The sequence below is a fragment of the Felis catus genome, chromosome D1 (assembly GCF_018350175.1).
Source record: "Felis catus isolate Fca126 chromosome D1, F.catus_Fca126_mat1.0, whole genome shotgun sequence".
Lineage (NCBI taxonomy): Eukaryota > Metazoa > Chordata > Mammalia > Carnivora > Felidae > Felis > Felis catus.
In genome coordinates this window covers 95,945,196-96,191,795 of record NC_058377.1, presented here as the reverse complement: position 1 = coordinate 96,191,795, position 246,600 = coordinate 95,945,196, and the positions used below count along the sequence as shown (strand labels likewise).

The 246,600-nt window shown below is 39.3% G+C and overlaps 1 protein-coding gene and 1 non-coding gene across 2 annotated transcripts; both read right to left on the bottom strand.

Moving 5' to 3' along the window:
* Positions 1–4,696: 4,696 nt before the first annotated feature.
* HSD17B12 (hydroxysteroid 17-beta dehydrogenase 12) lies at positions 4,697–172,293 on the bottom strand. The gene is made up of 11 exons (XM_003993185.5): positions 171,996–172,293; positions 112,555–112,601; positions 109,157–109,232; positions 65,620–65,727; positions 49,345–49,409; positions 47,984–48,028; positions 30,538–30,572; positions 22,820–22,901; positions 20,684–20,749; positions 6,123–6,272; positions 4,697–5,736 (listed from the first exon to the last, which is right to left on the bottom strand). Exons 1-11 carry the CDS (start codon positions 172,153–172,155, stop codon positions 5,632–5,634), a joined length of 939 nt encoding a protein of 312 aa, XP_003993234.2. The 5' UTR covers positions 172,156–172,293; the 3' UTR covers positions 4,697–5,631.
* LOC111556809 lies at positions 35,629–35,734 on the bottom strand. The gene has a single exon (XR_002736532.1). It is a non-coding gene; the product is annotated as a U6 spliceosomal RNA (small nuclear RNA).
* Positions 172,294–246,600: the final 74,307 nt, after the last annotated feature.

Here is a 246,600-nt window from a genome sequence, read left to right as displayed (position 1 = left end):
ATATATATGTAAAATATGCCTGGCTAGATTCTGAGTACTTTAAAAATATGAATTCATGCTCACCAACAATCCACAAGATAGGTGCTGTTACTATTCCGTTTTCAGAAGGCAAAACTGAAGTCGAGAATGGTTCCAACTTGCCCAAGCTGTGTCATACTCACATGTTCTTTGACCACAATGCAATTATTTAGAAATCAGTAACAAAAATTTAACTTTTGTATTCTGAAACAATTTCAGATTTATAGGAAACCTGCAAAGCAGTACAAAGAATTCCCAATACTACCTTTCACCTAGATTCTTTCAACGTTAACGTTTTAACACATTTGCTTTATCGTTTTCTGTTTACATGATTTTTTATGAACCTTTTAAGATTGCAAATATAATGTCCCATTATCCCTAAATACTCTAGTGTGTATTTTCTTTTTTTTTTTAATGGTTTATTTATTTTTGAGAGACAGAGAGAGAGAGAGAGAGAGAGAGAGAGTGCGTGAGTGAGTGGGGGAGGGGCAGAGAGAGAGGGAGACACAGCATCCGAAGCAGGCTCCATGCTGAGCTGTCAGCACAGAGTCTGAAGTGGGGCTTGAACCCACGAACCGTGAGATCATGACCTGAGCTGAAGTCAGATGCTTAACCGACTGAGCCACCCAGGCTCCCCTCTAGTGTGCATTTTCTTAAAAACCAAGGACTTTTCCTTGAATAACCACAGTACAATGATCAAACTCAGGAAATTCACATTGATACAATGCTATTATATATTCTACAGACCTTACTTAAACCTCACCCATTGTCTCAAAAATTTCTTAATCAAGATTCAATCCAAAATCATGTAACATTTACTTGTGACATTTCTTCAATCTTCTTTAATCTGAAGGTTTTGACAAATATAAGCTGGTTATATTGTGAAATATCCCTCAATTTTTCTGATATTTCTACTTGATTAGGTTCAGATTATAAATTTTTGGCAGGAATACCACATAAGTGACATAGTATCTTCAGTCCATGATATCAAAATGCACAAAATGTAAAGTTGTCTTATTAATGATGATACCAACACAAGCTCTTCAAAAAGGAAATAGCATTTATAAAAACTTGAATTTGTGCTTTTAAAAACATTTCTAGGGGCGCCTGGGCAGCGTTTAAGCGTTCAACTTCGGCTCATGTCTTGATCTCGCTGTTCGTGAGTTCAAGCCCCACGTCAGGCTCTGTGCTGACAGATTCGGGTTCTGTGTCTCCTTCTCATTCTCTGCCCCTCTCCCACTCGCACTCAGTCTCTCTCTCTCTCTCTCTCTCTCTCTCTCTCTCTCTCTCTCTCTCAAGAATAAACATTAAAAAGTAAAAATAAAAACATTTCTAAACAATTCATAGGTCAAAGAAGTCTTAATGTAAATTTCAATATTAGCACTCAAAAAAATGTGTATATACATGTTTATGTATACACACACACACACACACAAATTGTGGAATTTGTGGAAAAGATAATTAAACCTGGAACAGTAGACGTTTATGTCAGAATAGAAAAAAATATTAAACCTGAATGAAATGTTCAATTTATGAAATAAGAAAAATAACAGAATAAACTGCCAAAAATCAGGAGACCATAAAGTGAAAAGGGCAGAGAGGATCAACAAAGCCAAAAGATAGTTCTTTAAAAACTAATAAAGGGGGTGCCTGGGTAGCTTAGTCAGTTAAGCATCTGACTTTGGCTAGGGTCATGATCTCACAGTTCATGGGTTGAGTTCAAGCCCCACATTGGGCTCTCTGCACTGACAGTGCGGAGCCTGCTTGGGATTCTCTGTCTCTCCTTCTCTCTCTGTTCCTCCCCTGCTCACATGCTCACTCTCTCTCAAAAATTAATAAATAAACATTAAAAAAACTAATAAAGGAGACAAATTTCTAGCAAAATGGTCAAGGAAAAGAAAATGAGAGGACACAAAGATTATTGGTAAAGGAAAGAGAAAGCTTAAAAAATACAAAGATACCTTGAATTACATTAAGTTAATAAATCTGGGGGGGAAATATGAGTAAATGTTTAGAAATAATTTTTTTTTCAAAATTAACTCAAGAAAAAGTATAAAGCTTGGGTTGTCTTATTTACCATTAAAGCAACATAATCGGTAGTTAAGAATCTTCCCACAAATAAATACTAGGGCCAGATGGTTTTATAAGCTTCGACGGAAAAAGATCGCTCCAATCTTTTACAGAGTCTTCCAGGGCATAGTAAAATAAGCAACACGTCCCAGCTCATTTAATGAACTTATAACACTGATATGAAAGCCAGACAAGTAGGAGAAAGATTGCAAACCAATGTTCTCAATAGAGATGCAAAAATTCCAAATAAAATACCAGCAAATTGAATTCAGCAATACAAAGATCGTGAATTATAACCAAGAACGAAAAGGTGATTTTATGGTAGAAAGTCGTAACTAACCTAGATCTCTGAAATCTCCAAGGAAGAGTTCACCTAGCATACACTTTAAGTATATGTATGCACTCCTAGCTATTCTTGGAACATACCAGGCACACGCTCTCCTTGGGTTCTTTGCACAGGATGGTCTGCCTGATATGCCCTTCTTCCACATAGCTGAAAGGCTTCCCCAGGACTGTTCAAATGCCACCTTTCTCCACGGCCTACCATGAGTACCTTATTTAAATTCACAAGCCTCCCACCCTTACCCTACATACGTGGATTCCCCCTCCTCCTTACCTTGCTTCATGTTCCCCCCATAGCATAAAGGACTTATACTATGTTATTATTTTTCTTTATTTGCTTGTTTTTTAACCTGTCTCCCTAATTTGCTCGCCTCCCCTTCCCCCCCGTTCACATGGGAGCTCTACAGGGGCAAGAGTTTTTGTCTGCTTTGTTCACTATAGTTTCTCTCGCATCCAGAAGAGCACATGGTTAGTGCTCAATAAACGCACACAACAGTATGTCTAGAAACTTTTGTAATTAGGAAGACAAGCCTGCCTTACATCCTTTTGTCCTACCCATTTTGCTTGCTTTTCAGTGACACATGTAAAAAGGAGAGTGAACAAGCTGTAATATGCCATCATCACATCAACATTGTTTGATGTAATATGTTTATGTACATGCTACACAGTGTTCCATTACTAGATGTCTCCATATAATCCTCAACAGAATTACATTACACAAGGGAACTTAAATTCTGTCCACATTTATAAGTTTTCATCATGAGAGGAGTATCAAAGTACAAAGTAGTGAGTCCTTAAAAAATTTTTTTAAATTGAATTAGTTTCCAACATATTCAATAAAAAGCTCTGATGATTTCTTTTGATGCTGGTAAACTCCAGAGAAGGTAGCAGAACCCAGGACCATCTCAACCTCAGGTAATTTTTGGTGTCAACAGACTTAAACACTTAGAGTGCTACTTAAAGTTCATTTCATTGTCATCACAATAAAGCTCTCTCACACCACATAGACACCGTCTGGGTGGTGTCGCACTAATGTTCGTTCCCTAGAAAATTCAGTGCTATCGGATTTTCTTGCACCAAGTATCAAATGAGACGGCCTCCTTCATTTAGGACAGGACCACATCTGAGGAAGTTGAGAATGATCAGAACATCTGTATTCATTCCCAGTGCACGTGGGATGAGCACAAAGACAAATGAGAATGGCAACGTCATCATGTGTGTAGGGCAGTTCCTCCCGTGCCCCCCACCCCGCCCCCGTGCTACCATGTGGGAACAATGGAAGAACAGGAAATGAAAATCTGGCTCACTGTGTTGTGAGGTGAGCTGATTCTATCTGAATCTACAGGTCTCTTTTATTCTCCTTTTTTCGGGTTCAGACCTTACCTGGCACATATCAGACTATAATATCAAGTTGATATAAAGTTAGGTCTAAAAATTGTGCTCTGCTATTTTGAAAGTTTGGAATACGGTGGTTTCTCTTTTCATGAGCTTTTTCTTTCCATGTGCCTGGAAACAGACTTTCATGCACTTATCTGCAAACGTGAGTGTCAAATATAAGAGATACTAGTTGCCAAGTTGAAGTAGCAAAAGCTATAGCTTCAGAAGTTTGGAGATTGCTAAGGGATTTCCTAATCAGAATGCAACTGTTTTCTAACTCGGACAGAAGAGGAAGTATTTTGTACGCTTTGTAAATCAGTCCCTTCCTGGTTCTACCAACTCTCCACTGAAAGCTATCACCTGCAACCGTTAACCAACCAATGTGTAAAATAAAATATTGCCCAGGTCACTGTGGCTTCACCTTGCTACAACAAAATGAGAGCAAAAAAGGCAGTGTGTTTTTCATAAAACTAAGTTAATTCAATTTAAATGATTCTGAGATTATGTTCTTACTTTTTTTGGTACCAAAATGCCTTTTCAACTATATAATGATGCTAACAGCAGATAGTACTTTGGATCTTCCTGTTTTTATTTTGCATCCTCAGCTGGCAAAATTAAAAGCTAGAAACGCCTAAACACTGCAATTTACTTTTTTTTTTTTTTTTTTTTGGACAAATCTCCTAGTGCTTAAAACTCAGAGCCTAAGAACCACAGCCTTGGTAAAGACCTATCTTCTGTATTGCATGTTTCACAATATTGAATTATTTCTTGATGATTTCCTTCAAACAAGTTATGGAGCAGGATAAAAGTAAGTCTCAGTTTATATTAAGCCAGTGTCAAAACAGCCTTAATTTCGAGTACGAAAGAAATACATTTTTTCAATCAACACCATGGTTATATCACCTTTTATTAAAACTAGTCATATTGCTATCAATAGGGTATCAGTTTAAAACTACAAGGCCACTTCTCTGTTATCATTACTGTTGTGGGAATAGCGTGTGGTCACATATGTGAGCAGTATTGGTGCAGTGCAGAAACAGAAGAGGCTGGGGACTAAGCAAGCCACTTTCCTGGATAACGGTCTTAGTGACACCATAAGCAGCTGCCCATCTCAGTGTACTTTCTGGTCCATTTACCTTTATAAATCATACCATATAGCCTTCAGTATTTACATGCATTTAAACTGAAAAGAAATATGTATCAGAGGAAAGCATATTTTAGCAGGCTTCATGTGTCAAAAAGAACTCCATATTTCATGTCTTATTTTTATGTGATCAGCTACCCTTGAGCATAAAAAGTTCCATATAAATGTACAAGCCGGGACATACTTTTAGAAAACCTTCTAGTGATGTATATTGCAATATGTCCTCCCATAAGTGAATCAATTCAGCTCCACTCCCCCAAAAGTGTTTAAAAAAAAATGGGGGGTGGGGGGAGCTGGCCATTACTTTTTAAAGTATATTTCAGAGAAAATACAAAGATCATCATCGTTGGCATTTTGGCCAGACGAAACCACTGAAGCATTACGTCTGTCTCTGTTGTTCTGTGATTTGCTACAATCATGTTCCTTCCCATTACACTGTTCTTGCTAGTATTAGTTCTATGTCCATTTGATATGAGCATTTATATTAAACTTCAAAATAACTCCTGGTAGTATCCAGAATATATGTCTGGAATTCCTGAAAGCAACTTCTTTCAGGACAACATTTAGCCTTATTAGTAATTGATAAATGACAACCGCAGATTTTGGAGAGGGGGGTGTCTTGCCGTAATCCTGTGTAGGTTGGTGCACCCAGCCAAGCTACTCAGTGCAGTTATCAATGCTTAATTCTTCTTGGCTTTCTTCAGATAGCGAGCCCGTGTGGATTTGCCCATATTCATGGTTATTTTAAAATACAGCCAGGTAGGCATGACTGAAATTATCGAGCCCTAGGGAAAGAAATGGGGAGATAGATAATTAAAGCCTATAATTTGAGCTAACTTAAAGCATCTGATCTTATGTTTTACTTTATTGTTGTTTTCTTTGTAGGTAACTTCTAAAATAAAACCACGCTGACAGCGTGGAACCTGCTTGGGATTCTCTCTCTCCCCGCTCTCTCTCTGCACCTCCCCGGCTTATGCACACACCCACACCCACACACACTCTCTCTCTATCTCTCAAAATAAATAAACTTAAAAACAAAACACAACACAGATGCCTTGTTAGTAAGGCTAGACAATGCATATATGCTAATACATCACATGCTGTTTTGTGACTCAGTGGGAATGAAAGCCCCACAGCAAACTACTGATTTGAGACTTGAAAATCTACATACCATAAGAGAATGGATCAGGTATCCAGTGGTTCGGGACTGCAAGCCCACCGTTTTAATCGCAGACTTCACGAAGGTCTCTGCAGAGGGCGTATCCAGAGTGGGCTTTCGGATTTTAGACAGCTTTGTAGCTATGAAGAATGGCAGGACACTCTAGAAAGGCAACAGCCCCCGCCCCCCCCAAAAAACACACTGGTAATTAGGAAAGCAACTAATCCAGAATCTAATGACGCCTGATTGCTCTCAGTGGCACAAACGCAGACACCTTTTGGTGAAATCTAAAGTGTGTATCTTGAGAGAGAGAAGCACATGGAAAGCCAGCTTGAGAGGATACATGACAGATAAAGTAAATTGTAACAAGGCAATCTATCAATGAAACAACATGAGACTGAAAAAGTATTAAATATAAGCAGAAGTAAACGTCTGTGAACCTTTCAAAAGAAGGAACTGAACAAATCTAGAGGGCAGAGATTCCAGATAGGATACTCTTTCCACTCTGAATTGAGCACCATTACAAAACCACCACGTAGATTTTTGACATCTGATCCTCCTCAAGAGATGATGCTAATTGTCTTCACAATTTGTGGTTCATTAAGATGGTTCTACCAGCTTTGGTCCCTCTAAACTAAGCGTTTCCCTTTCTCAGCCTTTGACAACCACTCTTCTTCCCTAGTTTATCATCATTCTGCATCTGAGCTTTATAAACTTTGCTACTAATAAGATAGGGCCACCTCGCCTTTTCTTTCTTTTGTTCTTTGTGGGGGAGACACTATGAGCATATGGCAACAGCTTGGGTAAGCAAGGGACACTTGATGGGGGTGGTGTGGGATGACAGGTCTGAACACTACCTGTTAGAAGAACTTAACTAGTGTCAGGTTCTCTACTGCTTATGTTTGATACATTTGGACAGGATCCAACATAGAATATAAAGGAACCCTATTACAATGGTACTGAGTCATGATGCAAAAGGACCCTTCTAGCTTGAAGTAACTTGGGCTTGTCTCTTCACCAAAGAGGGAATGTATTCTGTTTATCACACATGCATGAGAGGAAAGAGTACAAATTACAATGATACTTCTATTAAACAAAAGGATCCAACACCTGGTGGTCAAAATCAAAAACTTTACTAGAGGTACAGAAGTAAAATTGAGATGTGCACTAAGTAAACTAACGTCCCCAAAGTACCTCCATACCTGGGCAGACTTTGATTAGGTGACTCTTGGTTTTTGAGAATTTGTTTGTCACTATCCACCTATCTCCCACTTACGGAGCAAAAATATTTTGTCAAAAAGGCCTTTACTTTTAAAGCCATATTGCAGCAAGGATACAGTATATGAGAGCACAAACCGAAGAGAGATCTCAGACTAACACAGTATGAAATGTTTGCTAAGGCTCATACAACGGATAAGGAAAGAAAACGTTGTTCACCAAGCTGAGTAGCAAAAGCAAAGCCAAAGAAAGCATATGCACTGTGCTCTGTCTCAAATAATGAAGGCGCATAAGCAAGCCGTGTCACATCTCTGTCTCGGGTTTCCTGGTTACAGAAAAGTAAAGATCAAAAACACGTTCCCATTTACAGATCACAAGCCTGCCAAGAGTACCATAAAGTTTTAAGTGCCTCAGGATGAATATGGTCTGATAATCATACCTCCCGATTACACAATGAGATTATCACCCTCCCTCTCTCTGTAGATACATGGCAGAAATCGGACTAGTTTGATCTTGCAGAAGAATTAAGTCGCACTGCCTGGCTGAACCACTTGATGGCAGCACAAGTTAGCTCACCATTCAGCTAACCCATCCAGATAGGGAGCCTCCCAGCTCCAGAGGTGGAGACAGGAGACACATGCCTAGGAATCCCAACTTAATCAATGTCCTTCCAGTAAAGAAATGCCAATCCAATTCTGGAAAGGGTATTTATTAATTTCTGACAGTGGTTTAAAGTCAAGGCAATTAACGTGGGCTGGCAGAAGATGCAAAGGATTCAGAGATGAAATAACTTTAGAGCTCCGTCTTAAAGTGGAGGAGTTTGCCAGGTAAACAAACAAGTGGAGAATGTTTCGGGTACTGAGAATAGCAGGGGCAGAGAAAAGGAGAGAGAGAGAGGGAATGAGCGTGATGTTCTCAGGGAGCTGGGAGCTGTGCAGTGCGGTTCAAGTGCTGGAATTGTGTGAGGCAGGGGCAGGAGGAAAGCTACACTCAACAGAAAACTAAACCCAAGCACTGGACAGTAGTGATTTCTAGAGCACAAACCCTAAGAAAACATGGCATTAATCACCACTCTATTGCCGGTACTTAGAGCAGACCTAGCACACAGGAGGGGCGCACAGATTTCCTGAGTGACTTAGCAACAGAATACCTCAGTGTGCACAGCACTGAAGAACTGTAGTGGGGTCCCCTTCCACTGCTGCAGTCCAGAAAATTAATTATACCAGTAAGTTGACAGTGTTAATATGAGAGGTTAGACCAAAATTTTAGATATTCTGAAGCTTAAGCAAGATCATCTATCTAAACCAAGATAAATGTATAGGTCTAGTTACTTGCCAAGAATTTAAAAAGGATATTTCAAAATGCTCAGCATCACTCATCATCAGGGAAATACAAATCAAAACCACAATGGGATACCACCTCACACCTGGCAGAATGGCTAACACTAACAACTCAGGCAACAACAGATGTTGGCGAGGATGCGGAGAAAGAGGATCTCTTTTGCACTGATGGTGGCAATGCAAGCTGGCGCAGCCACTCTGGAAACCAGTATGGAGGTTCCTCAAAAAGTTGAAAATAGAACTACCCTATGACCCAGCAATTGCACAACTAGGTATTTATCCAAGGGATACAGGTATGCTGTTTCGAAAGGGTACATGCACCCCAATGTTTATAGCAGCACTATCGACAATAGCCAAAGTATGGAAAGAGCCCGAATGTCCATTGATGGATGAATGGATAAAACAGATGTGGTGTATATATACAATGGCGTATTACTCAGCAATCAAAAAGAATGAAATCTTGCCATTTGCAACCACATGGATGGAACTAGAGGGTATTATGCTAAGCAAAATTAGTCAGAGAAAGACAAATATATGACTTCACTCATATGAGGAATTTAAGATACAAAACAGATGAACACAAGGGAAGGGAAGCAAAAATAATATAAAAACAGGGAGGGAGACAAAACATAAGAGACTCTTAAATACGGAGAATAAACAGAGGATTACAGGAGGGGTTGTGGGAAGGGGGATGGGCTAAATGGGTAAGGGGCACTAAGGAATCTACTCCTGAAATCATTGTTGCACTATATGCTAACTAACTTGGATGTAAATTAAAAAAATAAATTAAATTAAAAAAATAAAAAGGATATTTCAAGTTATTGTAAAAGAAATGTAACTCAAAACGTCATCTAGGTCCCTCCTTAAAAACTTCAACAAAAACACAATAAACAAGGGGGCGCGTGGGTGGCTCAGTTGGTTAAGCATTCAACTTCAGCTCAGGTCATGATCTCACAGTTCATGAGTTTGAGCCCCACGTCGGGGTCTGTGCTGACAATTGGGAGCCTGGAGCCTGCTTCGGATTCTGTGTCTCCCTCTCTCTCTGCCCCTCCCCCGTTCACATTCTCTCTCTCTCTCTCTCTCTCTCTCTCTCTCTCTCTCTCTCTCTCTCTCTCTCTCAAAACAACAACAACAAAAACAAAAACAAAAGAAACCCCAAACAATAATTAATCCATTTTCCTGTCTACTCATGCAAACATTACAGTGAACTGGTCGAGTGTACTCACCCTTCTATAGTTAGTATTTTGGGCAGAACAAATCTTACAACTTGCTTAAGCTCAAAACTTTGCCACTATAAACACTACTCCTTGGAAACAACCTGGGTCTTCACAGCCATAGGTGCAGGCAAGTGCCCTGGTCTTCCAACTTAGAATCCCAAAGTGAAAATAACTAACTAGGCCATAAAGCGAAGCTGTTGATGTTTTGTCCTTATTCAGCCTGTTTATAAGAAAAAAAAAATCTCTGAAGACAACTTGGTATCCCTTTTCTCATGCACTGGAGTAGCTTGCTTAGGTAATGTGGTCTTCACAAGACAATTTAGGGGGCCTTGCTCAGAATAGGAAGGAAGGCCACTGGAACTTCATATCATGGAGTAATGGAAAGATGGAGCCCAACACTGTGCGGCAGATATTCAAGAATCAAATACTGAACCTTGTAATTTCAGGTGATAAAGTATCTCTCATACCGTCACCCGTGTACTAAACACGTCTTCTTGAATTTAAAAATGACCAGAACAGGGGCACCTGGGTGGCTCAGTCGGTTAAGCATCTGACTTTGGTTCAGGTCATGATCTCATGGTTTCTGGGTTCAAGCCCCGTGTCGGGCTCTGTGCTGAGAGCTGAGAGCCTGGAGCCTGCTTCAGCCTCTGTGTCTCCCTCTCTCTTTGCAGCCTCCCTGCTCGTGCTCTGCCTCTCTCTCTCTCTCAAAAATAAATAAACATTTAAAAAATTAATAATAAATGAGTAAAAACGACCGGAACAACTCACAACCATGCTTTGGCAAACATGGATCCAGAGGGCACTGGGCTCCAGTCTATTTGCACAATATGGAATTCTAGACACGATGTCTCATCTGCCTTTTAGGAGTATTACGTTCGACAGTGTGACTGGCTCACATTCTTAAGGCAGAGGCTGTGGCTCCTATGAGGCATTTTAGAGAATCTTTTCTCCTTACATCTGTGTATTCATCTTCCATTTCAGGATCTGATATCCTCCAGATCTAACTCTATACTTAGATCCTAGCTTTGGAGTTTGTGTTATTTTACTTGCAGACCATGAGATGAGCATTTCCACAAAAAGGCTGTTGCTTTTTACCTGGACTTCCTAGAAAATGTTTGGGAAAAGGAATCACTCTGATGATGCAGAGATCCCTGACTACATGGCATTGAGCGAAGGCCTCACGGTAACATTACCTATAAACTTTAACACCTAAGCCCCATATGAAGGGGTTAAAATGTTGTATGTTCTGTACAAAGAAAATCCTCCCCCCTTTTTTTAAAGTTTATTTATTTTGAAAGAGAGAGAGAGCAAGCAGGAGAGGGACAGAAAGAGAGGTGGTGGGAGGAGGGAGGGAGAGGGGGAGAGGGAGGGAGGGAGGGAGGGGGGGGGAGAGAGAGAGAGAGAGAGAGAGAAAATCAAGCAGGCTCTGCACTGTTATCATGGAGCCCAATGCAGGGCTCGAACTTGTAAACTGTGTGATCATGACCTGAGCCGAAACCAAGAGTTGGACCTTAACTGACTGAGCCACCCAGGTGCCCCTGTACAAAGAAAATACTTGATAAACACTGGCTGGCTGATAATCTTACAAATGGCCTATTTCTGAATATGTGGAATTTATATGTTAACATTCATAGAACAAAAGGAGAAACAGAGTAATATCACAAAAAGCATTTATTTAACAACAAATATTTCCTGAGCACCTGGTAGGACACTGTTTTAGGCAGTGGAATATGGTTGTGAACAAAAGGAAAGTCCCTAATCTTACAGAGCTTACATCTGGGGTGGGGGTGGGGGCCCACAGACTACAAACAGTAAAAAATGTATGCTATATTGGGAGGCAATAATAAAAAGGAAAAAGAAAAGTAAACCTGAGTAGCGACAGAGGTGACAGCAGCTGTTCCTGCAGGTGACCAAGAAAGACCTCTCTGATGTGGTGACAAAGATGTCAATCTTTGCTTATATGAGCTAGCAAAAAGGCTATCTGGGTAAAGATCCTTTTAGACTGCAAGAACAGCAAGTGCAAAGGCCCTGAGGTGGACATGTGCTTGGAGTGTTTGAGGAACTTCAAGGGGACCAGAGATATAGCGGCAGGGGGAGGGGTTGGGAGGGGGCAAGATAATGTGGAACGTCTGAAATCAGAACATGGTAGGTCCTAAGAATTCATGCTTTTACTCTGAAAGAAATGAAAAGCCACGGGAGAATTTTTTTTAGCAGAGAGGTAAAATGTCCTTGATTTAGCTTTAAAGAGATGACTGTGACTGCTGGGAGCAGACTGGGGCTACAGGCAAGGATGGGAATGGGGAGGCTGAGGAGGAAGGGACTGCAGAATGTCTAGGGCAAGAGATCGTGACAGCTTAAATTACTGGTAGCAGTGGTGGTCACAAGAAGTGGTCAGATAGTGGATAAACCGAAGTTGGTAGGATTTCCCAATGGAATGAATTTGAAATATGAGAGAAAGAGGCAGCGGGGTATGAGGTGGGAGAATGTCAGTGTTGAAACCAGACAGCCTTGACCACATACCAGGTGTCTGATCTGACCAAAATACTGAGATTCAGTTTCTTCCTCTGCAACTGGGGGAGACAGCATCTTCCTTGCTGTGCTACTGTGAGGATTAAATAAAATACTGTCAGGTAAAGAATGTGGAATTTGAACCCTAGTATATATTTGCAATTACTTTCTAAGTTTTAGAATATGTATATTTTTCAGGATGAATTTAGAAAGAAAAACTTGGCTGAATTTTTATAGCTTGTAAGGATGCCGTATTTATAAAGAATGACTATTGAGATAACCACCTGGATGTGTCAGTTGTTTCTGGACTTACTACCTCTTACATTTTAAAATTATTGCCCCTTAAGTTTTTACTTCTTGTGGGGCAACACTGTTTTAAGGGACCAAGCAAAAAAGATGTTACCGATGACAAACATGGAGAGTCACCTGGCTGGAAGGGACTGGAGACCACGGATCCCAACAGGACTAATGTTACTGTTCTTAAGCCATTTCTCAAAGTTGGTGCAATTGACCAGATATGATTATCTCCTGGGAGAATTATATTGCTTTATAGTTCTATTTAGATTCCATCTGCACTAACAAAGACACACTCCATTACCTTCTTTTATTGGCATTGGCAATTAAAAAGAAGAATGGATGAAGAATTCTGTTTTCAATCTCGATAGCCACTTCCTAGTATTTGGCTTGCTAGCTCTTTGAAGCCCAGTAGATCCATATGATTACTCTAAGCTATAAAATATTTAACAAAATATAAAAGAGGAAATATCTTCTTTCATTTAAAAAAAAAACTTGAATTTTGTCTTCTCCCTCATCTCTATGTGTCTTATTTATTTTCTAAATTTATTCTGATTACTACATTTAGCTGAATTAACAAAGCCACCAACTCTCATCACCCAAGAGGACCAAAGCACTGGAAGGTGGTAACTTAAGAGAAGGGGGGGCCAGGTGAATGTCCCCATTATGGTTAAGTTCACCTCGAAACGGAGCATTCTTCTGCAATTTGCTGCTAAAAAAAAAAGAAAGAAAGAAAACCCATTTCATTTTCAGGCCAGCTGAAACCTGCAACTGTCTTCTCTGGGTTTAGTGGTCTCAACCTGTGTACTCGCCTGTCCTCTGATAACGAGCCAGGTAAACTGAACCCTAAGGGATGGCTGTAGAGACTTGGCTTCCCAGGAGGACTGTATGGTGCAGAGAAAGAGAAAGAACACAGACTCCAGAGTGATTCGAACCCAGGCTACAAATCCAGAGCTCAGTAAATTCCCCGCACTCGACAACGTTCTTGAACACGTCACCCTTCTCTAGTTTCTTCGTAGTGCTTATCACTCTGCAAGGTCATCCCATTCATGTATTTGTTTACTTGCTTATTGTCTGTCTCCCCACTAAACCTAAGTTCTACCACACCCATCTCTCTCTTTTTGCCACTGTATCCCCAATTACCAGACTAGTAGGCACACTCTAAATATTTCTTGATTGAAGAAACGTGGCACACAATATATACCTCTAGTTTTGGACCTGCTATCCCTCGTCTTTGTAATGTGCTTTCACGATCTGTCTTCTCGTTGTGTGTGTGCCTTGAGCCTTGAGGACAGGGTGTGTCTGATTCACCTTTGCTGCCTCCCTGCCTAGCTAAGGATCTGTCAAAGAGCAGGCATTCGCTGTCTGACAAACTGGACTGACCTTAGGCGAGTGACATGACTCCTCTTGATTCTTAGTTTCCTACTTGTCAAATGGACCTAGGTTAATGTCCACTTCAAATAAGATAACAAAATGGTTGAAAACTTGGAGCATATTGTAGATATTCAAAACATGCAAATGTCTTTCTTCTTCACACTTGTGTGTCATTTTAGTTTCCAGTGTTCTTACATATGCCCCATCCTTTGTCCCCATTTGCCAGAAGGGGAGGCTAAGGCTCAAAGTAATGAAGCAGCTTTCTGTAGGTCAGATGACCACTGACTGGCGATATCAGAACTAAAACCTTGGTTTGCTGATGCCAAGCCCAGCGTCCCTTCCTCACTGCCTTTAAGCATACCAGTCAGTAATTAACACGGTCTGCATAAAACCATGGCCTGGGGCACCTGGATGGCTCAGTCGGTGAAGCGTCCGACTTCGGCTCAGGTCATGATCTCAGGGTTCCTGAGTTTGAGCCCTGCATCTGTCCTCCTCTTGCACTCTCTCTCTCAAAGTAAATAAAAAACATTTAAAAAACAAAACAAAACCAACAAACAAAAAAACCATGGCTTGGATTGAGGAAGCTGTGACTTCTTGCTTCGAAATGACCAAATACCCAGACAGGGCTTCATGAATTCCTTAGCATCAAAAACCCCTTTGATACGGCAGGTTTGCGAGGCATCACCACAGGATGCTAACTCTAGGGGCAACTGTGATAGGGTGCAGGGTATCTGCGTGGTCTTACAGTGTCTCCCCACAGGTTGCTTATTAGTGCAAGGGGAAAAGACGGTAACTATACAGCAGAGAAAGTGGGTAACACCTTGACTGAAGCAACAAAATTAACATCAGCGGTGAAGGACAGATGGATATTGTGTGTCCCTAGATGTGAATCCCTGAGAAAGATACAAACTCACATGTATAATTTTGGCTAGGAAAGCATAACGTGAATCCAACCATGAGGAAACATCAGATACATGCCAAATAAGGAATGTTCGATCAAAAAGAGCAGGAGGAATACGGTGCTCTTCAAAAATGTCAACATCACAAAGGCAAAGAAAGGCCGTGGACATATTCCAGATTCAAGGAAACTAAGGAGACAGAACAACTATGTACTATGTCATACCCGATAATGTAGACGGAATTCTTTACTGGAGGATGAAAAATGCTATCAGGATTATTAAAGAGTCAAAAACTGGAATACAGATGGAAGATTAGATAAAAATGTTACATCCGTGTTAACTCTGAAATGGATAACTGCGTTGTGGTTACACAAAAGGATATCCTTATTCTCTGGAAATGCACACTAAAGTATTCAGAGGTAAAGAACCATGATGCATGCAACTTACCTTTCAATAATAAAGCAAACAGTAAAATGCATAACGTTAAGTGACTCTGGGTAAAGGGGATTGGAGTGTCCTTTGTATTATTCTCTGACAACTTTTCTGTAGATTTGAAATTATTTCTGAATAGAAAGTTTTCAAAAAAACAAGAAGGTTTGTGAAGGCTTTCCAGAAGAAGAGTTCAAGAAGGTGGCTGTCCTGGTCTTAGCTATTTCTTACGCTTTTTCAGCATCCATGGCTAGTTGATACATGGCATACAGAAGGAGCTGGTCCTGGGGCCCATCAACTAGCCAGTCAGATCACTTTGGATTTTGCCCTTTGAAAGGGTTAAGCATAATTCTGACTGGGCTTTAATTACAGGACAATAATGAGAACAGATAGTCCTCACCAACAGAGCACGCTTTTGATATGGTTGACTCAAGAATGAACTTCTTACCTTCAATTCAAAACTCAAAAGCACAGATGGAATTTATCAGGTCCCAAATTCACCTTTTTTTCATTTATTGTCTCTACTGTTCATTTGCCTTTCCAGAAAATGCTTATTTAATGGCAAATCTGAATTCATGGAAGGAAATGTTAAATGCTCTCACAAAATTATAGGAAAGAAAAAAGCAAAAAATATGAATAAGGAATTAATATAAAAAAGCTAAATTCAAAAAACAGACTCTCTTCCTCTCCCTAAAGAACAATCTAATATATATTCACACAGAGGTAGACCTGAAAAGACAGCTTTCCTCCCAAGGATTAGAAGAAACTGAAATTTGGCAACATGGCATTAGCCCGGAAACCCTCTAGATACAGAGGTTGACAATTCAAGACCAGAGGCATATGGCAGCAAGAGAAGAAGCTCAAAAAGGCCCTTAAAACGAATGTCTGTGTATCGCAAAGCATGGCCATGTACAACCAGAGTCTCCCGTGATACCAAGCAAAAGGCACGTCCCTAGTATGCCCCCAATTACATGTGCCATTAGCAACACAGAGGCAAACAAACAAACAAACAAACAAAAATCCAGATCTCAAGAATACATTGAAGCGGGAGGGCGGGGGGGGGGGGGGGGGGGGTGGGGAAGAGCAGGAGGGGGCCAGAGAGTATCAGGCTGAAGTATATAATAAAAAATAGGAGGGCAGAAGGAAAGGCACGTCGCATGCTGACATTCGCTTTCCCAGGGCTGGTGAAGTGTGGCCTGAGCCCTGAACGACGGATACGGGTCACAGGCTCTGGGAGATAGGGAGATGGGGCATGAAGAGGGAAAGGCATGCCTGCAGAGAAGGCAGTCCTGGACCCTGCTGAGCTCAGAGCAGGTACCAGGCAGCACAACGTCCACTCTGGCGATGGCCCCGTGGAGCCTGGGTTCAATCCTGAACCTTGCGGGCAGCCACGGGAGGACTATGAAGGAAGCAACATTGCCTGCCTAGGATTTTAGCAAGATCACCCAGCAAACAGTACGTGGGATGGAGTGGAAGAGGAAATTGTTGATAAATACTCCTGGGCCAAAAAAATGTGCAGACATAAAACACCACCGCTGAGAAACCAACAATTTTTAACTCAGCTTCATTTAGACCAGATGTCTTTGTCCCTTTGGTCAGAACGAGTACAAGATTCTGTTCTATCTACTTCGGCATTCTGATGTGCTCGCACAGAAATGACAACTCTACTTTCTCTCACAAACATGTGAGTTTTTATTTTTTCACCAGATTCACACTGCATTTAAACCTTGATTGAATCTATTTGAAGGAAGACAATGATCAATGAAATTACATAATTGATATTCATTCCGGGGGAAAAACAAGTTTATCAAAGTTAAATATTTCAAAAAACAAATGCTAATGTGTTTTTCCAGTAGCTTCTAGACACAGCAGATTAATAGGCAGAGAATATGGAGAAAAGATCTTTGAGGCAAGCAAGCTGTGGGAATGAGAGAGGAGGCAGTCTTGTCTGTTCAGAGAATTTTAGAAACCGCTCATCTGTGCTCACAGAGTGGAATATTCCCTTTTGTCATTCAAACACTTCCAGCTTCCGGCCTTGCTGCCTGATGGTCACCCGCCAATGGATCTGTAAGATTTCTGCTTAGTCTCAGTAGGTGTTTAAAAATTACTAAATTAGGGGCGCCTGGGTGGCGCAGTCGGTTAAGCGTCCGACTTCAGCCAGGTCACGATCTCGCGGTCCGTGAGTTCGAGCCCCGCGTCAGGCTCTGGGCTGATGGCTCGGAGCCTGGAGCCTGCTTCCGATTCTGTGTCTCCCTCTCTCTCTGCCCCTCCCCCGTTCATGCTCTGTCTCTCTCTGTCCCCAAAATAAATAAACGTTGAAAAAAAAAATTAAAAATTACTAAATTAATAACTTGATGACAACCGATTCCTCAGAATGAGAAAATGGCACAACACTGTGTGGCATGTGGCACCTTACCTCCCATGGATGCTCTACTGGTTTCCTTGTTACCAAAATATACCACATTCTACACAGCGGATTTCAGCTATGAGCACTGACATGACAGGGTCAAGGGGGGAAGAGGGAGTAGGGCAGTTGGGTATAAAATTCAGGATTCTCGAAAACCCTGTCTTCCTCCTCAGTGTACCCTACATTTATGGGAAGCTGCAAATCAAAATAACACCACAGGGCTAGGACATCTAAGGACTACTTGGGCGAGACCCCAGGTCAGGGTATAGAAGTAGCAGACTGTAAGATGGTCCTGGAAGATGAGGAAACATTCATCTAACCTTCCCTTAACTACCACTCCCTCTCACTGTGGGTGACTGAGCTACTATATCCACTCATAGAAGAAAAGGGTTTAGAAGCTAGATTCAGACAACACTTTAGGGATCTTTTTTTTTCTTTAATATGAAATTTCTTGTCAAATTGGTTTCCATACAACACCCAGTGCTCATCCCAACAGGTGCCCTCCTCAATGCCTATCACCCACCCTTCCCTCCCTCCCACCCATCACTTAGGGATCCTGACTGTCTAAAGATCCAAGGGAGCAAATGGAACTAGGCAGCCAATCACATTCTGATTCCATAACTCCCTGAGCATAGAAGGATCCAATGTGTTCAATGCTGTCCTAAAGGCCTCGAGTAAGGAGGCCAGTGATGAAGAACAAAGAATTTGGTGCCAAACAGACTTGGATTTGAGTCCTGGTTCAACATGGATGAGTGGCTTAACCTCTCTAACTCCAATTTCCATAAATTTAAAGAAGATGATAATCACACCACCTTATGAAGTCGTTATGAGATGAAATGAAATAAATGGATGCATATAAAGGGCTTAGCCCTGTGCCTGAAAGTAACGCCTCAACTAGTAGCTATTAGATGTTTGATCATCTGGGGCTTTGGAATGCAAAAATCTAAATACTAGGCTTGCAGTAAGGAGGCCATGAAGAACAATGGGGTGTGTGAACCAGTAGGGGCAGGTCGTGGGCAGGAGCAGGAAAGGGGGAAGAATTGCAAGCCTCTCCCAGGACATTGTTGAAAACGTGCCTAAGCATGGAAATACTGTGAGCCATTATTTCTTTGTGTTGAACAATAGTTGATTGGAGACAGATACTCATGAAAACTCCTACATTTGCTTCCTTTCATATTTTGTATTGTATCTTCACAGCTCTGTATCTGTTAGCTATATGATCAAATCAAAGGTCTCTACAAAAATTAAGTCAAATTGGATCAAAGGCCTAAATGCAAAAGCTAAAACTATAAAACTCTGAAAACAAAACACAGGGGGAAGCTTCATGACATAGGATTTGGCAATGATTTCTTGGATAGGACACCAAAAGCACAGGCAATGAAGGAAAAAATGGATAAACTGACTACATCACAATTAAAAACTTTTGTGCATCAAAGGACACTATCCATAGAGTGAAAAGGCAACCCACAGAGTGGAAGAAAATATCTACAATCCATATATCTAATAAAGGATTAATATCCAGAATATATCAAGTACTCCTACAATTCAAAAATCAAAAGCAAGCAACCCAATTAAAAAAGGGTGAAAGACTTGAATAGCCGTTTCTCCAAAGAATATATAAAATGGCCAATAAGCGGCTGAAAAGGTGCTCAACGTCACTAGTCATTGGGGAAATGCAAATCAAAACCACAGTGAAAGACCACTTCCTACCCATTAGGACCTCTATTATTTAAAAACAAAAACAAAACAGAAAATAAGTATTGGCAAGGATATGAAAAAATTGGGAGCCCTGGGGGGCATTGCTGTGGGAGTATAAAATATGTAAGCTACCATGGAAAAAGGGCAGTTCAGAGAATAGAAATATAGATATAAATAAAATTACCACCTGATCCAGTGACTCCACCTCTGGGGACATATGTACAAGAACTGAAAGCAGGGTCTCAAAAAGATAGGCGTACCCCTCACGTTCACAGCCACATTATTCGCAGCAGCCAAAAGGGGAGCGCAAGCTGAATGTCCAACAACATATGAATGAACAAACACAATGTGGTGTATACATACCGTGTAATTTTATTCAGCCTTAAAAAGGAAGGAAAGTCTGACACGTGCTCTACGACATGGATGAACCCTGAAGATGTTATACGAAGCGCACTAAGCCAGACATAGAAAGACAAATACTGTACGATTCCACCCATAAGAGGTACCTACGCTAGTCTGATTCAGAGAGACAGACAGTAGGACGGAGGTTGTCCAGGGCTGGGAGAGGGGGAAGTGAGGCGTGACTGTTTAATAAACACGTTATTTCAGTTTTGGAAGATGAAAAGTTCTGGAGAGGATGGTGCTAACGGCCGCACAACAATGTGAATGTACTTAATGCCACTGAAACAAATACTTGAACGTGACTGAAATGGTATTTTCTGTTATGGACTTTTACCACAATTTAAAAAAAAAAGTTAAAACTCACTACCACCCCTAAGGCATCCTGGTACACGCGGTCGTCCTTGCTCTGCACAGAGTGAGTTTTACTCAGCCCTCCACCTTCCCCCGTGGTTATTACCCAGTGGCTCTGGGAACACAGTCACCACACGCCTTGAACACCTGGCAGCTAAGAGATACGGATGGTCTAATTTTCTCAAAATAAAACTGTAAAAAAATAAAACCGTGCGTTTAGTTCTACTTTAAGTACCCCTACTTAAGAATTCTAGGGGATAACTTTTTTAAAATCTAGACTTAAAGTGCATAAAAGAAAAAGAAATCATGTCTTTAATGGTGTGCTAACGTCACACTTTCCTTAGGAATGTGATTTTCTTTCGTTGCCAAGACAGCAACAGTTGCTGTGGAAACCACACAAAAACAGGGATATGCAACTGAAACATACCCCACTCACCTGCACAAAGATGCCCTTGCTCCTGTACTCCTCATGGAGGCACTGAGAGAAGAAATCCACAAAAGCCTGGGATGGGGTGGGAGTGGGAAGGAAACACACACATTACATCAATCGGCCTGATTTGTAGCCATGGCAACAAAAATAACAAACTAACCATTTAACACTCGAGTTCCTAATCATTCTTTTTATTTCACATACAGAAGAGGCCTTAAAAAAAAACACCTCAAAACCTCAAGTCGTTTTTATCTGCCACTAAATTAAGTATTCTCTCACCAACTAGAATCTCCAGATCAAATTGTGACTTAACCAGAAAAGGGTCTTCTCTTCCCTTTTTTCAGAAAATGACTTTCCAAGAAGAAATATTTTATTATATAACAAAGGACACATTCCTCCTCCCCACTTGCCATTCAAACAGAAACACAATATGAATTCCGTTCAACTCTCCTCTATAGGGATTTTGTTGTCAGTAAAGAAAAGAGCAAGCTTCCTCTTGGTCCTTGGGGATGGCAAGATCCAAGAAGCGTACGGATGAATGTGACAGCCCATCTTCTTCTGCTAGTACAACTTTAAATCTATCTGTAAAATATAATGTACCATTTTTCAAGTATGGACTCAACCTCAGGCTTAAAATGCCAAGTATCAATGATGACTCTTCGAGGCTCCCAACTAGTAACAGTCTTGTGGCCACATGGAGCAGAACAGGTGAGAAGCTAGAGTTCAACAATCACTTCACGAAACAGGGTGTTCATTTGAAACCTCCCTCCTGTATGTTTCAGATACAGAAAGCAAGTAGATTGCAGGAGTGGGGCGTGGAGCCAAGCTTTTTCAAAACAGTAGTCACTGTTCATGATTTTCCCGTGGACAAAGGGCCAAATGAAAAAGAAAGCAGGAGTTTTGCTCTGTTCCTTCTCTGACATATCGCAAGTTCTTAGAGTATTAGATCGTGCTCATTTTTCCCTAAAAGCTAGTTTAACTTGAGCATCTCAATGGTCATTTTCATTTCAGGGATGTATCCTGTGCCTCAACAATGTATATAAAGATGCTATGGACCTGGAGGCAGCAGGAAATGTATTCTAAATGATTTTTCCTACTAGTAATGTGAACAGGTGAATGGTGATAGTGTATAAAATTATGACATCTTACAGAGAGTTCTAGAAAATTCTTGTCTCACTCCAGAAGTGACAATTCATATCTATGAATTCTGAATAATGTGGCAAAATGCTCACACTCTCATCCAGGCTTATCTTGCGCCTACTGTGTGTATTTCTATCCTGACCGGCTGCAAATTCTTCCACTAAGCTCTGCAGAGTGGCAACTTTTGCTGGATGGAGTGGACTCTCATTCATGGACCAAATCCCCAATCATTAACATCGTGTTCTGATCAACTGATCTAACTGGCCCAGATCAGCTCTCTCTCTCTCTGGGACGTACAAACACAGGCATACCGCACTTCCTTGCATTTCACTTTACTGTACTTCACAAGTGCCGTATTCTTTACAAAATCGAAGGTTTATGGCAACCCTGCCTCAAGCAAATCACCGGCACCACCTTTCCAACAGCATCTGCTCACTTCCTGTCTTTGTGTCATATTTTGGTAGTTCTCCTAATATTTCAGTCTTTTCTTTATTATTGTATGTGTTGTGGTGATCTGTGTTCAGTGATTACCACATGTTGAAAGCTCAGATGATGTCATTTTCTAGCAATAAAGTATTTTTAATTAAAATATGTGCACTGCTTCTCTAGACATAACGCTATCGCACACTTAATAGACTACAGTATAAACGTAGCTTTTTTTTTTTTTTTAACCTCGACCCTAGTGTAAACATAATTTTTATATACACTGGAAAACTAAAACACTCATTTGACTTGCTTTATTGTGATGATTCACTCTATTATGGGGGTCGGGAACCAAGCTGGTAATAACTCTGAGGTATGCCGGTACCAGTTTCAAAACCAGTCGACTACTAGGAGAAAAAAGCATCTGTGGATCTGAGATCACGGTGCCCCATTCCTTTTCTTCCCAGTCCATTTGAAAACAGCCAAGAACAGAACTTCAAGAAGCTTCCATGCTTATTTCTCAGACCGAAAAGTATTCCTCATTCTCATTCTGACATGATTCACTAAAAAATTGTTCACCTTGGTCGCAGAGTACATGGCCAACAGTGGAACAGGGACTAGGCCGCTGGCAGAGGAGATGTTCAGAATGGCCCCTTTCGATCTAAAAAGGAAAATGCACCAGGTCAACAGAATGAAATCATACACGCAACCATTTGTAAATTACAGATTGAGATACAGAACTACCTGAAACAGAAGAACATAGCTGTTTTTCTAGCACACATCACTCCTTGCCTTTCATCAGCACATGATACGCTCGGTCAGTGAATGAGGCATAACTCAATCAACTAAAAATAGCTCCTGTTTGCAATTAGCTCATTTCTGTTTTAGCAATCCAGGGCATGACCAGATCAGAGCTACAGTCTCCTCGAGTTAATCTCTCCTGTCTGAGGTCTTCTCTGGCCACATCACCAAGAATCCTCCTTCTTGGAAATGCTCTCATAATCTTCTGATGCCTTTATTCTGGCTTATCATCCATCACATACTACCTTACTGTAGTATTTAATCACTGTATGTGCATACATGCTTTTCTCCCTCAACAAAACCATACGCTTCTGGACACCATAGCCCTTGTCTTACACTTTTCCTCAAAACCTCCTGCACAGTCATGAGCATGTAACAGGTACTTAACGAAACCTCCTGGCAATGAGTGAACAGTTACGTGCTGCCCTCCTACTTCCTCTGGGTTGGAGATATTCAGGCACTAAACAAAGAGCTGACTGAAAAGTCATGTGACTCTACAGGAGATCAAACCATATTCTCTGCCAAAGGGCAAAGGGCAATTCCACAGTAACTCCTAGAGATTACTGAAAACTGAAAGTCAGAAAGTTACCAGGAATTACTAATTTCATTAATGAATGAATATTAATCGGAGAAAAGCAATGCGGTAAATACACTAGTTGTTAGCAAGTACATAAGGGTTGGGTAACATGTGGAATTAGGGTTTTAGGAATTTTAAACAGAATTAACAACCAACTCCTCCCCTCCAAACCCATTCTTCCCAGAGGAGGGAACCGGGGGGGGGGGGGGGGGGAGCGCGCTGCCAGTCCCCTCCAGCCACTGCGAACAACCCTACCTACTTCCTATCCTCCCAGTGAGGTTCCTTTCCTTCCACGCAGATTCTCACTGTTCTCTGTCTGAATTTACCTCCCCCGAGATCTATTTTTTCAGTATTTTTTTTTAAAAAAAGGACTATACAGACCCTTTTTATGCAAAATAATAAAAGAAACATGATTAAATGGCATCTAAGTTATTTTAGACGCAAATCTGAAAAGAAATAATCCCCAAAGGTCACCCAGTCCATCTGCCAGCCTCTAGGCGAGATGCCACTTCAACCATCAAACAGAAGTCTGGACCCTCCGTTTACTGTGTCGCTGGAAACAAGGTGTCTTTGGTTTTAGATTTTGAACTGAAGTGCTTATTAGTAATATTCCTAAGCAATGAAATCCGCTCACATTTTGGTCACAGAAATCAAATCTCAAATCTAAAAACGTTATATTAGGGTTTTAAAGAAAGTTGGAAATATTTAGTCATTGTATTGGTTGTATCATTCTTGTGTGTTTTGCTTGTGTCTCAGAGACAGAAAAAGCCTTTTCGTTTTAAATATTGATAAGAGAGTAAGAGTGTCTATCAGGAGATAGAACCCTATCACCTGAAGATAAAAAACCAGTAATTAGCAACGACTATCTAAGATTTTGATTTTATCTATATTTGTGAGAAACTCCTTTGATCAAATTTGACTAAAAGCCACTTTGGTTACTGGAGACTTTTAATGGAGTATTAATTTATGATGTTTAGAACATCTTTATCTTTTCAGGGTGTTAAAAATGTTCTCAAATTAGATTCTGGTGACGGTTGCACAGCTCTGTGAACATACTAGAAACCACCAAATTGTATACGTTAAGTGGGTGGGTTTTAGGGTATGTGAAACGTATCTCAATAAATCTGTAAAAGAAAAAGAGAGAGAGAAGTCTCTTTATGATATATTGTAATGTGTCACCTTTAAACTCAGAGAGTGTCCCAATCAAGTGCATGCTAAGAGAGCTACGGTATCTTACACATCCCAGAATGCTTCCTGAGAAGTAACCCCAGATCCCAACAAGTTGCACCCCCTTCCTGAGCCCTATGCATCCTTCTAGCTTTTAGGTAGCATTTTCCTTTAACTTCTCATACAACCAGGAACTGCTACAGCCTCACTCATTCAGAGCAAAGGAAGAAAGAAGCTAGTTGCAGATGATGTTGTTTTTCACCAAAGCTGTAGTATATCACTGTTGTTTTCACCTGGATTATGTGCTCCCTTATACTTAGATTGGCTGGAGCGATTACATGTGCCCTTGAACAAAAATCTTATATTTTTTTTATTTCGTTCCTCACAAATGAGATACAACCTAAAAGTCTTCCAAAATTAAAGTTTAATGTTATCAAATATATTTTAAAAATTAAATCTGGATCTCATCAAAACACACTCTTAAGACTTCACTCACCAAAGCCATGATTTCAATCCAGGAAAATGTGTTTAAAGACAGTAAAAACTTCTTTCCCGTTTTCAAAAATAATAGACTAATAGTCAAATACGTCACAATTGTGCAGGGATGCTCCTTTAATTGTTTACTCCTTGAGGCAACTAACATCTTTGTTTCGCCAATAATATACACTGATTAAAATTTCTGGGAGGTAGAGTTAGTTTGAATTCATGAAAAGTCAGAATTTGAGGGAACGTTATTCAAAACAAAGTATTTGCACTCTAGCATGTATTAAACAACCCCAAGACCAACAAAGTCTCGAGCAAGAATGCACTAGACCTCAGGAAATACAATGATGGCATTTATAATTGTATCATAATGACAGCAGTGAGACACCTCTCTACGAAAACTCTGTGCTAACGAGAAGCACACGTGTTTGTCTAGCAAAAACCTTCCTCCCACACCCACACCCACACCAGCACAGAATTCTCTCTTTCTCTCCAAGGGTAATAATATTCAACTGAGTTTTGTCTGAATCATAAACAACACGCGGGTGGAGCCGTCTTAATCCTTGTACTGTATACAGTATCTATCCTTCATGCAGAGATGGGGATGAACATTTGGGGCTGCGAGGCACAAAGGACTCGTCTTTAAAATCAACGACTTTGTCTGGCTCTAATCCTCCATCTAAGCAGAATTAGTGACGTCAAACCAGTTTCCATGGCACAGGCCGACTCACGACAGCTCTGTTATATCAAGCAGAAGGACAAAATGGGCTGTGCTTCATTGCACACGAAAACAAACATAAAACTGAACCTTAGTTAATCTCTCATTTTCCGGGGACTTGGGGAACAATTCTAAGATTGGAAGGTACATTAACAATATTTGCTGAAGTTCCATAATGAAGACTCATGTTGCTCATACTTCATACTTTCCAGTTTGTTATGACAAACATCCAAATAAACAAGTCAAGTAATCTTTTCTGTGATATAACATTCTTCATTCATCACACTGCTTACTTGCTAACAGCCACACGATGGTGTCTCAGTGGTACAAATTACTGAGGGCCCACCAGAACTAAAATACGGCAAAAACAAAGCAGAAACACCACTGCTAATAAGGAAGCACCTTTTCATAGAAATATATTCTCTTCAATGACTAGCCCTTTCACAAGCCAAACATTAAACGCACCCAACCCTATAAAATTCAGCATCTTGTAATTACAGCTTCCTGCAGCTATGCTGTCTGGTAGAATTCCCTCAGACCTGTGAAAGCCCCATCCTAATACTCTCCTTCATTGTCACTTGGATAAAAAAAAATTGCCAAGCAGTGGCACCTGGGTGGCTCAGTCAGTTACAAGTCCAACTTCGGCTCAGGTCATGATCTCACGGTTCGTGGGTTCAACCCCTGCATCGGGCTCTGTGCTGACCTTGTGGAATCTGCTTGGGACTCTCCCGCTCCCTCTCTCTGCCCTCCCCTGCTCTCTCTCTCTCTCTCAAAATAAATAAACTTAAAAAAACAATTGCCAAGCCTTTATTTTCCTATAAATGCTCCACTACTCCATCAGACTGTTGCAGTATCCTTGTCTACAGCTCTATGAAACTACTACTGCCATAGAGGAAGTGATAGGTCTCCTTTGAATAAGTCACTGATTTCCACCTTCCTCAGGTACCTTCTGCTCCGCAATGCAGGGGAGAGAGACAGGGAGGTGTTACGTGCTACCATGAAGAACTGGGACACGGGGTTGACTCCAATGGAGGGAACTAACTGTACTCAGAGAGTCTGACGACAGGCAAGGGAGATTGTGCAAAAAAGACTCCATGACGCTTCTTCCTATTTCGATTTCTTATCAAGGAGTGCATAAATGTACTCCGGAGAGCCATAATTTTTTTTTTTTTTAAAGCTTAAACACAACACTGAAATTGGTAAAGACAATTCACTAAGAGCCTCTCAAGAAGACTAAGAAACATATCAAAACAGAGTCCTTGGTCAGAAAAGAATCCTGGAACAGGGGGGTCAGACATATAATTAGAACCAGCAATCCAAATACATTATACAAATCCTGCTTTGCTGGAGAAAGTTTGCAAACATTTACCACATGAAAGAGAACTGCCTGCCCTAAAACACCATAACATGTCATAATTCCACCTTAAGCAATACAGTATGAAAGGGGCTATTTTTAGCTTTTCCATGGTTGTTATGGCAACCACCTCCTGGCTCCAGCTATACACAATGTTTATAATTCCAGAGAAGTGGAAAGAGCAAGTTTCCTCTATAATGTAATTATGCACTTTCTACTTCTATGGTAATAATACCTTAGTTTAATTATAGATACTCGTTTAGTGATAGTCAGCTGGCCCTAGGCTATAGTTCTAGAGGGTTTGGAAAATCTCATACATCAGAGGTAGAATCAGTGAAAGGGGAAAACAACAACAACAACAAAGGATCTTTATAAAGGACTCTGCTGTTACTGAATGGAAATAAGAATCCCATGGAAACCAACCATAGGAAATACGCCATTTGAGGCTGGTGTAAAGGGCAGGGTATAATAAAATCATTTATATTGTGTAAGTAAGAAGGCTTTCAGATGATTGTTTACCTTGGAGTTATTCCTCTCCTCTCAGGCACACGGCTAACAACATTTCTGGCCTCCTCTGCAGTTAGCTGTAGCCGGTGACTGAGTTGTGGGCAACGGAATGTTGGTGGAAGGGATGGACACTACTTCCAGGCCTGGCCCATGGAACCTCCCGTAAAATCACCCTTATTCTCTCTTCCTTCGCCTGCTGGCTGGATGCAGAAAATGCAGCGGAGAACTGCAAGACCCAAGGGAAGAGCAGCCCTGCGTGGAAGGAGCCTGAGATAATGCCTGGGTAGAGCACAGCCCCAACCCGATACACACCGGCTGTGTATGAGAGCGACGGTCTCTTACAGCCTGCCCTAATTAATACAACTAGTAACTCCTTGAGTTCAAGGGGACACAGCTATTCCCTCTCCTAACCAAAACTAGTGATTCATAAAGTCCACTTACGTTTCTTACTAGTTCTTAGCAAGTGCCACATTCACCCTATGGTGTCGGTTTCAGCCCATAGACTACGATGGCTTTCCACCAGACCATTTCTCAACCTTGGCGTAAAATCCACTTGATTTCCTAAAGGCAAAGATCCAGTTCATCTTCTGTACACACCATGATACACTTAACTCAGGTCCTCTTCTTTGCATTGTTTTTATCTAATGCTTCAGCTCTAAATGCGGTCATGGCTGCCTAGGTCTATAAAGATAGGGGTGAAGTTCCTAGCACCCTATGTCTGTATCTGGTACTAATTATGAAGGTTCACAGCACTCAATCTCTTTGGGACTCACTTTCTATCTATCAAATAAGGGTGGCTGGTTTCAATTCATTTCGAGTACTAAAATTCCATCACTATATAAATCCATTGTGATCTGCAAAATTATTTCACAACCATTATCTTTTTTTTTTTAATGTTTATTTATTTTTGAGAGAGAGATGGGGGCATGGAGTGGCAAAGAGAGGGGGACAGAGGATCTGAAGCAAGCTCTATGTCGACAGCAGAGCCTGATGGAGGGCTTGAATTCACAAACTGTGAGATCATGACCTGAGCCGAAGTTGGACGCTTAACTGACTGAGCCACCAAGGTGCCTCCATGATCTCTTTTCATACAGATGTCACCAAAATCCTTAATTCCTTAAAAATTCATTTTATAACACTACTGTGGTTTCTAAGTATTTTGTTCTTAAAGCATGGACTTATTACCTAAACTAATGTCCACTCACTTGCAGATGTCAAAAGTGCATTAAGATGATGGCCGAAATTCATCCCTCCTCCGTCCTACTCTGTCGACCCCAATTCTCTGCCATCTCCTAAGGTTTTGTCTGGTTTGACTACTGTCTGTCACTTCCATATCTGACCATTAGGGGCACACTCCCACTGTCAATCAACACAAAGCAGTCTGAAGGTTTTAAAGAGAATTTTTACTAAAGGAATTAAAACACAACAAACCTCAAGGGCGCCTGGGTGACTTGGGTGGTTAAGCTTCCAACTCTTGGTTTCAGTTCAGGTCATGATCTCACGGTTTGTGAGAGGGAGCCCCATGTCGGGCCATGAGCTGACAGTGCAGAGCCTGCTTGGGATCCTCTCTCCCCCTCTCTCCAAATAAATAAACATTAAAAAATATATGTACCAAATCTCATATAAAATGGAGTTACAAAAAAACCCTGCTAAGACACAGTTTCTCAACCAGTCTCTGTAGATGCCAAACAAAATGGATTCCTAACCTTGTTTCCTCCTTCATACAACAGGAGGTTATCAAAGTTAAATGAGTTAACACTTCCTCAGCACAACACTTGGCATACAATAGGTGCTCAATAAACAGTAGCTGTAAACCCTGCCGGCAGCTGGTCATAGAGCTTTCTTCACAGAAATAGGGTCTTTGGGCTCTGCCCTTTTCCAAGCCGTGATTCCTTTGGATCTCTTCCAAACTCAAAGCTCTTTTGCAGAGGAAGGATGACTGTGAAGTCCTAAATTTAGCAAATGATCAAGCTTGCTCAAGATGCAAGCCCAGATCTTTTCAACGGGTTTTCTTTGAAAGCCTAGACATCATTCAGGCTTTTCCAAGGGAGAGACAGAGCTTAATTACAATTTTACACTTCCTGCTATTTCAAGAAGAACTCTACAACACATTTCTCAATGAAAATGAAGACACCTAGCATATCCTAGTGGAACTCGACTCAAACTAGGACACAGATGGGGCTCCAAGGTGTGGGTTTCTGCTCCAAGGTGGGTCTGATATCTTATAACCATTTTATAACATGCCTAAGTTCCCTATATATCCTTTCACCCATTAAGAACTAAAAAACCAGGAGATGGGGTCTTGCTTTGTGAAACTCCCCTGATTTTAGTTCTGAGAGCATATAGCTTTAAGAAGGCATTCCCGGGAATACCCCAGGAATTCTATCCACCCCCTCAGAATAGCAGGCAATTGAGTTAGTGATGGTGACTCAGGCAGACTTTTTAATCCTGATCTAAAGGAACCACCACAACCCTGGAGAGGGAAATAAAAAGGGAATCGAGTGGAAAAGGCCTCCACCACCAGATGACTCATGCTCCACCGTGTGACTCGCCCAGCACGTTACTCTGTTGCTAAGACATAGGGGACAGGTTCATTAGTCACTTTAATGAATTTTGCAAAGAAAGGATTCTCCCTATAAATAATCATGAGCTCTGTCTCTCTGGTGCTTGTGTGTGAGCTTGTGACTCACCTTTCCACCATGCCAGGCAGCACCAATCGTGTCATCTGCAAAAGAGAAAACAAAACCTTCATGATGGCTGAGGATGCAAGCAACAGATAAAGAGTGAAGGAAGCTTCGCCCTCAAAACAGAAGGGGATCACTAAACCACGCCCCACTCGACAGACAGCAATTTATTTTATACGCTCTATATAATTTGGCTGTGGTAACAGTACATAAAAAGGAATCAGATGAAATTACTGGAGATAACACTGGGAATACTTTCAGGAAACTTGGCGAAAATGGGCCTTGCCTGAAAAGGAACACTGGCACACAGATCTTCAAATAATTAAGGGCCTATGGTGAAATCAGGACTCCCAAAACGCACTCCTAGAAAAAAACATCCGTTATGGAAAGAAATATCTGCCAACCAAGATTACTGACGATTTCTAACTTAAAAGCTCAAATGACCTTTTCCTATCAAAAAAGCATTTAGAAGAATGCTGTCAACTGACGGCAAATGTTAAGTGTATCCTCACATTCATTCCCCTTGTTGGTCTAGCTAGTTGTGAGGAAAACTCATCCTTAACAACAACAAAAAAAAGACACCTGCATTTTTAAAGGGTGTCATAATTGTTGATTAAATACATATAATATGAGAGAGAAGCTACTTCTAAACTGTGTTTTAAGATATTATGAACTGGGATGCCTGGGTGGCTCAGTCGGTTAAGCGTCCGACTTCAGCTCAGGTCATGATCTCATGGTTAACAGGTTCGAGCCCCACATCGGGCTCTCTGCTGACAGCTCAGAGCCTGGAGCCTGCTTCAGATTCTGTGTCTCCCTCTCTCTCTGCCTCTCACCCACTCATGCTCTGTCTCTCATTCTCTCTCTCTCTCTCTCTCAAAAATAAATACATTAAAAAAAATTCTTTTTAAAGATATTATTAACTAGGGGCGCCTGGATGGCTCAGTCGGTTAAGCATCTGACTTCGGCTCAGGTCATGATCTCACGGTTTGTGAGTTTGAGCGACACGCTGGCAGCTCAGAGCCTGGAGCCTGCTTCGGATTCTGTGTCTCCCTCGCTCTCTGCCCCTCCCCCACTCATGTTCTGTCTCTGTCAAAAATAAATAAACATTAAAAAAAATTTTTTTTAAGATATTATTAACTAAGAAAAGTTAAGACATCCACTGGCTTGGTCAAGGCCACGTCACAGTTTAAGACTGAGGTTAGAACGTGAATTCTGGATTCCCAGATATCATCAAATTTCTTTTTTTTAATTTTAAATCTTTATTTGAGAGAGAGAGAGAGAGAGAGAGAGAGAGAATGAATGGGAGATGGGTAGAGACAGAGGGAGACACAGAATCTGAAGCAGGCTCCATAGCTGCTGTCAGCACAGAGCCTGACGCGGGGCTTGAACCCATGAACTGCGAAATCATGACCTGAGCCGAAGTCAGATGCTTCACCGACTGAGCCACCCAGGTGCCCGGGACGTCACCAATTTTCTAAGAAACAAACGCTGCTTTGTCACATGCTTTACATGCATGCCAAACACAGGAATTTTAAGCTTTTTATCTTGAATACTCCTATATCTTAACGAAAACAGTACTTCGATGAGAAAGTAAATTTTTTCCTAGCAATATTTTGAAGAAAGGAAATGTATTCAGCTTTACAAAGGTAAAATCTGCAGCACTCCCAACCCAGATGTCAGGCCGGGAGCCTGCTGCATATACTTTCCCAGGAAAACCGAGTTCAAACTGACACTGTATCATGAAAGACAGACTGACACAGTGCCAACTTTGAAACAAAGAAGTGTCTTCAAAGCCTAGGGGAATCATTTTGACAGAAGGTTTTGGATTTGGCCGAATCTTCTGGCCCAGATAAAAAAAGAAATGCTAAAAAAGAGTTTGGACTAAAGCATTCTACATCTCCCTTCTTCTTACATACAAGTCTACGTTTTTCGTATTAAACTTGTCTTGATAAAATAGGGGGGGGGGGGATGTGCCCAGTGACTACATCCTATAGAACAAGATGTGACTAGAAGTAACATATGCAACTTCTTGGTCATGCCCTTAAAGTAAAGAAAACTACACGTCCTCCTCCTTGTCCTCCTCCTTACCGGTTCCTCCTCTTGAGGGTTAGAATGTTGACGTGGTGGGAGGAGCCAAAAGAACCCATTTGAACCTCAAAATGAGAGCTGTGTGATAACGGTGGCAGAGCAAAGAGATAAAGAGGCAGAACCCCTGATGCCTGGAGAACTACGATGCCCTACCTTGATTACCTATCCAGCTTTTTATCTGAGAGAAAAATAAATTTCTATCTTGTTTAGGCCACTACAAGGACTCTGTTACAGCGGCCAAGCCCTATTCTAACTCATAGAGTTGACCACTTATGTTGATAGAGACCAAGCAGCGTTAACATTTTAAGACTTAAAGATGAAACAATTCCCTTGGGCACCTGGGTGGCTCAGTCAGTTAAGCATCTGACTTCAGCTCAGGTCATGATCTCACAGTTCAAGAGTTCAAGCCCCACACTGGGCTCCATGCTGACAGCCCAGAGCCTGGAGCCTACTGTGGATACTGCGTCTCCCTCCCTCCCTCTCTCTCTCCCTCTCTCTCTCTCTCTGCCCCTCGCCTATTCACACACTCTCTCTCTCTTTCAAAAATAAATAAACCTTAAAGAAATTTTTATAAAAAGATGAAACAATTCCCAAAGCAAACTCACCCAGAGATTATGCTGAGCCCAAATGGCGTCCGCTACTTTGTAATTTTTACAACACAGTCCTGTTTCTTCGCTTTTCTAGGTTTGCTGACCCAACTGAGGATATGCGCACGGGGCCTCAAACCAAACTGGATGGGGCCAAGTCAAAAAAACGCTGATTTCAGAGTTGATCTTTTCCACAGTATACTCACCTCCTCTTTTTTCAGATTAAACGACTCTTCCAACTTGCTTACACGTTTCCTAAGATTTCTCTTTTTATGGTACCCCATAGTAATTGCTCAAAATACAGCTACTGAACGTTTAGGCCAAATGTGCTACAAGTCAGGCCCAAGTTCATATCCCAGCCCTTTCACTTAACTAGCAGTGTGACGTCAAATTAGTTTCCTTCTCGTCTGCGGAGTCCATATGTATTATTAAATAAAGAAGGCATCTCCATTACAGGTTATTATATTCTGAATCTCAAATGAGGTAATGTATATAATGGACCCGGCACAGAGCTCAGCACAGAGCAAGCCTCTGAAGAGAAATCAGCAACCCTTATTGCCAGCATGCACTATTCTTTCATGATGCAGCACCACTAAGTATCGGGGCCTCCTTTAAGCATGTGGTGCCCTACACAGTTCAAAGCCACAAACAGTGACCCATTTTGAGGTCATCACATTCAAACCACGACACAAGTTTCCAGATAGTTCTGTCAGTATTTAAAAATACTTCTGTCAGGATCCTCTTGGAATTGTTCTAAAATTGGATTTAGTGACAACTGCACAACTCTGTGAATTCATTTACCATTCAATTGTACACTTAAAGTCGGTGAATTATACGGCTTATAAAATTATCCCTCAATAAGGCTTTGAAAAGAATCTTCATCTTATGGATAAGAGTTAAAGATATGGAATCACAAAATACACTGGATGTTACTTTATCAAACCCAGGAGAAAAAAAGAGCTCCTAAAATGTTCTATGCATATCAACTTATGGTCTGAGCAACATGAAGTAATAAAGAGACATTCTCCTACTTAGTCGAGGCCATGTTCTTTACTCAAACCTGGGGCTGGCCAATAGGGGTGCACTACCTGGGAGGAGCACAGATACACATGTAAACAAATCATTACCAGACGCACTCTGAGTGTAAGGACAGAGGGCATTAATGCTTAGGAGCAAGACTCATCATGTCTGGGGTATCAGGTCGAGCTTCCCAGATTACATTTCAGTTAAGTTCTGAGAGAATAAACAGGAATTCATCAGGAGGAAAAAATATTCTAGCCGAAGGAATAGAATACAAAAAGGCAAACGACTGTAAGAAACTACAATCTTTGCTATAGACCTGAGGCCTTCAAAAAAGCCTTTTGTTGAATGGAGCTTTTTATAAAGGAAAACATGCACATCCAACATGTTATATATGTCATTCAATCAGCATATTATACCACATCATGGACAGCTTCCCATGCTAGTATAAATGGATGTTCTTCAGGCATATTAACCGTTGTGGAGTATTTTGTGATAAGGATTGATTATATGCATTTCTAGCAACATCTGAAAACATTTATTTAGCACATTTCATCAGGGACCATAACGCTTAGCTAATGTAAGAGGTCCCCCAAGCAGTCTGTGGAGAGAAGCTATCATTCAGTCCTCTAAGTCCTGAGACCACCAGAATCAGAATGGGTAAGAAGACTGATAATAAACACGCTCCCACCCAAGGGCATGAATATATGTGCGTGTGCATGTGCACACATCTATGTAACAGGAAATGAGACCTGTTAACTGAAGAGTAGCTAAGTGGAGTTCAGTGCATAGGGGTAGCCACTGACTGTTTAGCCTTCCGACACGAAAGGAGAGAAGAAGGGATAGGATTTGTGGGCAGTGATCTACCCGGAAAACTCCCAGGAAAAGTCTACAAAATCTGTGGATGGATTCTTTTATTCTGACCAGGGATCTCAGAACCATCTGACTATTACCTAGTGGTTGTGCAGAGTTTTATAGTTCAATTAAGATTTTTTTTCTATGGCATAAATTTATACTCTTAAATATAATCCAATAAGAAATACCACTTTGGCTGGGATATTAAAGAAATATAAATGCGTGCATTGGGAGCTATTTTTTTCCTTACACTATGTACATGTCATACATTAAATGTTTTCTTTCTGAATGGCAATAGTTATCCATAATCGGAGACCAAATAAAACCCCATTTGATAGAATCTTACTTACAAAACCACATTAATAGCTAAACACTAAATGTTTTCTGGATGGTCTTCAATGTATGGACACATTCAAAATATACCCTCCCGCTCCCAGCTTTATTAAGATAGAACCGACATAGAACATTGTATTAGTTTAAGCTGTACAACATTAACAATTCGATAGATGTAGATATTGCAAAAGGATTACCGCAATAAGTTACCATCAAAATTATGGAAGGCTGCAAGCATTTCTGGGTCACCTTGCATATGGGCCATGCTAATCTTCTCCACATCATTCCAACTTTAGCATTTGTGCTGCCGAAGAGAGCTCCAAAATGTATTCTTTATAGATGTGAGCTAACACTCAACAAGTTTAAATAATTTAGCACAAAGACAAAGGAAAAAAGTGTGTTCGATGTCTAGCTATTAAAGGGCCAGAAAATTTGTTGGATGCTCACTGACCAAATAATCCCTCAGGTCCTCTCGGGAAAAAGTTCAATTCTTTTTAGAAAAATTCTTTTGCATTGTTCGTTGGCTTCTCCTCTCAAATTCTGGCTCTAAACTATTTCTCCTTGCCACACAATGGACCAGCTTTTTGACCTGCCAAATAGTAACAACCCTGAAAAGCTTGAGAAAAGTTAACTTGAAATCTGCGTGCTTTTATAGCACTGATTAACACCTCGTTCTATACTTAAATTCTCTTCTAATCGGATTATAAGTCATGATAAATTCCACGTCAAGCCTTCTTTGGCTGCATATGTGTACACAAATAACAATACAAACAAGCAGAGAAGCTTCCCTATGTTCACATCAAATTGCATTCTCTTTGACATCAAGTTTTACATAGGATATTTTAACTAAGCTATTAGTACGCTCATTTGACTTTGTATGCATCAATTGGTATCTTGATATCTGGTTATTTATACCATGTACCAGCGTTTCTGTGAAATCTCACTATCTATCTGAACTCCATTTCACAGCTCACAAGCTGTTTCTGGAGTTAACTCAATATGCTAATTTTAGGCCATCTGCAGGTGATAATTGCTGTACCAGGAAATTTTTTTGTTCCTCTTAAGATACTGCTTAAATAAGGTTACCATCACTTGTGCGTTCAGTGGCTAAGAATATTAGAAAGGTAGCAGTAAACATGATTTTTGGACTTGTTTGCGTCTGGGTTGAAGTTATTTCCAAAAGTATACAGCAAACAATTTAAATTTAAGTTTTGTCTAAAAAGTGGCAAAAGTTGCTGCAGTAGTACCTCTACAGCAATGAAAGCTTCAAATCTTTGTGGAAAAAACAAGCATTTCCTATTTATATATATATATTTTTTTAGTGACAGTTTCATTAATCCTCACCACAAAAAAAAAAAAAAGTCCCAGAAGCCTAAAGTCAAAGGAAGAAAGGTCAATATATATTATATGGCACCTAGATATTGCATCACTCTGTGTGCCAGCTGCCCATAGAGTATACAAATACACAAAGATACACAAAGGTACACAAAGAAAAGTTAAGATAAATGAAAAGTCTTTAGCCATGCCAGCTCAATTTAGAATTCCTTCTGGGCATACCACATATTCATTCTCAAGATGAGCACTGGGTGTTGTATGTAAGCCAACTGGACAATAAATTGTATCTTCAAAAAAAGAGTGAAATATTTATTGGTACTTATTACCACAGCTATGTATATTCTGGCCGGGAAATAAATAAGAGGCTGATTTAGCTTATAAACCATCAAAATCTGTTTCATTAGATCATTTAGTTGAGATACCTGACTTTAAAATGCATTGGCGGGCCTAAAAAAAAAAAAAAATTTCTGAAAATGTTACATTAAAATATAACCATCTTAGTGTTATAAATACTGTTCACATTTTTGGCAATTACGTGCACTGCTTTTGTAATTAGAAAAGCCCCTACAATTAATACTATTTCTAAAAGAAATTAAAATGAATAATTTTTTCTTCTCTTTCACTTCTCTGGCATCAGTAATCAAGAGCTTATATAAGGAACTTTATTTTATACGCAATAGTCAATTTAGGTTTTCCTGTGTTTTAGTTTATCATGAAAACTTGTAACACAGCAAATTACACAAATTATGCAAATTCTCTTACAAGCAAGTGATTTATTTTTACAATCAAATAATTTTTGTCTCATGTAACCTCTGGCATTCAGTTTCTACAGAGAACAGTACAAAGAAAATACTACCGCATTATGCTCAAAAAAGACAACCAAAAACCCAAATGGAAAGATTAAAATTCAAGATAACTTCGTAAAATAAGACAACAAATACTGTCACTTGTACCCACCATTATATATAAATAGAACTTAAAGTGTAACAACTTAACCCTAGAATCTGGGCAAAGTCCCAAGAATCCAGGCTATTCGTATAAATAATTAGGACACCACAGATAGCCACTCTGTCCACATCTGCCCATCTTCTTACCCCAGAGACACCTGCTTGGAGTAAACAGGATCTAAGTTCAAGCAAGTGAAACATGAACCCATAAAATTAGAAGGAAGCAGATACAAATGCCTTATACAAGTTTTCAACTGGAATCATTAACAGCAGTTTACAAAATCCATAGCCCGATCGTGAAAAGAACCACATAAAGTAACAATAATGTTACGCCAGCCCTCTTTGGGAGAAATGAGGGTGACTCACTGGAAGTCATGCTGGAGTGGCACGGCACAGTTTTCCTTTAGAAGCTGTCATGTGAGCTCTGTCATACTGAGAATACAACTTCATTAGAAATTCTTTGAATCTCACCTATATGGCTAATGGAATATTTACTGCACAGGGGGTGAAAAGCTTAATTAGGTAAAAATTATCAAGTGCTTTGAGATCTCCAAGTATTGTTTGATTTTCCTCTTTGGTAATGTTTTAAGTCTTTGTGGAAGGGTAGGTAAGAGCCTTCCTTGCCATTCTCCCGCCCCCACCACATACTACTTAGCCTGAAATTCAACCCCCATTTTTCCTTTTGTAGTCAATTGTTTTGATACATGTTAAAATAATGGAACTAAAGAAAAATAAAAGAACTTTCCAGAACAGAGGGGTGCATGCCAATGGATAATAACATAATCAAAAGCCATAATCTACAAATGCTGAAAAAAGTAAAAAGCACATATACACAGCACACACTGCTTTTCCAAGTTTGGCATGTTACAATTTGCTAAGAGTTTCCATTCCTTAAAATTTCGCCCAAATAAGCTGACTTCTCAAAAAGTGACAATTTTAGGAGAAAATAATTTCTAAAGTTCTCAAAGAGATTTTTTTTTAAAGATTTTATTTTTAAAGTATCTCTACAGCTAACGTGGGGCTCAAACTCACAACCCTGAGATCAAGAGTTGCACACTCCACTGACCGAGCCAGCCAGGTACCCCTTCAAGGAGATTTTTACATTTTCACCCCAAAATAAGGCATTTCTCCCATAAACCAGCTTTGCTTTGAACTGGAAAGAACCTGAGAAACAACCTACAACTACTCGCTTTTCACACAAAGAGTGGTCCTCATGCAGTTAGGCAAAACCATCATTTTGCAGTTATGCTCAAAGCAGCCTGTTACCAGGAGACCCTAAGAGCCAAATGTACCCAATTATTTGAAAATTGTTAGCAGCATAATGACAGCAGCTCTCAAAATGGATGAAAAGACTCTAGGCACTAACTTGGAATGTCTTCATCTAGAAAAGCCCCAAGTGGGGGGTCAGAGCTGAGAGTCCTACTCTTCCTTCCTACAAGTTATTAATTTCCCAATGTTGTTAACTTAAATTCTTGGGGCTGGGTGGAGGAATACATTCTTAACATAATGCCTAAATTAAATACAATTAGATGGCTGCACAGAGATGCCTCTTCTCCAGGATTTCCAGATTAACAGAGGGCTCCCTCTACTGGTACCATGTCACACGCCAAAGGCAAATCCAGGTAAGGAAAAGAAAACCAACGCTTCCGTGCTTCTCATCCATCCAAACATTTATTATCGACACCGTGGGCCGGGCACAGCACTATACCCTCCTGGCTGAGCCACATACAGTGAATATATACTGGCATTAACAGGAAAAAAACAGCTTTTCAAAAGCAGGCAAAGCACACCAAGTGCTCTGATTTCAGATAATCATAGGGATGGAAGAGACCGATTTAGTTAAAACCGTTCTAATCCTTCAAGTCCATGAAGCAGGTTTTCAGCTGGAGTAGACTGAATATCTGGGGTTGCCTGTACAGGGGGGTACAAACTCAAATGCCTGGAAGGATTGGGCAACATATACGAGCACAGTGAGTCGGGGAGCAGGGCCGGGTGGGGACGGTGGTGACCTGGAGAGAGCAGGCCTCATTACCCAGCACACTCACCTGCTGGCCACTCTGCCCTCCCCACTTATACTGTCATGCCACACTTCAGGTCTGCGTTACCTCATCTTCAGAGTTTCCCCCAAGAGAAGCTAGAAATGTGGGTGTGAAATGTCCCAATTAAAAAAAAAATTTTTTTTTAACGTCTATTTAATTTTGAGAGGGAGAGACAGAGCAGGAGTGGGGAGGGGCAGAGAAAGAGGTGGGGACACAGAATCCAAAGCAGGCTTCAGGCTCTGAGCTGTCAGCACAGAGTCTGATGCGGGGCTCGAACCTACAAACTGCGAGACCATGTCCTGAGCCTAAGTCAGCCGCTTTACCAACTGAGCCACCCAGGCGCCCCTGAATTATCCCAATTTTGAAACGTGCGCTAAGTGAAATACGTTGGTAGGGCATGTGCAGCCCAGACTACTCGTTTGAGCCTTCGGCCTAGAATCAGAAGGGAGCTCCCCTTTTGCCCATTCCACTGCTGGCGGGTCCAAAGGGTATAAAGTTCTCATGATTTCCTTCAGTATAAACATCCATAATTGATCTACGTCCAGCCTTTTAGGGCCACATACAGTAAGTGGGTTGCTTATTCCCAAAGAAAGACGATTTTCACTTTTTAACTCACTCACTTATTCAAAAGCGTTGGCTGCACACCTGCCACAGGTGAGGCCCAGGGCTAGGGAACAGCAGGGAACAAAAAGAACACGGTACCAACACTCATGGGGCTCACAAATTGCAGAGAGGCACTACACCGAAAATGAGCTGCTGAGGGAAGGGAAGACGTGCAGTGCGCAGTGAAACTGTGTGGCCGAGAGACCAGGCCTAGTCTCGAAGGCTCCCTACCAGCTCCCGAGGACAGAACACTGTGGGGGCGAACTGAAGGATGAGTAGCATAAGTGGGAGACGAGGGAGCTTCCACGGACAGGGAACTGCCTGAAGGGACATGAGGTGCAAGAGACCCAAGGTGCTTTGACCTGAACGCAGGGAAGTAGAGGGAGACAGACCAGAGGTGGAACTGGAGAGGTGGGCAGCATCCACATCAAGTAGGTCCTTCCCTATAGGTCACACCAAGGAGTTAGGACTTGAGGGAAAGAAATCACTGAAGGACCTCACAGTGGTGTGATATGTCCTCATGCAAAGTAACACTCTGGTTGGGGTACGGAGACTGGACTAGAGGGAGACAAGCTGTTTCGAAAAGGCTGGTGGGGCTATTCTAGTAGTTCCCAATGAAAGGGGTAGGGACTTGGAATTTGGAAGGCATCACTGGGCATGAAAAGAAGTGAGCTGATTTGCGAAATACTAAGGAGGTAGAATTAACTGGCATTGGGGTGTGTGTGTGTGTGTGTGTGTGTGTGTTTGCGCGCACGTGTGTGTGTGTGTGTGTGTGTGTGTGTGTGTGTGTGATGTCATGCTTCCTTTCTCCATGCTAAACATCTCTAATTCTTTCAGCCACTCCTAATAAGACATGATTTCAAGCCCCCTCTTTGGTTGAGTGAAGGAAAAACTAAATTCTGATTAAGACTTCTCCCCTCATCTTGGAGTGCCTGGGTGGCTCAGTCAACATCCGACTCCGGCTCAGGTCATGATCTCGTGATTTGTGAGTTCGAGCCCCACGTCGGGCTCTGTGCTGACAGCTCAGAGCTGGAGGCTACTCTGGATTCTGTGTCTCCCTCTCTCTCTGCCCCTCCTCCACTCATGCTCTGTCTCTGCCTCTCAAAAATAAATAAAAACATTAAAAATTTTATTAAAAAAAAAAAGGACTTCTCCCCAACCCCAAATAAAACAAACAAAACTTACTGTATAATTTCTCACTGTAAGTAGAGGTTGTTAATAAATTCTATTCTGGGTCACACCCCACCCACTTTCTTCTTTGCTCTAAAAGAGGTAGTAATAAAGAAGGTTGAAATGTCCTCTCCACTTGTCAGAATGGTAGACTGGAAATTTCCAAAGGGAATGAGGTATAGGCAGGGCCCCTACCTACTGTCCACCTTCTTCACAAATGCCAGTGGCAGCTTCAGGACCCACTACCATCAGAAGAAATGGTTTTCCCACCCTTAGGTAAGAACTGCAAGTAGTTTAGGGAATACTGTTTGGGTAGTGTTCATCTGAAAAGGAGTAAAGTGCCTTGAGGTCCTAAAACTGTCATTAAAGGCATCAAAAAACTGTCAGGCCTACAGAAGGAAGGGAAGTCCAAATCAAACAAGTGATCTCAAATCAGAAACAAACAATGCGAGCAAGATCTGCTTTAGAACTGGTCTTTGAATTGTGGGGAGCTCGGTGTCCTGCCTGTTTGAAATCGGGCTCGTACTGATCTGTCTCTGGAGTTGCGGGACTTCTCCCGTTTCCTATTATTTCCCCCAGAGTAATCAACAGTACTACAACAATTTCATGTGCAAACTCTCAGTATTCAGAGATGGAAAGCCCTCCAGGCACAAAACTGCAACGGTTTTAGAAGAGTCTGGGTCAACGTCTGGAGGCTTAATTACCTCTAAACTTGGCGATTTCTGGTCCGAAGGTCATCGTTCTGGAGGAGAAATAAGACTTATCCTAGATTTTAGTCACAGCGCATCTCAAATCACAAAAGGAAAAGCCCCGGCTAGTAGGACCTCTCTTCCGAGCTCTTGAGGCTGATCTACCTGCCATGTTGGTCAATTAGATAGAACTTCCACACCACTGCCCTCCTCGCCTTGGCACTTACCCGCTCTGCGGAGAACAAGGACAGGACTAAATTTACCCCTGAAGGATGTGAAAGCAAAACTGTAAGGCAAGCAACAAGCCTTCTAAACACCTCTTGGGTGACCTCAACTAACAGTTTTATGTCTGGTGAAGGGAAAGTCGAGTTAAGCAGGACTTAGACAATGGCCTGGGAGAGGTGACTGGACTCTATGATTACACATCAAGGGTCTATAGTCAAAAGTATTCTGGTTAATATTTCTTCCCCAGTATTCTTCTGGGCCACTCACCACCACTGCATCTGGTGATGACCCGTAATTTCTCTGGTCAGGATATTTCACTTCTCTTATTCCTCTGTCGGGATGTGGAACTTATGTGACTTTTTACAATCATCTGACCTACTAACACAGGAGCACATGGACCACATGATAATCCCGGACCTGACGCATCCAGGTCATTCAATGCCTGTGAGGTGGCACAGGACCTACAACAAGATGCTGGGGCGTCACCCAACAAACATCTCCAGATTAGGGGAACAAACCCAGGGTCACAGGGGTATACTGATTTCACTCCTCTTTCCTGGCATGCTTCTCAAGTCAGGCGTCCCTATCGAGCGGTTTGGCGAGGAGGCAAAACTTGGACCAGCACTGATGATGAGAAGAAGCTGTTTTCTTTCTGGTATAAACTATTTTCAATACATTTATTATGACATTAGGCAGCAGACACCCATGCCCTAGTTCCCTGATGTCCAGCTACCATAAAATCTTCGAAGATTCTACAGCCAGACCAATTTTCATCTTCTTTTAAGTTACCCCGGGGCTCCGAACACAGTTACATTTCTACAGGAAATGCAGCCCTGGCCCTGGCAACATAACACAGTCAACTAAAGCGCAAGAGGCCCAATTCATCAAAATACACCATAGGGCAAATCACAGCAGCATGGAAGAACACTGAGCCTGGGAGCCTCACACAGAAAACCTTATCCAGGTGAATGCCCTTTCTTCAGTAGACAGAAAATCAACTCATATACCATAAACACATATGGCCACTCTGCCACTAGAACCACCTTTCTAAAACGTGCATCAGATGCCACCTTACTTTTCTGCTCAAAGGCTCTCCATCCCTCTTAGCCCACTGCCCAAGCTCGTGCACAATCATGTCCTAACTCATCTTTCTGGCCGCTGACTGGTTACCCAGTGCACACCACTCGCCTCTGCCTCCTCGAGTCAAACCATTCTCACACCTGAACACTCACTAGTCATCTATGCAACAGAGATGCCAACCACACGGATCCTGTCTGCAGCACAACAAAGACCACTTGGCTACCCTCCGGATGCTATTCATTCCGTGGTGAATAAAGCAAGAGTTTTGAACTGTTTTTCCACTAAAAGTGCACATCACAAAGTTACAGGAAGGTTCGTATTTACTCTAAAGATAAAATAAAGGATGACTATTCAGCTTAATGTACAAGTGTTTTAAAATTTTTTTAATGTTTATTTATTTCAGAGAGAGAGACAGACAGACAGATAGAAAGAACACAAAAGGAAGAGGGGCAGAGACAGAGAGGGAGACACAAAATCCAAAACAGACTCCAGCTCTGAGCTGTCAGTGCAGAGCCCAACGCAGGACTTGAACCCACAAGCCGCAAGATCATGACCTGAATCGAGGTTGGACGCTCAACCGACTGAGCCACCCAGGCGCTCCAGTGTTTTGAATAGCAAACGCCCTTAGTGCTTTGTAAATGGGACGTGATTTGCAAAAATCAGGCTTACAGACATGGTAAGCCTAAACCCAGTTCCTGTGGTGGTGACACTTCCCACCAATATGGTTCACCATATGATATGCTATGACATGTTTAATAAGTTAGCATTTGTCTCCCTGACTCATTTCATGGTTGAACAAGTATGTATGCCAATGTGGAAAGACAAAGTAAAAGAGGAAGAAGGAAGAAGAGGGAGAAGCATTTCATAATCTGTCGAGATGTTAGGACTGGTGCCGCACATTCTTATTTCACAGTTATTTAAAAAAACCTGAGAGGTACTCTACAGTGCTATTGGATTTGTGCTGCTCTTTCGGCACTGACCCCCTGCCTACTTGTCTTCAAGCAGGGCATGAGGTGACCACCACCACACGTGTTGCTCTGGCTCAGAAGCTGCTTGAAGGATGCAGTGTGTGGCCGTGAAACACAGCAAGCTGACTGGTTCTCACAGGTCAAGGTCAAGACCCTGGGCTTTTACCGTTAGTATTCAGTAGACTGCCAGTCAAAAATGCATGTCTTGGGAGACAGAGGAGGCCGTGTTTTTTTAATATCAAGGCATATAAACATGGAAGCACTGACAAGCAGAAGGCTACAGGAGAAAATACTACTGTATCTAGAGTAAAAATTATATATGGCTTATCTGACAAAGGGGTTAAAATTTTCAGGAGACTGGGGCGCCTGGGTGTCTCAGTCGCTTAAGCAAGACTTTGGCTCAGGTCATGATCTCGCCATTCCCAAGTTCGAGCCCCACATCGGTCTCTGTGCTGACAGCTCAGAGCCAGGAGACTGTTTCAGATTCTGTGTCTCCCTCTCTCTTTCTTTCTTTAAAAAAAAAAAAAATTTTTTTAATGTTTATTTATTATTGAGAGACAGAGAGAGATAGAGCATGAGCATGGGAGGCGCAGAGAGAGGAGGAGGCACTGAATCCGAAGCAGGCTCCAGGCTCCAGGCACAGAGCCCAACTCAGGGCTCAAACTCACAAACTGTGAGATCATGACCTGAGCTGACGTCAGATGCTTAACCGGCTGAGCCACCCAGGCGCCCCTCCCTCTCTCTTTCTGCCCCTTCCCCACTCACACTTCGTCTCTCTCAAAAATAAACATTAAAAAATTTTTTCATAAAAAAAAAATATCAGGACATTAATTTGTAGCTAATATTAACACTTCTATAAAATAAAATAAAATTTAAACACTTCAATATACCTTTCATCATTAACTCATTAAAATATATTAGGAAATACATGTACACAGTTGTAACAACTCATTATTTTTAGGCATTTGGCCAAATGTGCTAGAAAACATTATCAAAACAATAGCACACAACAGTCATTTCAAGGGGCAAAACCACAAAGTATATTAATTATAGACCAGAATGTTAGTTTTGATCAAAAAACTGCCTACAGGGGTGCCTGGATGGCTCAGTTGGTTAAGCATCCGACTTCAGCTCAGGTCATGATCTCACAGTCGGTGAGTTCGAGCCTGCATCGGGCTCTGTGCTGACCACTCAGAGTCTGGAGCCTGTTTCAGATTCTGTGTCTCCCTCTCTCTCTGACCCTCCCCCATTCATGCTCTGTCTCTCTCTGTCTCAAAAATAAATAAACGTTAAAAAAAAATTTAAAAAAAAAGCTTTGCCTACTAACAAATAAACTCAGAGTTGCACACAGATACTCAACATCTTTATCAGCTCTGAGAATAATAGTAACATTCTTGAAGGCCCTCACTAGGAGCTGGGTACATTACCTTATTTAATTCCCAAAACAACTCTGTGCGGTAAAGAGATTAACACCCTCAATTTTACACACGAAAAATGGAAGCACAGCGGGCAAGTAATCTGTTCTGGGTCAAACAACTAGTAAACTGTAGAGTTATTTAATTGACTTGAAACCTCATACAGACAACATTTATACAGGTATGCCAAGAGAAATAGCCTTAAAACTATACAGATATATTCATATCAACCATGGTTTAAAAGCATCCGTTTTGTGTTTGGGGGGTTCTTGCTCCAAATCTACTTAAAGATTGTTAGTAGTTTACCTCACTTAAACTGAATCTTAAGTAAGAAAACAACTCTGGCTAAAAACAATAATGGAAAAGATACACTGATTATTTTCTTTTATAAAATTATTTGTCATAGTATAATATAATTCAGATGAGGTGCCTTTAAGTAGCAAGCTACCAAATGTTACATGGTACGTATGCAGGGATGATGAAGGTTTTGTTTTGGTAACTGGTTTACATGAACCAACATGTTGTTCAAATCATATAAAACCACACAATAACTGAATTAACTAAGTACTTGAAATGCAACATGTGTAGTATCCAGGGAGAAGCACAGCCATACGTGAAGAGGTGGACAAGGCATAAGATTTTAGGGCCCTTGGACTTGAAATCAAGCATGCAACAGACATCACTTCTCAGGGCATGAAGACATAAAGAGAGTTTTTCTTTAAACATTCACAACAGAGAAAATGATCAAGACTGTGCCATCAGCTGAAAACTAGTAATTAAGTTCTTATTTATATTTATCTGGTTAACTCTAATAGATTTGAGTTAAATATGTTTTTATTTCCTTAAACTCGAAGAGTTACTAAACACGGGTTTGGCTTTTCTGTCAGTACAACGGTCCGCCTCACCTGTGGTTTCACCTTCCAAGGTTTCAGTTGCCCACAGTCAACCGAGGTCAACTGTGGTCTGCAAGCAGATGATCCTCCTTCAGACACAATGTCAGAAGGTCAAGAGCAGCCTAACACCCGGTCACAGTGCCTACGTCCTTCCCCTCAGTTCATCGCAGCATGTGGGCATTTTATCATTCCACGTCCTCACCAGAAGGGTGAGTACAGCACAGTAAGATATTCTGGGAGAGACCACACTCACCTAGCTTTTATTACAGCATTATCATTATAATTGTTCTATTTTATTGTTAGTTACTGTTAACCTCTTACTGAGCCTAATTTAGAAATGAAACTTTATCAGGGGTATGTACGGATAGGAAAAAACAGTGTATATAGGGTTCGATGGCATCTGGGGCTTCAGGCATCTGCCGGAAGTCTTGGAACATATCCCCGGTGGATAAGAGGGACACTGCTGTGTGTTCAAATCTGAAGCTTCTGACGTTGCCTATGCAAATTCTGTCTCGGGCAATGTTTTTTGCTAGGCTAGTGTGCGGAATCAAGGTATGGTATCAGTGACTGCTAACATATAAGGAAAAGTAGTGCTCAGATGCTCATATTTGCTACTTATTCCCCGCCTCCCACTTTTTTTTTTCTTTGCTGCCTGTTCTTCCTTTTAGCACATGTTAGCTATGGTGTCTTTTCTAGGCACATACAAGTAACACGACTTTAATGCATGCCTAGCAACTAGAAGCCAGAGTAATTCTTCTGTGTGGCTAATAAAAATCGTTCCCATTACTTTTAGCCCCATACTGCCACACAATGCTTTCCCACAACATTTCATTCACCTGCTTACAATGTGTTACGGGGGATACGAAAATGGAAATAATTTATCAGTGAAGAACCGTGTGTAGATGCAAACTTTGTAAAAATCCATCTTCAGCCTAAGTTCGTTTGTGTAGTCCCAGGGCCTACTGCACTGTTTGCACAGAGGAGGCATTTCATAGATGTTCAATTGTTCAAAAGCAAAATTACACAGAAACTTGTTTGGTCTTCAGCTGTTTCTACACCCCCAAAACATAAGGAAATAAGACCGCCTTCATCAGGGATACGTATTTACATGGAAAGAAGAGATGACTAATGTGAACAAACTGGTCGTGAGTTTTTAAATAGAATGAACCAAAAAAGGATGACATATTTATAAAAAAGCTGCTTACCTTACAAACAGAAAGAACATTAACATTTATCAGTTTCTTGATGGTCTGTAAAACAAATATGGACAATTTTATATACCTCTGATCATGGAAGTAACCATATTAGATACGTGATCTAGCAAACCACAGAGTTTCCCCAGATACAGTAGAGACACAGGAAAATGGCAGGAGTTGGGGTACAAAGGCAGATTTTGTTTTATTCTCAGTGCTACAACACTTTTCTACCAAAAGTAACAATTCATGCTGAAATGCAAAATCCAAGGTAGACGTGTAAGAAAAATCTGGAAGCAAAAGACACTAAATCTAAAAGAAATATGCTATTTTCTTTCTGCTAATATTGAAAGGAGAAATTATTGAATCTAAGATTTTCAACAATTCTTTTTAATTCACATATTCCTTCAAGGATATGCTTTTCTTTTTTTTTAATTTTTTTTCCAACGTTTTTTTATTTATTTTTTTGGGGACAGAGAGAGACAGAGCATGAACGGGGGAGGGGCAGAGAGAGAGGGAGACACAGAATCGGAAACAGGCTCCAGGCTCTGAGCCATCAGCCCAGAGCCTGACGCGGGGCTGGAACTCACGGACCGCGAGATCGTGACCTGGCTGAAGTCGGACGCTCAACCGACTGCGCCACCCAGGCGCCCCAAGGATATGCTTTTCTAATTTTTATTAAAGAATTATGCACGGCGGTACCTGGGTGGCTCAGTTGGTTAAGCGTCCAACTCTTGATTTCAGCTCAGGTCATGATCTCACGGTTTGTGAGTTTGAGTCCCACATCAGGCTCTGCGCTGACAGTGCGGAGCCTGTTTGGGATTTTCTCTCTCCCTCTGTCTCTGCCTCTCCACCTCCCCCAGACACGTGCTCTCTCGCTCTCAAAAATAAACAAACATGCCTGCCTCAAGAATACAGCTTTCATTTTGGTAAGTTTACCTGAATCAACCATATTGCTATATATTAACGTATTTATGATTTCTAAATTGAAGTTTATAATCCTGATACTTAAAACAGAGCTATTTTGATATAATAAATATAGAAATAAGGGTAACAACATGAGTTACTATGAACTTTGTACTATACTAATGAGGTTAGAAATATCTTCTCGTTCAATCCTTCTAAGATCCCTATGAAGGCACCTATTTTGTGGATGTGGGAATGGACATCCATCTTGTGGATGTGGGATGGTGGGATCACCCCCAAGGTAACTCAGGGAACAAGAAGACAAGCCACAGTGCAAACCCCGGGCAGCTGGACTCAAGTGCTCACAGTGCGAACCATTATACCATACTGCCTTGCCAATATTCACATGCTCTCCTTTTGTTACCATACTATTAAAAAAAAAAAAAAAAAAAAAAAAAAAGACTTACATTGTCCAAGTCAGGAACGTCCAGAAAGTATTCAGGATACTCATATGACACTCCCACATTGTTCACTGAAATAAGACAAGATCATTAGCTGGCTAACGTAAACTACATTTTATACATTTATTGAAATAAGGAGATTAATAATATCAAGACTAAAGTTATACTTACAATGAAATCAAATACTGTTTATGACTGGAGTAATGTTTCCCACACTTTTCCACCCAAAATCTATCGGTATTTGTATAGTTCAAATGTCTTCCTCATTAAGCCCTTCCTGAACCTACCATCCAACACCCCCCCCCCCCCATAAAGGGACTTTCTCTTTGCTTTAATTTCCATAGCCCCTTGGAGTGTGTATTCTGCCTCTGTGATAGTTATTTGTAGATATCGCTCGATCCCTCTCTAGACTTACATTTTCATAATGGAGTAGAAAGAGTGAAGGGTATTGCAGCATAGGGGACCAGAAACCTGCATTCTACTAGAAACGGAAAACGTGTGACTAGGGATAAGTCACGTATGAGACGCATCTCAGTTTCTTCATCTCTAACACGAGAGCTTGTTTAATCATTCAACAAATATTTGCCATATGCCTACATACAAGACATGCACTAGAAACTAGAAACACCAGAAAGAAAAAGGCAATCTTTGGCATCATGGTGCATACTGTGTTGTAGGAAGAGAAAGACACTGAACAAAAAGAATAAAACATTTATTTCATTACAAAGTACACTGTGCCATGGGAGCCTACGCCTGGGGTCTGACATCATCCAGGGAGTGAGGGAAGACTTCTTCGTGGAGGCCGAGAGTAGGTTCAGACTAAATGTCTCCAATGAACCATCCGTCCCTACCAGACCATAAGCCCTGAAAATCAAGATCATGTCCTTGTCTTTCTATATCCTCCCTCCTCAGTCACCTCACCTAAGGCTGGGACATCAGGACAACTGAGAAGCCAAGAAGAAATTTATATACAATTAGGTACATGACTAATACTCAGATATCCTATAGTTCTCCCTAGCTCTGGAAAGACAAACCCAGAATAAGGAACGTTTGTAGGAATATATAAAATATCTCGGAATTTATTTTAATTAATAATGAAATGGATAATCTCTATCTACATTTAATCACTACAACAACCCTACTAGGTAGTTCCTATTACTATCTCCCTTTTACATAGTAGGAAACCAAAGTTCACAGCAGTTAAATAATTTGCCAAAGGACATAGAGCAAGTAAGACTGGGACTCCAACTCTGGAAATTTGACTTCAGAGGCTGGACTCTTAACCAGCATATTAAAGCTGCATATGCCTTCACCCAGTATTCAGTTCAGAAAAAAATATCAGCAGTAAATGGGTAAAAAAAGAAATCTGGTAGCCATGTTTAATAAAACTGGAGTATTAGAAAAGAAAGGTTTTGGTAGTAAAAAGATGGTGAAATTACGATCCGTCTGCTAAAACTCAGAAGGCATTGTGCCAAATAAACCTGGTAACAGTAGCAGTAACTCTTTCAGTAGACTAACAAAATTAGTGGTGTGAAATAACTCAATAAGGGTTCTATAGTTAGCAGTAAGCCAGTCACTTGAGGCTGTGAGTCTCAAGATTCTACCTGCACAACTTGGTCGGGATGGACTAAACAAAATCACTGAAAATTATCTGAAAATCAGAAAGCAAAGAACAGTGGCAAAGCAAATTGTACGTAATTACAATGTATGCTCTTGTGAACATGGATTATATCTAAACATAATTAATAACCACAGGTCCAGATCTATTTGTAATTTATTCAACAGGTTCTCTACCCACCAGAGGTTCAAGGAATCGATTTTATACAGACCTTTAACAATTAAGGCTAAACTAGTTACAGGTGAGGCATTATGTGCCCTTGACTTTGCTTTACCCATGGATAGAATCATAAAGGATGAATAACTCACAGCCTAAGAGAAACAACAACTAAAGTATCTGTTAAAATGCTACAAATAAACAAAATATTTGTTACAAAGTCAGCTTAAAATAGACTCTTCAAGGAAACGTTTTGCCAAATTGTAATGTTCTTCAGGATTGAAGAAAAATTCTGACACTCACAACCAACTCCATTTCCCCTCACTCTCCTGGATCTAGAATACCTTTTTTAGTTTTCTTTGTAGCCAATGGAAATACTAATACTCCAGTTCAAAGTGCTGAAGAAAACTGGATAGTGTAATTATAAATGTTTTATTCACATTTTTTTTAAAGACTTGATGCTTTTTTAGGAGTTAATTTATTTTGAGACAGTGTGCGTGCACAAGAAAGGGAGAGGCAGAGAGAGGGAAACAGAGAATCTCAAGCAGGTTCCACACTGTCAGCGCGGAGCCTGATGTGGGCTCAATCTCTCGAACCATGAGATCACGACCTGAGCTGAAACCAAGAGTCGGATGCTTAACCAACTGAGCCACCCTGACACTCCCAAATCTTTTAAAATCCAGATTGTGTGTGTGTGTGGGTGTGTGTGCTGTGTGTGTGTGTGTGTTTAATCTGGGAACTCCATAAACAGTACACTTGATTTAGTAATTTCAACATGTACTCCACGTACAAAGTTGAGCTAAGGAAGCCCACAAAAAACTAAGCAAGCAGGGCAATGTCACTCTGATTAAGGCACTAACAATGGACAATCTTCCGATCTGTTTCTAATTGAGCAAAGGGAGCCATCAAAACTACATACTCACACAACGAAAATGTGAATATAGTTCTAAAAAAAAAAAAATGTTCAACACTTTAGCCCAAAGAAATAGAATCATGCATAAGGGCCATGTTATTATAACCAAAAACATACACAGCAAAAAAAATGTTAAAGCTGGAATAGATCTTTCAGAGCATCAAGCCCAATTCTATGAGGGGAAGTACATTACAAGGTCAGACTGGCAATTTGTCCTATTCCAGGGCTTAGGACTCTAAAATCCCTTCCTGTTTTGTTAGTTGCGCCTTTTGCTTGTGAAATATCCACTACCCGTAATCTCTCCACGGTTGGTAATCACTTTAGAGTGCTATTATTTAAGAGTACAGAGAAAAACAACTGTTGCTCTCAAATAGCTATTTCCATAAACTGCACAATAGTGCACATCTTTTGAAAAAGGCAACCCCGCTGCAATTTTATTTTGAGACATTAGGTGGCAGCAATAACCAAACGGCGGGAGGAAAGCTTTAAGGGAATTGGAAAAGGAAGAAAACAGGCTTTGGGTAGGAGTGAAGGATGGAAATATTTCCATTATAATGTAATCTCGTTAAGAATCGGTGCGTGCAATGCCAATATTACAGAATTCATTATAGAATTCACCAAACTAAACAGTGCCACAAGTGGTTCCAAAAGTATTCAGATAGTTGAAAATCGCTTCTAAATGGTAGCATTTTAAATTGGAATTAAATATTTGTTTATTAGTCAGGGTCGCTTTTTTTTTTTTTTAATTTCCTCAAGTAAGACACGAGAGACAAATTTTAAATTTTTTATTCAGTGACCCACAAAAACCTTTCACTCGCATCAAAGACACTGTGTCTTTCCAAAAACAAAGGATGCCCATGTCATCTCAGAATTCCAACTAGGACTTCAACAATCACCACAGGATCATGAACAGATAGGCAATCTTTCCTGTCAGCTTCTCATTGGACTGCTAAGATAAGAAAAGTTCAAGAGAAGAGATGAGGCAAACAGAGAGCAGAGGTCACAAAAGACCAAGAACAAGGGCAGGGTAATTGGAAAAAGAAGGACGCGGTGGTAAAAGGAGCAATTTTAAAAGAGCTGGCCCTCGCTGGAAAGAACAGTCAATGCCTGGTGCTCAGCAGTGCCCTCCCACACCCCCATGCAGGACTTCTGAAAACACCAATACTGATAAAGTACTGTATTATAAAGACTCAAAATCCAGAGTAATTCTGAAATGTTATGTAGATATTCTGTATCATATGATTGCTAAAAATCACTTCCACAACTCTCATACTTAAAAAGAGCATACACAAGATTTGTTTCTTCTAAATTCATTTGCCGCTGTTTCTGACCTTACCAAACTTCGAATCATTTATTAAAACCATCTGCTTTCGAGATAGTGATGTCATTAGAAAATCAGATATTTGGTATCTGGGTTGGGCATGAGGGAGGAAAATACCTTAAGTTACTAGAAAATGAAAATCTACTTGAAGAAACAGTAATAACCGATACCGGTGACCACACACAAAACACCTTCAATCTGCTTTTTTTAGATTAATCAGAGGCTTAAAAAGTTAAGGTAATATAAAAATACATCATCTAATGGTTGGGCTTCCCAGTAGATGTCAAATAATGTAAAGTATTCCCAATTTCCCACTCATCATATCAAAGTACAGATGTTAAGGTAATTTCAGTCACATTTATAGTGATACAGACTAATCCAGTCCAAGCACTCAAATTAAAGACTAGAGAAATGGAAAACCTATTATAGTTCATTAATAAAATGGATTTGAAAAAAAATGCTGCCACTTCACCCCTTTTCAAAACAAACTGAGTTTTTTTGAATGCAGACTTCATCAACAGCGTATAAGCCAAAAGCAGGTAGAAACTTCTCCCGTCTTAAGCTTTTGAACTCACAGGGTCCAACAGACCCACGTTTCAGTCCTAGCTCTACTACTACGAGCTCCTGACAAGAAGCAAGTGATTTCACCCCAGTGAGCCTCGGTTTTCTCAATGTCCTTATATATAAAACAGGGCTAATAATTTAAGAAATGATAGGCATCAAAACTTTAACCCAATTCCTGGAACATATCAGTATGTTAATCAGTGGAAGAGGAAGAGTGTTTATTTTTGGGTGATCATTTCTTCTTCTTCTTCTTCTTCTTCTTCTTCTTCTTCTTCTTCTTCTTCGTTTTTAGTTTATTTTGAGAGAGAGAGCAAGCAGGGAAGGGGCAGAGAGAGAGAGAGAGAGAGAGAGAGAGAGAGAATCCCAAGCAAGCTCTGCACTGTCAGTGCAGAGCCCAACGCAGAGCTCACACTCACAAACTATGAGATCACGGCCTGAGCCAAAATCAAGAGTTGGACACATAACCGACTGAGCCACCCAGGTGCCCCTGTGTGGTCATTAATTCAACAGGTAGTTCCTGAACCACTCTGTACCCAACACTATTCTAGGTGCTGGGATGCAGCAGGAGAGGCAAAGTCCCTGCTTTTATCATATGTGAACAGCAGCAAAGTGGAGAGATCCTGTGGAAACAGCCAGAATAACTGCTCGTACTGATTAAGGGTATCCCAGTTGTTCCTCTACCCTCTATTTCTTTCAAGTAGATCTAGTCTGACAGTCTATAGAGAGTTTGCAAAGTGAGGCAACGAAAATTCCTTCTTTGCCTTATTTAACATATTGCTGTAGCTAGCACATGTTCATACTCTGACAGATGATATTTGGAACACCATGTAAAACATTTTGCAAACTTTACAGTTTTCATACACTTGTGAGTAGCAATTTCTAAATAAAAGAGAGTTTACAAGGCTTTAAATTTGCAGTGCCTTTAATCAGAAATTGAAAAGTTAAGACTGAGTCAGAAGCAACACAACAGAACACTTTATTTCTACTGTTTAATTATAAATTGCTATGTGATCCTCATTACAAAACTAGGTAAGATCTGCCATCCATAAACTCAGAAGAGAGGAGGAAAGAAGGATGACAGGAGGTTGGTGGTTAAATCTGAGCAAATGGGAGGAACATGCGTCAACTTCATGCATTACGGTTCTGTTTACATTTCTGAGATCACAGCTAATTACCCAGTTTTAAGTTAAAGGTTCTGCTTTAATTAATACCATTAGTGGTTTTCAAGTGAAAGGAGATACATTTGAATTCTAAGTCTTATTCTCACTTTAGAAATCCAATCTCATCCAACACATCTAATGGAATTATACGGCACTATACTTAGTCTGATAATGTTCCTGATGGGTCTCCTAGTCTTAAAAAAAAAAAAAAAAAAATCCATGTATCTATTCCACTCGCTGTGATTGGCGACGCCAGGCTTTGGCCTCATTCAACACAAAGGAGGGCACTGGTGCCAGGGATCCACAGGTCCACTTGAATCCCCACTTGGACTTCTCATACCTCTCTCAAGCTTAACATATCCCAAAGTGAAATCATCATTTTCTTTACAGAATTTTCTCCTGATCTAGGATTTCTTGTCTTAGGGAAACAGCACAGAGTTGCTCAAGTCAGAACCTGCAAATTGCAAACCACTACTTGTATAATCCTGGACAATATTTAACCTCCTTAAGTCTGTTTCTTGTCCTAAAATGGGCACAAAAGCAGTAATGTCTACTTTATAGTACTGCTGAGGATTGCATGAGATTTGTTAGCATGGTGTCTGGCATCTAAAAGCACTTGGGGATGTTGGCAATAATGATTGGACACACCAAACAACTGCTATTGTTATTAATCAGTGCTTCTATCAGACAAAACCTCTGATGAGGACCCTCTCTCAATAGACCCTGGTCCTGCTTCTACTTCCTAAACATCTCTGTAGTCAGGCTACTTCTAACCATTCCCAGTGCCTGCATCCTAATGTAACCACTGTCATCTTATGTGTCATTGCTGAAAGAAGCTTACTGGTTTCCTTTTATCAATTCCTGCCCTCTTCCACTTGAAGTCAGAATAATCTCTCTAAAATGATGTCAATTTACTGCTTAAAACTCTACAATATCTATACTGTCTTTCCAGTAGAGCCCAAACCTATTAACCTGATTTTCTAAGCCTTTCGTGAGCTGGCCCTGGTTATCTCCTGACTGGCCACTGTCCCCTTTGCAGTCCGTGCTCTAGATTTACAGTTCTTCCATCAGTTCCTCCAACCTGTCAAGCACATTCACCTCCAGCCTTTTCTTCTACCTGGAAAACCTTCCCACATCTCTTCTCCCAGGGTTAATCAGCCTTTAGGGCTCACTTTAAATATTACTTTCTCAGAGACCATCTCTGACACCCTCAGCTTTCTCAGTAACATATTCTTTCATTACATTCACAGCTTGTTCAATAGCTGTCTTCCATAAAAGCAGAATGAGTATCAGTTTTATTTACTGCCGTATCTCTGGAATTTTATGTGTTGAATGAATTAGCACATGAATCAATCAACAAACAGAAAGGAAAGGTGCCCTATAATAAAGTATTTGTCTGGTCTTTGTCCCAGATTTCTGGGGTAGAGGTTCTAAACCCTTGCTATTTCCAAGATGATAGGAGTTTCTTTGTAATTCATGGTGGGCCTTTTTTTTTTTTTTTTTAAAGCTTTATTTATTTAAGTAATCTCTACACTCAATGTAGGGCTTGAACTCATGACCCTGAGACCAAGAGTCACATGCTCTGCCTGCTCTACTGACTGAGCCAGCCAGGTTGGTTGGCCTTCGGATCACAACTGAGATTATGCTAATGAGATGAATCAGGATGGGGCTTGGTCACCAAAGAGACCAAACTGTGTGGCTAAGGCCTTGAGCCAGCCCAACCTGCGAAAAGGGAGAGGGACTAGAAACTAAGTTCAGTCACATAGCCAAAGATTCAATTAATCATGTCTACATAATGAAACCCCAATAAAAATTCTGGACACTGAGCTTTCTGGTTGGTGAACATTAAGCACAGGGAGGGGGTTCACCTTAACCCCACAGAGAGGCACAGAGTTCAGAACCCTCTCAGATCTTGCCCTATGGGTCTCTTTATTTGGCTAGTATTAATTCCTATCCTTCATAATAAAACTCTACTTGTGAGTGTAGTGCTCTCCTAGTTCTGTAAGATGTTCTAGCAAATTATCAAACCTGAAGGGGTGATGGGAACCCCCAAATTTGTGGCCTGTTGGTCAGAAGTGCAGGTGGCCTGGAGACTGCTATATATTTGAACTAAGGGCAGTCTTGTTGGGGACTATGCCCTGAACTTGTGGAGTGCACATTAACTCTGGGTGGTTAGGGACAAAATTGGATTGCATTACAAAAGGGAAGTTTTGGAAGTGTCTTAAACCCATAAATCATATCCTGATGTAATAGGCAAACGACCATCTGTGCTATCATCCCATCATGTTCCTGTAAGCCTTTCCTATATACTTAAGCTAATAGCCTCTGCCCTTTCTTGGGCGTGAGCCATTTTATACCTGAGCTATGGGGGCAGGTGGTGGTATTTCCAAACATGAAAATTTATCTTTGGTACTCTCTCAACTAACTTTCTCTTGCCCTTCTATTCTTCCTCCCTTTCACAACACCCCACTGACCAACCTACCACTACAGTTTCCTCTTTTTTGTTGTTTTTTTTAAGATTTTAAGTAATCTCTACAGTGGAACATGGGGCTTGAGGACTCAGGGGACCCTGAGATCAAGAGTCACACACTCTACTGACTAAGCCAGCTGTACCCTTCTACAGTTTCCTCTTTAAGTCTCTTCCTTTCCATTTCAAAATGATTTTTTCACGTCTTTCACTAACTACAACAGCCATTTCCTACAGGTGACTAATCCATCAAGGTCATAAACTAAATGTACTAATCCCAATAAGATGTAAATGAAGATGTCACTGGCCCTTTCAGAGACATTTTATTTTATTTTTTTTTTTAATTTTTTTTTTCAACATTTATTTATTTTTTGGGACAGAGAGAGACAGAGCATGAACGGGGCAGGGGCAAAGAGAGAGGGAGACACAGAATCGGAAACAGGCTCCAGGCTCTGACCCATCAGCCCAGAGCCCGACGCGGGGCTCGAACTCACGGACCGCGAGATCGTGACCTGGCTGAAGTCGGACGCTTAACTGACTGCGCCACCCAGGCGCCCCTCAGAGACATTTTAAAAGTCAACTTAAAGCTAATTTCTAATTGGTAAAGTTCCTGAAGAGAGCAAGAAGTTAAGAAGTAGCTTTATAAATTTCTAAATCCTCTGAAGAAGCAAGACTCTTCTACTTGTAACTTCCTTAGTCAGCTGGGACTGGGAAGCTACACAACTCTTAACAAGTTCCTTCCTTCCCAGCGGTCCTGAAGAATTTTCCACAACCCAGTTCCTACAGGCCTTGGCTCTCTCTCCTCAGCCTATACCTATTTCTCTTCCTTTGATATATTGGGGACTTATATTGGGGACTTATATTGAACTATAAGGAAGTCACCTCTGGATTCCAACCCAAATAACCTAGGAGTTTGCCATTTGGAAGCTAACTGGCCCTTTCCCTGACTAGTGAATAATATTCTTGGGCCTTCTGTTGAGAAGCTTTAAAGACTTAAGTATAAACAGAGATAGAGTAGACGGATCTTAACTATTCATCTCTGCTCAAACCATATTTGAGGATAAATATTCTCAACATTTGACCATTCTCTATCGTATAACATTCTGGAAAATACTAGGTTTTAGAGGAGAAAAATGGAACACATGCCTCCAAAGCATTACCCATAAACTATAAGGTTGCATGGGCAAAGATAACAAAAAGATATCTTTGCATTTGGCTGAGGAGAAAGGAAGGACACAAATTAAAAGAAAATATCCCATCAAATATATAAGCGGAGCAAGTATTCACTTAAAATGGCATGGGAAGAAAAAGAAGAGTAAGTTCTATTCTAGCTTTTGCAGTCAATAATTTTTGCAATTAATTGACTTTTATTATCTATACTATTGTTGGCTACATACTATTATCCATACTGTTATTTATACTATTGCTATTGTCTATACTATGTCCATACTATTTTTAATATTACACTATTGAAATGATGCCTCTTCAGAAAATTATGGCACTGCATGCACATAGGAAAAGGTCAATAGGTAATAAACACTCCTGAATACACTAAGCCAGCACAGCGTCACATCAGCCTGTACCAACTAATTCTCTTGATTCTGCAACTTACACAAAGCATGACAGTATGCATGGAGAAGACCTTGATAGCGTTTGGCATGGTGAGATTCTTGGTCTAGGACACATTAAGAGCTTGAATAAAGCTGTGATTGATTTTTTTTAATGATTCACAAATGAAGTAGCTGTTTTTTCCATGAAGACCTTTTTATTTTTTCTTCTAGGACAAAGAATGTCACTTTTTAAAGGTTAAAAAAAAGTCATAGTAGTGGAATTTGAAAACAGTGTTGTCTGTGGCATACTTCAAATCCAAGGCTACTCTTTTGGCCTTGGTAAATTACGCCTCCTGCGATGTGTTATGCCAAGTCCTCCAAACCAACAGTGGAGCACACATGAGAATCTCTCCTGAGGAAGCAAGCAAGTAAGCACTGTAGCATTTGCATTTTGTTAACCCGATTGTTTGCTTATTCAAAGCAGTATTGATGTCATTTTCTCTAAATAGTTGAAGTTTTTTAAGCTTTCTCAAATCTGTGTTTCTTGGCATTTGCCTGAAAGAAGACAGCAGATGCTTACTTATTTTACATAACAGAGTTAAGAATCCAACTTCTCAACCTTAAGCATTTATAGTCTATCAAGTTACCGTGACCTTTCAGTATAAATTCAAACAATTCATGGCCATTTTCTTCCCACTTATCTTACCAAAAACTTGATGTTTCTTTCATGACAAAGGGCTTTAGCATTTTCCTTTGAAATTCTGACAATGCTAATTTTCTTTATTAAGCACTGACTATATACTTTGGTGGTTAATGCTATTCAAACAAATGGAGTATACCTTGGTGATTTATTTTTCCTTTTATCATTCCCAGTTTCATTAATACTCAGTAGAAAAAATTCCTTTCTACGTCTTCATATAGATTGCTAGGTCTTACCAGAAATCCATCTACATGTTTATTATTTTAGCAAATGTAAGAAAGGTGAGGCCATGACATTACACGAAGGAGGAAGGAGAATAAATGAGATTATTTCCTCCTTATGAGACAGAGGTTAGGGTATGTGGGATCTGGGTGGGGAGGAAAGAGGGAGGAAGGTGAAGAAGATACATACCCAGGGAATTATAAAAAGAAAAAAGGAAACGGGGGCACCTGGGTGGCTCAGTTGGTTAAGCGTCTGACTTCGGCCCAGGTCACGATCTCACGGTTCATGGGTTCAAGACCTGTGTTGGGCTCTGTGCTGACAGCTCCGGAGCCTGGAGCCTGCTTCAGATTCTGTGTCTCCCTCTCTCTCTACCCCTCCCCCGCTCACACTGTGTGTGTGTGTGTGTGTGTGTCTCTCTCTCTTTCCAAAATAAACATTTAAAAATATTTTTTAAAAGAAAAAAATACATAAAAAGAAAACATAAACATTAGATTCCTCCCCCAACAACAGGTTCTACAATACAACCTGTTCTACACTAGAGAACGAACTGTAAGATTAGAGTTGAAATATGACCTAGTGATAAAATGTAGCTCATAAAGTGTTTTATATTTATATATTTATATTTATATTTATATTTATATTTATATTTATATTTATATTTATATTTATATTTATATTTATATTTATATTTATATTTATATTTATATTTATATTTATAAGGTGTTTTAGTAGTTCCCTCCAAACCCTTGACAAAATTACGATGCAATGTAAGTCTATCTGCTAATAATTGTCAATAATTATGTACACCTTATGATTAAGGAGACAGTTGTAATAGAGTAGGAAGAAAACGAAACACTCAGCCAGTTAATAAGATAATGTACGTGAAGATGGTGCTATAGACTTGAAAGGATTATGCAGACATAAGCTACAATTATTTTTATCATCGATTTGTCACCAAATAGAAATTTATGCATGTAAGTTGTGTGTGTGTGTGTGTGTGTGTGTGTGTGTGTGTGTATGCCAATAAGTAATCAATCAGTTTAATTGCAGTGTAACTTTAAAGCGGGGTTTCTCAGCCTCAGCACTACTAAGATTTTAGGTGATATCCTTGCTGTGGGAGAGTCTGTCCGTGTGTTGTAGGATGTTTAGCAGCTTCCCTGACCCGCTAGACCTGACCCACTAGGGGCTACTAGAAATTCTTCCACCTCCTCCCTCAATTAGTCACCATTAGAAATGTCTCTGGACAATGCCAGACAATGCAAAATTGCTCCTGGCTGAAAACCCTGTTAAAGCCTAAGAAAAATGTAAAAATTATGGCTCACCCACACAAACTGAGGATGAGAGACAGCCAGTATGAACTGGAAGCAAAGATGTCCCTCACTGGGCACAATATGGCTACTGAACACTTAAAACGTGGCTAATCAGAAATGAGAAACGTTGCAAGCGTAACATATGTAGGAAAGGAAGACGTAGTATGAGAAAAAGAACGCAAACGATTTCAATAACTTTTTATATGGATTACACGCTAAGGTGATATTTTGGATATGGAGGGCTAAAATAAAATACATTACCAAAATGAACTTTATCTGTTACTGTTTACTTTTTTTAAATGTGGCTACTAGAGAAGCTAAAAAGACACACTGGCTCATGTTTGTTATATTTCTATCAGACAAGGGCTGAACTTGAGCGAAAACTATCCCTCCTTCACACTAATATTCTAAGCAGCCTTTCTTTGATGACAGGGAAGGGAACTCAAAAGAGCTCTGTCCTCAGTTTTTTCCTTACATTCTCTATATTCGCCTTGGATGAGCTCTAGTCTCAATGTTTCAATGAGATTACTATTTACAGATAACTAATCTCCAAACTCTATCTCCTGTTCATAGCTCAACTAAAACCTAGATCCAGGGCACCTGGCTGGCTAAGTTGGTAGAGCAGGGGACTCCTGATGTCAGCATCATGAATTTGGGCCCCACATTAGCTGTAGACATTATTTAAAAAATAAATAAACTTTAGAAAAAAAAGAGAGAGACAGAGAGAACCCTACTTTAAATAAAGAAGTAAATAAATCAATCAATCCTAGATCCATATATCCAACTATCAACTTAACAACTCCACTTGGGCATCCTGGATGAACCCCAAACTTAAATGCTCCTCATCCCAAACAAGATTCCTTCAGGATTCCTCATTTTAGTAAATGGCCCCATTGACCAGGTTCTCAGGCCAGAAACCTGAAAGTCATCCATGAGTGCTCTCTTCTTCATCCCCCTTGCAATCTCTCACAAAATTCTGCTTCATTTACTTCCTAATATTTCTGGAATCCTCCTTTCTCCCACCCCACGGCCTAGGTCAAATCACCATTACTGTGCCCTATATCAACTCCCTCTTCCCCTTTATACTCTTACTACACCATACCCTGCCCTTCTCAAAAGTGCTGTCTTTCCTACTAGAACATTATACTACATGAAGTCAGGCGCTTTCTTGTTTGTTGCTATGTCTCTGGTTCTTTGACGAAAAAATGAATGAAAGCATAAAGAGGGTACAAACTGCTACCTTACAGGTTGCAATTTACTAAGGAGCTGGACTGTAAGAACAAGGGTTCCATTAGCATATGAGGCCTGGAAAATATCAGTCTTTATGTCTAAATACAGACTTAGGTGTAGACACAAGTCCTAGGGTTCCAGAAGTGGGGAAATGTGCTTGGGCACCACATGCCTTGTACTCTCATCCTTCACAGATCTCTCTACTGTGCCTAAACTCACACTGTAAACTCTCTATATGTTGGGTCAGGAAAGAACAGCTGAGAGTGCCTTTTAAAATCCTCCAGCCCTCCGGGAAAATGATGCCTGACATTTCCCATCTTCAGCACCATTGTCTCAGAGTATCTATAGTTTCAAAGTTACCCAGTGAAAAGCAGCTAAAAGTTATACAAAGCTTTAAACAATCATGAACTATTTCTGAAAGAAAATTATTCTCCAAGAATAGAAGTTCAAGACAAATCTCTTCTCATTAGGGATCCTCAATCTACCTCTGCGCCTAAGCCAGCCTTCATTCCCCTATCCATGTACAACTAGTTTGAAAGGGTGGAGAATGGACCATGGCCATGTCTATCCTAACTAGTAAGTTACAGCTGCTGCTGATTAGGAAGTTTGAAATGACAAGAATTTTATAGATGTTAGTGGTGTTCTGGGTATTCCAGAACTGGGCTAAGAAGGAGGAACTTGTAAAAGATTCCAGGCAATGTATGTATTTAGAGAAGAACATGTAGACACATGGGCAAAAACCACACCCATGTCTCCATTCACCTTTTGCCATGGGCTCTCCTATAAGTGGGAGAGTAGTGGTGTGGGTAGGCAGGGTGTGGTGTTATGTGATAGGGACCAGGCAGGAGCTGAAGCCCAGCATGTCAAGGCCAGGGTGAATTGCAGGTCCAAGGGCACTGCATAGACTACATATATGTAACTCTTTTCTTTTATTGTCTTATCCAGAAATTATATAAAAGACCACTCTTACAGTATGAGGAGGGGAAGTGGGGTCTCAACTAAAGAAAGGTTAGGAAACTTTTTTTAAGTTTGTTTGTTTGTTTGTTTATTTATTTATTTATTTATTTATTTTGAGAGAGAGACAGAGAGAGAGTGAGAGAGAGCACAAGCACACATACAGGGCTGAGGGGCAGAGAGAGAGGGAGATAGAGAATCTCAAGCAGGCTCTGTGCTGTCAGCTCAGAGCCGATGTGGGGCTCAATCAGAGCGTCTGACTCTTAATTTAGACTCAGGTCATGATCTCATGGTTTGTGGAATTGATCCATGAGTAGGGCTCTGAGCTGACAGCGTGGAGGCTGCTTGGGATTCTCTCTTTACCTCTCTCTCTGCCCCTCACCCCCGTGTGTGTGCTTGTGCTCTCTCTCTCTCAAAAATAAATAGACTTAAAAAAAATTTTTTTTAATGTTTGTTTATTTATTTATTTATTTATTTATTTATTTTTTAATTTTTTTTTTCAACGTTTATTTATTTTTGGGACAGAGAGAGACAGAGCATGAACGGGGGAGGGGCAGAGAGAGAGGGAGACACAGAATCGGAAACAGGCTCCAGGCTCTGAGCCATCAGCCCAGAGCCTGACGCAGGGCTCGAACTCACGGACCGCGAGATCGTGACCTGGCTGAAGTCGGACGCTTAACCGACTGCGCCACCCAGGCGCCCCATATTTATTTATTTTTTAAATAGGAACACACCTTTTTATTTATTTTTGAGACAGAGAGAGACAGAGCACGAACGGGGGAGGGGCAGAGAGAGAGGGAGACACAGAATCAGAAGCAGGCTCCAGGCTCTGAGCCATCAGCCCAGAGCCCAACGTGGGGCTCGAACCCACGGACCGCGAGATCGTGACCTGAGCTGAAGTCAGACGCTTAACCGACTGAGCCATCCAGGCGCCCCAATGTTTATTTATTTTTGAGAGAGAGAGAGAGAAACAGAGTGTGAGCAGGAGAGGGGCAGAGAGAGAGAGAGGGAGACACAGAATCTGAAGCAGGCTCCAGGCTCCAACCTGTCACAACAGAGCCCAACATGGGGCTCAAACTCATGAGCTGCGAGATCATGACCTGAGCTGAAGTCAGCTACCCAACCGACTGAGCCACCCAGGCACCAAGACTTTTTTTTTTTAATTATTTTCTCTTCATTTTTTTTCTCCTCTGATAACCCCCAGAAGAAAATGATGACAATTACCAACCAGGCTCACACCAATTTAGGCAGTGGGATAAAGAAATTTGGCAAAGAAGCAAAGCTTTTCTGCACTAGATGTTCTGTGTCTTTCTGGAAATGACTCAAAAAGTGATGAGTATCTTCACAGAGCCCATTTTTTTCCCTTAAAATGTGGTGACTCTTTTCCATAATAATGTTCAACACTTGCCCTATCTTAGCAAAAGCATCTCTTTTTAGTAATTAATAAGAGTAAGGTAGCCAAGATATAACAAAATGAAGTAGCAGACTTGGAAAAAACAAATAGAGGGCAGAATCCTGACTTTACTACTTGGTCTTCACATGACCTTAGGCAAGACTCTCAGCCACATATTCTCAGCTGGGGTGATCCATCCCAATGGTACAAAAACTGGCTCAGGGAGTGGGTAGTTTAAGATCTTATTCTTTGTCTGTTAAGGCACAGATATACACACAGTACATAAATAAGACATACTTCATGAGAGGGAAGATTAGGAGAAAGTAATGTCTAAAAGGGCTCTTTGGGTGAGAGAAGGGTGGTAACAAACAAAAGGTTGAGAAACACTTTCCTTGGCCTCCATTTCCTCACCTGTCAAAATGGGTATTACCCACCTTAAAGAATTATTATGATAGAATCATATCTAAATACATACAAAGAGAATGAGAGACAGAAAATAGAGAAAACAAGCAAAATTGTAAAATAGTCATTAAAATAGAAAACACAAAGACCTAAATGTATATAGATTAATGCCATCTAATAATCAATTGTATAACAAGACCGTTTTCTTCTCACTACTCATTTTACCAACTGAATACCTAATCCAAAAAGAAAATGTACAATCATAGTAAAAGTCAATTAGTAAATGTAAGAAGAATCTATAAATGCGACAAAGATACAAACCTAAAACACCAATTTTCAGGCCTGCCAAGCTTGTTTTAATTTTATCATAAATATCTTCTGATGCAAAGTCAACAGCAATGGTCATTGTTTCCACCTTGAATTTTTCTCCTAGGGGAAAAAAAACACAAATGGAGAGAGAGAGGGAGAATTACAACATGACAATTAAGATGAAAACAACTGATATTATCTTTTCAAACCCTTTTCCCTGTCCAATTCGATATGAAATTTAGACCAGGATAATTTTAAGCAATCATGAGACCATCTAAGAGATGATACAGAGTCAACACAATAATTCTGCAATAAAAATTCCAATGTTGTTACAGAGCTGGCTGACTGCTCCTTAATCAGTTCTTCCTCTATAAATCAGTAATGACTCCTTTTTAGACCTGTAGGTACAAATAATAAAACATGTAGGGCACCTGGGTGGCTCAGTCGGTTGGGCGGCCGACTATAGCTCAGGTCATGATCTTGTGGTCTGTGAGTTCAAGCCCCGCATCGGGGTTTGTGCTGAGAGCTCAGAGCCTGGAGCCTGCTTCCGATTCTGTGTCTCCCCCTCGCTCTGCCCCTTCCCTGCTTGCTGTCTCTGTCTCTCAAAATTAATAAACAATAAAAAAATAAAAAACAAATAATAAAACATGATTCGTATCATAATGTTATATACTGTTTAAATTCCACTGGTTTGGGGCACCTGGGTGGCTCAGTCGGTTAAGCGTCCGACTTCAGCTCAGGTCACGATCTCACGGTCCGTGAGTTCGAGCCCCACGTCGGGCTCTGGGCTGATGATGGCCCAGAGCCTGGAGCCTGCTTCCGATTCTGTGTCTCCCTCTCTCTCTGACCCTCCCCCGTTCATGCTCTGCCTCTCTCTGTCTCAAAAATAAATAAACGTTAAAAAAAAAAATTTTAAATACCACTGGTTTTGTGATTTTAATTGCAAACAATGCTTCATAATTTCAGGAAGAAGGATTTATATTCCAAAATGTTTTAAAGTGTGATATATAAAAGTCCATCTTATTAGGGCACCTGGTGGCTCAGTCGGTTAAGCATCTGACTTTGGCCCAGGTCCTGTCTCATGGCTCATGAGTTTGAGCCCCTCATTGGACTTTCTGATGACAGCTCAGAGCCTGGAGTGTGCTTTGGATTGTGTATCTCCTCTCTCTGCCCCTCCTCTGCTTGCTCTCTCTTTCGAAAATAAATAAACATTAAAAAAAAAGTACATCTTCTTAAAATGGAAATAAAATTAATATGATCATAATGGAATTTAGAGGCTTGGTTAATAGTTAATAGCCACTACATTAAAGAATCCACACAAAACGCACAATAATACAGCTGCAAAGTGACAGAAGAAAAGACCCCACTCAGTTTTCTACTTTGTACAGGACTACTGAGGTACAAACAGAGCTAATGAAAATAACAGATTGAGAAATGAGACTCTGGAGAAACTGACCTTACTGAGGTATTGCAGAATTTTACTTCTGCCCTCACTCATGAGCCCATTTGAGAAGATGGCATGGACTGTGAGGTCCCCCAGGCACGGGTACCAATTTTACTTTCACACATATTTGCTAAATGGCTTTGAGCCATTTGCTAAATGGCTTTGCAAGTCAGATTTCCTCCATGAGCCTCACTCAGCAACCTCTCCCAAAAATGAAGGTGAGGCTACCCAGCTTAAGATTCAAGGCTCATGTGGTATCTAGTGATATTCAAGAGGCACTCCATAAATGTTGGTCCCCTCTCTCCTCCACTAACCCTGTTCTCACTTCACTTAGTGAAGTTCAGGTAACCAAGAATGTTTACTCTTTGGAACTTGATGAGAATCCAAAAGAATTTAAAAATCCTGCTTCCCAAAAAATAGATTTTTCTTCATTTGAAGTTGATGCTGGCTCATCACAGAGTATGCAACATTGATCCACACAGGTCACCGTTCTTGATCCACCACTAAAGAGCTGGTTCACGAGAGATCAGTTTCTTAGTCTCAAGGAAGTATTGACCTTAGGTAGGAACCCATGAACGAACTAGAGATGAGAATATCTGACCTACAAAATATCGTATCTGATGTTAAAGGCACACTTACTATTCCAATATAAATGAGTTATTATATGTGTTCATGTAATGGAGAGCCACATACACAGTTGTCATTTTATAATAGCTGGTTCAACAGGTCTTATTATAAATGGTTCCCAGGATTTATCACCAGAAAGTAAAGAACACTGCCCTTATTAGAGCCACAGATTCACAAGAAAAAAAGAGCCAAATCAAAAGGCTGAAGGATACCTTTTATTAAATGTAAAACTTTATTCAGGAATAAAATAAGATAAACTTATCTATTTATTTTGAGAAAAGCAAAGTATGTTTCCACACCAGTGCTATATACTGACATTTAGGAAAATTCTCTCCAGTAATAAAAGCCACCTCACAACCCCTGAATCAAATTTACTCTTTTAAATCTCACAGGATTTGGGGAATGTACTTATAACATAGAGTCTTATTATAGATGGGCTGCTAAAAATATTCAGAGACCCTTTTGGAAAGAATGTCATTTTATTTAATAAGAACCCTCAAGTAAGCTTTTCTTTGTACTCACGTTAGGATAAGCAAAATGGCTTCTGATGCAAGTTTTTCAAGGTAAATACAATTTTGAACTTGACCCTGAATTACCCTGAATCATGTCCTACTCCAGTTAACACTGCTGTTCTTCTCCTGGGCTCCACTGCCTCCATCGTGAGCTTCTTCTGCAAAGTAGGTCTGCTCACATCTCCCCCCCCACACCCCACCCCCACCAAACCCCCAGAGCTCCAGCTGGCTTACAGTGAGGGTCACAGTCAGCCGCAATAGCCTAACACTGCTTTGAACTCACCTCCACCTCCCTATTCTCCTGGGTGTCCCCAGTTCTAGCTGCACAGGCCCCGAGCAAGTCTTTAAACTCCCCAAACACACTCAGGGCTTTTGCACTTATGGTTCCCTCTGCCTAGAATGCTCTTCTGCATCCCTGTATCTGTTGGATCTTTAGGCAAATGTCACCTCTTCATGGAAACCCTCCTTGACTACCTTTAAAAAAATGCAACCACTCCTCCACTAGCACCCCCGGTCCCCCTTCCCAGCTTTATTTCATTCCATGGCACTTAACCACCCATCCTCTAATATACTATGTATCTTAATAATACCTGTATCTGCTATCATCTCTCCCCCTCCGCCCCCCCGCCCCACATTAAGCTTTGTAAAGACAAGAACTTGGGTCTATTCTGTTCTGTTGCTCAACAGTATCACAAAGGATCCAGGGTCTTTCCTCCCTCCTCTCTTATTCCCTTAGGCTGGCTCCCCTCCTGGTTTCACGAAAGTCACTGCCCTTCCAAACATCCCATACAGACAGCAACGTGCAGTGGCAGAAATGCGACATCCTGTTACATGTCCCTTCTAGAGAGTGAGGGAAATTTCCCCAGAGTCCAACAAACTCCCCCCACATTTCCTTTCCAGTATTATGAGATATGCATGCTCTTGACCGGGCCCATGGACAGGCTTTAAGGATTCCATGCACTGTCCCCACTACCACCGCCAAGTTGTGTTGGAGAGAAAGAGCAGCGTGCACATAAGAATAGGACGGGACAGGGGCCCAGGCAATCAGAAGAGAATCATGAGGAGCATTCTAAAAGCTGAGGTGGGAGGTGGCTGGCTTCCTGAAGGAACTGGGGAACTAAATCTAGGCATCTTCCCCCTTCCCATCACCTACCAGCCCTCATCTGACCCCGCCAACAGAAATCACACAGATGAACAAACATCCTCTAATTTGAGGAGGTAATAAAGCACCTGGAACAGACGTGGGTACCATATACACCTAATACAACCTTCATTTCCTCCTTCACCACCTCCCTAAACCCAGGCTCTTCATAAGACCACCAGTCCACACCACTCAGCAACAGCCCACTGCTAGGGAAGAATAAGAACTGTATCAAAGCCTCTGGAGAGGTACTTGTGAGTACTCTGATCCTCGGCCGCCACAAAGGCACAAGGGATGACAGCTGGGTAATGAGTTAAAATGAATACCCTGTAAGTGTAGGATAAAGGTACACAAACAAATGAATTTGGATGTTGCAGTGGAAAGACACAGGCACTCAACTGCCCCTTCCAGGAAATTCTGGTTGCCCTTGGCTATTGGAGTATCAGCAGCAGAGAGCTTTCAGGTGTCAGCCCCTTCAGGGATTGCCTCGGCTTCACAGAGCTGCCTGGACTGAGATCATGCCTTTCCCGTGATGTCCACATATGACTGATCGAGGTGGGAGTATAAAGCCATTGGACCACTTGTACATATCAGCTTCTGACTCCAAAATCATAGTCTGTTTATTGTCCTATTTTCTATTCTTTCATAATGCCCTAGTTATAATTATACTAGCTTTAAAACAAGTTTTAATATTTCTAGTGGTACAATGCTCCTTCATTACTATTCTTTTTCAAAAGTTGATTGGTTATCCTTACTTGTTTAGTCCGTTTTCACTGGGGTTACATTAAACGTTTCAATTAAATTTATGAAGGATGACAATGTGGCATTCCCTCCAGGCTCTCCATTTACTCAGTGTCTCACAGTAAAATCTTGTGGTTGTAAATTGTTAAAGAAATTAAAGAACTAAAGAATGCCATTATTAGAATATTACACACCGTTATGCAAAGATACTCAATACTGTTGATAATTCCTACTGTCAAACCACTTGGTATTTCAAACTGGGTAGGCTGGCATCCTGCCACTTACAATTGTGGCCACATACAATCATGCCCTCCTCCCTTTTTTCAGATTGGAATGATTCTGGGATGGTCTTGGCCCACTATTTCTCAGCCTAGTGGCAGAGACCAAAAACTAAGAAGCAAAAAGCTGACAAGTGGTATGAGCTGCTCAAGGCAGTCAACTCACCAGAAATGGAGGCTGAAAATCAGCTCTGGCTTGTGGGAAATGAAGCTAAGAAATAGCTGGGTTGATAACATTATTCCCTCTTTATTTACCAGTCCACCGAAAGTCATCCAACCACAATTGTGGAATCAGAGAAAAAAAATATTGCTTGTAACTACAAACCTATATAATAATGAGCATCCTCACTGTCTGAAACCATTCCGTTACTTCCAAGCATGGGTGCCGTGCTCCTCCAGTCACATGGTTACTCAGAGGATTGTAAATTAGTGTAGGGTCAAGTCCGGAATTGACAGAGAAGGAACTGCACATATAAGTAGTCTCAAGATGCTGCTAAACCCTCTCAATATTAAAACTATCACATTATTAGGTTCACATCTTAAAAGGTCACGAAACATATTCAGAATAGTCTTATGTTTAACATGCTTCTAAGTCTGGCCATGATTATTTTCATTTTGCTCAACAGATTCACATCTCCTAAATAATCTTTCCCTAAGGATAACTGTATAGGTCTCAGAAAGACTGGTCTTGGGGCGCCTGGGTGGCTCAGCTGGTTAAGCATCCAACTCTTGGTTTCAGATCAGGTCATGATCCCTTGATTCATGACATGGAGCCCTGCGTGGGCTCTGCAGTGATCGTGTGGAGCCTGCTTAGGAGTCTCTCTCTCCCCCTCTTTCTGCTCCTCCCCTGCTCACGCTCTATTTCTCTCTCTTTCTCAAAATAAATAAATAAACATTAAAAAAAAAAAAAAAAGGAAAGACTTGTCTCATTTTCCCCCTGGGTATCGGGATAGTGGGTCTGCGAATGCTAGCAAAGAGGTCTAATCTACATAAACTCATGTATTATTTATAATTTTTTCTATTAATGAAACCAAAAATAATATATTGGTTCTCTTTTGTCCCTACATCTGCTCCAAATAAACAATCTGCTATTCTCCTAAGTTTCAGGTACTTTCCATTATGAAACTCTTGTTGCATTCACCCTTCCCCATCTTTTCCATATTATAAATTTCATCATTTAAGATTCCAGTTGTGGGGCATCTGGGTGGCTCAGTCAGTTGAGCGTGGGACACTTGACCTCAGCTCAGGTCATGAGCTCGCAGCTGTGGGATCCAGCCCTGCAGCATCAGGCTCCACACTAAGCAAGCAGTCTGTTTCAGATTCTCTCTCTCCCTTGCTCTCTGCCCCCCTCCCCTCGCACGTGCATGCACACTCATTCGCATGCTCTCTCTCTCTCTCTCTCTCTCTCTCACAAAATAAATAAACATAAAAAAAAAAAAGACTCAAGTTGCGCCACCAGCCCTGTGTACTGTCTTTTCATGATTCCCATTTCTTCCAAGGTAAAGCTATTTACTCTCTCAGCTGTGTTCCTAAAGACCTTCTAAACTTAGTAAACTTAGCATAATGTATTGTGCAAACAGTCTATTTCCTAACAAACATGGATCATTCTCTGTCACCTTTGTATATACAGCACCTAGCACAATGCCTGGAGCATAACAGAGGTGACTCAAATGTTTGCTGAGTGAGTAAATACATCCAGGCTGATACAGCTGGTTTATTAAAATCACGGGGTGCCTGGGTGGCTCAGTTGGTTAAGTGGCCAACTTCGGCTCAGGTCATGATCTCGCAGTTTGTGAGTTCGAGTCCCACGTTGGGCCCTGTGCTGACAGCTCAAAGCCTGGGGCCTGCTTCGGATTCTGTGTCTCCCTCTCTCTTTGCCCTTCCCCAGCTCACACTGTCTCTGTCTCTCTTGAAAATAAATGTTAAAAAAATTTTTTTTTTAAATAAAATCATCTTTTCAGTACTTCTTAAACTCTTCCCTATAGAAATAAAACTGTAGGGTGGTAAGAGATGTCCATTATGAGACATAATAACATACAGTATTCACTATTAGGCATTATAAAGCATTAAGATAAATTGAGAAACAAGTCCATTCCTCTGTCCTGCATGGGTCGGATTATAATTCTCATAGAAACAGAAACATTTTAGAGTTGTACGAAACCATCCAGTCCCATCTAAAAAAAAAAAAGTACTTCCGGGAGCTTAACTCAGGGCACAGAGATGAAGGTTGAAGATATTTTCGTCATGGACCACTCTCTCTATCCCGTCCTGAAAAAGATAATTAGGGGAGAGGAGCGACTCTTGGGGAAATAGTACTATATTCAATGCCTACCAATTTTAGCTCCTTAAATCTAAATTCATTAAATGCAGTTTATAACCATAAAAATACACTCCATGTTTTGAAGAACCTCTCCATTTTCACATAAAATGTTTTAGAGTAGTTAGAAGTGTAAAAAGTACCAGAAGTCTTTTGTACTTTCTGAATTTGAAGGGGAAAACAAAGAACAAAATGTCCCCTAAATTCTACTTCCCTCCTTTTGCTATTTTCCTTTCTTCCCCCAGGCCTTATCATCTCCCTCTTCCCTTACCCCTCAGGGTGAGATATCTCCCCACAGAGAAGCCTCCCTTAGGTAGCTATGGAGAAAAGGTGATAGTGCCTTAGAAGGGAATAATTCATCTGACTCCATTTTTAAAGACCCACTTAATTATAATTTATCAAAGATGTTACACAAGTAATGGTACATTTCTTTTTTTCATTGTCCTTGAAAACATTCTCATGATCATTTTAATCTCATAAGAAGAGACCCACTTTGAGTCAAATAAAAAAAATTCATCATAGCATCATCAGGATTCCATCCCAAACCAAGTATTTCTTTATTTTAAGCCAAGGTTATTATATTTTATTCATTATAGGCTATTTAACTAGAACAACCATCTGTAATAAATAAAAAACGTATATCACGCAAATTTATTTTATTGATAGCACATGAATAGATCCCATTCTTTTGAAAGCTCTGAGTTCTACACTTGGTTCAAATATTGTAGACCCTTGGACAAGGCACCTTTGAAGAAATTTTCAAATAAGGATGTTTATTTTCCACATTCAAGGAAAAGAAAAAGGCCTGCCAATGGAAACATCTGAATTTTATGTTCTGAGGTGAGAAAAATGCAAAAGATATTCCTAACATTACTAAAGATTCCCAGATGATGTAGCCAATACTATGTAAGCAGAGTGTTATGGGCTGCAGGTTTGTGCCCCCAAATTCATATGTTGAAGGCCTACCTCCCAGTGCGATGGCATCTGGAGGTAGGACCTTTGGCAGGTAACTAACTAGGTTTAGGTGAGGTCTTGGGGGTGAGGTTCTCATGATGGGAGTAGAGTCCTCATAAGAAGAGGAAGACAGAGGGGTGCCTGGGTGGCTCAGTCAGTTAAGCGTCTGACTTCAGCTCAGGTCATGATCTTGCAGTCCATTTGTTCAAGCCCCATATTGGGTCTGTGCTGAAGCTTGGAGCCTGGAGCCTGCTTCGGATTCTGTGTCTCCCTCTCTCTAAAGCTTGTGCTTTGTCTCTCTCAAAAATAACACAATTTTAAAAAAAGAAGAGGAAGACAGAGAGCTCTCTCCCCACATGCATGCACCAAGGAAAGGCCATGTGGGGACACAGTGAGAGGGCAGCCATCTAACAAGCCAAGAAGCAGGTCCTCACCAGGAACCGAAACTGCCAGGACCTTGATCTTGGACTTCCCAGCCTTTAGAATTATGAGAAATAAATGCACGTTGTTTGAGATACCCAGACTATTAGGGGTGCTTGGGTGGCTGAGTCAGTTAAACGTCCAATTTCGGCTCGGGTCATGATCTCACGGTTCATGGGTTTGAGCCCGGTGTCAGGCTCTGTGCTGACAGCTCAGAGCCTGAAGCCTGCTTCGGATTTTGTGTCTCCTTCTCTTTCTGCCCCTCCCCCGCTCATGCTCTTGTCTTTCTCTCTCAAGAATAAACATTAAAAAAAAAAAAATACACACATACACACACACACACAGTGATATTTTGTTATGGCGGCCTGAGTTGACCAAAACAGAATTTGTTCAACAAAGCGTGGGATGCGGTTAGAAGCTCTGGACCTGAGAACCACCTCAGCCACTTGTTGGCTGAGGGCCCTTCACTCAAGCCTTTTAACCTGCAGGAATTCCCTTTCCTACAAGAAATAACACTCACCCTGCAGAGTTCTTGCGAGTACATGAGAATGTGTTTTACAAACCTGTAAAGTCTACAAATGTTATCTTTTTTTATATCTGCCAACATTGACAAAGACAACCACATCACATACAGTTGTTTTCCCTAAATGGCATAGGCTACCATAGGCATTTTCTGTATCATTCATTTTTTCCCCTTTGCATCAGCTGCATAGCTGTTTTCAAACTGCACACGCACATCCCACCCTACTTTAAAAAGTGACTGAGTTATTAGCATATTATTCATGGAATCATTGGTCATGATACGCTATTTTTAGCAATGCCTTTGGTGCCCAAGTATTTCCTTGACCCAATCTGCCTGTAATTAACCTTTGAATTACGTTTTATCTGTTCCAAAATGCAGATTTTTACTCGTGTTTTGTCTTTGAAATCAAGATGCCATACGAGTTATGGCATGCCAGTTTAATCGGTGGTTTTTCTATCTTAATGCTTAGAAGCTGCACCATGGTTTCATGACCACTACCACAGCAGATGTGATGAAAGAACCCTAGGACCCTGCTGACAATCCAGCCTTTCTGTAATGTCACAAAATGAACCAAGGATGGCTTCCAAAAGCAAGATCCTCTGGTATGCCTGTGCTTGTAACAATCCTCCACCACCACCACCAGTCAAGAAGGCAGGAGACTTCCCACTCTAAACTAAGACCCAAAAACCTTAGCACTCTGCTCATTCATGTGGTCAGGGGCCATAAGCATTTGCCATCAGACAACTCCTCTCCTCTCACTCCCTACGTTGTCAGATAGGTGAGCAGCGTCCGTGTCTGAGATTTTCTTTGCCACCATATCCTCAGAACCCAACAACACCCTGATTCACAATAGGTGCTGAACAGATATGTTTTGACTAAGTAAATTCATGAAGTACACCCTGAATAGTTTCCCCATGTCAGACTTTACTCCGAGTATAACAGATCCTCTCAAACAGGCTGTATTTGGCGCAAGAGATATGCGTGAACCCAACTGATGTTCTAATAAATAGGAACAAAGAGCAACAGAAGAAAGCAACTCATTCTTGCAGAGTGCGGCTTTAAACAGGACATTTGTGTTGAGTCCTTGTGTAGGAACTGGCCATGCAAAGAAGTGGGAGAAAGAAGCAGGCAGAGGTAGAAAGTGGAGGAAAGGAAAAGCATGTTTTCAGAACCCCTGTGGCTGGAGTATGTCGTGCACAGGGAGAAGAGGAAAGAAAATACCCTGTAGAAGGAAGCTGGTAGAGGATTTATGTGCCAAGATAACAAACAGGACTAATGACATAATTTGTGGGGCCCCCTGTTCAAAAATTATTAAGAATTTCAAGATGGCAAGAGCAGAGCATTAAACCAAGTGTGGGCCCCTCTAAGGGGCAGGTAGGGGAGGTGCTATGAAAATGTAGAGGCCACACACCTATGAAGGCAGCCGTATAATAAGGCTATTAAACTGGAAAGTGACAAGATCACACTTGTAGCTCAGGAAGGAAATGCTAGTGGCAGAGGACAGGACACACAGCCTGCTATAAGAAAGTGGCAGGCGGCAAGGAGAGAACACAGCAGCTGGTGCTTTAGTCCCATGAGAAAGGAGGCCCCCAAGGAGAGAGGCCGGCCGGCTAGGAGAGACTTCTGAGTTAGAGTCTGATTAGACACGCAGCTCTAGGGAGAGAGGACACAATGGTTTTATTCATTTGCTTTAGAAATCTGGTTAATAAACTATCCCACCTCAGAGCTAAAAGAGTCTTCATAGATTTCCGTCAGAGGCACTGTCCTTGTAATTATGTCTCACCATTTTTTAAAATCATAAAAAAAAATGTTTATTTTTTAATCAAGTTTTTTCTTGAGGTAGCTTACTTCTCTTTGTTGGCTTGAAAAATGAAATTATTACCAATGAGATTTGGGCCAGAGTTGACCAATTTTCCATGCAGGATAGCTGTGAACTAAAAACCAAGTCGGCAAAGCAAGAGAGATATATGTGTAACCCACCACACATTCCTCCTTTCATCTTTCAAAAAGAAAGATCACGAAAATGAATTAGAAGTCAAATATCACACAGGACCTTTCTTCTAAAAATTCTGATTGAGCTACTGGGTTTTTTTTTGGGTTTTTTTTGTTTTTTTTTTTTTAAGTAACTACTTTTTATTTTAACCTGTCACTCTGTTCTCATGAGATTCCATTCCGGTTTTGTGAAATCGTGCCACAGGAAAAAAGTATTCTTTTCAAGATCTGGGTCTCTCATTTTGGTATTTAGAAAAAGGAAGCTTAACAGTTGCTTTTGTTTCTTAACAACAACAAAAAAAGAACTTTTGAAAAAATTACCATAAAATTTAAAATATCAGCTATTGAAATGAATATTTACTTTATGGCAATTAACACTTTGAAGATAAATATAGTTCAACAACATTTTGCCAAGAGTAGAACCATCTTTTCTGTTCAACACACACACAAAAAAACCCCTCTTCATTTAAATTGTTAAAAGAACATAGTTTTCACATATTAAACCAAAATGAAAGCAAAAAATGCCTGATTTAGAGTCTCCTTTTAATACTAAGGATAAACACTTGGCACAGATCAGCCTGAGTCTAAGATGCCCTAAAGAACCCAAAGGTACCATGTAAAAAAATGCATAGGGTTGCAGTTCATATTCTACCAACTAAACAGGAGGAATAACTATTAGAGTTATCAATGACTGAACATCAGCTACCTGCCAAGAACTCCAAGTGGCATTACATCATTTAATCTGCATAAGAACGTACCGTTATACTGCCGAAACTTGCAAATGATTATTCCCATAAATTTCAGTTTTCAACATCCAAAAGGCAATTTTTAATTTTGAAGTAATTTCAAGCAGAGGAAAGTAGCAAACAGTGTACAGGTAAGTTTCTTCCCTGAACCATGTCAGATTCAGCTGCTAACAAGATGGCATCCATCACCCATAAATACTTCCATATAGTGGTTCTCAAAGCGTGGTCCATGATTTTATGGGTCCCTGAGAGTCAAAAATACTCAGACGTTAATTATGTGCAAGCTTCAGTGATGGCACAAAAGCAATGGTGGGTGAAAGTGCTAAAACCTTAACGTGAATTAAAGCAGTGACACCTCATGATATCCTTCACATACCTGTAGTAAGAAAGAAAAAGTCAGTTTTGTTTAAGAAGGTCCCTTGAGGGGCGCCTGGGTGGCACAGTCCCTTAAGCGACCAACATCGGCTCAGGTCATGATCTGCTTTGGATTCTATGTCTCCCTCTCTCTGTCCCTCCCCAACACACATGCGTGCATGAACTCTCTCTTTCTCTCTCTTTCTCAAAATAAACATTAAAAAAAAAAAAAAAAGAATATACCTTAGCAGTAAAACCACTAATTTTATTAAATCTCTACCCTTGAGTACACATCTTTTTAACGTGTTGTGTGACAAAAAGTATGCATAACACATTTTCTCTGTGTACAGGTGTCTTGGGGAGAAGCATTTGTGCAATTGAGTCGTGCAAACTGAATCAGGCCGTTTTCATACTGTACCATTTTACATGAAAGAATGGACCTAAAAACTATGCTTATTCAGATTTGGCAGACATTTTAAAAAATGAAGTGAGTTTGTCACTTTAAGAAAAACAACCAACAGGGGCATTATGGGTGGTTCGGTCAGTTAAGCGTCTCTTGAGTTCGGCTCAGGTCATGATTTCAAGTTTCTTGAGATCCAGCGCAAAGCCTGCTTGGGATTCTCTCTCTCTGCCCCTCCCCTGGCTTGTGCGTGATCTCTCTCTCAACATAAGTAAAAAAGAGGGGCGCCTGGGTGGCGCAGTCGGTTAAGCGTCGGACTTCAACCAGGTCACGATCTCGCGGTCCGTGAGTTCGAACCCCGCGTCGGGCTCTGGGCTGATGGCTCAGAGCCTGGAGCCTGTTTCCGATTCTGCGTCTCCCTCTCTCTCTGCCCCTCCCCCGTTCATGCTCTGTCTCTCTCTGTCCCCAAAAAATAAATAAACGTTGAAAAAAAAATTAAAAAAAAAGAAAAGAAAATCAACAGTATTTGTCGCCCATGATAAAATTTGAGCTTTTAAATGAAAATCAGAATTTTGGAAAACTTGTAGCTACCTTCATGTGCTTGAGAGAGACGATTTTAAGGGTAAGATTGGGATGGGAGTGAGATTAATAGGTGTGATTTTTATTTGTGCTGGGTCAACATTTATGACATGTGTAAAACTCAGGAACCAGTTTTGTCTGATTTTGGTCACTACACACAGTTACTAAATCATAATAGATAAAAGATCTACTCAAAGTGCGAGGTAGACAAATGGATTTCAAAGTAACTGAGTCTGAAGATACATTGATATGTTTTCAGACTCCACATTGCAGCTAACTTTTAAGAAACCTCCACTTAAGGAGTTCTAATGTAGTATCAAAGAAGAATATCCAATATCTTTTTTGGATATCCAAAAAAGGATATCCAATTACCTCAAGAGGCTATTGAAATCACTTCCTATTTTCCAACTACATTACCATGTAAAGCCAGATTTTCTTCTACTTTAACCAAACTAACATCACAGCAGACTAAATGCAGGAGATATGCAAATGTAACTAACTCCTTCCTACTGTGCCACATATTAAAGAGATTTGCAAACATGTAAAACAACTCCACTCTGGTCACTGAATTTTGTTTTGTTTCAGAACATATGGTTATTTTTCCTGCTTAAAAATGTTATATGAATATGTAATGGGTTTACTGTTATTCTTACATGAATTAAATAATTTTTTAATTAGTCAGTTTGAATTTGTAGTACAACCAACATTGATAACTCTGTCCCACATAAACAAAAGCTCTTTGGGGCCCTCAATATATTAAGAGTGTAAAGGCGTCCTGAAACTAAGAAGTTTACGAACATTGCTTTAATATGTATTTCCTACAAAGATAGTCTCCTAAATAAGATAGCCATCAAAATCAGGAAATTAACATTGATGCATTACTGCCTTCTAGTCCTCAGAACCTGATCAAATTTTACCAACTGCTCCAACAAAGTCCTTTACAGAAAAAGGATCCAAATCAGAATCAGTCGTCACATTTAGCTGCCATGTCTGTTTAGCCTCTTCTAATCTGGAACAGTTTTTCAGTCTTCTCTTGACCTTTATTCATTCTCTTGACTGTGACACTTTGAAGATTACAGGCCAATTACTTTGTAGAGTATCCCTCAACTTAAGTGTGTGTTTCCGCACGATTAGATTTAGACTATGCATCCTTGGCAGGACTATCACAGAAGTGAAGTTGTGTTTCCCACTGCATCCTATCAGGTGGTACACAGTTCTAATTGTCCCACTACTGATGAAGATAACTTTGATCTCTTATTAAGGTGGTGCCTGCCAGGCTCCTCCCCTGTAGAGTTACTATTTTTCCCTTTGTAATGAACAAGTATTTTGCTATTCTATAGGGAGATACCTTGAGAATATATAAAATCCCATTTATTCCTTTTTGTAAATTTAAATATAAGTTAACATACAGTGTTACATTAGTTTTAGGTTACAATATAATGATCCAACAATTCTGTACATTTCTCATTGCTCATCGAGATAGATATACTTTTTTTAAGTTTGTTTACTTATTTTGAGACAGAGACAGAACAAGCACAAGTAGGGGAGGGGCAGAGAGAGAGAGGGAGAGAGAGAATCCCAAGCCCCCTGGGGGGCTCAATCTCATGAACCATGAGATCATGACCTGAGTGGAAATCAAGAGTCAAATGCTTAACCGATTGAGCCACTCAGGTGCCCCAAGATAAGTCTACTCTTAAGAGATACTCCAGACTCAGCTTCTATTCTCTCTGCCCCAGCCCTGAACTACTCATTTCTCCAAGGAGCCCTGGATCCTTTATTAAAAACCTATCTGGAAACCAAGATCTGGGTGCTGTGTTTGGTACAGTTGGGGTGGTGCTGCTCCCAGGAAAGACCATATATAAAGCCTAGGCAACCAACTTTGGCAGTGTAACAGGCACTGACTCTGAGTTGTCAGCACAGAGCCTAATGCAGGGCTCGAACCCATGAACCTTGAGACCATGACCTGAGCCCAAGTCAGATGCTCAACTGATTAAGCCACCCAGACACCCCTGAGAGATACTTTTATACCGTAGCCAAAGATGAGGTAGGGAGGCCTTGGAGTTCCTCTCCAGAGTTCAGAACATTATAAATCATCTTAGATACTAAACACACAAATGTCTTTGACACATACCGTGTAATAAAGGCTGATAAAATACTATAAGTTAAGGTTCAGTTTCAGAAGGGATAGCTTTGTGGCCTTCACTTGGTAGCTAGAAATGTAAATAGTAAATAAATATCTGAGTTTTGTAGGGGCAAAACACGCTCTTAGTTACTTACTGAGCTTCATGCTAAACATACATAGACAACTCCGTACTTTGACCAAAGCACTTCCGGAAAGTGTGCCAAACAGATATTGAAAGGTAAAGCCGGTTTGTCTACAGAAACCATTCATAATTGGAATTTCTGTCACTAAAATCAATCATAGCTAAGACCAATAATATACTATATACACAAACATATAATACCACTGGCCTCTATAATAATTTAAAATGGTAAAATTATGTTCCCAAATACTGATTGTTTTGAGGACCCAATTTACTGTAAACTATGTGTATGTGTATATATGTGTATGTGTGTGGATGGCATATAAAAATGTAATTCTCATATATATTTGGCCTTAAAACACATTAGTCAGTCCCACTTATCTTAATACACAGTAAAACTGCCTTCTTAGGATTTAGGAGAATGATTTGGATAGCACAGGTCTTTAAAAAAGAAGTTCAATGGGGCGCCTGGGTGGCGCAGTCAGTTAAGCGTCCGACTTCAGCCAGGTCACGATCTCGCGGTCCGTGAGTTCAAGCCCCGCGTCGGGCTCTGGGCTGATGGCTCGGAGCCTGGAGCCTGTTTCCAATTCTGTGTCTCCCTCTCTCTCTGCCCCTCCCCCATTCATGCTCTGTCTCTCTCTGTCCCAAAAATAAATAAATGTTGAAAAAAAAAATTTAAAAAAATAAATAAATAAATAAAAAAGAAGTTCAAGGAGGTATAACCAAAACCTCTCTTATACTAACAAATTTCCCTCTAGCTGACGGAAACAGTGTCCCTTCCACTGCCCTTACAGTGGCCTCAAAGTACTGCCGTAGGAGCTCAACAGATATCATTACAATGAAGGCAAAACTGAGGGGTTTCCTCGGTACTCACAAAAAAAATGAACAAGGATTGATATTAATTAGGCCGTAATGCCAATACACATTGGCTGGATGGGAGCAGTTATCAGAGGAGGCCCTGGATTCCCGAAAATCGTAGGCAGAATATTCTGGACGTACAGAGGCCCCTTGAACATGGGTTGAACAGCACAGGTCCACTTACACATGGATTTTTTATCACACTATAAATGCATTTTCTCTCCTTTATGACTTTCTGAATACCATTTTCCTTTCTCTAGCTTATTTTATTATAAAAACAGAGTATATAATGTATTTAACTTCCGACCAAGAGGGGATCAGTTAAGCTTTTAAGGAGCCAAAAGCTACACATGAGTTTTTGATTGTGTGTGGGGTCAGCATCCCACACCACATTGTTCACTGGCCAACACATATTTTGATAGGGTAAGTTTTTTATCATTTGGATTCACAAAAAGTTCCATGACCTCAAAAGAGTAAAAATTTGTGGTTTAACAACTCCTCAGAAATAACCACTCTAACTGGTCTGGGCTGTAATCCTGCAGACCTTTTTTGATGCATTATCTATATATGTTATATACACACAAAGCTGGTTCATAAGTTTAATATTTGTCGTATGTGGGGTTTTTGTTATCTATTTTTTTTTTAATAAAAGAGCACTTTCTCTAAATATGCTACTCTGCAACTTGCTTTTTTTCACTAAAGATAGCCTTCCATGCCAATACGTAGAGGTAACTTTTTTTTTTTTTTTTTTTTAAGAGCACAAGCAGGGGAGGGGCAGAGAGAGAGAGAGACACAGAATCTGAAGCAGGCTCCAGGCTCCCAGCTGTCAGCAAAGAGCCCGACGCGGGGCTTGAACTCATGAGCTGTGAGATCATGACCTGAGCTGAAGTTGGACACCCAACCGACTGAGCCACCCAGGCACCCTGATAGACATTATTAATTACAGAGAATAGCTGGGCCATAATTTATTTAACCGGTCATTCAAAACACAGTACGAGCAGGCACAGATCAAAGGAAGAATTCACTGCACCAAAGAAGGGGAGTGTATCATGGTAAGTTATAAAAGAAATCCAGAATGCCAATGAATTCAGGAGAAATTTTATAGGTCACCAAGACCTTATTGAAAACAAAAAACAAACAAACAAAACATAATGAAAAAGACAAATAAGGATGGAGAAATTACAAGATGCTTATATGTTGCCACCAACACCAAAAGCAGTTTGACCAAAACCAGTTATGGGTGCAACTAAGACCATGCTCCTCACATATACCCCCTCTTCCAGGACCCCTCCCCATGCCAAAGGTATGATAAGAGAAGAGGAACAAAACACATAATCAAAAAAAGTAAGCAAAATTAGTCATAATCCAAGGCAGGGCTCCATGTAGTCTAGTTAAGCCCCCCCTTGGGGAAAGGTCTGGGGAAGAATCTGACAAAGGCTGTATTACAGGCAACAAAGACATAAAGTCACAAAAGGAGAGATTTGAGTAATGTATTAAAGAGCCATACTGAGCCAAAGCATTCAAGAGTATTTGTGGACACTGGTCACTATTTTACCCCCCCAATTATGGTCAAACAGGTGACAGATCACACGGCTGCAGTTTTAATCATCCATACCAAGGCCTGGAAGGAATCACTGACCAGGAAGAGAAGCTCACGTTCTCGACGCCCTGTGAATAAGCTGATCTGATAACACAGAGCAATCATGCTCTTTCTGTCTCCTGTGAGGCTCGGGCCCTATCTTTGCTCAAAGAGGACCCTGGAATAGGAGTCACTGACAGACATTCAAATAACTTCTCATTTTTCACTTCCATAAGCAACACTGTGAATGTCCTGCATATAAATCTTTGTGCAGTTACCAGAGTTCTTCTGTAGAATAAACTTCTAGAAGTAGAAAAGTCCGATCAAAGGATGTGTGTGTGTTTATAGATCGAGTACAGGAGAAAAAGGGAATCAACTTTCACTTTTTATACTTCTATACACTTAAAATTTTTTTTTAATGTTTATTTATTTTTGAGAGAGACAGAGACAGAGCTTGAGCCAGGGAGGGGCAGAGGGAGAGGGAGACACAGAATCCGAAGCAGGCTCCAGGCTCCAAGCTGTCAGCACAGAGCCCAACGTGGGGCTCGAACCCACGGACAGTGAGTTCATGACCTGAGCCGAAGTCGGACGCCCCAACCTACTGAGCCACCCAGGCACCCCTACTTCTACACAGTTTAAATTAACTAGTTGATTAATTTCAGAAACTAAGTAGTACTTTTGTCCTTTGAGAAGAAAAAATGCTTCCTTGGGTCAGGATCCCCTCCCAGGCCTACAAGACCTATAAAGAGAGCCAGGCTGCACATAGCCAAATACATAAAGAAACAAAGTGCTGATCAGAAGCCAGAGGAGTTGCTGGAGAGACCTGGATGGAAGAAAAATGAGTCACTGAGGTAGGTCTTGCAAATGTTCATCCAAGAACTGGCTGGGGAACTGGCCAGAGGCATCAAATGCTTAGGTCTCCCCACAGGTTGCTCCTCTCCTGGAAATAAACATGCCAGACCCCCTCACGTGATACTCCTCACCACACATGCTCTCTGGCAATAGACGGCCTGCTCCTGAGGGGAGCCTCTGGTTTTACTATGGCTTCCTTCATACATCTGCCACAGGGAGCAGTTATACTGGTAAGTATTGAGCCTGTACCGCCATTACACTTCTTTTAAAAAAAAAAACCAAAACTGGGCATTCAGTTTTATCATCCTACTAAACTTGATTTCGGGCAAGTTTTCCCTTAAAAGGCATATTCACCCTTGAGCGTGCCAACAAAAGCAGGTTTCAGGGCCTGCAAATTCATATGTCAGTTCCTAAATCTTGGTCGGTTCTCCAGGAGTTCCCTTTTGAACGTAATAGTGTGGAGTTTAAGCTTTTAGTCTTGGACACCGAGGTTCTTGGGCTCTCTCTCTGGCCCCCTCCCAAGACAGTAGCCTCTGGCAGCAATCGCTAACACATCACTACCGGCCACACAGGGTATGTGGTCCCCTCACGAGGCTGGCGGCCCTACATTTAGATCCAAATTTTTGTGAGGAACAGAAAAATAAAATTTTCAGTTTTAAAATCACTCTTGCCTTGCTGAAGACTGCCACTACATTTATCTCATAAATTTACTTCTGAAACTCTCACTGTATGAGTATCCAGCAACATGGTCGTGAACACTTTGATTCTGGCCAATCTCCTTTTGTTTACAAATAGTTCAAATCTAGAGAGTCTCATAGACTCATAATGGTAAAAAGCATATCTTTCAAAGTTTGTTTTTAGAAGGCAGTTGATGCTACGGACATTCATTCCCTCACTAGACAAATTTTTAGTGAGTATTTGCTACTATGGGTCAGGCATTGTTAAAGGTACTGGGGACATCAGCCATTACCCAAACCAAGTTGCTAGCCGTGGAGCACAGAGTCTATCTGGGGGAGAAAGTAATGAAACAAGTAAAAATATAATGTGTCAGAGGGCGCTTGGTGGCTCACTGAGTTAAGCGTCCGACTTCGGCTCAGGTCATGATCTCGCAGTTACTGCGTTCAAGCCCCGTGTTGGGCTCGGTGCCAACAGCTCGGAGCCTAGAGCCTGCTTCCGATTCTGTGTCTCCCTTTCTCTCTGCACATCCCCTGCTCGCACTCTGTCTCTCTCTCTCTCAAACACAAATAAACATGAAAAAATTTTTTAAATATAATGTGTCAGATTTGGTAATAAATGCCATCGAGAAAATATGAAGCAAGGCAAGGGGGATAAGGAATGAAAGAACAATTCTTTAAAAAGGAATTTAAGCCTTTTTTGAGGCTAAAAAATGCCCATTTCAAATTGGTTAAACTGGTACATCATTCTGTTTAAATTCCTGGGTCAAATCCTAGTGTCCAACAAATCTGTCCTATCACAGGTAATTAAGGGATCAAATTACACAACTGATTAAATGCTGAGTCCTTAAGAGGTGAATTTTATTTATTTGCTTGTGCTATACTTTTCAATTATTTTTAAGCAAAAAAAAGTGTTGAAAATTTTCAATTGAAAATGTCATAATTTAATGTAAAATATAAAATATAATGTGCCTATCTTAATAAACCCCATGTCTCTATATATGTATTTTCAGTCAAATTTTTAGGAAGTCTAACCAGTAGCCTTGAGGAAATCAATGGACAGATCCTTTAGGATTTGTCAGCCAACTTCTGGGGGTCACTGAACTGGTTTCTCAGAGAATATCCTTCTTCAGTAACACAACATCTTACCTTTAAAATTTGGTATGTATGTATTTATTTACTTATTCATTTAGTTAAGTAAGCTCTACGCCCAACATGGGGCTTGAACTCACAACCCTGAGATCAAGCGTCGCATGCTCTACCAACTGAGCTAGCCAGGTGCCCCATATCCATTTAACTTTATAAGCTTCAACAAAGACCACAGCATCACTGCCGTGAAAAATTACCTGGAAAAGCAAGGGCCAATGTGTTTTCTCTCCCTTTTTTACACTCTTATTCCTTGTTATCAAATGCCATAAGCACACAAGAATTAAGAGCTTTGAAAGTACATCAGATTTCATTGGGAAGTCATGAAAAGTACTTCACTGTAGAGAGTTTTGTTTTAAAAAAAAAAAAAGCACTGGGTGTTCTACGTAAGTGATGAATGGCTAAATCCTACACCTGAAACTAGTATTACTCTGTATGTTAACTAACTGGAATTTAAATAAAAACTTGGAAGAAAAAAAAAAGCAGCAGAGAAGCATCTACCTCTTCCTTAGGAAGATTAAGACAATACATGAGATGATATCCTTATGTGTGATTATGTCATCTGTATGATGTGTACAAATGCAACATATAAGAATAGCACACACAGGAGATGATACCTTGCACAGCAGACGGTATATGAAGCAATGGAACACGGAGAAAAGGGAGTGAGGGGGGGACAGGGGAAAGGGAGCGAGTAGGTCACCTGTATCCTGCTACCGATATCTCCCATGAAACTAGAGATGCTAACCTTTATTATGTTCTCAAACGTCTGAGTCAGCAAAATTATTCTGCAAATGTCAATGGATTCCAACAATCTTTAAAGTGGCAGCCAATTAGGATCAGAAAATTTTCTTTATCAGTAGGTACTAGAGGCCAGGATGATGAAAAACAGAAAGATGAACAAAATTCAGTAATTTGCCTCAAGCATCCTGCCCACAGGGAAAGCAGCAGTGGATCGTGGGGAAGACATTTTGCGGATTGCCCTGGGTAAAGAGCAGTTCAAGTTCTCATTTTGCCCCAAGAAAACAATTAACATATTCTATCTGGAAAGGCAAAGACTGAAAGTTAAGCTTTCCCCTACGTTCAAAAATGTCTCAAGTATAGTACCTTGTTTGATCTTCAGAACTAACAGCTAAGTGATACAGAGCAGATATTATCACCATCACAGAGAGAAATATACCTGTCCTACACAGAGTACAACAGGCAACCAGGTGTCTCCAGTAACAAAGATTTTCAGTGGAAGACCCAAGATGGATCCAGGTCGCCTAATGACTGATCAACCCTCACAGCATCATGTTCTGGTAACAATTCTTGGTATTTAATAGGGCAGTCAAGATAAAAGCAATTCTGTCAGTTTATTTCACATTCTAAAATGGAACATTCTTTAAAAAGTCTGGATTCCAGCTCACGTAAGAAGCTTAATAATCCTTAATCATTCAGATCCATTAATTATTAATGTGTACAGGGGCACCTGGGTGGCTCAGTCAGTTGAACGTCTGGCTCTTGATTTTGGCCCAGGTCATGATCTCACAGTTCGTGAGTGTGAGCCCCACATCAGGCTCTATGCTGACAGTGTGGAACCTGCTTGAGATTCTCTCTGTCCCTCTCTCTGCCCCTCTCCTCTCTCTCTCAAAATAAATAAATAAACATTAAAAAATTATTAATGCTTACAACAAAACTTAATAAATACCTATTAGTTTTTCCTTAGAGTTTTTAGTGCCCACAAAGATTATATATACTCCTGCTATGTCCTCCTCACTGCTTTAAGCAGCTCTCATTTGCCATCCACACATTTAAAAGTAGATAAAGGTAAAATGAAAAATAATAAATTCCATCTCATGATTGTGAATGTAAGGTAAACTGTAAATTCTGAAGGTTAAAAAGTTCAAGACGAATGTCATTAATTAAATTACCAAGTTTTAAAATATTCCATATCTTTTTAAAACTGAATCAAGAAAAATAAGCTTTCCACAATACTTCATGGAGCTTTCAGCAAATGCTTTATTTACAGACTCTAAAGACAATTTTACACCAAAGAGATCAGAAAAGGAACATTAATATTAGTTCGCAATACAGGGGAAAAAATCTGCCTTTTTAATAAAACAAGTTTTAATATATATTATGTGAGTAATTGTTATATGTATATATAACTGTGTGGGGGTATGTATATACCTATCAGCTTTTTAATCTAGGGGAAAAGATAAAAAGAGAACTTGAAGAAATTAATTTCTGAGTTGCCCATAAAAGTGGATTTATGAAGCAGAACATCATAGTAGAATGTACACCTTGTGGTCACGTGGGACAGAAAAGAAGCTTTAAAAAAGCATCCATTCAATTACTTGTTCAAAGAGCCCTCTGGATAGGAGTGATCACACAAGGCAGTGTACTCTGTACCTGGGCTCCCTGGGGCCAAACCCCAGTTCTGTCACTCCTTAGCAATGTGACCCTATTAGTTTTCTATCGCTGCATCAAAAATTACCACGGACTTAGCTGTTTAAAACAACATACGTTCATCATCTCGGTTTCTGTAGGTCAAGAATGCAGTCTTGGTATTACCTGGGTCCTTTGCTCAGGGTCTCAGAAGGCTGCGATCTCATCTGAGGCTCAGGCTCCACTTTTAAACCCAATCGTTGTTTGCTGACAGGATTCTATTCCTTGCAGTTATAAAACCGGGGACCTCTCTCCTCAAGGCCACCTGCCGCTCCCTGCGACACGCCCTCCCCACAACACAGCAGTGTGCTTCTTCAGGGCCAAAAGAAGACCATTTCTGATGCTTTGAATCTCTAACCTCAGGAAAGACTTGAGTAGGTTTCTAAAGAGCTCACCTGATTAGGTCAGCCGGCCAAAGATAATCTCCCTTTTGATGAACTCCAACTCAACTGATGACAGACCATACATGGTATCTGTAAACTCACTTCATCTTTGCCATATAATGTCACCTAACCACAAGAATGTCATCCATTATATCAACAAGTCCTGCCTACACTCAAGAGGAAGGGGATGCATGGGGTGTGTACACCATGGGGCAGGAATCTTCAGGAGCATCTTAGAATTTAATTCTGCTTACCGCAGACAATTTCCCCTCTGTATCTTAGGTGTACCTTCTCTCAAATGAGGATAACAGAAGTTCCAGTCTCAGAGAGTTGTTCAATGATTCAATGAGTTGATTTCTACAAAGCTCTTAAAGCAGTCCCCAGCACATGTAATCATTTTAGAAATAATGGCTCAATAAAAATAAATAAATGAAAACAGTGGCCCATGAGTTGTTGGATCTTCAACTTTGGCCCCAATTAAGGCTAAGTTGAGGGGCACCTGGGTGGCTCAGACGGTTGAGTGTCTGACTTTGGCTCAGGTCATGATGTCACAGTTTGTGGGTTCAAGCCCCGTATCGGGCTCTGTGCTGACTACTTGCTCAGAACCTGGAGCCTGCTTCAGATTCTGTGTCTCCTTCGCTCTCTGCCCCTCCCCCACTCAGGCTTTGTCTCACTCTGTTTCTCAAAAATAAAGAAATGTAAAAAAAATTAAAAAAATAAAAAAAGACTAAGTTGATATAAAATTGCAAAGTCCTCTATAAGTCATCTTAGTTTCCTTTTCAAATTCTTTTTTTTAATTAAAAAAATTTGTTATTGTTAATATTTATTTTTGAGAGGGAGTGAGTATATATGTGAGCATGAGCAGGGAAGGGGCAGAGAGCAAGGGAGACACAGAACCCGAAGCAGGGTCCAGGCTCTGAGCTGTCAGCACAGAGTCCAGTGTGGGGCTCGAACCCACGAACCTGAGATCATGACCTAAGCTGAAGTCAGACACCTAACCGACTGAGCCACCCAGGCGCCCCTCAAATTCTTTATCATTATTTTTTTGTTAAAAATTTTTTAAGTTTCTTTATTTACTTTGAGAGAGAGAGAGAGAGAGAGAGCACAAGCGGGGTGAGGGAAGAAAGACAGAGACATCAAGAGGCTCTGTACTGTCAGCACAGAGCCCAATGTGGAGCTGAAGCTCACAAACTGAGACCATGACCTGAGCCAAGATCAAGAGTTGGAGGCTTAACCAACGGAGCCACCCAGGTGCCCCTCAAATCCTTTTCTATTTTTTTTTTAATGTTTATTTATTTTTGAGAGAGAGAGAGAGAGAAAGACAGAGCTTGAGCGGGGGAGGGGCCGAGAGAGAGAGACAAGAATCTGAAGCAGGCTCCAGGCTCCGAGCTGTCAGCACAGAGCCCGACACGGGGATCAAACTCACGAACTGCAAGATCATGACCTGAGCTGAAGTTGGACACTTAACCGACTGAGCCACTCAGGCACCCCTCAAATTCTTTTAATGTAACTGGAAAATACGGCACCCCAGGCTTGCACTGCCACACAAGCAGTAGCAGTTAAGTTAGAGCTGCCATCTATACGTGGGGAGGAGTTCTTCAGTTCTCCAGACCTCACCACTCCTTCTTGCCTCACCCCAGCCTCCCTGAGTCATTTCCATAGCTGCCTGGTCTCTATAAGCATATGCATTTCTGACTGGAAATCTAAACTGATCCCTTTCGGCCTATGCCAAGTGTACAAGATAAAGGCAGAAAAGATAGGTATATCGTAAAATAGGTTTTTTGAAAAATATTAAATGTTAAGCTTAAAAAAACAAAAGGACGAAGAGCAAAAAATACACTTCCCATGCCATTTTTTAAAAGCCAAAGGGGAATAAGCTAAGGAATCCAAATGCAGACATCAAAGAGAAACATTTTGTAGGCAACATGTAACAACAAAAGTTTGAGATTTAAACTTACTCCTTCCAGGAGTATGAACAACTTACACTGCATACGGATCTGGGGTCACAGTGGTATGTCACGACAGGTGCGTCAGACAGAATAAAGGTACCACTCTGGATTCTGAGAGCTAGGGAAGCTGTGTGTATATGGGAAGTCTCTGTACCTTCTGTTCAATTTTGCTACGAACCTACAACTGCTCCAAAAAATAAAGTTTACTTTAAAAAATAGATAAATCAACTACAAAATACTTTTAAAATGTAGTGAGACAAAAAATTCCTCCTCAAAATAATGTCTTGAAAATATCTTCTTTCTCCCCAAATCATTCATAAGAATCTGACGATTTAAAATTCACTCACTAGAAGAGCAGAAACAGTTCACAGTCCCACAATGCTTTGTTCTATTCAAGAAAAAAAGTAACCATTCCTATGGATTTATTCTCCATTCACAGAGGATCACAAGCTAGTATGCAGGATATTTTACTTGCTTTCAAAAATATGTTAATATCCCTAAAAGTCTGTACTACAATACTTGATTTCCTTCATTTACCACAAGCAGCTGCATTGTATAAAAGTCCCAGAGGCAATGCTGCTGTGTAAGATGATGCTGTAAGGAATATTAAGCCCTTCTTGTAGAAATCACCATGTAATTGTGCAGGAGAAAATTCAATTAATAACGCTTTAGCACTGTGTGCAAAAGGGTGACAGAAACAAGACCAAGCGAAAGAAATAACAAAAATATTTAAACTCACCGTTTGATTATGATGGTACAAGTTAACTTACATAAACACGCATATCTATTCTTATTCTTACATTTTCAAGAATGAACTTTTAAGAGAAAACGGGTGAACGGGGATCTTACAACTGCTTATTTTCCATTTAAGGCAGTATTTTTACAGCATAGTCTCCAATACCCTTAACATGATTTTTTAAATGTACTTTACACACTTGGAACCATGCCAACTGAGGGCAAACTGCCAGGTAAACGAACTTCTAAAATTTTTGCACGTTAAAAAATTGTATAGCAGTTATGTAAAAAGGTTGGACATTCAGCTTTCAAAGTATAGATACGTTTAGGTTTAAAATTCATACATCGTACCAAAAGCTATGACATAAAAATAGTCCGCAGTCTCTTTAGACAGTTTTTGTTTTGTTTGTGACATGCCAATAACAGAAGGACATAAGGTCTAGGTACTAATTCCAAGTATTTGCAACATTATCTTAAGAAATGTATTTGTTAGAAACAGCAATGTTTTATGTATGACAAAGAGCCTCTCAGTATGTCTCAAGTCCACTTACAGGTAGAGATCCAAAAGAAATACTCAAAAACTGGAAACAACCCAAATGTCCATCATCAGTGGAACAGATAACGAAATTGTGGTATATTCACAAAGGAATGAAAATAAACGAACTACAGTTTTTTGCTATTTCCGTAATGTTACTTATGAAAATCCCGTCCAGGTCTTCAGAGCACATGTACGTGCATTTCTGTTGGATCTATATATTATATGCTGAACTGAAGAAGCCAAAACTCAAAAGAATACACAGTATGTTATGCAATGTATATAAAATCCAAAGGAGCCACTAAATTATAATATTAGACATTAGTTAATATTAGATAATATCAAAAATCTAGGTAAAATTAAAATTAAGAAATCCAGGGGGGAAAGAAGGAATAGTAATTCGGAGGGAACACTGTGATTTCCTCCATTTTGTATTTGCTCACTCACTGTATGTACATAGTTCTCCTACATCCGTAAGTTTATATTGTATTAACATTGATAGGTATGTTTCTGAGACAAAACCAAAATTAATGGGGAATATTTATGAAATAGAAATATACCATACTAGAAGAAATTCATTTGACTGACAATGAGGCCTATCCATGTGACAAAAGGGTCTACATGTCCTGCAAGTGTTCTACAATGCCTTGCAAATGAAACAGAATTTCTCTCTAGAAGTGCTTAGAAAGACTGTGAAGGATAATAGAGGTAGCAAACTGAAATGTCTTTGGGGCTAAGCATGTTACTCAAGTTTGCAGAGAGCCTAATAAAAGTATATGTGCGTGCACTACGTGAGCGGGGACCGGCTGGGCCAAACTTGACAGCGCAGGCCCCACCTAAAAGGGCAAATGGTTCTCAGCACCAACTGAGTGCTGCCCTACATGAATGCTGGGCCCAGAGTTAACAGATCATTTGGAATTTCAAAAGAAGACATAAGTTAAGATTTACGTGATCAAGTGAAATATGCTTATTTTGTAAAACAAAAAGCAGCCCCCTTCCCCCCCCAAAAACCGTGTCTAAAGGGTCCCTGTGAAAGACATCAGAGAAGAATGTTACGGGAACAAGGCCTTAAGAACCAGCAAGAGACTGGTAACTGAGACATCAGCAAGACGTTGCTCTTGGAGAAGAGGACATTTCTTTCTGTGAGGAGGATGAAAGGCTAGGCATCTGGAGACACATGCTAGGTAAAATAGCTCCTTTGTTAGAAGGAAACAGTAAGGACTGACCAAGAAGGTACAGGGAGAAATCTATAGCAATGGTTCTCAAACTTCACTGCAATAAACCCATTTATCAAAAGGATGCAAAACTCAACATACAAAACTGATCAAAGGAGAGTGGCCAACCCTGTAGCAGTAGGAAAGCCGGGTCCCACCTACCTGGCGGCTGGTCCAACATCCAGCCACACTAACCAGTACTAGAAGACACCCAAAGGATGAATAAATGCCTTCCAGAATTGGGGAGTGACAGCAACGTCCCCCATGCAAGTCAGAAATGGGAACCAAAAACACCATTTTGAGGAATTCAAGACTGGAAAACAACGTGTACATTCAAGGCACCTTGGGATTCTGGATTAATACCATAAGGATAACTTGTGGGAGAGAGGCATGAACAATTACAAAGAACACAAAGAAATACCACATAGCAGTAGAAGCAAAACTAGACCTGAGTTGATGACCTAAAACTGAAGATCAGTTTTATTGCCTACGGTGGAGTCTTAGGGAACCTAGCCAGCCTGTCCTCAGAATTGTTCTAAGGATCAACACTGGATACTTATTTCATCACTTATTTTTTTTTAATTTATTTATTTTGAAAGAGAGAGAACATGCGCACAAGCAGAGGAGGGGCAGAGAGAAGAAGAGACAAAATCCCAAGCAGGCTCTGTGCCATCAGTGCAGAGCCCCATGCGGGTCTTGAACTCACGTACAGTGAGATGATGACCTGAGTCAAGATCAAGAGTCGGACACTTAACTGACTGAGCCACCCAGGCGCCCCTATTTCATCACTTATTACAGGAAATATCTCAACTATTATTGGAAGATTATTTGGGTTTTTTTTTAACTTTTTTTTTAATGTTTATTCATTTCTGAGAGATAGAGCATAAGCAGGGGTGGGGCAGAGAGAAAGAGAGAGAGGGAGACACAGAATCTGAAGCAGGCTCCAGGCTCTGAGCTGTCAGCCCAGAGCCCAACGGGGGCTCAAACTCACGAACCGTGAAATCACGACCTGAGCTGAAGTTGGACGCTTAACTCACTGAGCCACCCAGGCACCTCTGGAAAATTACTTGTTTTTAATCAAAGCTTGTGTTAGCATAAATAGACCATTTTATGTAGTTATGTTAGGATTTTACTAACTCCAAATCATCCTTAAGTATCCAGTTGAACATGGCTATGTCTTAAAAAGTGAAAAGGAATGAATATGCCCATTTTAATAAAAATGCTCACAAATCCTAAAATTGGTCCAATGATAATAACTGTAGTAAGTAACTGCATTTAAACACAGTCACGATGCAAGTTGAGTTTAGTTTGTTTTTTATTCCCTTGATGCTATATATGTAACTGTGATATCATGTTCTGGGGATGTTTACCTCCCCCCAAATTATCATTTAGTTCCCCAGCTACAATATTTAAAGCACAAATTAAGGGCATGGGGTAATAGAGAACATAGTACAAGAAGCCAAAGACTCCGTTCACGTCAGTCATTTGCTAGGTATGACTTGGTTTTCAGACTTGGTTTCCATATTTAAAAAGTGAGGGGTTTAGTCTATCAGTTCCTGAATAGGAATGACCTTTAACATCATGTATGGTTTCTGGGTATGGGTATGGTTTCTGAACTACACATGTCTAAACATGATGCTAAGTGTTCCACAAAAATGAGTACACTTATTTGTGGCTTAATATTTATATCAGTTATTAGAGTGATTACATTTTAGATTTTACACAGCTCTGTAGCATTAAACAGAATGGAAGTACAATAAAAGCTGATTCTACATCAGCATTTTTATTACTAGTAGCCTGCTGTCATTAGATATTAATTCCATTGGTTTTTCTTAACAGTAAAGGAATAGAGTAATTCAAAATTTATGAAATTTCTTGTTGGTTTTAATGGACTCCTCTTTGTTTCTACTATTAGATATAGCACGGGGTCATTTAAATTAGTGCTTTGTAGTTAAAGATTTGTAAACGGTAGCATGTAACAAACTGTGCATTTAATCAGTAATGGTACAACAAGATTATCAAAACAGTGGAAACTGACAAGAAAATCTGTAACTTTATTTGATGGAAGAATCAAGTTAAGTGAACCTTTTCCATAAAACTCTCAGAAGTACTTTCTCTCCATGATGAAAAGGGAAGCAATCCCTAAATAAAAGTACTGAAGAACTTAATAAATACATCCAAAGAATATGCCTTTCTATGAATTCTTTTCTACTTTAAGTCTGTACCCCAAATTACAATTATCCACTCAGAATAACAACTAATAATCTGAAAGTGGGAGGAGAAACACTAATCATCTACTTAAATGGGACTCTTTTCCGAACACCTTGGTCCCACATTTCCTCAACCAAAAAAAAGGTTTGCTTTTTTTTTTTTTTTTTATATAGAAGTTACTGAACCATCAATAATCCAATTGGAAAGACCACTTACTGTTTTAAAGAAATCATGCAAACACAAGCCAATGTTTTAATTAAGAGGTAGAGCTAGTGTCTGGCCATGGTGCAGTACACTCCCACATGCCTAATGCCAGCTGTAGAACAGCAACACTCAAGCAGCTGCGGTAATTGGAGATGCAGACCAACACATGCTAATTTGGCTGGGCCAACTAATTGGTAGGTATGCTACATTTCTAACAAAATATCCACCCATATTACAGATGTTGTTCTCTATCAGCAAAAACGACTGGTAACAAACAGTAATGAAGTTGAAATAAGGTACACTTGGTGAAATCGTTTAGTTGGAAAGCTTTACGGCGGGATCCCACATTAGCTTAGAAAACCACTTGTGCCAAAATTGGAACACAAACTAAATTTCAAAAGTATCTTTCAGTGCAAGATTATGAATATTAAGAGGTTTCACAATAGCTCTTCAGTCACCAAAATAACACTGGTTAGTGGACACATCTCCCTTAACCATGCCATGCCCAGTGCAGAAATGCAAAAATTTTAGTCCTGTTCTTTCTTTAAAGCCTAATGCAGACCAAACAACATTTATAGACATGTGCAAAGATAATAATTACATTTACCAGGAAATCTATAATGGTAAAAAGGAGGGGGTACAGGGTTCTTCTGTTTCCAGCCATGATGGTGTAACAAAGACTAGATCTACTCCATCACCTTAAGTTAAAAAAAAAAGAAAAACAAAAAAAGGACAAAATATATGAAACAATGGTTTTCTGTCCCTGGAAGACAGATAGTTCAGGACAGCAATACTCAAGAGAAGGGAAACAAATGAGGTGAGCCCTAAGGCTGCCCTAACTTACTGCCTAGAGATTTTCTACACCAGAATAGAGATGAGCAGTTCCCCCCAGTTGAGGAAACAGATTTGAGCATGTGAGGAAGACAGAGCCCCTAGAATTTACCAGAGGACTGAGAGAGCATGAGCCAGACCAACAGCAAGAAAAACATGAGTAAAACAAGATCAAAAGTGGGGCTCCTGGCTGGATCAGTCAATGGAGTGTGCAACTCTTGGTCTTGGAGTTGTGGGTTTGAGCCTCAAGTTGGGTGTAGAGATTACCTGAAAATAAAATCTTTAAAAAAATAAAAAACAAAGACAAACAACACAAGAGCACACTATATTCTGTAATCCTCCCTTATTCACAGTATTGCTTTCCATGATTTGAGTTAGCCACAATCAACTATGGTCTGGAAGCAGATGATTCTCCTTCTGATGAAGCGTCAAAAGGTCCATAGTAGCCTAATGCTAGGTCACAATGCCTATGCCATTATCTCATCTCATGCCATCTCATCATGTAGGCATTTTATCATCTTGGATTGTCACAAGAAGAGTGAGTCCAGTACAATAAAATATTTTGAGAGAAAGACTGCATTCATATAACCTCTGTTGTTGTAATTATTCTACTTTATTATCTTTGTTGTAAATCTCTTATTGCACCTAATTTATACATTAAATTTTATCATAAGTAAGTATATATAGAAAAAAACAGAGTATGTACTGGGTCCAGTATGATCTGTGGTTTCAGACATCCACTAGGGGTCTTGGAACATATCCACCACAAACAAGGGGGGCTGCAGTATGTTCAAAAAGGAACAGCATGAAAATTTTTAAAAGATATAAGGGAAATACAAAAATGCCCTAAAATTTTATATTGAGACAAAAATAATGTCTAGATTAAAAAAAATAATAATCCTAACAGCAAGTTAGACACTAAACAAAGAAAGATTAGTGAATGTGAACACACAGCAATAGACACTCTCTAAAATGAACTACAAAGAGAAAAGAGACCAAACACAAAAACAAAAAAAGAAAGAAGACAACAATCAGTTCAGTTGATAGACAAGTTTAATCCATTTAGTATATGTATAAGTGGATTCCTACAAAGAGAGTGAAGGATAGAAAAAGTATTTAATGGCCCCAATTTCTCCAAATATAGTGAAAACTATAAACCCATAAATTTCAACTCAATAAACTCCAAAAAGGATAAACATGAAGAAAAGTACACCAAGGGAAAAATTACTTAAAGCCAGTGATAAAGAGAACAATCTTAAAAGTGAAAGACGAAAAAAAAAGAAGAAAGAAAGTGTCTTACATACAAAACAGATGAACATAAGGGAAGGGAAGCAAAAATAATAGAAAAACAGGGAGGGGGACAAAACATAAGAAACTCTTAAATATAGAGAAGAAACAAGGTTGCTGGAAGGGTTGTGGGAGGAGGATGGGCTAAATGGTTAAGGACCATTAAGGAATCTACTCCTGAAATCATTGTTGCACCATATTCTAACTAACTTGGATATAAATTTAAAAATAAATTATTAATAATAAAAGTGTCTTACACAAGGTGGTAAAAAAGATAGGAATGACAGCAGACTTCTCAAAAACATGACAGGCCAGAATGCAGCAAAGCAAAGTACTAAACGGGAAAAAAAGAATCGGTCATCTTAAGATTTTATACCCAGAGAAAATACATTTCAAAAATAAAGGTTTTTGTTCAGACTTACAAAAAGAATTCATCACTAGGAGACCAGTACTACAAGAAATATAAAAGGAGGTCTTTCAGACAGGGAAAAAACAAAACAAAAAAAAAAACCCACAAGATTCTTGACTGAATTATGTATGTATACAAAGGAATGAGGAGCAAAAATATTGTGTGTAAATACAGAAGACTTTAAAAATAAATTTAATTCTCATTAAAATTAGCTATTTATAGCAAAAATAATGTTACGCAATTCATAACATACACAGAAATAAAACACAAAAGGGAATGAAAGTACACTGTCATTAGGTTCTCATGCTCTATATAAAGTAGTAGCTGACTGTGACAAGCTAAAGATACATACTACAAAGCCTAAAGCAATCACTCAAAACAAAGAGAAAAGATGCACAGCCAATAGCCAAAGAAGGAAATAATATGAAATGATAAAAAACATACTATTAATTTATTTTTTTTTAAATTTTTTTTTTCAACGTTTATTTATTTTTGGGACAGAGAGAGACAGAGCATGAACGGGGGAGGGGCAGAGAGAGAGGGAGACACAGAATCAGAAACAGGCTCCAGGCTCTGAGCCATCAGCCCAGAGCCCGACGCGGGGCTCAAACTCACGGACCGCGAGATCGTGACCCGGCTGAAGTCGGACGCTTAACCGACTGCGCCACCCAGGCGCCCCAAAACATACTATTAATTTAAACGTAGGCAGAAAAAAACAAAACAAGGGAAAAAGAACAGACAAGATGACCAGAAAACAAAGAGTAAATGGGTAGATCTTAACCCAATCCTATCAACAATAACATTAGATACAAATGGTCTGAGAATCCTGATTAATAAGTCATCAAATTGGATTTTTTTTAAAAGACCAAACCTACGCTGTCTACAAGAAACTTACTTTATTTATTTATTTTTTTTATTTTTATTTTTTCAACGTTTATTTATTTTTGGGACAGAGAGAGACAGAGCATGAACGGGGGAGGGGCAGAGAGAGAGGGAGACACAGAATCAGAAACAGGCTCCAGGCTCTGAGCCATCAGCCCAGAGCCCGACGCGGGGCTCGAACTCACGGACCGCGAGATCGTGACCTGGCTGAAGTCGGACGCTTAACCGACTGCGCCACCCAGGCGCCCCGAAACTTACTTTAAATAGAAAGCACATATTTGTTAAAAGTAAAGGCAGAAATATATACCATGCTAAAACTAACCAAAAGAAAAATAAAGTTGATTTCAGTGCAAATAATATTACAAAGAATAAAGAAGGTGATTTCATAATGATAAAAGGAATGAATTCATCAAGAGAACATAACATCCTTAAATGTTAATACATCTAAAAACAAAGAAATAGACACACAGAGACAGATAAATCCATAATTGTACTTGGAGATTTCAACTCCCCTTTCACAGTAACTGATAAGGGCAAGTAGACAGAAAAATCAATGGAGATACAGATTTGAACAATACTGTCAACCAAGAGTTCTATGTTTTAAAAAGCCTGTTCTGAGTAGCTTATGGATACTAATCAGTGCTCCCTTAAATCTGAGAAGAGAAAATTCAAGAACTGCCAGACAAGGACAAAAACTTCTAATGCTTTAAGTGTGCCGGAAATTTCAGAAAAATCATTCTCACAGAAAAGGCTGGCTTGAGCAGTACAGTTAAAAAATTCAAACAGACACTTGGCTAGCAAGTAATAGTTATTTTTAAATGCTCTAATAAACTTTTGAAGTATTTTTAATAATTGGTAAATAAGAATTATATAAGAATCCAAGATGTATATAAAAGTCCTAATTAAGGTAAATCTTTGGCCAAATTAGAACTGGTTCTATCATTGTAATTTTTAAAGTGGCTATGTCTTCTCTCTGATCATATCACAGACTGAAACATAATGCCACTCTAACATTTCATTCATTGAACTTTTATATTTTCCACATAGGTTTTATCAGTTAGCTATATTATCACTGCTTCCACCAACTAAAATTATGAGAATTGGTGTCTTTTATGACTCTTCTAAACTTCAGACAATGCTGAAGTAACATCATTTGATGTTACTCTTCATGTCCCCTGTATAAAAGTTTCAAATGCCATCTCTCTGACGAACTTGGTATCAATAATGATCGTATTGTTCTGCATTGTCAACTTAAATATAACTTCTATGATTCTTAATTAATCCTAAGATACTATACTAATATAGTGAGTTAAAGAAAGAGGCATCTTTGTTACCTGGACCATTTCTAAAGACCAAAAAAAATTTTTTTTGGTTTTATTTTTTTTTAATATGAAATTTATTGTCACATTGGTTTCCACACAACACCCAGTGCTCCTCCTAAGAGGTGCCCTCCTCAATACCCATCACACACCCACCCCCTCGCTCCCACTCCCCACCAACCCTCAGTTTATTCTCAGTTTTTAAGAGTTTAAAGACTAAAATTCTTAAAGAAGACTCCAATTGGGATGGCAAAGTCAAAGTGGTAGGTGAATTTTCTTATAATGTACTAACAGACATAAAGTTAATACATTTTAAGCTTCAGGTGAAAGTGTTAACTTTGTATGTGTAAGTGTATAAAATGTATTAAAATCAACAAAGAAAGCTTATGAATTAAATAGTTTGAAACCAGTTGTTGAGAAGAAACTTGATCTTTGATAATATAGTCTTCTCTTAATGAGAAAGCTGTAAGAAAAAAAAAATTATTCTGTACCTCCAGTAGGCAGCCTGGCCAACATATGTTCCTTATCTCCCTCAAACACTCTCACTTTCTAACAGCCTGTTAACTTTTTAAGCTTTTGTGTTGACTTTTGTCATGCCCTTGAATCGTTTTTTTTTTAAACAAAAGTTTCTCATTTCTAAAAAAGCTGAATTTCCTAATAATTATTGTTTCTTGTGGCTATGTTTTATTTTAATTCCTGTCACTCTAAACCAAGACTCTAATCATTTCTTATCTTGGACACCCATGACCTATACTTATATTCTGCTATAATCTCTAGTCTGCTGGCAACTCTTTATGCTACTACCTTCATAAATTTGGGCCACAGAATGAAACATAGTAAAACTGATTAAGACATAAGGTATATTTTATATACCAAAACTATCATTGGTATTTCCCAGATAGTCACTAGGTAGCACTACTGAGCAGAGAGGGTATTGGGAAAAAAAGTAAATTCTTCCTATCTTTAATTAGCTCAGCTGTCTTATGAGAGCTGCCCTGTTTATCAAGCCCAAAACATGGGCAGAGCCCAGATGTGACTAAAAATGAGTATTATTCAACATGTGTACTTGCCAGGATAGACAGAATCATATTCATGATCCTGTGTATACAGACTGGCCACACAACTACGAACAAAGTGATACCTAAGATTATGTTTCTTTTATTTTTTTTATTTTTTAATGCTTTTATTTATTTTTGAGAGACAGAGAGATGGAGTGAGTAGGGGAAGGGCATAGAGAGAGGGAGAGAGAGAGAGAGAGACGGGGGAGACAAAGAATCTGAAGTAGGCTCCATCCTCTGAGTTCTCAGCACAGAGCCCAACACAGGGCTCAAACTAGCCGTGAGATCATGATCTGAGCTGAAATCAGATTCAACTGAGCCACTCAAGAGTCCCAAGATTATGTTTCTAAGTATAAAATATTCTTGCTAATTGGTGGCAATTTTAAAACATACTTTATAGATGTCCCTGGAGATTTATCGATGCCTTTAGTGTCCATCATTAGGGTCCTGCCTTAAGGAAAATCGTGGACTAAATCATCAATTAGCTCTATATTATACCAGAATAGTATTCTATTCCGTTACTGTTAATTACTGTAATAAATGAACCAGAGACCATCAGTCCTATTAACAGGTGGTTCCTACGTTTCCTTCAAGTTTGCCAAAAGCTAGAGGCCCAGAAGCTGGAGGTCAGAAAATACAGTCTTTAGGAAGGAACATCCAAAGAATAATAGCCTCAGCAGAGGCCTTTTGAGTGCACCTGACTGTCACTGATGCCGTAAAAAAAAAATCAACTCCTGTGTCGGACTTCCTTCCCAGTGTAACCTGACACGGCCACCAAGCTCAGACTATGGAACAGATTATACCAGGAAACCGAGTCAGTACCTACAGAACTCTTTTATTTGAAAATCAGATACAAGCATGCTTTTGGCCCAAGGTCCAATAGAACAAGAATTAATTTTGCAGCTGAATGAAATAGTGGTTTTGAGAAAATAGCTTTCTTTCTTCATTTTTAATTACCCCTCTTTGGTCCCTCTTTGGTGACTGGCTGTCCTTGGGCAAACGGGAATGAAATGAATGGTTTGAATGATATGTCGATGGTATTCAACTCTTGGAATGGTATGCTGCTCCTACTGATCCCTCAGAAATCAGGAAAAATATTCTCTGAAAAACCTTACTATAGTTCATAAACTGTAGCAGATTGTATTTTCCAGATCCAGATTTTATTTTCCAAAAATATCTCCCTTCCCACACGTTCTTTTCCAACATTACCTTGTCTCTCTTCCCTCAAGAGGTGGGGTCTATTCCTCTCACCTTGAATCTGGGCAGGCTCATGTCTGCTTTGACCAATAGAATATGGCAAAAAAAGTAATGCTGTATGAATTCTGAGAGTAGGTCACAAAAAGATATCAGCTTCTGCCTCACTGTCTTGGCACATTCACTGAGGGATGATAGTTCCCCTGTGGGGAGTCCAACTCCCCTGATCTGGCCATGTTAGAGAGGCTGCGCAAAGGCACTTCAGTCAACAGTCCCAGCTGAATCTGGCTTTTCAGTCATTCCCTATCACGGCCCCAGCCTTGTGAGAGAAGCCATCTTAAATCTTTTGGACCAGCCTCTCCACTAGCTGAGTATCACTTAGGGAACTCAGTAATGCCATGAGAAGCAAAAGAATATGTCCCCCAAGTCCTGGTAAAACTGATCAGCAGAATTTTTGAGCACCTTAAAATGGTTATTATTTCACATTGATAAGTGTGAGGTAGTTGTTATGCAGCCATAGCAACTGCAACATAAACTATGTAATTGTTAGGTAAATTTAAAGATGGAAATTGTTTAGAAGATAGAACACATATTAATTGGCCCTGCCTGCAAAACTAATCAGAACAATGGTCAGAGAGTATTCGTGTCTTTACGGAGTTGTTTCACCTTATACGGCAATGTAATTATTTGCACAGGCTCAGCAAGAATCTATCCTTCTGGGACGCCTGGGTAGCTCAGTCAGTTACGTGTGTGACTCTTGGTTTCAGCTCAGGTCATGATCTCGAGGTTCTTGAATTCAAGCCCCGCATCTGGCTCTGCAGTGGCAGCACGGAGCCTGCTTGGGATTCTCTCTCCTTCTCTGTCTGCCCCTCCCTCCCTCAACGCTAGCATGTGCACGAACTCTTTCTGATCTCAAAATAAATAAACTTAAAAAAAAAAAAAGAATCTATCCTTCTTCCTGCAAGGATATAATTAGATGAGACAAATTTGTAACCATGACCATGCCAGAAATGTTTCATTTAACGGTAAATCTCATTTAATTAGGCATGACAAGCTCACTAGTAAGAACAATAATTACACTCCAATATGCAGAAACAATGCTTCAAAGCAACTATCCTGGTACCTGCTCGATGGCTTGTGGAATCTCAGTGTTATGGGTAGTAAAGAATGTCACTTTCTGCAAACGCTGACGAATTTGGGGATCTTGGAGTAGTAGGGTACCTCCACAATCATAAGTACCACAGGCAAAAACCAATGCAGGCAAACAGGCTGCTTTTGGGTTCCTAACGGTTCCTTAGCTTAGATTTTGTGAACTGTAAGGGCAATAAAAATATTTCTGGTACTATAGAAGTGACAGAAAAATATATATGACTAGGGGCTACGTGCTAAGATTAACTCTCTGATCTTAACATCATGTGATTTTGGTTTAATTAAACATGAAAGTTAAAAAGGTTAACTAGTACCTTGTCCCTACAAAAATGAAATAAGCTAAATATAACAAAGCATCATATTAATAGTACTGCTAGTACATCAAGAAATTGTGAAACAAACGTTTGGTGAAATCTACACTTAACTATACAGATTTGATCATAGGTAAGATATGAAAAAGTGAAACTGATATATTTTTTTTTTACCTTACCCTATTCCTCTGTGACTACAGACCAGTAAGATTTACATTTCTAAAAGGTTTACATTTCAAGAGATCATGGAATTACATGGCAATCCCAAAGCTTTGCACCCTGACATAAGTTAACAAAAAAAAAGAGAAACACCTTGTTTTTTTTTTAATCAAAAACAGAGATGTGTGGTTTTTAAAACCTGAAGCTGATTAAACTGTACACAATCAGAATTACCAACTGCCACATAAGAATAGGAACTGTAAATATCACCATCTCTTTATTCTGTGAGCCACTAGGTTGTTCTGAAAGCTAGTCTTCTTTGCATTGTGCTTTACTGCAAATAAAAATTACCTCAGAGCTCAAAAATTAGGAGTTTTTTTTCTTGGACAAATCAAACTTGACAAAAATACTGAATATGTTAATAATCCTGGCCAACAAAGATAACAAAATAAGCTTATTATATATGTGTTGACTCTCAGCCTGTATTAATTCAACGGGTGACAGGTATCCTTACAAAGAAGTGTAATTTCATCTAAGCAGTAGATCCTGAGAAAGCATTTACCCATTGTTGGCAAAACATTTAGTTCCCTACTACATTATATATAACCCTTTGAAAATTTTTTCTGAACAACTCTGATACGTAGGCTGTCCTCCACACTCACAAGGAATTGCTTCTAAAGAAACAGGATCCCAGGGGCGCCTGGGTGGCTCAGTCGGTTGAGCATCCAACTTCGGCTCAGGTCACAACCTTGTGGTTTGTGAGTTCAGGCCCCACATCGTGCTCTGTGCTGACAGCTTGGATCCTGGAGCCTGCTTCAGATTCTGTGTCTCCTTCTCTCTCTGCCCCTCCCCCACTTGTGCTCTGTCTCTCTCTATCAAAAATAAATAAATGTAAAAAAAAAATAATTTTTTTTTTAAAAAAGAAACAGAATCCCCAAGTTTACATAACAACAGTGGAGAGTCAGAAGGTGATAGGAGCCCAGAAGAGGTCCCTAATTTTCCTCAATTGGTACGTGGTTTCTTTTTCAATCTCCTCCTTTCCTCTTTTCTTCTTTCAATCACATAGGGAAGGAGGATGAGTTTAACCTCCTGGAGTGAATGTAAGAGTTGGACTAGACAAGACAAGTTAGCCTAGTTAAACTAACTTGCTTGACTTAGGTTTCCTGATTGAAGTCAGACAAATGCAGAAATGGTATCAGGAGTGGGATCCCCAAAAACAGACTTCAAAGGACTTTGGTATTGGTTTGATTTGATCCAGAATGCCACATCACCATTAATCAAATTAATGCTGGCTATGGATTATAACAAAGTATCCGCTGAAGAAATGCCTTAAGGGACCAAGGGGCTGTCACATTTGAGTTGGGCAGAAATGAGTACAAAGATTGTGGTATGGCATGGTTTCTGAATGCACTGAAGCACTCACTGAAAGAAAATAACAAGCTTGGGTCTTTAAACGTTCAGCTCCCATTTATGAACAGAGAACCAGAGAACTTCAATGGCAGCCCGAATAAAAACCTTGATGTCTTACAGCCACAGAGCTCACCTTGCTCACATCAGATTTAACTGTGCCAGTTGCACAATTACAACGCAAGCTGACCTCCACAGACTCACCATGTCTCATGCATGAAAGTGAAAGCACTGAGCAAGACTTGGGATGGGGATTATCTGGGTGAACTCAGCTGAAGCCAAGGATCTTGAACCCCCAAGCTATTCTGAGCCTCCCTTGCCAGTGGAAATAGAAAAAGCCTGCTCTCCTGTGTCTGAAGAGATTACCTTTCCCCTAGGTTGAAGAACCTGCGCTTACGTCACGATAACTCTAAGGGCAGTTTCCTTGCAGAAGAATTCCTCTTCTCCTCACGATCAAGATCTCTACTGTTACTCATAACAGGGTAAACTCACAGCATTCTTTGGGGAGTAAGTATAAAGTCTGGTCCATAAAGTAATAACTTATACACAAAAATAATTGCAAAAGTTGGCTAATTTGTGTTGGTAGATACCTAGGAAATCTGTGTAAGAATGATTCTTAAGAGTGTTAGATCAAGGAAAACATAATATAATGCCAGATTGGGATATTTTTTAAAAAACAAATCACTTACCAGAGATTTAATGGCTATCATGTACAACTAGAAGGGGCTCTAAGAGTTAATTTTGCTGGCTGATTGAAACTTGGGCCCATGACAGCCCTCCATTTAGTAAGACTGGGAAGCTGCAACTGCCCCGTCATAATGCCGAGGCAGAAACCCAATGGCTTAAGAAAACAGGTATGCTGGAGTGGATTTATCATGTGCAACTTGCACATACAACCCATCCACCATGATACTCTGTAAGAGGGCCCAGCGGATTCTCTGTTCACTAAGGCTCCAGCTTCATAACTGAAGTGCCATTATATGGGCAAAAGGTTATTAGTCTGGCCCTTTAACACCCCATCAGTCACAGAATTCACCATGTTGCTACAAAGGTAAGAACCTCTCCATTTTCTCCCCTTGGTTTCTTCTATGGCACTATTACAAACTCCAAGTATTTAATTTATCTGTCTGGTTTGTTTTGGTTTATTCGCTTTTTTACCTATTTTTTTTCCCTCTGTCTCCCCCTCTAGCACATAAGTTCCATGAAAGCAGGGCTGTCTCTATCATGTTCACCACTCTATGCTGACTGCCTAGTACAGTACCTGGTGCACTGGCACTCAATAAGGATGTGTTGGAGGCATAAATAGTTGGTCTTTGTCCACATTAAATTCTGGTCCTCCTTTCTCATGGAATAGATACGTTCACAAAAACACTATCCTCCCAAAGAGAAGATTTACATGTGAGTTAAAAACTAGCACAGGCACCTATAATCTCCTCTTTGAATTTCTTCAGCTTAGAACGGACGACCTGGTCTGCTGATACCACCGCTTTCATTAACTTATATGATGCCTAGAAAAACATAATAAAGGTCAATTCAGTGTGTCACCATCTGTCCCTTCATGAGAATGTTTGAACAGGATCCTGTCTTTATCCAGAACCACATCTCTGACCTCAGTCACATGTCACCTCATATCACAAGTTGATAAATTCCCAAATATCATTAAAGTATACTTCCGACTCATTGAGCAATTCTTGTACAGGCTGGAGCACTTTCTAAAAGACTGTCATGAGGTAGCTTTTACTTGTTTCAAGTAGATGATGGATTCATTCAGATCACAGCATTTCAAAATTCAACATGCCCTTTAATCGAAGGTTCTATTTTCCACCTATGAACCTTTACTTCCAGCATCCAGTAGATGCTCTCATTAGCAGCCAATTTTACCCACACACATGCACAAACACATTTTTATCACTACAAGAGTTAAGTATATACATGATCACAAGCAACTAAGAGAGAAACAGTATTAAGATCTAGGCAATACGTTAAGTTCGACTACTATCTAAATTAACTGCCTCTGGCTCATTAGTATCATGGCTTACTTCGAATTCACACCTTAACAAAACCGCAAAATACTGTATGCCTTGGACCTTCAGGGTTGTGTTTACATAGTTCAAACCTTCAAAGTTAAAACCCTTAGATGCCAAAGATGTAAAGATCTGTGCTCCCAGCAGGGTTTAAAACAAACAGACAAACAAACAAACAAAAAGATTAAAAAAAAAAAAAAAAGATTTAACATACTTACACACAATGTTATACGTCAATTATCTCAATAAAGCTGAAAAAAAAAAAAAATACAGCAGAATGCCTCTCTCATCTGAAAGAACTGGACCAGTTTGTTAGTTGGCTACTCACAGAAGTTAGTTAAAGCAGGAATCCTAGAGAATGATAAATATACATGTAACCATTTTATTTCATTTAAACTGTGTATAAATATAATTCATTCACTCATTCTCTGTGTAGGACCCCTACCTTACATCTGAACTGAGATCTGCTGACTGGTATTCCAGTCTTTCCTGCAGAACCCATGCCGGTAATGCATCATTTATGACTGCAGTTTTCAGTTCCTTTAAAGTGCAGCAAAAATTTCAACACATATGAAACAATCGGAGAGCAAATTTCTTACTTTTTATCATTTTCCGCTATTATTTTGCATTTGTCTTGTTCACTGCTAATTTGACAGGTAATTTTGGAAAGAACTCTCTTTTCTCAGTATTTTTCACAGCATTCAAATTAGTTTTCGTAGAAACAACTCCCCTTTTTAATACAAATATTGCATCAGTTTGCAGAACATTAAATAATAAATGTGCTCTGTATAGTTTGTGGACAAACTCAGCTGACTCTTAAAGCAAGTAATTTGACTTGTGGGGGTAAAAGTGCACCCGCATCACACTGAGAAGCCTATGGGCTACAAACAGCATACTGGGAACATCAGTCAGTATGTTCTCCCAAGGAAACGGACAGTACGGCTTAATCCACCTGCTTGGTTAATTAAACATCAGTTCAGAATCTTTGCTATATGGTAATTCAGGTCTTAAGCATAGCTGGCTAAGAAGAAAGCTCCAAAGATTCCTTCCCATATGTAGATAGGCTGCCTTTTATATTTTTCTTCAATTATATATGATATACATTAGAGATAACAATGTCAAAGAGGAAAAAAAAAAAGCACAAGAATACTGAAATAAAGCAACAGAAAAGGAATTCAGGTATTTAAGTAGAACATGATAAAATACTGAGAGATTCTGATTCCTAACAGCAACTAATTGAGTCAGTAAAACACGTTAAGGAAATTTTAACAGTCCCATATGAATTTGAAAAAAACTGATGACCCCATTTTGAAACATCCCTTCAACAACATAAGAAAAAAGCTTTCTGAGCTATAAATAAATGTCAGTGCTAGATACCTACATGAAAACATTCAACTTAGATTACTGTATTCCTTTTGTAAACATGAAAGCAGGAGAGGGTGTAAGGAGAAACTTACTTATTTCACTGGAAACTTGGTTCAGTTTATCTTGTGATCTGCTGATAAGGACAATCTTCATTCCATGTTTTGCTAACTGAAACAATAAAAAAAAAAACACTGAAGAGTTGAATCACCTGTACATTTCATTAAAAGACAGAAATCAGATATATTCTCATTTTAAGAAAACCTGATAATATGATATACCTAACTAAAAAACCAATAAACCTAAGTTGTAATGAATGGACAAACCAAATGAAGACACTACAAAAGGATTCCCCACAGGGCTATCTTTCTAGATTAAGCAAGTACATAAATGTCAAAGGATCTCAGAAGGAGTAAGACTTTTACTTTTCATTTTGCACCTACCTACACTGCTTTAGTTTTTTAAAATCATAAATATCTATTACTTCTATAATTTAAAAGCTAGCTTTAAAAAAGATTTTGTTGGGGCGCCTGGGTGGCGCAGTCAGTTAAGCGTCCGACTTCAGCCAGGTCACGATCTCACGGTCCGTGAGTTCGAGCCCCGCGTCAGGATCTGGGCTGATGGCTCGGAGCCTGGAGCCTGTTTCCGATTCTGTGTCTCCCTCTCTCTCTGCCCCTCCCCCGTTCATGCTCTGTCTCTCTCTGTCCCAAAAAATAAATAAACGTTGAAAAAAAAAATTAAAAAAAAAAAAAAAGATTTTGTTTTGGACTGGATACATAAAGATTGGAAGACTGGCAAAGAAAACTACAGTTAAAATGTTATAAATTCCTAAAACTAGAAGAAATTCTTAAAATTTTATTTAGGCATGATGTTTTGTGGACAACAAAGGTAAACTGAGGTAGTCGATTGGATAAAATAAAGTATTTCCTGAAAACACCTTCTGTGTGTATACACAGAACTATGTAAGTGCTATATAGAATGAGTAGGATTTATAGGAATGTGGTTTCTAAATAGACAAGCAAAGGAAAAATACACTGATACATACGAAACGTTTTAGTGAACTATTCCAAACCGTATATAAATGAGCAATAAATCAGATATTTAAAAGTAATTTAGTAAACTAATATTCCAGTCTTGAATCCTAAAGTCAGTTTTTATTAAGTAGTGAGCAGTTTTGCAAATGAGAAAATATGGAAAAACATTTTTTATTAAAATAACAAGGGTTAATAATAATTTGCTAAATTAATCTGCTATAAAACCACTAAAGAACCTGAGTCCATGCTTACAATTAAAAAAAAATTAACAAAGGAGGAAAGACAAATAAGAGCTCTTAATTATAGAAAAGAAGCATCTAGTAAATGTAGAAGGAAAGATATTATTACAAAAATTACCAATTTTTTCACAACCATGGTAATAACTAATTTAGGAAAAAACTGTCAATGGATGTTAAATCCACTGGACAAAAGACTGTTGGGAAACGGATATTTTTTTCATACAGTCTCAAAGTATCATCCCACAGATTCTATATTAATTACAAAGGGGAAGAAGTACCTTCATAACAGAGAATGGTGGTAGACAGCATCTTAATAAATGATTTATCTTAACATAATAATGGGACAAGAGAGCTCTTGTACCTCCTGATAAAATGAACTCAGAAAGATAAAATATCATCTGGGTAGCATTCCTGCTAAAAAGTGTCTAACCTGAGCTAATCATGAGGAAACATCAGACAAACTGAGAAATCTGCAAAACAACTGGCCTGTATTTTTCAAAAATGCCATTGTTATAAAAAAAATTTTTTTTTAAGCTAGGAAACTCTTCGAGTCAAAAGACATGACACCTAAATGCAATGTATGATCCTTAGCTGAATCTTGAAACCAAAAAGAGCTATAAACCTGGCTGGTTCAATTGTAAGAGCATGTTAACTCTTGATCTCGGGGTCATGAGTTCAAGCCCCACACTGGGTGTAGAGAGTACTTAAATAAACAAATGAATAAATAAATAAAAAGGGCTATAAAGACCATTACTGAAACAATTTGGGAAACTTGCATATATAGGTTTTATATAATAGCATATCAAGTTAAACTTCCTGTGTGTGACCATTGCACCGTGGTTATAAGGTTGAACGTTCCTAGTTCTTAGAAGATGCATGCTGAAATCTTTAAGGGTGAGTTGTTAGGATGTCTGCAACTCACAAATGGTCCCGGCAAACAATATTAACTTAAAAATATCTATAATAGTAAATGAAAGTTAAATGTGACAAAATGTTAATAACTGGTGAATGCAGGTGAAAGGTACAGGGTATTTGTTGTATTCTTCTTGCAACCTTCCTGGAGTTTTGACACTCAAAATAAAAACCTGGGACAACAAAAGGAGATGGCAAAAAAAAAAAAAACACCTCTTTGGGAATGACAAATGAGAAATCCGGTGGATCTGCCAGGATCGTCATCACAACTGGGACAGATCATTAGCTTTGGGTGCCTTAGTGGAACTAGAAGGCAGGGAAGCTTGTCTTAAAAGAGTACTATCAACGCTCCTGCTTTGTATAGTCGTCCTCATACTATCATGGTCCCTATCCTTTCATGACATTCAAGAGAACTTGAGAACTCTTTGCCTGTATCTGTCAGTATCTTTCTGTCAATTACAGTCCTTATTAAAAAATGATGCCATGGGGGCACCTGGGTGGCTCAGTCGGTTGAGCATCAGACTTTGGCTCAGGTCATGATCTCTCAGTTCATGAGTTTGAGCCCCACGTTGGGCTCTGTGCTGACAGCTCGGAGCCTGGAGCCTGCTTTGGATTCTGTGTCTCCCTCTCCCTCTCTGTCTCTGACACTCCCCTGCTAATGCTCTGCCTCTCAAAATGAATAAACTTAAACAACAACAACAAAAAATAATGCCATGGACTAGCCTAGAAATAAAACTACTCTAATAATAGTAAATCCACCTATTGGAAAATAGTTCAAAACAACTGACTTTAAAACTAAGGACTGTCCAGGGCACCTGGGTGGCTCAGTCAGTTAAGCGACTGACTCTTGATTTCAGCTCAGGTCGTGATGCCACAGTTTGTGAGTTCAAGCCCCGCATCTGGCTCTGCACTCACAAGGCAGAGCCTGCTTGGGATTCTCTCTCTCCCCCTCTCCCTTTGCCCTCCCCAATGCTCTTTTTCTCTCAAAATAAATGAATAAACATTTTTTTAAAAAAATAAACAAATAAAACTAAGGACTGTCCATAATCACGCAATATAAAATAAAATTACACTACATTTTTTCCAACATACTGGGATAGAAAGTTTTATACTCACTTTTGCACAAAAATTTATTTTAAACTGTCTTTGCTTAAGCAAACATGGTGTTTCTGATTACAAAGTATATGTATTGTACTATGCAACATTATATTTGTTTTTAACTTCAAACATCAAAACTACTGTAAGAGACCATCCCATATTTGTTCTTATATTTTTAAGCCAAAAAGAAAGGTCTTGAAAATTACCTACCTCTTCTGCATATGACTTCCCAATTCCATCAGTACTACCTGTGACAACTGAGAAAAGAAAAAAACAGTTTAGGTGAAGAAGTACAACGAAGAACCAATCATCGTGAGGACCCATCAGTTACTTATACACAAGAAGACCTGTGTAATACTTTGATGCAAAAGAGATGCAGCCACACCAGTGGTTCAAATTTAAGACTGAATACCCACCACAATGGCTAAAATTTGAAAGACTGCAATACCAAGCATTGACATGGTTGTGCAGCAACTGGAACTTTCACATATTGTTGGTGGCACTGGAAACTGATACAATCATTCTGAGAAAAAAAATATTTGGCATTATGTCCAGAACTAAACATGTGCCTACCCTATGACCTAGCAATTCCCAAGAGGTATGAATGCATCGTGTCTGCCAAAAGAATGCCCTTGATCTCTTTATTTATGCATAACAGGTAAACATACCCAACTACTGATCTACAAGAGAGTAAGGAAGTAAACCGAGGTATGTTCATATAATGGGATACTAAATAGCAATAAAAAAGAACTAGTGATTTACACGAAACATGCACAAACCTCCCACATATTATGTTAAGTGAAAAAAGTCTGACATAAAAGTATACAAACTGCTGTGATTCCATTTATTAAGGGTTAAAAAAAAAAGGTAAAACTAATCTGTGATGACGAAAGTCAGAATATTGGTCACATCTGGGTAAGGGGGTAGATGACAAGAAAGGGGCATGAAGGGACCTCTAGGGTGGAGGATATATCCTGTATTTTGATTTGGGTACCTGAGTGTGTAAAAATTCACTTCAAAAATGTATACTTAAGCACATATTACTACCCCTGTTACACCTTAATAAACTCAATTTTTCAAAATTATGGGCAACCAAAAATTTGATTTCTTCTATGGGAAAGTATATTTCTCTTCATCATGGTATCTTCCCTCTGAAATACTGGAATGATGTTTGCTACAAATTCAGAGCATTGCCATCTACTCCAAAGTGTTAGGGATGTGCCTCAATTGGTTTTCTTTTTTTTTTTTTTTGTATGTTTGTCTATTTATTTTAATATTTATTTATTTTGAGAAAGAGGGAGAGAATGGGGTGGGGAGGGGCAGAGAGAGAGGGAGACAGAGGATTCAAAGCGGGCTCTGTGCTGTCAGCACAGAGCCCGATATGGAGCTCAAACTCACTAACTGTGAGATCATAACCTGAGCCAAAGTTAGACGCTTAACCAACTGGGTCACCCAGGCTCCCCTAAATGTTTATTTATTTTTTAGTGAGAGAGAGAACATGCTCTTGCACAAGCAGGGGAGGGATAGATTTTTAGCTGAAATATACATATTTCAAAAGAATACAGATGACAGTGGAGCGCATGTGTGTGTGCGTGCACAAGTGTATGTGTGCTTTTAAATTGCCAACCCCACACTTATCAAACCGGCATATCTATCATACTTTACTCTTTTTTAATGTTTATTTATTTGGGGGGGAGGGGCAGTGAGAGAGGGGGACAGAGGATCTGAAGCGGGCTCTGTGCTGACAGCAGAGAGCCTGATGCAGGGCTCGAACTCACAAACCATGAGATCATGACCTGAGCCGAAGTCGGACCCTTAACCAACTGAGCCACCCAGCTGGCCCTATCATACTTTAAAAGTCCTGGAAAGCCCAGAATATTGGAAGGACTAGAGATTATAAAATTTGCCTAATGGATACCAAGTCTTCCTTTTCCAGAGTCTCTGGTTTTGGAGTTTATAGTAGATACTGTTAGAGCACCAACCACATACCCCCCTTCCAGCACAAAGGTTCTCAGTCAACCCCCCACTAGGAGTGTTATCTGCTGAGTACCAACCAAGAACTGTCCTCAGACAAAGAGAGCTGCCTTGCCCAAGGTTATAGCCCCTCCCCTGGGCAGTATGTCTAATGACTGGTCCACACTTGGGGACAAAGGTCTGACTCCTTTACTTCACTTAGGCATCTCTGAAGGGCTACACAAGGTTCAGAAATTCCCATGGGATCAGCTGTGACCTCTGCTACACTTGCGTCACAGTTGCACATCTGCCTGTCCTATTCTGCTTCTGGTGCTTCCGTACAGAGGTTATTCCTAAGTGTACCCCCCAATGCACCCCCGTGCACACACATTTCAATCAATGTCCGAGTGTTTCCTGATGAACTACTGAGCCTGCAGTCAAGCCTCTTCTTTTTTACATGATTGTATGTAGATTGAAGCAATACATGAACTTGGTTTGAAAAAGAAAATAGTTACAAAAGGTATAAAGTGAAAAACAGCAGTACCTCACCCCACCCTTCTGCATCATAGCACCCCATTCTGCTCCAGCTCCAGAAATAACCATTTTCATTGTTTCAGTTGGTTTTCCTTATGTTATCATCCTTGTTCTAAATCCTGTGCTCACACTGTTATCTCCTGATCCATTAATTTTTATATTACTTATTACAGTTGATGAGAACTCCCATTCCCCTTTGTTTTCCCCCTCCTTCTAATGAAGTTATATCACAAGGTTCTGTCAATAGTCAGTGTGCACATTATTATAATAATGCACCTCAATTCTGACATAAACCAGAGGACATGGGCCCTAGCAAAGCTGCCCACACTTTAGGCATCAGCCACAAGTTTAGACATCCCAACAGGCATCCATACTCTAACTAACTGACTATAAAATTAAGGGTTCCCACAACCCCTCAGGTTCAGTAATTCACTAAACAAGTCACAGAACTCAGGACAACTTCACAACTTGTAATTACAGTTTTTAAATAAAGGATACAAATCAGAATGAACCAAATGCATAGCCACATGGGATGAGGTCTAGGAGGGTCCTGAATGTAGAGCTTCCATGCCTTGCCTGAATCAGGGCATTTTACCCTCACAGCACATCAATGTGTTCACCAGTTAGGAAGCTACATCAAACTTCAGTGTCCAGAGTTTTTATTGGGTTTCATTACAAAGGCATGGTTGACCGAATCACGGACCATGTCACTGAACTCAACTTCCACCCCCCCCTTCCCTCCCCAAAGGTTGCAAGGTTGAGCTGATATCATCAAATGACTCAAATCCCCAATCTTCTAATCAATGGTTGGTCTTTCTGCCATGACCAGCCCCCATCTTGAAGCTACCTAGGTCCTACCATGAGTCAACTCATTGGCATAAAGTATCAGGGCCAATTGTGAATAACAAAGACAATCCTATCATTCAGGAAATTCCAAGGATTTAGATTCTCCCCAGCAGAAACCAGGGATGAAGGCTTTTCATATTCTTTATTATACAACAATTACTGTGGTTAGATAAATATTCACTACTGAAGCAAATAGTATAGTATAATTACCTTTCCCTTCTTGGTCAACATTTTTCTTTTCCTGTAGTTAAAATTGCCTTTTTCTTCCATTTCCATAGTTTTCTTTTTAAAATTTCCCCCATTTTCTAACAGTCTCTCGATACAATTTTCCACACAATCAATCCCATGAATGTGTTCCACTCTTTTTTTTCCCCTTAGAGATTACTTCCCTTGAGCCCTCCAGCTTTTATCCTGATCCTCCTTGGAATGGCTACTCTGCTGCACAGCTATTATTCTAGAACCTAACCATGAGAATTCCCTTGGCCTCTCTCTCCTATGTTGAAGCTCTTGTTTTCTAGATCTTGTTCTAGTCTCTCATTAGGAAGCACACCCACCAGAAGCTTTCCAACAATGAATACATGAAGACACATTTTTGTAAACATTTTTGTAAATAAATTTTTTATTTTAGACTTACCAAAAAAAAATGTGAAGATAATACAGGGTGATCCCTATACTCCAAGTCAGTTTCTCCTATTCCTAACATCTTATATTTGTCACAATTCATCAATGAATACTGGTACATTACAGTAGTCCCCTCTTTTCCACCAGGGATACATTCCAAGACCCCCAGTGATGCCTGAAACCATGGATAATACCACATCCTATATATACTATGGTTTTTCCTATAAATACATACCTATGATAAAGTTCAACTTATGAATTGGGCATAGTAAGAGATTAAAAACTTAACAATAAAATAGAACAATTCTAACATACCATAATAACAGTTATACCAATGTGTTCTCTCTTTCACAATACCTTATTGTACTGTACCCACCCTTCTTCTTCTTGTGATATGTGAGATGATAAAAGGTCCACGTGATGAAGTGAGGTGAATGATGTAGGCATTAGGACATAGTGTCAAGCTACTACTGACCTTCTGACAATATGGCAGGAGGAGGATCACCTGCTTCCAGATCACAGTTGACGCAGATAATTGACAGTGAAGAGCAAAATCTCAAATAAGAGGGGGGACAGGGTGCCTGTGTGGCTCAGTTTGTTAAGCTTCTGACTCTTGACTTCAGCTCAGGTCATGATCTCATGGTTTGTGGATTCAAGCCCTGAGTTGGGTTCTATGCAGACAGTTGAGCCTGCATCAGATTCTCCCTTTCTCTCTGTCCCTCCCCTACTCACAATCTGTCTCTTTCAAAATACATACATACATATATACATAAAAGAAGGGGGGCTACTGTATTATTAACAAAAGCCTGTATCTTTTTCAGATATTCTTGTTACTGAATGTCCTTCTGTTCTACAATGCCATCCAGAATATCCTATTTAGTTGTCATGTTTCTTCATGTGACAATTTAAGAGACAGTTATTTGACAGTTTAGGAGAAACTTTCTGATTGTATCTTTTTTTTTTTTTAAGTCTATATATTCTAACTTCACACATAATAGTTCAACTGGGTATAAAATTCTCAGCAGGAAATAATTTTTAACAAAAATATTGAAGACAATTCTCCACTGTCTTCCAGCACCAATAATGTTTAATATGTGTTTCACTATTCTGAGTTCAGATCATTTGTAAGTACCAGCTTTTTTGTCATGGAGCTTTTAGAATTATCATTTAATCTTTAATACTCTGTCATGATAATGTATCTTTCAGTGTTTTTTTTTTTTCCATTCATTGGTGCTAGATACTAGTGGGCCTTAAAATCCATGATCTTCAATTCTGGCAATTCTCTTCCATTAATTCTTGGATAATTTCTTCACCACTTCTCTTTCTACAATTCTTATTAATCAGGGGCACATGGGTGGCTCAGTCAGTTAAGTGTCGACTTCAGCTCAGGTCATGATCTCATGGTTCATATGTTCAAGCCCCACATCGGGCTCTGTGCTGACAACTTGGAGCCTGGAGCCTGCTTCAAATTCCCTCTCTCTCTGCCCCTCCCCCATTTGCCTCTGTCTCTCAAAAATGAATAAACATTAAAAAAAAAGTATAATTCTTATTAATCAGAATTTAGATTTTTAAAAAATGTTTAGTTATTTATTTTTGACAGAGAGCACATGTCCACAGGTATGTGAGCAGGGGAGGGGCACAGAGAGGTTGAGAGAATCCCCAAGCAGGCTCCACATGGAGCCTGACATGGGACTTAAACCTACAAACCATGAGATCATGACATGAGCTGAAATCAAGAGCCAGATGCTTAACCAATTGAGCCACCCAGGCGCCCCTAATAAGAATTTAGATTTAACAGTTTCTCTATTAATCATACTTTTCTTTTTGTCCTACTTTCTTGGAAATTTCTTCAGTTTTATCTTCCAAACTTTCTATTATATGACTTTTAAATTTTAGGGGTCAAATTTTTAATTTTGAAGAGCTCTCCTCTATTCTGATTGCTTGTACCTTTTTTTTTAAGAGCATCTTGTTCTTATTATAAACCCATTATCTTCTCTTATCTCTGAGGATATTAATTATATTTTATTTATATACAGTTGGTCCTTAAACAATAGGGGTTTGAACTGCACAAGTTTACTTATATACATTTTTTTTTATACAAAGACAGTATAATATGGTAAATGTATTTTCCTTTCCTTATGATTTTTTAAAATTTTTCTAGAGAGAGAGCATGCAAGCACTTGCATGCATGCAAACAGGAGAGGGAGACAGAATCTCAAGCAGGCTCCACGCCCAGCAGAGAGCCTGATGCAGGGCTCGATCCCATGAACCAAGAGATCATGACTTGAACCAAAATCAAGAGTCAGGTAATTAACCAATTGAGCCACCAAGGCACCCCCGCCCATCCTTAAGATTTTCTTAAAAACATTTTCTCCTCTGTAGCTGAGTGTAAGAATATAGTCAGCTAATCCACATAATATCAAAAATATGTTAATCAACTGTTGTTATCAGTAGGGCTTCCAGTCAACAGCAGGCTATTAGTAATTAAGTTATTGGGGAGTCAGAAGTTACACGCAGGCTCTCGACTGCACAGGGCCCCTAATTCCCACGTTGTTCAAGGGTCAACTACATTTATATTTTCTTCTACTCCTTATATTCTGTTTCCTCTACTTTCCTTTTGACTGATTTGGCTGTCTCATCTTGGAAGCATTAATATAGCAATTAGTGTGCACATGTGGGGTGATTACACTTTTAGCCTCACTCTAGGGTAATCAAAGGACAAACGACCTTTTTTATTAGGGATTCCATAAAAGTATTTGTCTTTTCTGAGACCCTTCAATATCTCTTAAGAAGCATTTCCCAATTTAAATCTTTTGGCTGCTGGGTAGTTTGCAGATTTTTTACTCAACCCCTGTTCTCAGTCAGGTATCTCACCTCTGCCTTCTGTTGTGCCCAATTTTCCTGAGTCTGAAGCACATTTGGCTCAGTGCCCTTCCCCACCCCTGTCTTTTGAAGTACCTGACACTTCCAACTGCTGTGCTTTTCTGGGATCCAAAAGCAAATCTGTATGCTTCCTGCTTCCTAATGGTGGACTGTCTGTGAGCACTCTGTGGTCTGCGCTCTCTGAAGTCAGTTACCACTCTTCCACCTTCATTTGCAGTGACTGGGCAATGAGGGATTTCAGAAGTTCCCTAGTTTCATCAAAATGGAGCTCTCTTTTTCTCATTCTCCTAATTCTTAGAGAGGATTTCCAAGAAATAAAAGGCTAGAAATATAGCAATTTGGTCATTTTAAAACTGTAAGTTACCCAAGTTTCCTCTTAAACATATTATACTAAAAGTAGACTAACTTTAATTGAGAACAAGATACTAAACACTCTTCTCAAAAAAAATTTGGCTTTATGCTCCCAGCAAGAATTTTTTTCCTATCATCTTCTTCTACTGACTATCAAATTTAAATCAAATTAACAGTTTTTAGAAACTATTATGTGCACAGCTATAGAGACTACAACAATGTAGAAGATCCACTCTATTAGGTGTTCAATAAGTCATCCATTCTAGTTATGACTTCAAATATTAAGCAGAAACAATGACTTTAAATAGTGCAAATATTAAAAACATAGCCTGATTTTTTAGATAGACGATAATATCATTTTTCTATATTCTAATAATTAAAATCAAATCTAGAGTTGCATAGTTATACATGAGCCAAATATGACCTCACAAGTACATTTTTTTTCTGAGAAAATTGTAAAGTATAAAAATCATTTTTATGGGCACAAAGAAGTAAAAAATAAAGTTGGAAATTCACAGGCTCCCTTAGTCATCCCGGTAAGCACCGCTATAGTTCTACAATAATCAGTCACCTACAATGGCCAGGCAATGGCGGATCAGCGATCATTTCTATCAAAGGAAATGACAAATTCTTTAGTTCTCTATGTCATATGATAGGTAAGTGTTCGAACGACATACAAACATGACTCAATCATGTCAAATTTCAATCATAAACATTTTAAGCAATGCAAAAAGAGAACTTTAATGTATTTATTTAAGACATAGGCAATGGAGACAAGGATCATCCTGCTGCTTTTACTTTGAAAGATCCATTCTTAGCTTTAAAGCTACATATCTTCCAACAGTAGCAGCAGAGGCAGCCGCTGGTAGTTGGGACAGAAAAATCCCCTAATCGACTTCATTAATTTTTTACTTTTATAAAATAATAGTGTGATTCTCACTATTAAGATGATACCATATTGTCTGGGGAGTCAACTCATCATCATTAATTTTAGGAAGCTAATCAAAGCATACCATATCTTAAATCAAAAGTCTTTTAGCATTGCTTCTGGGGCATTGGGAAAAAACATGAAATAGATTACTATTTTTTTATCCTTCTTACTGTTGGTATTTTTTGCCCATGTGCATGTCCTCCCTTTTTAACAAAGAAGTGCTTTCCCACCATGAATAGAAAGATGGTGTAAATTGAGAGAGCAGACTCTTTATCTATTCCAGTTTACCAAAATCAGTGTAGCATTGCTTAACCCTACTTCCAAAGGTCACTTAACATGTGCTCACGCTCTATCTCCCAAAAATAAATAAATAAAATTTAAAAGATTAAAAAAAACCAAAAAAACAGATTTCTTAAAAATAAAATTTAATCGAAAACTTACTTGATTACTATTTACTGAATTACTTGGTTATTGTAAAAGACCACCAGTTTCAATTAATATAAACAGAATATTAGTGTAAAATATGTATATACATAACAATTAAAAAAAAATTTTTAATTCATCAATGTAGTACCTAAGATCATCTTTCGGTCTATCTTTTGGGAAACATTTGATATAAGCACTAACCACCCTGAAATACCTACCACCTTGCAATGGAAACCAAAGAAGCAAAGAGCAACTCCCAAATCATTCATATTTGCAGTCTTGCTTGGGTTTTGTTGGGTTTCTTAAAATGAAAGCCACAATGAAATAAGGCACAAAGTAGAGAAACAACCCCAGGGACCCATCTTTCTCATGTGATATGCACATCTGGGCCACAGTCCAGTTAGCAACGGTCTCCCCTTCCTTCTTTGCTACAACTATGGCCTGGAACGTAGACCCTACTTTCCAAACTCCCCAGCAGCCAGGTGTGGGTGGCCATGTGATTAGATTCTGAAAATAAGATGCAAACAGGAATACCAGGGTCTTTGAGAAAGGCTGCTCATAGGAAGCTTACTCAGCAGGGAGAGGCCCCTTTTGACCTTCATCTGGCCAGTTCCCAAGTGATGGCTGTAAGTCCAGCGGTCTTGAATCACAAGTAACTTTGAGGGTAGAAGACGGGCTAAGATGAAGGAACATACTCACAGGAACCAAGGTTCCTGAGGACTCCATGGAATTACCATGCCACTTTTTTTTTTTTAACTAATCATTTCCTTTTTTACTGCTTCCCACAGAGAATCAAACATACACAGAAATTCTAGTCTCCTTTAAACTGGGTGAAAAACTTCTGTCTTGTTAAAGTTACGATTATAGGCACAGAAAAGCAAGAGTAAGCTGTCAACAAAGTTAATTATTAAACCAAAATATTTATTATTCACATGATTACAAGAATATGTGCTCAAGGTACCTCATTCATATTCTCCAGTTAATTCTCACAATAGCTATCACCCCAACCTAAGCTATCATCCCAACATATACAGACTCATCCAACGACCCTTTCAGTCCTTTCTCACTCAATTCATACCCTACATAGTTAAGAATTCTCTTTCTCAAACACCATTTTTATGATCTCATTCTTCTGTCAAGAAGTGATAATGTTTCCCTATTGCCAATTATATAAAACCTGAAACACAAATCCATTCGCTTCTCCCCACTGCCACCACCCGGGGCTACCATCATTCATCTCTCACAATAACTACTCCAGCAGTCTACTAAATCATTCACCTGCTCCCATTCCTATTCCTCTTCAATTCACCGCAAAGTGATCCCTCCAAAGGGCAAATCTGACATCACTTCCCTGCCTAAAACTAGTCAATGGCTTCCACTGTCCCTATTCTTCATAAGGTCTTCCATGGGCTTATCTTATGTCCACTACTTTCCTCCTACCACTCACTGCCCTGGACATGCTGAAATGTTTCCAGTTCCTCCAAGGTACCAAGCTCTCTCTCACAACTGTTGCTCTAGTCCCAATTTCACTTCAACCAGCATCTCCCTCCCATCCTTGAGGTCTTCACTTGAACACCTCCTCTCCCATTAAGCCTTCCTTCTACACTAACAGAATCTCATAGCTTTCTGCCCTCACAGCACTCGGTACTTACCCCCTTCATGACATTCATCACAAAGGTTTACATAAGGGTCTGTCTGGGTCACCCAGTCTAACTGCTAGCACAGTGCCTGGCAACAAGTATATGATTAATGAGGTTTTGCTGGATGAATGAATGAGTGAATGAATGAAAAAAAATTATGAATGGAAAACCAGCCTCTTAGGATACTATCCACTGTTTTGTCAACTCTTTTTTTAGAAATAAGGTGGAATCGCCTACTATACACAACCCCATATACTCCATAGCACCTCTCAACATCAAGAATCAGCGATCTAAAATGAAATTTAAGAAATTTAACAGAGAGAAATTTAACTTTATTTATGATGAATCTGTAGATACACATTTTCTGTACATGAATCTGAGGCTGTCTTTGAAAAGAGATGATTTTCAATGGCAGAGAACTACTTCATTCATAATGTGCCAGAGGGGATACCATGTGAACAAATCCAAAGCAGGATTAAGGGGGAGGGGAGATGAACCATTTTGGTTTAGTAAAAGGCATGGCAAATTACCAAAGTGGTGACAATTCACTGTTCTTGTCATTAAGATTTGCTCCTTCGATTAACACTGAATGTCCTCAGATTCCATTTTGCATGGAGTGAGTGGCAAAGTTAGTTTGCAACAATACACAGAAAAAAGCTACAGGTATCGCCCATAACCCTTTTGTGAGAGTATGTATGATGGCCAGAACTGAGGTAGAGGAAGTAAAGAAGGGAGAGGGAAATGGGAGATTAAAAAAAAAAAGGTTTCTGTCTTCATATATAAATATAACACCAGAACCCAAATTTGCAAGCCTTTGTGAAGATGGAAACTGACAACTATAAAGAATATCCCAAGTTGGCATCCAGAAGTGTCTAGCTTGTTACAGATTATATAAAATACTGGCAACTGACCAGAACTCAGCTTCCAGATTTTATACAGTCAACAAAAATACTTTAGTTTGTGTAGGTTAAAAATATTCTACTCTTTTTGTCCTCAACTTGCTAAGAACAGATATTTTTAGTAAGAACCAAACCAACCTTATCAAAATCAAACATCAAAAATAGACTAGAGGAACACTGGAAGCAAATACGCTATTTTTAGCTCTTCTATTCTCTGCCACTACCCACCAAATTCTGACTGCACAGCCCATGCATAAGCACTTAGTTATTCTAGGCAGGTTCCTTCTCCTTACGCTTTTTTTTTTCTCCCTGAACACCTGAATGCAGAAAACACTCAATTGATTAAAGATTAATACTGCCGCAAACCATGACAGCTGCCTTTCCTCTGAGTGCTTTTGGGGGATGGGAAGAAGAGAAAATGGCAGAGAGCTTGCATCAGTATTCCTCTTGGGGATCTATTACATGGAAAGAAAATTGCTATTTCAATTCCCTTTTGTTGCTAAAAATAGCAGTCTCAATTGATTCAAGCAAACCGGGAAGGGCTTAGCAGTGCTGAATTTAGAAACCACTGAAGTCCCAAAGAGCAAATGCTAACGTAGTCTAACACATGCCAGCTCATATTTAACAAAGAACAAAGAGAAGCATGCAGGCTGCAGGTTAATAAAACGGCAGCAACTTCCTGCATTTTTATCCAAGAGAGGCAGTGAGAGGGATGCAAAATAAGACAACTATAACTTAGTCTCCTAACCATGTTTTAATAAAAAATAATTTTACAGGAAAAATAATCAGATTATGTATTAACCCAGATAGTGTGGGCATTTCCCACAACCCTGTGGGGCTCAATCTCCTGAACACAGAGTACATTACTATAGAAAGAAAATGCACAGCTCCCAAAGGTGCTATCCCAATAGAGCCGCCCCTTTTCCCACTCAGTTGGCCCACCAGGGAGAGAGGTCCTCCCTCACCCCTCCTTCCTCTTCCTATCTTGACCCAACCAGACACTGCAGACAGAGTTTATCACTTAAAAAACTAACAAACAGGAAAACCAAAATAAAACAACATTCAAAGCACCTTGGTTCAGGACAGAGAAAAAGGAGAAACTGAAGCAAAATCTGGTTAAGGCAGCTAATCCCGTGGGTGAACTTCCTGGCAAGGCCTTACTTATATCTCTTGTGGTGGCACCTCAACCCCAAAATACCTTCTGCCTGACTTTTGCACTTGCTTGGTTAACTGAAAACCTTTCCAGCTAATGATTTATTTCAATTAATGCTACATCCTCTGTAAAAATGCAAACCCTTGTGTAAGAATTAAAAGGCTATTAATCCTTATGCCTCAGCGAGTTAGTGCATTCAGACGCCTGTGTGGTTTCCTTTGGGAATACCCAAAATGGGAAGGGAATGTGGAAAGGGTATCATGAATGTGGGAATTCTGACTGGGAACAGAGAAGTTACCACTCCTGGATCATAAACCTAGGAAGACACCACAGTGGGGTCGAGGCCAAGGGCAGGCTGCCCCCAAACTGCCACTTTGGCATACTGATTATTTTTTAAAAAGTTACTGAAGAAAACAGCTGGTGCAGGGACACTCAGACCCTCCCCTGTCCCTCTGAGAACAGGAAATAAATTTCCCACATGAAAGTTACCCTCCCTGCAAGAAGAAATAAAAAGACATCCTTATCACCAGACAGGAACTTTAAAACCAAGAAAGCTGTAGAAACAGACCTGTTACTTTTTTACTATCTCAGCCCAAATTCTGTTTACAATTCCATACTGGTTAAAGCTCCCAAACATGTTTTCTTTATCCCAACAATTCCTCACAAATATAATTGTCTCTTTGCCCAAAAAGTATAAACGCTGCCTGCCTTGGTCATTTCTTTGGGTCTCAATTTCAATACTGGGCCTCCAAGTACATGTAATAAAACACTGAGTTTTTTCTCCTGTTAAACTATCTCATGTAAATTTAATTATTAGTTCAGATGGAAGACCTCCAGGGTAGAACAATTTTTCCTTACCTACAGTGGAAGGACTTGAGACTTTTGCTATTTTTGTACAAAATCAGCATGTGAAGTGGTTAAGAACATGAGTGGGAGGAAGGGGGGCAGGGCACCTGGGTGGCTCAGTCTTTAAGCGTGGGACTCTTGGTTTGGGCTCAGGTCATGATTTGTGAGATCAAGCCAGCCCCGCACTGGGCTCTGTGCTGCCAGCATGGGGTCTGCTTGGGATTCCCTCTCCCTCTCTCTTTCTCTCTCTCTCTCTCTGCCCTTTCCCCCACTCATGCATGCACTTGCTTTTTTTCTCTCTCTCTCTCTCAAAAAAAAAAGAAAAAAAAAAAAAGAACATGGGCAGAAAAATCAGACCACATTCAAAGTTCAAGTCCAGGTTCAAATCCCAACTCTGCTATCTATCAGAGGCTAGTCTCCATTTCTTTATTTGTAAAGTGAAGACAATGACTATGGGACAGATAGTATAGTATTGTAAAAAAGTAATAAAATAATCTTTATAATAGTACTCATCATTCAAGATTGTTTGAGAGTGAAACAGGATACATAATACAATGTACTTAACACACAACTTGAGACATACTAAATTCCCAATAAATGTTAGCAACAGACAAGAATCACTAGAAAGTGAAAGTATAGAAAGAAAACTAAATGAGCAACTAAGGTTAGCTATGACACTAAAAGTACAAACAACAAAAGAAAAATAGGCAAGGTGGACTTCATCAAAACTAAAACTTCTTAGGGGCTCAGTCCATGGAGTGTGTGACTTTTTTTTTTTAATTTTGTTTTAATGTTTATTTATTTCTTTTTTTTTTTATTAAATTTTTTTTTCAACATTTATTTATTTTTGGGACAGAGAGAGACAGAGCATGAACGGGGGAGGGGCAGAGAGAGAGGGAGACACAGAATCGGAAACAGACTCCAGGCTCTGAGCCATCAGCCCAGAGCCCGACGCGGGGCTCGAACTCACGGACCGCGAGATCGTGACCTGGCTGAAGTCGGACGCTTAACCGACTGCGCCACCCAGGCGCCCCAATGTTTATTTATTTCTGAGAGAGAGAGAGAGAGAGAGAGAGAGAGAGAGAGTAAATGGAAGAGGGACAGAGAGGGAGACACAGAATCTGAAGCAGGCTCCAGGCTCTGAGCTGTCAGCACAGAGCCTGATGTGGGACTCAAACTCACAGACTGCAAGATCATGACCTGAGCTGAAGTTGGATGCCCAACTGACCCATTAACCAGGTGCCCCTGGAGTGTGTGACTCTTGATCTCAAGGTCCGGAGTTCAAGTCCCACGCTGGGTTCAGAGATTACTTAAAAATAAAATCTTAAAAAAGAAAAAAAAAAACCTAAGACTTCTTGAACATCAAAGGACCATATCAAGAGAGTGAAAAGACAAACCAAAGAATGGGAGAATATGTAAATCATAGCTCTAATAAGGGTCCAGATTCAGAATATATAAAGAACTCCTAACTACTCAACAATAAGAAGACAACCCCATATTAAAATGGGCAAAGGATTTCCAGAGATATCTACCCAAAGAAGGTATACAAATGACCAACAAGCACAGGAAAAAAATGTTCAGCATCATTAGGGAAATGCAAATCAAAACTATAATGGCAAACTAGTTTGGCCATAATTATTTTAAAGTGAAAATGGAAAATAACAAGTGCTGGTGAGGATGTGGAAAAACTGGAGCCCTACTACCTGCTGTAGGAATGTAAAAAGGTGCAGTTGCTGAGGAAAACAGTTCAGTGGTTCTTCAAAAGGATAAACGTGGAATTCCCATGTGACACCGTACTTCCTCTTCTATATATATGGTCAAAAGAACTGAAATCAAGTATTCAAACAGAAACTTGTACATGAATGTTTATAGCAGTGCTATTCACAATAGCCAAAAGGTGGAAATGATTAAATGTCCATCAACTGGTAAATGGATAAACCCCATGCGGTATACCCATATCATGAAATATTATTCAGCCATGAAAAGGAATTTAGTGCTGAAACATGTTAAAATATGGATGAACCATATATATGAACATTATAGTAAGTGAAAGAAGCCAGGTACAAAGATCACAAGCTGTATGATTCCATTTATATGAAATATCCAGAATAGGTAAATCCACAGAGAAAGAAAGATTAGTGGTTGCCAGGAACAGGAGAAAGAGGGACAGGGAGTGACTGCTCAATGGGTATGGTGTTTCCTTTCGATGTGATAAGAATGTCTTGAAACTAGGTAGAAGTGATGGTTGTACATTGTGAAGGTACTAAATCTCACTGAATTGTACACTTTAAAATGGTTCACGGTTCATTTTATGATATGAGAATTTTACCTCAATTAAAAAAAAAAAAAAAAAAAAAACCTCTTCCAAAAGTTAGTAAAGATTAGCTTTTTACCACGGGCTAGACCAGAAAAACAAATTGCTATTTTTCTTGTTGTACCATCCCTTGAATTTAGGAAGCAAAACTCCAATCGGTACAGCATTCAATTTACACAACAGGATACAGAGGAACCTGAGTTTGGACTGCTCCTATGAGGAGAACAGCCCCTTTCCATGTATCTAATACTGAGTACCTAATATGTGCCAAACACAGTAGCAGGCAGTTTACAGACACTATCTGAATTGTCCCCAGCACTCTACCGAGCACCATTAGTAGCTGCCCCAGCAACTAAATGAGGGTTACAGTAAATAACAGCTTATTATAGCATCTAATTTTACAAATAAACCATCTCAAGAGAGCTTAAGTGACTTGCATATGGTTACACCACCCTAAGTCTAACTGCCAGAACATTAACCCACTATACAACAGAACGTGAATTATAAACCTGGAACTATCTACAACACTCACATTAGCAATGATGCACAGTGCATACACAAATACTCCAAAGAGTCGTTCCTCATTAATCTGATCATGCAGAATCCAACTTTATTTTTCATTATTCCTTAACCAGCCTCTTAGCCCAAGCCCGTCTGCCTGATGTTTCCCAAAAAGAACCTGCTATGGAATCAGCTCTATGTTGTGCCCAAGTCAACCCTCATATAGAGAATGGCAATTCTCTGCACTCCCCACTGCCATCAGCCACCTTTCAATCACCTGAGCTTCTAAGCCTTACAGACCACAACAGTCATTAAGTCTGGCTATGTGGCCTCTGGGATATCAAAACCCTGACCATTCTCCTATTAGTAGAAGCTAAATAATGTGTACAAGTTTAAAACAACTAGAAGCAGCAAAGAAACAGAACTAAAGTTCCCTGACTTTTTGGCCAGTTCTTAATCCTAATCATTAATCAGATCAAGGAAAAAGCTGATCCTATAGTTATGAGATTCTTATTTCTGATATGTTATGTAATCCGTGCTGTCAGCACAGAGCCGGACGTGGGGCTCATGCACTGCAAGATCATGACCTGAGCCAAAATCAAGACTCAGACACTTTCTGACTGAGCCACCCAGGTGCCCCATGGTTTTTTCTTTTTAATGTGGATGGACTAGCTAACATTCAAATGATAACTGCCCAGTCTATACAACTGTTTTATGTGTCAGCATAAACCATCACATTCCCTTTACTCCCATGTAAGAAATTTACATCTCATAAATGCCTGTAGGCTTGAAGTTACTTAAACTGTTCCAAATTGGAACAGTCCTGTAGCTCAAAATAAGAAATATTAGCTTTTGCCATATCTTAGGATTGTACACGTTCAACTGGTAGAGTAATAACTAAATCCAACATTTCCGTAGCTTATAAACAGTATGCAAACACACTAGTAGGACAATAGCACTTAGAGTGTCCTTGAAATCTAGAACTCAGGCCTGATAAAAGTGAGAGTTGTAAGGAGATCTACTTGGTAATTCCAACAATTAACTTCTGAATGGTACAAATCTATACACACCTAGGTAGGTAAGTATCCAGGGAGGGTGTAGATTATTTGGCTTGTTTCAACTTAACTCATACAGTTTAAGCTTTTAACAATATTCTTCAGATAAGAAGTCAGTAAAATCCTTCAGAACAAAGAGACTTGGATTTCACTCACTCTGATGAGTAAGTCCCTCCCCACTAAGAAGTTATGCTGCTTTTAAGCCACCAGGCTTATCACAGTAACACTACAATAAAGTCATAATTTGAGCCAGAGTCTCCTAGTGAATACTTTCTTCCTCAAGGCATTAAATACTTCCATAAAGGCCTAAACGGTAATGCTTCAAAGAAGCCTCACCACCTTCCTCGGTAGGTTATGTGTAAGAGAAATCAAGTTCATCTACTTGTCATGCCTAACTTAGGTCTGGTCAAGAACTTCAGAACAGCCACCCCAAAAGACAGTCTGATATATACCCTGAACTCACTCACAACTTCAAGATCAAGAGTAGCATGCTTTACCGACTGAACCAGCCAAGCACTCCTCAACAACAAATTTGAGGAAGAAAATGAAGAAATCTAATCTATTCTCTCCAAGGTCTTTTTTTCCCCCCTCATCCTGGAAGAGCCAAAACCATGGAAGCACAATTCCTGCCTGTCAGACAACATCTGGCTGGATCCTCATTCTACTTTTTAGGAAAACCCAATGCTGCCAATGTAATTATGCTAAGCAACTCACGCCTATCACATTTTTCAAAATGAACACTCAATGAGATACATTTCCAACAGGATCTCTTAAAGGAGCTTTGTGCAATCCACTACTATTTTTCTCAGTTATAGAGATTAGATTCTACATAAAATAGTGGTGAGTTGACCAGCAGTTGGGAAACCTATGATCTAGTCCTGGCTCTGCTAGCTAAGTGTCCCTGGACCAGTAAATAACACTTCTGAGCCTCACTTCCAGCATCTCTTAAAGTGTAGTAACATTAAATGAATGGCCAAGACTGATCCCATACCTATGATGAATATAAAGTTATAGCAGTAACTTCTCTCTCAACTTTAATTTCTGGAACAAACATCCAGAAACTTTAGAAACATTGTAAGTTGGGGCTCCTGGGTGACTCAGTCAGTTAAGCATCCAACTCTTGATTCTGGCTCAGATCATGATTCCAGGGTCATGAGATTGAGCCACATGTTGGGCTCTATGCTGGGAACAGAGCTTGCTTAAGATTCTCTCTCTCCCTCTGCCCCTCCCTCACTTGCGTGCTCTCGAAAGAAAGAAAGAAAGAAAGAGAAAAGAAAAGAAAAACAAAGTGTAAGTGAAGTCAGAGCTGTGATTTACTGAAAATAATTGAGGGGTGCCTGGGTGGCTCAGTTGGTTAAGCATCCGACTTCGCCTCAGGTCATGATCTCCCGGTCTTTGGGTTCGAGCCTCTTGTCTGGCTCTGTGCTAACAGTTCAAAGCCTGGAGCCTGCTTCAGATTCTGTGACTCCCTCTCTCTCTGCCCCTCCCCTGCTCACGCTCTGTCTCTCTCTCTCTCAAAAATAAACATTAAAAAAACTAAAAAAAAAAAAAAAAGAAAATGATCAAATACACCTATAGCTAGCTCATTGTCAGAAATTCAAGGGAGAAAGAACATGAATTACTAAGTTTAAAATTTTTTTTTTTTTTTTTTTTTTTTTTTTTAGAGAGAGTGTCCAAGCAAGTGCAAGAGAGGGTCAGAAGGGGGGGGGGGGGGTGAGGATCTTAAGCAGGCTCTAAACTCAGCACACAGCCCAATGTGGGGCTCGATCTCATGACTCTGAGATCATGACCTGGGCCAAAATCAAGTTTGTTGCTTAATGGGCTGAGCCACCCAGGCACACTCCCCCCAACAATCTTTTAATTATTTTGAAATTTTCTTCCACAGATCTTTAACATGAAAGGTAGAAAACTTGAGGTCTGTTTCTAGAATTTGTATTTTACCTGTGAACCCCTGGGTGGGAGCTAAAAACCAGTGAAATAATTTTCTCCTTGCCATTTGAAGCCTACTTCATTCAAGTTCACGGATAACCTACTATTCTAGACATAGCTGACTGGAGCATTAAGGAATCAAAAGAAGCATACTCTCCTTCCTTCAAGATGCTACTTCTTAAAGACAGATCTTCCAGGGGCACCTGGGTGGCTCATTTGGTTAAGCACCCAACTCTCAATCTCAGCTCAGGTCATTATCTCACATTTCGTGAGACTGAGCCCAGCTTTAGGCTCTGCGCTGACAGCATGGAGCATGCTTGGGATTCTTTCTCTCCCTCTCTGCCCCTTCCCTGCTTGTGCACTCTCTTTAAATAAATACATAAATATATGAACTTTAAAAAGAAAAAAACCCCACTCATTGATAACTACATGGTTCTGAAAAAAAAAAACAAAAAACAATTCTAACAAAAATCTGATTGATCTAAAATGCAATCATACGTTCTTTCAATGGTCTTTATTCATTACTCACATCTCTTTTTATTCTAAAAAAGGAACTATAGAAAGTCACTGGTCTAGTTAAAGTTCCCATAACTTTTTCAAATGTAAATTATTTAACAGAGTTTGATTACTTGACCTAGACTGAAAGAATAAGGTGTCTGATGCCTTAGGTTAAAGTCATCTTGTTTACTGACCTACTCACCTACCTTGCAGGTATGCTGAAGGATAACACTATTTTGCTATTTAATGTTTTGAAAACACCTTCAATTCTTCATAAGATTAGGACACTGCTGAATTTATAAGTTTCAGTATTCTATTGGGTTCTATTAGATGTTTTTCTTAATTGGTTGTTGCTCCTTAAGATACAAGGGCATCTGAAGCAATTCTTTAAATGTCATGCGCCTTTCCATGCCATCTGCTGGCCCTTACTAACTTAATGCTCCAGTGCCTTTGCTTTTTGGTTTTTCAGAATGAACGTGCCCTTTAAGATGCTGGTATACTGCAGCAATATTTGCAAGAGAAAAATTAAAACCATTCAACACCAAAGAACCACTAAATAAATTTAATACATAAAGAATATATAGAGAGTGTATATAGTGTATATATAGTGTGTGTATGTATGTATATATATATGTATATATATATATATATATAGCATAAATGGTATATAATTATGGCATATATGGGAATATATAGTATACCTATATTCATATTACATGTAGAATATCTATATTATATATTATAGTACATCAATACAATGGAAACACAATGCAGCTATCAAAAATTATAGCACAAAAGAACAGTTGACAGTAAAAGGTGTCTATAATATATTGTTTGGTGAGGACAAATTAGAGCAAAGTTGTATAGAGCAAAATTGACCATATTTGTTTTAACAATGTTTATTTCTCCTGAAGACCTTTAGTTGGAATTTCTAATGACCATTATCTAATGATAAGCCAAAAGAATTTTGCCAAAAATCTAGCTTATAAATAAGCCAATTCCCAGATGCAACAGGAGTAACAAGTCCAGTTACCATCTTTTGTATAAAAAAAAGATTTATATACACACATATGTGTATGTTTGTATGCACACCGGAGAAGGTCTAAAAAGTCTAAAAGCTCAAACATAGACCAAAACGTTGATGGGAGTTACCTCAGAGGTTAAGTAATTTTTCTTTACTTGGAGGCATTTCTATTTTTTAATAATAACTAACGGTATTTCTTAATTCTTTATAAAGTTTAAAATTAAAATTAAAATTAAATAATAAAATAAAAATAAAAATAAAATAAAATTAAATTAAAATTAAAATTAAATTACATTCTGTAAATGCTAACTTAACCAGAATAAGGAAGCTCCTATATGGTAACCGCCATGGTGAGGTGGTATGTTTCACTAGTTAGCATTTAAAGCCGAGAACAGAAAAGCACTTGATAAGCTCAGGCTTTCCAGAAATGAAACAAACAAAAAAAAAGCACTAGATCTACCCTACCACTTCTGCAAAAGTGGACAGCCACTGCCCACTGTACACGTACTGCCTGCTTCAATCCACCTCTCCTGACCGGAGAGTAAGAGGTACGAAACACAAAGCACAGAGAGACAGGACTGATCAAAGAAAGGATAAAAGGGCCGAAGGGGGAATTACTGTGGGTTTCTACTGCTTCACCCTAATAGCAAGTACTTGAAGAAAGAGTTGTAAAACAGCATTAAGAGATGGGGGTTTGTTCTATGAGGGTAATTTATACCAACAAAGTGCCTTGTAATCATGAGTTACTCCTCTAGCATCCGAAAGATTCACATAGTCTCAAAGTTCACATAAAGTTCCTTCTAAACTGGGTCTTCACTGGAGTCTTCCAGTCAGGTTTTATTTAAATACAAAGGGTCACTTTGGGAGACTTAGCAGATACCATCTAAGAATATTCAGGGCAACATCTACTGAGAAATAATCAGGACCGCTGTAATATTTTACACTGAATCTGTTGTCTGATAGAATCTACTTATTCCTTCCAACAAGGGCTTCTCAATCCAACAGGACGAGCAAGGCCACCCTCGGCTTCAGCAGGACTCTTGGTCTGTAACAAGCCTCATATACTATCTGTCTCCTTCACTGAGAATGAGCATGATATTATATCATGACCAAGTCCTCAATGTAAAATATATTTAAGTAGGTTTACCCTCAAAGTAATAGCTGTGGCTTCACATTTATATACTTACTATATAAATAAAATCTGTTCTTTGAATCATTATGTAAAGCAAATTCCCCTCACCCACCAATTAACTTAGAAGTCTAAAGAATCTTTGTAATGCAAACATCCCCCCACCCAACTTTAGTTATTTCTGTAAATTTATATTTTCCTTACACCAAGTTTTCTTAAGAGTGGACCATACCTGTATTCTGACAGGCTGGCAGCTTCTAATTTGGGACAGAATGTGTAGAAGAAACCAGATGGAAATTTTAATAGACAGGCCATGCATATCATAACATTTGTTCTTATAAGGGTTTTTCAGATACTACCTAAATGTGCTTAATCTTGGAAACTCAGTCCATCAGACTGCCAATAATGAAGCTGGGAAATTCCTCTTTCATTCAAAGGATAACCTAACGTAGAGAATCAAACAAAAAAAGGATATCCTCTCCATGAGCAAAGGACTCTAATGGTACCTGTTGAGTAAGGTATATTCTTGGGCCTTAGCACTGGGAAGCCTGTGTCAGAAGCAGGACAGAGCTCTGGACCAAATTACATCCAAAAGTAAGCCTCAGTCAGAGCGGCAGAAAATCAGGGGAAAGTGTGTTTATATGAGCCATCACAGGCCGACACAGACTCTCAATTTCTCCTTTCTTCCTCTGCTCAGGCTTTGGGGATTCTGTCTGCTTCCACTTCTGTCAGTATTACTCCCACCTACCCCATCCCCTCTTGTCCTCACAGACAAATAACCCTGGTCTGAGTTACTTCACTAGCTCAATTCACTCATCCATAAAATGGCAACAATAAAAGTACCTAACTCACAGAGTAAGATGAAGTATGGATATCAAATCCTTGCAACAGTTCCTGGCACACAATTAGCACGATGTTAAGTGTCAGCCATTGCGTGTTATTATTACTGTTGTTTAGAAGAGCATTGTATATTAGTATCCGTATTTCTTTTAACTATCCGGTTGCTAGTTGTAATATACAGCGAGAATAAAAACAACAACATGGGAAACTTTTTTAAATTTAGAAATCTTACACAAATCTTATCTTATATTCTTGGTTCCTGACTACTTTGCTGACTAACCGCACTCTCACCCCAAGTCCATTTTGAGGATGGCACCTCCATCCTTTCTCATATTTATACCTCTATTGTGCCTTTCTCCTACTGAGCTTTCATTTATTAAAACTCAATTGTTCTCTTGTGGCCTAATTAAATGGGTTCTCCTTTCCAAAGCTTTTTGAGGCCCACCATTTAATACACTAATAACTTACATTTTCGTTTTGTTTATTTTGCCTCTCCCCTCAATTAGAATATAAGCTTCGTGAGAATACGGACTGTTAAATTTTATTTATAGTTGAATCCCTGTGCCTAGAATGGTACCTGGCACATAGATTTTCAATATTGTTAAATGCTGACTGTTCAATCTGGCCTACCCCAAACTTATCAAATAAATCTCTGTTTAGATCACCATACTCAGGTGTTCTGTTACTTATGGCTGGATATATTCCTTTTTTTTCATTATTTTTTTGTTTATTTTAGAGAGAGAGAGAGAGAGAGAGACAGAACGCGAGGGGTGGAGAGGCAGAGTGCGACAGAGACACAGAATCCCAAGCAGGGTCCTGGCTCTGACCTGTCAAGCACCCAAGAACTACGAGATCGTGACCTGAGCTGAAGTCCCACGGTTAACCAACTGAGCCACCAGGCGCCCCTTAAATGCTTTTTTAATGTAAGCTTATTTATTTTTGAGAGAGAGAGAGTACAAGTGGGGAAGGGGCAGAGAGATAGGAGACAGAGAATCTCGAGCAGGCTCTGCACTGTCAGCACAGAGCCCGATGTGGAGCTCAAACTTGTGAACCACGAGATCATGACCTGAGCCAAAGCTGAGTCAGACCCTTAACCTATTGAGCCTCCCAGGCTCCCTGAATACATTCCTGACTCTTAAAGCACTATAGAATACCTGTAAAATATTTGTTACTATCCCTGCTAGTATTATTACTGTTACTATGAATTAACTAGTATGTATTATGTGCTTACTATGTTCTAGATATGATATTCCATATTTTTACATATTACTAAATAAGCATCATCTTTTTTAACCTTTACAGTAAGTTTTGAGGTACATGCCAATTTTACAGATGAAGAAACTGAGGCTCAGAGAAGCTAAAACAACTTGCTCAAGGTAACACAGATAAGAAATGATGAGCACAAGTTGTAAACCCAAGCTTCTGGCACTACTTCTGGTAAAAAGTGCCTACACTTTTTACCTAGCACCATACTGCTAGGTCTGTGAAATATCCATAAATACGTCTTCTCCCCTTAAAATAACTAAGCTCTACAAGGTAGGAATCCTATTTTCCAAGCCCTGCCATCCACCAAAGCAATTAATGTGTTAGCCCCTTAAATATCTACTCTGCAAACATTTGTTTGCATGGACAAGTGAACACCAAACCTGCTTTGGAAAACTGAACCTTTATAAAAATGAGATGTAAATATACACTATTAAAAATTAATTTACTATATTTATGAGTTGCCCCTTGCTTTCTTTTGATTGCAGGGATTCTCCTGTTGTGATTGTATTTGCCACTCAAGGATCTAGAATAAAAATAAGGGGAGTCTCCTAACTAATTAAGTGATTGGTGTTGTACATATTTAGAGATAATGACAGATTTATTTCCAATGCAAGCCAGTAGGCTGTCTGCCACATGGTAACCTCTAGGCCTTTACGCAGCCATGGCTCATACAAAATAATGCCAGTCTCTAGCTGGGTCACACACACACACACACACACACACACACACGCCCTGCATAAACATACATACATAAAACAGCATATTTGGAGAAGCCAAAGCCAAAAGCTGAATGGACCCATGAAAAGAGCCTACAATGCATGCGTTTCTCTTTTCCTCACCTTCAACTCAGTGATCTACAACAGTTTCCCATGACAGACAATAAGTAGAGATGTGTAAGCAGCTGCAGATAGCTGAATGAATTGTGTGATGCTGAAAATCTGTGAATTGAAGTATCTAATACATGAACTGAACTAAAAAACATTCTCCTCCTCCAAATAGTTGTATGAACAAGTCAAAGGGAAAAGAAAGAAATTGGAAAGAGAATGAGACAAAGAACAAAATCTGGTCTGTGTGACACATTTATAAAACTGATGGCCTGTCAGCGAGACACTGATGAATATTTTTGCAGGATAAAAATGGCAACCCAGTGTCTAAAAATAAACCACTGTTCTGCAGACCTGTCTGGTTCAGCTACACCACTGGAATACAAACACTCTCAGTCACTAGTACATTCTGACTCAAGGTTTCACAAAGAAAGAAAAACTGAACATTTTGTTAGCAAGAGAAGATATTTTACACGGTTTTAAATCAGTTACGTTCTCTGTACAATATACATCTGAATTTAAGTTCAAATGATTTTCGTTTGCTAAAAAGAGGTAAAATAAATGGTAATAGCAATAAACCATTAACTCATCTTATATAAAAGATTTTCCTCCCAAGCCAATTACAGTAAAACAGAGTGGTATTATAGCCATCTCGTGATAATATCCTAAAGTCACAATCTAAAAATAAAATTATAAATTATGTCTAAGCCAGGCTGGTTTGAATGGCAGATCTAGTCAAAATGCTATGTCCAAATGACTTTGGTGATGGGGTGAAAAGCTATTATCTCATTTTGCAGTTGAATTCTATAATGAAAAGCTGTGGGCTACAATGCAAAAGCAAATTTCTGTCCTTCCCAAGCAGCTCTTCAATTCATCAAGTCCATTCACCTTACTCCATCCTGCCTTATGTGCTATGATTCTGGTCTTAGCTAAATGGTAGTTTCAACTTTAAGAGTTACAAACCTCTGGGAAGCTCTCCCAGAACATTTGGATTACTATCATGCCACGATTTTTAATGGTAAAGATAAATTCATTCTCCATAACAATATGACATGAATAATATTTACACTCGATACTTGATAACCACACACACCCAGCTGGCATAAATAGGAAAACAAAAAACAAAAAAACAGATCAGTATTTCAGGGACCAGTGACATTTTCACAACACAGTACCAACACCACCTAATTCTTAATGGTATTCAGTTGTCCTACTCATTGCACACTAAATAGTTACACATTGAATAAATACATCCTCCGGTACACATCCATGTACTCCCTCCATGGCAGTTCACATCTCAACTAAATAAGAGCAAAGTTTCTTAATGAAAAAACATGCATATATAATGAACCATAAAATAAAAACAATTTCAACTTCAGGAGTTTTCCTTATCATTGGTCTTATTGTCAGAGTAGGCATCACAAACTTAGTAGTGGTCAAAATAAAACTCTTGATACTCATTTCAAGCTTGATTCTCTGTCGGAATTCCCCTTGGGCTCATCAATTCATTCCACTGATCAAGCCAAAAGCCTCATAGTCAGCTTTGAGTCCTTTCTTCCCCACATTCTGTAGCTAACCCATCCCCAAGACCTGTCTACTCTCTCTCAAGTACATACCATATACGAGCACTCCTCATTCCCTAAAGTACTGCTCCTTAGGTTCAATGCTCCATCATTCGTATCTAACCTAGATGACCGTAAGGCTCCTTAATGTCCACCCTAGGCCCCTATAGTTTATTCACCACACAGCAGCCAGAGTCATCTTTATAAAAAGTAAATGACATCACATCACTACCCCTCTTGAATTCCTCCAGTGACTTTCCATTACTCAGAATAAAATCCAAAGATCTTCCCACGTCCTACAGGATCTTTCATGATCTCATCCACACTCACTTCTTTTACTAACCATTTCCCCCTTGCACGCTGTCTACTTACTCATGTAGCTCAGCCAAAGGTCTTGCCTTTTATCAAGCATATCAAGCCCAGTCCCACAGTGGGTCTTTTACTTGCTTTTCCCTGTCTAGAACCCTCTTAGCCCAGCACTTCAGAAGACTGGCTCCTTCTTATCACTAAGTCCTCCACTCAACATGTCTTCAGAGAGGCCTCTGACTCACATACCAGTTACCTTCTATCCTCTTTATCCTTGCTTTATTCCACTAGAGCACATATCACCATTAGTGATTATATTATGTATGGGTCCAGTTGATTATTGTCAATCTTCCCCTACTGTAAGTTCTGTATCTGTCTTATACATCACTGTATCCCCTAAAAATCTTAGTGTATAAATCAATCATCTACAGAACAGAGAATACAAACTCAAATACCTATAGAAGCCAGACAGATAATATGAATAAAGCAGGCAATTTCCAGCTAATGTGGAAATGCAGGCCTAATATAATTGCTTGCTATTTTTCAAGAGAGGTCAGATACACAAACTTCTAGATGAAATCTTCCAAATGTTTAATGTTGACAACTTATTGGGCCTTCTTTTTTTTAATTAAAACTCTGTGCCAAATATTGCCAAATGAACCATGTCTGTAAACCAGATACATATACAGGCCATCATTCTTAAATTTAGACTTATTCAATGTGACAGATTATTCTGAAGAACAGTCCCTCCCATTCTGCATGTCCTTTTACAAGGTACAATTGTCATTCCTCCTATCAACAGAGGTAATCTATTTTCCCCTCTCTTTGGTTATATGGCTTGCTTTGATTTACTTGCTTTGTTTCTTCTGACCTAGGCCTTTGGAGGTCTTGCAGTCATGTAAGGAAGTCCAGCAATAACCATTAAAGGATGAGAGAGTATGTGGAGATCCAAGACCCCAAAGATGAGAGAGGCCATCTGAGATCCTTTAGTCTCCACCAATACTCCAAAAGCAGCACTAGACCCCACACATGTGAGAACATATTTTGAATCCTCCTGCACCATCAAAGCCATCTACGCTGACTCCATATGGTACCAAGGGGAGCCATCCCAGCTAGCCCTGCCCAAATTCCTGACTGACAAAATTGTGGGGAGAAATGAAATGATTGCTGGTTTTGGTGGGTTTTGTGTGTGTGTGTGTGTGTGTGTGTGTGTGTGCGCGCGCGCATGTGTTTATGGGGTGGGGGAGGGGAGAGGAGCAGAAGGAGAGAGAGAGAGAAAGTGAGGAAGAAGGATAGCAGGGGAGAGACAGAGAGTGAGAGCAAGCAAGACAGAGAGAATGAATCTTAAGCAGGCTCCATGCTCAGAGCAGGGCCCCACACAGGACTCGATTCCACAAGCCTGGGATTATGACCTAAGCTGAAATCAAGAGTCAGACACTCAACTGACTGAGCCACCCAGGCGTCCCAAAATGACTGCTGTCTTAAGCAATTATATTTTGCAGTAGTTTCTCAGTAACAGCTCACTGAGACAGAAATGGATACCCAAAAGTGAGGTGCCAAAAACAAAAACCTGAAATATGCAGCATTTGTTTGGGACCAAGTGGCAGGTGGAGGCTGGAAAAGTGGCAGGTAGAGTGTCAGCCAGGTTATACAGCAGTGGGATGCTAGGCAAGGATGTTGCCTGCAATAATGTGAAAGACCGACTATTTACCTAACCAACTGGTGGATCTGGCTAAAGATATCTCCAGGTAGAATGTTGTAAGTGCCAACTGGCTTCTTCTGAATGCATGTCATAAAATACAGGAAGAGAGAAATAAAGATCTGTGTAATTTTCAAGCAGAACCTAAAGATACAGAGGGCACGAGACAGTCTTGCCACCCAGCATAATATTCTCAAATTAAGAAATGGCCTCAGGGTAAATATCAAATCAAGAGTTTGTCCATAAAATCTTTTGTTGAGACACTGGAAAGATTTAAGCATTGCCCAACAAACCCTCTCACCTTGAGGACTTCTAAGAATCTTGAGGACTTTATCTTATAACAATCTAATTGCTCCAAAGCATAGAGAAGTCGGCCTTGGCACGGAATTATAGATGTTGCTTTGGGGGCATGGAATCAATCCCCAGTAAGATTCATAGAAAACTCTCAATGTTTTTAAGAAAATGACAGTGCTGGGGCGCCTGGGTGGCACAGTCAGTTAAGCGTCCGACATCAGCCAGGTCACGATCTCGCGGTCCGGGAGTTCGAGCCCCGCGTCGGGCTCTGGGCTGATGGCTCAAAGCCTGGAGCCTGTTTCCGATTCTGTGTCTCCCTCTCTCTCTGCCCCTCCCCCGTTCATGCTCTGTCTCTCTCTGTCCCAAAAATAAATTAACGTTGAAAAAAAAAATTAAAAAAAAAAAAAAAAAGAAAATGACAGTGCTAAAAGTACCACAAAGTTGGATTAAAAGAGACATAAATCATTCAAAATGAAAAAAAAGTGTCTGAGGGGTTGCGATTTCACACAGAGAGGAAGTAGGCTGGAAAGGTACTCAGCTGCAAAATGACTCATTTCTTATTTAAAAAAAGAAAAAAACAACAAAACAAAACAGCACAGAAGAGAGCCAAGAGCAGAGGGTACAACGAATGGCCTCAAGAAACAATACATTAGGAAATAAGTCAAGAGCAAAACTCTCTTACTACTCTCATGATTCTCAGTGTGTGTCATAAAAGAACTGGTAACATATGTCCAGCTGGGTTTCAAAATTGCTATGGACCAGTGACGCCTATGTTCCTCGAGTATCTACTGCGGTATTCCCATCCCTGTCTCACCACTGGATGCTGGGTGTGGGCAGATGAGGTGGAAGGGTAGGCAACTTTGTCGTTTGGTTCACGGATTTCTAGATCAGAAGCTGCCTGAGCATCTGTGCCTGAGAAACTTCATGTGCATCTGGACTTTACTTAAATGATACAATCCTGGACTTCAAGTTGCTGCCATAATGAGATAAAACTTCTGGGGGAGGGGAAGTGTTTTCTGCGTGTGGAAGAGGTGTGACTTGTTATATATACTCAGTGAGCTGGCTATAATAGAATATTTCCAAAAGCAGCTGCAAAAATACCTCCCATCTTATGCCACCTTGCAACAGGAATATGCCATTCTTCCATCATAAGGCAGAATCTTTTCTCCTCTGCCCGATTCTGGGCTGCTCCTATGACTTGCTTTGACCAAAAGAATGTGGCAGAAGTGACACTGTATGACTTCCAGGTCAAGGCCTTAAGATATCCTGCAATTTCTGTTTTCACCTTCTCAGAACAACGTCCATGCCATGGAAGGACAGCTCAGTGACGTCTAGTGAATGACGAGTGACCCTATGGAGAGGCTACATGGAGAACTAAGGCTCCCCAGTCAACAACTAGTACCAAGACCCCATACAAGGAGGTGAAGTCATCTTGAATCTTCAAGCCACAGTGGGGCTGCCTCAGCCAACACCATGTGGAATAGAGAAAAACTGTCTCTACTGAGCCCTGCCCAAATTCCTGATCCACAAATCATTAGCAATAATATGTTTGGTTGTTTTTCTAAGCCACTGAGCCTTAGAACAGCTTATTATATAGCAATAGGTGACAGAAACATTGGGACAAAGGCCAGTCTGAAGTATGGAAATGTCTAAATGTTCCAGTTTTGAAAAAACACATGTTTAATACTTTTAAACATTCACAGTGACTTTTAAAATAACCTAGGATTCACTTCTTCATCCACCACAAATATTTACTGAGCATCTAGTATGTGTCAGGCACTGTTCTGGGCCCTGCAAAAAAAGCCATGAATTAAAGCCCCATAAAGCTTAGTGAGAACAAGGAGAGGCCTTTAGGGATCTGCTTTAATAACGAAAGTGATTTTTAATTAGCCCATCAATATTCTAAGTAAGTGTTTGCCAAATAACTAAATCTAGTTTTAACTTTCTCCTTGAAATTGTTACTTGAATGTTTTATCACTGTACCAGGAGCTATTTTTAGCCCAGCCCTTCTTCAGACTGAACTAGAAGAAAAACAAGGTCAAGATGATATAAGAACACGAGTAAATTTTGTGCACCTGAGTTTTCAGATATCTTCCGTGTACTAAATTTATTCCCTGACTTAGAACATTAGCACTTTCACACCTTTGCCCCTGCTGTCTCCTCTTCCTGGAGTGCCCTTCCCTTGCCTTCTCCACCTGGAGGAGTCCTGCTGCCCTCATCAATCACCCCCACCCCAGGTGCTTCTGCTCTCTCAATGCATCCCATGCATACATATAGTAGTCCCCCAACACAGAGCCCCAGCAGATGCCTGAAACCACAGACTGTATCAAACCTTATACATACTGTATTTTTTCCTATATATCCATGCCTCTGATAAAGTTTCATTTGTAAATTAGGCACATTAAGAGATTAACAATGATAACTAATAGTAAGATGGAACATTACAACAATATACTGTAATAATTTATGTGAATCTGGTCTCTCTCTCAAAATATCTTACTGTACTCACTCTTCCTGTGATGAGATGATAAAATGCCTACGTGATAAAGATGAAGTGTTTGACAGTTATATCCAAAGGAGAATCCTCTGCTTCCAGAACCACAATTGACCACAAGTAACTGAAACCAGAGAAAGCTATACAATTGTTGAGCATAGTATCAGGCATACCATATTATAATTTCTTGTGGTTTTTGTTTAATTGCCCCTGCTATAAATTCCCTGCTTCTCCAGGGAAGTGACTGTTCTTCCAGTCCCAACCTTGAAACTTACATGTAATAGTAAGCAATAAATGTCTGTTGAATGAATGAATGTTAAAACTTTGATGAAATCATTGTTCTCTCATCTGTAACAAGGGGCTAATAATCCAGGCACAAGATGAAATTGCAACTGCCTGGGGAACTCTAAAGCATTATTCAAATTTTTTATCATTATTTACCAGACATGAGCACAAATGTCCTCTTTCCAATCCTCAAGTTTACTCTCAAAATAGGAAGACTTGCCACACTTAAGGACGTCCAGAAAAGCATACCAACTCCCAGATAAAGTTCCTGCGCAGGTACATATGAATTTTGGTTTGTTGTTTCTTTTTTTTGTGTAATCAGTCACTCCATTTTGTGGTCACCTATTCTATCCTAGGTAGCTGTATTTTAATTCAAAAACACCAGGAAAACAAAAACAAAAACAAAAACAAACCTTTAGGTTTTGAGACACACCCAAAGGGCAAATGCAATTTAATTTGTGGGTTTTAAGAGCCACAAGATCTTAGACCTATTTAAGTCTATTTAGACTTACCAACTTCGTTTTCAGGACATAATTCCTCTTCTTTTCGCATATAGTTATTTGAAAGTAAGGTTACAGTATCCCAGACAACATTATAAAAATGCAGAGGACCGAATGGCTATGCACACGTACTGTTAAGAGTCATAATTCAAACCCTTTAAATCGACCCTGTCCAACACCATAGCCACTGGCCATACATGGCTGTTAATTTAACTTAAATTAAAAGTAGATAAAATTAAAAATTCAGTTCCTCAGTTGCACTAGCCATATTTCAAATGCCCAAAAGCCACATGTAGTTGGTGGCTGCCAAGGACGGCACAGACACAGAACATTTCCAGCATCACAGAAAGTTCTATTGGACAACACTGCCTTAAATGAAAGGAACACAGTTTCAAACCAAACTGCTGAGAGAAATCTTCCAATATGGCTTTCAGCTCCCAGTAATGAAAACAGTGTGATATTTCAGAAGAAATGTTAAACAGAGGGGCACAGTCTGGGGAAAAGGAAATACATCATTTTGTTCACAGGTTGAGAGGATGCAAAGTTTCCATTAAAATTCATCCTTTAAAATGACTAATATTCCAATTAAGGACAATTCATTTTGTTTAGTATACTACTCTCCTTGTAACACAGACCTTTTTCTTAACCTACATCTTCAACATCGCCACCTCTAGAATTTGAATGAAGGGAGCCATACTCTAAAAGCCTTCCCATCCTGAAAGTCTGATCATTTTCTTCAAATTAATATACCACACTATAGTTTTAAAGTATTCTACCTGCTAAGAGATAGAAGGCATATGTTATTTGGGACCCTAACAGCTAAATGCTAATTCTCTGAAACCTAACATTAGCATACACTTTTGAATAGCTTCTTTCTAAAGATAAAATAAACATCTCTGCAAATTTACCCAAAATTAAAAGATAACAAATTTATCCAGTAATAAAACTTATATTTCACAGTGATGAAATAGGTCTTTTCATTTGAAATATTAAACAAGCATTCAAAAGTGGGATCCAGGGCACCTGGATGGCTCAGTTGAGCGTCCGACTTCAGCTCAAGTCACAATCTCACGGTTCACCTTCAGCTCAAGTCATGATCTCACAGTTCGTGAGTTCGAACCCGGAATTGGGCTTGCTGCTATCAGCACAGAGCCCACTTAGCATCCTCTATCTCGCTCTCTCTCTCTCTGCCCCACCCCCTGCTCATTCTCTCTCTCTCAAAAATAAATAAACACTAAAAATAAATGGGATCCAAAGATAGTTTTTTTTTTAATATATGAAATTTATTGTCAAATTGGTTTCCATACAACACCCAGTGCTCATCCCAAAAGGTGCCCTCCTCAATACCCATCACCCACCCTCCCCACCCTCCCACCCCCCATCAACCCTCAGTTTGTTCTCAGTTTTTAACAGTCTCTAAGATAGTTTTGATAAAGTGCACAAATTCAGTGGAACTTTCGAAGAATTTCAAAGCACATGGTAAATTATTTACCCAACTAAACAACAACAACTAAGTATCTTTGCTTTGAAGTCTCCTGGGAAGCAAGCTATATGCCTATGTTCAAGTAACTATATTAAAACCCAGAGAAAACTCAATTTTAATGAGGATCATCAGTACAAACTGTCAGAAAGTGTTCGGTGCTCATCAGCACCCTCAAGAGTTCAGTTATTACAGTTACTACAGATCTTAAAACATAGTAATTCATTATTTAAAATAAAAGTGATAAAATAGAGGTAAACAATTTTTAAGAAACATAAATCCACATTCATATTATTACCTTTTTAAACTTTTTTTAATGTTCATTTATTTATTTTGAGAGAGAGAGAGAGGGTGCAAAGGAGGGGCAGAGAGAGAGGGAGACACAGAATCCCAAGCAGGCTCTGCGCCTTCAGCACAGAGCCCAATGCAGGGCTCAAACTCATTAACTGTGAGATCAAGACTTGAGCCAAAATCAAGAGTCAGATGCTTAACCGGATGCTTAACCGACTGAGTCGCCCAGACGCCCCAATCACGTTCATATTATAATTTTCCTTCAAATATTTCAAAATTCCCCTCTAAAAGTCCACATATCATGTTTTTATTTTTAATTTTTTTTAATGTTTATTCATTTTTGAAAGACAGAGAGAGACAGAGTACAAGCAGGGGTGGGGCAGAGAGAGAGGGGGACACAGAATCTGAAGCAGGCTCCAGGCTCTGAGCTGTCAGCAGAGCCCGATGTGGGGCTCAGAACTCACGAACGGTGAGATCATGACCAGAGCCAAAACCAGACACTCAACCAACCGAGCCACCCAGGCGCCCCATATCATGCTTTTTTTTTTTTTTAACTTCAGTTTGGCAGTATCTCTTTAAGAAACTTATGTTGTTCTGCAAGATGGTTCAAATGAAAGACACTATGCCTTTGAAACCTTACTATGCAAAGATCCTTGCTTAAAAGCTTATAAATTTATTAAGGTTTTTAATCATGTATTCTTATTTCTAATTGTCCTCCTTATGCCTAAATCTTAGGACCACTCTAAATATAGAAAGGTTTATATAATACATAGTCACTTAAAATAAGATAAAGAAGAAAGCTTCTATTTCTTGGATATATAGAAAAATTCAAATGACAACAATTTGTGGTAAGGACAATTGGCCCAAATTTTGTAAGTGTCAAGAAAAAGAAAGCCTGTGTTTACTGTTTGTCAGAGGTTACTCACTAAATTATTTTAGTGAAACATACCTCCAATTTGCACCAAGCACAAAACTACTATCAAATGTTTTACATTCCTGCTTCAACTAAGTAATCTAGTTCTCCCTCCCTTCCGCTGACAGAGACAGAGGAAGCCTGCAGGCACAATGTGCACATCATCATGCAGCAAAATTCAGCACCCGCTAACTCTGGTTCCAATGCCCATCCCAGACCTGCACGTGTACCAGCCCGTGTTCTGAGCATGAGCCACTGCAACGCTCTCAGGGGCTCAGACGTGTGCAGTCACCATTCCCATAGACACCAAGAGACCACAGAAGAGGCCAGGAGTCACAGCAAAGACAGCAGCCCTTTCTACTTAGAAAACAGGAAAGTAGTGGTCAATTTGCAATTTTCTGAGTGCTATAATCATTCACAGGTGCTGCAGCAAAATGTTTCTTGTTTATACCCACTAAATTAATGTGGGATTTTCTTTTGTCTTCAAAAATTAAAAATGTAAAAAGTCATCATCTGAGTTCATTCTAGGGGAAGAACAAAAAGCCAATTACTCCCTACTCTCAACTCTTACCAGACTTGCCGAACGTTTCATACACTGAATACGTCATTATGGAGGGCACAAAACACAGCAACGCACTGAATCAGCTACTTTGTGAAAGGCAATTATGTCAAAGCACTGCTAATAAATCCCTCTATGGATCTTCAAAAAACTCACGGAGTACTCATGCATAATATTCTTGCTTATGGTGAGTGAAAACAACCTCTTTTATGTAGAAAATTGTTATGCAGCTTGGATCTTACCTGGATGCGTTACATCCTCTCCTCCCTGCTGCTTTTATTACTTGGGCTATTTCACTGCCCTGTGTTTTCTCCACTGGAGGGCACAGTTAGCTAAAAGAAAATTTGGTGAAACCTAATTTGGTCTGTTCTACAGTTCCAGAAAAAGTATAGGTGAGAAGAGGTTAAAGCTGCTCTCAAAAAGGATCTTTCAGTAATATATCTGAATTTCATTTATCTCTCTTCTCCTTGAAAACCATTATAAAAGATAATCACTAATTGGCTAACAGCAAAGACAGAAAAAAAACTTTGTTCCAAACACCACTACCTACAAAGTATACTTAAATGATAAGATGGGCAGTAAAAAATGAATTTAAAAAAGAGTGGAAATGAGCCACTCTAGGTACAGAATAACCCAAAGAAAAAGTGCAAACAGAAATTCTCCTCTTCAACAAGAGTATGCACAGCTACTGGAGTCCCAACAAGGCATCGCCAAGGAAATGGAGTGTTGCATCACTTGGTTCTTTTGCTATAACATAAATCATATGCTCAGCAAAAGTACTTGTTTTTATTTTCTATTTTTGCATTATCACCTTAGAGATAAGCCAATGGGAGATGCTATTCGGCAATTCATTCAAAGTCCCCCCCCCCTTTTTTTTTTTACAAACCTAAGCAATCATACGGGTGTGGTGCAAAATATTTTCAATACATTTAGAAAAAAGACTAGTAAAGAGACATATAAACACTGAACTTCTAGATAAAGTCAATAAATGTACAGTTTTCAGAGGAGCTCATAAAACTTTGGTCTTTTGTTGTTTTAACATTACTTGTGAATAAAACTGTTATTAAACTTCAACTTACCAGTAAGGTTTCTAAGCTTTTATTGTGTTGAAAGTATTGTGATAGAGGATACTCTACAGATATTGCCCAGGGCATCATGTTTTATTATTAGGTCAACTGACAAAATATTTTAACTTTGTTTTTTCTTACAGTCCAAGTTAATTTTTTTTAAAGCAGCAAATGGGGCAAAATAACTTGGGTGGGTTTAAGTCTTCAAAAAGATCATCTAAAGATCATGGGGTTTTTTTTCTTTTTAAAATTTTTTTTTTAGCGTTTCTTTATTATTGAGAAACAGAGAGAGACAGAGCATGAGCTTGGAAGGGGCAGAAAGAAGGGGAGCCAATGAATCCGAAGCAGGCTCCAGGCTCGGAGCTGTCAGCGCAGAGCCAGACGTGGGGCTGGAACTCACAAATCATGACCTGAGCCGAAGTCGGGTCGCTCAACCAACTGAGCCACCCAGGTGCGCCTAAAGATCACGTATTTTTTTTTTCATATGAAATTTATTGACAAACTGGTTTCCATACAACACCCAGTGCTCATCCCAAAAGGTGCCCTCCTCAATGCCCATCACCCACTTTCCCCTCCCTCCCACCCCCCATCAACCCTCAGTTTATTCTCAGTTTTTAAGAGTCTCTTATGGTTTGCCTCTCTCCCTAACTTTTTTTTTCCTCTTCCCCTCCCCCCATGGTCTTCTGTTGAGTTTCTCAGGATCCACATAAGAGTGAAAACATATGGTATCTGTCTTTCTCTGTATGACTTATTTCACTTAGCATCACACTCTCCAGTTCCATCCATGTTGCTACAAAGGGCCATATTTCGTTCTTTCTCATTGCCATGTAGTACTCCATTGTGTATATAAACCACAATTTCTTTATCCATTCATCAGTTGATGGACATTTAGGCTCTTTCCATAATTTGGCTATTGTTGAGAGTGCTGCTATAAACATTGGGGTACAAGTGCCCCTATGTATCAGTAGTCCTGTATCCCTTAGGTAAATTCCTAGCAGTGCTACTGCTGGGTCATAGGGTAAGTCTATTTTTCATTTTCTGAGGAACCTCCACACTGTTTTCCAGAGTGGCTGCACCAATTTGCATTCCCACCAACAGTGCAAGAGGGTTCCTGTTTCTCCACATCCTTTCCAGCATCTATAGTCTCCTGATTTGTTCATTTTGGCCACTCTGACTGGCGTGAGGTGATATCCGAGTGTGGTTTTGATTTGTATTTCCCTGATAAGGAGCGACGTTGAGCATCTTTTCATGTGCCTGTTGGCCATCCGGATGTCTTCTTTCGAGAAGTGTCTATTCATGTTTTCTGCCCATTTCTTCACTGGGTTATTTGTTTTTTGGGTGTGGAGTTTGGTGAGCTCTTTATAGATTTTGGATACTAGCCCTTTGTCCGATATGTCATTTGCAAATATCTTTTCCCATTCCACTGGTTGCCTTTTAGTTTTGTTGGTTGTTTCTTTTGCTGTGCAGAAGCTTTTTATCTTCATAAGGTCCCAGTAATTCATTTTTGCTTTTAATTCCCTTGCCTTTGGGGATGTGTTGAGTAAGAGATTGCTACGGCTGAGGTCAGAGAGGTCTTTTCCTGCTTTCTCCTCTAGGGTTTTGATGGTTTCCTGTCTCACATTCAGGTCCTTTATCCATTTTGAGTTTATTTTTGTGAATGGTGCGAGAAAGTGGTCCAGTTTCAACCTTCTGCATGTTGCTGTCCAGTTCTCCCAGCACCATTTGTTAAAGAGACTGTCTTTTTTCCATTGGATGTTCTTTCCTGCTTTGTCAAAGATTAGTTGGCCACACGTTTGTGGGTCTAGTTCTGGGGTTTCTATTCTATTCCATTGGTCTATGTGTCTGTTTTTGTGCCATATTTATGTTATTTTAAAAGTGACTCACCAAAAAAACAAAACAAAACAAAACAAAAGTCCCAGCCAGGGTCTTCAACAGAATTCACTGGCAGCTAGACCCACCTCTGCAGTTCTAAGAGAAGAAGGAATTCCATTTGCCTTATAACACAGCTCCCAATCCTCCTCCCTATTTATTCAAATCACCACTATCCGTTAAAAAGAGTATTCTAGACAGAGGAATAAGTTAGTGCAAAGCTTGTCCTGGAGACGCACAAAGAACAGCAAGGAGGACATTAAGGTTGGGTGAAAAGAGAAAATTCCATTCAGGTCTGAGTTCGAATGTCACCTTACTGGGAAAATCTTGCCTAACCCCCCTATGTAAGGGGACACAAACTTCCCTCCATCCTCCTCAGTAATGCTCTATTATCTACCTTGCTTTATTCTTCTTCTTAGTACATCTCTCACCACCAGACTTACCAAATATTTACTTGTGTATTGTTCATCTTTCCTATTCCAAGGCAAGCTCCATGAGAGCATATTGTTCATCTTTCCTATTCCAAGGCAAGCTCCATGAGAGCCAAGACTCTGCCCATTTTGTTCACTGCTATACCCCCTGCACACTGCAAAGTGTCTGGCACACCAAAGGTGAACAAATATTTGTACATGAAAGGATAATTATGGGAGTATTGAAAGAGCTCGAGAATAGAGGATACAGTCTCCCTGATGGTATCTTATCCTTGATGATCTAACCACAAAATAGGTCATGATATAGATACATAGATAAATAGATATAGATAGATAGATAGATAGATAGATAGATAGATAGATAGATAGATAGATATTGTGAGCTGAAGTTGGATGCTCAGCTGTTTGAGCCAACCAGGTGCCCTGAAAAATGGAATTTATTATCTCAAATTAACAGGAAGTATAAAGCGCCTCCACAGTAAGTACATTCAGAAGCTCAGTGACAGCATCAAATCCCAGGTGCTTGCCATCTTTCTGTTCTGCAGTCCTCATGTGTTGGTTCTTTCCCCAGTTTGTACCCTCTGGTCCCAAGGATGGCCGCGGGCCTTCGCATCCTTATATAACACCTTTCCTTCTGCCTCTTTTTACTGAGGAGGAAAGCCTTCTCAGAAGCCCTCCTTCCTGCAGATCACCTCTTACATCTCACTGGCCAGAACCTCGTTACATGCCTATTCGTAAACCAACCTCCAGCAAGGGGAAAACAATCAGCAAGATAAGCTTAAATTACCCAAGACTGGGCCCCCGGGGCCGAGGAGGGAGCCAACCTCCCCTGAAGTATATGGTTATCCAGTATTCATACAAAATTAGGATTCCGTCAACAAGCAACGAACCACATCTGCCCCCAAGTTCTCCAAATGCTGTACTCACTCTGTACTGACCATGTGGAAACCATCTCCTATTCGGTAGATCAGAATTAAATTATGAAGAGATTAATGCATACTTTAACACAAACATAAACTCATGAGGTCCATTCAATATTTAGTCAGTCACCTGTATCTTTTTAATGTTAAAATACTGAAAACAGGCCAACACCTCAACCCCGAGAGGTGGCAGAGCCTCCGCCCCCAATGGAAGATTACAACAGGCATCAACTTATGCCTCAGATTTGCCGTACTTCTTTTTATTTCTCCAGGAATTAGCTCCTTCTCTCTTTTCCTTGGGCTTATTTTGTTTTGTTTAAGGAGAAAGAAACCAAGAGTAACTAGTCTGATGGCAAATATGGCTAAGCTGGTGCCCCCTCTACTCTGGCAATACCAATGGAGCACACACTTCAAACGCATGTCTTTGCCCAAGGACTTAAGTGGCTGAAGCCAGCAACACCCAAGTGCACAGAAGATAGAAGTTCTATCAAATTAATGTTCCTCCCCACCAACGGCCCTCAACCAGTGACTAATGGCCATTGGTGTATAAATATCCGAGCTCCCTGGCCCTGCAGGTGAAGTAACTCTGAAACTTGAGTTCTGCACTAGCTCCAGAGTTCTGCAGTGGGATTAGGTTCTAGTTCACCACAGTGCTTGATAAAATGCCCCCTTTACTGGCTGTGTTCCCTTCCCTGTCTCACTCCCTACTGGGGTTCCTCGGGATCACCTTCCAAATAAACTGACTGCACCTGAGAATCCCTGTCCCTCAACATCTGCTTCTGAGACAACTCAAAGACAGGAGTGCAAAAGGAGAGAAAAGCGAATGTTTCCAGTTGTAGTAATATCAACAAATAAATTGTCAAAAAAAATTAACTCACAATTTTCAAAGAAGCAATGTATTTCTGAAGCAAATATTATTAAAAGATTTGGATATTTATATACAGTCCTAAATTTTGCTATATTTTAAAAAATTAGATTCCAAGTACATTCTGGAAAATATGCCCTCATTTCAAAGATAATACCTTTGCTATAGAGATCTAAAAGGTACTGCTTTGTCATCAACCTTATAATTCATAAGAATCTAGCTGAAATAAAGATGAGAACAATAGAAAATCTTTCACTGAAGAAAAAAGAACTCTCTAAATATCTTTAAGCCTAAGACAGGAACAGTGGGGTATTGAGTAAGAAATGACGGGAACTTATAATCACCTCTTATAATAATGCTTATAATACAATAATGGGACTTTAAACAGTTATGTCAAGCTTGAAAGTCTTCCAATTATGTCACAGTTGAAATAACACTTTGCTACCAATAATTTAACTATATCCTTAATCCACTATAGCTAATCATAGCTTTTGTATATATTAAAAATAAAGTTGAAGCTGAAGGTATTTCTTTAAAATTAACACAGTTCGTGGGGCACCTGGGTGACTCAGTCGGTTAAGGGTCCAACTTTGGCTCAGGTCATGATCTCACTGTCTGTGAGTTCCAGCCCTGCATGGGGCTCCATGCTGACGGCTCAGAACCTGGAGCCCGCCTCAGATTCTGGGTCTCCCTCTCTGTCTGCCCCTCCCCTGCCCATGCTCTGTCTCTGTCTCTCTCTCAAAAATAAATAAACATTAAAAAAAAATTTAATAAAAGAAACTAACACAATTCGTGGTTAAATTAGTTTTACTTAAAAAAAAATTTTTTTAAGTTTATTTATTTGAGAGAGAGAGAGAGAGAAACAGAGCACATGAGCGAGGGAGAGAATGAGAGAGAGAGAGGCCGGGGAGAGAGAGAATCCCAAGCAGGCTCTGAGCTGTCAGCACAGAAACTGATGTGGGGCTCAAACTCACGAACTGTGAGATCATGACCTGAGCCAAAGTCAAGAGCCAGATGCTTACCTGCCTGAGCCACCCAGGCTCCCACCCCAAATTAGTTTCACTTTAAATACAGAAACCAAGCTTATGTTCTAACAAAGTTGTAAAAAAATTTTTGTTTTAGGTACATTCTAAAATTGACATATGTTAGATAATATTAGATAATCACATCAGAAGAGACTCAGGTGTTGATCACGACAAAGTTGCAATAAATCTCAAAATAAATCTCGGAAGCAACTTGAACCTCACACAAACAATTTAATCAAGTTCTGGAGCAATTCTATTTCTAGATTTCTAATTGAAAACGGAAGAGGGAAAAAGGCCCAATGTCTAATATGTATAAAATGCTTTGTACTTTCTACAAAGAGGATTCAGAGAGAGATTCAACATCTCTGAACATAAAGTGGGTATTTTTAGACATATTTGAGAGATGAAATAGAGTAGCTGACCCAAGATTCCACAGCCAGTAAGTGTCAAAGGTGAGAAGGTGGACTATGAACTCAGGTGTTCTGTTAAGTTTAATACACTGTCCACTACACTTCCCGGCTTTTCTGCCGAAAAGGAAACAGCCAACATTCACTGAACTAAGGCACAAAGTGCTACATGGGCCACACTCCCTCAAACCGTTCAAAAATACTATGCTACCTTTCCTAATATATTATATGCTGAGTCTCCAAACTTTCCTATAGCACAAACTTTATGAAAACTATAGAATGACAGCTAAACCAAAAGACTTCAGTAGAGAACTCACAACATTAGGCTCAGCCTGGTCCTAATCTGTTGCAAGACTGCCTGACATCCACACAGAACCTGTAAGAAATCAACCTCATTATTCCCCCCTCAAAGTCTGCTCCTTGTCTTGTGTTTCCAACATCAGTGACTAGTGGCATCATCTGCCCAGAGTCCAGACGTGTCACAATCCTTCTGGACTTTGCCGTCTCCTTCTCCCCCACAACCTATTTATGGTGAAGGCCCATGACTTGCACCTCCTCTCTCTGATTCCCTGTCTCATTCCTGCTCCCATTATCTTAACCCAAACCACCACCACCACCACCAACAACAACAACAACCGGTCTCCTGCGGGTCTCCTACATCCTGAGTTGCTCCCTTCACATCCATTCTCCAAAATTTCAGCTGTCCAAACTATAAATTTGATCATGACACTCTACTGCTTGAAATCTTTCAATGACTTCCCAAGGCCCTTAGGATACTAAACCCTCACCAGAGCCTCAAGGTCCTTTATGACTGCTCCCCCCACCCCGCCCATTTCTCCAGCCTTACCTCTTGCCTCTCTCCTCCAGGTCGTTCGGCCCAAACTTCCTGAATGTTCAGTCCCTTGGCTGGAAAGGCTCCCTGATCCTCCAGCCGCCCTCACCTGCTCATCTCTAATTCATCAGTGTAGTTTGCATAGTGGTTAACAGTAAGTTCAGGGGACAGTTCAAATCCTGGATCTTTCTCCACTTACTAGCTATGTGTCTTTGAGCAAATCGCTTTCCCTCTATTAACTTAGCTTTCTTTCAGTAAAATGGGGATATGAATAGGACCTACCTTATTGGATTATATGAGGATTAAGTAAGTTCGATGAGGTATTTAGAAAAGTATCTGGGGTTCCCCATAATGAGTTATGCGATTGTTAAAGTTACATTTTTTCTGTCATCGGCAGCTTTGAATTTACAGCTCTTAAAAACCCCTAAAAGGACACAATAAAAAATTTAATGGGGAAAAAAAAGTATCTGGGACATAGATTTTTCATAAGTATTATGTCTTATTACCATTATTAACATCATCGTCTTCCTTCTCTTTTTCTTCCATACTTTGGATTAAACATTATTTCTTCCAGAAAACCTTCTCTAAGCCCTTTCTGGAGCTGCTTATGTAACGATCCGTGTCCTCTGCTAGACCAATGGAGACAGAGACTACGGCATTCCTGATCACCACTATATTCCCATACTCAGTACTGAGTCTGGCCCATAGCCAACTAAAATGGAAATTCCTTCTGATTAAACCTAAACCCATTTTCCTTCTTCATCATTTGGAGAACTTAACATTTTTTAAAAAGAGAAAAAAATAATTAGAACATCCTCTCTGGTCTCTTGGCCCTTTAAAACTCAATACTGGGGCAACCTGGGCAGCTCAGTCAGTTGAGCATCTGACTCTTAATTTCGGCTCAGGTCATGATCTCACAATTCATGGAATCATTCTTGGGATTCTCTCTGACCCTCCCTCCACTCACGCACGCGTGCCCTCTCTCTCTCTCAAAATAAATAAAGTTTTTAAAAAAGAACCATCAATATGTATCACTTACATTAATTTCATAGTAAAGATAATTTTTTAAAATCTACCTATAAAGAAAGAAAGCAGATTTAAAGGTTTCTTTTCTCTAAATGTTATAAAAATAAACTACAAAAAAAGTCACTAAAAAAAATAGTATCACAAACAGAAAAAAAGAAAATTATTATTCTCTCAATTCTTTATAGTTAAGCTTCCAAAGTCTTCAGCTATCCTTCTATGGTCCTACTTAAACCAAAAGCAAATTAAACTTCTATTATTTGCATCTACCAAAAAAGCATTCTTATTAACACTCCTATTCTCACCCCAAATCTCCAATTAGTAAAGACTGGGAAATTCTGAATGTGCTGCTTGTGGTTCTCATTGTATAGCAACATATTTAAGTTCCAAGTGTTTTATTTTTTTCCGAATCTATTTCAAATGCAGAAACACAGAAATAGCCTAAAATAGAATCTCTATTCACTGTCAAAACTATTAGTAAATATTTAGTACAGAAATCGCCGAAGTTTTAACACTATTATAAATCAAGCCCCGGTACGGAGAATAGACATCTGGCTAAAAAGCCTGCGTGTCTAAGTCCCCTGTCTTCTTTTAGGGCCAGCCTGACCATAGTCCAGTGTTTCCCGAAATGCATGATCTTAAGAATCCTCTTTATTTGTTAAAAATACATTTGCCCACATTCTTTTCTTAGAGATTTTGATTTAGTAGGTCTATAGTGAAGACCTACAGTCCTTATTTTTAACAAGCACATCCAGTTATTCTTGTGATCCATGGCATAAACAGACCTTTCACTTTTAGACAACGTCTGAGGAAGTCTCCAACGTATAAGCTCTTGTACAGGTATTCCAACTTGCCTTAAAAATCATTATCAGGAACTTTGGCAGGCAAGTGGAAAGAACATGGAGGCTGGAGCCAGAAAACCTAGATTCAATTTCTTCTGTCATTGACTGTAACCCCGATGTCGGTCGCTGTATCTCCCCCTGATTCTGGCATATTATGTGGAAATAACAAAACCAACCCTAACCTGCTTCGCAGGGATGTTGTGGAAACCATCTGAGAATACTTGCAAAATCACTTTGCAAATTAATATGTCATCATTACAGTAAAATTTCATTAATTCAGCCTCCTCTAATTCAGAATGTGTGAACACTATTGTCTAACCCACTGTGTTTTTTTTTTTCACATTATCTATAAAGAGATCATCACCTCCCTTCACATGACAGGCAAAGAGAGGTATTGGAAAACACAGATAAGCAGCAGTTCCCTGTTCCATAGCAAAATTATTAGACTGAATGCGCAAGATTAGGAAAGCTTGTTTACTGCATTAGCTCTGTTTATGTGACAAGTCTGGAGGTTCAGCTATCATTAAAGCAAGCTTGGCAATATTTCTACTGGAGTTAGCTTGGTCGTGAGCAGTTAATGCCAGTCATTACAATAAAACCAATCTGGAGAATGAGTTTTCTACATACTAGGAATGTTAAGGGAGCACTAAAACTGGCATTTAAACTTCTAAAAGATACTGTAGCCTTTCCTGGCCACCTTGAGGAACACATACTAAAACAATACAATATTTCCTTGGCAATTCAGTGTCATCAACATAATCTGTAGTTGGGGGTATAAGCACAGCTGAGACAGTAGGTAAGAGATTTGGATCAACTCACTCAGCTTACACCATTGTATTTAATGAGAAAGTTACCCCAGTCTTAATGACTGTGAAAGGGTGTACCAAGAGCATGACATAATGGCACCCTTGATGGGTAGAGGTGCATGTCATTTCTTCAAGGGGTCGGGCACTTGGACAGTGAGGGCTGTTTTTGCCCCATACCAGTTGCTGAATATATAAAGAAGTCCAATTCTGCCCACATCCTTGTTGTCAGCACCGACCACCCTGACAAATCCCTTCTACTCTACATCTCTCCTGCCACTGTTTTAGCTCAGTCTACCATGGATGAGTCCGCCATTCTCTGCCCTTTGCCACCGACCTGCCTTGCCTGGCCATTCTCTAACTGGATGTATGATCTTGAGCAATTCATTACCTCTTTCAGAACATTTCCCTCAGAGTTCAACTGAAGAGGTCACCCTCTTCAATAGCCCTTCTGGTTTCATCACTCCGTCATTGTTCTCTTCTGCTTCCTGATGACATTCCAATTTTCCTAAGTTTCTCACAAAATGACTGACTAAAGTTTTTTTTTTTATTTTTTTAAATTTTTTTTTCAACGTTTATTTATTTTTGGGACAGAGAGAGACAGAGCATGAACGGGGGAGGGGCAGAGAGAGAGGGAGACACAGAATCGGAAACAGGCTCCAGGCTCTGAGCCATCAGCCCAGAGCCCGATGCGGGGCTCGAACTCACCGACCGCGAGATCGTGACCTGGCTGAAGTCGGATGCTTAACCGACTGCGCCACCCAGGCGCCCCGACTGACTAAAGTTTTGTAAAAATTATCAACCAACAGTCATATTCATTTCTTTCCATGAGGCAAATAAAGTACATATCCAACACACTCTGTGGAACTTTCTAGAAGTTACTGGCTATACATATTTACCAATCAATGACTTTCCCACCCAAGAGGTTTTCCAGGGAATTTGGTTCAATGTCTCCAACAATTTAAAAAGTCTAAGTGTTTAGAAGGTTTGGGCACATTGTAGCAGGACTTCAAAATAACATATCCTAGAGTTCTTTTTTCACTAATTCACTCAACCTTACCAATTAGCAAGATTTTGCCAAAACTTTAATTGGAAAAGTCTTTCTTCCTAAAAGAAAATCTATTTCCAAGAATTCTGTAAAGATTTGGAGATGAACAATATATATATTATTAAAATTCCATTAATAGTTAAGTGTTTATTACATGTGGCAGAGTGGTTGGTTTCCTGTAACAATTTCCTAAAACCACAGATGAAAAAAGGTTAGCTTATTACCAATTCTACTTAAGGACATCTTTTTGATCTCACTGCATTTCACACTTTCAAATTGTTATCCAGGCCCTGCTGTAATATAATAATTCTATAACCATTCTTTATCTAACCAGCCTTGGTTTAATTTCAATCTAGATTTTTAGGTGTGTGTCACTTGAAATTTTAAAGCAAAAAAGAAAAATGGGGGTGCCTCGGTGGCTCAGTTGGTTAAGCGTCCAACTCTCGACTTTGTCTCAGGCCATGATCTCCTGAACTATGAGTTCGAGCCCTGTGTTGGACTCTATGCTGACAGTCTTTGGATTCTCTCTCTCTCTTGCTGCCCCTCCCCTACTCACTATCTCACTCTCTATCTCTCTCAAAATAAATAAATAAACTTAAAAAAAAAATGGGGCACCTATTTTGGCTCAGTTGGTTAAGCATCCGACTTTGGCTCAGATCATGATCTGCCCCTCATCAGGTTCTGTGCTGACAGCTCAGAGCCTGGAACCTGCTTCAGATTCTGTCTCCCTCTGTCCCTCTCCCACTTGCACTCTGTCTCAAAAATAAACATTAAAAAAAAATTTTTTTAAGCAAAAAACAAATATGGTGTGCACATTTTGCAAAAAAAAAAATACAAAACCCAAGCAAAACACCCCACCCCCAACTGAAATACACCAGAACCTCAAGGAAAAAATATTCACTCACCAAATATTACTTACTGTGCACTATGCAGGGGCTTATAGTTTAGAACAAATGAGGTATTGCATATGCATGTGTGTGTATACACAAATGACTAATAAGGCAAAATGGGGAAAAGCCCACAAGATAGAAAACAAGCAGTATCAGGGTTCCAAAAGTACACTTCCACCTGGGCAGCCAAAAAATTCATAATCTGGCCTCTGAAAAGTGGGTAGAATTTCACACAGAGGAAGAGTGAGGAAGGGTGTGTAATAGGAAGAGAAAGAGCACTCCTAGCAGAGTGAGATCAACATTCAACAACCAATGAAACTACTACATGTCCCTGCACAAAGACACAGAAGCAGAAAGAATATGCAAGGACAGGCATGTCTAGGACACAGTAAGTCATTTGGAGATGCATCCAAGAAAAGATGCAGAAAGGGCCACATTATGAAATGAGACCAGAAATAGACATAAGAACATGATGAAAAAGGGCTAAGCAGCTTGGTATCTGTGTAGACATTATTAGGTAACTTGAAGTTTTTGAGTAAGGTGTACCAGGTAACTTGTTTCGAGATTTTGGGGGAAGATGAAACTTGCAACACACCACCAAAGGGAGGTGATACATCAAGGAACCTGGAGAAAAGTACAGATGGGAGAGAGCCTGTGCTGGTAGATTCGGTGTGATGGCATTTTCCTAGCTAGAGGGGGAAAGGAGTGTGATTCTAAGACGTGAGGTGAAGGAGCAGGCTGGCCACTTGTTGCATTTGACCCCCTGGAGTAATTTACTTGGTCCACAGAGTACACTTGAGAAATGTGCCTCAGTCTTAAAAAATTAAGAAACTTTCCATTTGAAAATTGCTATTTGGGGCTTCTCAGGAAGAATCCAAGGGGACAGGGCCAATGTTACCGACAGGTAACAACTGGAGGAGGAGTCTATGCCATGACTAATCTCTGGGGCGGTACCCACGCACGCATTTACACCTGGTCCACTTCACTCATTTACTTAACCTGCTAGAGACATTTGAATTTGCCATCCTGATTTAGAGGCTGGGTGACTCTAAAATTAGCAAAAATAAGGATGTCCAGAACAAGCAAGACAGAGCAAAGAAGCTGAATTTTAGACATGCTAGGGTTGAGATCTTTGATAACCATCCCGAAGGGAATATGCAGTAAATTATTATGAAAACTCTGGGAAAAAGAAGATGGATATAGATGGGAAGAAGAATTACCCCCACAAGTAAAAGTGACAGCTGATATAACAACCATATCACCTAACATTTATATAGCATTTGGTAAATAAATGCCAAAGACTGTTCTAAGTATTTCACACCTATTAACTCATGTAATCATCATATCAAACCTATTATTATCCCGATTTGACAGAAGAGAAAACTGAGGCACACAGAAGTCAGCATGATGTAGTTTGTAACTGGCAGAGTTGGGGTTCAAAAGCAGGTTGTCTAATTCCAGAGTCTATATTGGGAGAACTTCTTCCTGAGATTATAATCTATATTTTGGTTTCATACTAAATAATCTCATTTTATGTCCATCAACTGATGAATGGATAAAGAAATTGTGGTTTATATACACAATGGAGTACTACATGGCAATGAGAAAGAATGAAATATGGCCCTTTGTAGCAACGTGGATGGAACTGGAGAGTGTGATGCTAAGTGAAATAAGCCATACAGAGAAACACAGATACCATATGTTTTCACTCTTATGTGGATCCTGAGAAACTTAACAGAAGACCATGGGGGAGGGGAAGGAGAAAAAAAAAAAAAAAAGAGGTTAGAGTGGGAGACAGCCAAAGCATAAGAGACGCTTAAAAACTGAGAACAAACTGAGGGTTGATGGGGGGTGGGAGGGAGAGAAGGGTAGGTGATGGGCATTGAAGAGGGCATCTTTTGGGATGAGCACTGGGTGTTGTGGGAAACCAATTTGACAATAAATTTCATATATTAAAAAAAAATAAAAAATAAATAATCTCATTTTAGAGATTGGGAAACTGTTAATATTTCTTACATTTATAACTAATCACTTAAGAGAATAGAGAAAGAAAATATAATTCCCCCACCAAGTTCATTAACCCTCAGTCTCAACAATACTGGAAAACCTTACTTAATAGATATTTTTATCCATTCAACCAATATATATCAGCATTTACTATGTGTGGGCACTGTTCTAGGTGCTTGAGATACATAAGTGAACAAAAAAGACAGACTTTGGTCCTTCATGGCGCTTCCATTCAAAAAAGGGGTAGGCAGGGGCACCTGGGTGGCTTGGTTGGTTGAGCGTCCGACTTCAGCTCGGGTCATGATCTCATGGTCCGTGAGTTCGAGCCCCGCGTCGGGCTCTGTGCTGAGAGCTCAGAGCCTGGAGCCTGTTTCCGATTCTGTGTCTCCCTCTCTCTCTGCCCCTCCCCTGTTCATTCTCTGTCTCTCTCTGTCTCAAAAATAAATAAATGTTAAAAAAATTAAAAAAAAAAGGGGGGCAGGCAAACAAGAAACATCATAAATGAGCAAAGTATACAACATGGGAGATAGTGACAAGTGCTATGAAAAAGGACAAGGACAGCAGGGTAATGGGGATCAGAAGTGGGGTCAGGGACAGAGGATTATGAGTTTAAAGGCAGGAGGGAGGAAGTAAGAGTTAGCCATGTGGATACGGGCAGGGGCAGAGGGGTGGACATTCCAGGAGGAATGACTAACCAAAGGCTCTAAGGCAGCAGTGCCAAACACGTCCAAGGAAGTGAGTTCAAGGAAGCGTGTTCAAGCAGGAAGTGAAAGTGACTGGGAGGGAGACAGAGAGAGAGAGAGGAAAAGTAGGCAGAAATGAGGTCAGAGATAAAAGAAGCCAGAAGGCAGGTGGTTGAAAGCCTCGTCAACCACAGAAGTTTTTAATAGGAACAGGATGAAAAGACAGGGGAGGGATCTGAGTACAGGATCACATGATTCAACATGAGCTTTTCAAGGATCACTCTAGCTGTTGTAGAAGAATCGACTGTAGGGGGATGCCAATGTTGGATTAGAGAGACAGGAGGCTGCTATTTTATCAAGATAAGAGATTTCAGTGGCTTACACCAGGGTGTAGAAGGGACTGGATTCTAGATATTCTTAAGTTAAAGTCAATGAGCTTTCCTAACAGACTATATGTGGGGTGAGAGAAGAAGAGTCAAAGATAATTTTAAGGTCTTTACAAATTCAGTGGAAAAGTTGCACATAACTGAATTTTCCTAAACCTTCGTATCTGAGGTTCACTAAGGGGAGCCAGATTTCAAGGAAGCACTTGGTAAATCTTTTCACAAAGCCAGAAATCTTCCTCTCATGGCACTAATCTCCTCTTAACTGATCAGTTCATAACTTCATATTTCTAATAGTTTATCAGCTGAGTGAACTACATTATTCTTGGCTTCAATAATCCTTCTTCATCAAATAAGAGTAATGTATACAAATAAAAGATGTCACTAGAACCTCATTCACAACTCACTTCATTGTCATAATACTCCTGAAAAGTATCAGCCCCATTTGATAGATGAAGAAAGTTATTCTCAGAGGTTAACTATCTTTGCCCAATGTCAAACATTTTATTTATTTTTTAATGTTCATTTATTTTGAGAGAGAGGCACGTGTGTGAGCGGGGGAGAGGCAGAGAGCGGGAAAGAGAATTCCAAGCAGGGCTCCATGCTGTCAGCACAGTGCGATCTCCTGAACCGAACCAGAAGGTCAGGACCTGAGCTGAAATCAAGAATTAGACGTTTAAAAATAAATAAATGTTAAAAAAATTTTTTTTTTTTAAAAGGGGGGGCGCCTGGGTGGCTCAGTTGGTTGAGCGTCCGACTTAGGCTCAGGTCATGATCTCGTGATTTGTGAGTTCGGGCCCGTGTTGGGCTCTGTCTGTGCTGACAGCTCAGAGCCTGGAGCCTGCTTCAGATTCTGTGTCTCCCTCTCTCTCTGCTCCTCCCCTGCTCATACTCTGCCTCTCTCTGTCTCTCAAAAATAAACGTTAAAAAATTAAAAAAAAAAAAGTTAGACGCTTAACCGACTGACCCACCCAGGCACCCCAACTTCAAACATTTTAGCCACTAGCAAAGCTTACCCTTGCTATTCTGATTCCAAAGCCAATGGTCCCCTTATCACTACTGTTAACACATGTAATACTCTTGAGAGATGGTCATTGTTCTGAATCTTAAGTCTGCTAGCCTTTCCTCCCTTGCCCCACTGACTAGATCATTTAAATAGAAGTAACTTCACTTAATGGTGGTAAAGATGAACTCTGCAGAAACTGGATAGTCTCCCTGGAACTGCCAGTCAGAGACAGGGCAAACCAATTGTTTCACTAGACAAAATGAGTAAATAAAACACAGCATTCCCTCTGGTGCTGGATTTATGGCAGGCTTCTCAGCTACCACACCATGGTTTTATGGACTGACCTCGAAAAAGCAGTAGCCCAGTTTCAGAGTTCATTCAACAACCCTATCACCCAGTCCCTGGTAAGGGCAGAACTTCCTACACCATGGTGATTAGATATTTTCCCCCAGGGAAGAAATGGTCTCTGAAAGATGATAACCAGGAATGAATGGCACAAGAGTAGTCACCCACACTCTAAAGTATGAATTTGCATTTTGGGTTTGTTTGGGTTTTTTAAGGCAATTTTGACTGAGGTGATCTGAATAACTTCCACTGGTCCATCTCTATGGCAATGCAACAGTGTCAGGAAGGTCATAGAAACAAGGAATTCTGTTTGAAGTTGCAATCCACAACATTATCCTTGTGCTTAAAATCCCTTCAATTGTTCTCCTAGACCTTCGCGTAGATTCAGTAGCCCCGCTTGCCGGCCCAATCTCCCTCCCTCCACTCTTCATCTTGCATCGTGCCCACCCGTTCTCGGCTCTAGTCACTCAGGCCTTGTTTCATGCAAGCCGCCCAACGTCCGGCCTCAGGAGCCAAACACCTGCTGTTCCTTCTGCTCCTGCTGCTACTCTTCCCTTCCCTTCAGATCTCAGCTCCCTCATCACGTCCCCAGGGCAGCTCTCTTGGGGCTTACTCACAAGCTCTCACAGAACCAAGCAGGTCTTCTTTATCACTTAACAGCACAATTTGTTCATCTGATTGCTGTTCACCAGCCCGTTGGTCTATTCCAAGGTCCATGGACAGCACTCAACAGTATTTGTGGTTGTGGATGGACAAATGAATATATCAAACTCTCCACCAAGCACAGCAAAGGCTCTGCTTACCCAGCCTCCCAACATTAACCTCCATCTATCCCAGAAGATGGATGAAAACTGCTATATTTTTATTTTCACTAAATATGAGAAGAGAAATGGAATAAAGGATCCACTGTGCTATAGATTGAATTTGTGTGGTAAGGACCAAATTTATGTGGAAATCCTAATTCCCAATGTGACGGCATTAGGAGGGGGGGCCTTTGGGAGGTGAGTGGGTCATGAGGGTAAAGCCTAAAGAATGGGATTAGTGCTCTTATAAGAGAGACTCTGGAGGATTCCCTGGCCCTTCTGCCATGTGATGACACAGTCTATGGTGTCTATAGATGCCATCTAGTCTACAGTATTTTTGTTACAGCAGCTCAAGTGAAAAAGATACGTTATTTTTATTTTTTTTATTTTTTGAGAGAGAGAGGGGGAGAGAGAGAGAGCAGGGGAGGGGCAGAGAGAGAGGGAGAGAGAACCCCAAGAAGGCTCTGTGCTATCAGCTCCAAGGAGCTGCAAGGCTCCAACTCACAAACTATGAGATCATGACCTGAGCCAAAATCAAGAGTCGAATGCTGAACCGACTAAGCCATCCAGGCACCCCAAGGTACACTATTTTTAAAAAGTGTTTTTTTAACTTATCCTTCTCTACAAATGGCATTTGATGGCATGGAAACTGATCTATTCAAATCCACTTACCCATGTATTCTAAACTTATAAATCTCATTATTTAAATCTTTCAGCATATTTTTTTCAGAAACTGAAAGAAATAAATTATCCTCAATTCAACCAAGCAAAACAATGAAAAAAAAAATAGTTTTGAAGCTCAATAATCTCAGTTGCAACAACAATGATAATCTTCTTTCTGAAGATTATCTTTCTGTGGTCACCCGGATATCAACTTTTTTTTTTTTTTAAGTTTATTTTGAAAGAGAGAGAGAGAGAGACAGAGAACATGAGCAGGGGAGGGGCAGAGAGGGGGAAAGAGACAGAATCCCAAGCAAGCTCTGCATTGTCAGCGCAAAGCCCAACACGGGGCTCAGTCTCAAGAATCGTGAGGTCATGACCTCAGCCTAAATCAAGAGTCAGACGCTTAACTGACTAGGCCATGCAGGCGCCCCAGATATTAACTTTTTCTTACCAAGACTTACCTTGTCAATTAGCTCAAGTAATTAGTACATAATGCTAGTGAGGCTAATAAGATTACTAATAATGTTATCAGCCTTTGTGTGTCAGGCACTGTACTATCTGTTTTACATAGAATAAGTATTCCCATTTACCCTTCAAAAGAATCCTATGAAACAGGCACACACTATTATCCTCATTTTGCAGATGAGGAAAGTGAGGCTCAGAGATGTTTACTACCCTCCTCAATGTTACACACTGCTCGTGAGTAGAGAAGCTAAAATTCAAGTCTAGGTGTGAGCCTCCAAGGGTTCAGGTTTGACCTCCAAATAGGAAACTTTAACACTGCATAAAAAAAGGGGGGGAGGGGGAGAAAGAAGGAAGAAAAAAAGAGGGGGGCAGGGGGATAGTGAGGGCTAATGGGAGGGTGTGGGGAAAAGATATTCTAGCTCAGAGTACAGAGGCTGAATTTCTAACTCCAGAAAACCTTCTTTGGTTTCTCCTCCAAGTAAGACCAAGGCATGCTCTCGGCCTGACTCTCCTCCGCCTCTGCTTCCTCTCACACAGCTCTAGCACAACATCTTTAAGGCTGCCCTGCTAACTCCAATCTGGAAACCTTGTTCCATTTAGGCCCATGGACTCCCTTTTTGGAGCTAACTTGCAGAACGAACAAACACCTTCCAGAACTGTTATGTTGTTTCTCTGCCCTCCTTCACCTGCCCTGCTTTAAAACAAAAAACAAACAAAATTGGGTTCTTAAAAAACATGGCACGACTGTGAACAACATCAGCTCACCAGCAAGAACAGGTATACTCAAGTCTCCTGAATGTCAACAGGAAGCATATTACATGTATCAAGCTGGACTTCCAGAGCATCACTGAATCCATCGGAGAACACCAGAGTAATAAACAGAAAATAAACAGCATCTGAGGTCAGATCCACCCACAGTGATGGTAGTCAAACGCTTTGCTTTATTAAGGCGCCTGACTGCCTTTCCAGTGTTTTTTCATGGAGCAACAAGATTCACGGTTATAAATCTGAAGAAAATCCTGAGCTACTCGATTCTAAAACGTTCTACCCTAGTCTACAATGCTTCCAGAGATACCAAGCATGTGCAAATTTGAAAGTGTGCCTTCAATTAAAAGCGATGTGTTCTGGGGTACCTGGCTGCCTCGGTCGGTAGAGCATGTGACTCTTGATCTCAGGGTCAAGATTACTTAAAAATAAAAGCTTCAAGAATTATTTAATAAAAAGCAATATATGCCTAGGATATAAAGGAAGCCACCCCCAAGTACTTACTCATGCAGTGTGTAAACCAATCACCAACACGCAAACACGTGCACTGCAGAATGGACGACTTGGCTTCAGATCCTGATCTTCTCTCACTAGCTATGAAACCATAGACAAGGGAAGTCATTTACCTAAGCCTCTGTTTCTTCCTCTGTACACTGGGGATAATAGAGCATAGCTCAGAGACAGATTAAATATAGACTATGTCAAGTGCCTGGAACACTTCAAGCATTCAATGGTATTTATTTTTTCCGGGATTGCCAATTGAAATAATTAACATTTCATACATAATTCCTCAAATGATGTGATACCGCAAAGCCTAAGAAAGGGACCTACTGTCAACAGACCCTAGTTACTCAAGCAGCCTTCAACCACTGGAGGTAACTAGACCAATCCTGTGTAGTTATCCACTGTAAAAACAGAAATTATGCATCACACCTGATTTTCAGAATCCTTTGATTCTTGGAGCTTGGCTAAACAAAGTCAGTTTTGATGAATGGCTTTTCTACAAAAGAACCCCACCAACCCATAACCTTTCTAAGTCTTCACTGTCCACTAAATTAGGAAAACCTTGGAATATTACAGGGCCAAATGGAGTTCCATCAGCATCCAAAGCTGCAAAATCTCAGGGATCTGCTAATATAGATGTGCAGACAGCAAAATGCAGAGGTAAAAACCCTTTGCAAAATCTAAACTCACTCCACAGAATGGAATAGTATTCAGCAATGACAAGAAATGAAGCACTGAAATATGCCACAACATGGGTGAACCTTGAAAACACTGTGCTAAATGAAAGGCAGTCACAAAATACTTCATATTGTAGGATCCCATTTATATGAAATATCCAGAATAAGTAAATGCATATAGACAGAAAGTAGATTAGTGGTTGACTAGGGCTTGAAGGGGTGAGGGTTGGGGGGTGACAGCTAACAGGTATAGGTTTTCTTTTAAGGAGGATGAAAACATTCCAAACTTAAATTATAATGGTTATATTCACAACCTGTGAATATAATAAAAATATTGAACTATACACTTTAAATGGGTAACTTGTATGGTATGAATTATATCTCTATGAAGTTATTTTTTAAATCTCACTGGTTAGTGGATCCTTTATTCTTTTTTTTTTCTTCTAATGTTTGTTTATTTTTGAGAGAGAAAGAGAGAGTGTAAGCAGGGGAGGAGGAGAGAGGGAGGGAGACACAGATTCCGAAGCAGGCTCCAGGCTCTGAGCTGTCAGCACAGAGCCTGATGCAGGGCTCAAGCTCTCGAACCAGGAGATCATGACCTGAGCTGATGTCGGCCACTTAACCCACTGAGCCACCCAGGCGCCCCAGTGGATCCTTTATTCTTTGCTGCTTGCAGCAATATCCTCTCCATTAAAAACTAAACACAAGAGCTCAGAGTGTGGTCGTGGGTTGAAAGTTATGAAGTATCTTGGCTTTAGAAGTATACTTACCTTGCCTTTCCATCTATCACCTCCACTTTATTTCAATATCAATCATTTTAGATGAATTGTATGATGGAAACTGCTTAAATAAATGCAAAATTTATCTATGCTTAAACCAAAGCCTACAGATTACATTCTTTATTTCTCCACAGCAACGACTGTTCTCTCCTTTATTTAGTACAAACTGACCACTTTTGTTAGCAATCTTCTTCTGATTATTTACAACAGTGACCTTCCAACAACTAAAGCTCCACGTTCACAGGAGTTCTTTGTTCTCCTAAGAGATACAAGTATCGCGTAACAATGACAGGCAATATTGGCAAAACCCTCTTTGTCGGTCCTAGTGAAATCAGCACAATTCCTAACTCGGGTGGAAATGGTACTGGAAAAGAAGCAGGGAAAAGACCTAACTCACAAAGGAGAGAGATTAGAGTGTGGGCCAAGTAATGGATGGTCTTAAGACCCTAACTAGGAATATGTGATCTGAAATATTTTTACTAATTGCAAAGAATACCTGCTTTCGAGTTTTTACAAACTTTCAGGGTTTGTTTATTTCTTGTTGAGATATAATGACATACAACATTATATTAGTTTCAAGTATACAAATCATGATTCGACAGTTGTATATATTGTGAAATGATCACCACAATAAGTCTAGGTAACATCCATCACCATAATAGTTACAGAATTTTTTTCTTGTGGTGACTTTTTTTTTTTTTAAGTAAGCTCTATGCCCAACATGGGGCTTGAACTCATGACCCCAAGATCAAGAGTCACATGCTCTATCGACTGAGCCAGTCAGGCACCCCTTGCTGTGAGAACTTTCAAGATTTAATCTGTTGGCAACTTTCAGATTTCCAGTAAAGTATTATTAACTATAGTTGCCATGCTATACATACGATGTATTCATTTTTCCAAGCTTTTGTTTTTGTTTTAATTTTTTTTTTCAACGTTTATTTATTTTTGGGACAGAGAGAGACAGAGCGTGAACGGGGGAGGGGCAGAGAGAGGGGGAGACACAGAATCGGAAACAGGCTCCAGGCTCTGAGCCATCAGCCTAGAGCCCGATGCGGGGCTCGAACTCACCGACCGCGAGATCGTGACCTGGCTGAAGTCGGACGCTTAACCGACTGCGCCACCCAGGCGCCCCTAAACTTTTGTTTTTAAATTTAGAAAAGCTATGTGATCAATGCACCAGTTACTATAGGAAAAGACCAAAAAAAAAAAAAAAATTGGGACCCACACTCCCTCCCCTTCAGATTCTAAAATCTGAGAAATTAAACATACTCACACGAAGGGACTTAAGAATAACAAGAATAAAAACATATTATCAACTCAGTGCACATTACTACATAATACTTAAAATATTTAATAGGTTATGGAGAGGAAGATGTTAAATGCTAGTACCAGAAAGTAGATAATGCCTCCATAATACGGCCTGCTAACACCACTTATTCAAAGAAGGCTGCACAGGATTAAGATACCCATTTTATAGAGGAAAAACTTATTAGTACTATTTACGCACAAAAATTAATTCCAAAATCATAACTTTGGTTGAAAAAATTATCTAATTTTAATCTGTTTAACCCTAATTATTCAAGTGTCATCTCTGCTGCTTTCTTTGTCAAATTATTGCAGTTCATCCCTCCAACTGATACAAATAACCTGTTTAAGATGAGCTACTCTTAATTTTGTTTCTCAAAGATTCCCTGAATTTGGAGAGGTAAAGGAAATATTTTAAGATCCAGGCCACCACATACATGTAATGCTACAAATAACAACTTGATCATTTCTTCTGCATAAGTACTTGAAAAAGAGATTTTTCTAACAATCCAAGGTAGACTGAACTCAACAAAGTGTCACTTAGACACTATGATCCTTTCAGTTATATCCCAGTGTTCTGGTTCAAATTTCACTTCTAAATCTTTTAAACATTTCCTTCAATTTATCAAATATCCTTCCTCTGGAACCAAATCTTTTCAATACTTTTACTATAAACTCATATATAGATGACTTTGATCATTAGAATTATTAGACACCAGGGTCAATTTTAGTTAAAAAAAAATTATTAGCATTACTCTTTGCTTACAAATCACAAAACTTCATCTTGATATAGAATTTCCTAATGCATTGGAATCTTGTGTAACTATTACAAAAGTTCACAAGCAAGTTCTCCAAACAACAATCAAGAAATTGGGCAAGTCAATTGCAAAATCATAAACTTTATTATAATCAACTTGAGCACTTCACTTGTTTTTCAAGGAATATCAAAAAACACTAAGTGATTTTTTAAAAATAAGTACTATGATGTGAATAGCTGCTTCACATCATGGACAGAACTCATACAAATCCATTCCTACTTGAGATGTGTTCTGTTTATGTGGCTGTCCCAAAAGGTTAATTTCTTACATCTTATGTTTAAATGTTTTTGAATGAATAAAGACTATGTTGTTACATTATTTGTCTACCTTACATGAGCCTAGTCTGAAGGCAAACCCCCTAACTATCCCAAAATTCAATAAAATGCTCGGTCAAGTGAACATTCAATCATAAACCAGCAGAATAAATCATTACAGAGAACAACCATAGCACACTACTCGGTTTTAAAAAAAAAAACAAAAACAAAAACAAAAAACCCAGAGGCGCCGCTGACTTGGCTGAGGGTCAGACTCTTCACGTCGGCTCAGGTCCTGATCCCAGAGTCGTGGCTCAGAGGTAGGATCAGAGTCAGAGTCAGGCTCAGCGCTGGGTGTGTGGCCTGCTTAAGATTCTCTCTCCCTCCCTCTGCCCCTCCCCGCTCGTGCTCTCTTTTTCTAAAATAAATTTTAAAAAAAATTTTTTTAAAGTTTAAGCCCAAAGAAATGAAAAATACAGAAACAAAAAATATAGATAAAAAGCCAGTGCACAACTTCCCCGCAGGTAATTTTCCCAACTTCTCCAATCCGACCTTTCTCTTTCATTTTTAAAATCCTCCAACTGAATGGAACTAGATCCATGTGCTTAGCTCTTAGTGGGAATACTTTTTGCTACAAATGTTCTTCTGCAAAAAGTATTTCTGATTGCTAGAGAGCAAGTTACCGTTTTGCAGAAGCAATACTTATGTTACACATTAAGACTCCAGAAAAGTTTAAGGAGAATTTTTTTTTTTAATTGCAAATGATACGAAATAGGCCGAATCCAAGTAACTAGAGAGAGGTAAGGTTCCAAAAAGCAGAAAGACTTCTGAAATTCTATGTCCTTCTCGTCCACCCTCCCCCCCCGCAAAAAGTCAACAAAATGCTTTCATCGTCAGCACGGGGCCATTATTCAGGTCAAGCGAAAAACTTTACTTTAAAAACACTCATTAGGGGCTAACGAAGGTGGCGTACACCGTGACTGGGGAGGCAGCAAGGTGACTGACTCCCGGCCATGAACCAGGAATGGCTTAAAGGACACAAGCCCCTGGCAGTTCCGGCCAGATTCCTCCCGCACCCAAGTGGCACTTCAGATTTCGCTGAGCTGGGCCAACAACGTATTAAGTATTTAAAACCTCTACAAGTCTAGGCAAGCCAGTAGCTGACTAATGGGGTCAGGGGCGTACGCGGGACGCAGGAGCTTCAGGAAGGACAGGGGACCTGGAAAGGGGAAGGCCCGGCGCTGGTCACCACCCGCCAGGCCCCGGCCCGGAGCAGCGCGAGCCGCCGCAGAGGCGAAGGGGCCGGCGGCGCTGGACTGCACTCACCTGCCCATTCTCCGAGCCCGGGTCCGACCCCTACCTCGTGACTCAAACCCCAGACCCGAAGGGCCGTGAAGAGCGAGCACGAGATGCGCAGGGCCAGGTAGGCCACGGTGCCTGCGCCCACCCAGTACAGGAAGCCAGCGGCAGGAAGAGCGCTCTCCATGGCTTTCAACTAGGCCTTACTACCTTCGTGAATGAAAAAAAACGAATGAATGAATCCAGGAAGAAGCGCCTGCCCGTGACGGTGAGGACGACACTAACAGGCGCTTCTCTTGCGCCTCTTTCGGCCTAAACCCCGCCCACGGCGCCATATCCGTGCCGCCATTGGTGGTCTAGCGTTCCTTCTGTGCTTAGTGCGTCAGCCATTGGCTGATTCCAGTTTCGCTACCCCGCCCATGTCCCCCCTGGCGTGCCCCCGGCCGCGTTTCCGTTCTAAGACTGCTGATCGTTCGCCTGCCAATCAAGCTTCAGCCCCGCCCAGCACGCCACCACGCCCCCAGGATTCCGCCAGAGGGCGGCGTGTCTCACCCCACCAATTCGCCCAGGTCTCTCATTGGCTGCAGCAGTCCTCACGACTACGGAAGACAGCGCTCCGATTGGCCAGTGAGACAGCCTCGTTTGAGCTCGGGATTTAGGAGGGAATGGGGTCTGAGAAGCCACGAGTGAATGGAAAGGTGGTAGTAAGAAGTGGGCGTGGAGTCATGGTTTTATTTTCACCTCTTTATTAAACACTTCTTTTTCTTTGTTAAATGTGCCGTTATTGTTCCCATAAACTTTTCCGAATAAAGGCTTGCATCTCCTGTTTCTATGCCTTCTATCCAGCGCATCTTCCCTCAGGTTACAGGCACTTACTGTGGACCTTCTAAATGCTCCCTTCCGCCCTGAGCATTAAACAGCACAGTTCCCAAGGGCTTGGAGTTCAAAGCAAATAACTACATGGACTCAAACAACTATAATGCACAGTGGCAGAAGAGCTGTAAGATGAATGAAAAATGGAGGAACACAGCTTGATGAATAAGTAGTTTGGGGAAGGGACTCCTTGTTTAACTGGACCGTAAAGGACAATAGAGATTTTTCTTTTATTCTCTTTTTAATTTACATTTTCTGTGAGGAGAGATGGGTGCGAGGGGACACAAAAGTGTGTGGTCCTAGTAGAGATAAGAAAACTACCTCAGCAAAGTTAAGTATAAGAAATTGTGTAATGCAATAAAGAAATTGTGTAATGCAACTCTCGTCGCCCCATCAAGAGTTGTTTCTTTTTCTGGCATGGATTTGAGTTCATGTAAGACACCTACAATTTTTCCTAACCAGTAGAGACTGCTGATTCAAGACTGGAGATTTTCTTTTAAAAAAAAAAAAAAAAAAAAAAAAAAGGCAGGAATTTAAGGGTAATAATTCTGAGGGTCAACGGTTAACTTGAAGTTAAGGTCATAATTTTCTAATATTTAGTTTAAAAGCCTTCTCTCTCCCTGCCCAACCACACCCTCCCACTCTTTTTCTACTCTCTTATAAAAGTATAACCTTAAGGCTGCTACTGTTTTTTATAAACTGTCAACTGAATTCAGCCAAGGGATTTGAGCAGGCACATTTTATATTAATTGAATTTGATATCTTTGGCTGAGGCTGCCTGTCCAATTCAGTGAAATCCCACCATTCCTCCCCCTCAGCCTCTCCCTTTTGCCAAAGTCTTCATGTGCCATATAGCCGCAAATGTATATATCCTGATTCATCATGGCTCATCTGCTAAGGGCCCTCCAAATATTCATGCTCCTTAGAATAGGGCAGAAGGGGGGCACCTGGGCAGATCAGTAGGTTTCAACTCGAGTCATGATCTCACAGTCTGTGAGGTGGAGCCCTGAGTCCAGCCCCACCTTGGGCTCCACGCTGGAGTCTCTCTCCTTCTATCAAAATAAATAAACTTAAAAATTTTGTATTAAAAAATAGAATAGGGCATTAGGAGGGAAAGAGAGGTATAAACTAATAATACAGGGGCACATGGCTGGCTCAGTAGGAAGAGCGTGTGACTGTTTTTTTTTTTTTTTAATGTTTATTTTTGAGAGACAGTGAGCGTGGGGGAGGGGCAGAAAGGGAGGGAGACACAGAATCCAAAGCAGGCTCCAGGTTCCTAGCTGTCAGTCAGCACAGAGCCCGACACGGGGCTAGAACTCACAAACCATGAGATCATAACCTGAGCTGAAGTCGGATGCTTCACCGGCTGAGCCCCCCGGGCGCGCCATGAGAGTGTGTGACTCTTGATCTCAGGGTTGTAAGTTTGAGCCCCACATTGGGTATAGAGATTATTTTAAAATCTTAAAAAAAATAAACTGACAATGTGTATTTTTGATGCATTTGTATGTCTGTCTATGACCCCCACTAGAACTTAAAATTATTGCGAACACGATGTTGTGAATCCATAGAATGTAGAACAGTGCCTGGATCCTAGAGACACTCTAGGATGTGTCAAATAAATGGAAGTGAAGATGCATTCATTCAACAAATATTATGTCCTTATGTACCGGAAACTGAGCTAGGTACTGGATATACAATAGTGAGCAAATGGTCAATTGTTAGTCCTCATCCTGCTCTACCATTCAACAATGGGTAACCACTGTTATCCTCAACAGCTGATCCTTCCCAGAATCCTTAAGTGGCCCCTCATCATGCTGGCCTCTATATGATGCAGTGCCCTTGGGCTCAGACCCCAGGTCTCTTTATTTCTCTCCGCAGTCTCCCTACATGATTTTATCCCATCCCTTGGTTTTAAATATCAACTGTAAGTTGATGAATTCCTAATGTCTCTAGGCAGGCTCAACTTCTACTCAGAGGTGTATATAAACATGTAATCTCTACCTGCCTACTCATCATCTTCATTCAGATGTAAAATAAAAATAGACACCTCATGGGGCGCCTGGGTAGCGCAGTCGGTTAAGTGTCCGACTTCAGCCAGGTCACGATCTCGCGGTCCGTGAGTTCGAGCCCCGCGTCAGGCTCTGGGCTGATTGCTCGGAGCCTGGAGCCTGTTTCTGATTCTGTGTCTCCTTCTCTCTCTGCCCCTCCCCCGTTCATGCTCTGTCTCTCTCTGTCCCCCAAAAAATAAATAAACGTTGAAAAAAAAATTAAAAAAAAAAATAGACACCTCAGGGGCGCCTGATTGGCTCAGTTGGTTAAGCATCCAACTTCAGCTCAGGTCATGATCTCACAGTTTCTGAGTTCAAGCCCTGTGTTGGGCTCTGTGCTGACAGCTGAGAGCCTGAAGCCTGCTTCGGATTCTGTGTCTCTCTCTCTCCGCCCCTCCCCTGCCCACTCTCTGTCTCTCTCTCTCTCTCTCTCTCTCAAAAATAAATAAACATTGAAAAAAAATTTTTGAAAATAAACATCTCAAGGGAAACGTGTTCATTTTTTTTTTCAACATTTATTTATTTTTGGGACAGAGAGAGACAGAGCGTGAACAGGGGAGGGGCAGAGAGAGAGGGAGACACAGAATCGGAAACAGGCTCCAGGCTCCGAGCCATCAGCCCAGAGCCTGACGCGGGGCTCGAACTCACGGACCGCGAGATCGTGACCTGGCTGAAGTCGGACGCTTAACCGACTACACCACCCAGGCGCCCCTCAAGGGAAACGTGTTCAAAGCGGAATCCATCCCCATCAAACACACACACACACACACACACACACACACACACACACACCTCGTCTTTTCTTCCAATCTGTTAAAGGCACCACTATTTACTGGCTTTCTAAGGTGTAAAACCTGGGGGTCAACCTAGATTTTTTTTCTTTGCATTTCATTCCCATCTTCAATTCTTCAACAAGTCTTGTTCACACTATCTCCAAAATATATCTTGACTGATCACTACTCCCCACTTCTGCTACTAACAACCTAATCCAAACGACAAGCATTTCTTGCCTGGAATATGGGAATAGCCTCCTCCTAACTGGTCTCCCTGAATCTGTTGTGGGGTTTGTTCTCTGTGCAACTTGAGTGGATTTTTTCCCCCAGTAGATTAGATATCATTTCTTCTGCTCAAATCCCTTCAATGACTTTATAAATCAGATTAAAAACAAAATCCTCCAAGACTCATTTCTCTGCCCTCACCTCTCCAGCAGCATCGATCACGTTCTCCTGTGTTCACTTGATTCCAGCCACACCTCTTGCATTTCCTCAAATAAGTCAAGTTCACTGCAGTCTCAGAGCAGTTCTATTTCCTGTTCTCTTCCCAGAACCTCTTACCCTCTATCTCCTAAAGCTCACTTCTTTATATTATTTGGGCTTCTGTTCACACGATCTCCCACTTAAAGTGGTTTTCTCTGATGGACCTACATGAATAGACCAAATAGCCTCCTCTCCTTTGCCCCCTCACTACTTATCTTTTTACCCTAATTTATTTTCCTTATAACACTTAATGCTTTCAAAGTGTTTGATTACTTGGGTTTTGTCCATCTTCCCAGTAACGTAAGATCGTGAAGACAATAACCTTTTCTTGTTCACCACTGTAAGTTCACCTAAGATGTGCATCTAAGAGTAACTGACACTTGGTAGGTATGCAATAAATACCCATGGAGTGAATGAATGACGAATAAATGAAAATAGCTGGAGAGGCAGACATTAAGTACATTTCCAATTGATTATATGATAAAAATTGTAATGAGTATAAAGAAGAAAAGAATAGGGCTTAAGGAAAGAGGATAAAGGGAGGACCTAATTTTCATGGGAAGAGAAGACTGCCCAGAAAGGTCTAAGGAAGTGACTTTTGAGCTGGGATCTAAGGTTAAGTAGAAATAAACTTGGCAGAGGAAGGCCGGGTAGAGGAAAGGAGAGAGCAACAAATACCCACTAAGGGTTTGGTTGTGATTTTGAAGAACACACACATGTGCCTCCAGGACCGACCACAGCAACTGACATAAAAATAAACAGACAATAAAAAATAATTGTTGATTTTGGATTTTTTTTAATAAACAAGGACAGGTACCATAGAAATTGACTTTTGGGGCACCTGGCTTGCTCAATAAGTTAGGTGTCCAACTTGAGCTCGGGTCATGATCTCACAGTTGGTGAGTTCGAGCCCCATGTCGGGCTCTGTGCTGACAGCTCAGGGTCTGGAGCCTGCTTTGGATTCTATGTCTCCCTTGCTCTCTGCCTCTCCACTGCTCACACTCTGTCTGTCTCTCTCTCAAAAATAAATTTAAAAAAGAAAAAAAAAGTAAAAAAAGAAATTGACTTTCTACTGTTGTTAGAATTCATATTGAGTATGGTATTTTTACTGAGGAAATGTTGAAGACTGAAACCACCTCATTTTGGTAGCCATTTTTTTTCCTATAATGTCTGAGCAGGAATAATCTTTATTAAAAATGCACACATTTATTCTGATTACCTCAGCCTTTTATGAATATTAACTATTTTATTGACTAGAAGAACAGTAGCACCACAGACTGAAATGATCTATGCCAGAGTAAGCCCTTTGGGTTCCAGATGGTTATAGACTTTTGGAATTGAACAGCAGTCCTTTGTCTATGGATAAATTTTATGAACCACTTAAAAACTCTAATGCATACAGGAACCCTTAGTGATGGTCTACTCCTATTCAGCAGTATTCTATGCTAAAATTTAATGTACAGACCAGGGTTTCCAGAGATTTGCAGAGCCATCCTAACCAAACATAGGAAACCATTAATAACTTTCCAAAGAGGAAGGAGTACTATAAAACTTCAGGCGTTGGTGTCAGATAAACCTGGGACCAGATCCCAACTCCACCTCTTATTGGCTGTATGATCTTGTACAGATTTAGCTATTAAGCATTAAAATTTTACAACAGTAAAATGGGACAAGACCATATAAGCACTTAGCAGTGATTGGCAGAGAGGCATTAAGTGTTCAGTGGGGTAGGTACTATTCTTACCCCATTTAACAAATGAGGAAAATGAGGCTTAAAACATTTCAGTAACTTTCGTATGGACATATAGAGAGTAAATGGCAGAATTGGGATTTCAGCTAAAAAGGTGTGGTTATGAAATTGTGTCTCAATAACTAGCTCAGAGAAGGCAACATAAAAAAAATGATTAACAGAGAGTAGAAGAGTTTCTAGAAATAATTGGCCATTTTACAAGTAACATACTCAGACACAACCACATTAAATTTCAGTCTCATTTATTTCAAAGACTTAGAGTTCAGAACAGTCTTTAATCTGGAGAAAATGTGAATCAACAACATTGAATCATATTAGTATACAGATGGTCCCATTTAATTTTAAATTCATTTTCAGTATTTCTGTAAATTGAGTTTCAGATCAAATTTTCATGATGAAATCAGGAGTAGTTCAATACAATGAAAGAAAATTCCATAATTAGGGAATTTCATAGAAGCTAGGAATTTTTAAGAATACCATGACAACAAAGCTGAATCCTTCATTTGGCCATGTAATAAAACTTACGTATTTTTAACAGTTCTGTCTTCTTCTATTTCATCTTCATTTAAGCATAGCTCAAAACATTGCACTTAATCTCTCCTTTAAATTCAGGTGAGAAGGTGTTCAATCCTAGAATTAAAAAAAAAAAGTGCATGATGAACTAACACATTTAAAAGAAACTGAATTTTGGGGGCACCTGGGTATCTCAGTTGATTGGATGACCGACTTCAGCCTAAGTCATGATCTCCCCATTCCCAAGTTCAAGCCCTGCGTCGGGCTCTGTGCTGACAGCTCAGAGCCTAGAGCCTGTTTCAGATTCTGTGTCTCCCTCTCTCTCTCTCTCTCTCTCTCTCTCTCTCTCTCTCTGCCCTTCCCCCCATTCGTATTGTCTTGCTGTCTCAAAAATAAATAAACATTAAAATTTTGATAAAAGAAACTAAATTTTTTGGCATGAGAAATTGGGAGATTTCCAACAGGTTAATATTTAATTTCTTTAAAAAATAATATTACCATAAGACATGCACATTCACATTTATTGTGCCGCAATACTGCATTAGCATTTTCAAACTTGACTTCACATACATTATTATCCCATTCGAATGTCATGGTAGCACTGCCATTTTTCCAACAAGGAAAAAAAACACATGAAGATGAACTCTTGCCTAAAAAAACTAAAGCCAGTCATTTTGAAACAAGTGATTACAACATATGTTTTAATGTTATTTTTTAGTTTCAAAAGCTCACAGAAGTATATAAAGTGAAAAAGTAGCCCACTCCATTTCTGATCCCCACAGATGGCACCTGGCAACTTGGAGTGCATTCTTCCATTTCTTTTTCTATGTAAATATAAAGCTATATGATATATACAACATGCACACACTTTTTAAAAATTTTTTAAGTTTATTTTGAGCGAGAGAGAGAGCATGAGCAGAGAAAGGGCAGAGAGAGAGAGAGAGAGAGAGAGAATCCCAAGTGAACTCTCTACTCTCAGCACAGAGCCTGACATGGGGTTCAAATTCACAAATGGTGAGATCATGACCTGAGCCCAAATCAAGAGTCAGATGCTTAACCAATTGAGCCACCTACATGCCCCTGCACACACGTTTTTTAAAGTAAAAACTGTGATCATACAAACATACTCCAACAACTTTCTTTCTCCACTCAATATACCATCAAAACTACCATGGTGAGTGGTGCCTAGCTGGCTCAGGCATAAAAGCATGTGACTTTTTTTTTTTTTAATGTTTATTTATTTATTTTTAGAGAGAGAAAGTGTGAGCAGGGGGAGGCAGAAAGAGAGAGAGAGAGACAGAGCGAATTCCAAGCAGGCTCCGCACTGTCAGCGCAGAGCCCAATAGAACCCAGAAGAGCCCTACGCAGGGCTCGATCTCATGAATTGTGAGATGATGACCTGAGCCAAACTCAAGCATCTGAGGCTTAACCCACTGAGCCACCCAGTTGTCCTATAAGCATGCAACTCTTGTTCTTGGAGTTGTGAGTTCCATCCCCACATTGGGTGTAGAGATTACTTAAATAAATACACTTAAAAAAAATACCATGGTAAAAACTTGACATATCAATATTGTGCATTAACTGGATTTCTTTATTGCACCAACAGATCTATTAATCACTCCAACAACCTTACCCCCTCTTTCACTTAAAATAAATTAGTGCCATGGTGAACAAATCAATTCAAAATTAAGTGAAAAGGAAAATAAACAATATACTTCATCAATATCATACTTTCAGCCAAAAATAACATAACATTAGACGGTAATACAAGCAAACTAAAGCAAAGAACATTAGGGAATTTCAGGGGAAGTTTTTCTTCCTCTGAATTCTTACTTTGCAATGGACTCAGGATTTGCTCTCTTTACTCATGTTTTTTCTAAAATTTCTAGCTACTTTAATATTTATTACTTTTGCCTAGTTTTCTTTCTTCCTCTTATGATATTTGTAAATATATTTGACACAGGGGCGCCTGGCTGGCCCTGTCAGTAGAGCATGCAACTTTTGATCTTGGGGTCATGAGTTCAAGTCCCACATTGGGTGCAGAGATTACATACTTGATACATGCAAAAGATTACATGAAATACATAAGTTAGTTATAAATCATAATATAATGAAAAACTATAAACTCACCATCCAACTCAAGAACCAAAAAACTAAGAACATATATAGACATATACATACATGTAAATAATTTATCACAAAATTATATGAATTAATAATATATTGTTCGCTTTTGCTGATTTTTGAGATCTATTGAAAACCATAATACAGTAGGGTACGCAATCTTGATATCCCCTCCAGGACCAAGACATTTATCTGCAGAGTTCTGGTTGTTGAATTCCAGTTGTGTTCCTCTATGGAATTGTTCTTGGCTGAAGGGAGCTTCTTTTCCCCTTTCACATGGGCAGACTGCATCCAATGCCTAGTTAAAGCAGAAATACAAATTCCTGGCCCACTTATCCCAACTATGGACATCTGTGAGGCCATCCTACCTTCAGAGCCCTGTGTGGCATCATCCCAGGCTTCTGTTACTCCTGCGTCACAGTTCAACTTCTCCCTCAGCTTAATCCCAATTCCCTTCCTCCCTTACTGATGCTGTTTCCCAGAGTACTCCATAAATAAATCCCCTGCAAGCAAATCTCAGTCTCAGAGTCTGTTTCCTGGGAAACCTGACTATATGGGTTTGTGTCCCCCAAAAGATATGCTGAAATCCTAACTCCCCTCACCCCCACCTATGAATGTGGTCTTATTTGGAAATAGGGTCTTGGCGGATGTAATCAAATTAAGATAAGGTGAGACTAAATTAGGGTGGGCCTTAAATCCAATGACTGTATCCTTATGTGGACAGGGAGATTAGGAGTTACACAGAGAGACAGAGGAAAGAAGGTCCTATGAGCTGGAGAATGTAGTGGTATAGCCACAAACTGAAAAATGTTAAGGATTGCCAACAACCACCAGAAAACAGAAGAGGCAAGGAAGAATTCTTCCCTAGAGCCTTCAGAAGGAGTATGACCCTACCCATACCTTGATTTTAGACTTCTAGCCAACAGACTGAGAGAGAATTAATTTTTATTCTTTAAAGCCACCTAGTTTATCAATCTGCATTGTAGCCCTAAAGAAACTCATCTATAGACCTATGAACTGTACTTGGGTAGTCGTCTGGGACTTGCTTTTTTTTTTTTTTTTTAATTTTTTTTTTCAACGTTTATTTATTTTTGGGACAGAGAGAGACAGAGCATGAACGGGGGAGGGGCAGAGAGAGAGGGAGACACAGAATCGGAAACAGGCTCCAGGCTCCGAGCCATCAGCCCAGAGCCTGACGCGGGGCTCGAACTCACGGACCGCGAGATCGTGACCTGGCTGAAGTCGGACGCTTAACCGACTGCGCCACCCAGGCGCCCCTGGGACTTGCTTTTTTACTCAACATCACGTTTCTAAGAATTATCCATGTTGTTTACTATAGCTGTAGTTCTCGATTTCTTTTTTCTTCCATGTCAGTGGCAGCATCTCATCAGAGACATATTGATAACATATACATGAAAAACTATTCTTTCTAAAATGATTATGCTCCTGTTTCAGGGTCCAGTCTTTTTGTTTGTGTTCATTTTATTTATTTCCATTTTTTGAAATAATTTCTATATAAGTTTTAATATTCATTACATAACTACCTTTGTATGTGTAAGTGTGTGTTAGGCAAAACATCGATACTCCCCACACTTAAGGAGATCCACATCCTAACTACTGGAACCTGTGAATGCTACTTTATAGGACAACGTATTGTGATGATATGACTAAGTTAAGGACCTCGAGATGGGGAGATTTTCCAGGTGAGCTTAACCTAAGAACATGGGTTCTTAAAATTGGAGAACGTGTCACAACTTTGGTCAGAAAAGGAGATACAGCCATGGGAGAATGGTCAGAGACCTGCAGTGATGCTGGCTGGAAGAAAGAGGAAGGGGTCAGTGACCCAGAGAATGTGGGCAGCCTCTAGAAGCTGAAAAGAAGCAAGGAGACAAACTCTTCCCTACAATCTCTGAAAGGAACGTTTTAACTTTAGTCCAGTGAGTTCTTTCTGGTAATCCTAACCTAAAGAATTGTCAGATATTAAGTGTGTGTTGCTTTAAGTCACTAATTTGTGGGAATTTGTAACAGCAACAATAGAAAACTAATACTGTGCATGGATATATCCTAAGGAAGCGTACCTGACTCTGGCCCCTGCCCTCTCTTGTTACTGAGCTCAAAGCCATAAGGGCCTACCCTATGGTCTTCAAAAGTACCAAAGTTCATCTTATGGCATCCATACTTAAAGCTCCATAAAGGTCTATTTTTTTCATTCACCAATGTAGTCCTGATAAATGTACAGTAGGCTCTCAATAAGCATTCATTAAGTGAACCAATGGATTATTGGGTTTTGGTTTTGTTTGGTTTTGTTTTGTTTTGTTGAGAGAGAGAGAGAGAGAGAGGTGTGCGAGGGGGGTAGAGGGGCAGAGGGAGGGAGAGAGAGAGAGAGAGAGAGAGAGAGAGAGAGAGAGAGAGAATCTTAAGCACACTCTACACTTAGCATGGAGCCTGAAACAGGGCTTGGTCCCACAACCTTGGGATCATGAATTGAGCTGAAATTGAGAGTTGGACACTCAATGGACTGAGCCGCCCAGGCACCCCTGAATGGATTACTGTCGAAGAAAAGAGTAAATATTAGTGGCAGGGAGCAATAACTTCCAGTTGAAAAAATCAGTCACCACTTAAAAAACTATATAGCTTGGGGTGCCTGGGTGGTTCAGTCGGTTAAGCATCTGACTTCAACTCAGGACATGATCTTGCAGATCACTAGTTCAAGCCCTGCATCGGGCTCTGTGCTGACAGCTCAGAGTCTGGAGCCTGCTTCGGATTCAGTGTCTCCCTCTCTCTCTTTCTGCCTGCCCCCTGCTCATGCTCTGTCTGTCTCTCTCAAAATAATAATAATAATAATTAAAAATTTTTAAACTATATAGCTTGTCTGTTGGCTCTATTTTTCTCTTCAGTTATAACTCATGGAGTTTTCCTATATAGAACCAAGAACCGAAATTGTGAAACAATGGAAAGAGCCACGTTTTATTGTCCCAGCTGCCCGAAACTAGTTTGTTTGCTGTCCGCAGTGGGAAAAGCAAGCTGTTAAAAGTAGTGAACTATCAGTTACTATTTGTCATCCCAGGTAGGCCAGGTAGTAAGTCTCCAACTTCATTGCCACCTCTTACTCAAGAATGATGGCATCTTTGGAAAACTACCTCATGTTACCCAGTTTATATATAGGACGTGGAAAAAAATCAGAAGGCCTGTTACACTTCTCTGAGATAGATATCATTAGTGGCCTATGCTCACTTTATCTATAGAGGGGATCTAAACAGATTTCCCTGTCTCTAGTGCCCTTCTAGTTTTCTTTATTTTGCATTATGAGAATTTTAATAAACTTCCTCAAATCTTCTTTGAAACAAGGTAAAAAGGTGGAGAAATAAGCGGCCTGCCTTTCCTAACACCCCAGTATTGAGGGAACTGAGGGAGAAGCATGCCTAGTGGCTGTAGGGCTAAAGCACTAGCTGGACTGCTGTGTAAGAGCAGTAGGGAGGGGAGGGAGGTGACGCCTCAGGCAGCTGCTGGCTGCATGCAACCACAAAACCTCCTTGGTGTACAATGAACTACTTTTATTTCTCACTCCCAAGTCCGTGGGTAGACTAGGGTTTGGCTGATACAGGCTGGCATCAGCTGGGGTTTGCTCCCAGCCATGGGCTGGGCTTACGTCTGCTCTGTTTCTCAATCATCTGGGATCACCCAGGTCAGAAAATAACTCTGGAGAACTCATTATCATATATATTGCAAAATATTTCATCAACAGAATCTTCTTTTCCAGTAGTAGAAGGAAAAAAACAAGCCCTTAGTTGTGTGACCTTGGATAATTCTGGTATTTAGTAAGCTCACATGTAAAACGGGAATGACAAATCATGCCCACCCTTCAGAGAAGGTAGAGATGACAACCAAGAAATCCCTAGGGACCTACTGGATTTATCTGTCTACTAGTGAGTGGTAAATGGACTATTGCTTTACCTCATCCTTGTCAATAGTAGTTATTGTTAAACTTTTTTCTCTGTCAATTCTACAAGTGAAAAAAAAAGTTATCTCATTTCCAAATGTGTTTTCCACCACCACCAAGAAATTAAGTGAACTCAATTTGGATGCTATGTGGTGATGGCATTAGGTCCCAGGAGACCACTCCCCATTCAGATACCAGTTCCAAGTCCAGGTTGTCCCCTGTGCTTCTGACCAACTGGCTGTAACTGGAGGTTCCCAAGACTCCCTCCTGGGGTTCTATTAATTTGTAGAACAGCTCACAGAACTCAGGAAAACAGTTTATTTACTAGGTTACCAGTTTATTAGGAAAGGATATAAGTCAGGAACAGCCAGGTGGAAAACACACATAGGGGAAGATAAGATATGTGGGAAGGGACGTGGTGCTTCAGTGCCCTCTCTAGACATGCCACCCTCCCAGCACATCCACATGGTCAGCAACCTGGAAGATCCCTGAACCCCATACTATTGGGTTTCTTATGAAATTTTCATTACTTAGGCACAATTGGTTAAACCATTGGCCATTGGCAATTGATTCAACCTCCAGCCCGTCTTCTCTCCAGAGGTAGGGTGAGGGATGGGACTGAAAGTTCCAACCCCCTAATGCCAGTTGGCTCCCCTGACAACTAGCCCCATTCCTAAGGGTTCTTCAAAACTCACCTCGTTAACATAAACTTAGACGTGGCTGAAAGGGCCACGTGAACAACAATACACTCCTTTCACCTTTATGACTATGGTGTTATTTCAGGAACTGATCACATAAGGCCAAATATTATGACAAAAGAGGCTCCCATTGCTCTTTTTCCTTAGGAAATTCCAAGGGCTTGGGCAGCTCTGAGCCAATAAGAGTGGATAGAGACCAAATATGTGTTTCTCACCATGAATCACAATATTACACATTGTCCTAATTTGCATGTTTTTGAGACTGAAGTTTTCTTCATATGCTTATTTGCCATTTATACATTTCTCTTGCACACTGCTTGCTCACTTAGTATATTCCTCTTTTTCCTAGTGATTTATAAAAGCCTATTACAAGGTTATTTGTATAAGATTATTAAACCTTTTAGAAATGCATTTACCTTTTTGTTGCAGATAATTTCAAACATATAAAAATGTAGCCGGGATAATATAATAAACTCCTATGTATAATGAACTTTCATAACTATCAACTCATGCCCAATCTTGTTTATACAACTATCCACTTCTCCTTTCCTATATTATGTTTTAAAGTAATCTTATGCCCAATGTGGGGTTCAAACTCATGGCCCTGAGATCAAGAGTCGCATGCTCTGGGGTGCCTAGGTGGCTCAGTCAGCTAAGTGTCCCACTCTTGATTCCGGCTCAGGTCGTGATCCGAAGGTTCATGAGTTCAAGCCCCACACTGTGAGTGTAGAGCCTGCTTGGATTCTCTCTTTCTCTGCCCCTCGCCCACTGGCACACTCTCTCCCTCTCTCAAAATTAAATAAACTTTCAAAAAAAAGAGTCACATGCTCCATCTACTGAGCCAGTGGGGTGCCCACTCTCCTGAATTATTTTGAACCAAATCACAGAAAACATAATCATTTTACCTATAAATATTTCTGCATGTATCTCTTAAATTATAAGGGGCTCCTTAAAATTTTTATTTTTAATTAATTTATTTTAAATTCAAGTTAGTTAACATATAGTGTATTATTGGTTTCAAGAGTAGAACCCAGTGATTCATCACTTACATATAACACCGGATACTCATCCCAACAAGCATAAGGGGATCTTTTTTAAAAACAAAACTGTAATACCATTATTCCACTTAAAAAATTAACAGTATTCTTACCATCAAATATTCCCAACTTTTTGTCTTATTAATGTCTTTTAAAATTATTTTGTTTATTTATTTAAGTTTATTTATTTTGAGAGAGACAAGAGAGCGTGAGCAGAGGAAGAACAGAGAGAGGAGAGAGAATCCCAAGCAGGCTTCTTGCTCAGTGCAGAGTAGGGTGTGGGGCTTGATCCTACAACCCTGAGATCATGCCCTGAGCCAAAATCAAGAGTTACACTTAAGGACTAAACCACCCAGGTGCCCCACAAATAGACCTTTTTTAAAAAAAGACATTAAGGGGTGCCTGAATGGCTCAGGTCAGTTAAGTGCCCGGCTCTTGATTTCGGCTCAGGTCACTACCTCTCGGTTTGTGGGTTCAAGCCCCACATTGAGCTCTGTGCTGACTGTGCGAAGCCTGCTTGGGATTCTCTCTCTCTTGCTCTCTCTCTGCCCCTTCCCCGCTTGCACTCTCACTCTCTCTCAAAATAAACTATTTAAAAAATGGTCTGTTGGCAATTGTTAATATGACTAATGTGCTTTTGTTTGAAGTACCTCTAAATCATATAGTCCTGAAATCACACACCACATACTTTTTTTTACTCTTTCAAAGTTTCCACCATATATCTGTGAAAATGAACAAAGGAGGGGCGCCAGGGTGGCTCAGTCGGTTGAGCGGCGGACTTCGGCTCAGGTCATGATCTCAGGGTCAGTGACGCGTCAAGCTCTGTGCTGACAGCTCAGAGCCTGGAGCCTGTTTCAGATTGTGTCTCCCTCTCTGTGCCCCTCCCCCGTTCATGCTCTGTCTCAAAAATAAATAAACGTTAAAAAAAAATAATAAAAAAAAAAAAAAGAAAATGAACAAAGGAAACCTCATTGACAATGGAGTTGGGACACCATGAAGGGGGAGCGCTCCCACGCACACCGCTGGTAGCTGCCTACACAAACATCAAGAAGGAAGGTCTCCTTCCACTCCAGGAACAACACACTCCCCACCCCTTGCAGCCAATGAGAAATCACCACAACCTCAAATTTGTGTTCTTCTCCAATGACCTTTCCTTCCTAACAACCCTCCTCAATTTCTTTGTAAAGCCTAATAAAGCTTACCTTCCCTTTGTCTCTTTGGACTTGCCCATGGTTTTTCCAGGTGCCTTGTCCCGAATTGCATGCAATTTCTCGACTATTCCCAAATAAACTCATTTTGTTAACAACTGGCCATTTTATTTTTAAAGGTGACATACATGGAAGATTCATCAAGTTGAGAACATTATGATGGACAAGAAAAGCTAGCGAGAAAGTAGGATTCATGAAAAAGAAATACATGTTTGCTTTAAGCCAGCTGCAAAAATCAATAGTTAGCTTAGCAATACAAAGAACCACTGAAAAGTGAGTTGTGAAAAACAGATGGAAAATCAGTAACTAGACTCACCACAAACAATCACCAGAAATACATACAAACAGTCTATTTAGGAAACAGCATTCTACTTTCTGAATACCAAAGAGTAAAAAAAGAGAGAGAGAGAAAGAGAGAGAAAGAATATGTGAATACAGTAAAGGTGAAATAGCTTCCTTCTTCGAGCACAAAGGTTGTGGTCTCGATTTATAGCTGGATGCAATGCAAACAAGTACTCGTGGTTCCGGCATACCTGTCTTAGATGAAATTTAGAGAGAAAGAAAATGCATGGGTATAAATGACAATAGCTCTCTGACACCAATCATCTGGAAATAAAACACTGACACCCTAGTTTAAATTAGGGAGAAATGACCTTTACGCAAGACATGAGCAGTTTTGGGGCTCTGTTTTCTGTTACCAATCCATACATTGTCTCAGATATTTCTCCGTACCAACTGCCTTAGTTATAACTATATTCCACATTTCACTATATATGGATATGTGTGTTTGGTGAAGATATGAATGGACATTTTGTAAGTTCCTTAACGTAGGTCTCTTTTTTGGCCTAGGTTTGTACAGACACCAAAGGGCCCACTTGTAATATTTTCGCAAGTCCCTCCTAAGAAGGTATTCATTCATCACTTGATGAATGAGATATTTTAATCATTTAAATGGGAATGTTAAAAAATATTTGCTTTCTGGGCGCCTGGGTGGCGCAGTCGGTTAAGCGTCCGACTTCAGCCAGGTCACGATCTCGCGGTCCGTGAGTTCGAGCCCCGCGTCAGGCTCTGGGCTGGTGGCTCAGAGCCTGGAGCCTGTTTCCGATTCTGTGTCTCCCTCTCTCTCTGCCCCTCCCCCATTCATGCTCTGTCTCTCTCTGTCCCAAAAATAAATAAAAACGTTGGAAAAAAAAATATTTGCTTTCTAAAACCAAGAATATTTCTTATTCCCACAAAATTTTAACAAACTGGGCTTAACATAAAAGAAGATCCTGTTTATAAAAAATCCAATTAATCGCAAACTTACAGACAAAACAAAAAAAATTTGTGGACAAGATTATAATTTTTGAGTACAGGGTCACAAGTGTATACAAAACATGCTTGAAATGTTTGAATGCTACCACTAACATTTTCTTACTTTACTCTAAAAAAGTGAACAGATACTGAAACATATATCCAATTTTGTTTCATTTTTTTTTAAGATTTTTATTTCTTGGGGCACCTGGGTGGCTCAGTCGGTTAAGTGTCCAATCCTTGGTTTGGTTCAGGTTATGATCTCACAGTTTGTGGGTTCAAACCCTGCATCAGGCTCTGTGCTAACAGGGTGGAGCCTGCTTGGGATTTTCTCTTCCCCTCTCTCTGCCCCTCCTGCTCTCTCTCTCTCTCCAAATAAATAAAATAAACTTAAAAAAATAAAGATTTTTATTTCTTAAGTAATCTCTACACCCAGTGTGGGGCTTGAATTTACAACCCCAAGAAGCACATGCTCTACCGAGACAGCCAGGCACCCCCAAATACATCTAATTTTAGATATTTCCTTGATGTTCTAGGGCCTGTCAAAGTTGGAGATACAAAACTGGAGATCTCTGAGTTGATCTATTCTTTCAATTATGAAACGAAAATTTCAGGACACCAAGAGAGAGACCAATCAAAGGATTTCAAAGGTCCTTTATTCCCTATTGAGTTTATCTGTTCAAACACTATTGAGTTTATCTGTTTTACCTTCCCTCCCTGCCTCAAGGTGGGGATATTCAGTACTCCAAGTCATCCTGAATTCCTGCTCTGGGGCTGCTCAACCAGCACATGGGACATTTTACCTGCAGGCTATAGGTAAGAAATATTCTGATCCTTGCCATACCCCAGGAAATATATTGTAGGTCTGTGTCTAATTAATCTCATTTCAACTCTCTTCTGATTTTAGATACAGATGGATAACTATCCTCATAAACTAATTTAAGGAGTTTGTTGGGTTTTTTTTATATAAAATCAAAGCTAAGGGTATCAGCTTGAGGATTTGTAAATATTAGTCAATATCCTTCAGGGTGCATATAATCCCTGTTTTATAATAAAAAGAAATAGTGAACTTGGCCTATCTTGTTGCTAAAGAATATTGGTCTAAATGTTTCATCTCTCCCATTTCCAAGTAGAAGAAGAAAACATATAGGGAGGTAGCAGATTTTCAAATCTCACTTGCATAATATCACAAAAATCCCACTTGCACCTCATTTATCAATGACATAGTGAAAAATGTTTCACTCTATTAACTTCCAGTTTTAAAATAAAAACAGAAGTAAAAAACTAGAGCACATACTGTATTGTAATATGCCTTTTTATGTAAAATAGCACACATTTCTCCAACTCCTATTTTCTATATAATTTTTAATGGCTTGATAGATTCCCTGTATGAATCACAGACAGATCTAAACAATATTCTACTCCTGGGCATTTAGGTTGTTTCAAGTGTTTAGCTATTATAAAAAATGTTGAAATGAACGCTCTAGTATGTTTTAAACACATCTCAGATTATTTCTTTATATTAAATTCTTAGAAATGCAATTACTAAGTTAAGAAGCATGAGCACTTTGCTTTTTCCTCAGTCCACCTTATTGAGGCATATTTAAATGCAATTCACAGATTTTAAGTGTTTGATGACTTTTGATAAATAGGTAGAGTTGCACTAACTACCATGATCAAGATACACATTTCCTCATGCTTTATAGTTAATCCCCTCCCTGATCCTTCCTCCATTGTAACCAATGGTTTTATTTACTATTGTTCTAGTTTTTCCTTTTCTAGAAATGAACATAAATGGAATAATACAGTATATTTTGTGTCTGGCTTCTCCATTAGCATAATGTCCTTGAGATTGAGCCATGGTGCAATATTGGTAGTCTATCCCTTTTCATTCCTGAGTAGTATTCCATTTGGTTTTCCATTCTTCAGTTGAACATTTGACTTTCCAGTTTTTGACTATTATGAATAAAGCAGCTATGAATGTTCACATACAAGTCTTTGTGTGGACATATGCCTTTATTTCCCTTGACTAAATACTACTGAGGAGTGGAATTATGGATTACATGGTAAATGTTTAATTTTATAAGAAATTGACAAGGTTTTCCAAAGTGGCTATATCATTTTGCACTGAGTGTTCACCACCACTTAATACTGTCAGTCTTTTTCATTTAGTGGGTATATAGTGGTAACTCAATGTGGCTTTAATTAGCATTTCTCTGAAGAGTAAAGATAATGAGCATCTTTTCATGTGCTTATTGGATCGTCATTTCTTTTTTGTGAAGTGTCTGTTAGAGTCTTGTAGGGGATTTGAGGGACTTGGGGACTGATCAAGGAAAAAGATAAGAACAGAAGCAGTAACATGTGAGCTTTATTGGGCAGCACTTGGACAGAGTTGCATGAGTCTTCAGGGTTGAATGAAGTCTCTCACAGCTTGAGACTGTCTGGAGGCTGACAGTGAGGGGGTCACCATCCAAAAAGGGAGGAAGGCAAGGGAACTCCTAGAGGAGAGGGAAATTGGACAGGGAGCTTACATATCTAGGTGATATGCTCCATCACTATAGTAGGGCAACTCTGTGTCAGAGCTTGGAAAGTCAGCAGCAATGGTTTGGGGCCTTTATGGCCCACAGCCTATCTTATTGATTGCCAGCAGAGTAGAATTAGGTTACCTGGAGTGTGCAAAGCAGGCAGGTTCTAAATGGCTAAAAATCAACTCGTTTGGACTATTTTGTAAATAATGAGATGTGTAAAATTTTGAGTTTGGCATTAGTGGGCTTTTAGCTAAAAGATCTCAGACTGTAGTAAAGAAATAAACTTGGAGCCAATACACAAAGACCATCTTTTAATTGTTCATTCTTTAATGTTTGTTTATTTTTGAGAAAGAGAGAGAGAGAGAGAGAGAGAGAGAGAGCGAGCATGGGCAGGAGAGGGGCACCAAGAGGAGTCACAGAATCTGAAGCAGGCTCCAGGCTCTGAGTTGAGCCCAACGTGGGCCTCAAATCCATGAGCCACAAGATCATGACCTAAGCCAAAGTCAGACAAGCAACTGACTGAGCCACCCAGGTGTCCCAGATTTCTCATTCTTTTAATAAGGTCGTCTGTCTTCTCATTACTGAGTTCTAAGAGTTCTTTATATATCCTGAAGAGGAATCCTTCATCAGAAGTGTTGCAAATATTTTTTCCCAGTCTATGGATTGTCATTTTATTTCTTAATAGTGTATTTTAAAAGGGAAGTTTTTTTCATTTTAATGAAACCCAATATATCTACTTTTTTCAACTTTAAAAAATTTTACTTTTAAGTAATCTCTACACCCAACATAGGGCAAGAATTCACAACCCTGAGATCAAGAGTCACATGCTTTACCTACTGAGGCTGCAAAGCACCTCTATTTATCAACTTTTTAAAATGCTTCCTATTTTCTGTCTTATCTAAGAAATCTTTGCATTACCTAAATCACCAAGATTTTCCTTTTGTTTTGCCTAGAAGTTTTCTCTCTTATGTTTACGTTTGTAACCCATTTCAAGTTAATTTTTGTATATAGTATGAGGCTAGGAATAAGGATCATCATTTTACATACTGGATATCCAACCGTTCCTACACCACTTATTGAAAAATTATTTTTCCCTACTGACTTACCTCATCAATTTCATTGAAAATCACTTGATGATATATGTGTACACCTCAACTTTGTTTTGTCCCATTGATTTATATCTCTATCATTGTTAAAATGACATTGTCTACATTACTATAAAGTAAGTCTTGAAATCAGAGTAGGTCTTCTTTGTCTTGTCTTAGCTACTTTAGAGTCTTTGCATTTCCTTATAAAGTTAGCCTGCTGAACTCTGTAAAAATAATTTAAAAGCCTACTGGTGTTTTGATCAGGATTTCTTTGGATCTATAGGTTAATTTGAAGAGAGGTGAAATCTTAACAATATTGAGTCTCCCAATCCATGAACATGGTATTTCTCCCATTATTTTGATATTCTTTAGTTTCTCCCAGCAATGTTTTAGTTTCCACTTATGGGTCTTACACATACTTTGTTAGATATATCCGTAAGTATTTTGTTTGCTATTTAAATGGTTTTGTTTTCTAAATTTCATCTTACAGTTGTTGCTAGGACATAAGCATCTTTAAGGCTCTTTGTACTGTCATTTAAAAGGTCATACCAATTTATATATCCAATGAACTAGGAGATTGCCTGTTTGACCACACTTTTGTATGTACTGTTCTCATTTAAAGTTTTTTCCCCCTAAGTGTGGCAGATTTAATATAGTTCTACTCTTTCAGTTTACTCTTTTGGACTCTTGGGAGAATTATAATCTTCTCCTCTTAGGCAGAGTAGGTATTGTTGGACCTCGGGCACAGAACATTTGCTCATACACATTGCTTTAGGGCACACTATCATCATTGGCCTTTAATTTCTTTTACATCATTCCCCATGCCTTCTCCCACTATGGGCAACTTTTTTCTTCTTCTTAGGAAACCATTCCAATGTGTTTGACACAGGTTTTTTAGTATTTTCTTGCAAGACACTTTTGTGCCCATGTGTCTTAAATTTATACAAATGGAATTATGTTATAGACTCGTTTGTTACTTTCATGAAACTGTATTTTTAAAACATGCATATGTGGTAGATATATGTAGTCCTTTGCTTCTATCTAATGCATAACTATATGTATACGCCTCCACTGTATTTTACCTATTCTTATCAATGGTTAAGAAACCCAGATTAGCTTGAAATTTCTGCCACCAAAAAACCAATGTGACTAATATCCTCATATTTGTTCCTTTAAAGACCTGTGTAAGACATCTTGAGGACATACACCCAGAAACAATTTATTAATATCTACATTAAATTTGGCCAGACTGCTCTCCAGAATGGCTCTAACACTTTACCCTAAGCAACAGTGTATGAGAGTTCCTGCCCATCCCCATCCCCATCCCCATCAGCAATGACATTATCCATCTTTCTAATTTTTGTTAGTCTACTGGGTATAAAGAGATATTTTATTGTGGCTTTAATCTGAACCTCTCTCATTACTGGTGAGTTTGAGCATATCTTTCTATGTCATTAGCCTGTTCATATCCTTGGTGCATTTTTCTATTGAGGCTGTTAGTTTTGTTTGATGATCTAGGCATTCCTTGTTGTACTAGTAAATACTAATTCCTTGACAGTCTTAGTGAATATATTCTCCTATACTGCTATTTTTAAAATTATGAAATCATTTTTTCCCACTATTTCCCCACATATCTATTGACACAAAACAAAGTACCCAAAACCACAGAGGCTTAAAACAAACCATTTTATTTGCTCATGATTTTATGGGTCAAAAATTGGGAAAGTGCTCTACTGGACGGTTCATCCGATTGACACAGCAACAGACATGGCAGGTGGGGCTGGAGGATCCATTTCCAAAATGGCTTCTTCACTTACAGGTCTGGTCCCCTGATGCTCCTTGGCCTCTCCAATAGATGTTGTATCCTCCAGGGCCTTATTAAATGACTTTGGCTTTCTCACAACATAGTGATTTCAGGGTAATTGCATCTGTCACATAGTGGCTGGCTTCCAAAAAGCAGGAAGAAATTGTCAGGCCATGTAAGACCAACACCTGGAACTGGCATATCATCCATTCTACCACATTCTCTTGGTCTAAGCAGTCAAAGGGCCTACCCAAAATTAAGGAAGTGGAGAAATACCACCTTCTGATGACACTGTGACAATATCACATTGCAGAAGAGCAGTCAGCTGGGAGATATTGTTGTGGTCATCTTTGGAAAACACATGATGTATTGACAGTTTTATTTTTTTCTTTTGTGAACTGTCAAGCCATGGCTTAAACTTTCTACCTTTCTTACTGACTTATAAAACTCTTTATATTACATATCTCGAACCTTTGCATTTCTAAAAATTTTGTTCTTTCCAAGTTTTCCTCCTCAGGTAGAAGACTATAAGTCAGTTTCATTTACTTTACTATTAGTTTTCTTTTAAAATCTTGTGTTAGAATGCAAAAAAAAATATGTATCTCAAAAAATATATATAGAATCTTATCAAGGAATAAGCCATTTCACAGGTATCTTAAAATTTACTCTATTATAAATTCAAATTCTACAATTATAACAAAGAGTACACAAAAGTTTAAAATCATTGAGGTCTTCATTTTAACTTCATTTTAACTAATACAATGGGCCTTTTCTTTCCATCTTATAAACTGCACATACTCTATACTTTTGGTTAATACTAAAGGCGTAAGTTGGCCACTCTTTTAATACAACTTCACTGGAAATATGGTTCCCACTCACTCAAAAAAAATTCTTTAAAAAACAATTTAAGGGGCGCCTGGGTGGCTCAGTCAGTTAAGCGGCCGACTTTGGCTCAGGTCATGATCTCACAGTCAGTGAGTTCAAGCCCCGCGTCAAGCTCTGTGCTGACAGCTCAGAGCCTGGAGCCTGTTTCAGATTCTCTGTCTCCCTCTCTGTGACCCTCCCCCGTTCATGCTCTGTCTCTCTCTGTCTCAAAAATAAACGTTAAAAAAATAAAAATAAAAAAAAATTAAAATCCAGAAACATGGATTTGAGTTTTTTTAAACCATGAAGGCAGTTTACAAATAATTTTTTAGACTAGTAAACATACACAACTGCTCTCTTCTATTCTTTTACATTAAAAAATGTCTTCTTAAATGGTCTTAATAAAAAGTTCACAAATACGTATTTCATGAGTGTCAGGCATGAAGTAATACTGTCTTCAAGTAAACTTGTCTGAAAATGACAAATCATGCATCTCTTCATTAATGGCAGAAAAGGTTTATGACAGAAAAGGAAACCAGAGCCACACGTCCTAGTTTTTTTGTAGGTCAAATTCTGGCACTTGGTGCTGAGGTTTGAGGAAGCGATTAACTCATTTTTTCACGGAATATAGAAACACGGCATGTATAGCATTTTAGTTATAAAAATGTAACATGACAATAATGCTTTATTAAAATATTTAGTTTGTGATATGTCCAGTACAGATTTCTTTGAATTTATGTTGAGATTCATTGGCCTTGAGATTGTTAAGTGTGTATCTTTCACCAAATTGGAGAAGTTTTCTGCTGCTGTTTCTTCAGATGTTTTTTGCTGTTTTACTCTTTCTCTTCTCCTTTTGGGATTCACATGAATGTTAGACCTTGTGATATTGTCCATTGCCTCTGTTCATTTATTTTTTTCTATCATTTTCCATTCTATTCATCAGATTGTATAATTTCTATTCTAGCTTCAAGTTCGCTCTTTTCTTCATTATCTCCATTCTGCAATAGACCGCCTCCAGGGAATTTGGGGTTTTATTTTAGTTATTGTATTTTTTAGTCCTAAAATCTTATTTTGTTTCATACACACACACACACACACACACACACACACACACACACACACACACTATAATCTTCTCTCTCTTCTGAGACTCCTTTTTTTTTTCAAGAATATTCTTCTTGACTTCTTAAAGCATGGATATTTTGAATATTATGACTATTTTAGAGAAAAAAAATGGTTTTAAAAGTTGAAACAAATAATTTGTTTTAAAAAATTCCAAAAAAACCCAAAATGTCTTTTAAGTTCTAGAACTACAAAAAGCATACTGAAGGGAGAAAGTTGAACAAAAAGAAAAATAAGGAAGGCAGAGGACAAAGCAAAATGATCTCATATGGTTTCTTGAAGCTTTAAATACAGGTAGAGTTCTTGTTTTGTTTTGTTTTGTCTAGCTAGCATTCTTGCAGTGGCAGGACATATGCATATGATCTTTTGAAGTAATATACTTTTAAGTTTATTTTTGAGAGACAGTACATGTGCACATGCAAGCAGGAGAGGGACAGAGAGAGAGAGGGGACAGAGAATCCAAAGCAGGCTCTGCATTGACAACAGAGAACCTGACACGGGGCTCACACTCACAAACCATGAGATCATGACCTGAGCTGTAGGAAGCTTAATCAGCCAAGCCACCCGGACACCCCAATGAAGTAGTATCTTTTAATCTAGATACAACCTTTTGAAGTAACTGTTGGTATGCTGTGACTTGCCTATAAAAATCATATGATTAGTAACCTGTCTTCAAGAAATAAGGCCCAGCAGAGCAGAAATATGTATCCTGTCCTGGAAATACATGTAGGAAGAAGCAGAAAATAAAATTCATCAAAAGGCATGAAAAATTTTTAAAAATTTTCTCCTTCTTTCGAAGCCATATTATCCTCCAAAAGGTGGAGTGGGTGGGGGGATGCACTCCATGTTTAAGAGTACTGCTATCTAAAACCAAATGTATTAAACTTGAGAAAACAAAATACATATACAAGTGCACAAAGTACAATAAATAATCCTTCCTCTTCGCATAATGTAAATGAAAAATAAGGGCCAAATTCTGAATGGGTGGTTTGTCCTTTTATATGGGCAGTTTTACCACTCACAAATGTTCACAGATGCAGGAATACATTAATGAGAAATGACTGTTTTCAGCAATGTGAATAGTTATGTACAGGGAAACAAAACTAGAAAGTATTTGCATAAAGGACTCAAACAGATATTCCTACTCAACCCCTCTCCCCAAGTGTTTCCAAATTTTGGTTACAATCTAAAATGAAAACTTTAATTTTGTTATTTTCCACATTGTATTATTTGGAAGTAAGTTTGTATTTCCTTTTGAAGGAACACCTGCAACCAAAGCCTTTCATTTATAACACCCGTGTCAAGAATGTTACCACTAGGGCAATTCCACTAGCTCAGTCAGTAGAGCGAGGGACATATTATCTTTTGGTCATGAGTTCAAGCCCCACAATGGATGTGAAGCCTACTTAAAAACTTTTTAAAAACCTTTTTTTTTTTAAATTAAAAAAAAAAAAGAAAAAGAAGAATGTTACCAGTTACCCTTTGGTTTCACAAAGGGTATCATTTCAAAATGATCATGTTTGACACATCTATCAAATACATATATACAACCTTAGGAAACATATTCACCAGAAGGTAATGGACCTCACCATGTTTTCTGAAACTATAGTTGATTTTTGTGTATTCCAAAATGCCTGTCACACCAGCAGAAGAATTAAAGTGATGGAGGTAGAAAGTAGAGTACAAAACAAAGGCCTCAGGAACTAAATGTTAAAATGTCACCATTTCATAGAGATGTGTCTACTCACAAATGCCAAAAAGGGCTCTTTGAAAATACAGAGATACATTTCTAAACTTAGCAAAGTAAGTACCCACTTACTCTCCAAGAACCTTCTAATGAACCATTTGTTGAGTACCCAAGTCACAGGTAACTTGGCAATTAAAAAAGGTATGCATCTTCTTTCAACCAAATTGTGTTTGTTGTTGGTTTTGAATGATTTTATGATTCAAATCTACAAATTCTAGCCATTCAGTTTTCCAGAGATACCAAACCAACCCACCAGCATTTTATGTCACCAAACAATAACAGATATGAATATGCATAATCTTAAAATAAGTTTCCCAATCTTTTTCAATTGGCAAGTTAGTTAATATTCTAAGATACACTGGGGTTAGGTGAGAGGGAAGGAAATACTTTCCTGAGACCTGAATAGAAAGCCAACAGTTATTAGTCTATCCATCTATACCTGAAATCACATTCAACAGAAATATGTATACAAACCCATCCAGTTTTGCTTCCTTCTCCACCATTACTATATTTTCAAATACCAAGTACTAAGCAAACTCAGACAAACTCAATTATGAAAACCCAGTTCATCACAAAACATCAAATGACTTTTTAATGATATATGAAAGTGGCCCAACAGAATGACATAGAAATAGGTTTTATAGGCCTCAAATACAAAGAGAAAGAATAATTTTTTTCCCTCTCACTATAAGTCATTTGTCACATGGTCTGCCCCCAAATCTAAAAAAATTGATAGCTGATTTCCAAAAACACCATTGTACCTTATTCCAAATCCCCCACTTCACCAAACTTGAATGAAAAAACTTTCTAGACACCAATTCTATTTGGGGGGGGGGGGGGGGGGGGGGGGAGCTTTTAAATGAATACTGCCTGAGAAATAGCTTTTCATAGCCAGATAGGCCTCAAGTTACATAGACAACAACCAGATTGTCTAAATAACGCAGAAGTTATGGAGCAGCTCATAGTGGCAGAAACAGTGAGTTTGCGCAGAGGTGTCAAGACAGGTACTGACCTGCTGGGCAATCTGGTGTTATCTAGAGATTCTGATAGGTGCGGTTACATGTCAGTACACAGTGTCCCTTTTTGCCTCAAGCTGAGAGATTATCCAAAACCAAGTAAGATCAAAGTGCCCCAACATGCAGAAGTACCCTGCCAGCCAAGAGTAAGGTAACACAGCTAAAAGCAAATCTGATTCCCATAAGTACCCCAAAACTTCACGGCAAACAAAGGTGAAGGGACTTGCTCCCTAGAACTAAAGGTAATTGTGATGGTGGTATTTGTTTTAAATTCATTTTTGAATTTAAAGACTGTTCTACAACCTGTTCTACAAACAACTGCAAAACAGTCTTCTGGAGGCTTCCAAAGGTTTAAGAACACATCCAAGTTAATAGAAAAGCATTTCACAAGGAGGAAACGCCAGACACTGCCTCCAAGTATGAGCAAACAAGGGCAAGGTTCACCACAGGCAAGAGAAAGTGAAGCAAACACACTCGGGGGCACGTTCACAACTCATACAATTTCTTACACTTAAAACAAGACAGACAACACTCAGGACCCTGCCGTCCACACTTTCCAACATTACAGCTATTGCACAAATCCCACCAGACCCCAGAAAACGAGCCCAACCTAACCCCAAATAGGGTCGTGAGCATCAACGACTACAAATACAGAGTCGAACACGGCAGGAGAAGAGGGAGCGATGCAGGATACAAACCACAACCAAACAATGCACACCCCAAACGCTTAGGCGCTAATTATCCAGATATTTTGAAGACTGAATGCCAGACGGCCAGGGTCTGGCAGGCTGGAAGCCCCTCAAGTAGCTCGTAGCCGCCAGAGGCCCGGGGGCCAACCTAGCGACACCAGGCCCCAACGTTAACCCACCAGACCTCTCGCCCACCTCCCAGGCACACAATTAACAGGTCCTGGGTGACCTGGGGGCTGTTGGTGGCCTTCTGACGGCACACAGAGCCCCCCAAGCCGTCCGGAACGACAGAAACCCTCAACTCCTGCCTCGGCGGCGGCCATCATACCAAAATAAGCGGACTTTTACGACAACTCCCACAATACCCGCGGCCTACAACTCCCAGAGTGCACCGGGCGGCGCCGCGGTTAACCCTGTCGTAGCGCCCGGGTTGGCGAGCCCGTCTCCTCTCCCCCTCCCAGCACCCAATTGTTGCACCAACTTTCGTCCTCACCATCCCGAACTAACTGTGCAAATTCTGTCAAGCAGTTCCAATTCTGCTATCTCGCAGCCTTCCTTTATCACGCAAACCCCCTAAGCTGCCCAGAAAATTGTCCCTGACAGAGTACTATTTGTTATCCCCAGAGCTCTCTTCACAGTGTCAAATGCTTATCATTTAAGGGATACATTTAGCTTCAATTAACCTTCCCCCTCACCTTTATAATTTTCTGGCATTTTTCTAAATTATTATAGCCCAGATATTTTGGTACTCAATATTATTAACTTAAAAGTTGTTGTCTAAAATCTAGGAAACAACAACAGAGGACTATCCTATAGCTGACTACAATGTTCTCTATCTCCACGTTTTATAAGATAAAATTCCTCAAATATATTCCCTCAGAAAACTCATGCAACTCCAAATAAGTCCTGATAAGAAATATTAGGTGTGGACAATTATATGTTTTCAATTTCAAGTTCAAAATTTTTTAAAGGGAAAACTCTATCGTGTCAACATACTTTGTTTTCCCTTTCTCTCTATTGATAGAAAGATATTCAGAAATAGTATAAACTACTACTTTATTCCTTTCTGACTTTAAAATATAGAAAACAACCAGTCAAGAAACATTTTCATATAATTTGAAAAGAAAACTAAGAGTTCATTCTTTCAGAAAACTGCACAATCACATATTTTGCTAATGAAAGGACTCCTTGAAAGTTTCTCATTTTAATTAAAAATAAGTTTTAGAAATGCATTTCTTTTAAATACATTGCCCATAATTTCAGTAAAGCTGACAGTCACATTTAGAGATCACTGTATCCTCTATAAATTAAATACGTAAGATATACATACACAAACTGTAACTTGCTCAGACGTGTAACTGACTGACAGACAAAATAATTGTTTGGTATTTGATGCGTGCACTAAAACAAAAACTAGAGTTCTCCTAAAGTATCTGCTATTTTCCTCGTACCAAAATATTTTTTTAAATGTACATAATGTCTGATTTTTCCACGGAAACATTTTGCCATTTGAAAGGGCATTCAAAATGTATCATGAATTTCAAATCACAAAACTCAGAAACCCTAATATACACAAAAAAAACACCCTCAAATCCTTTCTGGAAAGATAGCTCTTCAGCCAAACTCCATACAATTTTGTTTTAAACGTGAATCTTAATATTACATTTAGCTTATTAGTAAATTTTTTGATCTAGTAAACTACAGTGAGAAAATACTTCTCCATCATTTATTTTTTCATTCATGTTACAGTATATAGTTTCATTAACAATTAAGATAAATGCTATATGTCAAGATATAATATATATACATACATATATATATATATATATATATATATATACACTTTAAATTTCAGTTCATTATACTACTTTAGCTTCTGTATTTTTCTAATTTTACCTTAACATCCTAGTTAGAATTCAGGTAGGCAAAGTTACATTTTTTCCTCTTTATTTTTAATAGCTGCTAAATCATAAACTAGTAATGTATATTTTATATATTATTCTGCTGTTTAAATATATGATTCATAAGAAAGTCTCAAAAACATGTCAGAAATGAAAGTGATCTCCTCGTATATTTATAGCATGATTACAACTCTTTTCTCAGGGCTATAAAATTATATTTTCCATTAGGAGGTTAGTTTTTTCTGTAATTTTTTTATCTTTAAAAATATAAGATTTAAAAACTGGCATAGTAAAGACCTTATTTAAAGAGTATATTGGAAATAATGTTAGAATTTTTTTTCAGATTACCAAAATTCTTCTTTTAAAAATAACTTAGAAGTTTAGTATATCCTAATTAAGTAATTTAAGGAAGTCTTAACCTATATACTTAATATTAATATGAATGTTTCCATAAGGAAAAAAATTTATTCTAGAAATGAATTCTTCAAATCCATGTAAAAAAATTTAATATTTTTCTCCTGAAGTTTTTAGATTCTATTTAACCACATGAATTTTTACGTGTATTTCTTAAAAACTAAAACCTCTATGCTAGGATTTTTAAAAATACTTACATGTAACTATATTCATATATTTAAAATTAGGAGAAATCTTGTTTATATATGTTAATCTTGAGGATATATGTTAATAGAAGACAAACATTGCAATCTATTTCTTTTTCTTTTTCCAAATGTGGTATTGGTGAGAAAGCTAGAATGTACAAATTTGTATATTTTATAACAGATTCTGTATATAATTTCTCTAACTACTTCTTTCATTCTTTTAACGTCATACAATACTTCAAAGTATCTTTAAATGTTTGTTTAAACATTTTAATTGCATTTTTAGTTTATCTGCTTTAAAACATCTGATTTTCATATATGTGATTTATACTGTTCATGGCAGTAAATTGCACTAATAGAATTCCTGCCAAAAATAGAATGAGTTGCTAATATTTTAATATGCTCAAAAAGTCAGTCTGTCTTCCCTTTTCGTACGTTACCAGTATGACACAAATAAAAACTGAAAAGAGGTCACACACAAAGGACAGGTTCTTGCCTGATTAAACAGATTGTTTATATTTACATTTTATGATTCCACAAAAGCAATATTTTCCTAGCATGTGAGTATATCCCAGAGTTTAATCTTCTTTGTTACTGCCCAAACCTTAAGTAACTTTAATTCACTGGCCTTTTAAAGCAGTGACCAGTCTCTCAAATTTATCTGAATGGTTTATTTTTTTTATTATCACACACGTTTATATTTATGTTTAGGAATATTCTAGGTGTCTCTAGATTTTGCAATATATACTTTTAATTTTGTTATGTCTTAAATACTTAGAAAAGATGATGATGGGAATCCTGTGATAATATCCGTCTATTAGAAAGTGCATAAAAAGGGCCTCTTTTCTCCCCCAACAAATTGATCTTTTTAAATGAAAAATTTTCAACTAATTTGTTTTATTTAACTTAAAAAGCCAGCTTTCTATCATCTTCATAATGTTGTATATCAGTTAGCATAAGCAAAGCTTAAGTATATGTTACTTCTTTTTTCTAATTGAAATGTTCTCTTTTCAACAGATGGAAAAACAATAGAAAACGTTTCCTTACCTAAAGATGAAAAGTTTCGCCTTTAAAAAAGTCCCCAAGGTTCTTCAGAAGACAAAACTCGACTTTTATTTCCTATAGAAATACAAAAGATACAAGTTAGTGATCACTTTTACTCGGAAAAATCATAATAGAATGATGGGTATTTGGATTTTTTGAGTCCTAATTTTATTTATTTATTTATTTATTTTTTTAATGTATTTTATTTTTTTTTTATTTAAAAAATTTTTTTTTCAACGTTTATTTATTTTTGGGACAGAGAGAGACAGAGCATGAACGGGGGAGGGGCAGAGAGAGAGGGAGACACAGAATCGGAAACAGGCTCCAGGCTCTGAGCCATCAGCCCAGAGCCCCACGCGGGGCTCGAACTCACGGACCGCGAGATCGTGACCTGGCTGAAGTCGGACGCTTAACCGACTGCGCCACCCAGGCGCCCCAGAGTCCTAATTTTAGACAGCAAGGTTTAAATATAATTAAATTAAATCAGTGCTGCCAATTAAAAAATCACCCTCGTTTAAACTTTAAGTTTTACCACAGAACCGTCACAAGATAATAGTTTCTTATACTTAGTTGTTCCGTATTTTACTCTGCTATTGACATATCATATGGGTCTTATTTAGGACTCAATAGTTTTAACATTCTTTTGATATATTTGTCATTAACTATCTTAATCTGTTTTAAGATGTTTTCTAATACATATCAATGCCTTTTTACACATAGTTTCTATAGGCTAAATTTCTAAACACGTGAAAGAAAAAAGTCCGAGCGCTAAACTTTGTAATTTTCAAAGGCCTTTCTAGCTTCAAATCAATTTCCCCAAAAAGAGATATTTAAAACACTATATACTCTAAGATAGAAATGCTAACTAAGAGCAAGACTTAGACTGAATGTTTAAAAACAATTGTCATGTTCCTCCCTCTGCTTCTCTCTGCTCATAATTTTCTTTCCATTTTAAAACAGGTTTACATTTATTAACTCACATGCCTTCTCCCCAAAGCAAAATTATCTTCTGCTTAGAAAAATTTCAGATTCTTTCCATTTCCCCTTAATTTCATATAGGGATCTACTATTTCCAACTCCAGGAGGAGGAAATGAGTAGTAATTATACTATTTCTCCCCCAAATTTCTTCTCATAGAGCTATTTTCTAATTTTCCCCCCTGTATGACTCTGCCATACCCCATGTTGTTGTTGTTGTTAACAGACCAACAAGATGTATCTAACATCCCTCTCCCCAACATCTGAGGGCATATTCTGGTTTTGTTTTGGGTTTGGATGCATGTATCACAGGCCGGCTAGTGTTATCCTCTCCATACTTCAAACATAACCAGTTTTCACCTGCCACTAGGGGACTTGTGGGCTTTTGTTCACCAGACCTCGGCAATTTCCTGTTCTTCACCAGGACATTCCATTTGGAGTCCTCATGCAGGATGAATAAAGTTGGAGAGGATAGGGGAGTTAGAATGCCAAGCACAGATGTCACCAGTCACCTCACTGAAAGTATCTTGCCCATAACCTTGAGGCTTTAGAACAACACAGAACCCATAAAACTCATGTGCCCAAGCACTAAAATATTCCTTTTTGTTAAATCACTCTTGGCTACCTTTGATTTCCTAACCATTGTTTGTTTTGTTTTGTTTTGTTTTGTTTTTTAATGTGTCCTTTGTGGTACAATTTTGCAAGCGCAAAGGAGAGTTTTCTTTTAAGGGTAGGAGAACTGACCCCTCACCCGTCCAAGCAATTTCTAGGGCAGAGGCAGCATGGCCTCCACCTGGACTAAAAGCTAGCAGAAACGAGCCTATCAATTACACTGTGCCTCAATTTCTTCGTCTCCAACTTGATTCCATCACACAAAGCAACAAGTGGATGTTGAAGTAGGAACCCAATCAAAAGGCAAAAAGAAGAAAGATTTAAACTAACAGACATTTATTCCTCAGCTCCACCCATTTTCCTGAAGCCTTTTTCCCAGCAGTGGAGGTGGGCTGTGGTATTGGGCAAGGTTGAGGGGCACAACATGGAAAGTCTCCAATGTCCCCAAACCCTACAACAGTGCAAACAGTAATATGGCCCGACATTAACAGCAGTGTTTTCCCTTTTTAATAGAAAAAAAAAAAAAAGCCAAACTAAGAGCCTCTTTCTAAAATACTGACATCCTAGGTAAATGTTTCTGTAAAGAATAATACAAAAGTGGGTTCACAGCCATAAAAATCTTATCTTTGCTTCAGCCTGGGTGCTGTTGGCTTCTTCTCCTCCATGTAAACACACAAACTAGTCCTCATTTATAACCCAATGCTATTGTAACTGGGGAGCAAGCACAGTGGGGAGCCTTTAAACCCCTCAGGGAAACTCCCTCCAACTCGATCCTGGTTCCACAAAGTGTAAAGGGGACTCAGCAAAGCATTTTAAGAGGATTCCTGCCCCCTTCCCTGCTCAGAACTCCACGCCAAATTAATCTGATTCATTAGCTCCTATTGAGACACTCCATTCATTATTTAAAAGAAAGCACTAAGCATAAACTTGGTTAAAAGTGATTTTTCTTAGAAGCCAAGGTTTATCCATCCTAAACAGTAACAGATCAACATTAACTGCTTACCAGTTTCAACACCACAGCTGCAAATGGATTAATCCTTCATTTGCTGGAACCATCAGCACTGCCAAACTCTCTCCCAAATTTCCTTTACATTTTAGGAAACCAAGTTCTTAGAAATAGTAAAGTAAGAGTTTTTCTTCTCATGGACTTTTAAACATTAACAACAAATCCAATCCAAGACTCTTGAGCATAAAATTAAGAGTTTTTCTCCCTCCCTCCCTCCTTTCTCTCCCTCTTTTAATGAATTAGGAGAAATTCATGGCCTTTTGCTCTCTGCTCTCCTACCTGGGTATCACTCTAAAACGTTAAGTAACTTCCTCCCTCTTTCCCTTCATCCTTACTTGAAATCCCTCTTTAAACATACCACAAATTTTCCTGGTTTCACTGCACTGAGATTCTGGCTAAATTTCACCCAACTGTCCTCACAGAAAAATGTAAAATGCAACATGTAAAATGAGGGGGCTGTACAGGACAATCTCCAAGGTCCCATTTAGCACTAGCATTCTATATGTGTCGACGATGATCCAGAGAAACTGGAAGAACTCCATGTAAGCACCCAAATTTGGGCCTCATTTCTGTGCATGCTACTGCTGTTACTGTGTGTCTGCAAACTTTTTGCTGAATTACAACATACCACGTTTTTCTGCCCTTCTAGGCTAACAGTCTCCTCTTCACTTTGCTTCTTCAACCTAATACTTTTTTCCCTAAGAAACCGTTCTGCATCTGGGGCGCCTGGGTGGCGCAGTCGGTTAAGCGTCCGACTTCAGCCAGGTCACGATCTCGCGGTCCGTGGGTTCGAGCCCCGCGTCGGGCTCTGGGCTGATGGCTCAGAGCCTGGAGCCTGTTTCCGATTCTGTGTCTCCCTCTCTCTCTGCCCCTCCCCCATTCATGCTCTGTCTCTCTCTGTCCCCAAAATAAATAAAAAACGTTGAAAAAAAAAATTAGAAACCGTTCTGCATCACTGATAATGCTAACTCCATTCTTTCCATTAAGACCATCACTACCACCAGCAGCTTTTCTGATCTAACTGGGGATCCCTTAATAAGATGGTAACGCATCCTTCTAAGAAAACAACATTGTTTACTCACCCAGACCCTACCATCCTCATCCTCATCTAGAATATTTACGGAGAGCTTCCTGGGCAACAGACACTGTTCTCAGCCCTCCACGTTTACTCCTAACAGCCACATAATGCAGATTCTATCGTCATCCCCATTTTAGAGATGAGCCAACAAAGGAGGCAAAGGACAGATTGAGGCAAACATAGGTTAAGTCATTTGCTCAAGGTTTATTTCTAATGAGTGAAGGGTCCAAGTTTGAAAACCACACATTTTGGGTACAGGGCTTGTGCCTTTAACCCCATGATTAGATGCCCTTAACCTCTGATTAGATGACTTCCATGGACCCTCCTACCTCTAAAATTCTCTTCTTACCCAGCATTGGATTATCTCAGTCTCCTAATAGATGAATTAGGCATAATCAGAATATCTACTTTATAGTGTTGTTGGAGAAATGAAGAAATTTAATGTAACGCGCTCAAAACAGTGCCTGGCACAAAGTAACTTGAGGAAAAGTCAGCAATTATTTCATGGGGGGAATCTCTCAACTTGCAGATGGAAAAACTAGGATTGAGACCCAGAAGTAACGCACACCGCCTCTCGTAAACAATACCGTTTATGAACACAGTGTTAACTAAAGAGACACACTTAAATTGTAAGACTTTAAAAAATAATGTACGTTTTGTGTTTCTGATGCCAAGGCTTTACCCTCTGAACTACACTCTTCTTGCTAAAAGGCAAATCGCGAGGAATCAAGGATTCTGGATTTGCCTGCCTTCACCTCCTAACACATAGCTAGGCTTTGCTACCAGTAATTAACAGCATCTGATAGTTTTTGGAAGAGCAACTTACCAGAGGCTTTGTATCTATTAAAGATCACCTCCATATTGAGTACAAGCTGAAAGTCTTCTCAGATGGTGATATCGATTTGGTGAAGCAAATTTTTTACCAGAAAAATTCTCCCCATACTTGAGAATGAGTCCATTTTATATTTGTTAATTGAAAAATAGTGGTGCCTGGCTGGCTTAGTCAGTAGAGCATGCAACTCTTGATCTCAGGGTCATGAGTTTGAGTGCCATGTCATGGGGGTAGAGTTTACTCGAAAGAAAGAAAGAAAGAAAGAGAAAGAAAGAAAGAAGAGAAAAAAAAAAAGGTGTTCAGGAGGAAAAGTCTCTTTCCTGTATAAACAAAACTGGAGCTTGCAAGGGTTGTGCAGGTAATATTAATATTTTTATTTTTTTTAATTAATTTTTTTATTTTGAGAGAGAGAGAACACAAGTTGGAGAGGAACAGAGAGAGAGAGGGAGAGAGGCAGAAAATCCCAAGCAGGCTCCATACTGGCAGAGCTTGATGAGGGACTCAAACCCACAAACCGTGAGATCATGACCTGAGCTGAAATCAAGAGTTGGATGCTTAACTGACTGAGCCACCCAGGCGCCCCAGTAATATTAATATTTTCAAATCAGTGTAATGTATTAAATGTTATAACAGTAGATTTGGGCATGAGTTTGTGTACAGCAAAGAGTCAAAGGACCTAAAGTTAACACAGTTAAAGCTCGGCTCTGCGTTCCAGAATTCCAGAATTTTACATAGAAATAATCCCTTCACTGTTGGAAGTATATTTTATTTTTCTTAATAATATTTTATTTTTTATTTTTTTTTTTAAGTTTAATTTTGAGAGAGAGAGAGCGCGCGCGCATGCATGTGTAGGAGGGGCAGAGAGAATCCTAAGCAGGCTCAGCACTGTCAGCGCAGAGCCGGGTGTGGGGCTCGGACCCACAAACTGTGCGACCGTGACCTGAACCAAAATCAAGAGTTGGATACTTAACTGACTGAGCCACCCAGGCACCCCTGGAGGTATATTTTCTTTCTGTGTCCTCATGGCAATAAATACACACACACATTTTGTTATCAACAAATGCTATACTAACATACCAAAAAAGTACTACGTTACTTGGGTAGAACACAGCTACTGCCATAATAACCATTCAAAAAATAAAAGAAGAATTTTAAAGAAGAACATTAAATCTGGTAATTCCGAATGTGAGTCGAATAAAATAATCTTGGTACAGTTTATGTTTTCGTAATTTGTCTTACTTCAGTGAGCTTCTAGCATGACACTGGCTACTCTGCCTCTCAAATTCTTATTGGAGAAGCCACAGTTCTCAAACCCTTTTATTGCTGTGATCTTCCTCAAGGAACATTCCACCTTGTTCTGAGGTCAGAACCCCAAATTTCTTAGCATTTAGCTCAAGTAAAGACAAAGGAGTATGCCTTCATTTTCAACGTCCTACTGTGCTTTTCTTGTAGCTTCAATCTTAGACTTTTAAAGGCATTCAGAATATAAAATAAATAGTATTTTTGCACAGCATTTTCATTTTGTACTGGTTTGTGTGTTATTGACCATATTCTTAAGAACTAAAGTCCCACCTCGGAATGTTGAGTTTGCCTCTAAATCCAGAGAAATTTCAAATCTCTGGCCCCGTCTTGTGCATGCACAAATAACTATCTCAAGATTTTATTTTATTAATATGTGTGGTAGTTTTTTAACGCTAAAATATTGGATCTCAAGATTGTTGTTGTTGTTGTTTACAATTTATTACAGAAATTTTAAACAAAGAAAATTAGAAGGAGTATAACCAACATCCATAACCAACCAAAACACATTTATAATAACCAAGGAGTATAACCAACATCCGTGTATGTATCATCTCTATTTAATAGTTAACATTTAATCACATTTGCTTCATCTCCTTTTTTTCTTTGCTGAAGTGCTCTAAAGCAAATGACAGACATCATGGCATTTTATTCCTAAATACCTCATTGTGCACATCTAAGAAGAAAGGGCATTTTCCTACATAACCAGAATGCCATGATCAAGCCTACAAAATTAACAATAATTCCCCACTACCAAGGCCATATTCTAATTTCTCCAGGAGAGATCTAATTTTCTTAATAATATCCTTAAGTCTCTATTCTGTCATCAATATAGCACATACGTGTTTTTTAAGTAAAAGCCACCTCTAAAGTGATTAATTCCAACCAGTTCTGCTAAGATAGCAATGTGCTCCCTGAACTACTCCAAGCCCATTATCAGACAGACCACCAGGCACCCCTGAGTCTTGTCCTTATGCCTGTTGGAGACATTATTATGTTAAATCAAACACTGATCAGACCTGGATAAAAAAAAAAACAACAACTGGAATTTCAAGTACATATTTTCCCTCCATAATCACTGTGCATTGGGAGCAAAGGGAGTAGGACAAGGAACCACAAAATGCTAAATACAGTCACATAGTTGTTTTTTTTTTTTTTATGTTTATTTGTTTATTTTGGGAGAGAGAGGGAGGTAGAATCCCAAGCAGGGTCCACACTGTCAGCACAGAGCCTGACATGGGCTTGATCTCACAAACTGTGAGATCATGACCTGAGCCAAAATCAAGAGTCAGACGCTTAACCCACTGAGCCACCCAGGTGCCCCCGGTCACATAGTTTTAAGTGGGCTTGTTTGGTCTAATCATTTAATACAGGTCCATATAGCCCAACCCACACAAGATGCAAAGGTGGTAATTTTCCATAGACTCAAATTGATTGAAAATCAGAGGGAAAAATTACTTTTCCTTCACTCATTTAGTTAATACAGTAAAAGTAAAATTATAATCCATTGGTGGAAGGGATAACTGGATTACTTGGGTTTTTTAGGAGTAAGGAATAAAGAGGATTCTTTTTAGAGGGGGCAAGGGGAGGAAAGAATGGAAATGGACCTGACATAAATTTTAAGTCATGCTCAGTCATAAAGACCGGGGTGAAAGGTCTCTCTTATCCTTTTATAGGAGATAATCAGAAGAAGAAATAGGTGAGCTAAGATTATCATTTTGCTTCAATTCCATCTGCAAGCTACCTGTTTTTCTAGAAATGATCATCTCCTATATATGAGTCTCTCAAAAACTGATGTAAACAAAAGGAGATGGTAAAGGGTTTTGTAAGCTCCAATACTTGAAGCTGTCTTGAGGGCTATTCTTCTGCACCAGTAAGTGTGAGAACACTGCTTGGAACATCCTATCTCAACCTTTACCTTTCATGTCTTCCCCTTGTCCCTGAATATACAAAACTGCCTTAATAATGTGTGCAATGTTATTATTTTTAAGTTGTCATTTTAATTGGTTTCTCTAAGACTGAACTAGTTAAGGACATACAATTTTTTTTTCACTGAGGTGAAACTACATGGGGGAAAAGATAAAGGTACCCCCTCTTTTCATTGTAACTAAACCATACTATATTATGCTTTTCTCTGTTTTTTTCTTTTTTACTAAGGGAAATATAATAAATGTATAAGTAGACAATATTTAGATCTGATAGCATCAGAACTGAGTAAGGCATGGCCATCAACACTCAGCCATATGGCATCCTCTTAAAACTCATTCTAAAAACTTTTGTAAGTATTTTTGAGAGAGAGAGACAGAGAGACAGAGACAAAACATGAGTGGGGGAGGGGCAGAAAGGGGGAGAAAGAGGGAGACACAGAATCTGAAGCAGGCTCCAGGCTCTGAGCTGTTAGCGCAGAGCCTAATGCAGGGCTTGAACTCACAAACCATGAGATCATGACCTGAGCCGAAGTCAGACACCTAACTGACTGAGTCACCCAGATACCCCCAGAACCTCATTCTAAAAGACACGCCAACATACCCATGTGCACATTTACAAAAATACATGTACGGAAATGTTTACATTTGATATGGTATTTAGGTAGAGGAAGTCAAAATTTCCAACATGGCACCAAAGCATGGAAGTCAGAATCCAAAGACAGTCCTCAATCTTTTCCTTCAGTCATCAGAAACTCTCCAGAAAAATCAATAAATAACTTAGTTGCTGACCACCTCCCCTTACCACCTCCCCTTACCACTCTCCTGAATAATGCCTTTAAAGCAAGAAAAAAATGGCAAATATTCAAGAAGTAAAAATAGCTGTAAAAGATCTATAATGATCTAAAAACTCAGAAGTCTATCCCTGACCAATGACATTGGCTGCAGACCACTCAGCACAGACGCAGAAGGACAGACAGGCTGTGCACACACCCTGCCCCTGTGATGACTCCCTATTGATGCCTTCCTGCCCGCACTGAATGGGATGTTACAAGAAACAACCTCAAAATAAACACATACACATACACATACACACAGAGACACTACAGACAACTTCAAATGCCTTGTAGGAAAGGGATTGTTTTTTCTCTCTAAAGAGTTACTTTGTAAATGAAATTTACAGCATTAGTTTCATTTATGCCATCCTATACAGGCACCGCGCTGTCAGAGGAACAGAATGTCAGCATCATTTACTCATCTAATAAATACTTATAGATTACCTCTACCTGCCTGGGAATAAAAACTTTGGTCTTTAAGGTCTGAAGCGTCCTCAGAGATTACCTAATTCAACTTATTCACTCTAGGGAGGAAGACAAGAGAGGTAAAATGACTTACCAAGGTCACACTGCTTTCTGGCCAGAGTTATCTTCTTCAACAGCTAACAAAGAGCTCAGAAGAAGGAAGCACCAAATAAAAAGCCAGGGACACGGTAGAGGATACCCACCAAAACTAAAAGATTAAGAATTGTACCTCTGGACAACTTTTGAGGAGTTTGCCCCATTCTTCCTTCCTTCCTCACGTCCCGGCTCCCTCACGCACGCGCCCTGAAGAGTGGTATTTAACCACCTGCCCTCCATCCCCAACCCCTCCCCACATGCAGGTGGGTCATGGGGAGGTGATGGGATGAGAGAAAGAGCAGGATGCTGGCTGTGGGATGTGGAGCCTTACCAATACACAGAAAAATGACTAGATCTCTACAGAGACTAATCCAAATCAAATAATAAGGGGTTCCTTTCTCTCAAAATCCATAACTCACTGCAATGTGTAGGTGCAGGGTATCTTTAGGCTAGAGCTAAGAGTTCCAGAGAGAACAATTCCTACGATGAAATGAAGGCAAAGGAGGAGAGAGAAATAGAAAAATACATATATATATAACTTTTTGTTGTTAATTCAGTCTCCTGATAGGGGGCCTTCCTGTCTTTCGGTATTAACTTGGTCTCCTTTAACAGAACAGAATGGCTCAGAAGGAGCTCAGCTGATGCCTATTAGGACTGACCACACGGACAGTTAGAAGCTGCCTTTAGGAATTTTGAGGGAAAATGTTTGAAAGGTCCTTTTTTTTTTTTTTTAAAGTCATGGTATATTTGTTAGCATGTATTTTTTAAGTTAACTTTAAAAAGTTTTTTATAGTATTAAAAGGTCTATATTCTGGTCTCTTAAAGTAGTTGTTAAAAACAAAGAAAGCTTAACATGTAAATTGTGTATTTCTAAAATATATTTTAGAAAGTCTTCTTGGAGTTCTTGTTAAATACCCATAGACACCTGAGATTCTTCACATTCTACCCAATCTGTATTTGTTCAAAAAACCTTTCATATATTTTTTTTTACCCCTGCCAAACCATCCACCATCTGTTTTCTGTCTGCACCAAACTTAAATCTCCTTTGTAGTCTAAATCACGTGTCCAAGCATCCAATAGCTTTAACTTTTGAAAGACAGAGGTGTGTTGATTTTTTTTGTTTTTATTTTTATTTTTTTCAGAAAGGAAACATACTAGACTACTAGGATTTCATGTAGGGGGCGTTAGGGCCAATGCTGGGGAAGCTTCAACAGAGGTGACATTAATTAAGACAGTAAAAACTCAACCACCTTGAACCTTCATCTTTTTCACCCACCAAGTTAGGTTCTTAAAAGAAGATGAATTTTCTAGAAATACAGAAGCTGAGGTGGCTGAATATCCAACCTTGCCCCACAGTCTAATGCATGGCAAGATACCTCACTGCTGGACGTTAAGACAAAAAAACCTTCTGGCTGTCGGAGATACCTGGGCACACAGGGGCTTGTCATGTTTTGGAGTACCCTCTAAGGCAATATCCCCTAAAAAGAGTCACGAGAAGCAAGCAGAAATGTAGAGCATTAACCTATACACAGAGAAAGTCAAAGGGCACCCTATGAACCCCCACGTGGGATGTAGCTTGGAACATTTCTATCTCATCAATAGATATTCCCCTAATGTTCATCATCGTTCCAAAGGACAGGTTGTCAAATCTACAAGATGACTTAGAGATCACGTAGTCCATATTTCACATTTTGTAGATATGGAGCTGGATCCAGAGAAGGAAAGTGCCCAAAGCCACACAAGGAACAAGCTAAAAAATCCAGGACCTCTGCCTCGCATCCAATTCTCTTCTATGCACTGAATTTAACCTTTCCAAAACGTTTAACCACATATCACCTCATTTAATCCTGTAAAGAAAGCTCTGCAGTAGATAGTGTCACCACCATTTTCCAGACAAAGGAATTACTATGGAAGTTTACACTGAGTCACTGCCAGATTCAGAATCAAAATTAGGTCTCTCAACACTTAATCAGATGTTCTCTTAATTGGCATCTGAAAACAATAGCTTCTGTTTATTTAGCATCTGCATTTGTACTTTATATATTATGATTTCTCTTTGGTATCCCAATTTTTTTTTTAAAAAGCAAAGATAAACATATCCTGTTTGAATTGGAGATTGGACTAAATATAAACAGTTACCTTGAAAAAAAAAATTCCAACACTGCATCCTTCCTACTAAACAGTTCTGGAGAATATGTTGATCTGCAAATTCCCTTCTGGACCTAATGTCAAGTGTGGCTTTGGCTGGGAAGTCCAACCCAATGGGCTTTCCTATTTCATAGCAATCATTCAATACAGAAAAGAAACTATATTCTGTGTCACTAGGAATTCACCAAATGAAATTAGTGCTAAAGCCCATTAAGCCTATGGCCAAGGTACTGTGTCTTCTAGATCTAGAGAGAAGTGATACCTGAGGGGGGAGACATCACCAGTCATGCTTAATAAACTCCACGAATGGAGGGCTCCTGGGTGGCTCTCTTGATTTCGGCTTAGGTTATAATCTCACAGTTAGGTTCGTGACTTCCAGCCCTGCATCAGGCTCAAACTGGCAGTGTGGAGCCTGCTTGAGATTCTCTCTCTCCCTCTCTCTCTGCCCCTCCCCACTCGCATGCACCCACGTGTGCACTCTCTCTCGAAAATAAACAACAAAACTCCATGAATCAAACCAGCAAGGGGTTCGAACCACTGGCCATTGAGCTCTTCTAGACTAAATACAAGATAATCTATGTTGGTTAGTGTCACCCAATACGTTGAAAGCTTAGAAGCAGAGAAAATTGAACAAATACCAAGGACAAAACAAAAACATGATAAGAGTAGCTTTCTCAATGTACATTTAGAGATAATGAGCGAGACTGAACTCATGTTATGAACAAAAATACCACACACGACCACCACTCAAATGCCAAGACATTGTAGGAGCCCATTAGAATCACTTAACACTGCTCATTTGGAAAACTGTGACATTACAAAAATTACTATATTTTATGCAAAGGATTGCAAATAGACTTTGTCAGAATTGGCAATTACTTAGATCTTTTCAAGTTTGTGAACAGACAAGAATAAAGATGTTTCTTCATCCTTCCCTTTCCATGTTTCCCCATCCATGTTTCCCTAGAAAAATAGGCCTGGGTAAATCAACTCCCAAATCCGCTCAACATGGAAAAAAAAAAAAATGGTAGGAATGGGATCATGTTTGGCCACATAAACTGCTTTATGTCAATTACAAACATAGACAGTGGATGAAATGTGGTCGGGAGATACATGGTATGAATTATCAGTAAAGATGAGTGACATTCTTAAATGCTCGTATTGTATAGCCCTTAATACTTTTGATTAAGCCAGTCAAATGACATTGCAAAAGTCAAGAATATTTGTTTGAAAATTATTTCGATGAATTTCGGAGCTTTTTAGAAGTGTTTGGGATAGCTCTACCAATGGTATTCTGCAGTATCACAGTTTAGTTAGAGCCACGAATACAATAAATATATAAAACCAAAAGAATATGAGTGTGCTTCCATATATTCAGTCATTTCTCATTTCTTTGGCCATGGCTATCACATAGGCTAAAAAAAAAAAGTGGCGGGCGGGGGGTGGTTAGAACGTTAACACAACTCCGGAGACTAGCTCTAACTCAGCCAAATCTGCATTCGGACCTAATGTTTTTAAGTCAAAGTGGCCTGAAATATTGCAACAATGAAGTGGTCTCCTTGTCCATTTTTATTAACACTTACATTTGTGCATCTTTTTGGGGGGGGGGAAGGGGGGGAATCTAATTTCTTTTCTATCTGTTGTGAGTCAGTGCTCATCCGAATGCCTAACAAATCTTGAGAATTAAAAACGTTTTTAAAATTCTGATCAGTAGTGACAGTGAAAAGTGATCAAGCCTAGAGGCTTTGTTGTTGTTGTTGTTTTGGTAATATACAGCCAGTGAAACGGATATAGTCAGCAGTTGCCAAGTATATAATGACGTTGCTGAGGATGCTTATATCTTTTTTATTTGGGGCAAATTTCAAATACAAAGTTATTCAGTAAAATGGGATATCACTATAAAAACAAGACGTTGGAAGCTGACAAAAAAAAGTCAAAAATTTTGTTTACAAGAGGAAAGAAAGTTTCATTGAGATGGGGTCTAATTTCTCTAGTAACTAAAAAAAAATCATTACTTTGGAATATTTATTTTATGTGACATGTTGCAAACATCTTAAAAAGATAATTTTCTGTAACTTTTTTTTTGTAAAAAAAAATGTCATGAAGACAAAAACTTCTGGACCAATATTGACACTTTAAAAATATTATTATTATATACGTTAAAATTGGCAAAAACAAAATGTTGCCAGTGCTTTCAATTTTCTAATAATACTTTTTAAATACAGATAAAGAATTTAATACTAGGCACAATCAAAACTTTTTGAAACTTTATTTATCATGATCAAGATTTTAAAGGTTAGCATTACATCAGAATTCTGTGCTCAAAATCTAAAGAAAGAAATATCATTTAGAATATCCAAATACATTTTAGAAATAAACCCGATTTACTTGTCAAGCTTTCACTGACACTGGCAATTACTTTAAGGGACCGGAATATAGAATACTGTGCAATTTTAAAAAGTTCTTTAAAAACTACATGCTAACAAATATAACATCACTATTAAAAATGCTTTTTAGTATCTAGTAAATGAATAATAGTAAATAGTAATAAAATAGGAACATGCTATTTCAGTTTTCCTCTATGGCTCTTATTTAATAAGATATTGCTATGAATTTTTTGTTAAATCATATCATTTTATTTTAACTCAGAAATATACATGTCTATATTGTTTCTTAAATGCAGTTTATTGTGATCGAGTTTTGTTTTGTTTTGTTTTGTTTTGTTTTGTTTTGTTTTAAGCAAGATATAATACTTAAACATTTAGATAGCAAATTCAGGAGATAACAGGGCTTATCCCTAACATTTCTTTTAATGTTGGTATAATTCCATATAATTGCTATAAAATCAATTACTGTGTTTTTATAACGTCAATACATCTGTCTGAAAACCAAAAATTGCACAGTGCTATGTTGCCTGGGGGATGCCTGACAATTGGATGTTTGTAAACATCAGGTACCTAGAACTGACTCTTACAACCTTTTAACACTCTCTAAAACCAAGGTGTCCCCCCTTTAACTTTCAAAACTGTGAGATTAATTAAGAAAGTAAACCAAAGTAAATGCAACTGGTTAGCCATGGACCTGAAGGTACTAAAACTGTATTCGAATCTCCCTCTTCATTGATTCTTTCCATGATAGTTCTTATGTTCTGCGCAATACCCTTTATTATTATTATTATTATTTTTTACCCCATAGGACATGTAGCATTTATTTCTGTATCAATGTAAATACTTAGTTTAGTAAGATATGATTATGATCCATGTTTTGAGTTACATTTTGCATTAAAACTGAAATCTGCTGCAGCTGTTTTATGTAAGTCTATGAGTTGGCAAATGGAAAGTTTAAAAACAGTGTTATTATTTCCCTAACATTCTTGAAAATGTTACTGATGATACCACAGGTCTTAGATAAAATAAAAATAATCCTTTTTCTAAAATCATTGTTTTAGCAACTTTCAAAAAATAAAATAGAGAAGGAAAGTTCAAATTCCCATACAGTTTCTGTTTCTTGCTACTAGTTTATTTGCATGTAAAAACAAAAATTCATTATTTTATATGCATTTTAAAAACCAATAAATGAATATGTGACTAGTTCTCAATCGTATTTTCTGTCTTTAGAATTTCTAAATAAATTGAAGTAAATTGAAGGGTTATCTTCCTAGTAAAGGGTACAAAAATCTAAGCAGCAAAATACCAACTTTCTTAAATGTTCGGCATTCAAATTACAATCTGTTATTTTGCTTTCCAAATCTAAAAAGAGAAAAACTAAGATAATTTTTAAAACTTTATATATAGTTAAGATTGCTTTTAAGTTTTAGCAAATGTTTTTAAATAGAATTTCTATCTAGTATGTATATTTTTCTATTGTTTTACAAATAGATATAATGCTGAGTTTTTTCAGCTCAATTTTTCAGAAATTCAAATAAAAAATCCTAAGCAATTAATACTTGCTTAGTAACTCCTTGCTTTTCATGGAAATAAAATTTTAACTAATGAACTTAGTTCATCTTCCATTTACTATTTCAAATATTGATATTCCTAAAATCAAGAATTTAAGCTTTTTTGAAAAACATAAGAATAGTTTTAAATATTTATAATAATTTTATTCCTGAGTAAAAATATCCATGAATTAGAAATAATTCATATTAAAAATCAGAAATTGCCAGTGATTCCTTATGGGAGAAAAATAAAGAATTATATTGGTTTTTAACAGAATCATATGTTAACTATTAGTCCAAAATTGCTTATTCTGGTTCTTTTAACATTTTTTAAATTATTAAAGACAGATTTCAGGACCAAATTGACAATGAGCTTCTATAGTTATCAATTTGCTTTCATCAAAATGTTCCTACTTGGCAAAAATTTAAACAACGTAATTTGTAGGGGTAACATCTCTCTGTAATTTAGTTGTTTCTTTTAAAATAATGTTATCATAAACATATGATAAATTGCCTTGCATTCTTACAACATATTTATAAGTTATGATCTCTAAAAGATACGTTTTTAGTAATATCTTCTTTTTCTCTGAACTATAAATTAATTGCCAAAGAAATGGATTATTTGTTAATAATCAAAATTTAGTTTTTCAAATTATTTTGGAATTACTTATTTTTACTTTAATTTTGAAAATACATGAAGTTAAAATATATAATTACATCATTTTTAAGAGTAACCATTATTTTTAACATTTAGTGATTAAGGCCAGTGTTTTACCACAGGCTTTATAAAAGCTTATGTTAAGAGTTCAAAATATTTAATTAGCCATCTTGAAAAAAAATCTTCAAATATTATAAAATTATAATGAAAGATCTTAAAAGTTAAGTTTGGAGAAATTTTAATTTTTAATTTTGTTTTCTTTCTACATTTTGTCGATCTAATTTCACAAAGTTGAGCCTTTTTGTAAACAGATGATAGGCGCTTCATGTCTAATATTTGGAAATGTGGTTTTGCTCATATTTTTGCTTGTAGAACTGTCTTTTAAATTTTGCAGGTGCCTGAAACTTTTTTTAAGACAATATTAGAATTAATGTGATTCTGTTGAATGTATTCCACAGTCTATATTTGAAGAACAAGTGAGATAAATAATAAACTTTCTTTTTATAGTCATTTAGCTATTCCTGGTTTAAATATCATGCTTCTAATTTTCTAATAGTACATATGACAAGCCTTGGCAGTATTCATTTCTGGCATGAATGAGTTTCAAATTTTGTCTTAATTTAAATATCTGATATATTTCATGGACTATTAATCTACCTGATTTTTACCTTGAAATTTGCAGTCCAATTCAGTTTTATGTGAATATTCATTAAAAATTTTTTTTAAGATATTCAAAATGGGTTTAAAAATATTTTTAAAAGAATATCTTTTGCTGACTAGATCAATGTAATTACTTTTGCATTTCTGAGCCTTTATAATTTCATAGCTTTGCTATTACTTTAGCACTTATCAATAACTACCCCTATGTGCATTTGACACACAGGTAATAATTCCTTCCTTTATTTAAATTGTGTATTTCACAAGAATATACAAATACCACCTGAACAAAAACCATAGGGTACCACTTTCAGCTGACAAATAGCTTAATGAGTTTCTTTTATCTTCTTAAATCTTGTCATCTCATCTGAAAAAGAAAGGTACTTGGAGGATTAGTTTTGAGAAAACTTTTTCAGGGGCAGAAGGGAATATTCCTTGGTGGAACATTTGTCTATCCCTCGTAAAAATAACTTTAGATTTTCTTGAAAGAGGATTCTGTAAAGAGACATACTTTCTTTTCCTTTAAATTATACTCATTTCATTGAGGTTGGATGCACAGGAAAAAAAAAGAAAGAAAAAAAAAAAAAAAAAAAGAAATGTTCATGAAATTTCTTCCTGACTCAAATCCTATGGTCCTCTTGAAACTCTCTGGGTAAAGAGCAATTTTCTGGTGAATTGATCAGTGAGGACAAACAATCCACATAGTTCAGTCTCCTAGAATCTTCTGTTTTCAGTGAGGGGATTTTTTTTCCCCCTTTGAATTATCTGAATAATTGGTTCAACTCTTCACTTCAATTTGCATGTCTAGACAGGAAACTAGACTGAATAAGGCTTGGAAGGACTGTGATTTTTGAAACTGCTTTTTTTTTTTTTAACTGCATTTTGAATTGTAATTCTTACTACCTTCCACATGTCATCTCACCAGCTGCTTGCATCTGAAGGCTTCCAGAAAACTTGTGACAGTTTTAAGCAGTCGTTATCCAGAAATATATGTATATATACATGTTTTAAAACTTAGCAGGGTCTGTTGTATTTTTCCTTTTTTAAAAGCCTATCACAGATCTTCTTAATTTGGCACTTATTTTGCCGGAAAATATGGATTGTCTCCCAGCCCCACCCGGTTTTCATGAACAAATAAAAATGTTTACCTATTTATACAAAAAGGAAAGGTCTTTATTTGTGTTTTTTAAAACATATTGCTGAATGACTACTTCAAGGTAGCTCTTTTTAGAAAACGGAACTAAGTGCAAGAATGGTTTCATTTGTTAAACATAAGATTGTTCAATTACGTTTTGCCGAAAAATTTTTTTATAAGTTTTTGATTATTTCATAAGACAAAAATAGGCTGCTCAAAAAAAAAATCATGTTTTTGGAGATACATGCAAAAAAAAAAAGTCTAAGTCTTTCTCCATCATTCTCTCAAATGGCTAATGGCAGACTGGAAAGAGTTAAAAATGTGATTGAATAAAGATGGTCAGAAGGTCCAAACTTCCAGTTGTAAGATAAATAATCACAGGGGATGTAATGCACAGCATGATGACTATAGTTAACACTTCTGTATACAATATTTGAAAGTTGCTGTACCACTTAATCTTATACAGTGCTGTATGTCAATTATATCTCAATAAAACTAAAAACAATTTTAAATTAAAAAGAAAATGAAAGACAACATATGATTGAATCCGAAGCTTCGATCAATGTCGCCTTAGTGCTCCAACAATTGCTATTGCTATCTTCATAAAGCAAGACCATGCATGGAATCCTTCATCTTCAAATATTTTAAATAAATTACTCTCCCTCCAGATTAAAATCTGGAAAGAAGAGCTTTAGCCACAAATCCAAAAACCATACACCTCTTTGAATTTTATTAATTAATTGAGCTTAAAACACTACTCAAGCAACATTATTTCTCCTTATTGTTATTGGGGAGACCCACAAAATGGTTGCTGGGAAACATACTTTTTGGCATCACAGATGGGACCTGTTCACAATTAATCAAGTTGGGCTAATCAAAAGAGAAAAAAAGAATTCAGAACCAAAAGTTTTTCATCATAAATGTTGTAGAACTATTAGACCCCATCCCGGTGTTAAAATTCCTGGGATTGCCTTCTAAAAATGGTCCTATCTTCAGCCATTTTGGTTTGGGCGCACCTAAATTCTCATCAGCCTTTCCCCCACAAAAAAATTTCCACGCGAGAATTAACTTCTTCCTTTGTCATATGATGATTCATGCCCTCTTTATTTCTCAAAGTGTGAGAAACTAGTACAATTAAGGAGAAAAGAGGCTGGGCTAGTAAGTAGTAAGTTTACAATATCACATTTTTTTTTTTTTAATGTTTTTAAGTTTATTTATTTTTGTGAGAGAGACAGAGGGAATGAGTGGTGGAGGGGCAGAGAGGGTGAGAGAGAAAATCCCAAGCAGGCTCCGCGCTGTCAGCACAGAGACCGATGTGGGTCTCGAACCCGTAAACCGTGAGATCATGACCTGAGCTGAAATCAAGAGTTGGACGATTAACCGACTGAGCCACCCAGGCGCCCCTACAATATCACGTTTGCAAAGCAAGGCAAATTCTATCAATTAGTTGCAATTTATTTCTTTATAAAATCTGGTCATCTTCTTTACCACATATCCTCTTCTATTTATTCTAAAAGTAATTCTCAGTTTTCTGCCTCGTATAATGAAAGTGATTCTCCAACTTCAGATGATAAAAGCTATTACTGAGTAGTTGGGGGCCACAGGGCTCTGAGAAGTCAACAGGGTCCATTAGAGATCGAAACAGTAAAAGAGTAAAACTCCTACCCCCCAAAGGCTGGGCTGTGCATTCAGCTACCTCTTCCTGCATCTCCTTTCTTAAGATAATCCATCTCTGGTCCACCCTTTCCAAGGACAGAGCCCATGCAATTTCACAAAACCACTTCAAATTGTTTAGAGTACAAACCCTTTCCTATTTTTGGACAAAAGGGGAAAGACTGGAGCACGAGCTACATAACTGGTTCTATGACTCAACTAAACATTCAGCCGGAGGCAGCTTTGGTTTCCAGAAGGGAAGCCGTTACAACTCAGCCCATGGAGATCAGCTAAGATAACCCATCAGTATGGACACCATTCACTGTGGATTTTTCTAGTGCAGCCCCAATTTCAGAAAATGTTATTCATTTCAATGAAAAAGTATTAAACATGCACTAAATGGGATGCAAATTTATAACTCAAAAAGACTTTTTCTCTCAACTGACTCATAATTCAGGGACAAAAAAGACATTCGTCAGATAAAATATCCCCATTTCTAGTTGGGGAATTATTGTCACCATGAAGAATTTGGAAAGTATTTCTTTATACGGGACAGCAGCATGAGTTCTAAGTCTTCAGTCCTCAGGCTCCCCAAAGGGTATAATATCTGGTGACTAGGGTATGGGTTTACATTTTCATTTTGAGACACACTCTTGACCACGGTCTCTTGACCCTTGATCTACCTATTGTGATATATTCATATCTGTCTGCATAGCCCTAAAATAACCAGTTTAATCAATTCTATCAGCACTATGGGAACTAGAACAAGGTAAGTGTGTTCTTTGACCTTAGAAGCTGTATGCAAGAGACTCCACCCAGTTGGCCCCTATAGCCACGGCCTTCCTGCTGATGACCGAAGGGTTCTTGTTGACTCCCTGATGTAGCCAGGGAGAAGGAAGAACCTCAGCCTTCTCTTCTAAGTCACACACCAACCTGTCATTAGAGTTCTGACTACAGAAGACCAGTCCATACAGTGAAAGCGGAGCGCTCACAGTGGGTTTTGTTCTTGTTTTGGCTTGGTGGCCCAAACAGTTGGGTTTTTTACATTTCTGAGAGAGACCATGTGAAACTCGAAAAAATCTTTAGAAACCCCCCCCCCCTTTTTTTTTTGTTTTTGTTTTCATTGTCTGGGTCGTTTTTAGCTGTGAATCTACAAACCAGTTTGATCATTGTGTTTCTAAATTTACTGTTTGTAAGGGTCCATTTAAATTTCTGTTTGAAAGTAAAAATAATTCAGTATCGTGTATATTTTTTTGTGGTGGTGATTTAAGGAACATTATGTCTCCGTCTCATACACTCTGATCCTCTTATGTCCTACAAGCAAACAAATAACACCTTCTTGGTTATTGGTAACCTACGTTATTGTTCCTGGGGTGTTTGAGCTGAATTTCTGTGCAAATGTCTTCATAACTTAAATGAATAAGCAGACCAGTGCAGTCTGGCTCAGAGGTAACAAAGGGACCAGAGCTGTTTCTCTTTGTCTTGTAGGTTGCCCAGACTGATACAGAATCATCATGCATCATACCTAATTTATGTAACATACTTAATATTTTGATGGGGTATTGTTAAGTAAAATAACGTATTCAGGAAATTCAAGTAAGCCCTGGTTTATAAGCATTCGAAAGTACTTTTCCACGACCTTGTCAGGTCACTATTTCTTAGTTTTCTCTTGTCTTAAAAGATCTCATTCTAACAATTATACCAAGTGTATATGACTTTGGTGCTTTCACAAACATGATTTCTTGATACGGTGCTAACCATGGTGTTATCATCAGCCCCATTTCAGGGTGATTAAAATTTCAGATTCTGAAATGACACTGATGAGAACTTATATTTTGGTCCTTTTAATTTTCTAGCTCTCTAAACTTGAGCGAGCTTCATGGCCTTTCTGAGCCTCCGTTTACTTATCTGTAAAATGGGGGTGATAATTATATTTACTCCACAGGATCGTTGTGAGGTTTAAAGGAATAAAAGTGCTGAGTGTTGTGGTTGGCACATAGTAAGTGCTCAATAAATGTTGGTGTTTAAAGAGAAGGTGAACAAAGTTTATAGACATTTAGAGGTGTGTCCTTGATACGGCAAAGGCCAGGCCCCAGGTTGCTGACTTCAAAGCCACCGATGAAGTCTCTCACTTTGTTTGCAGTGCAGCTGTTTTAAAGTGTGACTCAGCAATGTTCCTAACTACCTTCTGCCTACATACTGATCAAACGCAAAAGCACTTTTCCTCTTTAACCAGTGGACTTCAAAATCTTCCATAGATGCCTTCATGAAAGTTAATGGACAACTGGGCCTTGTCCCAGTAGAGGAAAATACAGCAAAGTTAAGTCATAAAGGCAAATCACTGGAAAAAAATATTCTACACAGATGAGATCCGGTAGTAGCTCCGTGTCCTAGTACAAAGCTGTTCCAAGAAGCAAGCTGGTAAGTGAGGAAAGTCTCGAGGTCTTTACAGCAACGTATTGTAGTCTATCTTTTATAACAGACATTCTTGGTACACATGATCCAGCTATTCCGTTCATTTAGAAGGAAAGGTGCATTGGCTTGAGTGTATGGCAAGTGCAAGAACTCGCAAAGAGCAAGCCCCTTAATACCAGTCCCTTCAATCACCATACGTATATTCTTCCCTCGGTCTGTTGAGAAAGCTGATAAACGAAGCTCATTTTGGTACCGTGGTTCTCTGAGTTTCCTAACGAGGCTCTTTCCCTTGAGCTCTGAGTGGGGCCGTTCTCAAGAACAAAATCCCTTGTTCCTGCTGCACATCTCTGCTCCCAACGTGCTTTCTGAGTCACATCAGTTTAATTTATTTACCCATCGGCTGCCTTCACTGCACGTTTGCGCCTTACTGATGTTCGTGGGGAGTATGTCATAATCACTGGCAATAAAACTGTGGGCTTCTATTTTTAACCATGGAGCCAATATCATTCTATTTCAGAAGTTAATGTTCTAGGCTCTTGGGCCCTAAATCCTAAAGTTTCTGGATGAGTTTTGATCCTGGAATCCTCAGAAACTGAGGGTGATGTTTTGTGATTTCAAGCTCAGCATTTTTTTTATGTGGAATTTTGCAAGTGATTTGCTGGAGGAGGGGTGCTCTGTTTTGTTTCTGGAAGAACTAAAAGAGGCAGAGATATGGAGTATAAATGTAGAAACAGAGCCAAAATTTACCTGACCCTTCAGTAGGGTTTTTTTTAAGTTGGCTATTTAAAAAAATTTTTTTTAACATTTATTTTTGAGAGACAGAGACAGAGTGTGAGCAGGGGAAGGGCAACGAAAGAGGGAGACACAGAATCCGAAGCAGGTTCCAGGCTCTGAGCTGTCAGCACAGAGCCCAACACGGGGCTCGAACCCACAAACCACGAGATCATGACCTGAGCTGAAGTCAGATGCTTTAACTGACTGAGCCACTCAGGTGCCCCAAGTTGGCTATTTATTATTATTATTATTATTGGGGACTTTCAAAACAATAGCTCTCAAATATTTAACCAAAAATATATAATGCAAGGTGGCTCATTTTTTTTTTTATTTGGTGAAATGTCGGTTGGAAGATATCTTAATGAACACAGTGTAAAAAATATTCTTTGGTTTTGTAGGAGGCGTAAGTTGTCAAGCACCATCTTAACTTCTTCATGAAATAAACAAAAACAACATCAGGGTTTGAGATTTTTCTTCAACCAGCACAAGGAAAATAAAAAAAAATTCTAGCCCAGGATCTCTGAAGATGACACATATTTTAATGGGGAAAAATAATAAACATAAATAAAATAAAAGCTATCTTGACGTTATTTGTCTTAGAGGAAAATTCCCTGGAACTTAGGCATCTCTTTAGATTCTTTCTTCAGCGGGAGACTCCTTCCAAAAAGAAAAGAAAAATAACAATTATATAGAATAATTGCAGAACTATGGTTGACAAGAGAAAAAGGATATACTAGTTTTCTGGTTTTAAAATGGACCCAGGCAGATCTTTCCAAATTCAGATCTTCCTAGTAAATGCAATATTATATTTCCAAATACAAACTCCACCTACTTTGTTTTATAAACTGTCATGTCGAATGCAGTTCCCTTAGATATTACAAATAAAATAGGATCTCTGTAGTACATGGCTCAATCCGTATAAAAAGATACTTAGGGAGATGATTCACTAATCAGGAACCTTGCAGACAGCAGAGAGAACAGACAATGGTACCTCCTATCTATGAGGACATGAGATTTTATGACCTGGAAAGATGTCAGTGGAATGGGCACTTGAAGGTCCACACTAGCTGCTTGGCATGGATCCTGGCACTATTTCCAGCCCTATTCATTGCTGTCTTCCTGCTGGGCGCTGGGTGACTCAGGGGCTTGGTTTTGGCACACACAGACTTTCTCCTCTGAATTCAAAGGCAGTTTAGTCCAACAGCCACTGAACAGAGTGGTTCATGACTCAGGAAACAACTGTTTGGTGGCCAAAGAGAGATGATCTTGCCATAATAATAGCCTGCAATCTGCTATCTCCTTCCTTCCTAAAAATCTCAAAGAGCCCAGGAAGAACTCAGCCCAGGGAGATATCAACTCTCAGGTAGAGAAGGGGATACAAAATTCTAGAGAGACCTGGTGCCTCTAGCCTGGATAAGGGTCCCTACCCACCCTCCCAATATCACTATCCCCTCGCCAGAAGCAGAACTACTCTGAAAGGGTCCTGACTTAATTACTAATGATCTAGGGAAGTGATTTTTTTCCAACGACTTTCTATAGCTAAGGAAAGATGGGTCATCGCAGTTGTCATCTGGTTTCTCAGCAATCCAGATTAAGAAGATAGGCACTAAAGGGGCGCCTGGGTGGCGCAGTCAGTTAAGCGTCCGACTTCAGCCAGGTCACGATCTCGTGGTCCGTGAGTTCGAGCCCCGCGTCGGGCTCTGGGCTGATGGCTCGGAGCCTGGAGCCTGTTTCCGATTCTGTGTCTCCCTCTCTCTCTGCCCCTCCCCCGTTCATGCTCTGTCTCTCTCTGTCCCAAAAATAAATATTGAAAAAAAAAATTAAAAAAAAAAAAAAGAAGATAGGCACTAAAGGGGCGCCTGGGTGGCTCAGTCGGTTAAGTGTCCGACTTCGGCCCAAGTCATGATCTCGCCATTCCCAAGTTCGAGCTCCGCATCAGGCCCTGTGCTGACAGCTCGGAGCCTGAAGCCTGCTTCGGATTCTGTGTGTCCCTCTCTCTCTGCCTCTCCCCTGCTCATGCTCTGTCTCTCTCTCTCTGTCAAAAATAAATAAACATTAAAAAAAAAAAGAAGATAGGTACTAAAAATCTACATGAATCACTCAACTTTTTCCATCCTTGAAGGTCAAGTGAATATCAAAAGAGATACTGGTAACTGAAATTAATGAAATGGACGGTGCTAAGAACCTAGTGTGGAAAAATGCCTATCTCTTCAATGGTCAGGCATCTCTCACCAGCACCAAATCCCAGGGAGGTTTTTATAGCTCACGAAAGCTTAACATGGAATTGTTTTTTCATTCTGAGGACAAGGTAGTGAGGAAGGGAGTAGGAGAGAGACAAAATCCCTCTCTGATGTGAAAGCAACATACAGGTTACAAACATAGTTTTGGATGCAGACCACCTGGGAAAAAATCCAAAATTCTCCCTATTGACCTTATAACCTTAGGCAAGTTGTACCATCTTTCTATGTCTCAGTTTTCCAATCTGTGAAGCAGGGACAATATAGGCACCTAAGACAAAGGGTTGTTGTGAGTATTAAATAAATTAAAATACATGAAGCACTTGAAACAATGCCCAACACATGATAAGCATCAAAAATTTAGCTAATATTACAAGAAGAGTTAAAATTTTTTAAGTTTTAAATTACTTTAATGTTGAGTATAATTTAAAAAAAAATAAAAGTTTTGACTCTTCCAGCATGTCTTCCTTTTGATCTCTCTTCTCCCTCCTCAAATATTCATTTTCTCTCACCCTTACTCTCCCGCACACAAATACACAAAAGCACACAGTCACATTTACAGGAAAAGTATTAAACCGGAGTTTGTAAACAACACCTTGAATTCCACATGCCACATCGGTCATGCTATTTGTCTCTAAAATATTTATAGCTTCATATGCCTTTTCAGAGATTTCTCATTTCTCAAAGGTAAAGCTATAGCCATCAACGATGGAGGGGAATGAACAATTGGATATGAATCACTCAGTTGTGCTACAGACTTCCACTTTCACCATGATGGAGTAATTAGTACTAGTCTAGTCTTCCTGCTGTGAACAAATATAAAACTGAAACAGAAGTTTTCACACTTTGGACAACAATCAGAGAAGGAATGTGATTCCTGAAAAAAGGAAAACACTTGATGTCAGCTACCTAATCACCTGCAGCTTTCTATCTAGAAATACCTTCTGGACTGTGGTGTGAGAAGGGGTAGCTCGGGCCAGGCACAATGATCTCACTGAGCTGATGGGTAAATACTAGAGTTCAGGGTTGCTCAGGTGGCTGAAATGTGCATATCAGGTACCAGAGAGAAAGAGGCTGTAGAGAAAGAAAAACCTCCAGAAATATACATAAATATACATATGCATAGAAAAAAACCTCTGTGAGCTATGGCAGAGAATTACCGCGAAAGTTTAAGCTGAACAAAGATTCCAGAGATTGCATAGGGCTCGGAGACACGTGAGATCTGACAAGGCAGAACAGAGAGAACCTCACTGCATATCCTGGGCATTCAGTTGAGATCTCAGAGGGCAAAATCTTAGGAACAGGGCTATTCTACCTCTAGAAAAAGATTTAGTCTATACTCACCCTAAAAACCTTAAAAACAAATCTCAAAGGATAAAACAAATCTGTGAGTAAATTAGCCACTGAACAGAATGAAAGTCAACACTTTTCAAAGGAAGAAAAATAATCCACTCACAGCAATGTAAAATCCACAATGTCCAGTATATACACACACAAAAAAAAAATCACTAGCTATTCAAAGAAACAGAAAAATACAACCAAGGGCAAAAAAGCAGTCAAAATGAACAGACCCGCAGATAACACTGATATTAAATTGGCAGACAAGAGCTTCAAAATATATTAAGAACTTTAAGCAGAAACCAGACATCATAGGTAAACAGATGAAGAATCTCAGTACAGAAACAGAAACTATAAAAGTACCAAATGAAAATTCTAAAATTATGGTATCTGAAATAAAAAAAATTACTGAATTGGCTAAATCATGGATTGGACACTGCAGAAGAAGTGATCAGAAAACGAAGCACTGAAAGTAAAAAAAAAAAAAAAAAAAAAAAACCTGAAAAAATGACTAGATCCCGGGGACCTGAGGGATGGGTCTAATATAGGTGTAATTGCAGTCCTAGAAGGAGAGAAAAGAGATACAGATTGAGTCAGAAGAGTGACCAACTTTCTCCCTGGCATTTGATGAAAAATATCAACCCACAGATCCCAGAAACTCAACAAATCTCAAGATGCAAATACACTAGCAAAACCATACCTAGATACAGTGTAGTCGCATTTCTGAAGCCAAAGATAAATGGAAAAATCTTTTAAAGTTATTCATTTTAGTAATCTCTACACTCAATGCAGGGCTCAAACTCACAACCTTGAGATCAAGAGTTGTATGTTCTTCCAACTGAGCCAGCCAGGTACCCTGAAAAATCTTCAAAATAGCCAGGCAATCACGTACTGAGAAACTAAAATTTAAATATTGCTGACTTCTCATCAGAAACAATGAAAGCCAGAAGACAATGGAATGACCTCTTTAAAATGCTGAGAGGAGAGAAAAAAAAAACCTGTCAAATGAGAATTCTATCTCCTTCAAAAAGTGATGGCAAAATAAAGGCTTTGTTTAAAAGATAAACAAAAGCTAAGGTAATTCATCACTAGCCTACTTGCACTATAAGAAATGTGAAAGGAAGTCCTTTGGGCTGAAGGAAAATTGCATACACAAAGGAGCAAAGAACATCATATGTATATAACTTACATATACACAACTTTTTATTCCCTAATTTTATAATCTCCCTAAAAGGAGTGGCATAAAAATGTGGTTTATAATGTATGCAGAAGTAAAATATATGAAAATATCACATTATAAGATTCTTACAATATACATGAAATGGCATCATATTAATTCATAGAAAATAATGAATCATTCATAGAAAAACATTTTAAATTAAGAATGAAAATAACAATTCCTAGACCAAACACAAAAAAATAAAAATCAAGGAGTTATAGTTAAAAGCTAATAGAAGAGTTAAGACAGTGCTACAAAATATTAAATTATTATAGAAGAAGAAGGAGAAATGGAACAAAGACTGATAGAACAAATCAAAACCAAATAACATGAATGGTAGACTTAAACCCAACTGTATTAGAAATTACATTAAGTGGAAATTGATCAAACCAATTAAAGGCTGTTATTATCAGACTGTATAAGAAAGCAAGATCTAACTATGTATGTCTTAAACATTGACATACAGATGAGTTAAAAGAAAAAAGAGTGAATATATATATATATGTATTTACACACATACACTAATGATAAGAAGGCTGGAGTGTGATATAATATCAGATGATATTACATTAACAAAGATAAAAAAGAATATTTCATAATGATAAGAGTCACTTTATTAATAAGAAATAACAGGGGCGCCTGGGTGGCTCAGTCGGCTAAGTGTCCGACTTCAGCTCAGGTCACGATCTCGCAGTTGGTGGGTTTGAGCCCCACCTCGGGCTCTGTGCTGACAGCTCGGAGCCTAGAGCCTGTTTCGGATTCTGCGTCTCCCTCTCTCTCTGACCCACCCCGTTCATGCTCTCTCTCGGTCTCAAAAATAAATAAATGTTAAAATTAAAAAAAAAAAAAAAAAAGAAATAACAATCCCCGAGTATGTACCTATTAACAATGCTTCAAAATACATGAAGCCAAAACAAAGAATTAAAGGAAAAAATAGACAAATCTATAATTACTGTCAGATGTTATTTCTCCTGTCTCAGAAATTGCTAGAACAAGTAAACGAAATATTAGTGAGAATATAATATTTGAACAATACTATCAACCAACTTAAGCACATTAATACTCATTGAACGCTATACTTAACAACTGCAGAATATACTTTTTTTCAAGTGCACAGGGAATGCTCACCAAATTAGAGCATATATGGATCCATAAAATAAGTTTAAATAACTTTCAAAGGATTATAATCATATATGGTATGTTTTCTGACTATAAAAGAATTAAATTATAAATCATCAGCAAAAGCTCTAAAATAGCCCCCAATTGAACTTTAAATGAATAATAATTTTATTTTTTTTTAATTTTTTTTTCAACGTTTTTTATTTATTTTTGGGACAGAGAGAGACAGAGCATGAACGGGGGAGGGGCAGAGAGAGAGGGAGACACAGAATCGGAAACAGGCTCCAGGCTCCGAGCCATCAGCCCAGAGCCTGATGCGAGGCTCGAACTCACGAACCGCGAGATCGTGACCTGGCTGAAGTCGGACGCTTAACCGACTGCGCCACCCAGGCGCCCCAATAATTTTAAAATATCATATCTGAAAAGTTGTGGGATGCAGCTAAAGCATGAAGCTAAAGGAAAGATTTAAAATAAACAATGTAAGAAGCTAGAAAAAGAAGAGCAAATAAAGCCAATAGGTAAGGATAAATGATAATTACAATAAAGATAAGAACAGAAATCAATAAAATAGAAAAAAATAAAATCAAGAAAATCAAATACGGGTTCTTTGAGAAGATCAATAAACTTAATATATTCCTCTTTGATCAAGATAAAAATAAATGGAGAAAACACAAATTAACAATACAAATAATAAAAGAGGGACATCACTACATATCTTTCAAACGTTAAAATGACAATACAAGATTATTATGAATAACTTTATTCACAATAAAATTGACAATTTACTTGAAATAGAATTAGTGTCCTAGTCACTGATACAAGAAAAAATAGAAAATCCAAATAATCCTATATCCTTTACCTATGGGAGAAGAATTAAAAACTTTCCCCAAAGAAAACTCCAAAGATGGTTTCACTGGTGAATTCTATGCAACATTTAAAAAAGAAATAACCACGTGCATAAATTCTTTCAGAAAATAGAGGAAGAGGGAATATTTCCTTTTTTACTTTATGAGGCTAGCATAACCCTGATAATAGCCAAGAACACTAAAGGAAAAGAAAATTATAACTGATATCTCTCATGAATATAGACAAAGATATTTAACAAAAGATTAGCAAATCAAATCCAACAACATATAAAAATGGCACTATATTGTGACCAAGGAGACCTTGTTCCAGGAGTGCAAGTGGGTTTAATATTTAAAAATCAATGTAATTGGTGTGCCTGGGTGGCTCAGTCGGTTGAGCATCCAACTTTGGCTCAGGTCATGATCTTGCGGTTCATGAGTTCGAGCCCCACACTGGGCTCACTGCTGTCAGCCTGTCAGCGCAGAGCCCACTTTGGATCCTCAGTCCTCCTCTGTCTGCACCTCCCCTGCTTGTGCTCTCCCCAAAATAAATATTTAAAATAAATAAATATCAATATAATTCACCACATTTACAAAATAGAGGAGAACAGCGACATGATCATTTCAATATATGTCAAAAAGAACTTAAAATTCTACAACCGTTCATGGAAAAGAAAAAAACAACCAACAGTTGTAATGAAGTGGTAATTATGGAAACTTTCTTAACTGATAAAGGGGGTGTGCAAACAGCCTACAACTAAGCTTCCTCACCCCACTAAGTTCAGGAACAAGGCAAGAATGTCTTTTTCACCATTTCATAACATTGTCCTGAATATTTTAGTCAGGTCAACAAAGGGAAAAAAACAAAACAAGGAAACAAAAGCCATAAAGTTTGCAGGTCATGGGGGGGAAGAAGCAAAACTTTTTTTTTTTTCCCACGTTTATTTATTTTTGGGACAGAGAGAGACAGAGCATGAACGGGGGAGGGGCAGAGAGAGAGGGAGACACAGCATCGGAAACAGGCTCCAGGCTCCTAGCCATCAGCCCAGAACCCCACGCGGGGCTCGAACTCACGGACCGCAAGATCGTGACCTGGCTGAAGTCGGACGCCCAACCGACTGTGCCACCCAGGCACCCCAAAACTTTTTAAAGTCATGGATGACATCTGTACTAGAAACAAGGATCAGGCCCCATCGTGTTACCGACCATGCCGCCAATCACCAAACCACACGACCACGGAGACAACTATCAGGAAATCCCCCTAATATTCTGGGCCCGACCTTTCAGACTTCAGACCAAAACAAGAGAAAAAGAACATTGCTAGGGAGGAATTGTTTTCTGTAATGGAAAGAACCCTGGGCTACGAGCGCTCTATTCCTGGATTTGCCGGTAAGAAATTGTGTGACTTTGATCAGTTACTTTACCTCATCTTTGCCTCTATAGCTTCATCTGTAAAATGGGAAAGGTGATCGTTTCCAACCCTAAGATTCCAAGTTTGGTCCTGAATAGGCAAATATTTGTTCATTAAACGTCCAGCCCTAGACAAAACTAGGAAGCGAGAGCAATGCTCCGTCATTTCAGGTTCCTGAGAGCACGGACAATCTAAACTCCAGGAGCTGTGTCACAAAAACAGACCAAAGATATATCTGCTTCTCACCATCTTTCCCCATCATCTCTCACCTGCCATAGGTTTTTAATTGGTCTCCCTGTTGACATCTTGCCTGTCTTCAATCCACCCTCCACCAGTAGCCAAAGAGGTATGTTTAAGAAGAAGTTGGCAAATCATTCTTCTGCTTAAAAACCCTCCAATGGCTTTCTCATTGATCTTGGAATTAAACCCAAATTCCTGGTGGGCTAATAAGGCCTCAGTGATGTGGCTCCTGACTACTCCTCTGACCTCACCTCTCAGCCTTATCTCATCTCGCTCATTGCACTCCAGCTGCACCGATCTCCTGGCCCTCCTGCGGGCCAATCCTGTTTCGGCTCCATGGTCTTGATGTTTACAGGGAGGCTCTCCTTCCAAATCCGGACATGGCCGACTTCTCTTTTCTCCCAGACCGAAGAGGCCTCTCGCCCACCCTGTACGAAGTGGCTGCATCTCTGCCCTACTTCTTACATCTCTCTTACTTCAGCCCTATTTTCTTTACTCCTCGGTGCAGTCGGTAATTTTCCCACTTAGGCATTATCTGCTTCCTCCACTCTTGCTCCCAGCTGTTTCCCCTTATCTGGAGCAGCGTCTCGCATATATTAGATGCTCAATATACCTTTCTGACTGAGTGAATGAACTCCACCCTATAAGACTATGTGTCTTGCTTGAGCCGCCACTGAACCAGCCTGCCTCTGGGTCAGCCCAGACCAAATCCAGACCCTTCTCAGTCTATCTTTTAAAGCAAGTCAATGCAGGGGCACCTGGGCGGCTCAATCAGTTAAGTGCCCGACTTCAGCTCAGGTCATGATCTCATGGCTCGTGGGTTTGAGCCCCGCGTTGGGCACTGTGCTGACAGTTCAGAGCCTGGAGCCTGCTTCAGGTTCTTTGTCTCCCTCTCTCTCTGCCCCTCCCCCGCTCACACTCTGTCTTTCTCTCTCAAAAATAAATAAACATTAAAAAATTTTGTTAAAAAAATAAAGCAAGTCAATGCAATCTGTGTTATGCACAATAGGTTTATTAAGCATCATCTAAGTACTTACTCTGTGGATGCCAAGAATATGACAGGATTCCTATCCAACAAGGCTCACAAACTAATGATGAAGAGAGGCCAATAATAATAATAATCAGATTTGGATGTTATAATATTCTAATAATTATTTGAATAATAATTATGACTAAAATTTTATGACTATTTTCCAGTGTTCAAAGTACTTTCCTATGAATTATATTATTTGACACCAAGAGACTGGCCCCCTTTTTCTGTCATTGTTTTCCAGAAAGGAGTCAAACAAAAGAAAGATGATAGAAGTACCCTGACACAGCAGAAAGAGTATGGGGCTTGGAATCCACTAGAAGACCTATGTTCATCACTCTAAAATATAGTAATGACAATAATAAAAAACAGTATTTACTAAGAACCTACTATGAGCCCAAGCAGCACTAAGTTATGTCATACAATTAATTCAGAGTCAGTATACAACAGGTGACCTCAGGAAAGTAACCTATCCACTTTAAATTTCAGTTTCTTGTCCCTAAAATGGTGAAAAGTCACATGGTTATTGCCAGAGTTTGAAATAATATACAATGAGTAGTTGGTATATTGGAGAAACTGAAAATATTAGTGATATTTTTAACAATCACTCCAAATCGTATTTATTCTTGAGTTGCAAGGGTGGTTCAATACTTGTAAATCAATCGGTGTGATACATCACATCAATAAAAGAAAGGATAAGAACCAAATGATCATTTCAATAGATGCAGAAAAAGCATCTGACAAACTACAACATTCATTCATGACAAAAGGTCTCAACAAAGTAGGTTTAGAGGGAACATAGTTCAACATAATAAAGGCCATATGAAAAACCCCCAGCTAATATCATCCTCAATGGGGAAAAACTGAGAGCTTTTCCCCTAAGGTCAGGAATAAAACAAAGATGTCCACTCTCACCACTTTTATTCAACATGGTACTGGAAGTTCTAGCCACAGCAAACAGATGACAAAAAGAAATAAAGTCATCCAAATCAGCACGGAAGAAGGTAGACTGCTATTTGCTGATGACATGATACCATATAGAGAAAAGCTTAAAGACACCACCATAAAACTGCTAGATAGTTCTGAATAAACTGAATAGATACTGAATAAATTCAGTAAAGTTGCAGGATACAGAGTCAGTCTATAGAAATCTCTTGAATTTCTATACACCACTAATGAAGCAGCAGAAAGAGAAACGGGAAAACAATTCCATTTATAATTGCACCAAAAATAATAAGATAACCTAGGAATAAGCCTAACCAAAGAGGTGAAAGACCTGTACTCTGAAAACTATAAAACACTGATGAAATAAACTGAAGATGACACAAATAAATGGAATGACATTCCATGCTCGTGGATTAGATGAATAAATATTATTAAAATGTCTATACTACCCAAAGCAATCTACACATTTAATGCAATCCTTACCAAATACCAACAGAACATTTCACAGAACTAAACAAACAGTCCTAAAATTTGTATGAAACTACAAAAGACCTCAAAGTGACAAAGCAAGCTTGAAAAAGAAAAGCAAAGCTGCAGGCATCACAATTCTGGACTTCAAGTTATATTACAAAGCTGCAGAAACCAAAACAGAATGGTACTGGCCCAAAAATAGATAGATCAATGGAACTGGATAGAAAATCCAGAAATAAACCCACAATTATATAGGCAATTCATATTTCACAAAGGAAGAGAGAATATACAATGGGGGAAAAAGTCTATTCAACAAATGGTGTTGGGAAAACGGGACAGCAACATGCAGAACAATGAAACTGGACCACTTTCACACACCATACACAAAAATAAATTCAAAATGGATTAGTGACCTAAATATATGACCTGAAACCATAAAAATCCTAGGAGAGAGCACAGGCAGTAATTTCGCTGACACTGGCCATATCATGTTTTTCTAGATATGTCCCTCAGGTCAAGGGAAACAAAAGCAGACATAAACTATTGGGACTACATCAAAATAAAAAGCTTCTGCACAGTGAAGGAAACAATAAAACTAAAAGGCAGCCTTATGAATGGGAGAAGATATTTGCAAGTGACATATCCAATAAAGGGTTAGTATCCAAGATATATAAAGAACTAATACAATTCAACACCCAACAAACAAATAATCCAGTTAAAAAGTGGGCAGAAGACAGGAACACACATTTCTCCAAAGGAGACATCCAGCTGGCCAACAGACACATGAAAAGATGCTCAATGTCACTTATCATCAGGGAAATGCAAATCAAGACTACAATGAGATGTCACCTCACATCTGTCAGAATGGCTAAAATCAACAACACAAGGAGCAACAGCCGTTGTTGGGGGGGTGTTGAGGAAAAAGACCACTTGTACATTATTGGTGGGAATGCAAACCAGTGCAGCCCCTGTGGAAAACACTATGGAGGTTCCTCAAAAAGTTAAAAATAGAACTACCCTATGATCCAGCAATTGCACTACTGGGTATTTACCCAAAGAATACGAAAACATTAATGCAAAGGGATACATGAACCCCTATGTTTATAGCAGCATTATTTATAATAGCCAAGATATGTAAGCAGCCCAAGTGTCCATAAATAGGTGAATGGATAAAGAAGTGGTTTATTATATATATACTTATACATGTATACATGTATATATATGTATACACACACACAATGGAATATTATTCAGCCATACAAAAGAATGAAATCTTGCCACTTGAAATGACATGGATGGAGCTAGAGAGTATAATGCTAAGCAAAATAAGTCAGAGAAAGACAAATACCATATGATTTCACTCATATTTGGAATTTATGAAACAAAAAAAAAATGAGCAGAGGGGGAAAAAAGAGAGAGAGAGAGACAAACCAGGAAACACACTCTTAACTACAGAGAACACACTGATGGTAACCGGAGGGAAGGTGGGTGGGTGGGGGGATGGGTGAAACAGGTGATGGGATTAAGGAGTGCACTTGTCTTGATGATCACTGGGTGACGAAAATAAAAACTTAAAAAAAAGATAACTACCCCAAATCAGATATTTTAGAGAAGTCTGTTGGCAACCAATGCAGCTAGCCGCCACAGCCCAACCGTTACTTGCTCCTGACCAGAGCTGTTTGATCACTGGAAAATCTGTATCCTTGCTAGATCAGAATCAGTGAGGCTCCATACCCAATCTGGGAGTCTGCAGTTCTGAAGGATTAAAAAATAATAGCCATAAAGCCACTAACAACTCTTAAACATAAATTTTATACAGTACATTCTTAATTGTGATATTTTATCCACTTATTAAACAAATTAATGTCAGTGAGCTGCCACAAAACCGGCCCTAAGCAAGAATTCATCGACCAATCTGGAATTGGGGAAGGGAGGGCTTCATTTAAAAAGTGTCATTTGAGGGGCGCCTGGGTGGCTTGGTCGGTTGAGCGTCCGACTTTGGCTCAGGTCATGATCTCACGGTCCGTGAGTTCGAGCCCCGCGTCGGGCTCTGTGCTGACAGCTCAGAGCCTGGAGCCTGTTTCAGATTCATGTGTCTCCCTCTCTCTCTGACCCTCCCCCGTTCATGCTCTGTCTCTCCCTGTCTCAAAAATAAATAAACGTTAAAAAAAAAAAATTAAAAAAAAAAAAGTGTCATTTGAGCTGGACCTAAAAGGGTGGGTAAAATTTGCCTATGGGGTAATGAGATTACTCCTATGGGCTGACTAATTTGAAAGCAGAGGATAACACAAAATATTTGGGATCCCATTTTTAAAGTCGGTTTCTTTATGGCACTGTTTGCTGCTGTTCTTTTTTTTTTTTTTTTAATGATATTAAAGTAACTTGAGAACCTGAGCAATTCAATTAGAAGTATCAAAGGTTTTTTTGGAGTTATTTCAGGTGTCAGGAAGAAGATAGACTGAATTCATGGTCAGACATGCCACAGATCAAATAGCCAGTCGGCATGCAGATAACAGAAAATCAAATACACTGGGTTTTAGGAAGGACCAAATTTTAAACCCTTGGAACACTGGACTTTCCTAATGAATTTCCAAGAAAATGTGCTCATTGTCTGCCAAGTGGCAATCCCGGAAGTGTTAAAAGTGTGCCCACAGGAGGAAAAACACCATGTTCCTATAGAAGACCTTGTATATTCCCAGGTATCATTTTATCCATGGGCAATTGAGGTGTGGGGGCACATATCAGCATATTCATGCAGGTCCATGTACACGTTCCATTGCGTGGCAAAGAGGAAAAAATACAACCTTTTGGTGGCATTAGTTTAAAGATGTCCAAGAACAAAATTTTCCAGATCTCCCCTGCTGCTCACAGCCCCCTCAAAGCCTCTTGTAATGTCTTCTTTCTTACAGAGGAACTCCACTGTAATGAGCACCTACCCTATACTAGTACCATATGTAACCATGACAATGAGGTAGGTGTTATCATTTCCATTTTCCACATGAGGAAGCTGAGGTTCCAAGCCACTCAGCAAGTGAGCTTCAGAGCCAGAATTTCAACCAACACTTTCTGCCTCCACTAGGCTTCCTCCTAAGTTCCGTATACCTTCTAAGTACTTCTTAAGACTCCGACTTGAGCCAATGGTCTGAAACCAAGAATTGACTAGAAGTCAGATACCTTATACTCTGCACCCCCGTTTGCTCACCACTCTGCCTTTAAAATCAGTAGTCACTAACAGTCAATTATGTGCTAAATTTTATGTCAGATTGTAGGGATATGAAAATGCATAAGATAGATATCTCTGGTCTCAAAGATTCCATCATGTAGTAAGGAATTAGGTTTTATGCTGGGTACCTATAACATCGTGTGTGTGTGTGTGTGTTTTACTGTTTATTTATTTTTGAGAGAGAGAGAAAGAGACAGAGCACGAGCAAGGGAGGGGCAGAAAGACAGCAAGACACAGAATCTGAAGCAGGCTCCAGGCTCTGAACTGTCAGCACAGAGCCTGACACGGCGCTTGAACTCACGAGTCATGAGATCATGACCTGAGCCAAAGTCGGACACTCAACCAACTGAGCCACCCAGGTGCCTCTATATACATGTTTTAAAAATCCCCTTATATCTGAATCAACCTAGCCAACAATAATTGAGCAATCCAAGTGGCTAAAAGAGAAAAATATACTGAAAAAGTAATCTTTGATGGGAAAGAAGTAGGAAACCATATTTCAAATGGTTCCTTCTAGTAACAATTAGGAATCATTAACCCTCATTTTATCCCTTGCTATCAGCATTGCAGAAAGGAGGAGATGAAAACATTACGCAACCATAGATAATGGATTTAACTTTTCTGGATCTTGTTTTCTTTACAGGACTAATAAGTCCAGTTCTGAGCCTATCTCAGCGTTGCTAATAAGGATCATATCAAAATCTTGCTGGTGGAAGCCATATGGTACAACCCCTCGTTTTACAAATGGGGAAATAGTTCCAGAGAGAACTGCACTAGAACCCTCGGCACTAGGTACTTGAAGTTCTGGGATTTGAACCCTGCCTCCTTGCCAGGTTGGGGGTCTTCTTCCTTGACCAGGGGTGCAGGTCTGCAGGAGATCAAATACCGAATGATATTCATCATAGCTTAAGTGGGAAAAGGTGTTCATTGTTCTATAAAGGGAACGCACATATGTTAGCTCTATTTTGAGATGCTAATGCTCTGAGGGCCCCTACGAGGCAGACACTATTATTCCCATTTTACTGATGAGGAAAGCGTGACTCAGAAGAGTCAAATATTTCCTCAATATCACACAGCATGCAGCAGAGAGACAGAATATCAAACTGGGTTTTTAACGCCAATCTACTACTCTTGTAATTCCTACACATTGAGTTTGCGGCAAGCACAGAAAGGGAACTATACACTCTTTGAGGCCTATATAAGGCTCTTTAAGGCTCTTTGAGGCTCTTTAGAAAACAGCAGGACCTTCCATATCTGGCTTCATTGGGAAATGGGATTTTCCTCCACGGAAGGAATTTCCCAGTTAACTGAAGCAGACCCCATTTCTGCAGCAACCCTGACTCCCCCTTGCCTTAGCTCTCATTTCAACTGCTTTAATGTAAATCCTTCCAAAGGGCTTCATTATTGGGAACAACTCTTCTGAAAAGCAATTCGGTGATAAGTTAGCCAAAGAAATAATTAAGGATGTTCACGAAGATTTAGCTACAACTATTTTCATTGCTGCATTACCTATAATGGCCCCCCAATTTTGTTAAGTTGAAAATTTGCCAACAATAAAGGATTGGTTATTGAGCCTGTTTTTATAAAACAAACAAAACTGAGATGCTATCTTTGAGCGGCAGATTACGGGTATTTTGTCTTCTTTTTGATTAAGTGTTACTTTCCAAGTTTTTTTCCCAAAGAAAGTGCTTTGTTCTTTAAATGAAGGAAATTTTAGGGGTGCCTGGGTGGCTCAGTTGGTTAAGTGTCCGACTTCAGCTCACGTCATGATCTCACGGTTCATGAGTTCGAGCCCCGCTTCAGGTTCTATGTGATGGAGCCTGCTTCAGATCCCCTGTCTCCCTCTCTCACTGCCCCTACCCCCCCCCCAAATAAATAAACATTTAAATTAAGAAAATTTTATTTTCATTTTTTCAAAATGCATATGACATACAGTTCAATAGCAAAATAACAAACAACCCAATTAAAAAATGGGCAGAAGATGTCAATAGACACTTTCCAAAGAAGACATATAGATGGGCAACAGGTACATAAAAAAGTGCTCAACATCACTAACCATCAGAGAAATGCAAATCAAAACTACAATCAGGTATCACTTCACACCTGTCAGAATGAAGATGATCAAAAAGACAAGAAATAACAAGTGTTGGAGAGGATGTGGAGTAAAGGGAACCCTCGTGCACTCTTGGTGGGCATGTACATGGCCGCAGTCACTGCGGAAAACAGTATGGAGGGTCCTCAGAAAATTAAAAATGGAACTACCATATGGTCCAGCAATTCCAGTTCTGGGTATTTATCTGAAGGAAACAAAGACACTAACCCGAAAAGATATCTGTACCCCCATGTTCATTGCAACATTATTTACAATAGCCCAGATGTGGAAACAACAACCTAAGTGTCCACTGATGGATGAATGCATAAAAAATGTGATATATACATATATACACATTTATGTATACACACAATGGGATATTATCCAGCCATAAAAAAGGAAGTCTTGCCATTTGCAACAATATCGATGGACCTAGATGGCACTACGCTAAGTGAAGTAAGTCAGACAGAGAAAGACAAATATAGTATGGCCTCACGTGCAGAATCTAAAAAAACAAAAACAAAGAAAACCAACTCATAGACACAGAAATAAGGGATGCGGGGGTAGGGAAAATGGGTGAAGGTGGTTAAAAGGTACAAACTTCTAATAATAAGTTAAGTCCTGGGGATGTCATGTACAACATGGTGATTATAGCTATTTGTGTATTTGGAAGTTGCTAAGAGGGTAGATCTTAAAAGTTCTCATCATAAGAAAAACAGTTTGCAACTATGTGTGGTGATGAATGTTCACTAGATTTCTCATGTGATCATTTCACAATATATACGTATATTGAATCATCTTGTACATCTGAAACAAATATGATGGCATATGTCAATTACATCCAAATTTTTAACAAACACATATTGACAAGGTGAAAAAAAAGAAGCATGCGTTCCTGTCATCTTCAAAGGAAGATCATTTCACTTTCCTGATGGTCCAGTCATCGGCATGAACCTTAACTGCCCAAACCAGAGCTATGCACTTAGGATGAACTGAGACACGTGGAACTTGTTTCCACTACACTGAACGGTCTCGGACCAGTGTGTTCTTTGAGTTCTTATGACTGCATTTTATGGTCACTCTATCTATTATCTCAAAACGAGCTCTTCCAGCTTGTCGCCATCAAGGTCACAGCCCCCCATTCCCCAGCTTCTGGCCCATAGCTTCTAATCTGAAGCAGGTTGGGAAATTAGATTGTCAAAATTTAGAATCATTTATTTTAAAAATGTATGTAAAAATCACTGAGAAAGCATATAGCACTAGGCAAGTGTATGGGCTCTAATTACTTTACACTTTTTATGTTATTTTACACATGAATTTATATTTATACTATCGCACCCCAGTTTCCTTATCTGTGAAGTGGGTGTGTTCCTGTACCTATCTCATAAAGTTGTTGTGACAATCAAATGAGTTACTATTTGTAGGGCACTCAGACCTGTGTCTGGTACTTATTAAGTAATGAGTAAATGTTTGTTAAAGAAAAAAATAAGTGGGGGTGCCTGGGAGGGTCAGTCAGTTGAGCACCTCACTCTTAGCTTCGGCTCAGGTCATAATCTCACCACCTGTGGGTTCAAGCCCTGGCATTGGGCTCTGTGCTAACCAGCACAGAGCCTGCTTGGGATTCTCTTTCTCCTTCTCTCTCTCTCTCCCCCCTCTCCTGCTCTCTCTCTCTCTTTCAAAGTAAATAAACATTAAAAAAAGAAAGAAAAAATAAGTAATTAGAGTAAAAGTACATGGGCTCTGAATCAGAGCTTGAAGGGCTCTGACATGAGTAAAGTGAGCTTTATGGAATAACTTCTGACATCTACTCTTGTCTACTTGGAAACTTTTCTGGTTTACTTCATAGTTCTCAGGCCTGTTATACAGGTGGGGCCCCACACACACACTTGCACATGAACACACACATGTGCACACACATGAACTACACACGCACGTGCTCATGAACATGTACGCAAGCACACACGTGCGTTCACATGAACACACACACGCACACACATATGGGCATATGTGCCAGCACACTGATCACCCTTTCTCTTCTCTGTCTTCTAGGATTCCTTGCGCTCTCATAGTCAAAAATTCACTGAAGGAAGCAATCTGACTTAGGATAAGATATCACTTTTCCATAATGAAGCAAAATTTCTCGACACAGTACTAAGATAATAAATACTATGCATTGAACATATTCTCTCCTTTCTGAGGTAAGCACTTGACATAAAACAATTCATTTAATTTCCAGAACGATCATCTGATGTCGGGACTGTCGCGATCTCCTTCCTACAGGTACTGAAAACAAGGCCCTGAGAAGCTAAATAATTTGCCCAAGGTCACACAGACTAGTCACATTGACTCCCAACACAGTGCTTGGAAGGCACGTATTCTCAAGTCATTCTATTGTTACATGGGTGCGTGTAATTCCCAGAAAAGGGAGTAGTCTGTAGAGGAATGAGGATTAATTGCTTGGCCTCAAATTAGAAGTTTCTGGTAGTCCCAGTTCTACTTCCTCTCCCTTTTGCATAAAGCACTGGCTATCCCAATTTGGCTGAAGGATCACTGGGGACACGAGAAACTTCTCCAGGGAACCCTGCTTAGTGCTCTGCACTTGGAGGCAAGGGTCCCGTGTTTCAGTCCTGCCTCCTGATCCTTTGTTGCTGGGTGAACACAGTGATTTGATTTAAACTCTTCAAACATCAGTTTCCTTACACTCAAAGTGGAGACAGTGATAGCTGAGTTTGTCGTGAGAGCCAAAAGCACTAATGTTTGAGTAAGTGTCTTATACACCTTAATGAACCATAGACACTAGGTAGGATTATTGTTTACTAAAAAAAAAAAAGTCTTGATCTTCAGCTCAAATTACACAGTGATGGTGGACTCCACTCGCGCAAACAGCAGCCTTAGCCATCCACCAGAGAACATCTGAGTTGGGCCACTGAGTGACGTGCCCAGAGAGAGATTCCATCAGGACAGATAAACTGTCCTTCATATCTTTAAAGCACCCAGGCTGCATAAATGTGCTTGAATTGTAGCAATAATGGGTACAGACATCATCAGGAAGAACTTTACTAAGGAAATAAAGACTCTTGAGAACTCCTTTCATGGGATATTTAAAAACAGAATCAGTCCTTCTACCTTGAATGTTTCAGGAATTGGTCTGAGACCAGGCAGAGACTTGAGTGAAATGACCTCCTCCTCTTTCCCAATTCTGTCCTGCCACGAAGTTCTTGCGTTCGGTTCCTTGCTCAGTGTTGCCAATCATCCCATTTAGACTTACTGGTCTCCATGTGAACTAGATCAGCCACATTCACAATACCAAAGACAACTCAGTGAGGCTGTCTAATTTCTTTGGTGCATTTTCAGGCACACACAGTCTCCAAACAACACACATGCACTTTTATATACCTCAAAATGCAAGGGACTGTGGCACTCTATTTCTCCAGAAAAGTCTGTAATTATTACTGGTGATAACGAATACCTCATATTTACATAATGTTTTATATGCTCTGATATACTCTATTTTGTCCAAATTCAAAGCCACTATTATAATACAGACAGGCAATTACTATGGCCCATATTTTACAAAAGACAAAATGGAGACAAAGAGGCTTAACAAGCTGCCTGAGACCACATAGCCAGTTAGTAACTGAACTGACCCTTGGATCCAGAAGGTTTTCCACCACTCACGGAAAAAAAAGATCCATTTTCATGCCATGGATCACCTAAGACAGAAACTAGGTAAGAAGGGGCAAGGGATTCCAGGCCAGTATTCACATGGCTAATTATCCTTCCTGTCCTCAGAAATCCCAGGTGACTCTAAGTTCTTTCTTATAACAAGACATTCTGCCTATTCAGACCACAGAAAACCTGGCCAAGTATTCCAGTTGCCCTATCTGGGAAACTTCCATACATGGCAGCTCCCAACAGCAAACCCTGAAACTTCCTGCAAAGATCACCCCTGGACAGAGCACCTGACTAGAGCAAGCCCAAGCTTCCACCCTGACTCACACTCAGAATTAGCCTGCTAAGCCTGCAGAAGGGTAGTTGTGACTTGACTCGTAATAGAAAATATGAAATCGCATCATCGTAGGATGCACTGTAACTTCTAAGATGGTGCTGAAAAGTTTCCAGATTCAAGAGATTTTCAAATCACATTTAAGAGGTAGAAGGCGGATCACAGAACTAAATTCAACATGATAAGTTAAAATTCTTCTTGCAGTGTGAATGGGTGCACATCCCAGATCCAGGGGGCCTTGTGGAATCGTGACAAGAAGGGTCTTGTATTTAGTGAGGGTAATGGACGGTGATGGAAACCTTAGCTTTAACTATTTTTCCCATTTTGGGTTTCAATTTTTTGACTCCATCATTTTATTAACAACGGTAGCCACCTTCAAATGACTTTTGTGGCCCTTAAAAAAAATAAAAGTGCGCTAAAAACCACAAAAACAAGCTAAAGTACACAATTTTCAGGTAGGTCTACGTTGACGAAATAGCAAAATTCCAACAAAAGTAACACTAAATAAAACAGACCTTTACCCATATAAGTCCATTAATGCTATTTTAACATTACTCTCCTTTGCAGAATAAAGGCTATCTAGTTTAACTGTGGATTACTTGTCCAGAAAATTTTGAGCACAAAATTCAACCATTCTAGGCCAAAATAAATATCTATCTATATATAATAAGTTCTCAATAGTTTGAAAGAAGAGAAATAAGAATTTATTCAACATTCAGAATTATGGTTTATTTGACAGTAACATTAATTTTTTCATGTACAGTGCCTACTACAAGGTAAGATGTCTGAGAATTAATAGGGAGAATGAGACA

What these genes read in the sequence shown, in the direction of transcription:
- HSD17B12 (XM_003993185.5), bottom strand. Translation starts at nt 172,155, where the DNA reads ATGGAGAGCGCTCTTCCTGCCGCTGGCTTCCTGTACTGGGTGGGCGCA. An exon ending in CTGCCTGGCATGGTGGAAAG is followed by an intron (nt 22,902 to 30,537) that starts GTGAGTCACAAG and finishes TTTCCTTTTTAG; the next exon opens with ATCGAAAGGGGCCATTCTGA. An exon ending in CCATGTACTCTGCGACCAAG is followed by an intron (nt 20,750 to 22,819) that starts GTGAACAATTTT and finishes ACCCCATCCCAG; the next exon opens with GCTTTTGTGGATTTCTTCTC.